Source organism: Mustela erminea, chromosome 12 (genome assembly GCF_009829155.1).
Source record: "Mustela erminea isolate mMusErm1 chromosome 12, mMusErm1.Pri, whole genome shotgun sequence".
NCBI lineage: Eukaryota > Metazoa > Chordata > Mammalia > Carnivora > Mustelidae > Mustela > Mustela erminea.
Genome location: NC_045625.1, coordinates 92601608 through 92881327, shown reverse-complemented (window position 1 = coordinate 92881327; position 279720 = coordinate 92601608). Strand labels below are relative to the sequence as shown.

General features: G+C 57.1%; 3 protein-coding genes and 1 long non-coding RNA gene across 6 annotated transcripts; 3 read left to right on the top strand and 1 right to left on the bottom strand.

Moving 5' to 3' along the window:
* Window positions 1-25654: 25654 nt before the first annotated feature.
* Window positions 25655-71913, top strand: SPTLC1 (serine palmitoyltransferase long chain base subunit 1). The gene is made up of 15 exons (XM_032306332.1): window positions 25655-25770; window positions 28288-28395; window positions 30053-30147; window positions 39971-40064; window positions 40601-40673; window positions 47569-47701; window positions 51126-51255; window positions 52248-52337; window positions 57639-57746; window positions 59432-59527; window positions 59885-59981; window positions 61049-61103; window positions 66175-66292; window positions 69457-69530; window positions 70545-71913. Exons 1-15 carry the CDS (start codon window positions 25714-25716, stop codon window positions 70636-70638), a joined length of 1422 nt encoding a protein of 473 aa, XP_032162223.1. The 5' UTR covers window positions 25655-25713; the 3' UTR covers window positions 70639-71913.
* Window positions 71914-81153: 9240 nt separating this feature from the next.
* On the top strand, window positions 81154-87358 carry LOC116569895. The gene is made up of 3 exons (XR_004277239.1): window positions 81154-81386; window positions 81704-81781; window positions 84139-87358. It is a non-coding gene; the product is annotated as an uncharacterized LOC116569895 (long non-coding RNA).
* Window positions 87359-91967: 4609 nt separating this feature from the next.
* On the bottom strand, window positions 91968-98201 carry LOC116569894. Its single transcript, XM_032306333.1, has 3 exons — window positions 98077-98201; window positions 96624-96883; window positions 91968-96480 (listed from the first exon to the last, which is right to left on the bottom strand). The coding sequence occupies exon 3, from the start codon at window positions 93766-93768 to the stop codon at window positions 92785-92787; it is 984 nt and encodes a 327-aa protein (XP_032162224.1). The 5' UTR covers window positions 93769-96480; window positions 96624-96883; window positions 98077-98201; the 3' UTR covers window positions 91968-92784.
* A 1905-nt stretch (window positions 98202-100106) lies between these two features.
* Window positions 100107-256890, top strand: ROR2 (receptor tyrosine kinase like orphan receptor 2). Of its 3 annotated transcripts, none has more exons than XM_032306330.1 (9): window positions 100107-100652; window positions 222316-222393; window positions 234456-234743; window positions 235531-235561; window positions 246240-246367; window positions 249520-249834; window positions 250802-251047; window positions 253678-253880; window positions 255199-256890. In XM_032306330.1, the coding sequence occupies exons 1-9, from the start codon at window positions 100574-100576 to the stop codon at window positions 256684-256686; spliced, it is 2856 nt and encodes a 951-aa protein (XP_032162221.1). In that variant the 5' UTR covers window positions 100107-100573; the 3' UTR covers window positions 256687-256890. The 3 variants fall into 3 exon arrangements, 2 of the variants coding, with proteins under 2 accessions (XP_032162221.1, XP_032162220.1); XR_004277238.1 differs by lacking the exon at window positions 100107-100652 and adding an exon at window positions 113717-114236 and having other exon boundaries at window positions 250802-251013; window positions 255199-255284; XM_032306329.1 differs by lacking the exon at window positions 100107-100652 and adding an exon at window positions 113717-114236.
* The last annotated feature ends 22830 nt before the right edge of the window (window positions 256891-279720 follow it).

The window sequence follows — 279720 nt, the reverse complement described above, 5'->3', positions numbered from 1 at the left end:
GCGATTCGGAGAACCCCAGGAACTTCTAGAAGGCCACGGAGCCGGCTCCGGGGGCTTCGTGCTTACCCGGCGCCGAGCCGCAGCGTCGGTGAGCGAGGCACCGAGGGCCACGGAGGGGGCCCCGCTTCCTCTCACAGACTCCCTGGAGGACAGCGGCAGACGTGCTTTACGCAGCAAACTAAAACTAACCTTCATGCTTTTTTTGGTCTTAACCTATTTAAAATTCTTCTCAGCCTATATTTTTCAGAGATGGTCTGATTTCTCATGTATTCGTATTTAAGTCAGAATGTTTCTATTTATTCATCTGAATTGAACACATTTACTATATCTTAGAGTTCTGCATCGCAAATGAAACTATTTTTAGCAAATTATGAGGAAAGTACAGAAATAAATTATATGTTTTCATGAACTTAATTCTCGTGTGTCATACCTTTGCTTTCTTTTTCCTGAAAGTATTACATTTAAATAAAACGTAATACATTTTTGAAAGACCCAAAGGGATTTCAAAAACACGGTCATGCAAATGATGGCTGCTTTTCCTGTGTCAGCCTGTCCCCTCTCCGGGAACCAGTGCCACACCGCACCCCACCCACTAGTGTGCGCTTCTTACCTGCGTTAGCTGTCCATCGTGAGAGCATACGCAGGTGCAGGACAATTAGTTATACTTAAAACTTCTATCATGGTATCCAGATATTATTTCTGTAGACAGAATACAGTATCCAACAATGAGGTTTTTTCCTCAAAGTTTTTTTTTTTGTTTTGTTTTTGTTTAAAGCAGGTTCTACACCCAGTGCGGGGCTTGAACTCACAGCCCTGAGATCAAGAGTCATGTGGTCTACCAACTGAGCCGGCCAGGCGCCCCTCTGAAAAGGAATTTTAAAGAAATTCCATACTTTATCATCTACCAATGGTACCAATTTGAAATATACTGTCTTCAAAATGAAGTCTTGAAGTATGATTGTAATTCCACTTAAACATCAGGATGGAAAAGCACAGACTGAGACTAACAGGCGTGCGTTCAGCAAGGGACAGAGCGAGCAGTGGGTTTTTCTGCTCTAAGCCCTTGACATGGTCGCTTAATAGTCAGATAAGGAAGTGTGTTCAGGAATGTCACAGGACACTGAACAAGGACTTTATTGCTCTGCAGCATTCAGAGACGAAGTAGTGGTAAAATAAAACTCGAAGTTAAAATGTTAACTTCATAAAGCATGGTGATAAGACACGGCCTTTCTTTTTTTAGGTTCCTTCTTCACAGTGTCAAGCCCATCAGGACTCCCACCAATCAGTGTTTTGGCACCGACGTACCGGTCCAGCGGTGTTCTGCAGCCGGCAGGACCGCGGCCTTGACTTCGGAGCAGCCGCGCCGGGCCAGCCCCCACCCGAAGGCGCTGCGTCTCTTCTCCCACATTCAGTGCCTCCCCACGTCTCTTGAATTAGAACCCCTCCTGGTCGTCACCTTCACAAGGGCTCTCGCGTTCTCTTTAACTGTTTCATCTACTGTCCACAAAAAACTCAGTCCACACGTATTTCTTCAACAGCCACACTCCTTTGCAGAGTTTGCCTGTCTCGAGTTCCTTAAGAGCCTGCTCCCTGCCCTCCAGAATGTTTGTCCGCTGGAGCAAGCCCCGCCATGACCCAGTCCCGTGTGAGCCACAGAACCGTGCAGTGAACGGAAAGGAGCGCTCAGACACAGAGGGTCCTCTAAGTGACTTGTACGAGAGATGGCCAAGGTTAGCAACGCTCGGACAGAGAGGGTCCTCTAACTGACTTGTACAAGAGATGGCCTCGGTTAGCAACACTCGGACACAGAGGGTCCTCTAACTGACTTGTACGAGAGATGGCCTCGGTTAGCAACACTCGGACACAGAGGGTCCTCTAACTGACTTGCACGAGAGATGGCCAAGGTTAGCAACGCTCGGGCAGAGAGGGTCCTCTAACTGACTTGTACAAGAGATGGCCAAGGTTAGCAACGCTCGGACACAGAGGGTCCTCTAACTGACTTGTACGAGAGATGGCCTCGGTTAGCAACGCTCGGACACAGAGGGTCCTCTAACTGACTTGCACGAGAGATGGCCTCGGTTAGCAACGCTCGGACAGAGAGGGTCCTCTAACTGACTTGTACAAGAGATGGCCAAGGTTAGCAACGCTCGGACACAGAGGGTCCTCTAACTGACTTGTACGAGAGATGGCCAAGGTTAGCAACGCTCGGACACAGAGGGTCCTCTAACTGACTTGTACGAGAGATGGCCTCGGTTAGCAACGCTCGGACACAGAGGGTCCTCTAACTGACTTGTACGAGAGATGGCCAAGGTTAGCAACGCTCGGACACAGAGGGTCCTCTAACTGACTTGTACGAGAGATGGCCAAGGTTAGCAATGCTCGGACACAGAGGGTCCTCTAACTGACTTGCACGAGAGATGGCCTCGGTTAGCAACGCTCGGACACAGAGGGTCCTCTAACTGACTTGTACGAGAGATGGCCAAGGTTAGCAACGCTCGGACAGAGAGGGTCCTCTAACTGACTTGTACGAGAGATGGCCTCGGTTAGCAACACTCGGACACAGAGGGTCCTCTAACTGACTTGTACGAGAGATGGCCAAGGTTAGCAATGCTCGGACACAGAGGGTCCTCTAACTGACTTGTACGAGAGATGGCCAAGGTTAGCAACGCTCGGACAGAGAGGGTCCTCTAACTGACTTGTACGAGAGATGGCCTCGGTTAGCAACACTCGGACACAGAGGGTCCTCTAACTGACTTGTACGAGAGATGGCCTCGGTTAGCAACGCTCGGACACAGAGGGTCCTCTAACTGACTTGTACGAGAGATGGCCAAGGTTAGCAACGCTCGGACACAGAGGGTCCTCTAACTGACTTGCACGAGAGATGGCCTCGGTTAGCAACACTCGGACACAGAGGGTCCTCTAACTGACTTGTACGAGAGATGGCCTCGGTTAGCAACACTCGGACACAGAGGGTCCTCTAACTGACTTGCACGAGAGATGGCCAAGGTTAGCAACGCTCGGGCAGAGAGGGTCCTCTAACTGACTTGTACAAGAGATGGCCAAGGTTAGCAACGCTCGGACACAGAGGGTCCTCTAACTGACTTGTACGAGAGATGGCCTCGGTTAGCAACGCTCGGACACAGAGGGTCCTCTAACTGACTTGCACGAGAGATGGCCTCGGTTAGCAACGCTCGGACAGAGAGGGTCCTCTAACTGACTTGTACAAGAGATGGCCAAGGTTAGCAACGCTCGGACACAGAGGGTCCTCTAACTGACTTGTACGAGAGATGGCCAAGGTTAGCAACGCTCGGACACAGAGGGTCCTCTAACTGACTTGTACGAGAGATGGCCTCGGTTAGCAACGCTCGGACACAGAGGGTCCTCTAACTGACTTGTACGAGAGATGGCCAAGGTTAGCAACGCTCGGACACAGAGGGTCCTCTAACTGACTTGTACGAGAGATGGCCAAGGTTAGCAATGCTCGGACACAGAGGGTCCTCTAACTGACTTGCACGAGAGATGGCCTCGGTTAGCAACGCTCGGACACAGAGGGTCCTCTAACTGACTTGTACGAGAGATGGCCAAGGTTAGCAACGCTCGGACAGAGAGGGTCCTCTAACTGACTTGTACGAGAGATGGCCTCGGTTAGCAACACTCGGACACAGAGGGTCCTCTAACTGACTTGTACGAGAGATGGCCAAGGTTAGCAACGCTCGGACAGAGAGGGTCCTCTAACTGACTTGTACGAGAGATGGCCTCGGTTAGCAACACTCGGACACAGAGGGTCCTCTAACTGACTTGTACGAGAGATGGCCTCGGTTAGCAACGCTCGGACACAGAGGGTCCTCTAACTGACTTGTACGAGAGATGGCCAAGGTTAGCAACGCTCGGACACAGAGGGTCCTCTAACTGACTTGCACGAGAGATGGCCAAGGTTAGCAACGCTCGGGCAGAGAGGGTCCTCTAACTGACTTGTACGAGAGATGGCCAAGGTTAGCAACGCTCGGACACAGAGGGTCCTCTAACTGACTTGTACGAGAGATGGCCTCGGTTAGCAACGCTCGGACACAGAGGGTCCTCTAACTGACTTGCACGAGAGATGGCCTCGGTTAGCAACGCTCGGACAGAGAGGGTCCTCTAACTGACTTGTACGAGAGATGGCCAAGGTTAGCAACGCTCGGACACAGAGGGTCCTCTGACTGACTTGTACGAGAGATGGCCAAGGTTAGCAACGCTCGGACACAGAGGGTCCTCTGACTGACTTGCACGAGAGATGGCCTCGGTTAGCAACGCTCGGACACAGAGGGTCCTCTGACTGACTTGCACGAGAGATGGCCTCGGTTAGCAACGCTCGGACACAGAGGGTCCTCTGACTGACTTGCACGAGAGATGGCCTCGGTTAGCAACGCTCGGACACAGAGGGTCCTCTGACTGACTTGCACGAGAGATGGCCAAGGTTAGCAACGCTCGGACACAGAGGGTCCTCTGACTGACTTGTACGAGAGATGGCCAAGGTTAGCAACGCTCGGACACAGAGGGTCCTCTGACTGACTTGTACGAGAGATGGCCAAGGTTAGCAACGCTCGGACACAGAGGGTCCTCTGACTGACTTGCACGAGAGATGGCCAAGGTTAGCAACGCTCGGACACAGAGGGTCCTCTGACTGACTTGCACGAGAGATGGCCAAGGTTAGCAACGCTCGGACACAGAGGGTCCTCTGACTGACTTGCACGAGAGATGGCCAAGGTTAGCAACGCTCGGACACAGAGGGTCCTCTGACTGACTTGCACGAGAGATGGCCAAGGTTAGCAACGCTCGGACACAGAGGGTCCTCTGACTGACTTGCACGAGAGATGGCCAAGGTTAGCAACGCTCGGACACAGAGGGTCCTCTGACTGACTTGTACGAGAGATGGCCAAGGTTAGCAACGCTCGGACACAGAGGGTCCTCTGACTGACTTGTACGAGAGATGGCCAAGGTTAGCAACGCTCGGACACAGAGGGTCCTCTGACTGACTTGCACGAGAGATGGCCAAGGTTAGCAACGCTCGGACACAGAGGGTCCTCTGACTGACTTGCACGAGAGATGGCCAAGGTTAGCAACGCTCGGACACAGAGGGTCCTCTGACTGACTTGCACGAGAGATGGCCAAGGTTAGCAACGCTCGGACACAGAGGGTCCTCTGACTGACTTGCACGAGAGATGGCCAAGGTTAGCAACGCTCGGACACAGAGGGTCCTCTGACTGACTTGCACGAGAGATGGCCAAGGTTAGCAACGCTCGGACACAGAGGGTCCTCTGACTGACTTGCACGAGAGATGGCCAAGGTTAGCAACGCTCGGACACAGAGGGTCCTCTGACTGACTTGCACGAGAGATGGCCAAGGTTAGCAACGCTCGGACACAGAGGGTCCTCTGACTGACTTGCACGAGAGATGGCCAAGGTTAGCAACGCTCGGACACAGAGGGTCCTCTGACTGACTTGCACGAGAGATGGCCAAGGTTAGCAACGCTCGGACACAGAGGGTCCTCTGACTGACTTGCAAGAGAGATGGCCAAGGTTAGCAACGCTCGGACACAGAGGGTCCTCTGACTGACTTGCACGAGAGATGGCCAAGGTTAGCAACGCTCGGACACAGAGGGTCCTCTGACTGACTTGCACGAGAGATGGCCAAGGTTAGCAACGCTCGGACAGAGAGGGTCCTCTAACTGACTTGCACGAGAGATGGCCTCGGTTAGCAACACTCGGACACAGAGGGTCCTCTAACTGACTTGTACGAGAGATGGCCAAGGTTAGCAACGCTCGGACAGAGAGGGTCCTCTAACTGACTTGTACGAGAGATGGCCTCGGTTAGCAACACTCGGACACAGAGGGTCCTCTAACTGACTTGTACGAGAGATGGCCTCGGTTAGCAACGCTCGGACACAGAGGGTCCTCTAACTGACTTGTACGAGAGATGGCCAAGGTTAGCAACGCTCGGACACAGAGGGTCCTCTAACTGACTTGCACGAGAGATGGCCAAGGTTAGCAACGCTCGGACACAGAGGGTCCTCTAACTGACTTGCACGAGAGATGGCCTCGGTTAGCAACGCTCGGACACAGAGGGTCCTCTAACTGACTTGTACGAGAGATGGCCTCGGTTAGCAACACTCGGACACAGAGGGTCCTCTAACTGACTTGTACGAGAGATGGCCAAGGTTAGCAACACAGCCTGTCCCCTCCTTTAAAGGTAACATTCACTGCTTATTTTTATTAAATTCTCGTATCGCTAATATTGTCATAGTAGAAGAATATTTAAGGAATTCATATATTAAAGAGTGTCACGATTCTTAGCTTCCTGATTCATGGGAAATTGTCCAGGAAATCTTAATGAGAGGCACGGGAAAGGAGCTAATAAGTTGTTGGAAATGGCTGAAAGCAGGTGCTCCAAAAACCAGAAGTGGAGGACAGTCACTAGCATCCCAGGGCGAGTCTGGGTGTCTCCCTGGTGTCCCCCCAGCTGTGCACTGTCTCCCCACACCCTCTCAGACCGCTCGGAGCACGCAGACCTGTGATGCCCCAGCCCTACCCCGCCTGACCCGCAGCCGACGCAAGACGGCCAGAGCGCCCGAGCCTCTCGCCTCAGCCTGCGACAGACGGCAGCATTCCAGAATCAGGCAGTGGCTGGAGCAGCATAAGAAAGTTGTACTGATGACAGAAACATCCCTCTGAACTATTTCACTGGAAAAAGGTCGTTCCACTTAAAGCTTCTACAGTGATAGAAAAATCTCCAAATTGTATTAAATTAGACCAAAGAAAATGGCTCTTTCAACATTTTATCAAGAGTACACACACACACACACTGACCTGGGATTTCAGGCTGCTCCCACCTGAGCAGGAAGCTGGCTCTCACGTGGCCACACGGACCCACGGGCGTGGGGCCAGCAGGTCCTGACCTAGGCGACACCTAGCCCTGTCCCTTTGAGATCTGAGCTCCTCACCCTTAGTCAGGTGTTCAGTTTCTAAACACACATCGGATCAGTACTGCTCTTTGGCTTTCATTTTACTAAAAGAGGCAGAAAGAAAGAAAGAGGTTAAGCGCTGAGTGCTGGAGACGACTTACAATTGGATCCTATGGAACTGGGGGCAGGGGTGGGGCTCATTCAGTTAGGGTCCACAGTCAAGCCCGATTTTGTGCTTGAAACATTTCAGATAAAAGAGATTTGACAATTGCATCAGGGTTGTTTAATAGGAAACCAAAATAATGGAGCAAATACTGAGTAATGAACACACACATATCCACGTATATGTATGTATATCTGTCTACACTACTTTATATACTGTACACACTGCTTTCCATCACACACATACACGTGTATGTACATGTATCTGTACACACTTTCCGTCACACATACACATGCATGTACATGTATCTGTCTACACCACTTCCCATCTGACTCCCATGCCTGCTTTTGAGCAGAGGTATGAATTGAGACACCCTGGGCATGAGTTGAAATACCGCGTTTATTCTGAAACAAATAAATAGCAGTAACAGATGGTATTGAGAGTTCTGAGCCGTCTCCTTCTCAGACTGAGGCCTGCCTTCTCCCTTTCACCTTTACGTAAAGGATACTGTCTTATAACCGAATCGTCTGTAGCGTGTGAAGCTTTTAGCTCTCCGTACCTCTCCTCCTCGCCCTGAACCTGACCAGACGGGATGTGCACAGTCACGCACAGAAGGCTTTAGGCCCAGGGCAGCCCTCGGAGGCGTGTCTCTCCTTCCCCTCCCCCAGTGACTCTGTCAGAGCACGTTTATGTAGGAAACAGGGTCATATGTGTATTTTTACACTGGCTTGAATTTGGGTGTTTTCCCCTCTTACGCTGCACAGTTCCACCATCTCACCTACGCTGATGTATCGTGAGCTACGACTCTTGTCTGTTTGTATGATTGTTACGACTGCCATTCACCTTGTTGGGGGTTAATTCACTCTATGTTTGTGTTAAGAAGGGACCTGGGGCACCTGGGTGGCTCAGTAGGTTAAGCCGCTGCCTTCGGCTCAGGTCATGATCTCAGAGTCCTGGGATCGAGTCCCGCATCGGACTCTCTGCTCAGCAGGGAACCTGCTTCTTCCTCTCTCTCTCTGCCTGCCTCTCTGCCTACCTGTGATCTGTCTGTCAAATAAATAAATAAAATCTTTAAAAAAAAAAAAAAGCGGGGGGGGCCTATGTTTGTGTTAAGAAGGGAACAGAATTCTCCACTAGCTGGAATGGGAGAGGCACCTTTTAAAACATATGCATATTGGAGGACACAAGCCAAATTATACGCTACAGTTAAAAATAGGTGGAAACCAGCACCAGTGGACCCTTCAGAAGTTAAGGACCTGTGGGAAATGGGCAAGAATTTTTAGCTTCCCTCATTCTATCCTCATTAACGGGTGTTTTTCTGCATAGACAGGGTGTTGCGTACAAGATAATCTCGGTGCTTGTGAATCAGGAACTTGTACAAATAAGAAGGAAAAAACAGCAGAAACCTTCATCACAGATGTATGAGTTTCCGGAAGCATTGACAGCATTCCGTGGAGATGCCCCAGTCAACGAGAGCCTGTCGAAAGTACCTAACTGCTGTCAACTTTTTCTTAACTTTCTGTTTCATAGAAGAAACCTCTTCTCTTTTTCTTTTTTTTTTAACTGAACTCTAGGTCACAGGAGGAGACTGAACGTGGCAGCGCGCGGCGAGGACTTTGCGACCAGACTTCACGTCATTCTGAGAGTGGCACGGTGGGGCTCACCCGTCTGCAGGGCAGGGAGCAGCCTCGGGGGGCACCTGTCGGGAAGCTCGCTCTCCGTGCAGAGCCGACCCGGCTGGAGTGGGGTCGACTCGCCCGCGTCTCAAACCGCTCCGTCGCCCCAGCGTCTTCTACAAAATCAGTTAAGTGCGCTTTCCTCTGTCTTCTCTTTAGGATGTTTCAGTCCCACCCAGAACAACTTAGGAGGTGCTCAGGACTGTTACTTGTCTTGAATAGTAAATAGGAAAGTTACTCTTTGCTACGTTGGGCACAGTATTAAAGATTCCTAAGAACAGCCTCACTTGCATACGTACCGACATGATAGCTGTCCCCCGCCCCCCACCTCTGCCGCCACTGGCAAAGCACAGGGCCGACTTCTTAGGAAGAGGCTCTTTGTGGGTTGAGACCCGTGTATAATGACATCGTTCAGCGACTTCATCATCGTGGTCTCCAGCGTCTGTCTTTTCTGCCCTGTGCGCCTTGCCGGACTGTGAGTGACGCCCACCCTTGGTCCTGGAGCGGCGCGGGAGCTTCTGGAAGACTCCACTCCTTTGGTTATTTCTAAGGTCAAGCCCTGAGTATCCCTTTCGCCCCGATGCTAGAATGTAGGAAGTAAAAGATATGAAAGGCTAACATGGAAAAAGTAAATCCACGTAAATAAGGGCAGAAGCCCAGATACGTGGCCGTATCACGTGACAGGTCACAACATGAGACCACCGAAGGAGGCCGAAGAACTCTTTTTACTACCAGCAAAGAAGAGTAAAGACCTCGAGACGCTGCCGGTGCACACACGGGAGTAAAGACCTCGAGACGCTGCCGGTGCACACACGGGAGTAAAGACCTCGAGACGCTGCCGGTGCACACACAGAGCCTAGATCCTGACAAAGCTCCTAGGAAGTGTGGCCGCCGTCTCAACTTAACACACACTGGGCGGGAGCAGCCCACTTCCCGGACTCAGAGTGCGTGTCTGGTTGGAGAAACCATTCCTTCTCCCAAGGGAGAAGGACCTGATTGAGAAAGGGCACTTTCCGAACATTTTACTCTTAGAGATTAACTTAGATACTGGCACAGGCTCTGAAATTCTAGTGGGCCCATCCATGGAGCAGCCGCCCGCCCAGCGGTGTGTACAGTGCACACTGCTCAGTGTTGCCACGGCATTAGGCCTCTGTTCCAGAAGGATCGCCCGTCGCTGGACAGGCCCGTCCCACGGCAGCTGAGGCTAGCACAGGCCAGTCCGGGTGTGAAAGAACCGAGAGGCGTTTGTACACACAGGGATTTACCACGCACAGACTGTTCTGAAATTCCCCCAGGCCGCTCTCTGGTGCAAAGCAAACTCTGACTCCAGGGAAGTAGGAAACAAAGGACCCAAGAAGAGTGGCCCAGACAGTCACTTCCTGTTAAGTCTACAGGACTGTCCGTGAGGAATTATCTGCCTCCGACACCCCAGCAGTTCAGCGCTGGGACTGGAGCGGACGTGCCAGCGCTCTTGAGCCGACACAGGCGGAGCGCAGCCCTCTCAGCCTCTGCACGGCCCCGTGGTTTCCGGACGCCGCAGTCCCCACGCATCCCTGCTGCTGCTGGACCCCAGCCGGCGCCCACGGGAACAGAGGCGCCTTCTCTCGCGGCCCTGGAAGAAGATGTGCCCTACAGAAACCAGCCAAACAACAGAGAATATATTTCTTGCTAATGAGAGCAGGAGCATCTCGTATCCTTACCAGAGAGGAACTGTCACAGCTGCTCCTGTCACTGAGCTTGATGTGCCTGGAGAGTTTGTTTCTTCAGATCTCATCTGTAGAGACTTAGCTGGGCTCAGCTACGAAGCCCTTATATGACGTGTAACCGTACTGGGACGTGTGGGAACCGGCTGCATCTCAAGTATTCTCACATAGAACACGTGATATGAAAACCATTGAGGAGAAAAAACATTTCTCTCCTGTGTGTTAATAATCAGAGAAGCAAACTGGGCACAACATGTGACCAAATTCTTTTTTTTTTAATATTTCATTTATTTATTTGTCAGAGAGAGGGAGAGAGAGAGAGCACACAAGCAGGCAGAGAGGCAGGCAGAGGCAGAGAGAGAAGCAGGCTCCCTGCCGAGTAAAGAGCCCATGTGGGACTCCATCTCAGGACTCTGGGATCATGACCCGAGCCGAAGGCAGTGGCTTAACCCACTGAGCCACCCAGGCGTCCCTGTGACCAAATTCTTATGGGAAGAAAAAGGAAATAAGTGCCCTTGTACAAATCACAACTGAAAGAGGAGAGACGATACAGACACAGAATAGGATCTGTGCAGGGAAGAAATATAGCAGCAAAATCGTAAGGCCTTAGGCGGCATGGCCCTGGGCACCCGCTGGGTCTTGCTCTAAGGACTTAGAGCCTAGACGTGGTACAAAACATCTCCGAACCGAAAGCATGAAATGAGATATTAATGTGCATATGATGGGTGTTGTTATTAGAAACATCCGAAATGTAGACGTTTCTGTATGTCTTCTGAGCATCTGATGCCAGAACATGGAGGGCACAGCTTTTACTGCATTTTATTAAATACAGTCCAAAAAAGAGTTGGCAAGGACAGGGAGAAATTGGGACACTCGTACACTGCTGGTGGGAACGCACTAGACTAGGACATTCCACAAGAAATGCACATGCAGGGGAAAGTAGAACACGACTGTGTCTGCTGAGGAAAGGCTCAGAGAAGACCCAAGAAGACGTTATGTTTATGCTGTAAGCCGATCCTTGGCACAGAGAGGCTACAATTTAAAAAAAATTTTTTTAATTAAAAATAGCAAAGGCTGGGGAAGAGGAAATTCTAATTTCCAGACTTACCACATTGTTGAATTCAAATGTCTGGCGCTCAACAACAATAAAACATAGTAGACGTACAAAACCCAGGAAAGTATACTCCATTCCAAGGGAAAAAGTAAGTCAACAGAGTCTGCTCCTGAAAAGTAGTACCTATTAGACAAGGACTTCAGAATCATGCTCTCACGGCTCTTAGGGTTGCTCAAGAAGCTAAAGGAAGACTTGCATGAAGTCAAGGAAGCTACCTGTGGATGAAATGGAAGCATCGAGGCAGAGACAGAAAATGCACAGAGAAACCAAAAAGAAACAAAGTACAGTAACTGAGATGGAAAACGCAGGAGAAGCATTGGGAGACAGTGTCAGACCGGCAGGAAGAGTCTGAACTTGAAGATGACACTCGACATTAGGAAGGCTGAGAGAGGAGAACAGATCGAAGACAAGCAAGCAGAACCCAGAATGAATTTGGCACCTTCAGAAGGACTGACACACGTGTCTTGGAAATCTCAGAAACAGGAGAGCAAAGAGAAAAGGGCAGAGAAAACACTTGAAGAAATCATGGCTGAATTTGAAGAATTTGAAGAGAGACATGCACACAAACATCAAAGAATCTCAGTGAACTTCCTAGTAAGATGAACTGAGAGAGACCCCAGATGAGACACATTATAATCAAACTTTCAAGAGCTGCCAACAAAAAGTCAACACAGGGCAAGGGGCCCCCGGTAAAGCTGCAAGCAGATTTCTCATCAGAAACCCGGAAGAAGGCCGGAAGACCGCGGGCTGATACTCAACGTGAGAACAGGAAAACCGTCATCAAGAAATCCCGTATCTGGTTCAAGTGTTCTTTGTAAGTCAGGGAGAGATCAAGACATTCTGAAAGAGAGGGCACCTGGTGGCTCAGTGGGTTAAAGCTTCTGCCTTTGGCTCAGGTCATGATCCCCGGGTCCTGAAATCGAGCCCCAACATTGGGCTCTCTGCTCAACGGGGAGCCTGCTTCCTCCTCTCTCTCTCTCTCTCTCTCTCTCTCTCTCTCTGCCTCTCTGCCTACTTGTGATCTCTGTCTGTCAAATAAATAAATAAAATCTTTAGAAAAAAAATTCTGAAAGAAACAGCAGCAGGGGGGCTGCGACTAGACCTTCCCCACAAAAAAAAAAAAAAAAAGTCAGCAGAGTCCTGCAAGGTGCCGTGAAGGGTCAACCAGTAACTCAAAGCCGCATAGAGAAATAAAAATTTCTGTAAAGGCTATGTATGGGCAATTATAAAAGCTGGTGAAGTTCATTGTCCCGGGACACAGGCTCACCGAAAGCCTGGGACCTAATCACGGGGCTAGAGAACACCTCCCTTCCCCCCTCACCTCACGAGCACATGCTAAAGCCTGTTTCTGGGAGTTGCTCCTGTCCAGCACATCACGCCTGGGTATCTAGAAAAAATCACAAGCCTTACGAAAAGGCAGAACACACAGTTTGAAGAGACAGGGAGGCCTCAGAACCGGACTCGCGTATGGCAGGGCTGTTGGAATGATCCGACGGGGGAATTTAAAACAACTCTGGTAATATACTAAGGACTTTAATAGAAAAAGTGGACAGCATGCAAGGACATATATGGGCAGTGTCAGCAGAGAGGTGGAAATTCTAAGAAAGGTTAAAAAGAAAAGCCAGAGATCAAAAACATTTTGACAGAACTGGGGCTCGCTTTTGATGGGCTCGTTGGACGTGGCCAAGGAGAGAATCTGTCTCTGAGTTGGGAATGTGACCGTAGAGACTCCCAAACTGAAAATCAAAGGTAGAAAAGACCGGGAAAAAATACAGAAGAACATGCAAGGACCGTGGGACAGCCACAGGGCTGTGACACACGCGTCATGGGGACATCAGGAGGAGGAAGAGACAAGGGGACAGCAGCAAAATCTGAGGCCGTCGTGATGGAAACACCCCCCAGATTGGCACCAGGCTCCGAAGCGCAGATCAGGAAGCTGGGAAACAAGCAGACAAATGTCCAGAGCCACGACACTTACACGTGTGAGAACGGGGACGAGAGAGACTTTCTCAAACAAACGGGAACTGAGGGAGCGTGCTGCACGCCGCCCTGCGTCATGGGAGACGTTAAGGAAGTGTTTCGGGGAGCAGGAAAACGAAATAGGTCAGAACCTCAGATCTGCATGAAGAAAGGAACCGCATCAAAGAAGGAATAAGTGAAGGTAAAAGAAAACTATTATTTTTCTTACTCTTTTTTTAAGGATTTTATTTATTTGGCAGAGAGGGAGAGAGAGCACAAGCAGGGGAAGCAGTGGGCAGAGGGAGAAGCAGACTCCACCCCCAGCAGAGAGCCAGGCACGGGTCTCCATCCCAGGGCCCCGGATCAGGACCGGAGCCGAAGGCAGACGCTTAACAACGGAGCCACCAGGCGCCCCTGCTCTTCTGATTCTTAATCGATGTAACAGCGAGCATTTTGTTCAAAATCCTAACAGCCACTCTGTATTTGACTCTGTATTTATGGATGTTCATGGAGGGGCATGGAGTAGAGACACTCACCATACAACCCAAGAATCATGCTCATTGGTGTTTACTCAAATTATTTAAAAATTTGTGACCCCCAAAACCTACATATGGATGTTCATAGCAGCTTTATTCATAATTACCAAACCTCGGAATGGACCGGGTAGGTGAGCGGACAGATAAGCTCCGTTGCATCCGGACAGTGCCGTGTTACTCGGCGCAGGAAGAAACGCAACGTCAAGCTGCAAAAGGACCAACAGGAAACTTACACGTGTATCAGCACGGGACGGAAGCCAGTCTGAAAGGGGACGTAGTGTATGACTCCTACCCTACGGCATTCTGGAGCAGGGAGACAGTAGACAGAGCAGTGGCTGCCGGGAGGGGTCGGGGGCACGATAGGCGGAGCCCAGAGTTTCTAGGGCAGTGAAACTGTTCTGCACGGCACTGCTACTGCAGGGGAAGAACCTGTCACCGAACATTGGTCTGAAGCCGTAGGAGGACTGTGGACGTGGGGTGACTATGACGTGTCACTGTAGGTTCCCCGAATGTGATGACCGTACCACACTGGTGGGGATGTTTGTGGTGGGGGAGCGCGGGGCATCTGGGAAGTACCTGTACGTACTCCTCGGTATTCACCAGAAACCTAAAACAGCCCCCAAAAATAGTTCATTAATTTAAAGAAAACACAGACAAGAGCAATCATCTCTGTGGCGATGTCACCACGGGTTTTCCCTCTCAGGAGTGAGGAGCACGTGTTTCGGGGTTAGGGTTAGTCAGTACATTCCTAACTGCCCTCCAGCTTCCTCGGGGGGTCTAAAAGGTGTCAGAACTTTGTGTCGACAAGCACAGTTTGGGCTGGGAAAACCTCTTACCGCCCCTAGAAATGCAGTTCCAGGATTCAGATCCACATTTAATCAGAGGAGTGACAGGGAACCGAGTGTTCCAACAGGCAGCTGTGCAGGCCTCGTCAGTGCTGTTGTGCAAACCTGCTGTTGAGAAAGCCAGCCCGGAGGCGTCCAGCAGAGGAGGGTGTGAGGCTGTCCAACTTGTCCTGCTCCTTGCAGATCCGGAATGTTTGACTCCAGAAACCCGGCACTTAATTCTCATCGAGATACCCAGGAAGGTGCGGGGCACTCCCACCTCCCCGGCCCCTCGCCCTTTCCCACCCAAACGAGATGCACTCTGGGCTCGCGATGGCGTTGCCACACGCCTGGCACATACGTTTGGAATGAAGAAAGAGTGGTTCTTACCTTCCTTCAGTCTGTGACAGTCTGTTTGACAGCTTGAGGTTGCAGAAAACCCAGCAGAGCTTCGCATTAATGGAACCCAGCTCGGTCCGGATAAGGCCCCGTCTGGGAGGGTCTGGGCCTCGCCTGCATAAGGCAGTTTGTACACGGTGGAGAAGGAGCTTTCCAAGGGGAGAAAATGTGGGCACGGGGAGGGGAACGGATAGGGCTGCGAGGAGCTCGGAGCCCCCCTCGGGCCGTCCGCAGCGTTTCCCTGGTTCCACCGCCACTTCTCGGGGCTCCTCCCCGGCACCGACAGATCGGGCCAGTCCGCATTCCAGCCGGCTAACACAGGTGACACTAGTTTCAGGGGTTCGATCTAGTGACTCAGCACTTCCCCACGGCACCCCGCACGGCTCAGGACAAGCACACGCCGGGCCGCGAGTCGTTTTGGACAGATGGCCGTGCTCCGTTACGGAGCTGCTTCCTGAACGACGCCTGCCGGTCGCCCACCTCGGCCGCCACGTGGGCCTGGCAACCGCGTGGGCACCAGCAACCCCCCGGCAGGATCCGAGCAGCCCCGCCTTCTCCTCTGCCCTGTCACCGGGGACGGTGACTGCGTGTGCCAGGACAGCGCCCATCCCTCGGCCCACGCTCTGTCCTCCCCGAGAGCCCCTCTCCCCACCCCGTGTCGCCTCCCTTGCTTCCGCCGCCGCCTCTGCCCCGCCAGCGGTCCCGCTCACGCCTCCTCCAGGACGGGCTCCCAGCAGCACGAGCTCAGTTCCACGCCCCTCGAAACCCTGCAGACCCCGGCGCAGACCCTCTGCTGTGGCTGCTGAGGCAGCTGAGTGGCTCCGAAAGCCCCCAGTGCCGAGTCGGAAGCATGCTGGGTGCTCAGAAAGGAGGAGCAGTCAGACTGGGTTTTGAAAGTAACAGAGAACATGAAGCCAGATAAAAGGAAAATGTAAGGTTTTGGGTAGAAATTTTTCATCTCAAACACCAGGCTTTTCCAGACACGGTCACACCGGGAGGCGACTGCCCGACGGATGAGGAAAGCAGGCACAGGGCTTTGCAACTACCCCGAGTTCACACAGCAGCACGGGGGCCCTGGGGGTGGACCCCGTCCCCATCAGCCACTGCACGCCCCTGCTGTCCCTGACACGACCCCCACCTCTTGGAGGGCAAGGAGGGTCCCCAGTTAAACATCACTGTCTCTGCTCTAGGCCCAGGGCCAGTGGTGATTTCCAGCTCACCATACCGTCTGTGTCCCCAAAGCGTTCCGGGGGCTCCCGCCAACAGCCCAGCGCAAGGACAGACCCCTGGCCCGCCCCACACGTGTCCTCTCCCGTGTTCCAAATCATTGTTCCGTTTGACTCCTCTGAGCCCAGTGGCTCTCTCCTCATTTTTAACTTTTTAGGAAATCAGATTCCATATTGTTTTTTTCCCGTATTGTTTTGTTTTGGAAATTCTATCTTGATTACGTTTTGTTCCCTTTGGAAGAACAGAGAGGGTCCATCTGGAGAAGCAGGCACAGTTCTCCGGAGGCAGAGGGAGCTCGGGGCGGGTGCCAGGCCCGTGTCTGGTCCGATTCAGGAGCCGCCCCGGGCAGCACTTCACGCGGAGGAGGAAAATCCCAGGACTGCCACCTCAGGAGGCCCCTGTCGGCCCAGCGCTGTGCCCCATGCCCCCACCGACACATTCCTGGGCCACACAGGGTTCCTTGGGAACCTCACGTGGCTCAGTGAACCTTCAGGAGACGTTAGGTCCTCGGAGCATGTTCCACATTCCAGATGCTTCTCAGATGTTCTGGGGTCCTCAGATGTCCGGCCCTGGGGTCCTTTGTAAAGAACTCACCCTAGGCGCACAGTAGCGACATTAAAGGTCACTGATAAAGACTCTCAGCTAAAACGAGTGCAGTCATTTGACCGAGCCTTTACATTCTGCCTGGTGCGGGGAACAGAGCGATTTGTTGAGGATCTAGGACCTCTGGCCCTGGGGCCGCACAGGGCCTCAGAATGGGGTGGCCTCTGCCCCAGGCCCCCAGCGCCAGCCTGTGCATCGCACAGCAGCTCTCCTCCGCAGAGGACCAGAGAAGACTCATCGTCCGTGACCGGCACCCAAAGGCCAGTGATAGGTTAGAGGTCGCCAGTGATAGGTTAGAGGTCGCCAGTGATAGGTTAGGGGTCCTGGCTCATGGGACCCGTTTCTCCCTGCTTCTCCGTGCCTCGCTGGGTCACAGCAGGACCTCGGGAAAAACCGGCTAATAGAAAAGGCTATTGCATCAGAGCACAGGGTAAACACAACAATACAAAGCATGTCCTCCTACAACCCAGCTTCCTCTTTCACAAGCCGGTTATCCTGTTCTCCTAACAGCTGGGAGACGTTCAACAAGGCCCTCTGTCCCTCCTTCTGGTGCTGAGGAGTTTCATCGGAAAAATGACTGAACTTGAACCTAAAGGCCCTTCATGCCCCACCGTCTGGGGTGCGCTGGCCTGCCAGTGGCCCAGGGGCTAGGCGGGGACAGTCCCCTGTACTAAGTGCTTAGAGCCACCCGTGACCTCATTTAACCCCAGTACCCGAGGGAGATACCAATGCCCCCATTACGCAGATGAGAGTACAGAGGTGTAGAGGCGGGGCCTAGAGCCGGGGAAGTGGAGTGTGGCTCCAGCCTTGAACCCCATGCTCCAGGCGACCTGTGCCGAGAGCCGGCGGCTGTGCTAGACGCTGGAGCACCAGCCACAGTGGGACAGCACGTGCCGGGCCCCGGCCGCTCTTGTCAGCACTCTGCAGGTGCCCCCTGCCTGGCCTGATTCTCACGACGGCACAGTCCCCTTTAACCATTGAGGAAACCGGGGCACAGAGATGTTAAGCAACTCACCCAAGGTCACAGAGCCAGTCCGTGTAGGAGGGGGACATCCATAAGGAGTTATCTAAAACTGGAAAGATGGATAGGGTTCTGTCCTGTCCTTACACATTATCTGGGGTATCCCGAACTGAGACAAAGTGCACCAAGCATAAAGTAAACTCCTGTGTGAGCAAAATGGAACTCCCCACGTGGACAGTTTCAGAGTACCCTGTTGAAGTTTTTCAGAATTTAGGATCCAAAATAACTTCTTAAAAACGCCTTCAGTACCGACACAGCAGCAGCGTAAAGGTGTGGGAGAAGCTGAGGAGAAATCCTCATTGTTCAGACATTTACCAGCTACTCAGTGAGTTGTGGTTACTCGTGAGCACGGCGAGAGGAACGGCCACAGCTCACGTCTTTGGAGCCGGGAAGGCAGACATTCATCCGGCCACGCCGCCTCCGTAATCGGTTTTACTACACGAAACCGAGGAATGCAGAGTTCGAAGACAGCATGGAGCCCCGCAGGCAGCTCCCTGAGAAAGTGGTGTCTGAGCCGCCACCTGAAGCGTGCAATTCCCCGACGTCAGCCGGAAGAAGGAGCGTTCCAGGGACAGAGCGTACCTCCCAGGGGCACGAGCCCAGACGCACCGAGAGGAGGAAGGGAACAGCCAGGGGGTGGGGCTCAGAACACAGGCCTGGCTAAGGATTGGGCTCGGTCTAGTGGGGTGTAGACACTGTGGCACAGCCGGTCCCAACCCCCTTTCTGCAGAACAGAACCCCAGCTGATTCAGGCAGTGGGCAGAGCCCCCTTGATCTCAGTGAGGACAGACCATAGACCCAGAAGATGACTCGTGATCGGTTGGCTAGTTCTAACTCCAGTAAAGTGTAAAGGGAAGAATGCTAGAGAACTCCTGGGAAAATCCGGTTTCCAGATGAAACCTCAGCGCTCGGGAGAAGAGGACTTTTGCCCTGCCTCTCTCGTCCTGATTGCTTGTGGCTGCGTGGCACCGAGGCCATCTGGACTTGGCCACCTTGCTGCAGATGGCTCAATGGGAAAGAGTCGGGTCACTGATCAGATCCTGGAACTGCCTCCCCCAGGCTCCCTGTATTGTGAGGTCATCACACGTCTTCGTGGGAGTCATTGACAGCCAGTACCCTCTTCCTCACACCTGAATGCAGCTTAAACCGATTTACGTGGGAGCCATTCATCTCGGGGATGCACGCTTAAGTCACAGCCCACCCTGGAGCTTAATGACGTGAACACCTGCGCGTCGCTCTCTCTCACGGCTCGGTGCGTTGACCGCCCACCTTGCAGGATGTTGCAGTCACAGGACACTGGGGCTGTGACGTCCTGAAGGCTCACCTGGGCTGGATGCCTACAGCGGCTCCCTGGCAGGCTGCTGGCGGGCATCTGAGCCAGCACGGCCTGCTGTCCTGCCCACACGTGGCCTCCTAAGTGTCGTCGGTGTCTCACAGTATGGTGGCCGGTTTCCTGGAGTGAGTACTCCGAAAAAGAGTATTCCTAGAGGCGCAGGCACAAACCGCAAAGTTTTTATGAGGCACTTTCAGAAGTCCCACAGCATCGTTGGTCAAAAGCAAACGACAGAGAAAAGCCAGACTCAAGATGAGACCAGCAGGAGGTGTAATTCCATGCCGTGGCCATCTCTGAAGACGGGCTACTGCACCACCACAGCATTTGAAGTGACGGGTGCCGTGGTCTGATGATGGCTGTGTTGACGGGGTTGGAGGAAAAACCAAATGAAGATAAAATGGAGGGGCGAGCAAGCTGGATTTAGAGAGTCGTGATTAGCTCCCAATGTCCATTCTGTCCTTCTGTGTGTAGCCGTGAGTCTCCCTTCTCTGCTCTACACGGAGTCAGGACTGGGCAGACCTAAGCCGCTGTGGGCCAGGGAGACTTGGGCAGAGCTCTCAGGATCCCGAGAAATCTGGTTCCTTGCTGTTAAGAAAAAATACCAGGAAACCCATTTCTCTTCACCCAGACATGAACATGGGATCATTCAGAATTGATTACATTGACTGAGGTCTTATAGCCAGAGAGGAGTCAAGTAGTGGTCTTCAAATGATCTTGCTGTTGGTCTTAAAAAGAAGGGAATCTGTGGGCCATGGAGCAGAGCTCTCGGAAGAACCCATCTCTGGTGGCTTTGTTGATCCGCAGAATCGGAGCTCTCTGGGGAGAACCTGAACTGCACTTTAAAAATTTTTCACAAATGATTTTAATGGAGAGCGTCACTGCATAAATTCTGCAAGGCGACAAGTCTACTGAGACGCGAGAGCAGGTATCCAGAAGGTCGAGGGATGGGAGTGGAAGTGGGGCCTGGGGCAGGGAGGGAGAGATGAACAGAGGCACGGACTACACGTGTCTGTAACCCAGTGCTCTGGGTGACTCGACTTAGAGCCGCGATACGGCAGTAATGAGCCGAAAGCCCTTGAGAAACTCTCTAAAGGAAGAGTTGCAGGAGTGGACTCCGGAGTGTGTGTGCAGGGGCGTTTGGGGGCTCAGCTGGGCGTCTGCCTTGGGCTCGGGTCATGATCCCAGGGTCCTGGGGTGGAGTCCTGCATCAGGCCCCCTGCCCAGCAGTGTGTCTGTGCCTCCCTCTGCCTCTGATCTCTCTCATTTTGCTCTCTCAAGTAAATAAATAAAAGCTTAAAAAAAAAAACTGTATACAAAACTACACGTCTGACATGCTGTTGGGTTATGGGAGGATTAAGGGATTTTCGTTTAATTTTATTATGCCAACAAATCTTTTTGATTGTAGATCTAAATTGAAATCTCTCCGTGGTACTGCACTGGTTCCTACACATAAATCACTAGTGACAGTGACCGACACACAGCACGAACCAGGCTGGGTGACGAATTATAAAGGACAACAAAAAATACACTCTGGTTTAGTTTTTATTTTCTCCAAGTAGTTACAGACATTATAGCTTAAGAACTCAACTAAGCACAAGTTTTATAACAAAAACCATCAGTCCCGGCCCCCCTTGCCCAGCCCAGATTCCCAGTCCAAAAACCAACCGTTTCTTCCTGTTACTTCTTGCGCAGACCTCAGCGTCTCATCGGCACGCCACCCACCACCCGTGACCCTTTCAGTTCGCTATCGCCTGCCACCCCCCACCGCGGACGGCGAGGGTCCCGGGGTCTCGCCTCACTCCGTGCACAAACTGCACCAGCTCCCAGCTTCTCGGTGTTGTTTGGACCCATTTTCTAAAGGTCATTCTGCATGTTTCCATGACTACACGACTTTAAATGTGGTTCCCTGCTAAACCAGTGATTGATTTCTGTAAATCAATCAAGTGATTGATTTTTCTTCTGGGCAAGCATAATTGCCTTTTCCCCTTCAATCTGCGGGGTGAGGGACCCACCCACGTCCATTCCCCTCCACCCAGCCTGACGTGGTCACGTGGTGGGGAGGCCTGCCCGGCTGCTGTGGGCGATGATCTCCCCTTCTTTTCTGAATGAGCTGTCCCGCACCGACTTCCCGCTTGTCTGCTCTCATTTGGGAGCTGCATCTCACGCAGCAGCGTCTTGAGAAAGCCTGCCTCAGTAGATCAGGGCGGGTTTCCCCTAGGTTGCACTCATTCCCTGGAGCTTCAGAATCTCTTCCAGCCACTAGACCGTCAGCCAGACCGTTCGATTCCCAGCCTCTCCTCCGGCCGCAGACCCAAACACCCACCTGCCCCTGGCATGTATCCACACGGGGGTCCAGTTCCCACGTCCCGAGGCGGCTGTCCTCCCGTCTTCCCCGTCTTAGAAGCAGGGACACCAGTCGCACAGTGTCATTCAGGCGGGAGATCGCAGGGCATCCGGATCCCTTCTCTCCCACCTCACAGCGGTAAATCCTATCGGCTCCACCTCCAAACCGTGTCCGGCACGAGAACCTCCCACGTCACCTACCCTGCTGCCGGGGCCGAGCAGGAGCCATGCTCATCCCACACCAGCCACGCTCTGGGGCTTCGGGAACCTTCTGAGCATCTCCCCATTATTTCTCTCTGCCTGCATCACTCCCTCACCAAACACTCATGGGTCTCCTTCCCTCGCTTTAGCTGTGCAAATGGTATGTCTTCAGAGGGCCTGTCCCGTCCACTCTCTGTAATTCCTTATCTCTGTCCATACTGTCCTTTCCCACGTAGCATTTCATAACCTTGAGCCACATCCTTAGTTGTATATGTTTAGGGTCTGTCTTCCCATGACCCAGGAGGTTGGGACGACACCTGACTGGGGTCCTGTGACTCCAGTGCTGAAGGGAGTGCTCCGGAAGTACCTGTTGATGAATGCGTGACGTGAATCCTACTTAACATTCCTAGAAACGATCACTGAAACTCAAGTTGAAACCACTGATCCGACAGGCTGCATGGATACAAGAGAGAATTAGTGGGCTGGAATGCTGACTATAGAAATTTTACCACAATGAAGCACAAAAGGATGAAAGTTGGAAATTTTGAAAAAATAAAGGTAATTAACATTAAAGATAAATATATAAAAAAATAGTAGGGGTTTTGTTTTTGCTTTTTACTGTGGTAAAACACTTACCTGACAAAATTCACTTCTTTAACCACTTTTAAGTGTACGATTCAGGGATATGAATCACCCTTTGACGTGCTTAGTGACAATTTGCATATTTGCTTTGAAAAATGTTCGAGTCCTTTGCCCATTATTTACTTGGGTTGTTTCGGTTTTTGTTACTGCGTTGCACTTCTTCATGTATTCTGGATATTAAGCTCTCATCAGATACACAGTTTGTAAATTTTAGGGAATTAGGGTGTGGAGAGGGAGAAGCGGGGTCACCCAAGTGGTCAGGTGTCTCCAGCTTTCTGAGAAGCCCTAACCCTAACCCCTGGGAACAGCCTAATTCCTGCTTGTGTGGCTCGTCACTGTGTGATGCAGCTGGAGGTATGATTACTTGGGATGTATGACTTCCACAATCCGAGGCTGCATATTAGGCACTCGTACGGCAGTATGTACATCCTAGATTGTATATATAGGTATATAATGGCAGCTATGTGATATATTATAAAATATTCTATATAGTATTATACAATAACTCTATAATATTATGCAATATTCGTTGAATGGTCGAATCAGGGAGAGAGGGAGGTTGTCGTGTAATTGAGGATCCCAAGATTAGATCATCCCGGACTGACTATTAGGGACTATCTATTAGGGACTGACTATCAGGGACTATTAGGGCCCTAATCTGATGACAAGTGTCCTTATAGGAAGCACGGAGGAAAGACACATAAAAGAAAGAGGAGAAGACCCTGTGAAGGTGGAGGCAGAGACAGGAGCGATGGAGCCACAAGCCAAGGGACCCAGGGAGCCACCAGAACTAGAAGGGGGAGCAGGGGAAGTCTCTCTCCTGGAGTCTTCAGAGGGAAGGCATCCCCGCCGACCTCTGGGTTTTGAACTTCTGACTTGAAGAACTCCGAGAGAATAAATGTCTTGTTTTCAGTCACCCAGAGTACAATAATTTGTTGTGGCCACCCTGGGAAACTTTCGCCCGCAGATTTTGTTTCTGGGAAGCCGAGTGCTGCGGTACCAAGTGCCTCGCACTGTGGAGGTGGCTCTGGGTGATTGGGTGGAAGTTGGGAGAATTCTGAGCTTGGCGGGAGATGAAGCCTGGACCTCCCGAAGAGACTATGGTAAAATATGGGCTTTAAAGGCAGCCTGGCGGGGGCTCAGAGGGAAATGGAGCGGCCGCTGTCCTCTCAGAACGCACGTCCTTCCGTGTGGATGTGACGGTCGCGTGCGGAGGGCTCGGAAGGGCACGAGGGACGCGTCGCGGGGCCAGGCGGGAAGGCGCGGCTCGCGCGGGGCCGGCGGACAGCTCTGCGAACCGCGTCCGGCCGTCCTGGACGTCGGACCTGCCGGAGCCGCACTGCAGGAATGAGCGGAGGCTTCTGAGCAACGCGTCGACGGCGCGGGTGGGGCCCTTCGGGCTGATCCTCGCGAAACGGGAGAGAAAGGCGGACGCCGAAGCGGGCGCGGTGGCGCAGGAACAGCCTCGCGGTCGGGACCGTCGTGGCCGATCCACACGGCAAGGGGCTCGCGCTGCTGGGCCGGGATGCGGCCGGACCAGCATCCGGAAGGGGCCCCTCGGGGACCGCAGCGCGGCGGGACAGGACGTGCACCCGGAGGGGCCCGTGTGCGCGGCCGCGGCGGACCCGGCTGGGAGGACCCCGGGCTGAGTGCAGCGGCGTCGGGGACACGCAGTGCAGAAGGCGCGACAGACCGCGCGTGGACAGCCCGAAAGAAGCTGGGCAGCAGCGTCCCCGGTGAGGCGGGAGCCCCGGAGACCCGCGGCGGCGGAACGCGCCCTGGGCGTCCGCCGGGCCACGACAGCCGCGGGCCAGGGACGAGCCCACGAGGTCAGCGGGCGGTTCCTGGGCGCGCGCCGGGGCCTCGCCGAGCCTCGCGGACAACCGCACGCGTCCTCCGATCGCCGCGGAGAAGCCGGAGAAGGACGGGGCGCAGCGCTCGGGGAGCCGGAGCTCGGGGAGGGCCGCAACCCCGGGGCCGCCACCGCACTGGCCGGGAGCGCGGTCAGAGGGAGGGCCGAGCCCGGCTGGCGGACCGGGGGCCGCGGGGACACACGGTCGCTGCGGGGCGTCCGGGCACCGGCTCGGGACGCGCGTGGGACGCGGCGCTCCCAGGCAGGGCCGGGGTCAGGCTGCGCAGGAAGACCCGCGGGGCGACCGCCGACGCGCCCGCCGCAGCCCCGGAGCCGCAGCCCCGCAGCCGCCGTCGGGGCCCGGAGCCGGGGCCCGGAGCCGCACCCCGGAGCCGCAGACCCGCAGCCGCCGTCGGGCCCGGAGCCGCAGACCCAGAGCCGCAGACCCGGCCGAACCCGGAGCCGCAGCCCCGCAGCCGCCGTCGGGACCCGGAGCCGCATCCCGGAGCCGCAGACCCAGAGCCGCAGACCCGGCCGAACCCGGAGCCGCAGCCCCGCAGCCGCCGTCGGGCCCGGAGCCGCAGACCCGCAGCCGCCGTCGGGGCCCGGAGCCGCAGCCCCGGAGCCGCAGCCCCGCAGCCGCCGTCGGGCCCGGAGCCGCAGACCCGGCCGAACCCGGAGCCGCAGCCCCGCAGCCGCCGTCGGGACCCGGAGCCGCATCCCGGAGCCGCAGACCCAGAGCCGCAGACCCGGCCGAACCCGGAGCCGCAGCCCCGCAGCCGCCGTCGGGCCCGGAGCGCACGTGCCCCCGCGCGGCTCTCGGGCTTCGGGCGTTTCCGGGACTTTCCGGAAGAGCCTTCGCGGGCGGCGCCTGTCCCGGAGAAGGGACGAGCGCAGGGCAGGCATCACGGTCAGCCGCCCTCCCGGGAGCCCCGCCGCGTCCCGCCCCGCACGGCCGCACGACACCTGCCCCCGCCCGTCCCGGCCGCCGGGGAGACCCCAGGCTCGACTCCCACCGCCTCCGCGGCCCAAGCCGCCCGCTTCCTCCAGGGCGCAGGCGCCGGGAGGCGGTTCCCCCCACCAGCCCCACCCCCAGGCCTTACGTCACCCGGCTGCGCCGCGCGCCGCGTGACGTCGCTGCGACCGGCCTTCCGGAAGGAAGCGCCCGTGGCTGACCATGGCGACCGCGGCGGAGCAGTGGGTTCTGGTGGAGATGGTCCAGGCGCTCTACGAGGTGAGCCCGAGCGCCCGAGCGGCTCGCGACCGCGCCGGGCCCGGGGGGGCGACGGGTCCCGGGCGAGGCCCGCTGCGTCGCGCGCCGACCCCGGCGTCTCCGGCTGGACGGGCTCGCGGGGAGACTCGGGCGGGCGCGGGAGCCGAGGGTCGCCCTCGGCGCCGGGAGGGAACCGGGCGGCGGGCGCGGGGCCGAGGCTGCTGTCGGCGCTCCCGAGCGGGGACGGGCGGCGGGTCGGGGCGGCGAAGCTGCGTGGGCGAGCTCGGTCCGGCGGCCGCGGGGAGCAGACGGGGGACGGGGCCGAGTGCGGGAGCGGTTGCTGCGGTGGCGCGAGCGGCCGCGGGACGGGTGCGGGGTCGTCGCCGCGGCCCCGTGAACGCGGCCTCCCCGCGGGCTCCGGAGCGAGCGCTCGCCCCACCGGCGTCCGCCGAGCTCCGCCGCCCGGGCCGGGAGCGCTTCTCGCTGTCCGCGCGGGGTGGGTGCGGCGGCCGCCCGCCAGCCTCGGGGCCGGAGCGGCGGAGGGCCCGGAGCTCGGGGCGGCGTTACCAGCCTCTGCGCCCGGCGGCGGCGCGGGGGAGGCGCCGGGAACGGGCGGCGGGGACTGCCGGGCCGGGGCCGCGCATCCCGGGTCTCCTCGACGCAGCTGCTCCGGGCGGGACCTCTGGGAATCGCGGAAAACCGGCTCACGGAACGGCTGCGAGGCGCGCGGTGGCCGGTGCGGTCCGCGTTCCCGTCACGGAGAGAAAAGCCCCCGACGTGGCGTTTTCAAAAAACTTAAAACAAATGAACAATTTGGTGTTCTGAGCTCTGCCTCCTTCGTGAGCGCCGACCGCGGTCAGGAGCGGGGCGTCCTCTGGGACGGGGCCTTTCCAGGGAAAGGAGCCGCATGTGTGGTTTGGGTCAGTGCACTAGTACTGGTATTTCGGGTTTTCTTACGACGATTTCTTTGCGGAGCGAGATGCCCACTGGAGAACAAGTGTCGAGAAAACCAAAAAAATGACGTTTCCTTAAAGATTTTATTTACGTGTCAGAGAGAGCGAGCCCGAGCGGGGCAGCGTCAGAGGGAGAAGCAGGCTCCCCGCCGAGCAAGGACCCCCCCCCAACACACACAGGTCCAGGCCCCGGGACCCTCGATCATGACCCCGACCCAAAGGAAGACGCCGGAGTGACTGAGCCACCCGGATGTCCCAAGAAAACCAAAAATGTTTAGACTGGAGTCCTTGCTCTTAAGTGAGTGGTTTCAAGGGGAATCGTGTATCTAGAAGTCTTCTCAAAGAGAGATTTCCGTTCCTGCTCCCAGTTTTGTTGCCGTGGTGAGCAGAACTGCAGGAGTCCTACACCCGACAGCAGCACGAGGGTGTGCGTGTAACCTGCGGGTGTCGTTGGAAACACAACTGCGTGTCCACTTCGGAGTTAACCCACCAGCGTGTCTGCAGTTTTCCCATCTCCGCCTTCGGGGTTTTGTTCAACTCGGTGAATCGTCTTCACTTTCTTGTCTGACGGTCGCACAGAACTTGCATTTACTGTTCCAAATTCCTCTTCTAAACGGCTTTCCGGGACAGCTTACTGGGGCGGTCACGCTGCAGCTGCCTGGGGTTTAGTCACTGTCTGGAGTCTTCCGCACTTAGCGTGTCCCGTTGTACAAAACACAGAAGCCCGCCCAGCCTTCATCCTGGAAACGCACAGTGGAAGGAGGGCCTGGCGTGGACCATTTCCATGAGGTGTCGTCGCGCCGGCTGGCGTGGAACACGCTGCGTACTGTGGGGGAAAATCCTGCCATTCCTTCAGGCATTTATAAAGTCTTTTTCTCTCAGTCGTATTCCAAGAAGGAGTTAAAGAGCCTTACCGGGGATACGGAAAGTAGAGTAAGATGTGCGAAACGCGAGAGCTGTGGAAACTGTCGGAGAACTCTCCCGACTCATCCGTGGTTCACGGGGCTGGAAGAAGGCTCGCAGAGCTTGACGGCCAGTTGCTGTCCTTTCCCACCAGTGGAAACGTGCAGTGTCCGACCGATCTGCTTGTTGATACCGTTCCACGCGCTGGGCTCCGACATCCGGCTTTATTTTAAGAATTAGATTTCTTTCCTATGGTGGTTTTAAAGCTGTGCTGTCAGAAATTTTTCGTGTGAAGAAGAAATTGCTATTAGAAATGGGGAGAGGAATGAGTAGAAATGAAAGGAGTCTTGAAAATAAATCTTCCTTTTTTTTAAAGATTTTATTTATTTATTTGACAGTCAGAGATCACAAGCAGGCATAGAGACAGGCAGAGAGAGAGGAGGAAGCAGCCTCCCTGCTGAGCAGAGAGCCCAATGCGGGACTCGATCCCAGGACCCTGAGATCATGACCTGAGCCGAAGGCAGAGGCTTAGCCCACGGAGCCACCCAGGCGCCCTGAAAATAAATGTTAAGAAGCAATAGGTTCAAGGTCATGGGAAGCGATACATGAGTGCATCACAATTTATGTGCAGATTTTGTAAGTGCTTGTTTCATTTCTTTTTTGGTTTTTGGCTTATTCTTAGGCTCCTGCTTACCACCTTATTTTGGAAGGCATTCTGATTCTCTGGATAATCAGACTTCTGTTCTCTAAAACATACAAATTACAAGAACGATCTGATCTTACAGTCAAGGTAAGAAATTAAATGTTTCATTATTCACTGTGTGATTACAATTGGTACATCTTTCCAAAAAGTACGGGTGGTGGCTCACCTATATATGTTAAAATATTTTCTATCGTGCAAACCATCAAGGGAAAGACATATATCAGGGAAGCAGAACGTGGAGAAGCCAGGGGTAAAGTAGCCACCCAGAGGGGCACCCCGTCCCAGAGCGCTGCACTGCGTTAGGGAAGCAGCAGCGTTAGGACAGACCATAGGAGGGAAGCCTGGGCAGCGACAGGATTTCGATGATCTACGCCCAGGGTGACGTGAGCTGCTCAGGAGAACACCACTGGTTCTGAAACCCAGACCGTTTTCCCTGGGTTCTTCAAGAAGGAAGTTCGGAGTAGGAAATAATCCGCCCACCTCCCCACCTCAAACTGAATTTCTCTGTGGTAAGGGACCCAGCCCAAGCCCAAGCCAGGCAACCTTAGGAAGCAGAAGTGTCTAGGGGACTGCGGCACTGCCCATGCGGCGTCCCGTTCACCGGAAGGATGAGGGGCTTGTGGAAAAGAAGCTCGTCCCCTCTTCAGTGGGAGCACCTAGGAAAGTCACCCCAGTGCAGGAGGGAAGAGCAGCTCTGACCCCACCACAGTTTCCGTCCCTCGGGCCTTTTCCTTGTCCAGCCCTTGTAGCGTTGGGCCAGGATGCTCAGAGAGACCCGCGACTGTGAGAACGATTTTTCCATGAAAATCTCTGCAACTTTGGTTCACAAGATGGCAGTGGGTGCAGCATGGAGACGGGGCGGAATTAAGGCAGCGGTGCGGTGGTCGCTCCCCACGCTGCGCTGACTGGCTGCTGCCGCCCTGCTCGTTCATGTTCGTTGTGGGACGGTCAGGCAGTGTCCCCCAAAGGACGTGAAGCCTACGGTTCTTAGGGCAAGTATATTTGGGAGACCTGGCTGAAGCAGAGTAGGGCATGTCTTATCACATGATTTCACATAGCCCTCAGGCTAGAGGATAGTTGAACGTGTCTGGAGAGATGCCCTCACCTTGACCACAGATCCGTCCCTCCCCCACCGTTCTGTTCCGACTGCCTTGTGGGATTAGCGTGCCGTGGAGCACTCTGGATAGCGTTGCCGTAGGACTGGGCCATCGGGGCAGAGGTCCTGTCTCCGCTTTTTCCCTCGGCATTTCTGAACTTGTAAAGGATCAGGTGGCTGGTTTCTAGCTCAGCTTTGTAAGCGGTTGGTCACTCCTGGTATTTTGAGTTTTTGTAGATAAAGCTGGCAGTCCACACATACCTGCGTTTCTTAGAGAATGACTAGACGTGACTTTAGAGTCGTCCTCTGAAAGCTGAACTTAGCAAGATTTAGTAATCACGGACATCTTACCCTAAAAGCTGTGGAAGGAAAAAAAACTGTTTTTAAAGCTTGACTTCTGGCAACATAGATGCAGTGTCCTTTGGTTTTACGGATCTGCGGTCTCTTGAATACGGGGTGTGGGGGGTCCTGAGAGGCTTCTGACATCTGGCCCCGGGTCACAGGTGGACGGTGTGCGTGACGTGGCCTCGCGGGCTGCTGTTCAGGAACAGATAAGGAACTTACTGGTTGCTTTTAACGGAAGTGTGGGAACAAAACAGTCACTGTCCGGTGACCGGCGCCTACTGTCTTCTGTTCCTTCTCCCGCAGGAAAAGGAAGAATTGATTGAAGAGTGGCAGCCGGAACCTCTCGTTCCTCCCGTCTCGAAAGACCATCCTGCTCTCAACTACAACGTCGTTTCAGGGTAAAGTGCTTTGCTTCTTGAAGGAGGTGGACCTGCTCTCCTGTGGGTTTACTCGCCAAAGCATACAGAGGTTTATATAGTGTTTCTAGCAGAAATAGAACAGAGCAATCTCGGAAGCTCAGAAACTGTTTTCGTGCCCGCCGTAGGACTCTGCCAGGGACATACGGACAGTTTTACAGTCTCTAGGTGGAGCATTGCAGTTTGTCCCTTTCTTCCATTAAAAAAACAAAAACCTTGTTTTGCGAAATTATATGTGCTCCTGGTACTACTTCAAATAGTGAGACAGACTCGAAATGAAAAGCAGTGCTCCTGCTTTTTCTCAGCTTCATTGTTTCTGATTTTAGATGGGTTGTGGGTTACCCTCGTAGCCAGATGTGAGTCGTGCGCTCACGCTCTGCTTAGCGAGGCGGCACGGACAGCAGCACTTGACTCTGACGTTCGAGTTCTGAAACGGACCTTCCTTGGGCTGCCTCTCTCCCCACTTGCTCCAAGGTCTGATCTGTCTTTGTGTTCAGTTCTTCTGTTGCTTGTCTTTGCTTTACCACGTCTGCTTTCTTAAATTAAGAAGTATTTTAAGTTTATAGGAAATACCCGACCCATGTATACCCACCATCCAGGATAAATAGGCATTCACGTTTTGCTATCTTTATTTCAAATCCACCTTAAGAAAGAAAGAAAACGTTCCAGTTGTAGCTAAGAAACGCCTTCCCGTCTACCACTTACTCTTACCACCCACAAAGGACGACCATTTTCATGAAGTTGGCAGATGTCTTTCACTTACATGTAAACCTTTTACAAAAAAGATTCATTTCTTTATTTTAGAGAGGGAGAGAGAGAGAATGTGCCCAAGAACAGAGAGGGACAGAGGGAGACAGAGAACCCCCAACAGGTTCCACGCTGAGCACACAGCCTGGTGCGGGACTTGAATTCAAGACCCGGTGATCAGGAGCCAAAATCAAGAGTCGGACACCTGACCAACTGAGCCACCCAGATGTCCCTCTGTTTATACTTTTAACACGTATCCTTGACACCATGAAATTACTGAGTATTTTGTCTAAAAATGTGATGCAGCGTGTTTCTCTGAGTGTGTCCTTCCGCTCCTGCGCTGATGGAAAGGGGGTTTGCATTCTTCCCTCCGCGCATTGCTGTGGTCACGCGGAATCTGTAGGCGTTCCGCACTCGGACTTACTCATCAGCCGTGCCGTGGTTAAGAAGGCCTTCCCTGCCCCCTGAGGTCAAGTGTGCCCGTGTCGGTACGGTGGTCAGCTGTCCCGGCATGCATTGACGTGTCCATCGTCTACCTACTGAGTAGAGATTTCCCGTCCTCTGGATAGTGCGTGCCCTTCTAACAGGTCTGTTTCTGGCTTTGTTTGTCCTCTGCCGGCGTGTCTGTCTCTCCCCGGTGCCAGAACTTCACCTAAACACCCCGGCTTCAGAACAGGCCTTGACTAGAGCGGGCCCTTCACCTCCTTGTCCTTCCGAAGTGCGTGGCTCTCCGCAGTTCTGTGCCTCGGCGTGAGCTTGTTTAACTGATCACGTCTGACCGACAGGGCGCTGATGTGGCTTCGTGGGAACACCACCGTGTGCCTGGTGTGTCACTCTGGTCTTTCATGTCCTACAGTAAAGCCGTGTAATTTTCTTCATAAAGACTGCTTGTCTTGGGGCGCCTGAGTGGCTCCGTGGGTTAAAGCCTCTGCCTTCTGCTCAGGTCATGATCTCCGGGTCCTGGGATCGAGCCCCACATCGGGCTCTCTGCTCAGTGGGGAGCCTGCTTCTTCCTCTCTCTCTGCCTGCCTCTCTGCCTACTTGTGATCTCTGTCAAATAAATAAATAGAAAAAAATGTAGCTACTTTTCAGTGAATGCACTAGTGTTGTTCATTCAGTATTGGGTTAACACAGGAGTAAGTGAATTTACTTAACTTGGAGAGGTTTTTCCTTTCAGTAATAGCCGTATTGACCTAATCCACAGATCATGAAATTCAGTCTTTTAATTCAGCACAATTGAGTGGGTTTTAGTATGTTCACAGAGTTGTGCAACCATTGCCACCGTCTCATTTCAGAGTATATTTTTTTAAGATTTTATTTATTTATTTGACAGACAGAGATCACAATTAGGCAGAGAGGCAGGCAGAGAGAGAGGAGGAAGCAGGCTCCCCACTGAGCAGAGAGCCCGATGCGGGACTCGATCCCAGGACCCGGAGATCATGACCTGAGCCGAAGGCAGCGGCTTTAACCCACGGAGCCACCCAGGCGCCCCCAGAAGATTTTTATCAGCCCAGAAAGAAATTACACACCCATGCTCACTCACCCCCATGCCCCCTTTCCCCATCTACTTGACCCCGACACCTACTAATCTACTTTCTCCGTGTGTTTGCCTGGTTTGGACTTTAAAGGAATCGTGCAGTATGTGGCCCTTTGTATCTGATTTCTTTCATTTACATCACATTTCCAAGGTTTGTCCATGTCGTAGTAGCTTGTGTCAGTTTTGTGTCTGAATGATACAGTATTTCACTCTGAGTATGCCCTGCTGCCCACTCATCAGGTGGTCACTAGGGTCGTTTCCCCGTCGGATACGGAAGGAGAAAGATTACACGAGTGCATGAACTCCCGTGAATATCTGTGTCCCTTTTTATTTAATCTCCCCTTTTTTTAAGATTTTATTAGAGAGAGCACGCATGAGTAGTGGAGGGGCAGAGGGAGGCAGAGAAGCGACTCCACACTGAGCAGGAAACCCGACTCCACGGGTTTAGTCCCAGGACTGCGGGGTCAAGACCTGAGCCAAAGGCAGACACTTAACCGCCCTGGTGGCTCCGTGTACACATTTGTTCTGCGGACACGCGACCTTGTTTCTCCTGGACACACACCTGAGAATGAAATTGTTGAGGTTTGTGGGAACCTACTTTGAGGAACCAGCAGTCTGTCTTCCAGTGGCTGAGCCCCTTCCCACTCCCAGCAGCAGCACATGGGAGTTGTGATTTCTCCCTGTCTTGGCCAACACTGTCTTTCTTGTGACCATCCTGCTGGGTGGGGGGTGGCACCCTCCGTGGCAGGGGTTTGCATTTCCCGATGACCAGGGACGCTGAGCACCTTTTCATGCACTGATTGGCCGTTTTCATGTCTGTTCTGGAGAATGACCTACTGACGTCATTTGCCCATTTTCTAATCGGGTTATTTGTCTTTTATCATTGAGTTACAAGAGCACTTTGTATATTTTGGATACCAGTCCCTTATCAAAAATACGACATGCGGATGTTTCCCCGTTCTGTGGGTTTGTCACTTCTCTGCAGTGTGCTTGGAAGCACAGATGTTCCTAATTGTGATGAAGTCCAGTGTCTGTTTTGTTCTTCTGTTGCTTGTGCTTCCGTGTTGGTTTTGCAATCCTTCCCTGATCCGAGATTTTGCAGGTTTCCTCCTTGTTTCCAGGAGGAGGGCTCGGCGTCCCGTTTTTCATCATGTGGATTTGTACTCGATTCCTGTGCCGCAGCTGTCCGTGGGACTCAGTTACACTTGGGCTTTTCCAGGGAGGAAGTCTGTCTTTCTGCAGAGTGGTGGGGAGATCTGAGCCAGTGGCCGCTGCTCCCAGATTTCCAGCTGCCCTCGTGCACACTGCGAACTGTTCCGGGGGGGGTGGATCTGAGCGAGTGGCCGCTGCTTCCCAGATTTCCAGCTGCCCTCGTGCTCACTGCGAACTGTCCCGGGGGGGGGGGGGGCGGGGATCTGAGCCAGTGGCCGCTGCTCCCAGATTTCCAGCTGCCCTCGTGCTCACTGCGAACTGTCCCGGGGGGGGCGGGGATCTGAGCAAGTGGCCGCTGCTTCCCAGATTTCCAGCTGCCCTCGTGCACACTGCGAACTGTTCCGGGGGCGGGGATCTGAGCCAGTGGCCGCTGCTCCCAGATTTCCAGCTGCCCTCATGCGCACTGCGAACTGTTCGGGGTGGGGGTCGTTTTCCAGGAGCAGCGGCTGAGCCGCTCACCGCCGGCTCACGTGCAGCTTGCTCTCTGGTCAGTGACGTCTCACGGACAACCTGTCCGTTTGCCAGGAGTCATCCCTCCCTTTGTCCTGGGCTCGGTAGCGTCAGATTGTTAGACCTTGGAGGCGTCTTCTGTCCCATTAGAAGGAACCGCAGGCTGACGGGTTTTGTTCATTCTGTTCTGTTTACCAGAGGCCACTGGTAGGTCTTCCTATTCATAAATAATTCTAAAGTTCCTGGAATAAGGCTGTTTGATAGGTTCTTAAACTTTGCTGGCTTGTTTTGCTCATGCTTGGGATTCTTGACCTGCTTGTTGAAGTGTGAGTTTTGTTTCTTTTCCCTTCCTGCTGCTGGTCCGGTTCAGGTATCAGATACCACCGGCCTTGCCCTCCTCTTCGTCATCGTGTGGCAGGCGCGCCGACAACCCTGACTCCGTCTCTGGCCCTCCACTTTCGTGCCCGTGCAGTGGCCTCACCAAGGCTCCGTGGTCTGGGCCCCGTGGAGGTTAATGTATGCCCTGACCAGAAGGAGGGAGGCTCGTTCCGGTCTTCCCTGAAGAAGACACCGTAGCTAACGGGTCAGGATCACTGGCCCGCAGAAGGCACCAGTTTAGATGACCGCCCCGTGACCGTGTCCCCATGCCCTGTGCTCCCGAAGAGCCCCGCTGCGCCCTGCCCGGCCCGCCCCGGCTCCCCGTCCGTAAGTCACCCCGCAGCCCTGTCGCACGAAGGGGGCCACCTTCAGCTTTCAGTCGTGCAGGGACTGAGCAGCCCGGAGGACGTGTGACTGACCCTCCGCTGCCCGCGAACGGGTCTGCGCGAGTCGCGCCGTTAGTTGTCTTGAGCCTGGATTTTTAGTCCCAAACTCCCTGTCTTCAGTGAGTTCTTCAGACTGAGTGAGTGGTGGTCATCGTCCGTCCAGAGTCGTCGTCCTCAGTGGTCCCGGGGGCCTGGCCTGAGCAGCCTCTCGGGTCGCGCTGACCACACGCCTTTAGGGACAGACGTGTGTGACGCGCACGTGTGGGCTCGTGTTTCCCCGCAGGCGGTGCTGCTCGGTCCCGCTTCTCACTCAGCTCTGCCCGAGGCTCGTCTTCTGACGCGGCGGAGGCTCCGTCTTAGTTTCTCCACGTGGGGCCTTGCGGACGCAGGTGCTGACCCTGTCCTCCGTCCCACTGTGGTCGGTGTTTTACGCCTGGTGCCCTTTCGTCCTCCTGCGAACCCCCCACTCGGCCGCCTGCTGAGACACTTCCACGGGACTTCCGGCCGTCGCTTGATGTCCTGTAGGTCTGGGTTACTGAGGTGATACTTTCTATTTTTATTATGCATGTATTGTTGACCTTAAAAGTAGTTACTTTTACCAACAAAAATGGGTTGATTTGGGAATAAAAATGACAATTTGGGACCAGCAAGTTAGGGCTAAACGTAGGCAAGTCCAACAAGGGAGCGGAATGCCATTTTCTGGGGGAGGAGGCTGTTGGCAGGGGCTGTTTAATGAAGGTTTGTTGGGGGCAAGCCAGAGTCCAGGGCGGTGACGGCTTCTCCGTGGCCGAGCCGCAGGGCCGGTGGGCCTCTTGTAGGAGACGCTGTGCCCCTCGCTCCCGGTTAGGGGCTGCCGTTGAAGACGGCTTCCTCTGGGAGGGGCCTGGAATCCCCAGCTCTTCCTGTGACCGGCATAGAGCCGTGCTGCTCCCTCTCCAACCTCCCCTCCAGCCCCCCCTCCAGCCCCCCCTCCAGCCCCGAGTCAGCTTCGGTGCAGTTTCCCAGTGTTCACTGTCACACTGCCTTTGGAAATGCATCTTAACGTTTTGTGAATGTATGTTCTTAATTTTGTGCTCCAGACTTCTTTCTGATTCTTACTTATTCACACTCACTGTTTTGAACATCCCTTTGGGTGCCCGTCGTGTCCCAGGAGTGTGCTGAGCACACGCAGTGGATCAGAGTCGCAGCTCCTCTGGGCAGACGAACCAGCAGTGAGACAGACGTTAGCTGGCAGTTAGGGGTAACAGACCTCGCACGGCGCAGGCGGCATGGGGAGGGCGGGACGTGCTGCTCGCTCCCTCCTCCCGCCTGCTGGGTCGGCCTCCGTTGTGTCCTCAGCTGCTTTGCTCATGTTGGGTCCCTCAGCTGCACCCACCCCGCCGCCACACAAGCTCTGGCGATGACCAGCCCCTTGTGCAGCTGCGTGAGTCCCTGGGGCCCGCAGTAGGTCCGGACGCACGCCTGCCTCATTCCGTGGGGCTTCCCTACCTGGTGGTGCACCCGAATCCGCTCCCCTGGGTAGGGATATGGGGACCCAGCTCCCCACAGCCCTGCTGGGCAACATTGTTTTATTTTATATTTTTCTGAGTATTTGAGCCTTTGAGTATCATGTCATCTGCTTCGGAGCTGCCGGGGTTTTCCCGTCCTGTGAATGCCTCTGCCTGTCGTCACCTGCTCTTGCTGCACTCCGGCGCGTCTTAATTTTATTTATTCATTTGACAGACAGAGATCACAAGTAGACAGAGCGAGCAGGAAGGAGGCTCCCAGCTGAGCAGAGAGCCCGAAGCGGGGCTCGATCCCAGGACCCTGAGATCATGACCTGAGCCGAAGGCAGAGGCCTTAACCCACTGAGCCCCCTAGGTGCCCCACTCCGGCGTGTCTTGATGAGCCCGAATCCCCTGTGCCTCGCAGACTTCCCTCCGCGGCCCGCTCTCCGCGCGCTGCTCTGTGGGTCCGCGTCCTTCCCGTCGTCAGATCTCTGAGCTGGGGTGAACCTCAGGGCCCCCGAGAGCTGTTGTCGGCGGGGCCTCCTTGCCTCTGTCCCTGCGCACCGGTCCTGGCCGCGCTTACCGCGGCTCCTCTACCTCACGGTAGAGCTGTGAGGGCCGCTGGCAGGGAGACCGGCGGCCGGCGGGGAGGGGCCCGGACAACCCCCCCCCCCCCCCCACCCCCCCACCCCCCCCCGCAGTGAGCAGAGGCTGCGGTGACGGAGGCTTGAGCCTCCCTCCGCCAGATTCCGGCCTGTGGGTGGTCGCGGCTGGCGTTTAGAAATGCGGCTCCATGGGGGAAGGAGGAGTTCAGTCCAGGGAGAGAGTCGGCATCGGAGTTTGAAGTGTGGAGACACTAAGCTGTCGGGCGAGCTCGGCCGTGACGCGGGAGCGCCCTGCACGACACGGGGCTCGTGGCCGCAGAGACGAGTCCTGTGGGCGCGCCCGTGGGTCCGTGATGCATGGCGCGGAGCGAACAGCGGGGCTCGGGCGGAGAGATTAGGGATGTGTTGACGGATTTCTGTTACGTCTCCCGCTTCGTCGCGCAGATGCAGTGCGACAGGTGTGTGTGTGATGCCTAATAGAACCGCTCGTTCCATGTGAGCCCAGAAACTGTGAGTCACGAGAACGTCCCCCGTTTTCATCAGCACAGCTCTCCGTCCTTTAAAAACGGCGATGGCACCTTCGGTTCGGTGACGTGCGGTAGGTGTTGCCCATCTGTGAGCTTTGTCTGCGGTGTCGTCACCGAACCCGGGTCTCCCTCGCTGTCTTTTTAAGTAGGCTCCACACACGGCGCAGAGCCCAGCACCGGGCCGGAGCTCGCGACTCTGAGACCACAGGTCGGACGCGTGACTGACTGAGCCCCCCCGGCTCCCCAGCTAAATTCTTAATTTTGACTCCGATTCATCCATTTTGGTCTCGCTCTGTGTGTGCGGGGGGACTTGTCCATACTCCACGGCGCCGCAGGGACATTCTTCCACATTTTCTTTTGTTACCGGAGTATCTTCTAGGTTTATAATGTGCTAGAATTCACCTTTGTGTGTGTGTATACAACTCTGTTTTGCTCCACAGAAAATGACGTGTGTGTGATCGGGCAGTTTGCGGGGCATCTGCCGTCATTCGCCGGGTGCTCGCGCACACGCGGCTCTCTTGGGCTCTGCGTCTCGCGTTGCTCTCGGGAGCCGCGCCACGCCGCCAGCAGCCCACCGTCCATGCGGTCCTGTGATCCCGGTCCCCTTCTGTTGAAACACTGTCCTCCGTGTCTCTGCGTTCACTTTCTAATCACTGACTCCCGCGAATATGAGGCTACGGCTTTTGGGTGGGAAGGGCTGTATTTCCCCACCTTCTGTCCTCTGATGCCTTCCTTCACCGTGGAGCTGTCTTTCTAGCTTGGCTGTGTTTGCACCGGCGAGAGGTCCTCAAGGGTCCCGGCCTCTGCTGTTCCGTGGTGAGGGCCGGGGGTGACATCCCTGCAAGGCTGCGCGGAGCACGGTGGGAACCCGCCGCTTGGGCGCAGCTGCTCCTGCCCTGCTCCAGGTGCCGACAGGAACGCGGTCCGGGGCCCCTGTGTCATGCCGCCCCCCGACAGCTTCTCAGCTGTGCTCAGCGGTTGGGGTGCGCTTTTTCTGGATGGTTTGACTTCTCTGTTAGTGTTTTTGTTTCATTTTGTTTTGTTTTTGTTTATTAGTTTTCGTAGAACGGCCTTGACTTTCCCAGCATCAGCCTTGACTAGGGACTCGTCCCCACAGGGGCTCCGTCTTTTGTCTTTCTGAGCGTCAGCGCCCCCCGTGCTGGCAGGAGCGGGAACCCTGAGAACCCTGAGACGGCCACTGAATGACGCGGCGGGTTCAGAGTCAGGGCAGGTGGTTGGAGGGAGCAGCCCTGGAGGCCGTAGGGAAGAAGGAAGGAATATTCAGAGAGCACCCCTTACGGACCAGGCCCTTTTCGAGCCGTTCTCCGGAGAGGCGGGTTCTCTCCCGACTTTATGGATGGAGGAGCAGAGACTCACGGCTCTAGGGAGCTTCCCCGAGCTCCAGAAGCCAGGAGGAGCCAGAATGCAGGCGCGCCCCAGGCTCTCTTCCCGGGGGCCTCCCGCCTGCTGTACGGGGCCGCCTGCTCCCGGCGGTCATTCTCTTTGTTCCCAGGTTGCCCGGCTCGTGTGTTTCTCTCCTCGAAAACCAGTGCTTGGAACCTGGCCCGAGAGCAGGGTTTCCCGGTCTTCCTGTGGATGTGGCGTTAGCAGAGCACTGGTGGTCGTCTCAAGAGCCCGTCTCCGGTCCCAGCCTAGCTGAGACCTGGGCTCCTGGGCCAGTGGCCACCCTGTTGCTTTATTCCTCCCCGGGGCTGGGGCGGCATCCTTCTGACGCAGCATTCCAGCGCTGACGGTGTCACTGGGAAACCTAGCCCGCTGACGGCCCCCTGACTGCTGTCGGGTCTTCTGTAGTGAGCGTGTGTTTTCAAGCTATTTAACTGTGAAGCCGGACCTTTTCTGTCCGTTCTTGCTTGGCTTTTGATGTTTTTATATTTCCTTCATCTTTGTCTTAGTCCACATTTTTTCCCAAGGTCCTTCATTTCATTTAGCTACTTCTTTCTTAATGAGTTTTAAAATCAACGATTTGCCATTTATCTGTGTTGGACTTACAGCTCACTTGTTTGTTGCTGTTCTTTTCGAAGTCCTACAGTTACCCGATAAGAAAACGAGTGGCTGATTCATCAATACCACTTCCTAATCTTACACTTCAAAAGTAATGAGAAGACGGCGCCTGGGGGCTCCGTCGGCCAAGTGGCTGCCTCGATTAAGGCTCGGGTCATGGTTTTAGGGTCGTGAGGTCAAGCTCTGCGTGAGGCTCCGCGCTCAGCTCCGAGTCGGCTGGGGATTCTCTCTCTCCCTCTGCCTCTCCCCCGTTCCCGCGTGTGTACTCACACTGTCTCTGGAAAGAAAGAAATCTCAAATGGTTCCCGGTTAGGTTGAGCGGAGAGCCAGGAGACCGGTGTGTGGCCGGGGAGAGTGACATCAGTTCTGTGTCGTGTGGCCCCAGGGGGCTGGGACAGCACGGGCCCCGGAATGTGAGTATCTGCTCAAATCTACCTCTGTCCTCTCTCCCCAGCCCCCCCAGCCACAACATTGTGGTGAATGGAAAGAAATGTGTCAACTTTGCCTCCTTTAATTTCCTGGGATTGTTGGATAACGCTCGGGTCAAGGTGAGTAGGTCCGTGCGGACCCGTCGGGTACCGGCAGCGCTGGGCAGGAGAGAAGGGACCAAGTAGCCGTGGGCAGGGGCTCCCGCTGCTGGCCACTGGCCGTCGCTCTTTCTTGCCAGAGCTGTGACGGGGGTTGACGGGGGGACAGTCAGGGTGTGTGCTGTGGCTTGGCGGCCGCGACATCCGGGGAGCCCTGTGAGCCAGCCCCCAGGTCACAGTCGGGTGTGCCTCGGGAACGGCTCTGTGTCCCGGAGGATGGTGAGCCGTCCGGAGGAAAGAGTTCTGCCCAGGAACGCCAAAAGTCATAACGGCCTTGAGACCGCCGTGTTTGGGCCATGAGACTAACGCCGCTTTTCCACGTTTTAAGGTCTGTTCCTCCATCTTCGCACGTATCTGCCCTTCGTGTCCCGTCAGACTCGCCGCGCTTCTAAGAGAGCACGGAGCATAGTTGGCGGCGGGAGGGGGCTAAGGAGGAGGGAGCATCAGTTGTGAGCCCTGGAGATAAAGCATTAAGACCAGATTTTTCTCCCACAAAGGCGGCAGCTTTGGCGTCTCTGAAGAAGTACGGCGTGGGGACTTGCGGACCTAGAGGATTCTATGGCACCTTTGGTACGTACCGCTGTCTCCTTCACACCACGCACGCGCGTCTAACGACGGACTCAGCTTAGTTTCAGAACTTGGGAAAGAGATCCGTGATGAACTGGCGTTGAGTGGGTGAGTCTGTGCGTGGCAGGGGCCCTGGTCCTCATGGAGGAAAGGACCTGCTGCCCGGGGTCAGCTCATCAGCCCAGCAGAGCCCGAGCTGCTCTTGTAGGCGCCCCGAGGACCGTGGCATGAGGAGACCCGGTTTGTTTCCGTCGCGCTTGCCTGTTGAAGGGGACGGGTCCTGCCGCAGATGGCCCTTCTCTTCACAGTCGTGCAGGAACCGACTTCTTCCCCGTGCCCTTCCTCCGAGCCCACCGTCCTTGTGCTTGTCCGCGAGGGTGCAGCCGGGGGCCGGCGTGGAGGAGCGGGCCGCGTGGCTGCAGTAGCCCTCGAGGCAGGCACGGGGTGTTGCACATGGCTCTGCCCACCTTCCGCTGGGAGCCCAGACCCTGGCTCGAGCCTTGCTGTGAGGGGGCCGGGGGATGGCTCCAGCTGGACAGCCGCCTCCTGCGGGAAGGGAGACAGGACAGGTGGGGTGGGAGGTGGCGAAGGATCGGTGATGGGGCTCTTTCTGGAAGGAAGAGGGTCACTGGCGACCAGCTGGGTCTGAGGATGAGTGTGATTCCAAACACGACGAGGTCCGCAACTCCGAGTTCTCAGGGAAAGCGTTGTGTGAGTGTAGTACTGGACGTAACGTTCTGGCTTCCACACGGCAGCTTGTGGGGAAACTAGAGCCTGGGAGATGGCTTCCGTCTTCTGTCTGAGTTCCCACGTCTAAGCCTGTGCGTGTGTGTGTCTGTCTGAAATGGTGAAGGTGTTTTTACTGAAGGTAGAACCTTTCTGTACTCTGTAGCTTAGTGTTAGATCCTTGGTATCAGAAACAGACAGCAGGGAAGGTGTTCCAGTGTTTTAAGCTGGAACGGGTCTGACATATCTTGTGTTCCCGCATCCCAGTCCTTCAGAGCGGCGTGGAAGGTTCAGAGAGGTTACGTGACTTCCTCACAGTCACACAGCTCATGAGTTTCAGCCGAATAACGAGGAGCCAAGTACTCTGATGCCAGCCCTGACGGCAGGACCAAAGACTTGCAGAGCGCCGGTCAGTTGCCCCTTTAGTCTAGTGCAGCCGCGGGTGTCTGCGTGCTTGTTACTGGTAAGGAATTATTTCCTAGATGAGTGATGTTGGAGAGCTGGGTGCTTTGTTGTAATCTCACCAACAAGAATTTCTATGATCTGCTTGCTGGGGCTAGAAAATTACTTTCATAAAAGCATTTCTTTCGAGGGAATTTTATTTGCATGTGTGGCATTGGCTTCTGCTTGGGAGTTAATTTGAGAAAATAGCAGATTTATTGCTGAATCAAGTCACGAAAAAGAAAGGTTTCAACTCTTCGAAACCAGTTTTCCCAGAGCCGGTAAAATAGCCCAGTGAGCTCGGTGTGTGGCTCCCCCGGACTGGAGTGTGCAGTAGCGGCTGGTCGTGGGCTTCCACACGCGGGTTCTTTGGTTCACGGTTTCTTTCTCTTTTTTTAATATTTTTATTTATTCCTTTGACAGTGAGAGACAGTGAGAGAGGGAGCACAAGCAGGGGGAGTGGGAGAGGGAGAAGCAGGCTCCCCGCCGAGCAGAGAGCCCGAAGCGGGGCTTGATCCCGGGACCCTGAGATCATGACCTGAGCCGAAGGCAGAGGCTTTAACCACGGAGCCCCCCAGGCGCCCGCTTAGTTAGTATTTTTGATGGAATAATTCAGCCCGTGATATAAGCTTGGGAAGGTTCACAGAGTGGAAGTTGACTCCTCCCCCACCCCGCGGCCCCCGCAAGAGGCAGCTACTAAGGAGCCACGACTGTGAGTCGTTCCTTACTGATTCCTCCGGGGACGTTTTTCAGCGAATGCAAACGACTTCCGTACATACGTTTTCCTGCTATTTTTACAAAAGTGGCAGCATAGCCTGCATGTGTGCTCTACCTTGCTGTTGGAGTGAGTCTGAAACTTAAATTGGTTTGGGTTTTTAGGGGTCCTGAGCAGACTCCTTGCTGAGCGCAGAGCCTGACACTCAGCCGAGCCGAAATGAGAAGTCGGGCGCTCAACCGACTGAGCACCAGGGCCCCCACGAAAGGTGATTTTTTACTGTCCTCTTGTTTTCCCCAGGAGTAATACACTCAGGCGTCTACTTTCGAAAATGAAGAGACTTCCTTGTTTAGCTCTTTTCTCAGCTTTTCAAAAATGAATGTGAATCACTAGTAAAAATAAATTTCTTGGGACGCCTGGGTGGCTCAGTTGGTTAAGCAGCTGCCTTCGGCTCAGGTCATGATCCCAGCGTCCTGGGATCGAGTCCCACATCAGGATCCTTGCTCCGCAGGGAGCCTGCTTCACCCTCTGACTCTGCCTGCCTCTCTGTCTGCCTGTGCTCGCTTTCGCTCGCTCTCTCTCCGACAAATAAATAAATAAAATCTTAAAAAAAAAAAAAATAAATTTCTTGAGTAAAATGTTCTCCTTTTTATTATTTCATAGTGACGTATTAGATGACATTCGATGATTAACAGAAAAGTCAAATGACGGTTGAGTTAAAATTCATCTTGTTTCTTAGGCTGAATGTTCTGCCTTTGGCAAGTAGCACTCCTCAAGGTGTCTGGTCATCTCGTCAGGACCATGTGATTAGGACTTTTCCAGCTTCTTATTTTATTGTCAGAGCGTGTGTTTGGGAACGGCACCAGGATTTCTCAGGTCGCAGAGAGGACTTTCCTCTAGGGCTCAGGCTGCGCGCTTGAACACTTTGTCTTGTCCAGCTTCCCGGTTTTCCTTGAATGCATTCAGATCTCTTTTGCTGGAGCTTATCACCGGTTTCCCAGTATCTGCTTTGCATACACGGGGCCTGCTTGACTCTTTGTTCTTAAACTAAGTCACAATACAGTTAGTGGCAGGATTTCGTGGTGTAGGATGGTGGCATTTAATTGCGTTCAGGAGCTGTTAGTGAACAAGTAAATCGTTCAGTTTACTTTTCAGAATATATTCTTTCTTTAATTCAGAGCAGTCAACTGAGTCATGCCTGCGTGTTTTATTAGGAGGAGCATTTGGTCATAACATTCCCAGACCTGCCACTTCCTCCTGCTAACCGTCACGGGATTGCTTCGGCAGGGTGGGAGGGCACACTCCTTGTTTGCACAGCTTAGAACGTTTTGGCAAGAATCACGTAAGATGCTGCACGTAAAAACGTTTTGGAAAACACTCAGCCCTATGTTTATGTCCTAATGAGTGCTTAAGTGTATTATTTGTACTTTTAAGAAAAGTTGTCCTTGTCTCCAGGGATTAAAAAGAAAACAGTATGTATGTAACACAAAGTACAGACGTCTTAAGAAAAAATGTAGTTGGTGGTTTCTAAACCGTTCCGAAATTTGACTGTTTTGTAGACTTTCCTTTGGAGGACAACCAAGAAAGCCAAAATACCTCTCAGCAGAATAAAAGAGGGGATACATAAAAGGGAAGGCGAATGGAAAAATTACTGTAATGTGCGGTTCTTAAATACGTGGGGTTTGGACAACTTAATTAGAAAATGGTGTAACTGCTTTCTTCCTTTTAAAAGAAAGCCTTTTATCCTACAAGTATTGATTTACCTGTACAAACACTTAAACGGTGTATTGGTTTTTCTGTGCCGGGTGTTACTGTGAGTGTTTCGCGGGCATTGACTCGTGGTTCTGGTAACAGTCCTTTGAGGCGGGTCTGACTGTTCCCTCTTTGACAGAGGAAGGACCTGAGTGAGAGGCACGCAGCAGTGTCAGGCCTGCCCTGGTCCACACCTGGCGAGGCGGGGGGCCGGATCTGGAGCCCCCTGTGATGACTGCTGTGGCCAGGCCCTGCCGTGGGTGCCTGGCCTCGAATCCCTTCTGTTAGGTTCTGGTTAGGGAGCAGGTGCAAGAAAGGGCCGCAGTGCTGGGAGGGACACAGCTTTCTGGGCACCTCCGTCCATGGCCTCTGCCCTGCAGCCTGCGTTCCTGGCGGTGACTCCGAGGGTGCGGTGCTCTGCCTGCACTCGGTGCAGGTCCGTGGAGCAGCCGGCGGAACGATCCGTCTGCACGGAAGACCGACATGAGGAGCGGAGAGCGCGGCCTGGCGCTTTCCCTGCTGGATGCCTCCCCCTCCCTTGGCTGAGAGTTTAGTCATTGCTCAGAGTAGCTGTCACACGTCAGAAGTCAGGCAGCGCTGTGCACCCGCCTGTCCCAAAACCTGCTCTGCGAGGCTGCTGTCGGCTAAAGCCTGGTGTCTCCCAGTACGAGGAGGAAGAGGCCCGTCTTTGTTAGACTTTTGGGAAAGGCAAGGATTGGTAAGTCATTGACTACTGTAGAGGCTCCTAAACCACTTTTTGGCAGTGATGTAAGAGCAGTTACGAGTAGGTGCGTCGGTGGGAACGTTTCCGACATGCAGTTTTCACCCACCGCGTAGCTAATGCTGAAGCCCTGAAATGAAGCCAAGATTGTTTGACTTTCCCATCGCTCGTCAGTGAAAAAAGGAGTCGTGTAAAGCAGAGTCTACAGAATGATTTAAAGTCTTCTTTGCATTTAGCAAAAATAGTTCTTGTCCATAGCAGGTGTTTTGTTTTTGAAATGGAGATACTGGATGAGAGCAGTTCTGGGGCTCGTCTGCTAACTGAATCATGGAGATTTGGGGTAGATAGCCCTGATTTAGAGGCCCCATTGTCACATGCAAAGGGGGACTTGCCTCATTCTGATCAGAAGGGGGGGTGCCGGGGGCTGGCCTGCGGGCACGCTGCAGAGAGCGCGCTGAGGAGGAGGAGCAGCTCCTCGCTCGGTGCGGGAGGCCCCGTTCTCTAGCGTGTGGCCGCTTCCCTCCTTCTCGTCCGATTTTCCCCGAAACCTTTCACTGGCAGCACGTGGCAGAGGGCCGGCTGTCAGGGTCACGGTCATGTCCTCTGTGTTGGTGATGTCACAGGTCTGATGCTCAGGACCTAAGCACACGTGTGATGCCCTGTGGATCACACGGGACACAGTCATCAGCTTCGTTACCGTAAAGTGCCACACTTAGCTGATGTCGATGTCGTCTGTGCAGTGACCGTGACCTCTCAGGAATGGACGTCAAACGGCACTTCATGTGCTTTTCGTAATAGGCGGTGTTGGTGTCCATGTTAACGGCGGACAGGAAGAGGCACGTTTGGTCTTTCATGTGCATGCGTCTTGGAGGAATTGTGAAAATGAACTGCTTATCCCATTCCAATCAGGTCGTGATAAAAGAATGGACTTTTAAAATGTGTTTTAAGAAGCATTTAGATGAGGGAGTCCAGTAATGTTCTCCGTTCGTTTGTTAATCAGACGTGCAGGGGCTGTCCAGAGAAGCCGGGTAGTCTGGCGAGCGCAGGGTCAGGGAGGGGACTGGGTTCCTGCCCCTGATGGGACATGGCTGAGAGGCAGGGAGCAGCTGGCGCAGGAAAACTCCAGGACTCCAAGTCCCTAGGAAGAGACAAGGGGCCGGCCCACCTGCGGCCTGCCCGCCGGAAGCAGCGCGGTCCCTCCACTCTCCGACAGGCGCCCGCGGTTCCTGACCGGAGGGGAGCGCGCTTGCTCGCCAGCGGAGGGCGCAGGTGGGGACTGGCCGCCGGGCGGCGACGGCAGCAGGCAGGCGCCCTGAGCTGAACCCAGCTCCGTGGCAAGAGACCTGCAGCGCGGAGCGTGGAAGCTGAGCCGCCGTACCCAGCAAGGACGCTAGAGCTCGCCTTGGGCGTCCGCTTCCTGACCCTAGACGGGGAGTGCGGCAGGGCTCTGCCTGTTGTCCAGTGTGGGTCCTGCTGTGCTGAAAAGAGCTAGAGGAAGTTGTGAAAGTCCTCTTCTCTCTGGGGAACGCCTCGTTTAGGACCGCTTCGAAGTTTTCAGGTTCAGAGCCGGTCCGTGCACCGTTTATTCTAGCCACTGCCGGGGCGTGTGGCCCGCCTGCCGGGGCGTGTGGCCCGGCGCCGGGGCCAGGGAAGGTGAGCGCGGTGAGCCACCGCGATGGGCGGTCCCCGGTTCGCGGGCGCAGTCCGTTCGCCGTTGCGTTCTTCTCAAGCAGCTCTTGTAAACGACGGGCGTTTCCCTTTGTGCCGCATCTCAAGTCCCGGCACACTCAGCGCAGAGTCGCAGGGAGAGCGAGTGCCATGGAGCCAGAGCAGGTGCGCGCCGCGCCACTCTCCAAGGAGGGAGCACCGTCGTCTGCAGGGCGCGCGGGGTCTTCCGCTCCTCTTGTCTTTTCTTTTAAAAGTGGGGATTGGGAGGGAGACAAACCATAAGTGACTCAATCTCACAAAACAAACTGAGGGTTGCTGGGGGGAGGGGGGTTGGGAGAAGGGGGTGGGATTATGGACATTGGGGAGGGTGTGTGCTTTGGTGAGTGCTGTGAAGTGTGTAAACCTGGTGATTCACAGACCTGTACCCCTGGGGATAAAAATATATGTTTATTAAAAATTTAAAAAAAAATGGGTTTCCAGTTGTCTCAGTGTCTGCTGTGGTACGTTCTGCTAAATGGGCAAAGGCTTTAATACTGCGTCACACGTTAGTAAAGCCTCCATGTGGTTGGTTGAGGGAGTTAAAGCAGGCGAAGTGGCTGGGCCTTGTGTGGCCGAGCTGGCGTGGCCGAGAAGCGAGAGCCAGGGTCGGCGCCGCCCCCCTCAGGGGCGGAGGAGTAGCCGATGCCCTTCACAGGCTTGGGGAATCGTTTGGCCGAGAGTCATCTCAGCAGATCCCATATAATTTGCAACTCAGAGATGGTTTCATTTGGCTGTAAAGCGACAGTATTACCGACTAAACTACTTACGTCATTTCCTTTATTCTGTACTTAAAGAAAAAGAATGAGATGTTTGAACCCCTGAACATCTTATTGTAGATGTGCACTTGGACTTGGAGGACCGCCTGGCAAAGTTCATGAAGACGGAAGAAGCCATCATCTACTCCTACGGGTTTGCCACCATAGCCAGTGCGATCCCCGCTTACTCCAAGAGAGGCGACATCGTGTTTGTGTGAGTAGCTTGACCTGTGTTGCCCCTCAGAGGTCCTCTGGTCACAGGTCCTCTGGAGGGGACGGTGATCTTCCTGGGGAATGCCTTTGTTAGAGGCTCTCTGCCTTAGGTAACACTGACTTTCTGTTTAAAGAGGAATTTCCGCGAAGTAACTGTGCGGCACTGATGACACCATCACTAGAAGGATGCCGAAAGCATTTTTTTTTAATTGATTGGTTTTATTTGTTGGTATTTATTGATATCGGGAAAGCCAAGCCTCCGCTGTCCTTTGAGTGGATCATTAAGGGCTTTGAATTTTAGGTCTCAGATTTACTTTTGTTTCCTCTTTTCCTTTTTAACAGCATGGCCAGAATAATCTGTTAAAGTGCTCATCTGACGCTGCCATGCTTACGCGCTCCCTCGTTCCTGAAACAGAGATCCAGGTCCTTACTGCAGTCGTCTGCGTTCGAGACTCATTCTGTCCTTTTCCTTCAGGTGCTCGTGCTGTAGCCTCATTGGCCCTATACGCTAGTTTCCTCTCGCTTTGGGGCCTTTGAGCACACCAGTCCCCGTGCCTAGAGTCGTCTCCCCCTCCTCCTCAATGCTGGCTCGTGCCACTCACCCCGCACGGTGGTGCCTCTGCAGGGCCCTCCCTCAGCTCGAGGGCCAAGCCGAGACCCTGCCACATGCGGGGAGAGTGTCACAGCCGGAGGGCTTTCGTGTCCTTGGGAACCGCGGATCACACAGGTGCGCACGCTGCCTGTCGTGGTGCGGCTGAGCCATTTTGCATCCCCGTAAATAGTTTTACGTGATCCAGTTTGTTGACATACTCAGAAGCGTTTGATATTCTTTTTTTTTTTTTTTTAATTTTAGCCATTCTGATAAGTGTATAGAGAGATTTTATTGTGATTTTAATTTATATTTCCCTGATGGCTCATGATGTTTGCATTTTTTGGACTTTGGTCTTGTCATTTGGAGACCAGTCCATAAAATCCCCTGGGATTCCTCCTTGTGTTTTCTGGAGAAATAGTATAAAATTAATGTCAACTCCTTAAATGCTTGGTAGGTTTCTCCAGTAAAGCCAACCAGGCCTGGAAATTTATTTTTTGGAAGAATTTTAATTCTGAATTCAATTTTCTTAGTACTGAAAAGGCTGGTCAGACGGTCAGCACCATCTTGATGAGTTAAGATGGCAGGATATTGTTGGGACACGTTTGATCCATTCTGCCAGTCTTTGCTTTTAAATTGTGTATTTTGGCCATTTACATTTACAGTAATTACTGGACATGTGAGGGCACTTTATTTCTTGTTTCATATTTGTTATCTCCTTTTTGTTTTTCTGTTTTCTATTTCCTGCCTGTCTGGGAGTTAAGTGAACATGCTTTGGGATTCTCTTTTAACTTCTCCATGGTGTATCTGAGTGTTTTTTAGTCTTTGCTTTCAGTATGACATTATGTGTGCACGTAGGTGATGGCCTTCTGCTGCTCTCGCCATTTCACCATTTCAGGTAGAGAAATCTTCACCTGCCGTCCACTTCTCTGCTCCCCTTGTTTGTAATTGTTTTCAGTACTTCCTGCACATACAGTGAAACCACATCAGACAATGTTGTAACTTTTACTTAAATCATCCAAAATAATTTAGAAAACTTGGGAAGGTAAGAAGAGCCTAGTGTGTTTGTTCATAATTTTACTTACTGTGTTCTTTCTTCCTCTCTGATAATCTAAGATTTTTTTTTTTTTTTTACTTATTTTTTTCTATGTGGAGAGCTTCCTTTAGCCATTCCTTTTCCCCTGGTCTGCTGGGGTCATCTTCTCTTGGTTTTCCTTCATTTGCCTTCGTTGCCTCTGTTCCCTAAAGGATCTTTCTGCTCGTTCCAGAATTCTTGTTTGCAAGTTGTCTTCTCCCAAACTTCTTCCTGACCTCCCTGGTTTCTCTCAAATTATTTTTCTCTTCTATGTAAGGTGTCATTTTAGGGCTGCTTTCAGGATTTCTTCATCATCATTAGTTTTCAGAAGTTTTACTATAATTTTGGGGTTTATTTGTTTGGGTTTACCTGTATGAATTTCGCTCAGCTTCTTCCCAAATCGGAGGCACCTTCCGTCCTTATTTCGCTGAGTACTTTTCGGCCCCGCTCCCGCTCCGTCCTCCAGCCGTCCGCTGCGGCCAGCGTGGCAGCTGCCGTGGTAGTTCCGCAGGTCGCTGACACTCTGGCTTCGTTGTCGTGTGTTTTTCTCTGGTTTCCGTTGCCTGACCTCTGTTCTCCCGCTCTCGCCCCGCCTGGCCCGCCGCCGGGCCCGAGCACTGCGCGGCTCCTTTTTCTTCTGGCGGTGGCGGTTTTCAGCTGTCGCTTCGCCCTGGGATTCTTGCTCCTGTTTCTTTCCCGGGGCTGTCCCCGCGGCCGCGTGTCCGCCGGCGCCCCCGCAGAGTTTTACGCTCAGTGCTGTACGGCGGCTCTCAGGGCATCCCGACGTCCGTGGACTCGGCAGAGCTCTCCGATTCCGGGGCCGGCGCGCGGGATCACGACGCTTTCCTCCTCTGCGCTCAGGCTTTTCCTCGGCTGGCGGTCACTCTTCCGGCCGGGGGCCGCCCGGCGCAGGTCCCGGCCACGGTCCCCCTTCCGCCGGCGCGGACTCCCGGGCCGGCGGGCTTAGCCAGGGTCCCGCTGTCCGCTGAGCCGCCTCTGGCGCGGCCCAAGCCGGGGAGCGGGGAGCGGCGGCGGCCTCCACGCGCTCTCCGCGGACGCCGCCGCGGGCCCTTGCTCCGGGCTGGCGGGGTCCAGTCCCGGCCCCTCTCGAGGCCACCGCGGCGGCTGGCGGCCTCCGGGCCCTGCCGCGCTCCGAGTCTGGGCCGCGGCCGTCGCTGCTGTGGGCAGGCGCCCAGGTCTTCCGAGCCGCGGCCGCGCACCGGCCCTTTCCGCCCGCCGGGCCGCCCGCCCTGTCCCGGGGCCGCCGAGCCCGGGTTCTGTGCGCTTCTGTGGCCGCGGCCCCGGGCGCCGGGGCGGGTCGGCGTCGGCAGCTGCGAGGCCCGGGACCCGGCGGGCCGTAGGTCGGCAGCCGGCCCGTCGCTGCCCGAGTCCCGCTGTCCGTTCTGGGCGGCGTCCGGGGCTTGGGCTCGTTGGCAGACGAGCGGGGAGTCGGACCGTCCCCGGGTGCGCCCCGGTCCGTCCGCCCCGGTCCGTCCGCCCCGGTCCGTCCGCCCCGACGCGCTCCCGGCGCTTCCGGGGGTTTGAGCCGCCGCAGCCGAGTCCGGGCGGAGCAGGGCCCGGAGCAGGGCCGGGTCTGCGCCGGTGCGGGCCGCAGCTGGCGTGCGTGTCCGGAAGAAGCCGGGGCCGTGGGACGCACGCGCTCTGAGGGCGGGGGGCGGGGCGGGGCGGGGCGGGGCGGGGGGCGCGGGCGCTGCTCTCGCGAGAACTCGGCCGAGCCGGCGCGCGCGCTCTCTCCCGCAGGGACAGGGCGGCCTGCTTCGCCATCCAGAAGGGCCTGCAGGCCTCGCGCAGCGACATCAAGTGGTTCCGGCACAACGACGTGGCCGACCTGGAGCGCCTGCTGCGGGAGCAGGAGGCCGAAGACCTCAAGGTACGACGCTTCCGGCCGACGCGGGGCGGCTGCGGGGGTCGGGGGTCGGGGGTCCGGGGGCTCCTGCTCCGCTCGGCCGCACGCGCGCCGGGACCACGTCCCGCTGGACTTTAGCGCACGGGACGCTGAGGGAGGACGGGATGGGCTCGGGGTCGGGGCGGGACAGCGGCCGCTTCTTCGCACGGAGCGTCTGGGCGTCTGCGGCAGGACGGGAGCGTCGGGCCGTCCTGGTGCCCGCACAGCGTCTGTCGCGGCCCCTCTGGTGACGGCCGCCTCACTGTCGCTGTCTCCGCAAACGCGGGGGGTGCCGGAGGGCCGTCCCGGCCGGACATGGTGACCAGTGCCCGGTGCCGCTGTCCCGGCCCCGCGGGGACTCCCCGCAAGCGTCCCTGCGGCCGCCCCCGTCATTCTGGGTGTGGGCGTGTGTTCCTGCCTGGTGCGCGCGTGTGTGCGCGAGTGTGAGTGTGTGCGTGTGTGTCTGTGTGTGCGTGCGTGTGTGTGCGTGCGTGTGTGTCTGTGCGTGTGTGTGCGTGTGTGTCTGTGCGTGTGTGTGCGTGTGTCTGTCTGTGTGTATCTGTGTGTGTGCGCGTGTGTACGCATGAGCGTGTGTCTGTGTGTGCGTGTGTGTGTGTGTGCGTGTGTCTGTGTGCGCGTGTGCACGTGTGTGTCTGTGTGCGTCTGTGCGTCTGCGTGCGTGTGTCTGTGTGTGTGTGCGTGTCTGTGCGTGTGTGCGCACGTGTGTGTCTGTACGTGTGTCTGTGCGTCTGTGTGCGTGCGCGTGTGTCTGTGTGCGCGGGGACCGCACGCACGGCCGAGCCGGGACACCTGAGAAAAGACGCGCTGTTGTCCCCAAGTCACACGGTCTGAACCCGGGAACTGGAAACCCAGCAGGTGCTGCTGCTCCGCTGACTCCGGCGAGTGGATCCGTCCGGCCGGAGCATGGAACATTCACTGAGATTTAAGACGTTTTGTTTTGTTTTTTCCTTTTGAAGAATCCTCGCAAGGCTCGGGTCACCCGGCGTTTCATCGTCGCGGAGGGGCTGTACATGAACACCGGCACTGTCTGTCCCCTCCCGGAGCTGGTAAGGCGCTCGGCGGGCGGCGCGGCCCTCGGCCGGGGCGGTGTGTGCGCGCTTCTGCCGGACGCCGGCACAGCGGGCGCTCACGGACCCGGGGAGCACATGGGCGCTTCGTGCCCTCCCCGGTCTTCAGGCAGCGCTCAGGACTCCGCTTTTCACAACCTCCTGTGTTGGGGTGTAACTGACTTACAAGGGTACAGTTTTCCTGTTTAAAGGCCTTTATTTACTTTATTGGAGAACAAAAGAAAGCGCAGGCCCTGGGAGGGGCAGAGGAGGAGGGAGAAGCGGGGAGCCCAGTGTGGGGCTCAGTCCAGGACCCTGAGATCGTGACCGAGCCGAAGGCAGAGGCTTAGCCCACCGAGCCCCCTGGGCGCCCCAGAACAGCTCCTGGAACAGGGAAAGCGACCTACTGGGTTTAGAAAGCACGACTGCGAGATTTCTCGCGCACTGAGGTGAAGCTCACGCGACACAAAATGAGCCGTTTTATAGAGTTCCGTGGGTGGCACAGGCTCCGTGTTTCGCGGCCGTCAGCCGTCTGGTTTCCTCCCAGGAGCCCTGCCGCTCAGCAGCCCTCCCCATTTCCCCTGCCCATCGCCCCCAGAACCACCAGTCCGCTTTCTGTCTCTGGATTCACCCATTCCGGAGATTTCTGATAAACGGGATCATCCCCTCTGTGACCTTTTGTGTCTGGCTTCCTCCACTTCCCGTGTTCTCGCCGTTCCTCCGGTGTGCAGCGCGCACCAGTCCTGCGTCCCTCGCACTGCGAGTCCGCTGTGGGGACGCGCCGCGGGGCTCCTGTGCTGAGGGGCTGGATGGCCGCCGCGCTCTGGCTGCCGGAGGGCTGCTGTGAGCTCGCGCACCAGCACTTGTTTGAATCCGTGTTTTCGGTCTCTCGTGGGTGTTCTTGGCCGCACAGTCGCTGGATCAAATGGTGAGTCTGTGCTTCGCCTACTGAGCACCTGCCGCACGGTTTTCGCAGCGGCTGCGCCGTTTTACAGCCCCTGCCCCGCCCGCAGCGCGGGAGGGCGCCGGTTTCCCCACAGCCTCACGGGCACTCGGTGGTTGTTTCCGATTTTTGCCGCGCGGTAGGTGTGAAGCACGCGGTTGTGCCGGCCCTTCCCGGAAGGCCGACGGCGTCGAGCCTCTTTTCTTGTTCTGCGGCTCTTAGTGTGTCCCTGGGGAAGAGACTTCGGAAGTCTTTCGCCCGTTCTCAAACTGGGCTGTTTGTCTGTTTATCGTGACGTCACAGGAGTCTTCCCACGCCCTGGACACGAGCCCCTTACCGGATACGCGACTTGCAAGTGTTTCCCCACAGTTCTGGAGGTCGTCTTGTCATTTCTTGGGTTCGTATCCTTTGATGCGCTGAAGCCTGTGATTTGATGAAGGCCAGTTTGTCGAGTCTTCGTAGCTGCTGCTTCTGGTGTCCTGCCTGAGAAATCTGTTGTCAAATCCAGCCGGGAAGATACACCGCTGTGTTCTCTTCGGAGCGTTTCGTAGCTCTAGCTTTGTTGTAGGGTCCTGATCCGTCTTGGTGTTTGTTTGTTTTTGTTTTTATAGATTTTATTTATTGAGAGAAAGAGAAAGAGAGCCCAGAGGGAGAGGGAGAGGCAGAAGCGGACCTTCCCACAAGAGGGAGCCCAGTGCGGGGCTTGATCCCGGGACCCTGGGATCATGACCTGAGCCGAAGGCAGGCGTGGAACCGACTGAGCCCCGCAGGCGCCCCGTCTGGTCGCTTTGGACTTAATTTTTGTGTGTGTCCAGTTTCGTTCTTCTGCAGATGGTTTCCAGTCGTCCCTGGACGGTCGGCTGAAGGCACTGTTGTCTTGCACTGGGTGGTCCTGGTCTATTGGCCGTAGCGAGTCGGACTCTCTGGCTTTCAGGACTCTGCTGTCTGCTCCGTCGTCTGTATGTCTGGAGTCTCATGCCAGTATCACCCTGTCTCAATTCCTTTGCTTTATAGTAAATTTTGAAATCAAGGCATGTGAGTTCTCCAGCTTTGAGGTTGTTTTGGTTATTTGCAGTCCCTGGAGATTCCTTTTGAAGTTTAGGATCAGCTTTTCCATTTCTGTAAAAAAAAAAATGCCATTGAAATTTGGATAGGGATCATACTGAATCAGGATTGTATTGAATCTGTACATTGCTTTAGGAAGTATTTCCATCTTAATACTAAGTCCTTGAGTCCATGAACACAGAAATATTTCCATTTACTCAGATCTCCTTTAGTTTCTTTCAGCAGTGTTTTGTTTTTTTCACTATCAGGTCAGACATCTCTTTGGTTAAATTTATTCGTAAGTATTTTTTTTTTTTTGATGCCGTTATAAATGGACTTGTTTTAGGGATTAACTGCCAGTTTATAGAAATACAACTGATTTTACAGGGTTTTTTATTTTTTGTTTCATTGTTACTATTTCTTTAGGACTTCATTTTCACTGTATTCTCCATGCCCAGCACGGGGCTCAAACTCCCAGCATTTGGGTCCTGCCAGCTGAGCCAGCCAGGCACCCCTGATTTTGTGTTTTGACCTTGTATCATGGAATGTTCTGTAGGTGAGCTCCTGTAATCTGTGCGTACAGATAGTGTTACCTCTTCTTTCCATTTCGCATGTCTTTGACTTTAGTTTCTTGCCTCGCTGTTCTGGCTAGCACCTCCCACACGGTGTTGACTAGGAGTGGCGAGGGGGGAAGCTTTTCAGGCTGCGGCCACTGACTATGATATTAGCGGCGTGTTTTCCATAAATGCCCGTTACCGGGTTGAGGAAGTTGCCCCTCTTCCTGGTGTGTTGTGTGTTTCTACCACAACGGGTGTGGATTCTGTCTGGTGCTTTTTCTGCGTCCGTTGGTGCGTCGGTCGTGTGGTTTCCTTCATCCTGTTAACAGAGTCGAGGTTTCCTGCGGCGGACCGCCTTGGCACGCAGCCTGTGAGCTGGAACCTGAGTCCGTCAGTTGAGTGGGGATTCAGAATAAGGGTTTCATGTCTTGTTTTTAAAGTTTTTCACTGTTTCTTGAGGAAATCTAAATACATTTTTAAGTACCATGGAAGAGATGTGTCCATTTTCCTCTTATTTTCACGCCAGAGGCTGATAGAAGCATATCGGGGTGATGGTGGCCAAAAGATAGCAGCATCGCGTGGTTAGCACGGCAGCAGTGGAGGGCCTTAGCGACGGACAGAGGCCCCCAAGCCATGAAAGGAAATACACAGTGGAAGGGACAGGTCGGATACACATTAGCATTGAGTATGTAGGGATGACAGGACACAGATTCGGGTTGGACTTTGGGGTTTCTGTTTTGTTTCACTGGTCTGTGTGTTTGTGCACCAGTATTGTCATGATACTATTAGAAATATTCTAAAACATGATTCTTAGAAAATTTCTCACTCATAAAACTATTAATGAATGGAAACGGTATTGAAAACATAGAATTCTTCCCAGATTAGCTTACCATTGTTAATAAAAATCCACTGAAATTTTAGTGGTTGATAATTACTAGACTTTAATTCACTCGTGAAACCGATCACTTCGTAGTGTACGGGGTAAATCAGGTGAACCCTGGAGGGGGAGAAAGCTGGATGCGGGCGTGTGTGTGTCCGCGTCCCGCTGTGCTGACAAAAAAGTCACAGAAGAACCTACAGATAAATAGACATCTAAGCCTCTGCTGGGAAAAGACTTTCTTATAAGACCAAAAGCAAAGAGGAAGAGAGCTGGAAAGGCATATTAATGAAAGCTTTTTCTGAATTTAAAAAAGTGCCATGAATTCAAATTAAAACACAGTGCCACTGAGGGAAGAATGATACACGTTTCCTCAGGAGTGATTAACAGGTAGAGTACATGTCTTCATTCATAATATCTTAATGTCTCCGTCTTCAAAAACGGGCATTGTGCTGTCTGCATTCTTGAGTTAAATTTAGAGCATCTGAAGTTCAGCCTGTTTTGGTCATCGTGGTACCGTTGACCCTTGAACAATACAGGGGCTGGAACTCGTGATGCCTAAAAACTTTACTACTCATAGTCTCCTGTTGACTGGAAGCCCTACCTATGACATCAACAGCTGATCAACACGTATTTTGTAGGTCATTTGATTAGACACTCTGTCCTTAAAATAAGCTAGTGAAAAGAAGATGTTAAGAAAATCATATGGTGGGGCCCCTGGGTGGCTCCTGCCTTCGGGTCAGGTCATGATCCCAGGGTCTTGGGATCGAGCCCCGCATCGGGCTCTCTGCTCCGCCGGGAGCCTGCTTCCTCCTCTCTCTCTGCCTGCTTCTCTGCCTCCTTGTGATCTTTTAAAAGATTTCTTTTAAAATCTTAAAAGAAAAAATCTAAAAACAAAAAAGAAAGTCATACGGAAGAGAAAATACATTTACAGTGCTCGACTGTATTTATTGAAGAACATCCACATCTCAGCAGCCCTGTGCAGTTCAAGCCTGTATTGTTCAAGGGCCACTGGTAGTTGGGTTCTAGAAAGCGCACGTGTGTGGTTATGTCATGCACATGGGCTGCAGATGCTGAACTGCGGCTCCTGGGCCTAATGCTGTTCATTCTATGCCTTTGGTCACAGCATTTCCGTCAGTCGCTCAGTATTTAACCTCGTTTTATGTCTTTTTTCTTCAAAGACACTTTATTTAACACGTATGAGAGGGTCTTTTGTTTTTTCATTATTTTTCTTTTTAAGATTTTATTTAGCGGGGGGAAGGGCAAGGGGAGAGGGAGAGACAGGTTCTCTGCCGAGCAGGAAGCCAGAGGCGGGGCTCCATCCCAGGACCCTGGGATCCTGACCTGAGCTGAGCAGACACTGAACCGACTGAGCCCCCCAGGCGCCCCAGTTTTATATGTATTGTTGGTTCCTTCACACGGAGCTCAGGGCCATCGGCACTACGACTCGTGCCTGACCTGCAGCTGGTCTAACAAACTGTCCTCTCCTGAGACGCGAGACGGCGCTTCAGCGCTGTGCTCTGTGCTCTGTGCTCGGGCCGTCCGAAACAGAATCCCCAGCCAGAGCACAAAATGCGAACCGTGGCAATGAAGAAGCCCCTGACGAAGGGTTTGTTTACAGCGTGGGCCAAAGCGAGGGGCAGACTCAGCTGGGCGTGTGCAGGGGTCTTGCCGCTCTGCCCTAGACCTTGGGTGTTGACTACGAAGATACTTCAGCAAGTGGCTGATGCACAGGTACAGACCTGTGAGGTCTGTGAGGAACACCTGTCGTGCTCTTATTTCCTCTCTACTTTGGCTTTAGGGTTAGGTCTGTCTTCCCAGGATATTGTCTAGTGCGCAGATCGTCAGTAGTTTAAAGCTGTGCTCTGTTTACCACTTAGGTTAAACTAAAATACAAATACAAAGCAAGAATCTTTCTGGAGGAAAGCCTTTCGTTCGGAGTCCTGGGGGAGCACGGCCGAGGCGTCACCGAGCATTTCGGGATCAATGTAAGTTCCCGTCTGGGGCGGGACCCGTGAGCTCACGGTGGCTGCTCACAGCTTTGTGGTCTGTTGACTCGGCAGCATTTGAACATGTTTTCCTTAAAATCTGTGAGAATTCCCTAAAGTCGTCCTTTCGAAAATACCATGATGGCAGTGGCATGATATACTTTCTGGTAGTTCTAATTCTGAATCCTGTTATTTCCCTTTATGGGTGTTAGATAGTCATGCCTTCTTTAGAGAGTCGGAAGCAGTGCCGGCACGGACGACGCACAGGCTCGAGGTTCCAGCCGGCTGGAGTGAGTTGGGCACGTGTTCTCTTGCTGGTGGGAAAGGAGCCCCAACTGCCCCACCTTAATGGTTGGTGCCCCTGGAACCCCGGGGAAGCAACGTCAGCCTGTCCGCAGGACCTGTCTTCACCCACCACTGTGTGACCGGTGAGGATGAAGGGAACTCTCCCGCAGATCCTGTGCGTAAAAGTTTCGCAACCTGTGTTAAGAAGTTGAGCTGAAGAACATGAAAAATCATCGGAGATTACCTGTATCCCACCAGCAGTACGGTCCAGAGAAAAATGGAGAGCCGGACGAATATCACACAGAATGAGATGGACACATTCTCCTCAAAGACAGACTGACATTTGGTGATAAATGCAGTGAGGAAAAGTGCGTAATATGGACCTTATTTGGGTCCTGATTCCAGCAAATCCTGCAGAAAGCAAGCTTCGTGAGACAGGTGTTTGAACACAGTATGTGACGATATTAAGAAATTTTTCACTTTTTAGGTGTGAGAGTAGTTTTGTGACTATGGTTTTGGAAGGGTCCATGTCCTTTAGAAGTGCACACTGAGACGTTTACGGCTGGAACTGTGTGAAGTCTGGGGTTTGCTGCAGAGGGACGATGAGGGCGGCAAGGAGCTAGCAGTGCAAGGTGCACGGTGGCTCACGAGCCGGTAATTACTGAACCTGGCGGTGAGAGTTGTTTCTCTGTCCTCTGTGCTTACTGTGTGACTGAAATGTCATAACAAGAGGTTTTTTAGAAAGAATGCACAGATTTCCTTGCTGGGTGTGTGGACCATTCAGGAACCCCCAGATGCACTCAGACCACCCGTCATCGCGGCCATCGGTGAGTGACTCTGAATGGCTGCCATGTGTCCGGGTGGTCCTTGACGCTGCCGCAGAACGTGAGAGTCAGCGGGGCACGGACCTGGGAAGACGCTGTGGACTCAGGAGCCCACAGGGCACAGAGTAATGGGTTTCATTTTTGAAAAGTTGAAAGTAAATTGAATGTAGGGATAAAATGCTCAAACTCTGATCGATTAGTTTGTGTTACCTCAGGCACCTTCCGAGGGAAGGCCAGCTGGGCCACTTTATTTTATTCCTCTGAATATGTTTTGTATGAAGCAGTTTGGGATTTCATCTTCTTTTAATTTCTCTCTCCTGCCACTGTGAATGAATCGTGCGTGCGTGATGAAATGGCCAAAAAGAGTAAAGTTGGGCCCTTTCCAGAGGTGCACTTCGAAACATCTCTCCTTGTAACGATGAATTTTGTGGGGTTTATCCTTTGTTTGCAGGTGGGTGCTTTGTTTCACCGAGATGTCGACCTGATCAATGCGAACCTTTGTCTGCAGGCTGGATGTCCGTCTTTAACTTTTTTTTAAATTGAGGAATGACTACTGCGGTTCCACTTTCTTGGCAGATCGATGATATCGACCTCATCAGCGCCAACATGGAGAATTCCCTCGCGTCCGTCGGAGGTTTCTGCTGCGGCAGGTCGTTCGTGATTGACCACCAGGTGGGTTCATTTTGGAAAACGTGCGAAGACTGAAACTAGTGGTCACACTGGTCGTGGTGAGAAGTTGTCAGCATGTGATTTCCAGTCACAGAATTTCATTCTGACTTACTTCCCCACAGTTTTTCTTTAAAAGTTGATTTGTTAGTAGAGTCGCTCAGTATTTACTTTTGAAATTACCTCCCTTTTTAAGAAAGTCTTATTTGTGTCACAAGTATAACTTGTGTGCGTGTGTGGGTCCTAGCACTTTACTCTTTGTACACACCCGTCGGAGATGGTGCAGATCTGGGGCCGTTAAGGTTTTTAGCCAAAAAAAAAGAGCAGCATATCTGTGTCTCTAACTTGTGCGTTTCTTCTCAGCGCCTTTCTGGCCAGGGGTACTGCTTTTCAGCCTCACTCCCTCCGCTGTTGGCTGCCGCTGCGATCGAGGCGCTCAATATCATGGAGGAGAATCCAGGTATGGTCGTCCGAACCCAGGACACCAGGCACCGCAGTGACGTCAGCCAGGCTGCTGGCGTGCTCTCAGAGGAATTCGCTAGAGGGAAAGTGTTTCCCTCCCAGAGCTGTGCCTCCGCGTGGCGCTGCCCGGCATTCCCAGGGAGAGTGGCGGTGCAGACCTCATGCAGCCTCAGGAATCCGTGTAGAGCTGCTCCCCGCCCAGGAGGCGAGCCAGAGCCGGAGCAGGGCTGGCTCCCAGGATGGGCAGCAGTGCCAGGAGGAGGGGCGGCTCTGGGCTAGTCGTCACTGGAGAAGTTAGCTGAAGTGCGCTGCTGGATCTCAGGAGTATGATTTCTGGCTTGCCTGGTTTCTTCCCTTCAGCGTTTGACTCACGAGTTGGTACCACGGCCAAACCTGGTTACCAACCGGTAAAGGTTCCTTACTGGGCCAGTTTGACTAAATGTCAGATGTGCCTTTAGGCTCCGGCAGCACTCCTCACAAAGCCTAAAACAGAAATGAAGAGCCTGACCTGGTGTTTCTAAATTTAGAATTTTTAAAGTTCCTAAGTTCTTAACAGTTTTAGTTCAGAGAATCAGGAACTACGAATGTTTCTGGGTGCACATTCATAAGCTTGCTTCTCAGAAGGCCTGGCGCTCCTGCCTCTTGCTAGATATTTTAGGTTTTTTTTTATTTTCCATGGATAAAATATGTAGATATCAAGGAAAAGATAGAAAACATTACTACAGTGTTTATCTTTTACCAAATTGTTAAGGGTCCAGAAAGTTACATATTTGTACCCTTTTATTAGCCAGATTCTTTGTAGCATCTGATGAGAACAAGAGCCACTGTTTTGTTGTGAAAAACCTCCTCCCATATTCTGCTGATACTGGGTAAGGAGCTGCCAGGACACGTGTGCCGGTGACCAGGGCTCGGGCCCCAGCAGTGTTCCTGTCTGTGTGCTAGTGGTCTGCAGGAGGGTTGGCAGCATTTCTTTTGATGAACTTTAAAAATCTTGAAAAATATTTTTACATTAGTAATATCAGATCTTCTAGATACACTATCAAGAGCATTTTTTTTTTCATGCAGGTATTTTTTTAGTTTTGAAGGAAAAGTGCGAACGAATTCATAAAGCTTTACAAGGGTAAGTTTTCTATATTTTCAACCAACTTAAAGTCTGTCTGTACCATATTTAAACAACTAGTGAAAATTTTTGAATGTCACCTTCTTGGTTTTGAGTATATTTAATAGGCTTAGATCAGTTCAACTGAATTACAACTGAAAAAGGAGAAACTGCATTCAGTCAGATTTGTCTTTGGGCTTGAAGCCAGAACATCCATTTCTGGTTGAAGAACCATGACTTTGTTTTTCTAAAAAGGGGACAAGCTCACTGGCAGTATAGTGATACATACAGTACAAAGGCAAAAATAACCACCAAACATGCTACCACACTTGTGGGAGAATCGCTACACATCTGTACAGATAAAATGAGGTCATTATGTCACATCTGCATGGATAAAATGATATCATTATGTCACATCTGCACAGATAAAATGATACCATTATGTCACATCTGCACAGATAAAATGATAACATTATGTCACATCTGCACGGATAAAATGATATCATTATGTCACATCTGCACAGATAAAATGGTACCATTATGTCACATCTGCACGGATAAAATGATACTATATCACATCTGCACAGATAAAATGGTACCATTATATCACATCTGTACAGATAAAATATCATTGTCACATCTGCACAGATAAAATGGTCATGCCACATCTGCACAGATAAAATGATACCATTATGTCACATCTGCACAGATAAAATGGTCATGTCACATCTGTACAGGTAAAATGATATGTCACATCTGCACAGATGAAATGATATTATATCACATCTGCACAGATAAAATGGTACCATTGGGTCACATCTGTACAGATAAAATGATACCATTATGTCACATCTGCACAGATAAAATGATACCATTATGTCACATCTGCACAGATAAAATGATACCATTATGTCACATCTGCACAGATAAAATGATACCATTATGTCACATCTGCACGGATAAAATGATATGTCACATCTGCACAGATAAAATGGTACCATTATGTCACATCTGCACGGATAAAATGATACTATATCACATCTGCACAGATAAAATGGTACCATTAGGTCACATCTGTACAGATAAAATATCATTGTCACATCTGCACAGATAAAATGGTCATGTCACATCTGCACAGATAAAATGATACCATTATGTCACATCTGCACAGATAAAATGGTGCCATTATGTCACATCTGCACAGATAAAATGGTACCATTATATCACATCTGTACAGATAGAGAATATCATGTCACATCTGCACAGATAAAATGATATTATATCACATCTGCACAGATAAAATGGTACCATTATGTCACATCTGTACAGATAAAATGATACCATTATGTCACATCTGCACAGATAAAATGATACCATTATGTCACATCTGCACAGATAAAATGATACCATTATGTCACATCTGCACAGATAAAATGATACCATTATGTCACATCTGCACAGATAAAATGATACCATTATGTCACATCTGCACAGATAAAATGGTACCATTATATCACATCTGTACAGATAGAGAATATCATGTCACATCTGCACAGATAAAATGATATTATATCACATCTGCACAGATAAAATGGTACCATTATGTCACATCTGCACAGATAAAATGATACCATTATGTCACATCTGCACAGATAAAATGATACCATTATGTCACATCTGTACAGATAAAATGATAACATTATGTCACATCTGCACGGATAAAATGATACTATTATGTCACATCTGCACAGATAAAATGGTACCATTATATCACATCTGTACAGATAGAGAATATCATGTCACATCTGCACAGATAAAATGATATTATATCACATCTGCACAGATAAAATGGTACCATTATGTCACATCTGCACAGATAAAATGATACCATTATGTCACATCTGCACAGATAAAATGATACCATTATGTCACATCTGCACAGATAAAATGATACCATTATGTCACATCTGTACAGATAAAATGATAACATTATGTCACATCTGCACGGATAAAATGATAACATTATGTCACATCTGCACAGATAAAATGATACCATTATGTCACATCTGCACAGATAAAATGATATTACATCACATCTGCACAGATAAAATGGTACCATTATGTCACATCTGCACAGATAAAATGATACCATTATGTCACATCTGTACAGATAAAATGATAACATTATGTCACATCTGCACGGATAAAATGATAACATTATGTCACATCTGCACAGATAAAATGATACCATTATGTCACATCTGCACAGATAAAATGATATTACATCACATCTGCACAGATAAAATGATATTACATCACATCTGCACAGATAAAATGGTACCATTATGTCACATCTGCACAGGTAAAATGGTACCATTGTATCACATCTGTACAGATAAAATGATATCATGTCACATCTGCACAGATAAAATGATACTATTATATCACATCTGCACAGATAAAATGATACCATTATACGCTATAGAATTAGTTGACAGTGGGTTCGTACTGGCCATAGTTCTTGGAAAATAGTTACTAAGTTTTATTTTAAATTAAAACAAGAAAAACAGGTGAAATTGAAATGAACCTTAGGAATTTTAACTTGTGTTTGTCTTAACTACACAAGAGAAACTCTTTAAGATTTCTCTGGAATGGAGAAAAAATTCAGGTGGGTCACACCTTCATGCAGATTCCTGGTCTTACAGAAGATGATCTCACGTTGCCCGAGGTATTTCCTTTGCCTTTCCTACGGTGCAAACATGTCTTTTCAATCATGAAAGTCGTACCTGTTGACAGATGTGGAAGCTGGAAGCTTTTCTAAAGGGCAAGGACAGTGAGTAAATGAGCAGATCACAGCTGTTCCAGATAAAGTAAGGGCAGAAATAATTAAAGTTCTGGGTGTGTGTACACGGTAGTAACAGAAGCTCTTCTTGCATGATTTATGGTTGGGAGGTATTACTCGTGTTGGTTGCAGTTACTCGGCTTATAAAATATTAATATGCCAGCACAGTACGGCACGTTCAAGTCACTGTAAATTCGGGAGCACTTGGGGCCCTTCCTTCTGCTAGTGGTGTCAGTGTGTGCACCCTGTAAGGCCGGCGCCGCCCCTTCCCTGCTCTTCCTGCCTTTGCCTCCCCCAGGTCTTCAGGCCCCGCCCGCATCCACGCACCGCGCCGTCCGCGCACAGCCTGGCTCCACTGCTTTCCCTTGGACTCCCTCCTCTTCTCTCACAAGTGCGTACACGCACGGGCTTCCGAACCAGTCTTCCGTCGAGTTACAACTGGAGAAGCGGTCTCCTGCCATCATAGCGCTTCCGCATGAAGGGCCGGCACCTTTGGCTGTCCCCTCTTTTTGGTCACCCTTCCCGGAGTCATTTGATTAGCACTGGGTACACTCCACCGTCTTGTCTCCTAACTGCCTCTTTCCCTGGAAGACCCCACCTTCTCCTCGAGCTGCCCGTTGTCGCTTCTCCTTGTAGCCAGTCTTCTCTGGAGTTTGCACTTTGTCCTCACGATCTGCTGTCCAGCAGTCTGTCCAGACTCCTGGTGGTCTGTTTCATTCTGTTCGTGATGATGTATATGAGTCCTGTGGTTCTGTCTTCCTGCCAGCTTCTCAGACATCTTAGTTCTTTTTCTTCTCTTACTGCGTTGGTGTAGGTTGCTAACACACTATTGACATCTTCTGTCACAGGGGTGATGTCCCCATCATTCCCAGTACAAAAGCATTTCCTCAGTAAGTATGAAATGTCATACTGAAAGTTTTCTGTACATGGTACATATCAAATTATTCCTAGATTTCAAGGCTTTTTTAAAAATCATAGATTTTTGCTGAATTACGTTGTTAGGATTTTTCTGGTGTTAAACCATGCTTGCTTCTGGAGTGAATCCCTATTTGATTACGGTGTATTTTGGGGCACTGTTCTGCAGCCTGGTTTATTGAAAGGTCCTAGTAGGATTGATTACATTTAAGGAAAGGAGACACAAATTGCAGTGCTCATTGGTGGTTTTAAAGGCAGTTGAAGTTGCTTCTGGCATCTCACATGATGCTTGACGCACAGTAGTCATTCAGTAAAGCCTGGTGAGTCCTAAATGTGCTACGAAGTACCTTCTGTGCTATTCTCATTCTGAGAGAGAAGCAGAGCTTTCTAAGTGAAGCTGGCTACTCAGAGGCAATCGAAAATGTTAGCTTGGGGCCCCCGGGTGGCTCAGTCAGTTAAGCGTCTGCGGGCAGTTCAGATCGTGATCCCAGGGTCCTGAGATCGAGTCCCACATCGGGCTCCTTGCTCAGCGGGGAGTCTGCTTCTCCTTCTGCCTCTGCTCTCCCTGCTCGTGCAGGTGTGCTTTCTCAAATAAGCAAATAAAAGTGCCTTTTTTTAAAGAAATTTTAAAAATGTTTAGCTCAATTTCAAATAGTCGTATGTCACCATTTGTAGCCTAGGAGATGAGTCAAAAATCAAACTATTACTAGTATCAGATACAAATGAACTTTGAATGAACCTGTGCTGCGGTTCTCTTGCCATCTATAGTAAACATTTGAAAATGCAGGATTTCACTCCTAAGGAGAGCTCTCTCCCCACCTGAGAAGCTGCAGATGTCTGTGCTGTTAAGTCCTAAGAAAGATGAAAATAGTCACTGAGGCACATTATCAATCCTAGGGAGTCCTGAAGGAAACCGTGATAGGAGACAAGCGTGTAGACGCTTCCCTAGAGGAGGGGTTTGGGAGGGAGGCCCCAGGAGCGTCCTCAGGCTGGGACCTGGCTTCCTGACCGGCTGCAGAGCATAGGGAGAGGGCAGAGGAGGAGGGGTTTGCAGGCCAGGGTGCAGGGAGCCGCCTGCGGGAGTGAGCCAGAGGCGTCTGCGGGGCAGCGATCGCCTTCCCAGCCACACTCCCAGAGCGCCCTGCAGGAGGGTCTAGGCCGGCGGCCCCGGGCAGGAACGTGGATTTCAGCTGTCCCTCTCGGGGCTGGAGCCGCCGCGTGAGGCTTCCTGGAAAAGCCACCAGCTGCCATGAACGCAGGTGTCGGTCGGTTACTTAGGTGTGGGACATGCTTGTGCCCAGAAGGGACTTAATGCTTGTGTGTGTTTCCTTTCAGCATTTCTGGGTTGAAAGTGGTGGGGGAGCCCCTTTCTCCGGCGTTTCACCTGCAGCTAACAGACAGCACCGGGTCTCGAGAAGAAGACGTTAAACTGCTTCAGGAGATTGTAAATCACGTAAGTATGTAGTTCTACCCGGAACCCACGCCGTGTCTCACGTCGAACCGGGAGCCTTCCCCGCGCTTAGCATGTCCAGAGCCAGGCTTGCACAGGCGCGGGGTACGTCAGGAGTCACGACGCTCCCGCAGAGCGGGGCCAGCTGTCTGGGCTGAACCCCAGCGTGGCCCGGAGACAGGACAGAGTAGTCTTGTAACCAGAAAGGAGGACAGGCCACTCGCTCCCTTACCAGGCCTAATTGGGAGGTCGATTTAAATATCTTCTGAAGGTGATTTTACTACTAATTGTAACTTCGTCGTTAACTGAGAAGTGCCTCTCTGGGGAAGACCACTGCCCGTCCGTGCTCAGCAGAGCCGCGTCTCCGGAGCCGGCCCCGCTCACTTGCTCCGCGCGGCTGCCCGCTGCCCTCCCTCACGGAGGGTCAGAAGTGGCCAGGCAGCACCGCGGGCGAGCGGAGGGTGCTGGGGGCCCTGCCTGTACCTGATTCTTCGGTCCGGCTGGCATGCATGTGAGAATGAAAGCAGCCGCATTCTGCCTCCTGTCCTGCTCGTCCTGACGGCTGTCCTTTGTGGTGTCCCTTTGCCTGGCTGTAGCCACGTGGTCACGGCTTTGTCCCTGGTCGCGTGGCTGCTCAGTATGGAGACGCAGGTGACGTCAGCCTCTGCTACCCAGCTTGCGTCAGCTGTCGTCCTGCGTCCCACGGTGTGAACTATGTCACTTAAAAAGATGCACCATGGAGGGCTCCACGCAGGCCCTCTGGAGTCAGTCGTCTGTAAAAGCAAAGAACACGCAGAATCTGAGATTCGCGCTGAGGAGGTGTGGGAGATGGTGAGCTGTCAGGCTGCGGCGACTCTCCCCTTCCGAGTGCAGAGATGCCACAGGAGTTCCCTTGGGCTCAGCTCTGCAAGCGTGAGGAAAGACAGACGCCCTCGCACGGGATGAAACATCCCAGAGACACCTTCTACCACCTCGGCACTTGGACCGCGATGTCACTCGAGTACATACAGACCTGAGAGAAAGTGCAGCCTCCCTGTGTTTATGTGCGGCACCAGAATTGTGTATAAATTAAGTGCAAGCTTAATGGACACGGCGTACAAGGCAGAGCCGTCACGGTGGCTTCTGTGACAGGCGAGCGTGTGCGCTGAGACTGTCCAGTGTGGGGCCGGATGCGGACTTCTGCAGAGCACCCTCTGGGAGCCACAAGCCCCGTCACTCCAGGCTCCTTCACCCGGCCCCCTCCGCACGGCTGTCGGCCCTGGTTCCACGCTGCGGGACCTGGGCCGTCCCTGCTGCCGGGGCGCTCGTTCCCATGAGAGACCCGGCAGTGGGGTTCCTTCCACTGGTGCCAGAGACGCTGCAGAGGGTGAGCGAGAAGAGCATCGGATACGCAGGCCGTGCTTGCATTGCTCGTCCTGAGAACGGAAGAGAGAGCTAGAGTCTGCACAGCTCACGGAGACCGGACTCCGTCGTAGGCCCCAGCCCGAGACCGGCTGTCTCCAGGAAATCCTCATGAGAGCTGAATCCGGGAGCAGGGCGTCTGGGGAGGGACAAAACAGTCTGGAAACTGCATTTGCTCAGAAAAGAGCGCTCTGTCCTTGCGTCCGCGCCCCAGGCTCTGCCTCCCTGCTGGTCGGTACGGGTGAGCGGAGACTCTCGCGTGAGCTCTGCAGAACACAGAGCTCTCGCCAAGGGCTTGTTGAGTGGCTGGACAAGATCCTGTTTTGTAAACTGAGCGATGGTTTGTGTTTCTTAGGGCCAGGGCTAGGAGCAGAGCCAGTCCAGATGTTTTCAGGAGTTAGCTCCCCCAGCACACTCCAGCTGTTGCGTCAGTAAGCGTCGGCTGTGTGGCCGCTGGGGGTTTCTGGTGGGGGGTGTGGCCTCGGGAGGGCAGCCTGGCCGCGGACGGCGTGGCCCCTCTTCGGGCCGACACCCTCACTGCCCAGCCCTGGGAATGCCTGTTCCTTCCTTCATCAGTCCGCTGGCTCTGACTGAGGCTTTTTCATAATTCACAGACCAAGAAATGCGAGTGTTTGTGAGCACGCTCGCAAGGTTGTACACCCCCTCCCTCCAGAACATTTTCTTTTTTTTTTTTAAAGATTTTATTTATTTATTTGAAAGACAGATCACAAGTAGGCAGAGAGGCAGGCAGAGGTGGGGGGGGGGGGACGACGCAGGCTCCCCGCTGAGCAGAGAGTCCGTTGTGGGGCTCGATCCCAGGACCCTGAGACCATGACCTGAGCCGAAGGCAGCGGAGCCACCCAGACGCCCCCTTCCAGAACATTCCCAGGACCCTGAGACCATGACCTGAGCCGAAGGCAGCGGAGCCACCCAGACGCCCCCTTCCAGAACATTCCCAGGACCCTGAGACCATGACCTGAGCCGAAGGCAGCGGAGCCACCCAGACGCCCCCTTCCAGAACATTCCCAGGACCCTGAGACCATGACCCGAGCCGAAGGCAGCGGATTAACCCTCTGAGCCCCCCAGACGCCCCCTTCCAGAACATTCTCATCTCCCGAAAAGAAACCCTGATAAACCGTGACTTCGGTGTGTTTTTATACTTTCTTTATTTTGAGAGAGAATGTTTAAATTTAAAAAAAAAATGTTGACAGATGGTTATGGTATGGGAAAGCGACGCAGACAGTGGGGGACTCCAGACTCTTGTAGCCTGGTAGGACCTGCTTGAAGGTAGGTGCAGAATGTGAGGAACTGCTGGTGTTTGGGGTGGGAGTGGTCTGTCCCTGCGACCGTCCCGGTGTCACTGTGCAGTCCGACTTCGGGGTGGTGTCCAGGACTTTGCTGGCACTGTTTCCCCGTGTCCTACTTCTGCTTTGCTTAAAATGGAAAGCCCTGGCCACCTGTGGCTACTTGACTGGAGTAAGATTAAAAGTGGGGTCTCGGTGGCACTGGCCCTGTCTCACGGTGCCAGGCAGCCACACGGCTGGCCCGGTGCCCTGGGCGGCATGGAGCGGAGGCTGCCGTAGGACGGTCATGCCGCTTGGGGCTGCTCGGGTTGGGGTCCTGGTGTCGCCGTTTTGCCTTCTCACAGTTGAAACTGGAGAAGGGAATGAGCGCTGCGGTGGCGGATCGCATCCCAGAGTCCGCTCCTGTTGCAGTGAACCCGTGTCCGCAGCCCGGGTGCCAACCTGTCCCTCCTCTTCCCGCAGTGCATGAACAGAGGCATCGCACTAACCCAGGCGCGCTACCTGGAGAAGGAAGAGAAGTGCCTCCCCCCGCCAAGGTTGGTGGACGTTACAGGGTGACTGGACCTGGGTTTCCTCCTCTCGGGACTCGGGATAAGACGTGTTCTGTTCCGGAGATGTTGGGGAGACTGTGACAGGACACGGAAGAGTGTGCTGTACTACACAGTACACCGTCGGGTTTCTGTTCCTAAACCAGCCATTTAGAAACTTTTCATGGTGAAGCCCCCCCGGACGCGCTGTCCTCCCTCAGTTAACCCAGACGTGTGAGACCCCAGGACTGGGCTCCGGTCCGCAGAGGTCTGCCACGCCCCTAAGCTGCACACGCTGTGCCGACCCTGTCCGCCACGAGGGCCGTCCTGGAAGGGGCGTGTCCGGACAGTGGTCTCGACCCCACAGCTGGCCGGAGCCCTGTGTGGCACTTGAGCTGGCAAATACGTATAAAACATCCAAGGGAAACCAGGCAGCAGTGGGGAAGATCTGGAGAGGTCCGAGAAGCCGTCCGCGGGAGGGGAGCGCTTGGACTCCTGATGTAGGATCGGTGCTCGTTCCTCAGCACTTCCGGGAGCTGAAGATGGAGACACGGGAGTGCTCAGGGCCGCAGCGCGGGGTCGGCGAGGCCGGAGGTGGAGGGCGCGGGCCGTTCCCGCTTGGAAGGGACTCAGGCTGCCAAGAGCAGGCGGTGCTCAGGCCTCACGTGTGGTCAAGTGTGTCAGACTCGTGGGTGCCCCTTCTAGCAGGGCGGGCAGTGGTGTCCAGACCCTCGGGTGCTTGAGAGGGATGAGCCAGAGGGCCCTGGAGAAGGGGGGTCCGGGGCGACACAAGTCCCGAGCACGTGCAGACATGCAGGTCCAGGCTGGGCTTGTGGAAGACCGCTGGCGGCAGCTCAGGTGCCCCGAAGGCCCTGCCCTCTCCCTGCTGCACGCGCCGCGCGGTGAGGAGGAGGCTGTAGGCGGCAGGCCCGCTGCTGGCCGCGCCGCCTCCCAGTAGGACGTGACGGGCCGAAGCAGGTGCGGGAGACGACTCTGACCATGTCCTGTGTCGTCATTTCTCAGCATTAGGGTTGTGGTCACGGTGGAGCAGACGGACGAGGAGCTGGAGAGAGCCGCGCACACCATCAAGGAGGCGGCCCAGGCCGTGCTGCTCTAGGCCAGGGCCTCGTGGCCGCCTCACGGCACACGCACGGGCCTCCGCGTCAGTGATCTGGGCGGGGCCTGCGGGGGCCTGCGGGGACCTGCGGGGGTGGCCGCCGGCTGCGTGGGTGCGGACTTGCCACCAACCGCGAGAGGATCCTGGCTGGCTTTAGAAAGGAAACACATTCAAAGCCCAGGAGCTGGTTTGTTTTCAAGAAGTGAACTGATAACTGGTATTTAAATTGTGCTATTCAGGTGTTCTACTGTACTAGCATTTTATATTCTTTTTTGTTGCTCAAGAGTGGAGCCTCAGTTCATCTCCTCCAGTAGCAGAGCGCGCAGCACTCCTTAGTGTTTCCTAGAATTACGTCTCTGCCGCACTCGTGCCTGGAGGGACGTCCGTCCGGCTGGGGCACAGCCCCCTTCTCGAGGGTCTGACTCAGCCCTCGTCCTGCACAGCTCAGCGGCGGCTGATGTATGAGGAAACACTTCTGTGTGACTATGACAAACTTCCTGTTGTGATATATTTGAATCCCAGAATTTTTACATACACTAAATTTTGATGTTACAGCATTTCTGATAGCTAATCTTAACATCCCTAACCAGGGAGGGTGTAGTCGCTGTATTTCTTAAGTGATCACTAATTTAAGTCGAGGACGGCTTTATTTTAATAGAATGGACCTTCACATTTATTGTGTGTTGATTTCTAATCTGTTCTAGGAAGAGGGTCACTGTGATGTTCCCAGAATAGAAATCGTGTCCTTGATGTTTTAGGATATCCTGAATGTAGTCCTTTTTTGTGGAGTGGGTTTGCCTGAGGACATGTAAACTACAGCCTTTCTCGAAGTGAAGGAAATTTACTTTTCCTGTGAGCTTACGGATTTCAGATATCTGAAAATGTGAACGCACTAAACATAACGTTTTTAAGTTGTTCTTTAACGATCTGTTTCTTCCTTAGCAAACCAGGTTTGGTCAACGTTTGTGCCTGGTGCCACGGGGTAGTGCGTAAATACTACACCATTGTTTCTTGTCTTAGTAAAGGTAAAGGAATAAAATTGTTTAAAAAAATGTATAAGAATGCCATTTTTATAGTGTGTGTTCATATTAACAAATGGTCTTCAACGTCTGTTTGAATAACCTATTTTTTAATGTTTAGTTTCTATTTTGCTGGAGGTATTTCGTACATACGTGCCTTGTGATTGCTGCCGCTTTAAAGGATACGGGACTCTCTTTGGGGGATGAATCTTTTGCTTTATTTTTTAATGAAATAAACCTACATTCCTAATAACTAGTCTATTTGCACGTGTAATATATTCAACAGAATAGTCTCTTGACTTTTTTGCGTACATTGGGTGGTAGTCTTGGTGTCTGTTTAGAAATTATTAATCAGATGTCGTGGTGCCTTTCTTCAGTGGCTAGTATCTGTGCTCCTGCCCGCTCCTGCTGGTCGCGCCTGGGCCGCCCTAAGCTGTGCCTGGCGTGGGCAGGTGGTGATGGCAACTTTTTTGAGTCACCATTTCACCCTCTAGATACTCACTGCTATGTTTTAAAAATGACAGAAGCTCCTGGAAAGAAGGTGGAAACAACACACAGTGGTTAACTTCAGCCGTTGGGAAAGTCAGCATTTTGAAGAAAAAAGCAAAACTAAAGTCTTTCTTTTAAAACTACACAGTGACCAACATCCAGTTACGGACGCCACAGAACATACCTGCTAGGAACAACAAAGCTGTATAGAAGTGAGGCAGGATGCTGAGAGAAAACTCTCGAATCTGAAGCAGGGCACACGTTTCTCGGAGACTCGGGGTTCTGGAGGGCTCTGTCTGTGACCGGGCTGGGGCAAGCAGCACGGAAGCCACTGGGGGACTGTTTTCACTTGGCGCAGGTGCCCGCGGGGTGGGAAGAGCCAGGTGACTGCTCCCCGGCCGTTGGCTACAGCCAGGCTCCAACTCGGGAAACGGGCCCCGGACAAGCGGGGACAGAGAAGAGCCGTGTTCCAAAGCTGGAACTCCGGCACGGGGCCACACGCATTTGTCTGTGCACCACAGAAATGCGCTGCCCCGTTGTAGGCTGTATTTCAATAACAGAAATAGTATAATGTGCATTTTTACATCCATGAAAGAAGACAAGAATCAGATGTGCAGGCCTGACGCCATCTTTCCTTGTGGACGCAAAACCGTAGTATCCCAGACGACAGAACGTGTGAGGACGATTATGGCCAAGTCCATCTCCGTTATCTCTGTCTTCCCAAAACACGGTCCTTACGAGGACAGCAAATAAAATCACTCCTAACACATCTACAGTATGGGTTTTGTCGTAGAGAAGACCTAGCCTTCGTGATCTTACCCAGTGTCTCGTGAAGAGGAGGGGCCGGAAGGCTTAATGATGGCGGAGCACGCGTGCAGTAAAGCGTCGTCTCTGCAGAGCAACGTAGAAAGCAACACTGTCCAGAGATTTGAGGGAAAAGAAATGTGAAGTCTCCAGACTCTCTTTCAGGTAGGGGGTTGGTAGAAAACAAAGTTAGGTTGGAGCTGAGTACTGTTCACCAGCCCTTCCTGAAGAGTCTGCTGGGGTCCGCTCCATTGGATCAGGAAATAACTGGGGAAACCGGAATTAAAAGAGTCAGTTGAAAAGTAACAGAAAAGAAAGCAATACAAGGAAGAACAGGTACAAATCAGCATGGAACGGGGAGCAGAAGCCCAACCAACCACAGAGATGATCGCGTTAGAACGTGAATGGACGGAACTTTCATCCAAAGGCTGAGGTTGGTCAGCTACCCAACAGCAGACCGTGCCGGGACACAGCACGTTCAGAGACACGAAGAAGTGGAAAGTCAGGAGATGAGCGATGTGCCACGCGATCGAGAACCATAAGCTCGAGTGACCCGTATCCGTGTCAGAAAGCCTCTTCAGACAAGAAATACTAGTACAAATAGCGATGTTTTGGAATGATAAAAAGTGTCTGTGTAGTGAAAGTACAACAGTTAGAGGTGTATGTGCCCCTAAAAGCAGCGACCTGACATCCTGAAGCAGAACTAGCGTAGTTGGAGGAACAGATCACGTAACAGTAGTAGTTGGAGACTTGAGCAAACCCGTCGTCCACAACTGACGGGACAGCCGGCCAGGAAAGGACTCGGAAGGCCTGGGCGGCGCGTGATCCAGCTCGCGGACACCGGCCTGCGTCCGTGCAGTCGTCCGCCAGGAGCCTGCGGGACACGGTCTCCTGCTGCACACGGCGCCTCTGGGGTAAGCCGCGTGCTGGGCTGTGACCAAGTCTCAATAAATTTAAAGATTGAAACCATAGAAAAATATATGTTCTCTGCCTGCAACACAATTCAATCGGAGATTCTCAAAAGAAAACCGGAAAGGCTGCGGCAGCGCAAGTCCGCGATCAAAGAGAAGCCGCAAAGGAAGCTTCTAAAACCTGCTGATCCGACACGTGGAAGAGTTCGTGTGACGCGGCGAGAGCAGGGGCCAGAAGGCTCCGGAGCTCTAAATGCCGTGTCGGGAAAGAGGGGAAGGTCTCAGTCACCTAAGCTGCTCCCCGAAGACACTGGAAAAAGAAGAGCAAATGAGGCCTGAAGGGAGAAAATAAAGAATAGAGGAAATAAAACGGAAAAATAGAGGAAATCAGCGGAACTGGACAAAGCCTGCAGGACTGGCCGCGAAGACACAAGTTAGCAAGTGAGGGCCTGGAGGGACGACAGAGCCGAGAAACTGAAGATTGCAGAAGGAGACTACACGTTTGTGCCGGCCGATTAGACACCGTGAATGAGGAAGACACAGACTAACAGATTCGATAAACGTCTGAGTGAAAGGGTAACCAATACGTTGAATTAGTAATTCACATCTTCTCCCAAAGTTGTCCGAATCCAAATGGCTTTACTAGTCAATTCTATCTAACGTTTAAAACACAAGCAATACCAGTCATTCACAGGTTTATTTCAGGGAAAATGGAGGAGATGGGACCGTCTCTGTTCATCCTATTTGATACCCGTGATACCAAAGCCAGACCAACTACAAGAAAAGAAAACGAATGTCTTTCCCTCCTGAACATGGGTACGGAAGTCCTAAGCGCCGGTCACAGTTTGTCTGGAGAATCTGGAGCGGGGAAGGAACTGGGCCGGAAAAGGGTAAATTCATCTGCAGCGACTCTATATGCAGAGACTCTTAAGGCACCGATTGAAGAGCTGTGGTGATAAGTGTGTTTAACGAGACCGGGCGATGCCGGACCCGTACATGAGGAGGGATCGTGTTTCTGTGCATCAGCAGCAATGTGAAATGACATTGAGGAAACAGTTCCATAAATAATAGCATTAAAATAAGTCGGTAAATTTACCAATAGCTGTAAGACCTGTACACTGAAAAGTATACAAAGTAGAGAATATTGCTACGAGACATTAAAGATTTAAATAAATGGAGAGACATTCCGTGTTCCTGGACTGGAAGATTTCCCACATCGATGTACAGATTCAGTGCCGTCCTTACCAAAATTCCTGCAGATTTCATGCAGAAATCAACAAGCTGATCCTAAAATTTATATGAAAATAGAGACCTATAGTAGCCAAAACAGTATTTAAAAAGAAGAGAAAAGAGGCGCCTGGGTGGCTCAGTGGGTTAAGCCGCTGCCTTCGGCTCAGGTCATGATCTCAGGGTCCTGGGATCGAGTCCCGCATCGGGCTCTCTGCTCAGCAGGGAGCCTGCTTCCTCCTCTCTCTCTGCCTGCCTCTCTGCCTACTTGTGATCTCTGTCAAATAAATAAATAAAATCTTAAAAAAAAAAAAAAAAGTAAAGTTGAAGGGTTTACACTACCTAATTTAAAGAGTTGCCATGGTACCTCCTGCGTCAGCGAGACGTTATGGTACTGGTTCGAGGGGCTTCCTGTGGAGCAGAGCTGAGCGTTCAGGAATCGGCCCTTTACGCTTCTGGTCAGTTGGCTTCAGCGGTGCGCAATCCCGATTCACGAGGAGAAGGGCAGTCTTCTCCACGAATGTTGCTGAGAGAACTGTGTCTTGTAGGAGATCAGACGATGGCCACCCAGAGAATCAAGTCCTGATCCCTGGAACTTGTAGATTTACCTTCTCTGGAAAAGGGGGTTTGTGTATCTGTGATGCCGTTAAGGATTTTGAGATGAGATGGCCATGGATTACAACGGCGCGCCCTCGACGCCCCCACACGTGTCCTTCTAAAATAGAAGCAAAAGGAGGTGCCCCTCAGGCACGCAAGGTTACCCCGGGGCAGGGGGGGAGGTTGTATGAAGACAGGCAGAGGGACACCAGCAACCCCAGAAGCTGCAAGCGGCAAGGAACGGGTTCCCCCAGAGATCAGGTGGGTTTTTGCCTTTATGACCCTTGATGTAAAGTAGACCCTTGCGGGGTCCCTGAGTGGCTCAGTGAGCTGAGCGTCTGGCGCCTGATTTTGCTCGGGTGGTGATCTCAGGGTCCTGGAGATCGAACCCCATGCTGCGCATGCAGCCGACTTAGCCTTCTCTCGCTCTTCCTCTCCCTCTTGCTTGGCCCTCCCTGCGCTGGAGTGCGCTCGCGTGCTCTCTCTTGCTCGCTCGCTCTCTCAAAACAAAATTGAATTTTAAAATGTCAGCAAAGTAAAACAAGCACAGGGTTAAAAAATCAAATCGTATTGAAGGATTTCCACCCCAACAGCGCGCACGCTCAGCCGCACTCTCAGGAGGAACCCCTTCAAGCATTTCCCCTTTGTTCCTTCTGGAGAATAAAACACGGCCCCGAGTAAGCTGATGCCCGCGTTTCCTCGTCCATCAGCCTGAAGTCATAGTTAGGACCTCCCGGTTGGAAAATGCTTTGTACGTATCCTTTCCCTTTCTCCTGTTTGAATCACCCCTTCCTGGTTTATTTTCCTCGGAGCTCCCAGAGGCCGCCCGGCCGTGACCCGGTAGGTTCCGCGCAGCTGTGACGCTCGCAGACCTGCCCTCAGTGTCTCCGTCTCACTGGGCAGAAACGGGCCTTTTGAGGTAATGAGAGCCGCTGGCCTCTTCCGTGCAGTCGGTGCTTCTGTTTGAGGACTTCCTCGCGCTGCTTGCTGTCCGCTGACTTCTGGGCTCTGTCTTTCACGTTCAGGGCTTTATCTGGAGTCTGCTCCTGGGCCCGGGATTCGGAAGGGGCCCGATTTTATTTTTCTTCTGTATTCCATAATCCCAAGTCGTGCTCTAAACAGTCTGTTGTTTCCCCATTAATTTATTTCTGTAGTCCATCTTACACCGCGGCTCGTACAGACGTGTGATCATCTTCAAACGGTCATTTTCTCTCAGCCTGTTCCTCTGTTCCTGCGTCAGCCTCGATAGGTCTTTATTAAAATGTGGCCCGTGGGCCCCTGGGTGGCTCAGTCAGCTAAGAGTCTGACTTCAGCGCGGGTCGTGATCTCGGGGTCTTGGGATCGAGCCCAGCATTGGGCTCCCTGCTCAGCGGGGGTCTGCTTGTCCCTCTGGTCTCCCTGCCTCTCTCTCATTCTCTTTCTCAAGTAAATAAAGAAAATCTTTAAAAAATAAAAAATTAAAATAAAATACGGTCCTTTAACATCCGGCAGGACACACCCACCCTTTGTTTTCTCTAAAATTTAATTTAATATTCATAGATTTTTATGTCTTTATATGTATTTTTAAATCATCTTGTTGAGTTCCTTTGAAAAAACCCAGCTGGAATTCCGGCTGACCCTGCGTTTCATTCACAGCGACATGAGGAGGCGTCCCGTCTTACAGCGTTAGACATGAACACGCCTTAAGCGCGGTGTCTCGTGCTCATTCGGATCTGCAGTCTCCTGTGTCGGAGTTTTGTTTCCCACAGACGGATTTTGGATTCTTTTATAATTTCTAGAGATTGAATATTTTTAGCCATCGTAATTTGTATTTTATTATAGGTAGTAGAGTTATTGCTGGCATAGAGAAAGACTATCCGTCTGTTGTTTGTTATTTTCCTTTTTCTCGCCCACGTTTTGTTTAAATTCCTGTTAGTTAACATACAGTGTGGTGCTGGCTTCAGAGGTAACACTTAACGGAGAACACACGGTGCTGGCCACAAGCGCCCTCCCTAACAGAGACTTGCAACAGTCCACCAGCCGGAGGGTCACCCTTGCGTGGGGGCCATGCTTACCTCTGTATTGTTCCGATGTTAACGTATGTGCTGCCCCAGGGGGCACAAGACCATTAATTTTGAAAACTGATCTGGAAAAGTTGCCGAACTCCTGCACATTTTCTAATACAGTTGACATTTAAACAGCATGGGTTTGAGTTGCGTGGGTCCTCTTATATGTAGCTTTTTCCAGTAAATACAACCCAGTAAGAATTTTTTTATGATCTTTCAATATCATTTTCTTTCCTCTGGCCTACATTATTGTCGAAGTTCAGTACCTAACACACAAAATATGTGTTAATCGGCTGTGTTCTTGGTAAGGCTTCTGGTCAAGAGTGGGCTATTAATGGTTGAGTTTGGCGAGGGGGACGGGGTCCAGCGTTTCATGGGGATTTTCTACTGCGTACGTGTCAGTGCCCCTAACCCTCATGCTGTCTAAGGCCCAACTGTGGTTTGGTGGCTCTTCTGTTTTCTTTCTCTAGGTAGATGTTCATTATTTTTCTTATTTCCTTTTCTTTAGTCACAGCACTGCCCAGATCTCCAGAGCAATGTTAAATGGTGGCACCGGCCCTGGGCACCCTCACCTTGTAATGAATCACAGAGAACGTCCATCTAAAATCTCTTGTGACGTTTCTCCACTTAAGTTAATGCTGTGGGATTGTTGGTACGTAACCTTAGCAAGGGAAGGAAGCTTGGATTCTCTGAGAAGCAGACAGCAGGGTGGAAACAGGCGCGCAGGTGATTTGGCCCGTCTGGCCTGCCGGTCTGAAGGGTGACGTTGGTTGGATTTGAATGTCGAACCAGCCTCACAGCCCCAGGACAGCCCCCCGCCCCGTCCCCGCCGTGGTCATGATGTACAGTTGTTTTAATACATCACTGGTTCATTTTGCTACTGTTTTGTTGAGAACGTATATATCTAAATTCATGAGACATGTTGACGTCTGGCTTCATTCGCACGTCCTCTTTGTTGTACCTTGGTACAGGTAACCGTGACCTCATGAAACGTGTGGGGGGTTCCTCCTCCCCTTCTCGGCACGGGCAGACGTCGTGTGAAATGGGTGTTCGTTCTTTAAATGCTGGAGAAATTCTCTAGGTGAAAACATCTGGACCCTGGAAGTTTCTTTTTCCGGGAACTTTTAAATTACAGATCCTATTTTTTAAAGCTTCTAGGAAGATTCATGTACTGTTTTATCTTGCTGGGGTTTAGCAGTTTGTGGTTTTCCAGGAATTAGCCCATTTCTTCTAAGTTGTCAGGTTTCTGACACCCGTGACAACCTTTGTCCAGCCCCTTTCATTTTGTCGGTGGCGATGTGTCCCCTCTCCTTTTATCCTGTCCGCTGAGCGAAGGGCTTGTCAGTTTTATGGATTTTCTTGACAAATACGGTTTTTGTTTCACTAATTCTCTCGTTTCTATGTTTTTATTTTCAGTGATTTCTGCCTTTTTAAAATTTCATCCTTTCTGCTGTTTCGTTGCTGTCGTGTTCCTCCCTTTGTCTTTTTCCAGCCTCACGAGCTGGAGGTTAGGTCACTGATTGATGCGTTTTCACTTTTCTAATGTGAACATTTATTGTCTAACGGAAACGCCGTATTGGCTGAACCCCACAAACTTTGCTATGTTGTATTTTCAGTTTCATTTCAGTTTTCATTCAACCCTCATTTATTTTTATTTTTAAGTTTCCTTTGGGCCTTCAGCTCTGCCCACGGATTATCTAGAAGTGTGTTGTTGAATTTCCAGGACCTGGGAGATTGCTGGGTTGTCTTTCACTTACTGATGTCCAGTTTGATCCTGTTGTGGTTAGAGTTCACACTCCGAATGCGTGGATCTCTTTCAGGTTGGTTAAGGTTTGCTGTATGACCACGGATGTGGCCTCTCCTCACGGTCAGCGTCCTGCTCTTGTTGGGGCGTCCTCGGGAATGTCAGGCAAATCCCAGGACCGTGCTGGAGCTCCGTCCTCCGCAGCCGGGCGGGCTTTGTTTCCAACAGTAAACGTGAGCGCAGGGCGTTGAAGTCCCCGGCTACGACTGTGAACTAACCCGTTTCTCTGTTCTTCTCCTCCGGTATTTTGCTTCACATAGTTTGAAACCTTGCTGTGTGCTACACACAAGCGGGGATTCCCAGGTCTGGGTGGGTTGATGGAGCCTTCACCATTCTGTGAGGCGCTTTTTGTTATTATCGTCACTGTTGGTTTTCTTGCGACTCATCCTTGCGCGACGCAGCTTCCCCATCTTCTTTCCCACGTGTCTACGGCACTGTTCTGCAGTCATTTTTCTCGTAGACTGCATGTTGAGTCGCGTGTCGCCCGCTCTATCTCTTCTTTTTCCGTTCTTAAGTTTTTCTCTTTCCTGAAGAATAATAGATCTCTGTCTTTTAACTGGCACATTTATACCGTAGCATGTAACGTAGTCATTCGTATGCTAGAGCTCAGGTCCGCCGCTCCGGTGTTTTGTTCTCTCTGTCCGCATTCTTTATTCCTCTGGCTTTTGTTTTGTTTGTTTTGGTTTTGTTTGGGGGGTTGCTTGCTTTCTTGAGAGTTACGTGAACATTACTTAGCGTCAGATTCTTCCTTATGTATATTTTGTACAAGCCACTTGGCATACCCTCCTGCCGGTTGCCCTGGCTGTGCCGCGTGCCTCGTGATGCCTCGAGACGCGCCGCCACCCGCGGGGTGAAGCCTCACCTCCGATTACATCTTCGACCCTCCCCACTGATTCTTTCTTTTTTTTTAAGATTTGATTTGTTTGTTTGACAGAGAAATAGAGAGTGAGAGCACGCGCTCGCACAAGCTGGGGGAGGGGCAGGCAGAGGGAGAAGGAGAAGCGGCTTCCCGCTGAGCAGCGAGCCCAGCGTGGGGCTCGATCCCAGGACGCCCAGACCGTGACCTGAGCCGGAGGCCGACGCTTCGCCCACTGAGCCACCCAGGCGCCCCGAGCCTCCCCACTTCTTAAATTTAATTGTCCGAAGTGTTTCCCCTGCAAGCATTGAGCACCACATCAAATGGTGCTATAATTCTGACCTCAAATGTAAGGTATCGTTAAGCTCAAGAGAAGAAGAACGGTCTGTTGGGTTTGCCTCTGTGTCTTCTTCCACTGTCCTTGTCTTTCTCTCTGAAGGTCCCTGTTGACAACCATCTGCCTGTTGTCATTTTCTGCGTCAGTCGGCTCGGGCTGCCAGGACACACCCTTCTGTCGGGGACTGCCTCGGGCCGGGAACGTCCCCGCCATTACAAGAAAGCGCTTGGCTCACTGCTAGCAAAATACGCTGCAAGTATACAACGAACTTTCTGGTGAAGCCCGCCTAAAGGAGGACATAGTCATTGGCTGTTTCAAATTTAATCAGCATAGTAACAGGACTCTCACTGGCTCTCCCCATTGCTTGGCCCCTTATTGGTCACCCTGCTGCATATAAGCTAAGGAAGTTGACGAAATAAACGGAAATGAAGCATTAACACCTAACCAGGCTCATTGCGGGCCCAGGGCGACACCCTTCAGCCCTGGGGCTCAAACAGCCCAAGGGCAGCCCTCACTGTTCTGGAGGCTGCAAGTCCAAGGTGATGTGTGGGCTGGCGTTGTTTCTCCCGAGGCCTCTCTCCTTGGCTTGTAGGCTGCCTCCTCCTGTGTCCTCCCAGGGCCTCTATGTGCCCATGGCCCTGGGGTCTCTTCCTCTTCTTGTAAAGACCACTGATCCTATCAGATTGGGACCCCCACCCTTAAAACCCTGCTTAACCTTAGTTACCTCCTTAAAGGTCTTCAAATACGGTCACACTGAGGGTTGGGTTCCAACATACGCATGGTGGAGCAGGGGGCACAGTTCAATCCATAGTATTTTTTTTAACGTTTGGGGGTTTCCTTTACCGATCTTTAAGGTAGATCTGCCACCAAATTCTTTTAATTTTCCTTCATCTGAGAAGTCTACTTCTTCATTTTTGAAAGACAGTTTTGCCAGATACAGGATTCATGGCTGACAGGTCTTTTCTTTTATTTCTAGAAAAATGTATCACTGACTTCTGGCCTTCATGGTTTCAGAAGAGAAATCTGGTGTTACTAATTTGGTCTTCCGGTACAGGTAAGCATTATCTCTCCCTGGCTCTTGAGGGGTTTTTTGTTTTGGTTTGGTTTTTTTGTCTTTACTTTTTCAGAAATTTAATAATGACGTGTCTTGGGGCGCCTGGGTGGCTCAGTGGGTTAAAGCCTCTGCCTTCGGCTCAGGTCATGATCTCAGGGTCCTGGGATCGAGTCCCGCATCGGGCTCTCTGCTCAGCAGGGAGCCTGCTTCCTCCTCTCTCTCTGCCTGCCTCTCTGCCTACTTGTGATCTCTCTCTGTCAAATAAATAAATAAAATCTTTAAAAAAAAATAATAATAATAATGACGCGTCTTTGTTTGGATTTCTTTGGGTTTATCCTACTTAGATTTCCCGCAGGTTCTTGAATGTGTAGTTTTATGTCTCTTGCCAAATTTGGGAAGTGGTCAACTATTGTTTCTTTGACTTGTTTTTTCAGCCACACCCTCTTTCTCTTTTTCTGGGACTGGAATGATAAATGTTGCGTATTTTGGATACTAGTTAGACATCTGTTTCACAGGTCCCTGAGATACATTCATTTCCGTCTAGTCTGCTTTCTCTGCTTTGTTCAGACTGAAGAAATTCCATTGATCTGTCTTCAGGTTCATGGATTCTATCCAGAGTTGTCTCCATTCTACTATTGAGTTCATCAGTGAGTTTTTATAACTTCTATTTCTTTGCAGAGATTTTTTAATTTTTTCATTTTTCTCAAGAGAATTTGTAGTTGATTATTGAAACATTCTTTAAAAAAGAAAAAACTTATTTACTTGACAGAGAGAGAGAGGGAGCATAAGCAAGGGAATACCACACAGGGGGAGGGGAGAAGCAGGCTCCCCAAGGAGCAGGGAGTCCCACGTGGAGCTGATCCCAGGACCCTGGGATTATGACGTGAGCCAAAGGCAGAGGCTTAACCCACTGAGCCACCCGGTGTCCTTATTGAGACATTCTTAATTACAGTTTTAAAATCCTTGTCAAATAATTTCAACATCTTTTCACTTCAGTATTGGCATCTGGTGATTCTTCTTTCTCAAAGTGTAGTTTTCCTGATTGTTAGTATCATGAGTGAATTTTTGTTGTATCCCGCACAAAATTTTCGTTCTCATTTTGGGGACCCTTGAAGCCACTTAAGTCTTCGATTTTAGCAGGCAGGTCTCCCCTTTTGCATTCATTTACTGTCTAGGTTCTGACCTACTTTTGTGGAGAGGGTGGTTTTTAGAGTCCTTAAGGTGCTGCTGGCTGGGCTCATTCTTTGGCGCTTCTGGGCCCTCGCCCGGCCCTCCCTCTTGCTGCCTGGAGGGCGGGAGTTGCCTCCCGGGGCCACTTGTGTTGCGAGGCCTTGTTCTGTGTGGGAAGTGGGAGGGGCTTATGCCACTGAGCCTGGGTTTTCTCCTGCCACTGGGTGCAGAGCACAGAGCTGCTGGGCTGTACTAAGCCTGCCCCCTTGGAGGGTCAGCCCACTAGGTGGAGTGGGGGTTGGGTCAGCCCTGGGGGCTTTGAAGGCAAATTGGGCTCCCTGCTGAGTGGTTGGTTAGCAGCCCCCATTTGGGCTCTGTTGGGCCCCGTCTTTCCTGGCCTTTCTCGTTTTGTTTGTCTCAGCCCGTGGGCAGATGTAGGCTTCAGGCCTCTTCGGCACCGATGTGGGGCACATGGGAGATCACAGGCCTCAGCACATCACCACACCTGTCCCCCTCTTCTTTCCTGCTCTCAGGGTCCCTTTGCCATTTTCTGTCAGATTATTTCCAGGCTCTTCAGTTATATTTAAGAGAGAGGAGGTGGACAGGTGCATTTTTGCTTTCTTGGTCTGGAGCTGGAAGTCCCATTGGAGAACTGACGAATGGGAGATGGAATCTAAGAGCCACTGTGGGGCAGGCGCGGAGCGGGCAGCCCGGCCACCGCTGGAGGGCTAAAGGAGCGAGTGGAGTTTTCATGGTCTAACTTCAGTATCCTGAAGGCTTTTGTAAGACAGAGCCCCGTTTCCCTGAGTTCTTGGACAAGAACACTCAAGAATGCTTCTTGGGGTTTGTAGCTGCCCCTTACCCAGCAAAAGCACGTTGAGGCGCTAGTCTGGAGGGAGAGGGGTGCTCGTCTGCAAAGGCCCGGGACACTGCTCCGTGCCCCCATCTGTATTCGTCTGCCCTTCTGTCCTTCCGTCTGTCTGTGGGTAAGTGTTTCTCTAACCACCTTGAGTATCACACCTCTTTTCTCTTTTCAAAAAGAAAAAACTTGCTTTATTCAGTATCCGGAATTACTTACCATAGTAAGTCAGGACTCAAAGACAGCCCCTTGCCAGAATCTTTCTTCAAGACAGAGGCCAACATTTAACACAGCAATGACAAAATTTTTTAGATTTTGCCCTTAACAGCCCTGAATGAATACAACAGAACATCAGCATTTTTTAAAGCCTCTCCACGTTGAGATTTCAGTAATCTTTCCTTCCACGCATGCTCCGTCGTCTCTGTAAATATGACGACGCCTCTCAGATGTGGCTTTTTACATGAAAGCATCTTAACGAAGCAGTACATAGTTCCACGGTGAGAAGGCCACCGCACAGGCGTGTACCACGAAGCGTCACACCCGCGGGTTCGGTTGTTGTAGACCTTTTCCTCCCCAGTGGATACCCCACTCTCTGTATTCACGAGATGAACACAGAAGGAACTCGTTAAGCAATCCGGCTTTTGTGGGACAGCTGTGATCTGACACTTTTGAAATACGATCCAGGTCACGGTGGCGAAGGGTGCAGACCTCCTTTTTGGCACCAGCGTCTGGAGTGGATTATTTTAAATGAGGTTGTGGGGCACTGGCGTCCCCCGACGGAGCTGCTACTGCAGCCAGAGCTGGTTCCCGAGATGATGCGGGAATCCGCACGCATCCCAGGAACCCGGAGGCGCACCTGTCCTGCGGTTCTCGGCTCTGTCCTTCCAGTGCCACGTTTGCCAACTGCGTCGAGGGCACCGCCCTTTATGCTTCAACCGCGATGACGACTTTCATGCCGAGGGGACATTTTATTTGCATGGAATGTCTTCCTCAGAAGTGTAAGTGACATTACCTGGATTCTTCGATGCATGTTTATTAAGTGGATAAAAAAAGGTAAGTCCAAAATAACCCGCTGCTAGCGATGTGACCGCGTGCTGCGGGCCGCCGTGTGGGCAGCCGCGTGGCTCCCAGCCCTCTTCGCCTCACGGGCTCTGCTGCCGTGGAGCCCCCGGTGGCCAGGGGTTCGAAACCAGACGGCCCCCGGCCCTCCACCCACCTCCGATCACACGAGTGGGTAGAATTGGGCTTTCACCCACTTTTCAGCAGCTAACAAGTCCAGTTTGCTGATATGGGGAATGTTTGTATCTGAACGTTTATTTTTCCGGATCAGAGTCTGGCTAAAAGACAAAGAAAACAGTCCGCTTCGTGGGTGACGCGCTCGCCAGCCATCTGCCTTCTCTCTTCCGTGTTGACTCAGAACCCGCCGCGTCGCCTCTTCCCGGGGAATTTCACCAAAAGCACATTCCTTGCCTCCAGTATGAATGGCTCGTTTGGATATTTGGAAAGAGCTTTGTAACAGATATTTTGGGAAGAGATTCTGCACCAGGCCGGCCCGAAGGCAGACGCTCGTTTGCGCACAGGCACACCCCGGTGACCTGATTGGGTCGCCTGCGTTCCTCTCCCCAGGCTTAGCGGAAAGTCGCCCCGGGGAGGAGAGTCTTAGCAGCTGCAGTGTCGGGTCTCAAGGCCATGTCTCCTGTCAGCCCCCGAGATCTCCTCACAGAGAAGTCGGAGACGGAGACACCGCCAGGGTGTCATCCAGACTCACTCGTGACACCCGGGACCGGCCTCACTGCCCCTTCTCTGTCACAGCACTTGTCCAGGATGGGCCGAACCTTGCCCTGAGAGATAACATCCCAGGAAACCGGTGATTTCCCAAAGGGCCCTCGAATCTGCCTTGACTCCTCACCCGAGGCGACCTCCCTTTGTTCCACTCAGCAGCACGCTTTGTGTCCCACGCACAGATTCTGCTTCTAAGTTTGGGACCCTTTCCCCCTTCGAATCATGGCGTTGGTGTTTCCCTCCTGTGTATCAAACCTGGCTCCTGTAGACCACCATGTGAGGAAAACTAATTTTTTACAGAATAGGTATTTATAGTCTGGGGAACATCACTGAGACTCCTGGGGCCTTGTTGCTGAATGACTTTTCTTCTGGTTTCTCTGCAGGCCAAGCAGACTCTCCCATGTTGAGGACACAGGACCTTGGCATCAGGAAGAGGGAACCCCAATAACAGCTCCTCGGTTTCTTAGCCTTGTGGCCTGCGGCAGTATTGTGAGCCTCAGTTTCCCCCCTGTGAAGCGAGGGGGAAGCACCTGCTTCTCGGTGCTGGGTGGGGCCCCCACGGGGCAGAGGTGATAGGGCGCCGATCCCACTGAAGGACGGCCAGGCGGAGGGACGCCCGCAGCTAGCCCTCACGCTCCGCTCTGATCGAGAGCTCGCATGTCGCTGTCTCGCTTGGTGCTGGCCGGCCGTGTCTGCGTCGGGGCTCCCGCTAATGCAGGCCCTAAAATGAAGACCGCAGGGACAGGAGCTTCTCTGGGAGGCCATCCCAGGAGGCCCCCGCAGCGGAGGCCAAGGCGCTGACAGAGCTCCAGGGGCCACACCCATAAGAGCGTCCCGGTGCAGGCAGTGGGGGCTCGGCCCCTCTGGGGTCCTCCCCTCGGACCGCTTAGCCGGTCGGGGGCGGTTGGCTGCCACTCTGGGCCCGGGGCTGCTCCAGCACATCCTCGTCCACCCAACATAAGCTCTCGCGGCCACGGCGCTTGCCATAGAGGTCGTGGGTCTGCGAACGTGAGCTCCCAGGAAATGTGGCATCCGCAGCGTCTGCTACGCCGACCCTTACGTTTTGCAGAAGACTCCTCGGCATTTACCGTGTAGTTCCGGTGACGCAGTGAGCAGACCGGGCTGTGCTGGGGTCACCAGAAGGTGCTCACCTCCCTCGGGCGCTGGACGGGGCTGCCGGGAAGGGGCTCCCTGCCCCCGACGCAGACCCTGCAGGAGCCGACAGCTGGGGCGGCTCTTCCAGGAAGGAGTGACTGGATGACGTGTCTGTCCGGCACATGCGCCCTATCTCGCTTCTAGAATCCCGGCAGGCAGGCTCTCCCGGCCCGGGGCCACCCCTCCCCGGACCCTTCTGTGCAGGAGAGGCTCCAGGGGCTGACATGTGGAGTGAAAGGCCAGGCTCCCTGCCCAGCACACTGCAGCGGGCCAGTGGCCTGGGCTCCCCTCACACTGCCGGCTCGCTGCTTAGCATCTACACTCCTCAAAAATTAATACACAGAAATTTCCCCAAACCAGAGACACGAGCTTCCGTATCGAAGAAGCCCATTGAACGCCCCAGAGGATGAGTGTCAAGACCAGTGGCGAAGCACGTCATTATGAAGCTTCACAGATTGCAACGAGCCAAGTTTCTGAATTGTGTTTCAAAGTTAAGCTGTTCAATTTATAAATAAGGATTCATAAAAGTGTATTCTAACTTTGTGAGGCAGAGTTAATTGGACTGAATCACTGCAGTTGTGAGTAAAATCAGCCTCCAGTAAGAAATGTCGTTTTGAACTTGAAGGGAACAAACACAGTTGTCTGTACCAAGTAGCCTGAAAACTTTGACTGTCTTGTGGCAGACATACTCTGGTCCCAAGGTTACGAGAAAACTGCATGGAGCTATTAACACTATCGGTATTCCAAGAAAGCCGCTTCGAGTTCCTACCACAAAGACTTCGCCAGAGTCAACTTTATGCTGACGAGAGCTACAGGATGTGTAGATTTCGCGGGCTTGTCTGGTGGAAAAGCACCTACTGTCCAGCTCAGGGTTCTTTTCAAAAAGCGCCTGTTTCAGCAGATTCCCATTTTCTTGGAGTTTCTCATTAAATACTTCCGCTCCCGCTGAATGTTCTAGCCAAGGCTGGATTAAAGATTGTGGGACTCAGAGTTCTGTACTTCCACCCCAGACGTCGGAGAGAACCGATAATCCGGAGTCTCGCGGAGGAGAATAACGCGGCTCCCCTGTTGTGGCAGACACGGTACATGTCTGCCCAGTAGCCCTTCCCCTTTTCTGGGGAAACAGTAGAACCCAGATCAGAGGCCTGCGCTACGGCCCATCCTGTGGAAGGAGTCACCACGGGGCCCGCATGGTCATCTAGGACCCCGTGGCCAGGTGCTGGAAGGGGTGTGGTGTGGCCGGGCCCCTAGCAAGGGAATTCAGGGTCACCTCTGCTGAGGATGGCTTCATCTTACTGCCCCTCTCCCTGTGACTCAGGACGTGAGGTCCGGAGCTCATGCAGCCATCTCATCCCCGCAGAGAGTGCCGTGGCTGACACACTGGAGGTGAAGGAGCCGATTGCCGGAAGGGGCCTGGGCCCTTGATGAGCGTGGAGACGTGCCAGACCCACCTCAGGATCACTTCCTTCCAGACCGCCCGCTGAGGGGACAGTCAAGGTACTCGTGTCATTTTTGGACAGATGTTTCGTTGTGAGGATGGGAACAGGACACCCCAAATGCGCCACCTCGGCACAAGGATTCTTTTTGAGCTGAAGGCAATTGAGAAGCCGCAGATGTCGGAAAACCTCTCTGTCCTCCGCTACCATCCTAAAAATAGGGCATGATTTTCTCTTTGTGAAGGTGTGTCCCCTCTACCAGATCAGCAAGGGAGGAGCAATGTTTATGGCCAGAGGTGGGGTGGCCCCACCCTGAGTCTGCGTGAGCAGAGCTTACTAAATGACCCTTGTCTTCCAGCGCGTTCCCCATATGGGCAACGTTCTCGTCATTTACCGCCCCTGGAAGCCCAACCCTGTGTCCTCTGTCCGGCTGCGTCCGTACAGTTTATCACATAGAAATCGCACATATAATCACCATCTGCAAGCCTCCCGCTCTGTCCACCCCCTTGGGTGTTTACTTCTTCTCTATGAAGACCTTCACGTACATGTAAAAATTAAGATTAACATCAGATAAAGCTTATGTGCCTTTTGTCCTGTGAGTCTCTTCGCTGATCGAATTGTAAACCAGAGTCCAAGAACATAAGAGGGTGGATGGAAAGTTGTTTCTCCCCCACAGCCCCTTGCTACCCAAAGCATCGTCAAGCACACAGGAAAAGAATCAGAAACAGTAGTAGCATAGGACTTCTCAGTGGCGGTCTGGGAGGTCAGGAGGGAGTAAGAGGGTAGCTTTGGAGCTCAGAAAGCCCATCCGTCGCCTGTAGCAGAGGGACTCTCCGCTTCCCACGTCACCAGCACTCCTGGGGTTAGTCCCTGGTGGCTCACTGTGGTCTTAGTCTGCCCTCGTTGGTACCCACTGAGCTGAGCACTCCTCCCCGCGTACTGGCCATGTGCGTTTCTTGCAGGAACTGTTCGTTTGTGTTAAATACTTGTTGCCTCTTCCCTTTCTGCTGTGCAGCTTTGCTTTGTGTCCTGATACTATTCCCTTGTTCTCTGTGTTGCAAGTAACTTCTCCCACTGCCTCTCTGAATCGGGGAGGAGAGGGTCTGGCTGTGGGGTCAAGACTGAACCCACTGCTGTGCGGTCTGAGGCCAGCTGCCGAGTCTGGCCTCCCCTCTGTCTAATGGGGTGACTTAGCCTGAGTCACAGGATTGTTCAGGGCATTAAGTAACATAAAAACGTGTCAGCAGGGCGGCCGATGGATATATGGAGATCACGCTCAAGTCATCATGACTCACGGATCCTCGGAGCCAGGGAAGGGAAGCTTAGAGATCCTGCGTCCGCTGATCCCTGAATCCATGATCTATCGCTCCCGGCCCGGGACAGTTTCCGATTTGATACTTTTTAGCTCATCGACTCTTCACAACAGCTGTATGCGGAAGCTACTGTGGTTGCCCCAGTATTACATATGAGGAAACCGAGAAACAAAGAACCTAGGACACTCGCCCAAGACATCTTGGAACAGATAAACAAGGCAAAGCTGCTGCTTCCGCTCCCGCCTCTGCCGGGAGGAGCGCTCCCAGCTCCTCTGTTGTTTTTTATTTATTTTTTTTTTAAAAAGAGGAATGTTGTTTAGAGGAGGATTAGCCGGCTCTTGGGAGACCGTGATAAGGGCTCCCCCGCCACTGCAAGGACATCTGAGCTTCTGAAGAACGACTGGTTGGGCCCCTCACCGAGGGGAGAGGAGCCACAGACCCAGACGTGGGGTGTTGGCCACGGTCGTGCCAAGCGCGCAGCGCCCCGGGCCACGCTCCCCGACGCTCTCCCCCAGGGTAGCAGGGACAGCTCTGGAGGCTCTCGGGAGGGACCGCCCACCCCTCTCACACAGCTGGCCGCCTGCTGCTTTCTGCCGCGGCTTCCACCACATTCTCGGAGGGGCTCGTCCTCTCAGAGAAGGTTCGTTTACCGCACGCACCGCCGGTCCGGATCGTAAGCTCCCCCACAAAAACAGACAGGCGTAACTTTTTTTTTCCTTTTAACTTCCACACTAAGGAGGGTCCCTCCCTAGTTTCTGGGACTCCTTGAGGGAGTTTTACTTGTGTGAATAAAAGAGAGTCGGGGGACGGGGTTCTGTACCCTCTCAGGTTCAGTGTTGGGGGCTCTGCATTTCGAACTGCCCACAAGTACCCCTCAAACAAAACAAAACAAAAATTCATGGGAGAAAAAGTTTACTTCATATGAGGGGCCTTAACAGAGATGAAATGAAAACTCCAAAGGAAAGGTTAGGTCTGAGAACCTTATATACCATTTCCAACAAAGAGCGACCAATCATGGGGTCAAGACAAAGGGAAAGGGGCTTTAAAAAGGGAGGGGAAGGGGCTTATGCTTCCAGGAACGTGGCCGACCACGAGAGATCAACACGTGGGGAGACAGGGCTGTCTCAGTAAGGGCCTGCTGCCGCGGATCCGCGTCTGTGTTGCCTCAGTCTTAGCCGATGGCCGTGTTCTCTGCCGGGTACAAGCCGGGCACTTCGTCACAGACGTGGTATGACCTGCTTCTAGGTGGAAAGGAGATCAGAGAGCCCTTTCTGCGTCTGCGGCTTCGCAAGTTCCCTTAGCTCGGGATGATCAGTATGCCGCTGTGGCGTGATTTAGGGGGCACGCCCCGATCCCAGTGGGGAGGGGCCCATGCTCCCTCCGTCACCCGGTCCTTCTCCCCAGGCAGGGCCATTACCTTCCATCCGGCCAGTAACGAGCTGGAGACTTCTGCACTGGAGTGCTCTGGGGACTTTGATGAGCTTTGCTGCAGGACCTGAACATGTGAGGCCCCTGGAGGAGACCACCGCAGTGTCATCCCCACCGGTGGGCTTTACCTGGCCCACCAGGGACGACTGCTCACAGCCACCAGGCTCCTTCCTTCTTGGAATTCGGGCTGCGCAGCCTATTCTGAATGTTTTCCTGGATAGCAGAGCTTTCGAAGTTTACCTCTGTAGAAAGAGTTTTCTGAATTAAACCCACTTGGGTTAAAAATCCATTCAAGGTTCTAACAGAGCATGGTGAACAAATGCTGTTTTAACGCAGCGCTCATACCCCTACACAGTGACACGTAGGTGGGGAAACTGAACTCGTTTAATTTAGTCCAGGGCCTAGCCCATAGCGCACCGAGGTCCGGAGGGAGTTTGCTTTAGCCACCCTGCTCTCCCAAAGCCAAAGCATAAGCAATTAAAATTCTTCACTGATGTGGGGAAATTTTAACAGATCACGTTTTCCTGGTGCTACTATTTTCAAAAGGAGAACGATGAATAAAAATGTGTGTATTTTACAAGCTAACAAAATAACGTTCCCGACGCCACTCTCACGTGTAAGCAAACGTGTGTGCCCGCGGGGCCCCAGCCGCGCAGGAAGAAGCGGCTGTCTGTGCAGCCAAGTAAGATTTTCGCTCCCTTTGGACCAGGGTCTAAGGGTAACATTCTAAGGTGTTTTAAGTAACATTTTATTATAATAGAAGAAAGACACTGTTCATTGTCCAAAAGCTTTAAAGTACAGGAAAGTATCAGGTACAAAAATCATCCCTGACCCAGTTGCATGGAAATAACAGACCAGTTATTATTAAGATTTGAAAGTAGGAACCGTTCAGGGAGTAGAGGAGCAGTCTGTTTTTATTATTCATTTATTTTTTATTTTATTTATTTATTTTTAAGCTCTGTGCCTGCTGTGGGGCTTAAACTCATGACCCTGAGATCAAGAGTCACCTGCTCACCCTCCTGAGCCAGCCAGCCGGGTGCCCAAAGGAACAGTCTTTAAAGAAGAAATATTTGGAGATGGTGCAGTTCACACTTAAAAACAAGATATTAGTAATAATAATTTTATATAGTTAGTGATTTTCTTAATTTCTGCATCTTTATAAATCGTCCTATTTCTAACCGTACGGCACTCAAGTGACGTGAACAGCCGTAGCGCAGTGGCTGGTGCTCCGTGAGCCTCACACTCTGCCGGGCACGAGTTCGAGTCCTCAAAGACCAGCAAAGCCTCCCATGCACATAGACCGCATTTACCTGCTGAATAAATGTAATTGTTAAATCAAGACAAATGAGTCGGTTACTCTGTTGAGATGCCGGAAAACGTCCAGTGACTTCTGCCGGGGATGCCCATCGGAGTCAAACAAAGGCTGTCTCTGGCTGCAGAGCCGTTCTGACCCCGCGAGGCGCAGGGCACCGCTGCAGGCAGGCCAGGCTCACAGTGTCCTGCGGCCAATGTGCCGCCTCGGTGTGACGGTGACGAGCGAGACAAGCCGGCTCAGGAGACCCACGCGGGAGACCAAGGGCCCGCGCTAAGGCCTCGGAGGAGGGGGAAGCCCGATGAGCTCACCGGGAGCCGTGCAGAAGGAGCAGGTTGTGGGAAAACCAGCAAGATCGCGGCGGCCGCCTCCCCGGGGTGGTGGGAGCAGGCCCAGGGGGATTGTGGGTGCGGGGCTGGTCTGGCGCCCGGCCAAGGGGCCGGCTCAGGCTCCCAGGACAGGCAGGAGCCGCGGGCCAAGTGGCCAGTGGGGGACTCCGCAGAGACGCGCGGGCAAGGGCTCCAAGACGAGCAGTGTGCACCGTGGTCTCAGGCCCCTGTTGGGTTTGGGGCGGGGGCCCCACAAGGAGCACCGCGTCTCTTCCGGAGCTCTGAGCCGGTTGTCGAACAAGCCCGTCGGAGATCAAAATGCCAGTCCCAATGGCCCACAGCTCTTTCCCACGGCTCTCTCTTCGTACCCTTGGTCCAGGCCCACTCGCGGGCAGACGGGCGCTGCCACAGCCTCAGAGACGGCTGGGGGGCCCGGTGACCCGATGGAAACCTCCAGAAGCTACTAGCAGCCCTCTCTGCTTGCCCTCCACCTGCCGGAGGAGGCCCGACCCCGGCACCGGCTGCCCCCATGGGACACGGTTCTTGCTGGTGCACCGGCTCGGGAGGCGGCGGGGAGGGGTACCCATGGGACCAGCCAGAGTCCAGGAGCAAAGGCTGCCAAGGGCTGGGGGCAGAGGGCGTGGGGACGAGTTTGGGTTTTGCAGGACGACGGCTGCCTCGGCCGGATGCTGTGCCCGCAGCGAGAACGCGCCTCGGACCAGGATGGCACTCCCAGTGCTGCGGGGCTCTTCCCGAACTGCAGAATGCTGGTTTAAACTGGAAGTCAGGCAGTGAACTGTAACTACGTGCCCACCGGTCCCTTAGGACTTTCCGGTTCAAGAGAAACAAAGGCCTTGATGACGTCTGATTTATGTCCGCTCTGCGGAGAAGCGCAGTGGTCCCTGAAACTTCTAGTCCCTGCCTCTGCAAGGACTGCAGCCCTGGTGACCAGAAAGCGCCCTGGGAGCCGCCCCCTTGCTCCAGGAACAGGCGAGAGGGTGCCCTGAGGTCCCCCGCTGAGGGGGCGCAGGCTTCCGCAACAGGCACGCGTCCAGAGCGAGGCCGCTGACCCGGACTGACGGAGGCCCGGTGCCAAGGTGGACAAGGCACCGGGTCCCGGCCCGGGATCCACGCTGACCCCCTGAGATCCAGAGCGGCTCTGGGGCGGCTCCAGATGGAGACTGAACCCCTGACCTCTCCCATAAAGACATCCGTGACACCCACTGCGCCATCTGGGGCTCATAAAACCACATTCTCTATCTGTTCTTGGCTCACAGGCTACTCCAAAGCTGAAGGGCAATATTTAGGCCTCTCTGGTTTATTCGTGGGCTTTAATTCAGAACACATTTCCAAGAGAGCAGAGAACAAAGCACAATAGCACTGGAGTTCAATTTACATTCTCAGTCAGTGAAACAAAATGGAAATAAAAAACAGTTGTGCAGGACTCGTTTATAACTAAACTATGGCTCCAAAAGCGCTTTTCCTATAATGTCATGGAATAAAGGACATTTTAAAACCACCAGCAAGAGAGCTTAAGTGACCAAAAAAGGAGAGGTGAAGACTTTCTGTGAGGAAAAGAATGCTCACGTCAGAGCGGCGATGACAGCCTGTAGTCTCTCTCTCAGTCTGGCAGATGCAAAGTTACTCGACTCCTTCCTGACTTCAAGTGCGTCCCACGGGAAGCCGCCTGCTTGGGGGCCACTTGTCCCTGCGAGGCTCCGGGAAATGCCGGCCTGGGGAGGCAGGTTTGCTCCGTGGCCCGGGCCGTCCTGCTGCAAGGCCACAGAGCGCTCAGCCCTCGCTCCCCGGGACCTCCAGGCACAGATTTGCCCTCGTGAGTCACGTCCGGTTCATTCTGCAAAACGACATACCGGGCGCCAGCCGACCGTCGCTCCCCCAAGCCCCACGTCGGCGATGCCGCAGGACCCCAGCGCTGGAAACGCGTGTCCCCACGGGGCGGGACGTGTTCCGAGATGCTAGTGGTTCGTGCGGGGCTCCCCGAGCTCAGCGTCAGACTAGATCCCACGCAGCTCATGAGCAGCAGAGCCAGAACAGACTCCGACTCCACGTCACGCACATCTTCCCTGCGGCTGAGTGCGGAGACTCTTTGAAGAACGTGCGTGAACCATCAGGAGAGGAGTCCCGCCAGCCGCGGGCAGCCAGCTGGCCTCGTCACCAGGCCGTCATGTGGGCCAAGTTTTCTCCACTGGGTCCCCCCGGCTGGTTTATCTGTGCCTCCTTGTGTTTCTTTGATAGGTTCCTCCCTACTCGTTTCCACTTTCCGCTGGTCCCTGCTGTGGTACTCCCTCTCTGGGGCTGGGAAGCATCCCTCCTTCATCCTGGGCTCTCGGGTTTTCAGCCCAAGGCTTGCTGTGTAGCTGGCGGCTTGTTAAATGCTAGTGGGAGGAGGGAATGGTCCGTCCGCCCCAAATTCAATCCTTTTTCAAATCAAATTTTAAAAAATGTTTTGTTTCCCTTTCATTGTCTGTGAATACCCGCTAAAGGAGTCCACTTGGCTGATGCACTTAGAGGTAGTAGGAGATGCCGGGACGTAAAGCCTGGACGCTACGACTCCCGGCCCCAAGTCGAAACACCCGCTCTCTCGCTTGCCCCTAGGGGACGTCCCATCCGGCTCAGTGGTCCACGGGCCAGTTATGGCCAAAGTGGAAATGGTCGACAAAGACCCGTGGGAGGGACGGTGACCAATGCCAGCCTGTCCCCTCCTTCTCCCACTGACGGCTCCTGAGCCAGGTGCAGACGGGACGCAGGTGTGAATCTGACACCCACTGCCCCAGTGCGGGGGAGCAGGGACACAGAAAGATCTCGGCTCCCGCAGGGCGTCGTGGGCCCGCTGAGCCCATGCTGACCGCTGCTGCCCCCAGACTTCTTGTTCTGCAAGAAAATTAAGCCCTTGGTTATTGAAGTCATTTTTAGCCCAAAGGTGCCCCAGTGTCTTCTGAGTGATGTCCCTGAAGCGAGAGGTCACGGAGCCGAGTGCCGTGGACGTCTGAGGGCCGTGCGCAGCGTGGCCGAGACGGACGAGGAAGGGGCTGTCGGAATCTATCGGAGACGCTGTCGCAGCGCACAGTCCCATTCCCGGGTCTGAGCACATTTTGTTTTTCTGCTATGACCTTCCAGGTTTTTCTGACCCATTATCAAATAGGTTACAGTTCTCATGCGGTTTGCTGTGGGCTACACCGTCCCACACTTCCAGGAAATAAGGATTTTCTCCTCTGTGACCATTGCAGCGTGGTCATGTTTAATAATTCCCAAATACAATCTGATGCCGGTCCGTACCCAGAGTCCCCATCGTGCACCCCAGTGGCTCCCATACTTGCTCTTTTAGAACCACGGTCCAAGCGTTGCGTTGTGTTTTTATGCCTGTCCCTTATTTCTGTGTGATATTGTCCTGTTGGAGAAGCCAGGCCAGTTGTCATGGAAAGGGTCTCACTTTGCAGATTTTCTCAGAGTGTTTCCTACTGGTGGCATTCCGTGGCTCCGGGTCCCCGTATTTCCTGTCACTGGAGTCGTGTCCGAAGGTCTGATGGGATTTGAGTTAATATATTTGGGGCGAGGACACAGTAGACCCCCACGGCTATTTCTCCCGACTTCTCACCGCACGAAGCCCTGGGCCGCCTCCCACACTGAGGCGAGCTTCCCGGCCTTTGGTCTTGGGTCTCCTCTCCCCGTCCAGAGCTGCGGGCTGTCCCTGGCCTGGTCTACCATGTCTCCTCATAGTCCCACGCCTCCGCTGGTACGGTGCTCTGTCCAGAGGTCATCTCTCTCCTGCAGGCAGAGTCTCCAGTAGCAGGGACAGTAGATGTGGCCCTTGTGTGTGTGGGACCGGGGACTCGCTTCTGACCAGCAGAACGCAGCACAGGTGAAGCGAGTCCTGCTCCGCTCCCAAGGACCAACCTAAGAACCGCAGCACCTTCAGTACCTAAGTCAGGCTCTGAGTCCCCGCCGATGCCTTAGTGTCACCACCACAGGCTTCGTTACCTCAGACTACAGCAGGACCATCAATATCATCGCCACCGGCAGAACCAGGGCTTGATTACCTCAGACGACAGCAGGACCGCCACTGTCATCGCCACTGGCAGAACCAGGGCTTCATTACCTCCTGAGGCACCATGTTGCGCACCCCGCGTGCTCGCCCAACACTTGCCACCGATGGAGGCTGTGATCGTCGTGTTCCGCAGCTCCCAGGGGTGACCTGCTACCGTCCTGGCTTCCCGGACGCTGGGAGCTGCATCCGTACCCGGCTGTACACAGAGCCAAGACGTCTGTAGTCAGGAGAGACGTATGATAGTATTTGGCTCTGCAAAAGAAACACTTATTTGGAATTTCCCTTTATTTTTTTCCTGCTTGGAAAAACAGTACAAATGGAGTGAGTTAGTGACAATGTTTTCCAGATGTTCTCTAGATAAGACAAAAAAAAAACAAATATAAACAAGAATCTTTTCTTATTTTTCCTGAGAAGATTAAAATGAAAGTACGGTCGTTTACCAAGTGACCTTTGCCCAAACTCATGTTTCCCTCTCAAGCTCTGGCTGCCGAGCACGGGGAGGACTTGGAAGTGCCTCGAGCTGGCCGGGATGTCCCCCCGTCGAAGACTGAGCCCTGAGCCCGGTATTTCTCCCTTTACAAAACCCCCTGTCATGGGAGGGGGCTTACTCTCCAATAACAGATCATGGACTTGATCCAAAACAGCAAAAGGCTTATTGAAGAATTGAAATATTGTCCCTAATCACAAACAAAAAAGTGGCAGCTGACACAGGCCGGTGTGATTGGAGTCACCATTGGAGTAAGAGGTGCCTGGGGGCTCGGCCGGCTGAGGTCTGGCTTTGTCTCAGGTCATGATCCCAGGGTCCTGGAATCTGGTCCGCATCGGGACGGCGCCCTCCTCCCCTCCCCGCGCTGGTGCACTCTCTCTCTCTGCCCCTCGAAGAAATAAATCTTTAAAAAGAAAGGAGCGACCATCCTTAGATCCCAGGGCATACCACATCGGTAAGACCAGAACGGGCAGCTGTGGAAAAGGAAGATTCAAAGAAACACTTGATTTTCAAAACTTTTGTGTATCTAAAGTTATGTCTATGAGTGCTTAGTATAACTGGAAATTGCATGTGAAGTTTCAAATTGTTGATTTAACATAGGCAAAGGGAATTATTTATGGTCTCTAAGGTAAAACCTAGGATTTCACAAATTAGAGAAAACTATCTAAAAATACACACAGAAGACAAATGTCTATTGGATTCTCCGAAAAATAAAATAAAGTCAATATACGAGTTGGAAACAATGAAAAAAAGTCAGACTATTCCCTAGAAATGATGTAAACGCAAGTTTTGAGATCTAAAGAACCCACCCAGCGCCGAGCAGAACGTTTCAGAGAAACTCATGTGGGTCACGTGGAGAAGCTGCTAAGACCCAGCGCCGAGCAGAACGTTTCAGAGATACTCATGTGGGTCACGTGGAGAAGCTGCTAAGGTCAAGGATTAAGAAGAAGCCCCAGACCTTCAAGCGGGAGAAGCTTGTTCCGTTAACGGTAAGAATCAGACCGTGGGCGCTATCTGATGCTACCGCTGACACTCAGGAAGAGGAAAAGTCCTTTCCTTCTCAGGGGAACTTATTTTGGACTCCTGTGCCCACCCAAAATATCAACCAAGGATGAGGGAAAATAAAGACAAAGTTGGGTTTTTGACTGCAAGTAACAGGAGCCCCAGAGAGAGGGTCCGTGTCACATGGGCCAGTGACGCATCGAGAGCCCCGGCCCTGTCTGTCCATCTGTCCACCCCGCCGTCGTCAGCACCGGCGTCCTTCTTAGACTCGCCCCCAGGAGGGTGTCAGGTTTCCTCACTTACAGAAGAGAAAGGGGGCAGCAGGGTGCCCGTCCGTCCCTTCAGTGTCGCCGGACCGACGCCGTCCGTGTGAGCCCTGCGCAGCGCGACAGGTGCTGGCTGTCTTGGAGTGCTCCACCGGTGGGGGACGGGGCTGCTTACCCCGAGTCGTGCGCTCTAAGCGGAAGCGGGGAAACACCCCGACAACACAGGTTTCCTTGGGGAGAAGGAAGGGAGTGCGGAGACCGGATGCCAAAGGACACCGTCCCGCACGCGCTCCCTCACGGCCCTCTGGAGAACTGCTGGAGGACCTACTCCGAAACAGGGGGAAGCAGTCGGGAAGAGGAAGACACACACATCGGGGAGCGCTGAGCCGAGACACAGGATGGCGTCAGAGGCCCGTCTGCGGTACTACGGCTATCACGGCGACGCAGCTGTGACTGAGGACTCCCAAAAAGTGGAAGCATGCACGTTTGGTTTTTTAAGTCAAAGCAAACCTGGAACTGCAAGTACGAATTATTTCGGTGAAATATAGGAGCAAGAGGTAAAAAGAGGAGTGAAGGTAGTTCCAAGGCGAAGGCGACAGAAACGCGGTAAGTTTGTCTGGAAAGGTAAGAGTCAACATACGTGTGTTTACTCCCACATAATGAGGCGTCGGACTTTGCCAAAGCCATTGTGGTGAAGTTACGCATGTGGAAAAGTCACGGGTTCCTCCCCATTAGCGATCAGGGAGAAGCAGAGCGAAACCACAGCGAACCATTCCTGCCCCCAGCGTTTCGGCCAGCGATGGTTTGACAACCCAGTGTTGGTAAAGGCAAAGCGAAATGGGCTCTCGTGGAAGCAGACGCACGGACTGTTTGGGAGACGGTATGAGATCCCTCAAACATTCCAGCACGCGGACACGTTTAACTAGCAGTTCCCTTCTGCAGAAATAGTTGCCGTTCACACGGATAAATATGGACAATGAGCCGTGCGGTACGACCTAAAATAGCAACCAGTGGAAGGGACCTGCCTGCCCGCAGAGGAACAACCCAGTGCGACGCTGAGCTTCCGAACCACGGATTCTTCTGTAACCCTCTGAGGCAGAGTTGTGTGAGTTCCTTTTTTGGATTTGGGGAGTTTTTTTGTAAAGGGCCAAACAGTAAATATTGTAGATTTAGGGTACCATGCTTACAAAATCTCTTGTGCGACGTCTCAACTCTGACATTTGACTGCGGAAGTAGTCGTAGGCAGTACTGAAATTAAAGAGCATGCCCGTGTTTCAGTAAAACTTTATTAAAAAAAAAAAACAAAACAGCAGTCCAGGAGCGCCTGGCTCGAGGTCACGAGCTCCAGCCCCACGTTGGGTGTAGAGGTTACTAAGAAAAGAAAAGCAGAAAGGCAGCAACAGCAGACTAGAGTTTACCACGTGTTAAGGGTTTCATTTGATCTTCATGTAGTGATCTGAAAATTTCTCCGTGCTGCATTAGTTTACAAAAATAAAGCTGGAGGGGCGCCTGGGTGGCTCAGCGGGTTAAAGCCTCTGCCTTCGGCTCAGGTCATGATCCCAGGGTCCTGGGATCGAGCCCCGAATTGGGCTCTCTGCTCAGCGGGGAGCCTGCTTCCTCCTCTCTCTGCTTGCTGCTCTGCCTACTTGTGATCTCTGCCTGTCAAATAAATAAATAAAATCTTTTAAAAAATAAAGCTGGAAAGCAATGTATTATACAATGCAATCTTGAAACATTATATGCGCAATCACATGCCCATGAAGTCAACTCTCATGACTCACGATTGTCCCGTTCTACGAAGTCACCGTGAAGGATGGATTATGAAATACGGGACCAGCGCTCCTCAGAGAAATAGCTTTAGGTTCCTGCGAGCGTCTGGCCGCAGCTACTCAATATAGAATCTTGTATGTGTGTTTCCGTTTAGAGGCCCCGTATTTAACATACATCGTTGACTCATGAGGGTTGCACGCACAGCCAGCAGGACCGCCCCTCACAGCCGCAGGAAGCTTGTCCAACACACGTGTTTTCTCCACGGGACCCGTCATAGCCTTCCCGGGCTTAGGAGCTCAAGACAACACGTCAGCACCGTGTCTGGGGGGACTTTCAGCAGAGAAATCACCAGCAAATGCCTGAGAATGAGAAAAACATGGCAGGAAGCTGACCACGTAGAGGACATTTGCGTCCCGTATGAGCCAGGACAAGAAGGCAGAGTGCCACCTGTTTGACCGCAGCTGTACCGACGTCCAGAGTGCTGTAAGGGTCACAGGTATGGATGTCGGGGTCACAGGTAAACTGTCGCTCCTAGAAAGCTCTGCACACACGGACCGCAGAACCGAGGACGCTGGGTACGTGTGTGTTTGCACATGCAGAGGGAAAAGCTTGAGACAAGGACACTACACATGGGCGGGGGGGACACGCGGACAAGGGCCCGCGTTCAGTGTCTTCCCGCTGCGCTCCGCAGTGACTCCGTTTCTCCCGGGCCGTGTACTTCTGTGGAACTCAGAGCTTCTTAAAGATTTTTAAAAAATCATTGAGAACATAGAGAGCTTGCTGGTCAATATATTTAAAAATGAGTTTAGAATTCATTTCAACACTTCAGGGAGTACCAGGCCCGTCGGCTGGGGGTGGAGGGATAGAATGCGGTCTGTCCGCCGGAGGGAAAGGAGACAGGAACTCAGCAACGCGCGTCCCGTGCACACGTCCTGCTGAGTGAAGGCACCGGTTGTAGGTGACCATGTGCTGTAGGATCTCAGGCCAGTCCCCACAGGCAGAATGGAGATTAGCAGTTGCTTGGGCTGGGGGTTTTGGGGGGAAACCGGCCTGGGAGAGTTTCTTTTAGGGGAGACCAGTGTTTCACAATTCCATTGCGAGGGTGATACAGCCCAAATTCTGTGACTAAATACTAAAACACACTGAGTCGTATACTTTATTTTTTAGTTTGTTTTATTCTTTTTAAAGATTTTATGTAGGGGCGCCTGGGTGGCTCCGTGGGTTAAGCCTCTGCCTTGGCCTCAGGTCATGATCTCAGGGTCCTGGGATCAAGCCTCGCATCGGGCTCTCTGCTCAGCGGGGAGCCTGCTTCCTCCTCTCTCTGCCCATCTCTCTGCCTACTTGTGATCCCTCTCTCTCTGTCAAATGAATAAATAAAATCTTTAAAAAAATTAAAAAAAACATATTTATTTAAGAGAGAGCGAGTGCATGAGCTGGGGGTAGGCAGGAGGGAGAGGGGGAAAGGGAAGCCCCAGCTCCACGGGGAGCCCAGCGCGGGGCTCCATCCCTGGACGCCAAGGTCATGACCCGAGCCCGAGGCAGACGCTTCACCGGCGGAGCCCGCAGGCGTCTCTGAGGCGGACACTTCACGTGGGCGACTGGGTGGCGTGTGGATTGTAGTCTAACAAACCATCTAACAGGTTTTCTGCAGGGAGTTATTCCCTCCAACTCAAATTCAGCTTCTTGCTTACCCTCCTCAGAGGCCTCTGTGTTCTTCTCTCCGACTTTATTTTCCTTTTTATTGACACGGTGAAGATGCTGGAAAGACCCCGGTGATGCTTTTGCGTGACGGCGGCGTTGGGGGGGTCCTTACTTTTCGCTTCGTGCCCTTTCTCTTGACTACACGGGTTTCCCGAAATGAGCACTTAGGAAACACGCCGATATTTCACTGTCAGGGTCGGTGGCTTCTTCGCTGTCCGTTCACATGCGAAGATCACTCAGGAGGTCGATCTGACTTGCCCGGGGCCCTCGTTTTGGATCGACCTCCAGTCTCCAAATAAAGGCCCTCGTGCTTTTCTTGAAATGTGCTTCTTTTCTGATTTGTCAGTCTGGAATTAAAGCAGAAAGCCTCTGTGTGCTTCCCACGGTAAGACCCCCGAGGTCCCGGAGCGAGTCAGCACGTTGCGGAAGGGAGCAGACGGACGGCGAGCGCTCGGAGGACGCGCCCTGACACGGTGAGCTGGTGGGTCGGGGAAGTCTCAGCTCCGTCCAGGCAATGAAGCTCCATCATTTACTCGAGACGGTGGGATCCCCTCTTGGTATTTGTGGGAACTGAAGGCGACGGCCCCGTGAGTCCCACGTCCCTGTGTCCGGCGCAGCCTGTGCCTCGTTCCCTCTCCTCTGGATGTGAGGTCTGTCTCTCCACCCCAGGAATCTCGGCTGGCCGCACGGTCTGCTCTGACCCGCCGCCCGCCCCTTCCTCAGCAGCACCCGAACGCCCAATCCAGAGCCGAGACAACGTGCAGCTCTTGCTGTCTCCGATGGGACGAGGACACCGCGCTGTCTAACCCGAGGTGCCCCCGGCCGTAGTTGGGATGTGACCGTGAGGACGTTTGGGACCGGCCTGCCCATGTGCCCTGGGAAAAGCCAGGAGGCGACCCACCCACCCCGCCACGGAAATATGAATGAGCCGTTGCCGCTAGAAGCCATCAAACCAGTTTTGGAGGCTTGTTTTACCGTAGATGGTGGGTCAGTACCTGAGGACCCGCAGGAGTGAATGTCGGCCCCGGAGTGCGGAAGGAAGCGCCAGCCCGGCACTGCGGGTTTGAGAGCGAGTGCAGGGACCCTTCCACACGACCTTCTGTTTGCTTAAGGAGCCTGAGTTGGTTTCCGCTCTTTCCACAGAACAAGCCCTAAGCAACACACAGATGGGTACCAGGAGCGGAGTACGTGGAGACAGTGGGTTCAGCACGGCCACGCGTTCCTTGTCCAGAGCCGTGCTCTCTGACGGTCCGTCACCACGCGTGCGGCGGGCGTGAAGCGGCGCCAGCGCAGGCCGAGCCTTCAGGCCGGCGGACACGACCTTCGTCTCCCGCAGCCTGCGCGGCCGTGTGGGTCAGACTCCCCCGAGGCCCTCGAGCCGTGAAAAACCCGACCTGTGTGAAGACGTCCCAGAGAGCAAGACACCGCGTGAACAGGAAGGGGAGAAAGACGCAAGCACGGAGCCGCGCCGGGCAGGGGAGGCGTCTGGAAGGGAAGGCCAGGCCTGAGGCGACCTCGTCCACAGACCGACGAAGCCGTTGAGGTCTTCCAAAATTCCTGACCCACAACCATAAAATCAGACGGTTCAAAAACCAGTAGCTGTTGTTTAGTATCGAACGGTGGAGGCCCGTGGCTGGCTCAGCCTCTAGAGGGTGCGGCTCCTGATCTCTGGGTCATGAGCCCGAGCCCCACTTCAAAAATAAACGGAATTTTTTAAAAAGTCAAATGGTTGCTTTAAGCCTCTCAGTTTTGGGGTGGTTTGTTTCGTAGCAATAAGTAAGCGGAGAAAGTAACCGACGTCAGGGAACAACGGCACTGGGGGGCTGGGATGGTCCACGGGAAGAGTCCGTGGCTCCCGTGGCGAAACCCGCACCCCTGGGGTCAGCTCCATGGGGTCCTGCCGTGTTGGCGTTTTGTATCTACAGGATCTGAGCTGCTGAAATATTACTTAGAGTATTTTCTATCTGCTCCTAAGAGATGTGGGTCTATAGGGTCTTTCTTGTAATGTCTCCATGTGGCTGGAGTGACCTGGTGGTGCCGGCCGCGTGGAGCTGAGACTGTTTCCTCCTTTTCGATTTGTGGAGGACGACGTGTAGAATTTCAGACGTTTTGTGTAATTCACCAACTCTCACCTGGCATGTTCTTTGGGAGGAAGGTTTCGACTACAGTTTCAATTTCTTTAATAAATACAGGATCATTCGGGGCTTATTTCCTCCAGAGCGAGCGTCGGCGGGTTTGTGCGTCACGCGCTCTGCCGGTCTCTGACGCTGGGTCGGGGCGTTGAGCCGCAGGTGCGGTGGCCGCCCCCGTCTTGCTCTTCGGTTTCTCCTGGACCCATAGGCCCTGGACTCCCTTTCTGTCTTTCGGCTTCTTTAGGAGTAGTTGAATGTTCTTTGTGATTCCACGTGATCTCTCTCAGTGGCTAATGTTTACAGCTCTTTGTTTTGTCCTGTTAGTGGTTGCTTTCGGGTCTGGAGTTTCCGACCTTACAATGACAGGGCGCTTGGTGCACAGCAGGAGACGCTGTCACACCACACTTCCGGTTCCCCCGCTTGCTCAGGTGCGGTCGGATGTTTTACTTCTACGTGAGTTTTAACCTCCACAAATTGTTCTGTCACATGGTCTTAGAGCCCAGATTGTCTGACCCGAGGTCCATCCTCTTCATCGACGTGCTCACAAGAAAATAAGGACACGGAGCCTGGGTGGTGCCGTCAGTTGAGTGTCTGACGCGGTTTCGGTCGGGTCGGGATCTCGGGACGGGGAGATGGAGCCGACCGCCGGGCTCTGTGGTCGGGTCGGGATCTCGGGACGGGGAGATGGAGCCGACCGCCGGGCTCTGTGGTCGGGTCGGGATCTCGGGACGGGGAGATGGAGCCGACCGCCGGGCTCTGTGGTCGGGTCGGGATCTCGGGACGGGGAGATGGAGCCGACCGCCGGGCTCTGTGCTCCGCACGGGGTCTCCCGAGACTCTCTCTCGCCCTTTGCCTGTCTGCCTGCGCTTTCTAAATAAAGGCAATCTTTTAAAAAAGCAACAAGAAAACAAAAATTCTCTGCTCAGATTAGCCTTTGACAAGCTTCAGGTAGGAAAGGTTATGCTGGGGCACGTGGGGCTCCGTGGGTTCAGCGTCTGCCTTCGGCTCGGGTCATGGTCCCAGGGTCCTGGATGGACTCCCTGCTCAGCGGCGAGCCTGCTTCCCCCTCTCTCCGCTGCTCCCTGCCTGTGCTCTTGCTCGCTCTATCAAGTAAGTAAATAAATCTTTTTTTTTTTTTTTTAAAGGGAAGTAAAATTTAAGCTGGGTAAGTGTGAAACGTCCGCCTAAAATGCAGCCCAGTCAGGAAAGTCAACCTTATGCAAGTACAGCTTCTTCATGGTTTCAGCAACGGAAGTTCATTTAAGCCTCAGAAAGTTCTCAAAGAGCTGCTGGGACAAAATTGACAGATCTTCAGGGTAATGTTACTATAAGCTGTTTTTTTCATGGAGACAGTAAAAATGCCTAACGTAGCCCACGGCCTGGTGGTCTGCAGAGAACCACACGCGGCGCTGCCGGGGCCCGGGCAGCCTTCTGAGTGCGGCTCGCGTGTTGCTGTATTTACGCTCCCCGCGCGGTCCGGCGATCCTTCTGTGGCAGGGCCGCGCGGACGGCTATATATGGCCATTCAGAAGGCGCCAGCGCGAGCCGCAATCCATCTTGAGGACGACACGTGTCCTGCTGCATTACGTCGCTCCGTGAGTCAGATCAGGATTTACCAAAAAAGGTTCAGTTTCCATCCTGAGTGAATACTAAATTCCTTCCCTCCTTGCAAAGAAAAACGCTTTGTGTTTTATTATTTCAACAAGTTCTCGATCTTACTGTTTCAATGAGTCCCGATGAATTTTAGTTGTCACCGTTCATATCATTTTTACGGTTCAGCCTCAGACTCCCAAACACACACTGACGGGAGCAGGGCCGGACCTCGCGGCCCGCTCCCCTGGCTGTGTCACGTCCACCCCCAGGAGAGGAATAATCACGCCTTCTGGTGCAGCGGGGTGGGAGGAGGCCCCGTGTGCTCCAGCGAAGGGGCTGTGAGCGCATCCGTGGACTGCCAGGGCCCCGGCTCCGGAGCTGAAGACCCGTGGGGGTGTAAGTCCCACCGCTGGGGGCACCGGGTCTCAGGGGAGGCAGGGACAAAGGCCAGGTGAGACCAGGGCGTGGGGCAATCCGCCGCCCCACCCGCGGGCCGCGTGGACCCGAGGACGACCGCCCTCCCCTCACAGGCAGGATGCAGGAAGCTACAGCCCTGCCCCAGCGTCTCAGGAAGGGAAGAGATCACGTCTGCACGCGATGGCAAGACCAGGAACGTTCGGGCCAGCTCCGGTGGGGTGTCGAATACTGAGCGAACACTTACTAAAAATAAGTAAAACGTGTAAGTAGCAATGCATGCTAAGGAGAAAAGTCAGAGCAGCGCGGCAGTGGTCAGCTCTGAGGACAGGATTTCGGGGAAGGCGCTGCAGAAAGGGCCACGTTTGAGGAGAACCTGGAGGAGGTGGAGAAGCCGGCCGTGCGCCCTCTCGGTCAGCGCTCCAGAAGGCAGGGACGCGGGCCCGGGCTGCTGCGGACTAAGGAGGCCAGTGGGGAGGTTTAGAGCAGAGGGTGCCTGGAGAGCAGCTCCCGCGGAGTCGGTGGAGCCCTGAGAGATGTCTGCTCTCTCTGCAGAGGAGGGCAGCTGCGGAGGAGGCGGTGCGAGAGGAAGGGACGCAGGCGGGATCGTGAGCGGGATCCTAAGTGCGTCGTCCTGGCTCCCGGCTCCCAACGCGGCGCGCTAACTCAGCTTGGAGTTGACGGGGCCTGGACCGTGGTAGAGGTCATAAAAATGGACGTGTTGGTGGCTGTAGCCTGAAGGCAGAGCCATCATGTCTTCTGATGGGTTCCACGTGGGAGAAAATGAGGAGTCAACAATGACCTCGAAGTCTGTGGCCCGAGTGATGCTTCCAGAGCCGGCAAACACGGGAAGGAGTAGGCCGGGGCGGGGGAGGCGGCGGGGAAGGTCAGCGGCTGCGTTTGGGGCAGCCCCTCACAAACTCACGTGGGGACGCGGAGCGCGTCGTCGGGCCTGTGACAGCGGCGTTTGGGGGAGGCCCAGCTGCGATGCTCCGTCCGCCACGGCATGTGCCGACCCGAGACCGGCCGCCACCCCCAGGGAATGAGGCGCCCGGACATGTGGAAGTGGGGGGGGCTGAAAAGGTGGAAACAGAGTGGCCAGCAGGGTCAGAAGGAAACCAGGTCCGCTAGGGAAGCCAACTGAGAAAGTTTCCTGAAATGTGCAGCTTAAAGGCTGTCCATAAAGATGATGAGCACTTAGACTGACCCTTGAAGTCAGGACCATGGAAACCATGGACGACCCTTCACCGGGGGCGCTTGCGGAGAGGTCGCAGTGAAATCCTGCTACAAGTGGCTTCCGGGCCGCAGGAAACAGTAGAACGAGGACATCCGAAAATTCTCTGCCTGTTAAGGCAGTGAGAAAAGTGGCAGAACCTCCGTCGGCTTTCTAAGAGCACGGGACCCCCCCGAAGGCAGGCGGCGGTCCTAACTGTAGGAGGCCCTGCTGCGAGACAGGCGGCCGGTCTCCGTCAGAGCAGAGACACCGCAGCAGAACTGGGGGTCGAGGGACCCTCGTCGGTGCCTATTCTCTGCTCCTGCCCCCATTGCCAAATCTCAACCCCCCGGTGACAGCCCCCAGGGAGGGCCCGTGGAGGTGGAAATTCTCCGGACTCCCCCTGCCCAGAGAGGCGTCACTCTCTGATGAGTGTGGGTCCCCTGGGAGACCCGCGTGCGAGGCCGTCTTTGCGTGGCCCGACCCGGGGCCGCTCCGGCAAGAAGACAGGTGGGTTGAGCACGCGTCACGGTCACTGTCCCTCCTCATGAGTGCACAGAGCTGTGGCAAAGGACAGGGCAGCCGACGAGAGAGCTTGGAAGGGAAGGCAGGAGAAGGGGCTGGCCCAGGGCGTGGGGAAGCCCCGAGCTCGCCTTCACTGCTCTCCGACGTCCTCTCCCAGCTGCCCACGTCTTCCAGGCCCGCCCGCGAGAGCGCAGGACCCCCCTCACCGGCCCACCCCGCCTGGCAGTGTCTTGAGCCGCGCACGTGGGCCGCGCACACGTTCTCCCGAGTTCATGCGCACGTGCTTTCCCGTAGTACATCCACGTGCCCCACAGCTGTATGTCCACTTGGACGTGTCGCTCTCGAGGACACCGGGGTGATTTCTGATTTTGTGCCGTGGACACTAACGGCAAGCGTGGCAGGGCCACTCTCCCAGCGTGGCTCCCCTGGAGCTCGGCTCCGTTCCCGCGTCCTCACCGTCCCGCCCACTCTGGGTCTGGGCTCACAGTCTGGAACCTACAGTACCCCGGGGTGGGGACGCCGGTGCTGGCAGCCGTGCCAGGACTCGGCTGGTGGGGGCCGCCTCCGCCTCTGGGCCTTCAGAGCTGACCGCCGGGTTTCCCACGTGGGGGCAGAGGCCGCGGCCGAGGCCCAGGAGGAGCCCCGGCCCCGGACACGGAGGCCGCGGGGAGGAGCCCGACGGGCCGGCCGTCCGGCTGAAGAGGCACGTTGGGCGTTTACACCAAGTCCGGCCTCCGGTCGCGAAGCCCGGGGAGAAACCCCCAGCTGAGCGCGGTCAACCTGGGAGCCCGAGGGGTTAGTGGCGTCGCTGCTGGACGGGCCGGCGGGCGGCAGCAGGGAGCGCGGCCCCGCGGTCAGCCGGGCGACCCGACCCGTCTCTTGCGCAGACCACGGGAGGCCGCGTCAAGGGCGCACAGCTCGCATCCTGGCCAGCCCCGCCGAGTCCCTCTGCGGACGCCCCGACGCCGCTCCAAGGACCAGGGTCCCCTCCCCCTTCAGAGCCCGGCTCGATGCGCCCTCCTCGCGTGGACGTGCCGAGATGATGACCTCGTCTTCCTGTACGTTATCTGCGAAGACCCCGTTTCCGACCACGTCAGTTCACTGTGCGGCGGCTTAGAGCTCCCAGGTCATCTGGGGACACAGGGCAGACCGTGGCGACCCTCCGTGCTGTGTCGCTGTGGCTCTTGTCTCCCAGACGCCGGCGACCGGGGGACCAAGCCCTCCACCTCTGGGAGAGACGGCGAAGCCGGCAGGAGCCGGTCTGCGACTCCAGCCAGGCGGGCCTGGCTCGTGACCTGCAGGACAGAGTCCACATTTGCTTTCAAGACTCAGAAATAAGTTGTTTTTAAAGAGGGTTTTGAAAGGTATTCTAGACGTGAAACCCTATAATATTAGTACTTTCGCCCCATCATCCCATGGTCGTGACCGTGGTGTTAGAAGTACCTGCGGGTTTTACGGACCGTCCTGTCCGGAAGAGCAGGGACCGTTAGTTCTCTGCCCTGTCAGGGAGAGAGTTCTGACCGTCCGTGTGTCTAATGGGACATTTCCATTTGCTCTTTGTCCCAGGTTCCTGGTGCAGAGCTCCTAGTCCCCTTGGAATCTCCCGAGTAGGGTCTCTTGTTTTTCCGAAGGAGTTTCCTCCCAACCACACCTGAGTTCATGCTAATGAGGTGACCGCGCGAGGCACCCTGACCAGCTTCCGAAGGGGCTGGTGCCCAGAAAGACCACGCCATGGGTAAAGGGGACGGGAGAGGGGCCAGACGTGGGCTTCCAGTGGCCGAAGAGTCAGTCACCTGGTCCTGCGTAATGAAGACTCCATGGAGACCCGCCAGTGAAGGGCTCCAGAGAGCGTCCAAGTTGGGCAGCACATGGAGGACCAGGGGACGCTGCCCCCCATGGTGCCCTGCGCCTCTCCTGGGGCTGTCCCCTGTCGCATCCTTTATAGCGGACCAGAAGTCGTCAGTGAAGCAGTTTCCGAGTGCTGAGAGCCGCGAAGCGAGTTATCAGCCCCGAGGAGCCAAGTGGGACCCGGCTGGGGTACGCGGGGCACCAGGCCCTGGGGCAGGTGTCTGACGTGAGGCCGTGTGGCGGAACTGAGCCGTGACCCGTCAGGGCTGGGGTGCCAAAGGGTGCCGCTCAGGGTCGGAATCCAGCGGTGTGGAGGGACCCGCGGTCGCTCCTTGGACATCTTCGAGACGGAAAAGACACCGTGGACTTGCTGTCAGGAGAGGACAACAGAAACCTCCAGGCGGACGAGAACCTCCGCCCTGGAGGACCCCTCGGGGTGCCCACGCCAGCTGGGGGGCGTCTTCGTGCGAGACGCTGACCCACGGAGAGGGGTTTTTCCCGTCAGGGTCGTCCTGCCGCCCCCACTTGCTGACGCGGGACTGGAACGCAGGGTAAGATCGCGCGGTCGCCGCGGTCGGCCGCCGCTGCGCGGGCTCTGGAAGCGCGCGGTTCTCGGTGAAGACGGGCGTCGGGCTTCTCAGCTCCGACATCGGACCCGGGGGAACAAGGAAGCGGGTTTACGCTGTACATAGACCTGTGCGGGAGAGATACAATACGTTTCACAAAAGCGCTGTATTTTGGGCGGATGTGTAGTTTTAGGACAAGCCTATAAAGAATTCCCTCAGTCGTGTGCGTGAGACGGAGGACCTGCCGGCATCACTGCGGAGACGGCTCCACGCCAGGGAAGCAGGGCAGCGGCTGGGAGTGGGGGAGCCCTGGTTTGTCCTGGACCAGACTGGAGCACGCCGCGGTCTGCTCCCCCCGGCCCTTCCACATGCGCCACGACCGCGTCTCGGGGGCCGGTGGGCTCCCACCAGCTCTCACGGCAGGAGAACGGACCTAATCCAGTACGGCCGCGACACGCGGCACCATGATCCCCGTGACGTGTGCCTCCAGGCGGGGTCCAGGCCGCTGTCTACACACAGCCTTGACCCGTCATAGGTGACGGGGATCAAGGAGGTGTCCCTGAGGGGTCAGTGAGAGCCACCTGGGCGAAGGAAGACCGGCGACAGCACGCTCTGGGCAGGGGGAGCAGCCCGGGACAGGCCCACGCGGGAGGGCGTTCGGTGCTCTCTGGGGTTTTGAGGACATGAAAGACCTCAAGGGCTGGGCTGTCAGCGCAGGGCTGCAGGGAGCCGAATGAGGCCGCGCATGGGCCGTCTTGTTCGTGCGTGGGCTTCCGCAGCGCTTGTGCGTGAGCGGCGGCCGCCCAGCTGTCCCGGCGGCGCGGCGTTTGCTGCGCTGATACCCCGGACCCCTCCTCATGTTTCTGGCCTGACCCGGCATTACTGATGCTCAAAAAGCTTTACTCGCAAAAGAAAAAAGTTCATTAAAATGAGAACCTGCTTCTTAGGAAAACACTGTTAAAAAAAAAAACCCGAAAGACAGCCTGTCTGCTAGGAGAACACGTTCTTTATCTGCCTGAAATGGGTCGCTGCTGAGAACATACAAAGAACTCGTGAAACTCAAAAGTAAGAAGATACACAACGCAGTTAGCAGAGGAGCAGATGATGTAAACAGACGTTCCACACAAGAGGGTGCACAGGTGGCCGATGGGCTGTGCTCAGACCCCCTCCACCTTCACACCCGCCCGTCACGACACCTGAATGGTTTCCTCCGGACACCGCCATGGCTCCCCTCACCATCTCCCCGGAGGCCCACCACGCTGGGCTCCTTTCCGTCATGCCTGCTGCCAGTCGTGGACAGTGTGGCTGTGGTCCCTCCAGGTGCGGCGGCCACCGGCCTCCTGGGGTACACACCGCACGCAGCCCCTCCTGCCACCCAGAGGCCCATGAAAGCAGCAGCTGCTGTGGAAATCTCCCTGTTTGACCGCCACACTCAGTTATAAGACGCTGAAGCTGCCCCCGGCTCTCACGGTGGGGTCGGTCCGTGGCCATGTAGGGAGGGCACTCAGGGAGCCCTAGGAGAGACCCGTGTGGTGCGGGAGGAAGGGAGGCCTCCGCCCCCCAGCACTCCCTTGCGGGGCAGGAGCGCCGGCTCCCTTGTGAAGACCCCTCTGGCCTCCGTCAGCCCGGGGGTGAAACAGCACTGGCTGACTCTGACCCAGACCGAGCTGAGCCTCTCCTGAATTCTTGACCCACAGAGAGCAGTGGAATACTAAATGTTTAATAAATACTACATGGAATACTAAATGTTTACTGGCTTACGCGGTTAGGTTTGGGGGGTGAGGCGTCCTGCAACAGTCGTTACGTGCGGTTCAAGCTGGAGGGAACAAGCTGCCTTCGTCTGACTCGGGATCAAAGCCACATTCTGCCACTTAGAAAGCACATTGTTTAGACTGTCCCCATCTATGAGGGGATGTACTGCACTTGTTCCCGTAGGTTCTGAACCTGAGAGAGGAAGAGAAGTCGGGGGGAGAGTTGGGAGCGGCCAGAGTTCGAGGTAGGGGAACTGTGGAGAAAGAAATGCTGAAAAGATGATGTTTATAAACCGTTAAGGAATCACATGTGATATAATCCACATTTCTGACCGCACCCAGGGAACTGCTGGCAAAATATACAGGTTGCTGTTTAAACTCTCAGGTCAGGCTCGCGAGGAACCCAGTCGTGTGAAAATTGCACACAGGTGAGGGCTGAAGCACGGTTAGGTCATTCCCCAAAGTTCCCACCACACGGAAGTATCGGCGCCCTGACCCAAGTTCTAGAACAGCAGGGTCAAGCCTCTGGAGCAGAAAGCGAAAGGGAGCTCGGATCCAGCCGCGGGACCCTCCTCTGCCTGCCCTCTCTGCTCTCCACCGGTCACCATCCGGAACCACAGGCCTCAGACCAACTCTCGAAAAGCCTTCTTTCCTCTTCAAGCACCCTGGAGGGCCCCCAGGGGAAGAAGAGTCAGGAAAACCCCAAGGATAAAGATGTGGCAGCCTCAAGGGCTGCTGGGTTCCGACGACTGTCTGCTCAGCGACCCTCCCCCCACCCTGTGACTACTTCACCACCTTCTCCCTTTCTCCCTGGATTTCCGGAGGCCCCTTGGCCAGTCACTGGCTCGGCGCTTGCAGTGCGCCTTAGGAAAGAGAACTGTGTGGGATGCTGCTCCCCACAGGCTCGCAGAGACGGGGCCTGAATCGTTTTAACAGGGTAATGCGCCGGGGCTGGCTCGGCCATGTTGGCAGCAGACCGCAGCTAGAGAACTTTTATTTCCTGCCATGTGTGCGGCAGCGGCGGGCCATCCGGGGGTGGGGTGGCGGAGGGGGGCCGCCCGCCGCCTCCGGGTCTGGCACCCAAGACCAGGGCTCTCCCTAATTCACCCCAACTAGCAGGAAATGGGGCTTGAGCAAAAAACGCCAAACAAAGTGCTTGATAATCAGTTAAAAGATAAATCTCCCCAAACAGCGGAGACCTGATGGTTCCAGATCCTTTCTCCAAGAGCAAAAACAAAGAGAATTCCTACGTTACCAACAGGAGGGTCAGGCTTTCCAGTTCCAGACCTTGGCATGTGTTAAGCAAAACCAAGAATAAGCAAGAAAATATGCTATTTGAATTGCATTCAAAACGTCTTTTACAAGTGAAGCAAATTACTTCTGCATGTTCTGGGGCTCTGCAGAGAACAAATACTGTTCTGCCTTAATGGGTAAAATTACACAATTTGCTTTTAACAGTAAACCGAAAGCCACGGTGGCTGCAGATAGCATCGCGCTCCCTCCACGCAGCCCTAGCGCCGGCGGTTTCTGGGCATTTCGGAGGGACGTGGGCGTCCCCACCGCGCAGCGTGGCTAGGAGGGCCCGGGAGGGCGCCGGCGGGGACGCGGCCCGGCCGCTCCCCTGGACGGTCTCGCTCCTGCCCGCCCTCGCTTCCCTTCCTCCGCGCAGCGGGTTCCGGGACGGAGCAGCGTCGGACGGGGCGCGGTGGGCCCGAGTTACCGACCTGTGACCAGGCCCCCGGGCCGACCCCCCGCCCCCAACAACTGGATGCCCACTGCCCCGGGCGCCCCTGCGGCGCGGGCAGCCCCGGCGAGGTCCGGCCCGACGCCCCCCCGCCCCGCGCCAAGGCGCCCCTCGGCGTCCAGGCGTCCGGAGGGCGCGCGCGGGAGGCCCGTCCCGGGGCGCAGCGGCGGCCCCAGGTCCCAGCGCCCGGCTTCCCGCGCGCCCCGCCCGCCGCAGGCGCGTGTGTCCGGCAGGGGGCGCCGGCGCCGGCCTTGCTGTGCCCGCGGGGCGGGCGGGCCCCGGACCCTGCCTCCTGCGCGCCCGCGGTCCGCCCCCCGCGCTCCTCCCGGCGGCCGGCGGGACGCGCAGCCCGCGCCCCGGATCCTCGCAGCAGCGCGCGCCGCCCCCGGGCCGCGACCGGACGAAGAGCAGCGGTTCTCCGAGAGGCGCCCACTCGCGCGGAGCCCGGGAGCAAGGGCAGCGCACAGCGGCCCCCCGCGCCCCGCCGGCCCCCACGGCCCGCGGCATGGCCCCGGGCTCGGCGCTGGCGCCGCTGTGCGCCCCGGCCGTCTGGGTGGCCGCTGCGCTCCTGCTCTGCGCGCCCCGGACCGCAGGTAGGACCCGTCGCCTCGGGGCAGGGGCGGGGACTCGCGCGCTGGGTCTGCGCCCCCGCGGCTGTGCCCCCGGCCTCTCCCCGGATCCGGGCCGCCGCGATCCCGCGCCCGCCGCCCCGCGCCGCTTCCACTGAGGCGCGCTCTGGGGTCGACTCAGCCTTTCCAGAGGCCGCGCGGGCGGCGCCGGGGAAGCCCCGGCCGGGGGTCGGCGAGGGTCGTGGTGTGGAGGCGGCCCCGGCCCGCCGATGGGACTTTACTTCTTAGGACCTCGAGTGGGTCCCTGCCCTCCCAGGATCCCGCAGGGCCCACGGCCCCGCGCCCCGCTCCGAGCCGGAGCCCCCCACCCAGGGCGCGCGGCGCCGCAGTCGGGCGGGGCCCGGGGACGCCCCCCCCACGCCCCCGCCGCCGGATCGAAAGGGACTTTGGCTTCCCTTTTGTTGGCCCGTCCACCCCCTCCTCCACTCCCGGGAGGTGGTCGAGTGGCGTTTCCTGCCTGGGGTCGGAGGGTCGCGGGGCGGCCTTTTGGCGGCTGGGGCGGCCCCCCGGGACCCGGGACGAGTCAGGCGGCCGGAGGGTCGGGCCCGCGTTCCTGGTGGCATTTCCTGGAGGGGCGCACGTCGCCCCCGGGGGCCCCGCGCGGGCTTGTCTGCGTGGGCGCGGGGCTTGCGGGGACCGCCGCGGGGTGCGGAGGGAGCCGGGGGGACCCGCCTGGGGAGCCGAGGGGGCGGCGCGCGCCCACGCCGTCCGGACCCCGAGCACCTCCGGCCGCGCGCGGGGCCGCATTCCGGGCACCCTGCCGGGCTGGGGGCGGCGCTGCCTGCGGGCCGGGGCGCGGGGAGGCTGAGGGGGCTGGTCTCCCGGGCCAGGAATGTTACACTTACGGGGCATTCAGGGACGCCCGCCCCCCGCATCGTGCCGCCCCCCGTCCCCGTGTTCCTGCTGGCAGGTGAGCGTCGGGGGCCGTCGCGGGAGGGGCTCACTCTTCCCGCGTCGGGCTGCCAGCGGCGCGCTCCCGGGACCGTCTACACGGTCGGGAATGCTGCGCAGCCCTTCTGGGGAGTCGTCTGGGTTTGAGCAGATGCCGATTACGTCAGACCGTGCGGGCTACTTGATTTGGGAAGCGGGCGCGCCAGTGTGTCGCTGGCCCTGAAAGCATAAAGCGCCCGGGGTCCTGGGTGCGGTGCCCGCTAGCCTATCCGGAGTCCGCCTGGGGAGTCTCGCCGCATCCCTGCGGGGCTCTGCACCCCCCTCCCCGCGGGAATCCCTCTCCGCTTTAGGGCGGGGGATCTGTTCACTGCGGGAGGGGGCGGCAGGGGCTCAGGTCGGCGCCGGGACGTGGCCGCTTGGGGCTGGGTGGTCTTCGCCCCTGAGCCCGGCGGGTTTGCGGCTGCGGCGGCGCTTTCCGTGGCGCGCGCGCAGGGTGGGAGCTGTGCGGCCCGCAGGGCTGGGGCGGGGGGCGCTGCGACAGAGGCGACCCCCTCCTGCTCAGATCTGGGTTGGCGCAAGCAGGGGATGGTTACCCTCGGGTCGGTAGTTCGCACATTGCCGTCCTTTCCAGTCGAATTTCAGAAATCTCTCAGGGACAAAGCAAGCCTGGGTCCTCCTCCTCAACTCCTGAGCCCCGAGGGGAGGTAACAACGTTTTCCCAGCGAACACTCGTGTCTGAGTGTGGGGAGGGAGTGGGAACCGTGTTCACCGCCTCGTCCTTCTGGAGTGCTGGGTTAGCGGAGAGTCCACATTTGTTCATGTTCAGAATACGGATACAACTCCACGGGGACAGGAGATGTGGGTACTTGGCATCTTCTGTGCTGTGATGAGAAATCCTTGTAACCGAGCCTGTTTTAGACCCGAAAAACGTTACTATGTAAAAATGGGAAAGGTGGTTGTAGAAGGATTTGTAAATCCTTATTCTACACTTTCATAGATGGCTCTTCCCTAAGGAGACAGATTCCTGAGGGCTGTGTGCCTCGCCTGCGTGGGACAGGCTGGGACTGGTGCTTTTGGGGTTCTCCCTTTCCCCATTTGACCGTGCTGCCTTGACTTCTGGCCCAGATCCTTGGACTGACGGTCGTATTAAATAATGCTTGCCGGCCATTTGGAAGCAAGCAAACGAAAACATCTTGAGTAAGAAGACTTTGGAAGAAGACGACTTTTCCTGTATATAGTAAGACAGCATGTTTTTCTTGTTACAGCTGTGTGCGTAGCAGAGCAGCACACGTGGGAAATATTTTCATGTTTAACATCGCGAGCACTGTGGCGTGTGCTCAGTGGGGAAGGCCATCCCGAGACCCGGACACGGCTGCCCCCGTGGACACCCGCAGTGAGTGTCCGCAAAGCCGCATGGTGCCCACGGGGCTCTAGGCAGTGAGGCCGAACTTGGACTTACCAAAGCAAGTCACAGTTGGAAATACGACCAGAATTTTGCATAACGGCTCGTGTGCCAAAAATCAACGTGAGTTTCGGAACACGCTTCCTAGGGTCGTTTTGGGGGCAGGATCTGTGGCTGGACACGAGGCAGAGGGAACGACCTTTCTGTTTTTATTGTGAAACCCGTTTCCTGTTGTTGGGACCAAGTACGGCCTCGTTTGGTGTTCGTGTCCCTCTTTGCGGTGAAGTATTTGTTTGCCGTGAGTAGTCAGTCAGCCTTGGTTTAACCTCTGAGACATTTAAGCCTGGCAAAGCCTGGGTTTAACACGGCTCTTTCCTCTGGAATCTTTCCCCCGGATCCATGGGCTGGAGGCGTCTGGGGCCGCAGCTCCTCTGGCAGAGGGAGGAGCAATCCTTTAAAGGGGGATTTCTGAAGGCGGGTTTCCGCCCAGAAGGGGCTCTCCTTTACAACGGCTTCCCCACCGGGGAGGCCAGGATGTGGCCTCTTATTCCCATTGCAATGCGGCCTGGGTGTGAAGGGTTTGGCCTCCCCGGCCTGCGGAACCCTGGCCAGCCTGGTGAAGCGCGGGGAGTTGGTGTGCTCTGTGACCGCGTTCCCGGGAGAGCTCTAATTATGTAATTCCAAGTTGCAGTCAAGGGAGAGACAGTGGCTCTTAGTGTTATCCCCACCCAAGGTTTATGACCCTCTTCTGAAACGTTCGTTGATACCACAGGCCTTTTGGTGTTTGTTTGTCCATTCCCTGTGGACTGGCCCGTCTGCCTCCCCAGCTGCAGCATCCTGGGGTCACCAAGGAGAGGAGGGCAGGGTGGGGAAGCACTGAGTTTGCTCTGCTGGGCCCGTGGTGGGGGTCGGGGGGGCTCCTGAAGGGCTCTGACCCCATCCTGCTAGAGAAGGTTGTCGCAAAGATCCTTCTTTGGGGACTCTGTGGTGACCTCCAGGAACGCCATGCCGGAACGCTTTCAGAGCAGAGGGGGCTTGGTTTTGCAGAGGAAGCCTTGGGGCGAGGCCTGGGGCTGGCGTGGCCAGCAGCGGCTTCGTGGGAGGACGGGCAGGGTTAAAAGATCAGCGCGGCTCCAGAGCAGAGGTGGCTGGGTCCGGCGAGTACTGAGGGCTTCCTGAGTTGTGGAGCCACAAGAGGAGCTCCAGGCCCGTAACTACGCCGGCAGCCGCAGGGCTCAGTACCCGCCTCTCCCGGTAGGTCCTTCTGTGCTGTTGTCGAGGAGCTGGCCGAGTTGGAAGGAAGGGCAGGACAGCGCGGCTCGCTGGTGCCGTCGCCTGAGAACGGGTCTGCGTGTGTGATCTGGTTGAACTCGTGCTAACAGAGTGGCCAAGGGATGGCCGGACAGTGCTGGAAGTTTGCTGAAAGCTTTTAGAAAATGGGGGACTGTGTTCGTGTGGTTTGCACCATTTGGGGGGGTTTCTGTTCTGGTGTTTTTTTTGTTGTTGTTTGTTGTTGTTTTTAAAGTTCTATCTCAGAAAGAACTCCCCCGCCCCCCAAAAAATCAAAAGCCCAAGGGAAGGAAGTAATTACAGAAAAATTTAGGCTAATTACACTAAGTGGCTTGTCCTCTAGAAAGTCTCCTGTTCCGGGAGAAGTGGTGTGTGTGTGTCTTTAACTGTCGCTGGAAGGAGCTCCAGGAGGCTGTCACTTGGAAGATGTTATCTGGGGGAATGTGGCTGCTTCTTCAGGTCCTCCGCGAGTGGGGGAGGGTTCGCCCATCCCCCACGCTCCCAGCCCCGGGATTTCCCCAGCCCGGTGCCCCCTGCCCTGGGGGGCTGCTAGTTAACCCAGCGTGCACCGAAGTGAAAGAAATCTTTGCAGACCTGAGCCCTGAAGGACAGTCGCCAGCAGCACATGTAGCTCTTCAGGTTAAAATTAATCAAACTCAAACACAGGATTCACTTCCTCGCTGCCCTGGCTGCCTTCCTCAGGTCCAGGCACACAGAGGACATCCCCCTCGCTGCGGGGAGCTCTCTGCCGCACCCCAGCCCCCAGCGCCTGCTCCTCCCCTTCCTCCTGGCCAGAAGGGGCTCTACCTGCTTTGCTAGAGCTTCCTTTGTTGCTCGTGGGAGTTGGGAAGGCAGAACCCAGTTGGATGGACGCTAACCAAGGTGGAGAACCAGAGGGCCCTGCCCCCGGGGCGCGCAGCACGTGTGTGAGGAGGGCTAGGACCAGGACACCTTCCCGCTGACTTCTTGGGCACCTCCTTCCCCAACCCTGGGGGTGCAGAAGCAGCGCCCCCGGGGAAACCCAACCCAGGAGTGCCTTCTGCTTAGTTCTCAAAACACAAATAAGGAAAGGAGAAATCAGAAAATAATGTGGATTATCTCAGATCTTTTATTTATTTTATTTTTATTTTATCTATTATTTTTAAAAGTTTTGTTTATTTGACAGAGAAAGAGATCGCACAAGCAGGGGGAGGGGCAGAGGGAGAAGCAGATTCCCCGCTGAGCAGGGAGCCCAATGTGGGGCTCCATCCCAGGACCATGACCTGAGCTACCTTCTAAAAAAAGACAAAACCTGGGGCCCCTGGGTGGCTCGGTCTGTGGAGTGTCGGACTCTGGGTTTTGGCCTGGGTCCTGATCTCCTGGTGGAGCATCTAGCTCCTTGGCAGGCTCCCCGCTCAGCATGAGGTCTGTTTGGACTCCGGCCTGCTGCCTCTGCCCCTGGCACTCTTGGCGGGGAGGCGGGTGGGGGGGTTGGGACGCGAGGCTCGCTCTCTCTGTCTCATGGATAATTAAATTAAAAAAAAAAAAAGACAAAACGTGAAAACAAATCTTGCATTCCTAGGTTTGTCTTTGGCTGTGAGGAGGCGTAATGCTTCGGATGCTGTTTGGGGTGCCGTGTGGGCGCGCGGCTGGTGTTGCAGGCCGGGGTCCCGCGGCGGGCGGTCGGAGACACGGATCTGGGATGCAGGGACGCAGGGCTCGGGGTGGAGTTGGAGACGTTGGTATAACTCACGATTCCTGCTCTCGCAGACACCCCACGGGCACGCGCACACACGGATGTTCAGATTCGGACGTCGTAAACTGTAAAATACCTGTTTTCCCATAGGTAACGGTCATGTCCTGGCCCTTCACTAGCCGTGAGCACTCTCACTGCCCAGATCTTGGTTGCAGGGTCCTGGGCGCACTCGGGGCGGGGACTGACCGTGGGGACGGCGCGGAGGAGTCCTGGGTGAGCCCAGGGCGTCTTCTCGGGCCAGAAGGGAAGTGATGAGGGGTAGCGGGAACTTCACACGCATGCAGGTCACCCACTTGCCGGAGCTCTGGGGGTCGGATCGGGGGCGCGTTCAGCACCCAGACAAGGGCGGCCCAGGGTCCTGCGTGGGGCACCGGAGCAGCCGCGGCTCACACCGGTCACGGGCCCGCGAGGAACCGGATGCCCTGGTTCGTCTCCCCGGGCTGCAGGCCAGAGCCCCACAGACCCGGTGACTTAAAGCACAGAACGTACAGGGGCCGCGTGCAAAGTCAGGATGTCGGCAGTCAGTACCCCGCCGGGCACCTCCAGAGAAGCCTCTTGTGTCTTCCGGCGTCCCGTGCGGCATCAGCGCGCTGCCTCGTGCGCCTCATGCGGCCGCCTCTCCCCTGTGCCTGGGTGGGTCTCTCTGTCTTGGTGTCAGGACCCCCGCCACGGGGCTTAGGCCCACTCTAAATCCGGGACGATTTCGTTCCGGGGGCCTTCCCTTGTTACGTCTGCAAAGACTGCTTCTGCGTGAGGACACCTTGAAGTTCTAGGTGGATTTGAATTCGGGAGACACTGTTTAACCCACTACGTTCCACAAATGAATGGGTGGGGGGTGAGGCCGCCTCCCTGCAGTGAAACGCCAGCCGGTAAATGTGCAGCCAGTGGGAGGCTCACAGGAGCGGTGGTGATCGTGGACACTGACCCGGGCACGAATGCTCGGTCAAACGGGGTGGAGGGGCATGGGGGTGTCTCCCGTAGAGCCTTCTTGCGCAAGGGGACAGTTAGGGACAAGATAGAGACATAGAACATCACGCTAATGGGCTGATCGGGGCTCATGCCTCCTGGTGGGTGGGTGGACGTCGCTCTCCTGAGAAGGTGTGTGTCCCTTGGGTGCTGTTCCAACGGGACTCGAGCCAGCAAGCCCAGCGTGGGGAGGGGCCCTTGATGACACAGTTGGCTTTTAGTAGAAAACATGCAGGTCATGAAGGGCAGAGTCGGCCAGGGAACGGGTCCAGCCTGAAGGAGACTGCAGGGTCCCACGCAGAGGGTGACGTCACACGGGTCCGGGCTGCCGCGGAAACGCGCCGACGTGGGCGTCGGTGAAATGGTTATGAAACGGGAACGTGGGGGTAAATTCTTCAGAGGTGTGGTCAGGGTTAAGGTTCCCGAGTGCGAGGGTTGTGGGGAGGTCATGGAGGAGCACGTCCCGCTCTGGGGAAGGTCATGCTGTGTGTTCATGGCTCAGGGGCGCAGTGTCCACTCTGCCCCCGCGGCCTCGGAGCGAGAGCGCCGTGTGAGTGTGGAGTTGAAGGACGGACGTATGGGCGGGACGTGAGGAATAAGTGGGTCTGGTCTGGGGGATGGTCCCGCAACAATCCTGCAACCTTTCTGTAAACTGGGAAGGATTTACAAATCGAGGACGGGACGGGGATACACTGGCGCGACCGGGGCAGCATCTCTGAGAAGAAAGACACAAACGTTCGTATTTATCGGAAATGGTGTCAGACCTCACACAGGACTGGGGAGGGGCAGGACTCCCGTGGGTTTGACCAGTTTCTCCGACGAGACTGAAAATGGCCCGGTCGTCCCCCGTTTCTGGACCGCCAGGACGTCGAACATGCTTCCCCTTAGCTTTTTAATTACAGAAAACGTCAGATGTCCACGCAGTGAGACCGGCACGGTGACCCCCGCTGTGCTTTCCCTGCAGCCTCCAAGGTGACAGGTTCTGTTAAAGTGGTCCATTTCCCGGGCCCCGCCCTGTCTTCCGGCTCGGTGCAGACTGGCCTTGGACCCTCCGCTCTGTTGGTGGCAGGATGCAGGTTCCCTTTGCTTCACCATCAGAGCGGCCTCCGGCCAGACCTGGGGGTCCCGCTGGGGCTGGGCCGCTGCGTTCCGGCAGGTGCAGGGGCTGTGGGCATCCTGTGGGGAAGGACCCCAGCACGTCCTGGTGCAGAGGTGTGTGGGGACCCCGGGAAGACCCCACTGATTGGGCTGGTCCTTCATTCGTGGCCCCTGTTGGCGGGTGCCCCTCGGCCCGTCCAGGAGAGGTGCCTTGCGGAGCCCTGCCTGGAGCAGACCGTCCGTCACAGTCCTTGGGGCCCAGCCTCGTCAGCCCGAGGCTGCTAAGGTTGGAAAGCCACGGCAGGAGGAGGTGGGCCCTGGGGCCTTTGGGTCCCAACAGCCCCTCCCGTTTTACCAGCAGCCGCATTTCCGGACACCGTGTTTCCTGCGTCCTGGCGCCGAGGGTCTGACGACCACCCTAAGATCCAGCCCGTGGGTGGCGGGAACCCGTTCACACCCAGTAGGGCAGAGGAGGAGGTTTGTATCCAGATTACGTACCCGCAGGTGGATGGGAAGAGGAGCGTTCCACGGCGTGTACCGCAGGCCGTTCGCACGGCGTGTACCGCAGGCCGTTCGCACGGCGTGTACCGCAGGCCGTTTGCTGAAGGCCGGAACCTCAGGGAGCGTGTTCGGTCCCGCTTGGCCTGAGCACAGCGCAGGCGATGAGACGGCGGCCCCGGGGCCCCTCGGCCTGCTCCAGCGTTTGGCTGGGTCGGAGCAGGCAAGGAGGGCTGTGCAGGGGGTGATGTGGGGGCCCCGGCGCGGGGACTGGGGTGTCCGTGGCCACTTGGAGGGCGATTCGCGGCGACTGTCAACATTCCAAACGCGCAGGTTCTGTGGCTGCTGCAGGACGTACGTGCGCTGGGAGGCGTGCTGTCCCTGCCGCCCCATTTCTAACAGAAACAAGTCGGCGGTAGTGACGTGTCCTTTAACGGGACCCAGGCTGCCAGCAAGGTGTTCCCATAGCGTCGAAACGGAATCAAGGACCCGTGGGTGCCGCAGCGGGTGCTCCACACGCGATCCTGGCTGGGGCGAGTGTCAGGCCGCGGGAGGGTTCGCGTCACGTGGGGCTGGTCTGCACGATCCCACCTCCGTCCCCGGGTGTGTGGAGACGCAGGCCTCGGGGATCGGGGGCCTAGACCGACAGCAGCGGCGCCCCCAGGAGAGGACAGAGGAGTCTCGGGGTCTCTGTGGCCGCTGCGTCTCCCCCACCGGGGACACCTCACTGGGTCCTTTCTTTAAGCCCCCAGGGAAGGAGCCGTGTCCGGCATGAGACAAGGTACCGTGCTCTTCCTTCCTGCTCTGTCCTGCTCTGGCCGCAACAGGGCAGAGGAGGCCCTGGAAGTTCCCAGCCCGTCGGGGTGCGTCTTGACCTGGAGGGCCTCACGGACAGGTAAAGGCCCGGAAGCCTGAGGTGCCCGCGCCCCAGGCCTGCTAGTTCCCTGGGTCTTCACGCTCGCCGCAGAGTGGGGGTGTCTCTTGGTGGCCCCCTTGGTGCTCAATCCACACCCCGTTCTTAACGGCTCGTCATTTGTGAAGCTGTCCCCAGACCCTCCATGTGGGCTTGCCGGCCCTGGGCGGGGGCAGCCGGCCCCGTTACTCCTTGGACCGCCAGGGCCGTGGCCGTATGTAGACCTTGTGTAAATGGCCACAAGAACCAGACTTTTCTGGATCTTTTGAAGCTAAAGCGAAAACCAGGGGAGTCCGAAAGCAGGTTAGGATGGAAATAGAACCGGAGCCGTCCTCCCGGATGAGCCGCCTTCGGTGTTCCTGGCTGTTCGGCTGCGGGGCCGCTGCGGTCACCGAATGGCGTTTCATAAGGAGGAGGCCACGCGGTTCCGGGGGGAGTTACGTCTCCCCACAGCGCGGTCCACGGGAGGCCCCCGACCTCAGGATGTGGTGTGGCTCCGAGGGATCGAGTTCCAAAGGTCGTGATGCCCTGTGACTGGGGTCCTTACAGAAGGGGAAACTTGGGCCAGAGATGGACGCGCAGGCGCATGAAGGGCACGCGGAGCCGCGGGGAGCAGGCGCCGCAGCCGGCCGAGCGCCCACCGCCGAGTCCGTGAGGTGACGGCGTCCCTCCCTCCAGCTGTCCCGCTGCTCCTGCTCGTTAGCGCGGCCTGCGCTGACCCCGACGCTGTCAGGACGCCCCTTCTACCTGGAACCCCGGGAGCCCCGCGGCTGGTCAGCGTCAGGGTCAGGGGTTGGGTCACGGCCACGGAGGGACCGTCATGGCCCAGTGGGGTTGAGTGGCTTGGCACAGAGGGCAAGTGCGTCCTCCCGGGGCGCGTGCTGTCCCCTGCTGCTCCCCTAGACAGCACGGCGGCCAGGCGGCTCTCGGGGGGCTGTGGGGCCCGTCCCTCTGTCCCCGGTCCCTCCCGCGGCTTGCCTGGCTCCCGGGGTCAGAGCAGAGAGGGGTCTGCCCATGGTCCCTCCGGGTCGAGGCCTCGAGGTGCCCATCCCGCTTCCCTCGGCGCGGGAACAGCCACAACAGGAATCTGAGAGCAAACGCCCCGGGCGCTGGGGCTGCCGCCGTCAGACGTGTGATGTATCCGCCGGGAGCCTTTGAAGCAGGAGGCTGGGACTCCTTGAAGTCTGGCCGCTGTGGGGAAGCGAGACCGGCGCCAAATGGAGAGGAAGGGGCAGGTGGCCCCCGGTGGCTTGTGGGGTCCCTGGGCTCGCGGCTCCTGGGAGGGCAGGTGAGGGAAGGAGCTCTCGGAGGGACAGGTCTCCCTCTTCCCTGTGTCCTGTTCCAAAGCGCAGGCTGGCTCTGGCGGCTGCAGGGCGTTCCCGGTGGACGGGGAGAGGCTGTGAGCTGGCTCGCAGTCTGCCTTCGGGGGGCCCCTGGCAGGGCGCAGGGTCACACGGCCGGCAGCTCACCAGTGTGCACGTGGTGTCGGCTCATGGGGCGCCGCAAGGGGAGGCCCAGGGCCACACGGGGAGAAGAGATCCCCGCAGGGGTGTCGACGCGCGCCTCCCCGGACTGCAGGGGGGCGTGGGAGGGAGCGGAGGCCACGTGAGAGGTGGGACCCGCGTACGGCCCGGCTGCGTCAGGCACGAGGTGATGCTTTGCTGGGATTCTGGTGGCCTTTCTTGACCTATCCTGGTTTTCCTTCACTGTTCGCCAAATTCAGCACGTCGCTGCTGGTTCAGTTTTGGAAGACGGAGCCGGAAAGAGTGCGCCGTCCCGGAGGCTGGGCTCCCTTGGTCGGGTAGGAACCCAGGGACACGTTTGGTAAGAAGGAAAAAATGCAACAAGGCCGTTAACACATGAAGTGATCCTCTGAGACTTGGAAAACGTGAGTCGTGGAAGTGAGCCGGAGGCGGAGAAGGAACGTTTGGAAGGTTCTCCCTCGGAGACAGGGAGGCGGCTGAGTTCTCCCATCCGTCACGACCACGAGCCGGACTTCGCTTCAATTCGAATCTATACGGCACGAATTTGGTCTCTAAAGAACAGAGTCAGAACTAAGTAGGCGCGTGTTGGAATCCAAAGCACCTGGTGGGACACACCGGGCCGAGGAGCTCTGGTTGCCCGAGAGGCCGGCTGCGGACGAAGCAGGAGACCTTGTGTCAAACCCTAGTTGATGTCGGCGGGGATCGCGCGCCGTTACCGGAGCCCGTGAGGAGCAGAGACGTTCGAGCACGACACGCGTCGGTCCTTAGACATTTCCAGGCACGCGGGAAGCTGGATTCCGTTTGTTTAAACGCACGTGCGAGCTTGGGCCGTGCGGTTGTGCCCAGAAACGGCCCGGGGGGTAAGGTCAGCAGGGGCGGCCGACACCGTAGAGACATCGTGGTGGGCTGGGCGGCTCAGGGAGCTCCGGGGTCGGCGGCCAGGGTCGGTCACGGGCCTGACCAGGGCCAGAGGGGGCTGAGGGCTGATTCTGCCTCGTTTGTTTTTTCCGTCCGGTCATCTGGAAGGGCGGTTGTGTTTGCTACACAGAAGCAAGCGCTCGGTACCACCAGTGACTGTGGCCCAGGCCATTGACACGTGCTTCCTGCCCTTTTTATTTTAACACCAGAATTACTGCCGTAGAAATACACAAACCATAAAACTCTCCCTAGAACTCACTGGTTTTAGGATGTTCACAGCATCGTGCGGGACACGCCGTCACCAGGGCCTGTTTAGATGAGACACAAGGACCCGCCGGTGGACACTGCCGGCCGCTGGCCATCTTCAGCTTACAGAAGTGGCCCCCCCGTGGGGTCCTGCTTCCACACATTTGCCTTGAAAGACCAGCATGAGCTTTTCCCTCCATCTTACTGTGAACCATCCCCAAAGGGTTCGAAGCCAGGAGCCGCCCGTGTGGACAGAATTAAAGGGGACTTGTAGGCTGTGCTCAGATCCTTGAAGTCTTACGGGAGAGCTCGCCCTGTGGCCCCGCGTGGCGTCTGGGGGCTGCAGTAGTACAGGACGGTAACCTCAGCGGGTGAAGCTGAGCGGGACAGGGTTTGGGTTGATGCGGCCAGAACTTTCTAGGTACAAAGTGGCCTAACCAGTGACCCGGCCATCACCGATCTGGGGTGTCAGCGGGAGCGGCCCCTGCTGGCCTCTGGCTTCCGCTCACCTGCGCAGGGGCTCTGCTGAGCGCCCGCTCTCGCCCGGCTCCGCTCGGCTCTGCATGCCAACCTTTGTCCCTTACCCCGAGGGACCCTCTGTGCACAGAAGCCCGTGCTTCCCTGGCCAGCCCTGTTCTCACAAAACGTGTGTCTGCCCTCACGTGGGGTCCCAGAGGTCGGGGTAGAGCGACCCCAGGCCGTCCAGGGGCCCCAGCTCCCCTGCTGCGGCGGAAGCTTCCCGAAGACAGGACCGCGGCCCCCCTCCCACGGCTGCACCCCCAGCCCGCCGGGCACAGACCCCTGGGCTCAGTGTGTGCTGGGGGGCGCCGTGGGACCCGCTTCATGCGCAGGCGCGTGTGCACAGGCGGAGAATCCCGTCAGGCCGAATGAGTGGACGACGTCGTAGGTAAGAAGTGATGGAACTAAATGGGTTAAAGGAGCCGGTCTGAAAGCGATCCGCGGGACCAGGGCGGGGAGCCGGACGCATGGGGGGCACGGGGCGGAGAAGCCTTTCTGTAAGGACACCGTAATGGCAGGCGCAGGGCGAGCTTTGCTTAAAACCCCCAGGGCTTCACACCGGAGCCAGCCCTGAGGGCCCCTGAGCTTGAGCGAGTAACTCTCCGGGGCTCGGTCACAGAGCCACCGCATCAGGGCAAGACGGTGACACCGGGAGCCCGCGGGGGCCGTGCTGGGCCGGCTGGGGGGCGCCTGGGGGCACACACCTGGGAGCGCTGTGTGCTTCTGGCTCTGTTTCTCTACCCTGAGCTGCTCTGAAACACCCTCTAGCTCCGATGGCGCAGCCCTGCCTCTGCCAGGTGCTTCTGCTCTTCCCGATAGTCACAGCTGGACATGGCCCACGTACCGGGAAGTTGCTGTTTGAAGTTCACAGGTCGCGGGTGTCTGGCATGTTCCCGGAGCTACGCAGCCCCCACAGTCCGTGCTGGGCCATTTGTGTTGCCCCGAAAGCAGGCCTGTCCCTCCGGCTCTGGCCACGAGCCCCGGCTCACTGTCTCCGTGGGTTTACCTGTCCCAGGCCTTCCCTATAAATGGGACCCTCAGGAGGTGGCCTTTCCTGTGACCGTCTTCTTTCATTCGGCACCACGTTCTCAGGGTCCTTCTTGGCTCTGACAGTGTCCCACGGTGTGTGTCGCCGGAGCTGGTTTTGAGGCATCCGGTCAGGTGGTTGTAGAATGTGACCCACGGGGCTCATCTGGATCTTTCTCACGGTTACACTGCGGCTGTGTCTTTCATGGAGGAAGACCCCAGGTCCTTCCTAGGAACCGCGGGGCCCTCTGGCCATTCACGGTCAGCATTTCGAGAACCTCCAGACTTTTCCATGGTGTGTGCTCCATCTTACGCACCCACCAGCCGTGGGTGAAGCCGTCCCCGTGCACGCCGCCCCCCACACTTGCTCCTTGCCTGTCTTTTCAGCAGATTCTCCTCTGAAGACACCCAGGACTGACCTTCTGAAGTGCCCCCCAGGCATTTTCTGGGTGTCACGTACGCTCTCATCTGTCTTGTAGCTGGGAAGCAGCGGAGAGCGGACACTGTGCAGCCTGGGAAGCCGGTGGCCCAGCCATCCTGGGCGGCTTTCTCGGCGTTCTGGCTCTGCTGTCCTTCTCTTGGCACAGAGCACTCCGCAGCGGCAGGAGGGGCGGCCACAGGCGCCGTGGGCAGCGAGGGCTCACGATCGTCTCATCTGGGCGGCTTCCATGCCTTTTTCTGCCGCCGTCAGTAAACCTGGAGTAAACTCCAGGAAGCCTCTCTCCTGGCAGCTTCTCTCCAGATCTCTTGTTCCCCTACCTCCTGGGTTTTAGATTCTTTTCTAAAAATCTGGTTTGATTTTCAGATAGTAGTGGCCACAGTTCAGGCTTGAGAAACCTGGAGACTCGTGTATGTGGGTGGGGGGGCGGGGAAGGGAAGGGCAGCCTGAGAGGCGGCCGGTGGGTTCTACTCCAAGAAGAGTGTGTTCAAGTCCCGAGTCCGGAGTCCCGTGCCAGCCTGGGAACGCTGAGCACACAAGGGGCCCTTGGGCCTGCCGGGGAGCGGGAGGAGATAACCAGCTTAAACGAACACGGGGACTCGCTCTGGAGCCGCGGGGAGAGGGGAGAGCTGAATGACGGAAGGCGCAGTGTCCCGTGGTTTCCTGTGGTCCCGTAGACTCGGAGGCCCCGAATGCTTTCCACCCACAGAGGAAAAGACCTTGGGTGCTGGGGAATCCTGTTCGTGTTAAAAGTCTTTATTTTTAAATATTTATTTGTTTATTTATTTATTCATTAATTATATTTTTCTAGGTAGGTTCCACGCCAGCGTGAGCCCAGTGCCGGGCTTGAACGCGTGACCCTGGGATCCAGGCTTGAGCTGAGGTCAACCGTTGGGCACTTAACCGAGGTGCCTCACGCTCCCACGCTGCCCAGGTGCCCCGTGAGGATCTTTTTTTAAAAAAAAATCAGTTTAATTTTTTAAACGATTTCTGTACCCAACATGGGGCTTGAACTCACGCCCCCGAGATCGAGAGTCGCAGGCTCCACGCACCCAGCCTCTTCGGAGTCTTCCCACACGGTGGCGCCGGCACAGCTTCCTTCCTCCTGGCCTGTGCGTGGACAGGGCGGTCTCGGTGTTGGTGAAGAAGGTCTCACGTTCTGAGACGGCGCCGCTACGGTTCTGTTGCTAATTACACAGATGGACGCGCATGAGGGACCTGGTGCGGGGACCCGGCGGGCCTGGACACGGTCCCTGTCCTCCCTTCGGGCCTTCACGGGAGGTCGGAGTGACCGTCACGGCCGCAGGTGGGGTCGGCCGTCTCTCGGGGACAGTCCTTCCCTTGAGAGTTTTCGGACCGTTTGAAGGAGCAGTTTAGGACTGAAGTCCGGCAGACGTCGGCACGGGGAGCAGAGGGTCGTCAGGACAAAGGTGGAGGAGGGGGCAGGGGGAGGCCAGGGTCCCTCGGGGTTTCTCTGCAGGGGGCGTGCCCAGTGGAGATTTAGGGGGCAGAGGTGGGGTCGGGTGCTGGTGGCCACCCTAGCGTTCGTGGCGAGGGCGCGGCGTGGGAGGTGCTCGGCGCCATGAGGGGCTCACCGGCAGGACGGCCGTGGCCGCTTCTTCCGCACAGGGAAGCCCCGAGGACTTGAAATCTGCAGGAGCTTCTCCGGTACGGCGAGTTTCTAACTTCCGTCCGGAGTCCGTGGCTTCTGGCAAGACCGTGGAAGAATTCCAGGCGCCAGAACGATTAGTGGCCCGGGAAACAAATCCCCATGATTTGATCAAGCGCCGGCTGCTTCCTTCTGGGCTGCTCCTGAGCGGGGCCGTCGGAGCCGAGACGTGAGACACACCTCCCAGGAGCTGCTGGGTGGCCTGGGTCCTCGGAGAGGCCGGGGTCCCTGAGCTCTGCGAACGGACGGGATGCCGCGGCGGACAGGCGTTCAGGACCGGTCGCCCAGCGCCCACTCTAGAGCCCCTGCCAGCCGGCCCTTGGCACCCTCCCCTCTTCCTCCAGCGGGAAATAGTCGTGTACTGACTTTAACCCCGTGGATGCCGGAGCAGGGAGGGATCCCAGGGGCCACTGAGGGCGGGTGCGCGTCATCTGCGGGGCCACGCTCCTCCGTCCCCTCCGTCCCCTGCGGGAGGCCGCCGTGCCTCTGCCCCCATCCCCGCCGCATCGACGCTGGGCTTGGCGTTGAGATTTCAGCTCCCAGAAAGCCTGGGGGTCACCGCCACTGTTCTTAGCATGTGTCCCTTTGTCTGAGTGGCCAGCCCGGGGCTTAGAGGCAGCCCTGGTGTCGGATGGGGGGACGGAGAGTCTGACACGGAGGATGGAACCACCTTGGTTATCCAGGTCACAGAAGATTCAGCCCCCTGTGAGCTCCGCCCACCTTCCCTGAGGCCCGCCCTGTCCGTCTTCTCGCGGGTGGTGGGGAGGGCGGGGGCGACCGTGTCCAGGTGTGTCCGGGTGCCCGTGAGGCTCCGAGCTCCGTCCCCTGAGTGCCCGTCGGGATTGGCTAAGACGTGTGCGGCGGCCGCACTCTCCTGGGGCGTGAGTGGTGGGGCCAGTCCAGGCTTCTGACCCGTGAGCTGCGCGGGAAGGGGGCCGGAGAAGACTCCGGCCACTGCCCCTCCCGCCGTGCGGCTTCTGCTGCAGCTCAGTCTGAGACCGTGAGGTGACCAACGGGCGGTGAAAGGTCGTTGCTAAGATTGATAGGATGGACAGGTGGGTCTTGGGACCCCCCTGCAGACCTCTGCCCAGGTGAGGACCTCGCAGTTCGGATTTCTCTGTCCTCCGTGGAGCCCCAGCAGCCCGGCTCCTGCAGCCAAGGAGAACCGCGTCCCAGGACCGGACCGAAACCTTCGTGCGGCCTCGAACTCTCTGTGGGGACTGTGGGGAGAGAGCGTGGGTCAGGCTGCAGGCTGTTCTGTGAAAGCTTTTTTTTTTAAAAGTACTAAAAAAATTTGTGGTTACATATATGCTAATCCACCATTTTAACCATTTTTTCCTGCGTAGACTCCATGCCCCGCACAGGCTTGAACTCAAGACTCCGAGCCCGGGTCCCACGCGGTACCGACCGAGCCCGCCGGGCGCCCTGGTTTAGCTATTTTTCAGGGCAGTGTTCAGTGGAATTAAGTGCATCCACGCCGTGGGCCGCCTTCACCGTCCTCCTCCGGAACTCTTCACACCCCGCCAGCGGGACACACGCCCCCCCTTCCGCGCCCCGGCCGCCGCCTCTCACTCGCCCACTTTCTTCTGACACTGGGTTCGCGTACGTGAAAGTCGTGCGGACGTCTGATTTCTACGACTTCTCCACTGGCCGCAGCAGAGCTGGTTTGGGCGGATGGCCCGGAAAGGAGCTCTGTCTGGGGTTTTAAGTAGATCATGGGGAGCAGAGCTTCCGGGCCTTTCCACGGAGCAGGAAAAGGGAGTCCCGCCGTTGCCGGAGCTCGTCCTTCCGTGTGGAGCCCCCGCCTCTCTCTGGGACTCAAACCGCTTGTGGCCGGTGCCCGTTGCCGACGAGCATCGGTAGACTAGGCTGGCGTCTTGTTTTTCCTTGGTGCTGGGTCCTGGGCCCTGTTGCTAATTCTGTCTTCTCCTTGGTCCGTCTTGTCTGCTGGGTCTCTGGAAAGTGGCCGGGATGCTCTGAATTCTCCCAGCCGGGGCACCGTCCGGTTCCGGGCTGCCAGAGCCATAGCCTCCCTAGAGAGAAAGGAGACGGTGTCTTTTCAGTGTGACTCGTTCCGAGGAGTAGAAGTCTGCTCAGCAGGCACCGGCCGCGGCCCTTGCTCCCAGTGCCCTTGCTCAGAAATCCCCATAGGCTAGGTTTTGGTCTTCATTTTACATTTTAATAAATATTGTCAGTTTTTTCTTTAAAAGGCTTTGCCACGTGATGCTCTTTGTGGGCCTGTTGGGTGATACGTATTTCTATTTCTCTTTAAAATATCTCAAGATAATGTTAACTAAAGGTCTAATGACTCTATTAACTCTAATACAATGTGGGAAATAGAATATTTTTTTTAAAAATGACATTTAAAAATTTCGTAAAGACTACAGCTATAACTGATAAACCAGGAAGATCCTCAATTTCCCCCTGTTGCCTGTTTGGGGGATTTAATGTTTTTTCCCTGAAATATCTATCCTTTGCATTTTTTCTGATATAGAACCTTGTGCATTGACTTAGAAGAACGGCATCTTATCGGGAGAAAACACACAGACGTATACACATGCTCACACACACCTTTTCTACTTGGAAATTGTTCTAGATGGATAAAAGTGGCAAAAACAGTACCGTTCCCTAAACCCTTCCCCGGCGTTCTCCAGCGTTAACACTGCCCATCAAGACCGCGTTATCAGAACTAGGAAACGGACACTGGTGCCATCCGTGCATTGAATTTGAGGCCATGTTTGAGTCTTGCTGGCTTTTGCACTAATGTCTGTTGTCCGTCTGGGAGCCCATCCAGGACCCCCACCTTCCCCTGAATCCACACATTTCCTCCTTCTTTTCCGATCAGGACCGTGATTCAGGATCGCCTGGTTTTCCTCGACCCGACGCTTGTGAACAGCACTGGTGTGGAACGTTCCCCGTTCGGGCTTGTCTTACGTGTGGATTCAGAGTCCGTTGATGCGCTTTGCTGGTGTCTCCTCAGGAGGCGTGTGATGTCCGCGGGGCCGTGTGCTGCGGCGTTAGCCCGGTCCCTCGGCGAGGGAGGCGTCTGCTGTCTGCTGGCTTTCTCTGCTGTACCGTTTCTGTTGTTTCTTGATCCGTTTATATCTTCTGGGGAGCTACTTCGAGCCTAAGTGAACACCCTGTGTCTCTTCACGTTTTCTTTCTTTGTTGGTTTTCAGCCACTGTAGTAATTACTGGGGCTTTGGATTGTGTTGGCTTTCTGTTCCCTTTCCATGTCCCTCTACCTTCAGCAACTGGAACCCCTACGCTCAAGGAGAGCCTGTGACTAGCGTGCCAAGCTCTGTCTGTTCTTAGAACGAGCAGCGGACGGTGTTGATGGGGCCACAGTGGTGGGACCCTTTGCTTGGTCCCAACTGTCATACAGAAATATTATTTATAGGGAATACAGAATAGTGTTTTTTTAAAGATTTTATTTATTTATTTATTTTAGACAGAAAGCGTGAGAGCAGGGGGAAGAGTTGGAGGGGAAGGAAAGGGGAAGGAACCTCCAGCAGGCGCCCCGCTGAGCGTGGAGCCCCACACGCGACTCGATCCCAGGACCCCGAGATCATGACCTGAGCTGAAGGCAGAGGCTTAACCCACGGAGCCCCCCAGGGACCCCAAAGCCAGATTTTCTATGGATAAGAACATCTCTCCGTGTTTGAAGCTATTTCTTTTTTCTTGTGTTTTCATTTTATTTTATTTGTGTTCAGTTAGTCAGCGTATAGTACGTCGTTGGTTTTTGATGTCGTGTTCAACGGCTCATTGGTGACCTAGAACACCCAGTGCGCGTCACCCGACAAGGAGTGTTTCTTGGGCGTAGATTCGTGTTCCTCGTGTTGGCTGGAGGCCCGCGGCAGCCCCGTCGGCCGTGATTTGCTACTCGGGGCTGGCGGAAGGGGAGCTTTCCCTCCTGGTTAGCAGAGTCCAACTGTCAGGAGGTCCGTGACCTGTCCTCGGGCTGCAGCCAATGGCCGTCGTAGTAACGTGCACGGGGACGGGCTGGTGGTTAGACAGAGCCTGCCGCCTTCCCGTCCGCGGCGTCTCCGGTTCCAGCCCCGGGCGCCACTGCTTCGTTTCCGTTTCTGCTGAATCGATGGGTCAGAAATAACGAGAATCATAACACCTAAAAAAACCAACAAAAAAACAAAAACAAAAATAACCAAACAGGTCAGGGAAGTGCCGCTGGATTCCTCGTCCCACCGCGGTGGGAGAAGCGTACCCAGGCCCTCGGATTCCGAGACAGGTCGCCTGGAGAGGAAAAGCAATTAGAAGGCATTTTCGTTTTCTCATCCGAAAGAAATTCTATAGGTTGTTTTTGGCAGAGCGGCGTGTTGCGTTAGGCCCCGTGGACCCCTGTGCTCTGTAAATTAAAGAGGTTTGGGGAGCATTGTGGTTTCTTCTTAAATTCCTCGTGTTGGCTGGAGGCCCGCGGCAGCCCCGTCGGCCGTGATTTGCTACTCGGGGCTGGCGGAAGGGGAGCTTTCCCTCCTGGTTAGCAGAGTCCAACTGTCCAAGGTGTCAGCTTTATAGGATCTCATAATGAAATTATAAGGGTTTGCGTTTCCAAGGATTTGAGTCACTTTCTTAATTGGCACCTTCCACTTGAAATCTTAGAGCTGTTTCTTTTGGCTCCATTGAGTGCTTTAAAAATCTCAGTGGAACTCATTTTGGATAACGTTTTTTGTTTGTCATGCCTGTGAATTAACAATCAGTTCCGAAGGCACCAGGAGCAGAGGTGCCGGTGTCTTTGAAGCTTGCACTCTGGGGCGGGTGTGGTTGTGTCGCCCGTGGTAGCCGTGTGCTCTGGGCTCCCAGGTGAACAGCCTTTCCCGGCACCTGCAGACCTCACGGGCTGCTCGACTTGGGGGTGAAGGGGTTAATAGTCACAAAGCCCTTAGGGCTGCGCTTGGCTTGCAGAAAGGGCTAGATTGGTGTTTGCTGAAATAACTTCTATAAAGTGTGTCGGTGCTCCTTGTGAAAAAGTCACTCAAATTAAAAATAAAAACTTGAATTTTCCCTAGCTAAATATTCTATTTATAAAATGCTCTGTGCTCCCACGGGCGGGAGCTGTTTTGGTAGAAGTTCCCGGGAGAGCAGTGCTGCGTCGGACCTCGGCCTCCTGGGCTGCATCTCTGAAAGGCTTGTCTCCAGCCTGTCCTTCAAGGCACAGCGAGGGTCCCCTCCACTCCTCGGGTGGCCAGGACAAAAGCCAGGGACTGCTCCGGACCGCCCGCCTCACCCCCCAGCCCCACAACTGATAACAGGGCAATGTCTGCTTCAGCCCCAGGCTAATTTTAGACTCGCGGCTATCTTGTCCCTCTTCCCGAACCTGTCCCCTGCCTCACCCGGCTGTGCCGACGTGGACGAGGCCGCTCTTCCACTGGCACTTTGGGGGGTGCCTTTCACGAGGGCCTGGAAGTGGCACCCAGGCTGCTGCAGAAACTCAGAAGTGGCTTCTAGAAGCATCCTCAGGCCCGAGAGTGGCCGCCTCTTTGAAGCACCTTCTCTCCCAGGCGGTTCTGGGAGTCGACCTCGTATGCCTCCCCGCGGGACACCCCAAACTAAGCGCAGTGCACTGGTGCTTTTAGGAGGGTGGCTGGCTTCGGTTCGGGATGGACACTCGTCTGAGCTCGCGTCTGCTTCCTGCAGCCTGGGGACCCTCCTCCTCATCCCGGCGGCCCTCAGTCTCCTCTGTTCATGTGTTGATGGAGGCCCCGAGATTGGCCTTCCTCACAAGAGGCCAAGTTCGGACAAAAAGACAAAGCTTGCGACTGATGCCATCTGGAAGCATCTCTGCAAATCAAGGCTCCACGGTCTTAGGTCCGTAACTCGGCGCACGTCTCTGCTCATGAACCTGCTCTGTTCCTGGTCCAGGAACCCGGAAGGGGGTGCGAGCCCCCTGTTTCCAGAACCTCGTACTCCGTTTCCTGTTGGATCCCACATGCCTGGGCACACAGAAGACCCTTCGTAACTTGTCCTGGTTTAAAAACGAAACAAAACAAACTTGAAAGTTTTTTAATCGTGACAGATGATACACGACAGAAAATCCATCCTTTAAACCATCCGCTTCCAGCCGCTCGGCAGTGGAGGTAAACGGTCGGCGGGTATTGGATCCACTCGTGTGGTTGTGCCCTCCGTCCACGGAGCTCTTCCGTCTTCCCCGGGGAGCCGTTGGGCGCTGACTTCCCTCCCCGTCCCCGGTCCTCGGCAGCCTGTGCCACGTTGTGTGTCTGTGGACTTGCCCGTCCAGCCAGACTTTGCCCTTTCGGGCCGTGCGTACTGCTCTCGGCACAGCGTCCTCAGAGCCCCCCGCGCTGGAGCAGGTCCGGCATGTCCTTCCTTCCTGAGACTGACGGTGCTCCGCGTGTGTAGTGCACACTTTGTTCACTCCTTCCTCTACCCACGCACACCAGGGTCGCCGCCCCCTTCTGTCCGTGGCCATCAGTCTGCTGTGAACGTGGGCGGCGCAGATCCCCAAGCGGAACATCGCGTCGCGGGGCCTTCCTGTTTCTAATTTTTCCTCGTGGAGATTTTGCATGATGGTATGTGCTTTCTCCAGGTGACTCTCCCGTACATGTTCGTTCGATCACCCACTCCCACCTGCTTCCGAGGACCAGACCCCTGCTCCGGGTGGGGGTCCCGAGCATCCCCGAGCGCGGCACGCTGAGCCCGTGGTGCAGCTCGGTGTCCCGGGAGGCTCTGCTCTCATTCCCCTCCGTTTGTGGGTGCATGTACAAGAGAAGAGCTCCCGGGACAGGTGCCGAGAGGGTGCTCGGGTCGAGCTGGGACAAAGCTGGTGCCCTTCAGACACGGAGGTGAGTGCAGGCCCCGGGACAGCCGCTCCGAGGGTGCTCTCCTTGGAAAGTGGCTGGATTCGTTTAGTTCTGATCCTTTCCCCTGGCCATTTTGGGTTTCCATTCTGCCAGATTTCACCTCGTTCCCACCCGGCCGGGAGGAAGGCGTGCTGGCCCCTGGCAGTGTGGGGCACTTGTCCCCCGTCGCTTCCTGGAGAGGGTCTGACGGTGATCCAGCAGGTTCCGCACGGACGGGGGTCGCACTGGTGAGTCGGCCCCTGCTGCTCCGTTCCCTCCACGGTGCCCGTTTCACACGATGAAGACGGCCGTGTGGGGCGGCGTGGGGCTGGCCGCACGGCCGCGGGCATGGACCTCGTCCCACCCGGCGGTGTCCCGGGACGGCCGAAGAAGGCCCATTTTGCTGGACGTGTCTCCACGGTTAAAAAAGCCCAGAGCACCGGAGATGTGGGGCTGGGTGGAGACTTAGTAATTCTGGGGCCTGGATGTTTTTTGTGTGTTTTTTTTTTCTTTTAAGATTTTATTTATTTATTTGTGAGAGAGAGAGAGCTGTGCAGCAGCCAGAGGGAGAAGCAGGCTCCCCACTGAGCAGGGAGCCGGAGGCGGGACCCGATCCCAGGACCCTGGGGTCATGACCCAGCCAAGCAGACGCTTCCCCGACTGAGCTGCCGTCCTGGAGCCTGGATGTTCCGTCAGCGGCGCTGTGTGCTCCCAGACTGTCAGGGAAAGGACGAGTCACTTTGCCCCCAGTCACCGCACACAAGGGCTTTTCTGAGTCCCGGTGAAAGGTATCGTAGATGAATGGGGAGCGACGTGGCGTGTGCACAGGCAGCACCACACGTCTCACAAAGTTGGGACCCGCCGTTCGTGACGACACGGGGAGCCCGACGGGACCATGCGAGGGAAGTGACCAGAGAAAGACAAAGACCGTGTGCTTTCACTTCTTTGTGGAATCCCGAGCACAAAACAGAAACAGACTCCAGTACAGAGAGCCGACCGGGGGTCGCCGGGGGAGCACGGGGGGCTGGGCAAGGGGTTGCGAAGTACAGGCGGACAGGTAGGACATCAGCAAGTCCCAGGGATGGGCAGCCCGAGAAGCGGCCGCGTCGGAATCCAGCAAGCGCGGGTGACGCGTGCGCGCCGGCAGCCGGTCTGACGCTCTGCCTCTGCTGTGACCCAGTAAAACAGGGTCTAGTGGACAAAGTCCGTTTACTAATGCGGAGACCAGGTGACCAGGATTCAACGCTAAAACCCAATAAAATAAACAAAGCCGAAGGGATTTTCACTTAGTGGCGTGTTGGAGGGGCTGGCTGGGAGGGGTCCAGTGGGGTGATTTTCGTGGCCCCAGCCCCGTGGTCGGTCAGGGTTGGGGAGCCGGGCAGACTGCGGGCCGTCTTCCGCGCTTCTCTTCCCCAGACGTGCGGACTTCTCCTCGGAGCGTGCTGGGCGCAGGTCTGGTCCTGTGGGTCAGGGAGGAACCTGCTTCTAACCGGGGAGCTTGTCGTTGTCGACATCCAGGCCGGCACTGGGATGAGCTACTGGAAAGTCATTCTGGCCTCCCTGGGGAGCTCCGCCTACGGCCTGGAGAGCACAGGCCCCGCTGGCCCCAGCCCCACAGGCCACACTGGAGGACTCCCCGGGGGAGGCTGCTCTCCAGTCTGCCAGCACCTCCTGCGGCCAGAGCTGAGGTCACTGCTGGGACAGTGACCAAGGCCGCGCCTCCGGGTTTGGTTTAAAAAGCCTCCGCCTGAGTTTTCTTTTATTACCCCGGCTCAGCAGTTATTACTGGGTTTTTTGGGTTTTTTTTTTGGGCATTCTCTTCAAATGAGCAGCGTTTTTCCCTTTTCATTAATAATTGTTTCTTTGAAAACCAGCAATTCGGAGTAGCCTATAAACGTAGTCTATAATTTTCTGCATTTTCTTTAATATACCATCTTGTGCTGGGATCTGGAATTTTCCAGAAAAGTCTCCACTCTCAGTGCAACAAAATAAAGAAGAAGCAAACCAAAACCCACATGCTGGTGGGCTCCCCTTCTGTTTCGTGTGCGTGCATGTACGCATGTGTACGTGTGTGTGCACAGTGTGACGTGTGATTTGCACACGTGCACTCAAGTGTGCGTGTGCCCTCACATACACGTCTGCACGTCGTGCGGCCACGGGCTAGGTGCAGACCAGGCAGCGGGTGTCCGTAACGTGCAGTTTGATTTTTCCTCTGCAAGACCCACGGGGCCCTGGAGCCATCGGAGGCATTAGAGACGACCGTGGTGCGGGACCCCTGGGGGACGGTGATGGGCCCGAGGGTCTGATTTTGGAGACTGGAGAGTGCGGGCCTGGAAGGGCACTCGAGTGGCTCTGGTCGTTGTCCACCCCTGTGCCTTTCTGCAGGGCTGGTGGCTCCCCGAGAGCACAGGAGGAGGCCCCACCCGCTGTCTTAGGAGTAGCCCCAGGCGGCTGGCGCCGTGCCTGGACTCCTGCAGCCCCTGCCTAGTCCTCCCACTGGGAGGCAGAAGGGCCGAGATTTTTCTCCAGGGTGAGGGCATGTCCGGCTTTGGCCCAGGGCCCGCCACCCACTCCTGCAGGGCAGCCTGGAGGAAGACAGTGCCCTCCCCTCCCCGCTAGCTGAGCCCACCTGAAGGAGGATTCTTGGACCCCGGCTCCTCCTGGGCGGACCTGGGCCCACGGGACGCAGCTGGGGGAGGTTCTCAGGTTCGGATATGCAGCTGTTAGCCTGGGCTCCCTCGGACCCGGGTTTGCACGAACCTCCCACTCTGACCTGGGGGGCAGCGGTGCCCGGCCTGACCATGGTCCCCCTTGATTCTGCTCCTCTGAGTCTGTAATACTCAGATACTCTCCTTCACGAGGATCTCAGCCCTCAACAGATTGTGTTTGTGGAAATCAAATGGGTTTTGTTTTGAGACTGCCGCAGTGTGCTTTCGTACACATAAAACGAGCTTGGGCATTTTACTGCCGTCTACTTTTTAGCAGACCTAAGACTCAAGGGTTTTATGAGCGCCTAGTGAGCCTGCTGCCGAAAGCGCCGGGGTATGCTGTGAGCTCCTCTGTCTGCAGAACCGCCAGCGTTCTCGCCGTGCCCGGGGTGACCGGGCCGCCTGAGGGGTTGGGCAGGGTGCTGCCTTCTTTCTGGAACCTGGGGAATGTGGGGTGTGGGGGGGAACCCATTTCTGGGGAGGGGGCCCAGCTCCCGGGCTTCCCTGGGCTTCCACAGCAAGTGTGCGGGCGAGCGCCCGAGACCTGCCCCCGAACCCAGCAGGGTCCACGCAGCTCTGTCCAGCGGGCTGGAGTCAGGCCTGTCCGCTGCCCTTCCGGAACGGGGCACAGAAAAGCCCCGTCACCATCTTCGGGCGGCTGCTTTGCCTTTCCTTGAGCTCACACTTGAGGGGAGAATTTTTATTTTTCATATTTTGTTATTTTTAAATGGACGGGGTTTTTTTTTCTTTTTTTTTTCTTTTGGTAAAATAGATACACATAAAGCGACCGTGTTAACCATTTAGCCCTGGCCCCGTCACAGGGGAGCCCCCTCCTCCCCTCCCCAGCCCCAGGCAAACACCCCCTACTTTTGGTCTCTGGATTCGGTGACTCTGGGCTCCTCCTGGGAGTGGAACTTCGGCCTGGTCTAGTTCACTTGGTGTTGCCTCTTCAAGGTTCCACCAGGCTGTACCACGTGACAAGCTTTCTTGCTCGATTACCTGGTTTTCACACGGTCCGTGGTCCAGTTGGTGCGGACGAGGTGTTCCTAAGTTGACTCCAGGCTGGTGAACCCTGTTCACGTGAACAGAGGCCCGCGGTGTTTGTGGGGCCCGAGGGCTGGTGCGTCTGCAAGGGCCGGCCCCGCCGTGGGTCTGGAGCTGCCGGGGGGTGCCCCGGACATCCAGCAGCTTGGAGGCCCCGGTGCGTGAATGTCGGCCTCAGCTCCCCATCAGGGACTTGCTGGTGGGGGGATCTGGTTTCCGTAGGAGCAGCCGCAGGCCCACGGGGCTGAGGTTGGAGAAGTGGCGAGGAAGCGGCCAGGACCACCGATGCCGGGGGTCAGAGGGAAGGGCCTGAGAGGGAGGGGCAGGTTTGCTCCATTTTGTGGTAAGTAAGGATAGAAGGTGGAGCCTTCTGCTTTGCCTTAGAAATGAGAGCTTTCTCTCATGCAAGAAAGACTCCGATAAAGAAAACATGAGGAAAACTTTGAAAATGGCTGCTTCTCGCCCCTTCCTCTGTGTTTTTGTAGGAGCCCCAACCTCTTAGTTCTTTGCAGAGCTCGTGAAACACCAGTCAGCCACTTTGAGATGTGGCCCAGGAGGCATATGTTTCTGGAGGGGAGACCCTGGCCTGTTCAGACCACGGGGGAGAAAGCTCCAGCACGTCCCAGAGCTGGGACCTTGAGCCGGCCGGAGCCCTTATGGGCCATTTCGTCTCCATGAGCCTCTGTTTCTCCATCTGCGAAATGGGAGGGACAACCCCATTGTGTCGATGACGGCGCTGTTGGGTCAGTTGAGGGAGAGCTTCTTGGAGAACCTCCTTCAAGGTCCATTGGCCTTGGAGCTCTGGTCCCAGACGCTGGCCAGCACCTGACTCAGGTCCCGATGGTCTCGTGCGCAGCAGCTGTGATGAAGAAATGAAGGTCCTCCTGTGTCTCAGGTTGAGAAATGTCCGAGTGCTTCTCTTTCTCGCCCGGGCCGACGAGTAAGGGTCTCTAAGCCGCCATGTGCAGTTACCCAGAGCTTTCTGTCCTGTGGGGGAATCTTAGAGCTTATTTTTATATGGGTGGGCGTAGATAAGTAGATAAACTGGTGACATTGTTGACTTGGTTACCTCGGAGGCAACTTGTGAACTTTCTGTCTCCTGGCTGCAACGGGTTTAATGACTTCCCGCAGGCGTCTGGAGCTCTTAGCAATTTTGTATTTGCTGCGGAGCTGGATACAGTGTAACTCATTGTGTGTTTACCCGGACTCCATGTGTTCCAGCGCTGGAGCTCACAGATCCCTATTCTTAGAGCCGCCTGCGCGCTCCTGTAGGGCAGCGAGGGTGGAGTCAGCCGCTGGGCCGGACATTCTGGTTCCGTCCGTGCATGACGGAGACGGAGCGGGGAGATGTCGCGTGGCCGTGGAGCGCGCACCGTCCTCGGCCGACCCGGGCCCTTGCTGGGCAGCTTCCTGACCTTCTCACGAAGACCCTCCGGCCTTCTGTTTCAAAGAACCTCCCCGGGAAAGGGATTTAACAGTCTGGTACCTGATTACATGGTGCTAATGCTTAATCCCAGGAGTTCGGCTTCTCGGTTAGGATTCCCTTCTGAGAAGCAGGTGGGTGTTCTTGACTTCCAGCTTTTTGGCCTCTGGGAGGGGCTTTTGTTCCTCCGTCTTGTGGCATCGAGAAGCAAAGTGGTGGAGTTGTAGAGACAATTTGGGGACGTTTGAGGCTGAAGTCTCAGGACGTAGATGAGGGACCATCCCCTGTGCCGCCCTTCCCACTTCCCGGGACGGCCCAGCGGGACCCTAGGATGCCCCCTTCCCTCTCCTGTCGGCCTTCCTCAACCCCCCGCGGCTGCTTTTGAAAGGTTTTCTCTAGCAAGCCCGCCCGTGAGGCCGTGGAAACTTCTCACTGCTTCTCCCCCCGGGGCCGAGGCCTTGTCAAGTGTCCACTGCCAGCTCTCCTACAGGGCTCTTGCACGTTTTGCGTCCTCCTCAGGCCCTGTCCGCATCCCCCGATAAGGGTGTTGGCATCCCTGCCCCCCCTCCACTCCCTGTACCCCGACCTCCACCACCCTCCACTGAGGATTCACCCCTAGGCCCCCCCCCCACCTCAGCCTCAGGGCAAAATGGGCCCTAGATTGCAGACTTTGGGGCCTGCAGAGCCTTCCCTGCCGGGGCCACCCCAACCTGCCCTGAGTGGGGAGACCCCTGGGGCGTGGGTGCAGGGTGTCGTCTCCCAGCTGCATTGCTGGAAACCTGTGGGCTCTGCGACCAGCCCCCCAGCTTACCGTCTTCTAGGGGCCACTGTTGTCCCTGGGAGACCTGCCCGAGTCCACTCGGTTTCGTGTCTTTGTGCAATGCCAGGGCTCCAGGCGCCGGGTCCCAGCTGCGCACCGTGCAGGGTGGGACCCCAGTGCCCTCTCTGCCCGCTGCAAGCTCTGGGTGTCCTCTGTGCCTGCCCTGAGGCCCAGGCCCATGGTGTGTGCTGGGGCCAGTCCCACCCCCCGACTGCCCATGGCCCAGCAGCCACACGTTACAGGCGACGCTGATCTCCACCCGGAGCGGGTCTCTGGGCTCGAGGCTGGGATGCCGTGGGCGCCAGGCACGTGCAGATGAAGGTTTGGCTCCACAGGCCGGGCTGCAGGCAGGGCCATGCAGACCGTCTCCTCTTACTGCCCTTCTCCCTGGTTTCCTGGTGCCTGCGCGTGAGTGTGCACTGCATGTGTGTCGTGTGTGCACACACATGTTTCTGTGTGTGGTTTCCTGGTATACGTGTGGTTTCCCGTTCTTCCCCGTGTGTTTACGTGCCTGTGTGTAGGTTCCCAGTATGTCTGTGTGTGTGGCACACGCGTGTGGCTTGGGTGTATCCGCGTGGTGTGTTTCGTGTGTATTTCCTGGTCTGTGAATGTGCTGGGGGCGAGGTCGGGATGCGGCTGGAGTTCGGGGGACACTGTGGGGGCCTGTTCTCAGGTAGATGCCTGTCCTGGCTCTCCGGGCTTCTCTGCTCCTAAGCACACCTTCGGTCCCGGTGTAAGTCACCCCGTCCACGCCTGCACCGGACCATGGGGCCGGGAGGGCGTTCACTCCCTGCGTGTCGAGAGGCAGAGAGGCTCTGCCTGGAGTCGTCCTTGCAGTGAGGGCCAGGGCCCGCCTCGTCCCGGGGCCCTGTTCTTCTGCTCCGGCCCCCCGGACCCTCCTGCCCCCATCCCCACTTCCCTGCTGTCTTCGTGTCGTCCCCTCGTGGAGGCTTCTCTGCCTCCGGAGTCCGCAGGGAGTCCCCAAGCCGCCCTCCTTCCTACCGTCACCTGCTCCGCCACGACGTCCCGGGGCATTCGTCATCTGCGTTCTCGGACTCGGCCATGGCTCCACCGGCGAGTGGAAGAAGACGGTGACTCAGCGGTCGTTCTCAGCCACGCCCCTGGTCAGGAGAGCTGCCTCTTCCGTTGCTTCTGGAGCAGAACAGGGTGACCCGGGACAAGGCCAGTGGGAGGGACCTTGGGTCACTCGGCGTGCGGGGTCCGTGGCCCCCGGCAGTCTCCTCAGGAGCTCGGGCTGGGAGAGGCGTGGAGGTGGTGGGCGGGGGTCCTCACGGGCTCGAGGGTCTCTCCTCTGCACCAGGCCTTGGCTGGGGCTCTGTGGGAGCAGGGTGCGGAGACCGAAGCCTCACCCCGAGATGGGGGGCGGATTCCGCTTGTAAACAGGACGGGCCTTGGGCATTGCTGCAAGAATCCATGAGTTAAAGGCACCCGGGTTGGGGTCCCCTGTGTGCATAGGGACCTGGAGCGGACCCCCTAGCGGGGGCTCTGTGTGGTGCCGGCTGCGCGGGCGAGCGCGTCTGTCACCCCTGACAGCAGGCGCAAGTTGTCGTCGTGTGACAGCCGGCGTGAACTCACGTATGATCTCGGGGTTCTCTTTCTCCCTCGTCCTGCCTGTTTTGGGGCCAGTCACTTAACGTCACGGGTCTGCAAAAGAGAACACGTCCTTGCCACGCACCAGCAGCGTGCGGCTCGCCCTGCGTCTTCACGTAGGCCACAGGTCACTTCTCCTCCGAGGGAGGTTCTAGTGGCCGTTTGCAGAGATGCAGCTGGACACGGGAGGCCTCACGTACTGTGTGTAGCCTTCCGGGCTCCCTTAACGCCGGCGGTGACCGTCACGGAGCCGTCCCGGGAGTCTGGGGGCCCAGCTGTGGTGAGCTCTGCTCTGAACCTGTGGCGTGTCCATGCGGCCCGTCTCTCTCACTCCCTCCATCCTCGGGCACCCCCACTGTGGCCCCCGGTGGCTCCCAGGCCTGAGGGACGCTCCGTGTGTGACCATGAACACGAGCGTGCACTTGGTGATGGAGCTCAGGACGCTCTGGGGAGGACCATCCCCAGGGAAGGACTGGGTGTCCTGGCCCGGGTCCACCCTCGGGACACCAGCCTGGCCTCCTTCCTGGAGCTTTGGAGTGGATGTCACCAGGCCTCGCGGGCTCTCACGTCGAAGAAGCTTCAGGGTTCAGAGGGAGCTTCCCCAGGCCCCAGGCCCCTCCTTGGGGACCCCAACGACTACTCCGCCCACCTCCGGGAAGACTGTTGTCTACCCTGCGGGCTCCTCAGCCTCACCCCACATCCTAGCCCGGACACCTGGGCCGGCCACTCCCCCCTACTAGATTGCCCGCCTCGTTCTGCCTTCAGAGCCCTGCTCCCTGCTCTGCGCACCACTTGCCGCGCTTGGCTTTTAGCTGATGAAAGCCCCTGAGGGGATGCAAATCTGTGCTCCTCTTCAGTAGCACACGGGGCTTTTGTGCCACTTTCAGCCCCTGACATCTGGCGGCCCTTTGAAGGAGAGGGTGTACCAAGAGAGCTGGTGCAGATGGGTGGGAACACCTGCCGTGAGTTTACGCAATTATTTTGACCTCACATGGGAGACCGTATTTGGATGCACTTTGAAAACTAAGTAGTATCATTTTAATTGCTAACGTTAATAATTGGCTTGATTCTCAAGTTTAATGGGACTTGCAGACTCCCTGTCTCCCACTTAATTCGGGGGCATCGATTCTGATCCCAGCCCCTCTCGGGGCTCGGTGGGGTGTCCCTCCAGCCCCATCCAGAGTGTGCCCGGCTCCTGGGACTGACTTTAACAGACAAGGAAGAGGAGCTTTCTGGGGCAGAAGCGGCCTCCTCTCGCTGCCTGCCTCCCCACTCTCTCCAAGTGAGCCGTTACCCCCAGGAGAGGGTCTGAGGAGAGCCTCGGAGGGCGGCGCAGCCCAGCGGTGTTTGCTGGGGCCTGGCCAAGCGGAAAGCAGGCCTGTCAGGAATGATTAAAGAGCCCAGTGTTGGAAAAGAACAGGCCTTTATGTCGGTGGTAAAATGATTAGGAAGTAATAAGAAAAACGCAGGTTTGGACAGAACATTGTTTTGTTTAATCAGTTCTAAGTCCAAAAGGAAAAAAAGAAGGACCCTTAGAAGTCATTTTAAAATGGATTACAACATACACGTGAACATTTTTCCATCTACTTTCTGGGTTTAAGCTTTCGGGGAAAGGGGCGGGTCAGGTCTCTGTTCCTGGTTCTGGGCTCACGGCTCACGTGGACGAGGCCATTTCTGTAATGAGGTCAGAGGCAGAGGTGAGTGCCAGATGGACGCGTGGGCAGGAAATGTCACCTGGTGACTCACGGTTCCGTGGGCCGCACAAGATCCGATGGGGCCCGACCTTCCCAGTAGCCCAGGAGAGAAGCCTGGGGTGGATCTCCTAGTTAGGAGAGCTGAGGGTCTGAGGGAGAACCAATTGTCCCGGATTTAAAGCGTCGCTCCTCTTACCGCTCTCTGCTTCCTTGTGCCCTGTCGATACGGTGCTTCGTTGTTGTTGTTGTTTTTACCGTCTCAAGGTGTGCAGCAGCCCTGCTTGCACAAGTCTGACCTCACTGTTTTTCCAGCAGCGTTTGTTCACGTCGTGCCCCGTGTCCCGGTTTGTGATTCTTGCAGCATTGCAAGCTTTTTCGTTATTGCATGCGTGATGGTGACCTGTGTGATCCGTGCTTTCAACCCACCAAAAGCTCAGATGAAGTAATAAATTGCGGTGCGTACTTTTTTTTAGTTCATTGTGTTACTACGGCATAGTGTACACATAACTTCTCTGTGCACCGGAAAACCGAAAGCTTCATCTGACTTACTTGAGTGAGGTATTACGTGCTTTATCGCAGGGTCTGGAACCAAACCTGCAACATCTCTGAGGTGTGTCTGTAGTGTTTCTGAAAATACACTTAACAGCGACAGAATTGTGGGGAAGCAGGGGTCTAAGGCCGCATCTAGAAGATTCGGTTGGAGACAAAGTCTGAGGCTATGAATATGCCCATTGGAGCAGCTCTGGCAGGACCCGGCCTGATGGGGCAGCTGCTGCTGCTTTTTCTCATAGACCGCAGGTGCAGATTCTTGAATTTCCCGTTTGGAAGAAGGTAGACAGATCTGGGGAAACTTTTCCAGTCACGGGTCCTGGTTTCTCTTGGACTCTCTGGACGCTATTACTGCTTACAGCACTAACCTTCCAGCATTTGTGGAAACCTTGAATCTCTTAGGGGTTTGACGTGGGTTCATGCCGTACCAGTGGTCTGGCAGCCTCAGGGTTTCTGCAGGAGCCCCTGGCTTCCCTCCATCACCCGATGCTCGAATCATCAAATGAAGGACAAGGTCTTTGTTTTTTAACTGACTATTTTTTAGAGTACTTTTAAGTTCACAGCAAAACTGAGCAGAAGGTACAGAGAATTCCCGTATACTTACTGCCCCTGCATATGCACAGCCTCCCCCATTATCAACACCCCTCTCCAGAGTTACGATCATGAATCCACACTGACACAAAGTCTGTCTTTTATGTTGTCAATATAAAATACACGGTTGTATATTCCATAGTTTGGAACCAACGTACAGTGACACGTGTCCACCCTTAGAGTATCAGAGTAGTTTCGGTACCTAAAAATCCCCTTTCTCTGCCTGCTTACCCCTGCCCCAAACCCACTGGTCTCTTTACTGTCTCCATAGTTTTGCCTTTTCCCAAGTGTCATAGAGTCAGAATCCTACAGAATTAGCCTTTTCAGATTGGCTTTTTTCTTTTTTTTTTTTTTAAACTTAGTAACATGCACTTAGGTTTCTTCCGTGTCTTTTCAAGGTCTCCTAGCTCATTCCGTTTTAGCGCTGAGAAATACTCCATTGTGTGGTTGTCCGACTGTCTGTTTACCCACCCACCCCCTGGAGGACATTCTGGTTGCTTTCAAATTTTGGTAATTACGAATAAAGCTTCTGTAAACATCCACGTGCAAGGTTTTGCGTGAACATAGATTTTCACTTGCTCCGGTCAGATGCCAAGGAGAGCTTGCGGGATTGAGTGGGAAGAGCACGTTTAGTTTCTCGAGAACCTGCCAGGTGTTCTCCAGTATGGCCACCCCAGTGTTGATTCCCACCAGCAATAAAGGAGAGCTCCAGATGCTCCGGGTCCCTGCCAGCATTTGATGTTGTCCGTGTTCTGGAGAGGAGGGTTTTCAGGAAGGAATAATTGAGCATCCTCAAGGCGACCAGACAGGATGGGATTCTCTTACACCCCAGGAGTAACCGTGGAAATGCCAAGGGGCAGTCATGGTTTCCAGGGAGGGTCCTGGGCATCTTCGGGGGCACCTGCGCGTTCTGAGAACTGTCGTGTTTGTGTCTCTCAAGTGGACTCTAACCGGAGATGGAGGCCGCTCTGTTAGCAAGCGCACACCCGGGGTCCCTGCTCTTGCAGCTTGGCCGTACACCACTTTGTTTTTATGCAGGACCCAGAGTAGTACCTGTTTTCACTAGTCAGAAGAAACCCGATGCGGATTCTCACTTTTACGAACAAAGGCGAGAAGTGTGAAGCACGTTTAGGGTTGGTTTTGGAGGAAGGCCTGGGAGAGGCCACACCCGGGCAGCGAGTGGCACTACCCAGCTCCTCCCTGGGAACGACATTCAGAACATCTCCGCATCCCACTGCCAGGGCTTTGAACTGTGTCTTGGAGCATCTGTGCTTTATCTCAATTTATTTTGTGCATCCATTAGCAAGATAAGCTCTTCAGAGACCTTAGGACAAGTGGTTTTTTGGGTCTGAGAACACTCAAAAAATCGCCCATTGGAATGGATAGTAATTCCTTCTTTGCTTTGTGTCGTTTTGGCTTATGAGAGCTTCCATGGGGGCACTCTACTTTCGGGGAGCGGGGGTCCTGTACTATGATGTCAGTGGGGACCAGGGGAGCCTGAAGCGTGTCGAACAAATGCAGGGGGGAGATGCGGGGCAGAAACACAGAAGCTGCAGGAAGAGCTTTCCCTGTAGGCAGACGGGCCAGGTCCGAGGCCGAAACAAGGGCAGAGTGCTCCTGGAACAGCCCCGGGACTGTGCGCCTGGCAGGGTGGTGGGAGCAGGGCCTTGCAAGCCCCAGGAGGGGTGTAGAGTTGTATTCTGCGTGCACTGGGAAGCTTCTGGAAAGCTCTGAGCAGAAGAATGTTGTGATCTGGTTTTACGTTAGAAAAGCACGCTGCCCCGGGCGCCTGGGTGACTCAGTGGGTTGAGCCTCTGCCTTTGGCTCAGGTCATGATCTCAGGGTCCTGGGATTGAGCCCTGCATCGGGCTCTCTGCTCTGTGGGGAGCCTGCTTCCTCCTCTCTCTCTGCCTGCCTCTCTGCCTGCTTGTGATCTCTGCCTGCAAAGAAATAAAATCTTAAAAAAAAATAAAAAACCTCGCTGCCCAAGAGCAGAGCCAGGAGCGGCTGAAGACGGAGCCGGCGGGCTACAGGGCTGCCTCCCGGAGGTGGCGAGCGGAGTTCGCCTGCGATTAGGGTGGGCCTCCACTCCTCATCGGGTTGTGTCAGGAGAGGGAGGTTATGCAGCCCTCCTGGCTCTGTCTCCTGGCCCGCGCCTGGGTCTGGAGGTCCGAGAAGGACGCCGGGCGTTGAACCGTGAGAAGGATTCGATGTATGTTGTCCACGTTGAAGATGGAGGAGACTGTGCGGCCATGGAAGTCGACGGAGCCCTCGAAAACACGGACGCAGAGTTCCCGTGTGGCTCAGACAGGGACGCCGGGCGGCGTGGTAGAAGAGTAGTAAGAAGGTTCACCCCGGAAGTTCTAGCACGATTCCGCCTGAAAACACACACCAACAGGTTAGTGGGAAAAATCTCGGCGGACACTGTGTGCTTGTGCTGTTTCAGAGTTCTTGCCTGGTGAAAAATTTAGCAAAATAGGCTTGGCTATGTCAATGAAAAGAATCTTCTGGAAACCTGCAGGGACCATTACAGTTCAGGCCAAACACAGGGAAGGCAGTGGCCACGGAGGGAGGTCTGCTGTCCATCGCCGTGGCTGTGGGTGCCGTCGTGGAAGTCCTAGCCAGCGGTCAGCGAGTAAGTGTGAGCGAATTCCGTCCTTATCTGTGGGCGATAGAAACGTTAACCAGGAAAATTGAAGAGCATCACCTGACAAGTGTTAAAATGAGAGTGTTTGGCCAAGTGACGGTTTGGAGTTGACACAGCAAACCCCCGTTTCCGGCTGTGTCGGGGGTGACCCTGTTGGAACAAAACCAGGGCCTGTGAGCACTCGACAACTAGTCTGTAAATTCACCGAATCCCTCGGAAAAGTCCTCAACAGCTTCTTCATCAAACTCAGCGAGTGACCCTAAAATTCACGTGGGCATGCACGGCCTCAGCGCGACCGGGCCACTTTGAACATGAGCAAAGTGGGGAGGTGATCTTCCGAGGGAGTCCAGTGTCGTCCCGGCTCCACTGGTTGAGATGGTGCCGTGCTGCCGTGGGAACAGACAGCTGCCCCCCGGACGCGCGGGTTAGCGTCCCGGCCCCCAGTCCTCGGAGTGGGACCGCATGGGGAGACAGGGGCTTCCAAGAAGGAAGTTAACGTGGGCCCTGACGGTGGGTCCTCATCCAGTGACGCCGGGCCGGCTGCAAGGGCGTCAGGACACACACCTCCACGGGGGACGCCCAGGTGAGGCCATGGCGAGGGGAAGGCCAGCCGTGCGCACGCTCAGGAGAGCAGCCCTGCTCACACCTTGACCGTGGGCGTCCAGCCCCCAGGACCCGGAGGAGCAACGCTCCCTGCCCGCCGCCGCCGGGCCGCGTGCTTCGCCGTGGGAGCCGCAGAGCACAGGCAGCACCGGCCGCGCGGGAGGGCCCGAGCTCACGCCGGCGCCGACTCTTCCTGCGGCGAAGGTGCCGGGGCTGTCGCGTGTTCCACTGGGGAAAGGAGGCTCTCCCTTCGCCGTTTACAAAAAGAATTCCAGATGGGATTTTGAGCTAAAGTTTACTTTTCAAAAAATATTTATTTCTGTATTTAGAGGGAGAGCGAACATGAGCAGGGGGAGAGAGAGAGGGAATCCCAAGCAGATTCCCCCGAACACGGAGCCCACTGTGGGGCTCGATCCCCCGACCCTGAGATCATGACCAGAGCTGAAAGCAAGAGTCGGATGCTCCCCGGACCGAGCCACCAGGCGCCCTTTGAGCTAAAGCTTGAAAAGTGCACTTACGAGGTCACGTTGACAATCGAAGTCTGGGAAGATTTCTTAGTGAACGCAAGGAGAAATCTTCGTGGGTGCAGATGCTGGCCTTGGAAGCGTTGCTGCTCCGTGACACCATCCGGAAGGGCCTTTCTCCTCATTTCCCCGAGAAGCCTTCCCCTCTGATACCCGACTCAGGGTTTTCTCGTCCTGGAGGAGGGAGGCCGGGGGCAGAGGGGACAGGAGTGACCCCAGCGCAGACAGGAGGGGGTGCGGGGCTTTGTTGGGGGAACCACTGAAATCCGGGCCCGACCCTGCTCTGTCCCGGGGCAGCCAGTGTCCGCGCTGCCTCGCAAAGCCTCGTCTTAAACGCCGACTCTCGGGGACGGAATCGACATGTGACCCCAAAACGTGCAAGGAGACGGCTCTGTGGATGGAGGGGGTCTTCCTGCGGGACGGGCGGGCATCGCATTCCGGTGGGCTTGGAGTGCGTGAGCCTTGGTCTTTAAACGACATCTCAGCCCTTTGCAGCCCAGCTGTGTTCTGCGAGTTGTACTTCTGAGGCCTGTCCCAGAGATCTGGCATTGGGAGGGGGGCACGGTCTCCGCGTGCACTCACAGGGGCCCTCGCAGACTGCAGACCTCGGGAGGCTGGGGCATCCATGTGGGGGGCCTGGGACGCCGGTGAGGGCGGGAGGTCTGGAAGGCTGTGCACGCACGCTGCCGGAGGAGAGGAAACACCATCGTCCCGCAGGACAGGGTGCCCGGGTCCCCCAGAGGTTTCCAGAAGCTGGGGTTCACATCTCCGTGATGGAAGCTGAGCACGGCTTCCCAGAGAGCAAGTCACTCCTCCCAGGGGGGTCCCTGTCCGGCTGTCCGTGTCCCCAGAGGCGGCCTTTGAACTGCTCTCCAGCCTCTGATGCTTCCTTCAGGCTTTTCTTCCAGGAAACTGAGGACAGGAGGTTGTTTGCATGTTTAAGTAAAGAACAGTCCGGGAGGAGAACACTTCTGGCCCCCACTGGGCTGCAGTCGCGGGGACCTGCCGCGCGTAGGCCACAGAGCTGCGAGCCTCTCTGGCCTGCTTTGCCAGGGTGGCCGGCCTGGAGCCTTGGCCTTAGGGACGGTGACCGCCCAGGCCCAGCTCACATCCCGCGCTCAGGGGCTCACGCCAGAATTACTCTGTCTGCCGGGAGGGAATTTCCTGGGGAAACTGGCCACAGAGCATGCCTCGTTCACTCTGCAGGCGCCTTGGAGGGCCGAGGTGCACACAGGCAGATTCTAAAGTTTTTAGAGCTCGAGGAATTTCCAAGTCGGCGTTTCTGCAGCTGGGTCTCTCTGTGCTCAGTTTTAGGGGGTCGTTGTGTCATGTTGAGAACGTCCATGAGCGATTGCTTTCAGGGAAGAGACAGGGATGCCTTCTGGTCCACTTGCGCTGGTCAGCGTGGGGGTTGGGGGGCGGGAGCCGGGCCCCGGATCCTCAAATGGAGGGACAGCGGGTGCAGGCCCGAGACTCCTGACCTGGGGACCCCCAGCCCTTGGCTACATGTCCACACGTTCACTGTTTCCTGTGGGTGACTTTCGTGACGGGGTCTGACGCTGGGCCTTTGCCGTGTCCACCTCTGGGCCTGACGGGTGCCGCGGCCCAGCCGGTTTCTCTGTATTAACCGAGTCCGGGTATCCCCGTGTCCGGCTCCGAGCGCATACACACGCTTCATCCTGTCCGTCCTGAAGGCGGCCTCGGCCGTGGTCTGTCTCTGAGCATGGAGTGGTCGGGGACGCCTGGGCCCGGCGGGGAGAGGCGTTCTCTTCAGTTTCACCGCGTGCAATCCTGCCACACTCGTGCGTGTGTGCACGGGGTGGGTGAGCCAAGGGGGCCCTTAGCGCGGCCGCCATTAGCTGGGGAGCGAGTGCGAACAAGCCGACCGGCACGGGGGTGTCAGCGCGGGGAGAAGGAGGCGCTGGTTCCCGCCGGGGCTTTTCCTGCCTGTGGCTCCCCGGACGTGGTCCTGCTTCTCCCACAGTCCGCGCGCTTTCTGGTCCATGCGTTGTGCCTTTGCAGCCGTGTGAACACCCGCATTGCCCTCCACTAGATCAGTTGAACCGGGGTCACGGGCCGCTCACCTGGGACCCACAAGTTCCCGTCCCAAGGAGGCCCAGTTTGGCCCCACCAGGCTCACAGCAGTCTGGAAGTCTGACAGTTGCAGGGGTGCACGGAAACAGACTACAGGGAGACGGGGGGGGACAGAGGCTGTGCCGATGGGCAGCTCGGGGCAGGAGAGCCGGGTGTGCCTGACTCCCAGGACCAGTGGCCGGCACCACCGCTGGGGCGGCAGCATCCGGATGGCCCGTCCTGCTTACGGGAAGGTTCCATGTCTGCCAAGGCCTCGTCTGCGTGTTGCTTTGGGATGGAGGCCTACGGGGAAACGTGAAGCTGTGTATGGGCACCCTAAATTAATATATGGCCAGAGTCGAGGGGGAGCTTTGAAGGGGGGACTGGGAAAGGGATAATAGGGCTTTGATGTGGCTCTAGTGTTAGTCACTACTCTGGGGGAGCACATTTGAAATGTGTCACACCAAATGGTTTCGAAACCTGAAAAGCAGATGGACCCTGAAACCTTGGAATAACTGGATGTTAGAAACGGAACTAGCAGACTTTATCCTTCCGCCTCATTGTCGAGGGCCCGGGGTGAGAGCTGGTCTCCTGGAGCAAACCCGCAGGTCTGTCCAGCCTTGCCTCCGTGGGGTCTGCCTGGGAGCCAGAGACGCTAGAAGTTCTCTGGCTGCGGATTCTTGCTTGAAGAGGTTGAATTTCCCTGCGGTTCTGGATAAAAAGAAAGGCAGGCGTCCGCCCCATCTGTCAAGGGAGCCCCTCCTGGGTCTGGATTTGTACATTCATGGGATCCTCTCCTGCGGGGCTTTTAAATGGTAAGTAAGGGCTTCCTGACCCTCGGTGAGAAGAAAGGTGACCCCCAGCAGGTAATAATACTACCTTTGTCTTTCATCTGCTAATCACCCTGCTGCGGGCCAGACCCCCCGGAGCCCTGGGTCTGCTGTTGCCAGAACGCTGCAATTACAGCCTCCCCACCCCAAGCTGGAAAACCTGATTTTCTTAAGGGGAAAAGCAAAGAAACCTCATCCGGGGAACGGAACTCTGTTCGTGTTTCCAGAGAAGCATGGGGTGACCCGGGGTCCCTCCTCCCGTCCCAGGACTGCCCCGGGAGTGGGATCCTGCCCTGGAGGAGGAAGGCCTCTGTCTCAGAGCCGGAAGGCAGCTGCTCCCGGGGGCCCAGACTCCGCGGTGTAGACAGGCTACAGGGTCCACAGAGCCCCTGGGCATGGATGTTGTCCGGCCGGCCTGGGCCAGCCCAGGTTGTGCGAGAAGGGGCTTGAACGAGAAGCGAGAGGGGCTTGAACCCCGTGGCCCCGCTGGCTCCAGCCCCAGACCCATCGCTGCGTTCGTGAAACACTGTTCCGTGTCGCTAAAAGATAAGGGCTCCTTTCCAGAGGAGCCTCACGGCCCTCATGACACCCCAAACAGGGAACAGTACTTTCATAATATAAAATGCCAAGTGTCCACATTTTACTGTTTATTTTACTTTTAACTGTGCTGCCAGGATGGACACAGGCCTGGACACTGCCGCTGGCTGATGGACTCAAGACACGTCAAGTTAGGGTAAATGTCGTCAATCCCGGCCTGAAGAAAACCGCACCCGGGGAGGGGCTCGGGTGGGTCTCCTGCGGGATTCCAGGCCCTGAGTTCCAGATCCTTCTGTGTCCCAGGCACGTGGTCCATTAATGACCCGTGAGCAAACTCCTCCGGGTGCTGTGCACAGGCGGTGCCCCCCCCACATCTGGTTCTGGCCCCCAAGGCCCCTCCCCCTGCCGCCCCTCCCCCATCCCCAAAGGGGAAGGAACCCGGAGGGCGGGAAGACCAGCAGCTGCCTCAGGGGCCTCGCGCTGGGGGTCTAGCTTCAGGAGAGCACCCTTCTTGGAGTTTGGCTCGTCCCCGTTGAGGCCCCGGAGGCTCCGCAAGGCTCCCCACCCCCACCCCCTTCACCTCCATCAGCAAAGCCTTTTTGTTCTTTTTAACTTTCCTGCTGCCCTTGCCCTGTCCCCCTGCCTTTGTTTTCGGCTCAGCTGTGGACCACATGCCCTCGGGAGCCACACCGCTGTCCCCTGGGCCTGGTGCGCTGGGGGGGCAGAGACGGGGTCCAGAGCCTCCCACCGTCCCACGGGCGTGTGGGGGGAGGTGGGGGTGCGGAGAGAGGGCGGCGCTGGCTTTCTGACCTGGGCCCTGGGGCTGCCTGGTCCGCGGGCCCTGAGCTCGGTGGCGCCTTAGCGTTGTAGGGAGACGGCTCAGTGAGCTTTGCCTGGGAACAGAAAACGCTGCGTTAGGCAGTAAAACGTTCCCTCCTTAGGCTCCCCCGCCGGGTAATCACCTCAGAGCAGGAAACCGGTGATTTAATTTAGAAAATATGGTTTAAAAACCTTGGTCCAGAAGCTGCTTGGACGTGATTCAGGACATGTTTAGGCCCCTGCTGGCTACATCCTGACATTCATTAAGGGGAAAAAAAGACTCAGAGGTTTTGTCAAACTGGACACGGAAGCGTGTTCAGTGGGGGGCAGCGTGGGACGCACTTGGCGGCCTGAGGGTAGCTCCGGCCCGTTCAAGCCACACCCCGGAGAGGCAGGAGAGCGTCAGACGCCGTGGGATCAGACGCCCCGGTCGCCCAGGCGGGCCTCCAGCACCAGCACTTACGACTGGAGGCCTGCACGCAGACCGCGGCTCTGAGCTCGAAGGCCTGCCGGAAGAGAGAACACAGTCACGGGTAAGCGAGGACTAGGGAAAGCTCTCTGGAGGTCAGCTCGGCCTCCGTTGCCCGGATGCTAGGCCACGATCACAGGACAGGGTGGCCGTGTCCTGGGGGCTCCCGTGTACAGAGCTGCTTGAGCCCATGAGGCCAGCGCCATGCGCCCCGATCGCTGCGAGTGTCACGGCCCACGATGGAGCCGGACCCATAGCCGGACAGAGGTTGTGGGGAAGCAGGAAGGAAGGGTAGTGGTCAAGTGCCTGGGCTTCCTCCTGGAGATCCCCGGGTGGCTGGTGGTTCTCGCCAACAGGCAGGGCAGTGAGCGTGTTCCCTCGCTGGCTTTCCTTTTGCGGCTTTGGCAGTGACCACAACATGTGCTTCTCAGGACATGCATGTGCCGCGGCAAGACCCAGTGGGTGTGAAGCCCCCGCCCCGGAGACTTTGGTCCCTCCCGGAGCTCCTGCTGGAAGCGGCTGGGACGGGGGACAGGGGCGGTCCCCTTGGAGAGGCTCTCCGCTGCCGTGATGGGCCCTCCAGTGGTGAGGCCACCGCGTGCCGGGGCCTGCGGCTGCCCGAGCACAGAGCAGAGGTGGAGGTTTCCCATCTGTGGAGAGAGCGCTGGTCCTTGGGTGCCGTCCTGGGGCCTCCGTGACGTCACGGGAGCGGCGCCGTCCAGTAGCGATTTTCCGCTGGGATGGAGCGTTCCCCATCTGCGGTGTCCCGATCGGCACCACCAGCCCCGTGTGGCTGTTGGTATGAGCTGGGACTGGATTTCTTACTCTGTTCCTTGGGTGCAAGTGACGGTGACTTGTGCGCTGGGGCTGTCATCTCGGAGGACGCGGTCGGCAGGGGCGGCTCCCGCTCCCCACTGGACACCGTGCGTGGCCCACGTGGAAGCGAGTGCGACATGCGCACGCACAGCGTGAGGGACGAGGAGGTGGGTGGCTGCGCGCCCAGGCCCCGTGCCGGGGAACCGCGCTTCCGTCTCTCCTCCGAAGCCCTCCGCGTCCCCTCGTCGTCCACCGTAGTCGCTGCCGGGTCTCGTGTCAGCGACCCTCCGCTCACCCCGGGGGCCTCACCAGCTGCTCGCGGGCCCGTGTCCCCGCGTACGAAGCCCTGGGCTGGGCGCTGGAGCGAGGGCAGAGCCTTTCCTCACGGCCCACAGGCGGGAAGCGGGTGTCCGCGGGTCTGTACCCCCGAGGTCTGTCTCCCGGCGTGCGGTCCCTGCCTTCGCCTGTGCCTCCCTTGGGCATCCCTCCCCAGCTTTCCGTGTCCTCCTCTAAGGACACAGTCACGTGGGTTACGGCCCACCCTGACGACCATTTCTTGGAAGACCCTGTCTCCGACGGCGGTGCCTTTCTGAGATGCTGGGGGCGAGGGTGTCAGCGCCCACGGAGCCATGACCGTCCCCAGCCAGCGCACGGCTGCGGGTCCCCCGTGTGGGCCTTCGCGTCGCCCGTGGAGACGTGCGGGGCTTGCGCAGCTGCCTCCTCTCCTCGGCGTCGCCTCTGATCTGCACCGTCACCGGGAGACCGTCTGGCGGCTCGGATGGGGTTGCTTGCCTGGGTGGTTCTGTGGGCTGAGGGGTTCGTTCCTTCAGGATTTAAGGGGCTGGAGTCCGACCTGGCTTGCTGCTGGCTTAGTAGGCTTCTGCCCGGGTACGACCTAGACAGCAGCCTCCGCGGGCTCCCTCTGCCCAGTTAGATGTGGACGCACGTGGACGGCATGCGGGTGGCCTCCGGGCCTCTGAGCAGGACGTGCCTCCCAGGCTGCAGGTCGGAATTTTGGCCCGTGACCGCCCTCCCGGCACGTCCCCTGGCACCTCCTCTCCGCGCCTCCGGGACCCTCCCGACAAGCCGTTTCTTTCCACGCTTCCCCGTGGTCCTGCTTGTGCTCTTGGCTCGCGGACTTTCCGGAAGACGCCAACAGCCCCCCCGGCTCAGAGAAGCCCCCCCTCCCCTGAGCGTTTTCACCTGATCATAAAGTGGGTTCATGTGTATCAATATTGGGGAGAAAAACCAGATTAAGGAGAGAAAAAATTCTTTGGAATTTGCTGCTGCAGATGTCCTAACCGTGTATAAAACTAGGTGTTTGCGTCCACGGTCACGTCCTTGAGACCACACCTAACGGGCTGCCTTTCGGTAACCGCTCGCTCCTGTTGTCCCTCTGTAGCGCCAGCGTTTTTCACGGCTGCCCCGGTCCAGTCCAGCGTGGTGGCCCGACACAGACCAAACCCCCGCTGCTTTGAGACCTGTAGCATTTTCCAGTTTTTCCGAATTCTGCTCGTGCAGTCCGGAGCTTAGCGGAGAGCTGCAAGAACAGAACACGGGACTTTCTCCCTCTGGCCCTTTTTAAAGGAAGCCGTTGACGGGCGCCTCAGCACCCCAGAGGCGTCCGTGTGTGCTTTCAACAGACGAGGACATTCTCGTCCGTGATCCCGGTACGTCCCCACCGTCAAAACCAGGAAGCAGGCGTTGACGTGTGACTGCCGTGTGATGCCACCCACGACAGTGTCCTGGGCGGTCCTGGGGAGGTCCGTCTGTCTGTCTGCGCCGGAGGATGCCGTCCAGGGTCGCGGGCTGGCAGGCCCCGGGCCTCTCCGGGCTCCTTCTGTCTGGAACGTGGCTCAGCCTGGTCTTGCTCGGCCTTTTCAGCCTCGGCACTTGGCAGGGAGCCACCGTGTCTGCAGGACGGCCGTGGCGCGGCTGCTCAGTGGGCTGCTGCTCGTTCACCCGGGGACGTGGAGAAGGACCGTGGACCCAGGGAGGGGCTGCCGTCTGCGGAGGTCAGAGCCCCCGCCTCCGCTGCCTCCCGCGTCTGTGGTCTGTGGAGTAAGTGCATTGATGCACAGGCACAAGGCGCTGCTCTTGTATTTTTCTAGCAGGAAAGGGATTTCTCAGGAATTGCAACGATCCCGTCTGGCGGAGGAAGCCGTGGCTGGAGCTGGGGCCTGGGAAGTTCTAAACGCTCTGAAATCTTGTTAATCCCGGCGGCTTAGACAAATGAAAGGGTCCTCATCCTTAAAGTCTTTCTTTTTCAGCCTGCTTTTGATGAGAAAATAATTGATTATCTTTGCGGATAATAATACCCTGAGTTATTTATAGCCCTTCTTCCTGGGGAGCTGCGCTTGTGCACATGCCGGCGGATGGCAGGGCCGACAGCCTCCCACCGAGGGGGAGTCGGGTGTTATCACCTCCGTGGCCCCTTCCCCGAGAGTCGGAGCTTGAAATGTAAATGCGGGAGAAGCAGCGACTTGCCCGAGTTCAGTTGCTCTGTCAGCACACGCAACAGGAGTACGCGCAGAGGGTGAACGCCAGCCGAAAAGCGGTGTCACGGCGTCCTGCACGATGGTTCTCCAGGGTCACTGGAGGCTGCGCGGCCGACTCGTGGGAGGGAACGGCATGATGCCCTCTGGCCACACGGAGTACGTCCCTGGACGTCCCGCTATTCGGATACGTCTGGATGATGATTTTCCCTTTACGGTTTCCCTCTCCCTTCCCTGAATGTCAGTCTTTGTCTGACCCTCTTGATCCTGGTCTGGTCTCAGAACCCCTCCGTCCTCGGGACCCATTCGGGGAGGGGGCGTCTCTCTGCCTCCGGTCAGTCAGGGCTGGGCACACGCCTCCGGGGCCGGCACAAGCCCTGGGACTTCCCGATCTCCTCTAGGGAAGTGTGGCTCCAACTCGAGTGTGTGGTGGTGACCGAGGTCAGAAGGAGAGTGGAGGGGGCCGGGGAAGCAGAATCAGGAGCTTCGTAAGAAATGTGGCACCACGGGGACGTTTGAGTCCTTGTCAGTCCTCCGCACACGCGCACACGCACACGCGTACACACACATACACGCACGCGCACACGCACGCGCACACGCGCACACACACACACACACACACGCGCACACGCACGCGCACTGCTGACAGTTTGGCTGGACACAGTCCCAAGCGCCCTGGAACGTCCCCGGCAGTCGCCTCACACCGTGTGCCGTGTTCTTAGAGGTCCGCTGCCTCGGGAGCTTCCTTTCTCTTACGGTGACTTCTTTCTGCTTAGAGAGATTTGAGGATTTTTCCTTCTCCTTGGCGTTCTGAAATCTCATGATGCTGGGGCAGAGGGGCATGTCTTCGGGTTCGTTCTTCTGAGCAGTAGTTAGCTTTTTCACTCTGGATGCTTGAGTCCTTTGGCTTGAGAATGGGGGTTTTCTGCAATGTCTGGCCATCCTTGGTCGATGCAGAGTAGAAAAGAGAGCCTATAACCACTGAGTTCCAAGGGACTCACTTTGGGTTCAGTGCGGGGGCTGGGCACTGTGCAAGGTGTACGAGTCTCTCTCCGCAGTGGTGCATTTCATTTTCCTCCTGACTAACAGGCACCCTCTTTTTATGCCCCTTACAGCGGTCAGGAGGGCAAGACGTGGAGACTTGAGTGCCTGGCCTGCTCCGAGCTCGGGCTGGGGAGGGTGTCGCCCCGCCGGGATGGAGTTGGTGGTGCGGGTTTCTGTGTTTGCGGTAGGCGGTTGTCGGCCCCACCAGCTCTCTGGGGAACCTGCCGTCTCCGAATTCTGATTCATTCTTCACCTGTGCTGGCCACTTGGCCTCTTCAGGCTGCCTGTCCTTATGGGCGCCGCTGTAGATCCCCAAGGCTGTGGGTTCTCCTGCCTTTTGTACCACACGCCTGACGCTTCTGTAAATTCGTGCACCTTCCCTTCTCCTTTCCCCATTGTCTTGTTCTCTCCATGGCTGGGGGTTCGTACCTTATTTTATTCCATTCCCGTTATTTTGTGACGCATTTAGAGAGGGGAACAGAAAAGCGTGTGGTCGGTCCAGCATTTTTTTCTCTGCTGCGTAGGATAATGTGAGAAGCACCACAACAGGCCTTTCTTACTTTAGGCTGGTTGTTAAAATATGAAAATTAACCGGTTCCTTTCCCAAGGGCACGTGGGAATTCTTCTGAAAGCATTGACATTTCTGCGTCTTTGCCGTGTGGACTAAAAGCCCTGCTGGGATTTCTGCATAAGCTTCTCACTGCTTCTGATAGAGGCAGCTTCTGGTCCGTTTTAAAAAACGGCCGTCAGCGGAAGTATGAGAGCGTGTGGAGCCCATGCTGAGGCACTCCCCGGCAGCCCTGCACGCTGAAGCTGGAGCGTCCGCTCCGCCGCAGGGTCCGTGATCGGTGGGCTAACGAGAACACGACTTCTGACGTTAGCAAAAGGTAGTCAAACCGCACGCCCGGGAGTTAAGCGCTGTGTTCAGCTTACGTCACGTGAGTGACCTTGCATCCGCTGGTCTTTGGGTGTTGGCCAGCGTCTCCCAGGGAGGGGCACCTGATGCGAGTCCCCAGATGCCTTTTTTCGCTGCAACTACGACCAGAGTTTTCTTTAGAAACGAAATGAAAAACGGAAGGAGCTTGCGAGGCGGGTCGAGGTCCACAGGTACAAGGTCTTTTCCTTGATCCTCTGTCTCCCACGCCCTGTTTCAGTCGTTTTCCAAAGCTGACTTAGTTCTCCCGGAAAGAATTCCTTTGGCCCACGTGTTTGTGCGGAACGGTTACAGACTCACAACATTTAATGACGCAGTTTGGGGGTCTGACGGGTGCGACGGGTGTGAACAGGTCTGGGACCGAGGCCGTTGGTCCCTGGTGACTGTGCGTCACTTCACGGAGCACAGCTGGGGAGTGTGGGCCTCTGTGACGGCTCGGTGCGTTTTTCAAGGGCCGCCAGGACCTTCCATAACCAGAACAGTTGCCCGAGTCGAAGTCGTAGAGCGAATCTTGCTGGAACCGTCTTGCTCTCAGCAGATGCACTTTCCCACCGCTGGAAATGAAGGGCGTTCTCTGTTCCCCCCAGGGTGAGGCCAGACTTGGCTCCTGGAGGTCCTTCTCTGGGGGCCCAGCTTTGTCATTCCCTTCCAGGCGGCTGTCCTCATGTCTGCACGTCCTGATTGGACTTTCTGCAGACAGACACTGAATTACTGGTCTAGGTCTTTGTCAAAGCAGAAGCCCAAGTCCCCCAGCCAATTCTTCAGACCACCAGATGTGAAAAGCCTTTAATGGACTCTCAGATGCTCTCCTTTTAGAATTTATCTCCGAGGAGAAGTGAAGCTTCATTCGTCAGAGGTAATTTACAGCCTGAATGTTCAGGGGAAGTAAAGATTCCCGGAGGCATCTCTTTGGGGAAGAATCTGGGTATAGAAGGAGACTCTGGGATTCAGCCGCTTGGCACTAGGTGCATCACGGTACCGTCCATGCGGCCGTATTTGTCCCTGCGGTGGACATACCGTATTACTTGCAGGGGGTCCCGGTGTGTGCCCTGGTTCCAGGGCTCTCAGACAACAGAGGCTCCGTGTTGTGCCCCGCGTTCCCACGGGTGGCGTCTTCGAGCTCTGGCCGGGGGCAGGATAATGGACGAGGGACGTAGGGACGAGGGACTTGCACGCAGTAGGGCGTGAGTCCACGTCAGGTCTCTTGACTGAAAGATGACGGAGTCGGAGGTGGGGGGGTACACACAACCCACAAGTCCAGAAAGCCCTCCCCACGGGGGACAAGCCCAGGTCCTCACTGTCAGAATCAGAAGAAAGTATGATGACGACAGTCATACGAAGGTGTTGAATTTCCATGAACTTGAAGAATCCCAGAGGTTCTCCTTGGGGTCACGACCTTGAGGCACACCACATTGAGGGGACACTAGGCCGGTGCCTCCTGTGGGTCTATTTCTTTAATTTTATGCAAAGCACACCCGGTGCCTTTTGTTCTTCTCAGTGTGAACAGGACCACAGTGTGTAAGGTCCCTCTCTGTCCCCAGCACGTGTTCTCACGTTGGCTGTGAGCCGTGCCCCCCTAATTTATACGGAGGAGCTGCTGAAGGAGCTCTCGTTCTGCATGTCTTTATATCTCCAGCTCAGCCTCCTGGGTTCCTGGTGGAATGTGTGCCCTGTGTGTTGGCAGCAGATGGTGCTGCCCCGTGCGGCGAGCAGCGTGGGGGCCACACTGAATGCGCTGGCTGGGCACGCCAGCCAGAAATAGGGTCTGGGAAATACCGAGGCGGGAGGAGTTGTAACCTAAAAAATCCGTGCAGACACAAACAGAGTTGATTCCGGCCACGTGTGTGTGCTGCCTGCTCCCTCCTCCAGGCCGAGCACGGGCTTGTGGAAGAGTCTGGAAGAGTCGTAGCACATCTGGGAAGCCTTGGGGGTTGCCCACCCCTCGAGAGGAAGAACAGCAGCTTCCCTTGGGTGACGTAGTTATTCCTAATTAACAGGACGAGATGGATCAGGGGGTAAACCGCTCCCTTGCGTCCGTCACCGCAAATGCATTTATAATAAGGGACCTGGGTCAGAGAACTTTCCATGCGCCACGGACTCAGCCTCACCCAGCAAAGATGGGGGGCGGGGGTTCTTTTTTATGTTGGCTTTTTCCCAGAAAGAAAAGAAAAAAAGAAAAAAGCAAGAACTATGAGGTTGGGTAAGTCATGTGACCTTCCATATTTGGGCTTTGCGGAGAGAATGAGACTCTTCTTCAGATCTGTCTGGTTCTCTGTTGCTTTGTAAGAAAACCCGCCGCCACTTCGAGGCTGGAATGATCATCCGTCGTCATTATTGCCGACCTTCTCTGCGTTGGCGTGGTTCCTTCTCGGGCCTCTTGTGAGCTGTCGTAAGATGCTAGCTAGGGCCCTGTTCTCATCTGACGGCTCATCTGGGCTGTTCGCCCAAGACGGTGCAGTGACGCGGCGTGTGCTGATGCTGATCGTTGGCTTGGAACTCGGGGGTTCCTGACTGAGAACTAATCTGTGGCCTTCCTGTGTGGCTCAACCTTCTCAGCGCGGTGGCTGGGCTCCAGAAGGACTCTGGAGAGTAAGTGTCCTAGGGCCAGGAAGTGGAATCTGGCCTGGTACGGGCTTCATTCAGAACGGGGACGGGGTCACGTCCCGTATATTCTGTGGGTCAAAGGCACCCAGGGCCCACCCTGATTCTGAAGGGTGTGAAAATAGACCCCAGCTCTTGGTGGGGAGTGTCAAGGTCACCTTGCAGAAGAACATCTAAAATAGAAGATACTGTTGCAGCCGTCTTTGGAAATTGTGGCTTGTTGAAGATTTGAAATTCTAAACGGGATATAAAATCCCTTTAAACTAGGCACGTACACGTTTGTCTGTTACAGCCCATGAACATGTTCTTTCAGTCTGAGGGTTGTCGTTTGTTCATTCAACAAACATTTCTCTAGTGTTGCTGTTGGACGTATCATGGCCAACAAATGGCCGGATAGAGGAACGAAGGAAAGAGTAAAGGACACAGACAATGTTTCAGACAGAGACAGAGTCCCAGCGGTATGTGTATGGGACAGCCGCTCCGCACAGGGCCGGGGTGGGGGAGCCCAGTGTGCAAGCAGAGCAGGAGAGAGTCGCGGACGGGCGAACGGCATGTGGGCGCTGCTGAGGCAGCACTCCGGCTGTGCCTCCTCGTTTGGAGGACATGCTGCACTGTGAGGCTGTGGGCTGCAAGAAAGACCCGGGGTTGCTCTGGTGGGCAGAGTCCCTAGCCCTGGACTGTGCTCTTTCTGGAAGGTGTACCGGAAAGAGGAAGCTGACTGAGCTGTAGGACTGTACTGTTCCTAATGTTGGCATTGAGAGTTCTCTGCAGTGTTTTTACTGAGTATGAGCTCTGCTGGCGTTCTGGGAACTGGAGGATGCTTGTGTCTAGACTTTCCTTTCTCCTGTGCTTGTCCTTAGAATCATCAGTATTTTCCCCAGGTTTATAAAAATGTTATACACACTTGCTCAGACTCTCCTTAAAATCAGTTCCATATCTGTGGCTTAGGGCCATTTGCAGGCTGCATGAAATAATGCGGTCCAGATTTGTTGAAATATGAAGGCTTTTTTTTTTCTTTTGACATCTGTACTTTGAGCATTCAGTATTTTATTCACCACTAAAAAAAAAAGATCACTTTTGATCTTGAGTTGCTTTCAACATCACAAGTATAGATGCATTTCTCGTCACCCAGAAGTCGTGGCAACCACTGATCTGTTCTCTGTCCTGTATTTTGTTTTCCAAGAACGGCATGTCGTGCAGTCATAAAGGGTTTAACCTTCTGAGTCAGCGTAAACCTTTGTGATTCACGCATGTGGTTCCAGCTGTCAATAGTTTGTCCCATTTTTGTTCCTTTTCCTTCATGCCTGATCTTCCAGGTTCTGGGAAACTAATTTCCTTCTGTATGATGTGCTCCCTTTAGCAGAGCAAGTCTGCGGACAGTGAGTTCTATTAGTTTCCCTTTTTTTGAAAATGAAAATCCTGGGGCGCCGCGGGCGGCTCAGTCGGTGACTCACTGGCCTTCAGTTCAGGTCATGATTCCAGGGTCCTGGGATCGAGTCCCACCTCAGGCTCCCTGCTCCGTGGAGAGTCTGCTTCTCCCTCTCCCCTGGCCCTTCCTCCTTCCGCACTCATGCTCTCGCCGGCTCTCTTGCTTTCTGTCTCAAATAAATACAATCTCAAGAAGAAAAGAAAAGAAAATGAAAATTCTTCATCTGGTGGGATGCTTTCACTGGCTGGGTATAGATTTCTACCTTGATAGTTTGTTTCTTTGAGAACTTAAATATTTTGTTTTTCACCCTTCTGACCTCTGTTATTTTTGATGAGAACTCTGCAGCCATAAAAATAGCTTCATAAATAATTTTTGTCTGACTGCTTTAAAGATCTTTTCACTTTGTCCTGGTCGTTAGTATCTTTAGCAGTTTGATTAGTGTAGTTGGGGAGAGATTTCATTGAATTTATCTCTTTAGGGATTCATTGAGTCTGTATTTTGTGGCTTTATATTTTTTGCCTTATTTAGGAAGGTCTAAGCTATTATTTCTTTTTTCTCTTTCTCTCTGTCTTCCAGCTCTGCCCCGTGTGGGGCTTGAACTCATGAGCCAGCCAGGTGCCCCTTAGGTGCCCCTTAGGTATTATCTCTACCTTTGCTCCCGCTCCTTCTCGGGCTCTGAGGATGCGAGTGTCAGGCTGTGTCGTGTCCTCCCACAGGCCTGTGAGGCTGTCCTCACTTCTTTTTCCCATCTTTTTGTGCAGATTCTTTAATTTTTATTAACATCTGTCATCTCCGTACTAGTTTCAATCCCATGCAATGAGGTTTTGCTTATATTTATTGTGTTTTCATTCTAAGATTTCCAATTTTTTCCTTTTTATATCTTCATTTTCTTTGCCAAGACATTTCCTAGTTCTGTTGCTTTCCAAAGCGCTTATCTTTACTTGTTGGAGTGTTTTGTATTTGTTATATTCAAGTTTTTGTCAGATCACTCCAACGTCTACATCCTCTTGTTCTTAATGTCCGTTGATGGTTTGAGATTTCCCTGGTTTTCTGTACGTTGCACATCCTTGGATGGTATCACGGAGGCGTGAGGTGTTGTATTTGGCTGTGAGAGTCTGTGTGAGGACGGTGCTGGCTGAGCACAGCTGGTCCGTCTGAGTCCAGCTGAGGGTCCCAGCAGCCTCCTGTATTTGTGGCTCCAGTGTCAGTTCTGCTGTCAAAGCCTTTGTCGCGCTGTCCCGGTCTGTCCCCCACACGCATGCACCTTGCTGTGGCCAGTCGGGGACCTGGGGGGTATTCTGTTCCCTAGTTATTCTCTGTATCTGTCTCCACACACCCAGCTCCTGGGTGAGCCGGGGAGTTCATAGACAACCTGAAGAGAACACTTTCCTGAATTTCTTCCTTCCCGTGATCCGTCTCCTCTATACCGTCTGGACCCCAGGGGTTCCCACATCCAGTTTCCTGGTACGAAACCTTGGGCTTCAACTGCCTTTTCTACCCGTGTCTCGGGCCAAGCAGTCGGAGGACAGAAGAAGACAAAGACAACAGGTTTGACTCCTCCCGGGAGGCCAGCCCCTCCGACACAGAGGTGGGTTCTCCTCAGAAGTTCAGGGTCCCGCAGGCCTCTCTGGCCGTCCCAGCGCTGCGGCCACAGCTTCTCATGGAGCTGGTGTGCAAGCGAACCGAGGAAAGGAAGGAAATGAGAACTAACTGGGGGTGCTCCCTACGTTGCTCTGTGCCTGTCCCTCAGCCCTCGAGCGGGGCTAGACGCATTTTTTCCTGGCGCTCGCTCTCCTGTGCCGGAGCCCACGCGCGTGTCGGGCTGTGCTCAGTTCAGGTCTGGGCGCCTGGCTCCGCTCCCTGGGACGCTCCGGCAGACTGTGCTTTTTCCCCATCTTGTCCAGAACCACAGCCCTCGAGGTGTTTTGGTCATTGTACACCATCTGCGAGTCTCATTTTCTATTTTGCCTTAAAAGGCAAGAGCACCAACCCCGTTCTGGGAAGGGCTGGTGGATGTTCGGTTGTATCCAGAGCCCACTCTTTCCCCCCCAAGCAGAAGTGTCTCCATGCCGTGGGTTGCTGGACTCCTTCCTCACGGGGCGCCTGGGTGGCTCAGTCGGCTAAGTATGCAGCTCTCGGGCTCAGCTCAGGTCTGGATCTCAGGTTGTGAGTTCGAGCCCCATGTTAAGCCCAGCGTGGAGCCTACTTAAAGTAAAGGACCGCCTCCTCCCTTCTGACCCATAGACATTCAGGGATGGGTGGCGACATTCCGGGTCGGTGTATGATAGCCAAGAGCCTCACGTGGCTGCTCCGCTGGAAATGCGGCTAGTGGGACCACGTAAGTGGATTTTAAACCAGCAGCCCCATCCGCGTGGGAGAGCCCCGAGCTACAGTGCCGCTCGGAAACGTGCGAGCTTGGATTTGGGTCAAGTGAGAGAACATCTCTGTTTCTTCCTTCGCCAGCTCACATGAAAGCATTTTCTGTGTCTGAAACGGACGCCCCTGTTGTAACACGACACCTAGCTGGCGTGTTTTGATTTAGGTAATTCAGGAAGTGGCTGTTTTTTCAACATGTGTTGCTAAATTTGGAGAGTGGCCCACGTTACAGGGCATAAGCTCTGGAAAAGCTTGAAGGAAACGTCCGTATTTCACTTGGAGGGGGGTTGGCTGTTGAGCGCGTCCGGTCACGCCGAGGAAGCCGCTCCCCTTTTAGGGATCGCCTGGGGCAGGCTGACCCGGCCCCCACGGAAGCCAGTGTCTCTGTCGCCGTGCCCCCCGAGCCAGGTTTCGAGCTGTGCCCCGAAGTGGAACTTACTTAGTCCACGGGCTCATACTTGTGCGTTTGAATCCGACTCGGGTCCTTGGCCCAGATTTGGGAAAGGAGATGTTACCGCGCCCTTGTCTAGCGTTTAAAGGAACGATGAAGGACACCCCTGCAAATGGGTGTTTCCCTCCTGCTTAGAATGAGATGGAGACCCGATCGCTCCGGGAACTCCGTGCGCTTTTGGAAATGAAATGCCTCTTCTGCCGTCCCGGGGAAGCCGACCCTTGTTTGTGAAGAGACGTAAAGGTGATGTGGTTAAAGTCACATCATTTCCAGTTACACTAAAAAAACAAAACAAAACGAAACCTGGCTTCACAGTGGAGTCATTGGATTCTGTGGGTCTGTCGTCTGGTGACTGTCCTAAGCCGAGGTGTCACTTGCACAGAGAGGTGACACGGGAGGAGGCACGCTGGTGGGACACGTGCAGACGGCTCGTTCACACCGAGCGACGGGCTTGAAGGCCGTGAGCCCTTCATGTGGTTTTCCCTTTGTTGTCCCTCGAAGGGCTGGGGAGAGCCTGTAAGCTTTTTATTGCCGTATAGAATGACTGTATTTGAAAACGATACTGAAAACGACTTCAGCCTCCGCGTGTCCCTCGGGGATTTGTCGGTCACAGACAGTGGGGTCGAAGACCTCGCTCGCGGGGTGGGGGGAGTGTTCTGCAAGCACAAAAAATTCCTGGCGCGGGAAATGCTGTGGTCATTTGAATTCCTCGTGTGAGGAAGGCTGTCCGTTGGCCACAAGGACGCAGACAAGATTTCTCGTGAGCCTCGGCCCTCGCCTTCGGAGCAGCAGACCGGAGGAGGGTGCGACGGGTTTGCGGGACCAGCGGAGACAAAACATACAGCGCGTCTGAATTTGCCGAGATCTGATTTATCTGCTACTTCTTCTGTGCTCCGTTAAGGTGAAAATGATCTGTTGCCGAAAGTGAGCTCGTTCTGGAAAAAGTTGTGGCGCCCGCCGCTCCCTTGGCGCCTCATCACCGCCGGATGCCGTGGGTCCTCGGGCTTCTCTTTGGGAGGAGACACTGTGCGAGTGACCGCTCTGCGAAGGGGCCCCCTTGACTCTGCAGCCCAGCCGGGGCCTTCCCCGCGCTTTGCTGGAGGGCGACGTTCTCCTGCAGACCCGGCACCGGCGTCCTCGCCTCTCTGAGCTGTAACCGAGACAGAGCGGCAGCTTCCTCGTTCCCTTGCCGCTTGTCCTCCCGATGCCCGTGGCCTGTGAGCTCGGTCCCAGCGTGGCAGGGGTCCAGGGAGGATCTGGTGACTCAGACGGAGATGTAGGCCTTTCTCCGTTGCAAGAACCAGGTCTTGTCTGGCCCGAGCTGCTGACCGGCGTCCGCAGCAGGAAGCCCGCGTTCCCGGCAAGTGTCTGGTTGTCTCCCGCTCGTGCCGGGGCTTTGTGGGTTGAGTCTAAATCCGGGGCTCCCAGAGCTGTGTGGTGGCAAAGGACACTGGTCTGCACACGAGCATGAAGCTGGCCGCCCTGCAGATGGGAGTGAGCCCGAGCGGAGCCACCGCCACCGCGTCCTGAAACCACCTTCTCTTCTGCTTCCCTGCTTTCGTGCTAGATGTGACGTCACCTCAGCGTGTCCCCGTCTTCTTTCCGGCAGCTCCAAATACGTCATTCTCAGTCACACTTCGCGGAGAGGCAGTTCCCAGACAAACGCAGCTCACCGTGGAAGGTCTAAACTTTGGGGACCCGGAGCGTGTTCACAACTCCATCATCAACGGATGTTCAGGACGTTACCATCACCCCAGAAAGGGCCTGATCCCCTTCAGCCGTCACCCCCGCCTCCCCGGCACCCCCAGCCCCGGCCCTGTCGTCCGCGGATGCACGTCGGTCTCCAGGAATGTGTCTGTCTGGGACATTTAGTACAGACGGAGTCGGGCCGCAGGCGTCTTCTCGAGGGGGTGCCCTCCCCTTCGCGTCCTGTGTCACGGTGCGTGCCCGTTGCGGCGGGCACAGAAGGGGCTTTCTCTTTATTTATCCGTTACCAGCGTGTGGGCACTCCGGCTGCCTTTGCTCTTTGCCCGCTACGCACAAGGCTGTGGTGAACGTTCCTGCGCAGGCTTTTCTGGGGACGTGTTCTAGTTTCTCTTGGGGACCTCGGGATGCACTTGCTGGACCACTGGTGACTGTGTTTAGTACTTTGAGGGACTGCGAGCCGTTCCCCACAGCAGCAGCGCCGTGTTGGGGTCCCGCCAGCACCGTGTGGGGGTTTCCGCTTCTCCGTCCCCTGCCGGAACTTGACACGACGCGTCTTCTTGGCTTGCCCAGTTAGGGGTGACGCGGAACCGTCTGTGATGTGGGTTGGCACGTCCCAGGGGGCGCATGGCGTCGAGCGCCTCTGCCCGTGCTGCTGGGCCGTCCGTGTGTCGTCGCTGGAGCACGGCCCGTTCGGAATCTCGACCATCTCTGGATCACATTTTGACCATGTTAGTCTAAGGGTTATTCAGTTGTGCTCGTATCAGTCCCCTTGAGCTGTCACGATGACTTACCACAGGCCGAGTGGCTGGGACAACGGAACCACTTCTCTTGCTCCGAAGGCTGGGCGGCCCCGGATTAGGTGGCTCCTGGTTGGTTCCTGGCCAGGGCTGCTTTCCTGGCCGCCATCTCGCTGTGTCCTCGTGTGGGGGACAGGCAGCGTGAGCTCTGAGGCCTTCCTCTTCTGATGAGGTCATTATCCCATCACAGGCCCCCCTTCAAGACCCCATTACCTCCCAGAAGACCCATCTTAAATACCCCGGCATTAGGGCTGCAAGAATTAATTTGGGGGGACGTAATCATTTGGTCCATAACAGTGTTCTTTATATGCTCTGGATACAAGCCCGTCATCAAATACACCACGTGCGAATCTCTTCTTCCGTTTCGTGGGCGCCGCTTCCCTTTCTTCATGACGTCTGTTGAAGCGCAGACGTTTTCCGTATGGATGAAACTCAACTCATGCGTCACCTCTGAGAGACCATGGTCTGACGGAATCATGAAGATCTACACCTGTGTTTTCTTCTAAGTGTTTTATAGTTTCAGTTCTTGCATCGAGGTCGATTTTCCGGGGTCGATTTTGAGCTCATTTTTTCTGTATCTGAGGAAGGGCTTCAGCTCCATCATGTGCCCGTGGACGTCTGGTAGTCCCAGCACCGGTGGGCTCTCTTGGCAGCCTCGGCAAAAGCCAGTTGCCCGTAAGAGTGACGGCTCGTGTCTGGACCGGGGACTCTACTGCCCTGACCTGCATGTCCCTCCTGGGCCGTAACTGAGCCGTCTCGTTGCTGGGCAGTGTGAGGCCTCTGGCGTCGTCCTGTTTCAGGATTGTTCTGGCTCTTCTGGGTCGCTCGCGTTCCCATATGAGTTTTAAGGGAAGCTGGTCAATTTCTGCAGAAGGAAGAGTTGGGGTGTCCGTAGGGATTGTGTCCAAAAAGAATTTGGGGGAGTGTCTCCATCCCAACTGAACCGAACCTTCCGGTCTGCCCGAGCATGGGGCGCGTTTCTGTTTACCGAGCTCTTCCTACGTCCGTCAGCCGCATTTCGTAGCTCCCAGACGTGAGGTCTTGCCCTCTTGGGGGACCACCTGTACTCCTGAGGACTTGCTGTCTCTGGGACTCTCGCAAATGGGGAATTTTTATCTTAATGTCACTTTCAGCTTCCTCGCCGCGGTGCCTGGGAGTCCGGTCGGCCTGTGGGTCTCCGTTCCGTGTGTCGAGCATCACGGCGCCCTCTCTCCTTCCCGACTCCCCGTTCCTGATAAGGCCCCTCCGTCCGCCCGGAGAGCAGGGGACCGCCCCGGTGGGCTTCGGCTTGTTTTCACCGTCAGGGAGGGCCCGGAAGTGTCGGGCCCCCGCAGGACCCCACTGCCTCCCTGTCACAGAGAGGAGAGTGGGTTTGGCTCTAGCCTTTCCCTCTGAGGCTGAACGTCTCCGAATACAGGCCGGGGGTTCGCTCTTCCAGAAGTCCCTGCCGGGGGGGCCTGTAGCCAGCCCTTCCCGCGGGTACGTTTTCCCCGCACCCCCCAATCCGTCCCTGTTGGTATCTCCCCAACACCCCGCGCTGCGGGACCACGCTCACCCTCTCTCGGAGGGGGTGGGGCTGGGCTGGCGGGTCCTCTCGGGGCGACCCCTTCACAGTGCTCCCACGGCTGGAGATGCCACATGGGTCGCGTCTGGAGTGTTCGAGCAATGACCCTTGCCTTCAACAGAGATGTTCTCAGGTGTCCAAGAGCAAGACTTTCGAATGCTCTGCCTGGTGAGGGCCTTCACCTGGGGCCAGGCTTGGTGTCTCCTGACGGGTCCCCAGCGTTTTCGTGGACCCACCTGCCAGCGCCGGGCCTCGCGTGTGGCTGGGCTCAGACCTGCAGGCTTCAGAGGCCCCTGTCCTCCAGTCTGTCCATTGTCTGTCCATCTCTCCTCAGGAGCTCTGGAAGGTGGGCTGGTGCCTTGTGTGATGCCCACCATGGCTGTGTGTCTGAGGAGGGACACTGGGACCTGACGTGTCCCTTGCTGTGTGATCTCGGGCCCGTTACTCAACTTTTCTGTGCTCCTGTCCCTCAGCTGTAGGGCAGAGGGGGCAGCACGAGCCTCAAGGGGTCACTCTGAGGTCCGTGGGCGGGTGTGGGGCTTCGGAGCCCTGAGACAATGCTCAAAGCTCTCGTTTTGACCGCCTACGGGCACAGAAAGTGTTAAGTGAAGTCATAAAATCCTTCTCCAAGTTTCTTTTGAAATAGACCTTCTTTTTAGAGCAGCTGTAGATTCACAGATAATTGCGGGGAAAGCGCGGATTTCCCCTGTGCTTCCAGACCCCACAAACGCCTCCCCGCGGTCAACATTCCCGCCACCTGTTGGATTTGTCACAGTCCAGGGCCCTGCATTGACTCGTCGTGATCCCCCGGAGCCCGGCGTTTACCCTGGGGCTCTCGGCGTGCCCTCTGTAGGTCTGGACGCATGTGGGATGCCACGACCCCACCACGGCAGGACTCAGCTTGCTCAGCACGCACGGCTCCCTGGTCCCTTTCCTGTCTCCCTAGTTCTGCATTTTCAGAGCGTCCTAGAGCTGGGATCATAGTGCGTCACCTCTTCCCCGTGGCTTCTGGCACTTTGTGACAGGCGTGGAAGGTTCCTGCGTCTTCCCATGTCTCAAGGGCTTGAGGATTTGTTCCCTTCAGTGCTGCTCCCTCCTCTGGTTCGCCGTCTTGTTTTAGGAGCCAGCACTTTGCCTCTGCGTGAACAAGACCGTGCAAGGTGTCTGGGTTCTCCTCTAGCCCGGAGCGCGGCTGCACACTCTGTGGCCCAGGCCCCAAGGACTGGTTGGGACCCTGCATTTCTGAGGACTCACTGGGCTGCAATTTTGGGAACTACTGCCCTGTGGTGTGTGTGTACATGTGTGCAGCACACACGTTAGCACACGTGTTCATGCACATGTGCATCTGCATATCTGTGCACATTCATGTGCTGGTGTGCACACGTGTGTGTCGTGTGTCAGTGCGTGTTCACCTGTGCACATGTGTGTGTGCACGTGTGCCTGCAAGTGCTGCCGTGTGTTTGCATCAAGTGGACATGTGTACATGTGTGTGTGTGTGCGCGTGAGTGTGTGTCCGCATCTGCCTGTGGGTGTGCGTGCGTGAGCGAGCATGCGAGTGTGTGCATGTGTGTACCTGTGTGTGCGTGCGTGTGTGCATTTTCCATTGCCGAGGTTGGGGGCTGCAGGACAGAGGCTGGCCTCGTGGGGCCGGCCTGGGTGGATGCTGTCCTTGACCCTGTGCTGAAGTCGCATAGTTCCAGGCCGCCTGTTTCCGTCTTCCCGCAGCAGGACGGAAGCCCGATCCTGAGGGGGACGAGGCGGTGTTCTTATTTACTGGGCCTGGGGGCCGCATGCAGGCCTGCTCCTACGTCCGGAGAACCCCTGGGTGTGGTTTCTACCCCTTCTCCACGTTCACCCCTTTATTTCCTCCTGTTCATTTCAACAGGATGTTTGCTTAAGTTACTCTCTTTCATCATAATTAAAGAGAACTGTTTTGGGAGTGCTCCAAGCTGCACGCGATGAGAACCAGATTGTTGACCCCGCAGGGAAGCCAGGGCGTCTGGAGTTCCTGGCCTTTGGGGAGCCCGAGGGCCCGCGGGCAGCCGGAGCACGTGCCTGCCCCGGGGTGCGGGACCCTGTCCCCCACGGCCCGGCCCTGCCCCGTGGCACCTTTGCCCTGATGGGCTGCGGTTGTGCCCTTCCGGCGCTGAGAGCCGTGGACACCCGTCAAAGGTCGGAATGACCGTGGTTGTGGGGTCGTCTGTTTCAGGTGCAGACAGGATGCCGGTTTGTCGAGGGCTCCGCCGACGGTCACTGAGCCCCGCGTGCGTCCGCACCGGGCACACGGCTTGCCATGGGCTTTGCCCTGGGGCCTGGCTGCCCTTTAGACCCTTACCTGCCTCCTGCGAGCGGGCGGCTCAGGGCGTGCTGAGCTCATGGGATCATCGCTGCTGTGGCCATGCGCTCCAGCCAGCAGGTGGGTGTGGAAGCTTCTCCCCTTCCCAGCCCGGGAGCCTGGGCCAGGTGGAGATGTGCGGGTGGGACAGGTGCCCAGCCCCGGGGCCGAGGGCATATCAGGGCCCAGTCCTGTCCAGCCTTGCCATGGCCCGTCCAGGCTCTCAGTGGCAAAAGGGCCTGGAGATTTTTACTGAGGCTTCTGAGAACATGCTGGTCTGCTGCCTCGTCTGGGAGCAGGGCTGACTTGAAGACAGATGTTCGACGACCTGGTAGGTGCTTCCTGGGCCCATGGAACACAGGCCAGGATGGCCAGAACGGAGCTACAGCCCGCCGGCAGGAAGGGCCAGCCGTCCTCTTGGAGATGGGGGTGTGGCTGGGAATTGAGCCCAAGGCCGGGGTGCTTCTGAGAGCAGCTGAGCTAGAGTTTATGTTCCCGTGCGTGGAACAGTAGCTTGACGTGGGGCTAATTCGTTTTCTTGAAAACATTTTAAGCGTTCTAGAACTCTCCGTGGGGGCCATGCCTGGCTGGCTCAGTCGGAGGAGCCTGGACTCTTGATCTTGGGGTTATGAGTTTGAGCCCCACATTGGGGGCAGAGATTACTGAAAAGGTAAACTTTAAAGAAAGAAGACTCGTGTGGTTTTAAGCCTGTGGTAGCTGTTTTCACGTGCCTTCTGCAGAACGACTGAGGCGTCTCTACTAATCACGGTTTTTAAAACAAGGCCTTTGTGTTCTCTGGGGGCTTCTTTAAGCTGAAGTCGGCCTCCGCGATTCTCCGCAGGTCAGACCTCACGTCTGACTAGATCTGGTGCTGGAAGGGCTTCTTCTCACAGTGCTTTTGCCTGATCACATTTCGGATACGACCCTCGGCTCCCCAAGCGTCTGCCACGGAGCCACGCTCTTGGAGGCCTTGGCAGGTCCCGCGCCCCGAAATTAGGAGGGTCGCACGGCTGCCCCTGGCCTCGAGGTCCTTCAGAGAGGATCCGGGATCTGAGTTCCTTGACTTAAGTCATTGGGAGGGGATATGGAAGGCGCGTCACCGTTACTGAGAGGTGATCAGGGCGGAAGCGAGTTCTCGCTCTGCCCCTGTGCCCCGAGGACCCGGCGGGCGGGTAGAGTCTGCCCTGGGCACAGCAGCGGCAGAGCACGTGCGCCAGGGGAGGAGCGCGTCCGGTCGTCACGCGGGGGAGAGCGCGGCCGCCCTCGCGACCCTCCGCGACCCTCTGCTGCTTCCTGCCGCGTCCTGCTGCGTCCTGCAAGCTTCCCGGAGTGCGGGGGTGCGGGGGGCTCCACGGGGAGGGCACCCTGAGGCCTCCGACCCGCGGAGATGAAATCCCCCTGCTGTCCCTTGAGCGGGTGTTCTGCTCGGCGTCCCCGGGGGGCCCAGTGCCGTGGAGCCCCGTGACCTGCTCATGAGGCCGCCTGGCTGGGCTTCTGTCCCGTTGGTCGTCCTTCCGTACCACCAGGCGGGACAACAGAACTCGAGATTTGGTCTCTGCTCCCGTTCTCACCCAGAGCTCCTAAGTCCCTCGATTTCCCGGGCGAGAGAAGCGTCTCTGTCTCCTGTGTTCAGATTGGCTGGTCACCGAAAGGCCACGTCATGGTTAGAGGCTCAGCTTTCGGCCCAGCCTCATCCCCCAGGGAGGGCTATAAATAAATAAATCCGGATCCTTAAGAAAAACGGTTATTTAAAGAAGTCATTTGTACTTTGGTCCACGCACGACGCCCGGTCGTGCTCTTTAGAGGAAGCGTCTGCGGCGAAGGACGGACCGGTGGGAGGTAGAGGTCGGCCCGAGCGAGCTTCCGTTCCGTCTGCCGCAGGGCTCGGGCAGCTGCACAGTACGCCAGGGAGTCTGAAAAGCAGAGTCCGCGAACTTGAGAGAGAAGTCGCGTGCCCCCCAGTGGCCCCGGGAACGTGGGCTCATGGGCCGTGCACTTGGTCCCTGGGCTCCGGGTTCCGCGTGAGCTGACCATGCGGCCAGGCCAGTTCTCGGGCTGGAACCGGGGTTTGTGGCCGGCTTCCTTGCAGGGGTCAGTCCCACCCGAAGAGCCGAAGAGCCTTCCAGAAGCTCACGGTGCTGCTCAGGGTCTGCGTTTTCTCGCCTCCAAGACCATCTGCTCGTCTGTTGAGATGCGTCTCACGTTGCGTTTTATGGCCGCCTCCTGGGTCCTCTGGTCTCTGTGTTGAGATCAAGAGAGGCCCAAGAATGCGTGTGACTGTGGTTGGGGTGTGAGCGGAGTTTGGGTACGTTCCCTGCAGGGCTCCTTAAAAACGCGTGAAGGCACAAGAAGGATTTGGTCCCACGGTCACGTTGGCCAAGGTGACCTTGCACAGTGCACAGCCTGTGGATGCCTCCAGAGCGACCCAGTGTGGAAGTGGACGTGTGGATGGGCTTGTGGACAGCAGTGGCCATAGACTTGACCTCTCAGTTCTCTGGGGTCGAGCGTTAACAGTCCTGAGTTTCTGAAGGTTGTAATTGCTTTGAAAGTCTTTGAACGTGAAGTATCCTGTAACGTAGGGCCTGGAGGTTATTGTAAGAGTGGCCCCAACCGTAGGCCAGCGTGAGGCCAGCGTGATATCGTGGACGAAAGCCTCACGTCCAGCTGTTGTAGAAGTGACAGAGTTTCAGCAGGTGGTGAAGAACGTGGGAGACCCCGCAGGGGCCGCTGCCCCCAAGCCCGCGTCTCATCCCGTCTCTGGACCCCCGATGTCCCCCCTGTCCTGAGAACCCGGCGGAGTTGGGGTACGAGCTCCCTGCCCTGGTCTAAGCGCCTTAAAACCTGCCTCTTCCTCCGGCCTTCAGAGGACTCTCAGGAAAGGATGCTCTCCCCGAAAGGCATTTTCCGCGATTGACGAGACAGCGTGCGTTACTGGAAAGAGAAATCGAGAAAGAGACTCAAGTCAACACATTTCCTCGTCTCGTGTTTCCCTAAAACACCTCCGCCCCTCGGTGCAGGAGGACTCGAGTGTCCTTTGTTCGGTGCCGCAGGTCAGAAGCCTCTTCAAGTTTCTGCTCGCTCCGGAGGAGTCCACAATATAAATAACTTTTTCCTTTACGAGGCTCACCTGTTTTCCATTTCCAGGCGGTTTCGGCCCCGCGTGGCGGGAAATGCTGGGCTGGGAGTTCCGCGGAGGCTGGTGCCCGCGCCCTTCCCGTCCCGCAGCCCCGGAGATCAGACAGACGAGCGTCCAGCCGAGCGGAGCCGGGGCTCTGGGGAGCGCAGCGGCGATGGCAGCCGAGACACGAGGGGGCCTTTCTGCTGGGGGGCGGAAGGCAGGAGCAGGGGCGCGGGGGGCCGGGATCAATCTCACGGATGTCCCCCAATCCCCCAGCCCGGCAACCCCCGCAGGGAGTCGGGGACCGCGGGAGCCTGGGAGGCGGTGATGTTGGGTCAGACTTCTTGTCCGAGGCCGGGGTTGTTTTGTTTGTGGCCTCTCGCCTTGTCTGCTCTGGTGCCCTGGGAGCCTGCCTGTGTGTGTGTGTGTGCGTGTGTGTGTGCGTGCGCCGGGGGTGCTGTGGTCTCTGTGACGGTATTTTCCGTTGGGCCTCCAGGGCAGGGTAGGGCTGGAGGAGAGCACGTGTTGGGTCCTGTGGCAGGTCGTGCCTGGTGAGAAGAGGTGCCGGCGCAGTGCTCTCCGGTTCTGTGAGGCTGGCCAGAAGGCAGCCGCAGGCGGGCCAGGCAGGGAGCCCTCATCGGGCCCGACCCACAGCGTCCGGCCTCGTGCTGTCGGCTGCGGTGTTGTGGCCGCCGAGCTGACCGACACAGGGCGAGGTTCGGTGGCCCGTCCGGGGGTGTGCTTGGGCTTCTGTGTGGTCTGTGAGCATAGCCTTCCAGTTTGGGGCACGGCACAGGTGGACACTCGGCAGCACTGGTGTTCAGGGAACAGTGCGCTGCGTGCTGTCGTTAACGCAGGCCGTGACCGGACGGGGCCCCATGGGGGAGGGCACGTGGCCCTGAGCCCCGGCTCACGGGCTGGTCTGGCTGGGGTGGTGCTCCCTCCAGCTCCTGCCGTGGGCCCCCTTCGGTTCAGGATGCCGGGGCACTTGGAGTCTCCGCTCATTTGTCCGCTGAGGACAGTGTCCTGCCCGGGGCTCCTGTGCGTGGCTGCCCCTCCTGACCACAGCAGCCCCGGTGCCCTCTCGGGAAGGGTGGGGTCACGCCCACTTCCAGCTCCGACTCCCTTGACCGGCTGCTGCCTCTCCCTGGACTCATGCCTGGTCGCCCCACACCCCGCCCCACCCGGAGCCACTCCGTGCCCCAGGGCCTTTGCACGTGCTGTTCCCTCAGCCTGTGTGGTCTTGCTCCTCATTTCCTGGGAAACCCAGTCCCCTGCCGGCTTCCACTCTGTGCCCCGCCCCCCACCCCACGTGTGCTCTGCTTCGCCCCACATCTGATGGGCACTTCTCAAGCATGTCCCTCTGCATTTGGACGCATAGTTTCTGGAGATACGGTGCTCCAGAAGTCATTGCTGTTTGGGGTTTTCCGGGGAAATGCGTCTCGTCTTCCGCAGAAGGCAAAGAATGATCAATAAGACAAAATCTCCAGCCCAACAGCCTTGCAGGGTGATGGGGGCTCCCGAGCTCTGGATGGGGGGGAGTTGGCCCCTGAGGAGACAGCAGGACTGGAAATCGGCGGGGAGCAGAGAGGGGCTGCTGGGGACGGCAGGGTGCGCTCTGTCTCAGCGCCCTAAAGAGCACCAGGGGCCGGCGGCTTACACCGCGGACACCCCTCAGCTTTGGGGCCCCGAGGCCACCGGCAGGGCGCCGGCAGGGTGCTCTGGTGAGGCCTCCCCCTCGCGGGGTCCTCTCTGGACACTTGCCCTTCTGCAGAAGTTTTCTGAGGGAGCCCGGCACGGGATCCTCTGGGATGAACGCTGACTCCCAGCTGCCTAGGCCGGACGGCAGGGTTAGGGATGCTGGGAGGACCTGCTGGGTCCTGCCTCGAACACGTTGGGGTTGGGGGCTGCCACCTGGCCGGCAGAGAGGACGACCAGCGTCACCAGCAGGACACTGTAGCCCCCCACCGGCCCCCGCATTCTTGATCGGATCCGTAATTCTGAACCGTGTCAAGAGTGCATTTTGCTTTGCCTGGAAGTAGTTTGCAAAGCGTGAAATGGTTGCTTTGAATCAGGACGCACGTGTGCAAAATGCAGGGCTCCTTCCTCCCCACATTTCTGTCCGGCCCTGACCCATGGTGACGGCTGGGGCTATGGGCCAGAAGCATGAAATGCAGCCTTTGTTTCTGGCCGCAGTGAGCGCACCCGGGTCTGGTTCTCCCGTCGGCCTTCCCAGCGGTGTAGGTTCTGGTGCCGACCGGCGGGAAGCGGCCGGGTGGCGCATGGCTGGCCGATCGTTCTGCAGCGTGTGGGTGGTGGTGGCGGGCAGAGGGGCCGGTGGTGGCCGCGTCCTCAGGCTGGAACAAGTGCCGGTCTGTGGAAGCAGCCGGGGCGAGCCTGCCGCACCTTCCTGCGGGAGGCCCCAGACCTTGCCAACAGTGTTCCTTTGTGCTCCTGGCTCCTGGGAGCCCGCAAGTCCAGTCACCAGGCAGCGTTTAAATCAAAATAATCACTTGAAGGAACAGTAGGGAGCTTAGCTGGAGAGCCATTTCCTCTGCCCCAAATGCTAAAGCGCCTTCTGATTTATGCTGCTGGCTCAGGCGCTGCTGGGAGTCTCCTCCCCCGCTCCAGGGATGAAAAAACACTTCAGAAGGGGAGCTCCGGGGCCTTGGGTGCAGCGAGTGCCTGTTGAAAGGAAGGGGGCCCTGCTGGCCTGAGCCGGGCCTGCAGACAGGGAAGCACACGCCAAGCCTGTCTGTGCTGAGCTGAGGTTTGCAGAACGGGGCCCTCCACCCCTCACCGAGGAGCCTTCGAAGTTGGGGCTCCTGGAGGCCGTCCCGGGAGGGCGGCATGTTTGTGTCGGGATTGTGCAGCGTCTGCCCGCGAGTGACCGGGCTGTCTGAAAGTCCACCGTTAGGCGGGTGTGGATTTGGGGCCCCGGGCCGAGGTCTTGGTGGTGGGAGGTGTGCACGGCGTGGGCCCGGCAGCCTCCCTGGCCTCCTGCAGCATCCTTGGCCCCGTGGAGGCCCTTCTGCCCCCTCCCCTCCTGCGGTCTGGGCTGTCGGCCTTTGGTTTTGTGTCCTGGTGCCTCTGCACGGGCTGCTCCCTCCGTGTCTGCCACCTTTCCCTTCGTTTCTGGGAACCCGGTCGCACGTCCGCTTTGGCTCTGTCCCGCCCCCTCCAACTGGGGAGTGGGTGCTTGGCCGGGAGCAGGTCTGGCCCTTTCCTCAGACAGCTTAGCCAGGGGGCGGGCTGACCTCCCGGGACAAGCGACCTCTTCCCAGTGCCGGAGGGCTGGGGTTCCCAGGAAGAGGAGCAGGGCTGAGAAGGAGGATTGACAGGCGCTCCCGACTCTGGTTTCTCCCCGGGTTTGCGACGTACAGACGCGGGTGGACGCGTGGACGGACATGGCCACGTGGGGTCTGCGGGCAGCTGGTCATGACGTGGAAGGAAGCTCTTCCGCAGGGAAGCCGCCACCGCGGTCTAGATCCGCGCCTCCTGCGGGGCCCGTGGCCTGTCGGCGCGTCGTGTGGGGCGTGAACCGTGTCTGGAGGAGGCGGTGGGGTCGGGTCAGCGTGGCCTGGGTGGGGTCGTGAGGGCTGCCGGCCGGCTCTGCTCCTGTGGTGTCCCGGGGGCCCCAGAGACCCCCCTGGCAGAAGCCGGCTGCCTCTCTGTGCAGCCGGTCAGGAGCGTGCTGGGGCCCTTCCGTGGCCCCCAGACGCGCTGCTCGTGTGACGCTCCCCGGGGAAGTGTGGGCGCTCCCGTCGGCCCAGCGGGCTCGGGCCACGCAGACGGACTCAGGACGGGCTGCGCGTCTGCTGTCCTTGTCGCCGCGGGCTCTCTCGTGGGTTCCGCGTCCCCCAGCAACGCTCACGATGAAAAGCAAGTCCAGAGGCGTCTTGCGGGCGTGTGTCCTCCACCGGTGGTGGGTGTGGACCCTGGGGCTGAGTGCTGGGAAGGGGCGCACCCTGAGGGCGGGCATCCCCAGGATCCCTGCCTTCCGGGCCCTCGGCGCTGCCCCAGATAGAGGAGCTCAGAGCTCTGCGGACCGGCAGATCCAGGCATCTCCTGGGTGTTCTGCCGAGGCCTGGGCCGCGTCCCCTCCAGCTCTGTCCTCGTGGGCCCAGCACAGGAAACGTTGAACCTCCGGGTCTGACCCTCAGGCGGCTCCTGCTCCCCGTCTGGGACTCAGGGAGGCTGTGGTGACAGGAATGGCGGGCGGCGTGTCCTCACCGTGAAGAGAGAGGTCGAGGCCAGCACTTGCAGGGCCCGCGGGCTCCGCTGCTCAGGAGGACAGTGAGGTCCCCTGGACGCAGCAGGCGGACACGGGCCGGCGGCCGGCCCTCGGGATGTGTCCTCTGGCCAGGAACCTGCACGGGAGCATCCGTTCCCAGGGGGGGCCACGGACGTGTGGGGGGACTCGGGCCGTTCCTGGGGGGTGGGCACAGAGGAGCCCTCCTGGTGCCGGTGAGCGTGGCTCCTGCGTGATCCGCCCTGGCAGCCCCAGAGCCGTGTCGGCGCCCCTGGGAAGGTCACCCAGAACCCGATATCACGCGTCCTCCCTTGCAAGAGATGGGCCGGCAGTCCCTGACGGTGAACTTCCAGAGGCCTTCGGGCCCCCGCGGCCTGGGGAGGAGATGTGGAGAGGCTGTCCTGGGGCTGCCGGGTGCAGCGTTCCTGGGTCTGGCCCACGTTGCATTCTGAGGCCACGGAACACTCAGCGAAGAGCATCTAAAAGTACTGACGGCACAGAAAGCTTGGAGAGAGAACGCATCTGGCATCAGAGCCTGGGGTCGGGGCCCAGGGGACGCCGATGGCCTGTGGACCCAGGACGGACGGGCTGGGGTTATGAGCGAGGACACGAAAACCCACCAGTTTCCAGGCTGTCCGTGTAGACCCTTCCCACCCTGCCCTGAGGATCGAAGATTCAAGGGCTTCCTGGCTCCGCCCTGGCGGGCACGGGGCCCCGGATCCAGTCTGCTGGGTGCTGCCCGGCACCGTCCAGCCTGCGGTCCGCACTCGCCCTGGATTGTGTTCTGTGTACAGATCCCCCGTGCCGGACACTCGGGCTTCTGGGTGCCGTGGACAGCTGCTGCCACATGGCTGAGAAGCCCTCGAACGCGTCCAGCAAACCACAGGCGCACAGGGGATCCGCTCGGGGACGTGGGATCCGCTCAGGGACGTGGGATCCGCTCAGGGACCTGAGCTCTGATGGAGGACGTGGGACTGCACAGCTGCCCGTTTCTGCTCCGATCCGCTCCCTCCCTCTGATTTCCGTCAGCCGCGTGGACGGGGACCTTTGTGTTGCCCTTATCGGCCACTCCCCAAGCCTGCCCCTGCCTCCCGCCCCCACCGGACATCTGGACGTGCGTCGGGCTGCCTGTGGGGCGTGCACACGTCTTGGTGGGGCTCTGGAATATTCCTGGGCCGGCGCAGGTGTGGGGTGCTGGTCCCCCAGGAGGAGCGAGCCCGGTCGTGCGGAGGAGCCGCTGAAGCAGATGCTGGGTACGGACAAGGATGCGGTTCAGGGTCACGGGCTGATGTGTAGACGGGGTTGGGGGTCGGGGACAGGGGTCTTGCCCCAGCATCTGGGCCTCCGGGCAGCACGGTGACGCAGCTGAGATGAGGGGCTGCGGGGTCCTGATGCTGCCCCTGCTGACCCCCGCTCCAGATACCGGCACGCAGAGACACAGACACCCAGTGACACACACGAGCACTTACAAAAAGACACAGAGACACAGAGACACCTGGCAACACACGCAGACACACACACTCACAGACACACACAGACACCCGGTGACACACACATGCACCCTCAGAGACACGCACACACGCACACACACACAAGTCCTCTCGAGGCCGGCCGCACTGGGAGTCAGTCTGGGCTACTGGGCGAGGGGTTTTGCTAAAGACAAATGGGCCCCTGCCCCGCCCTCGGTGAGCCCCTCGGCTGAACGGCGGCTCCTTTCCCGTCGCCCGGCAGGCCCGCCTCGTGGGGACCGAGCTCTAAGTGTCTGTGTTTCCATGTCCTTTTGACGCTTTGCCTGGGGTCGGTTATTAGGGTTTCCTCCACCAGAGGGAAATTCATCCACTTCTGCCTCCCAGTTCACAAAGAAACCTTCTCTGCAGTTTCTGCCCAAGCAGACTTCCACTGTGCGCCAAAAACCGATTTTCTTGTTCTTTGTGCCCGTTTATTCAAACCCCCGCGGCAGAGCGTTTGCTTTTATGAAGGCCGGGTTCCTCGCAGCTTCTAGCCTCTGCAGGGCTTGAGTGCGTGAGCAACGGGGGTCCTGAGAGCGCCCGGTCCGAGGGATCCCATTTTCGGACTGCTCGGGGTTTGTGTCCGCCGGAGCCCAGCCCCCTCCCCTCTGGAGAGGACACGGGCGCCCGGGGTGGGGGGCATCCCCTGCCTGCCCGGTTAGGGGGAACGGAGCCTGGGCAGCCGCAGCCCCACCCAGAAATGGGGCATTTTGAATGTGAGGTCCTCCGTCACGGGGGGTGCGGGGAACCCATCTGAGTGCTTCTGTGTCTTGTTTATAAAAAGGTGATTCATGTTGATGGAGGACAGGTAGGCTTGCTTGGGGACAGAGGTGCCTTTCGAGGAAAGCCGGCAAGGGGGGTCGTTGCAGCCGGGGTCTGGGCCCCCCGCCAGTGGGAGCAGGCCTGGCGTGCAGAGTGGGCGGCGCAGGGCTGTGGGCCGGCTGGGCCCCCGGTGCCTTCCCTCTGGGCCTTCAGGGTGACGCGGTCTCAGACTTGTGGTTCCGCTGGCGTGCTCTGTCCCCAGACGGCTGGCACCGCCTGCCTCCATGGGCCTTTACGAGCCGACCAGCGATGCTCGCCTTCTCAAAGGGACACTGTTTTCCTGGTGTGCGTGGCATCTTTCAGGATCCAAAGGGAACATAACATGCTTCGTGTCAGCTGTGCCTAGTGTAAGGAGTACCGGGAAGATGTTAACTGCCCGGTAAACTGTGAATCCCAAAATGAAACTCCGGACGAGGCAGAAAAGAGGCCCCAGCCAACGGGCAGACACGAAACCGGTCTCGTGAGGGCAACGAGAGTGTGTGGGGTTTCTCTTGTCCTGAAGTCAGTCTTTCCTGTCGCGTCGGACGGTGAGATCGAGCCTCGGAGATTGTTTCTTCTTTCCCGTGTTCCGTTAGCGTGTGCGAGCGACTGGCACGTTCACCCCGTCTCTTACTTTTTCACTTCGGCTGTGTCGCCTCAAATCAAGGTAGGGGAAGCCCTTAAACGGGCTTTTTCCCACTTGCCAAATGTGCACGGATGATCTACGAACCCCGGGCCCTGAGACGTTTTCTGGTGCACACCTGGATGTTTTTTCCCTCTTTTGGAAGCACATTAAGCATCCCGGCAACAAGACGGTCTGGAAATGGAGAACTTGTGAGAAGCATTTGAGAGTGACGGCCGCCCCCTCCCCATGACGGATCCGCCCCCTCCCCAAGCCCCTGAAGATCTCCCATTCTTGGATGGTGCTTGTAAAGGGGTGCCGTGGGGGTTCCCGTAGCCCCGGGTCACCTCTCCCCTCCAACAGCTTGTACTCTTGGTGACTTTGTGTTTAGTGTTACAGTTTCGGGTTTTGCAGCACTAGGTGGGACCTCATTCCATGCTTTTCCTATTTTAAACCTCAGAACAAAAATTCTCTTTTAAAAAGATTTTATTCATTTATTTGACAGAGATCACAAGCAGGCAGAGAGGCAGGCAGAGAGAGAGAGGGGGAAGCAGGCTCCCCGCTGAGCAGAGAGCCCAATACGGGACTCGATCCCAGGACCCTGAGATCATGACCGGAGCTGAAGGCAGAGGCTTAACCCACTGAGCCCCCCAGGCGCCCCAGAACAGAAATTCTCAAGGGAAGATTGAATAACATGTACGTATATATAATTGTTTGAACGTCTGGAATGAACTTTTGAGGTAGTTTCTTTGGATACAGGTTCCTTAGAGAAAACACGTGTTCGTGGATTTTCTCTCCTGGTTCTGATCTGTGATCTGAACTCACTGGAGCTTGTTTTCTCCGGAGTCACAAGCTGTGCCACGGACCGGAGGTGCCAGCGGGTCGGACCCGCGTTACCTGCTGCGGCCGGCCGGGTCCAGGAACGGGTTTGCGTCTCTTCTGCCTTGTCCCTGGGGTCCGGGCGGCCTTGGAGCCTGCTCAGATTCCGGGGCCGGCGGGGACAGAGCGCGGCTGGGCGCTGTCTGCCGCCCGCCCGCGGCCCCACCCGATGCAGCCTTCAACCTTCCGACCGCCGCAGAGGCTGTGACTGCACGGCCCGTGGCCCGGGGATGTGCACGACGAGCCCTCACGTCCGTCCACGGTGCAGCCGGGCTTAGCCGCCGCTCTTACCGTCGAACAGAAGTGGGTGCTTGGCGTGTGAGCTGGCGCACATAGTAGGGCCTCAGTGAATCCTTCGGGGGTGGGTTGCGGGGGCAGAGAGCTGCTGGCGCGGGGCACGAATGCGGGGGAGACGATCTTCGGACCCGGGAAGTCTGTGTGCAGCAGGGGCTGCCGAGGGACATTGGTCTGGGGACCCTCGCAGTCTGGCTTCCGCAGGAGCCCCCGTGGGGCCGCACACAGCGGACTGAGCGCGTCACAGGCCCACGCACATGTGCCTTGGCCCGGGCTGGGACCGTGAGTCGGGGTGGGCGGGCTGGGCGAGTGTGGCCCCGAGAAGTCCCAGCACTCACCCACGCGTGCGTGTCCCACCGACCGGGTGTCCAGCCGGGGAAGAGACCACGGCCGGCCCGGGCGCGGCATCCCAGCACAGGTGCTGCTGGCAACACGCAGCTGCTGCCGGTGGCCCAGGTGTGGGGAGGAGCCGGGAGGTGGTGACCCCGACACGCCGTCCTCACGCCAGGGCTTGGCACAGCTTCAGAGAACAGGACCGTGAGTGGGAAGGAGGCACGGAGATGTCTCTGGAGAGTGTTTGTAGTGTCTCTCCAAGAAAGGTCTCACAAGGTGGCCTTCACAGCCTGGGGGGTGTGGCTTTGCCTCCATGCCCCCCATCTCCGCAGCAGAGCCCTGTCCCCCCGGCCGGCGGGCACAGGCACCCGTGTCTGCACACCTCTCCTGGCCCTCCCGCAGGCACGCCGGCACCATTAGCTCAGGAGTGTCCTGGAAAGGATGCCCACACCTGTGCGACAGGCACCTGGGCCCATGCCCGCGGAGGGCGGAGGGAGCGCTCGTCTTTCCTCGTAGGTGATGAGGCGGCCGGACCCTGCAGAGACCCGTCTCCACGTGCGTTGAACCGAAGCGTGCCGACGCAGCCCAGGTTCCGGGTCTGCCCGTGGTGCTGCTGCTGCTGTTTTGGGACGAGGAATGCATGGGGCAGGGCCGCGGGTGTGGGGAGAGAGACCTCAGACCAACGCCACAATCCCGTGACTTGCAGAAGGCGCACAGGACTGGAACGCTGTCAGAAGGAGAGACAGGCTCTCTTCGGACACAGTCGGTAAATGAAGCACGTCTTTGCTTTCGTTAGCCACGGCTGGATTGGGGAAGAGGGAGGTGGCTCCTGGCCGGCTTCCATTGCTGCTGCTGCTTCCAGACCCCAGACGCATGGGGCCGTGTTCCCGGAGGGTCCTTGTCGGGCGTGCGAGCGTGCATCGCGGTTCTCAGACCCGGGCGGCCTCTGGCCCTCTGTCCCGGCCCACCCGTTCGCATGACGTCTGTGCTCGGAGACATAAGGCAGAGCGCATTCCTGTGCTGGGTTGGAAAAGCAATCGTTCCTGGCAGAGGGCTGGGCCCGGTTGTAAAGCGGCCTCCCTTGAGCGGAGCCTGCGCTCTCGGGTTTCATTAGGGCCCTGTTTGCCTTGAGCCCCTGGGGCACCCTCGCCGTCCTCCAGGGAGCTTTCAGGTAAAGCCCTAACCCTCCTGCGCGTCGGATGGGCCACACCTTCCTTAGGTTGAGGATTTCACTGAAGTTTTTCTCAGCTTAAAAATCCCAAGAGCTTCTACTTGGGGCCCAGACCTCTCGAGAAGGCTTTAAAAATTCGATTCCACTTCAGTTTTTTTCATTTTGGAATTTTAAGTGTTTGGCTAGATGGGCCCGTCACCTGGAGACGCAGGTTTGTTTGGGCTGGAACATCAGCAGTCCGGCTGGCGTCGGCTCTGCGAGGCTCGGAGGGGCCACCGGGCTGACGGTGCAGGGGAGGCCGTCTCTCCTCGTTACCCCGACGGGAGGCTTGGCGGCCAGTCCCCTGCTTCTGCTGGAGTTAGAAGTAACGAAAATTCAGCTAACAGACACCAGGCCGGGTCCAGAATTCGTGTTTGCTCAACGGCTGGATTAAAAACCGAAGCCCCACCGTGCCCTTCAACAGGGCGGGCGGGAAGAGCTGGCCGTCGCGGGAGCCGTAGTTCGGACAGAGGAAGCTGGTCCTGGTGGTTTCTGAGGAGCTGGTCCACTGGGGAGGCCAGACGCCACCCCCAGAGACAACAGGGGGAGGCCAGGGAGACACCCCAGCAGGCCCCCAGGCCCCTGCTCCCAGTCCTGTCTGGAGTCAGGGGTGCCTCTGGGTAACCAGATTTACTGCTCTTTGTCATGGAAATCAATTTGCAACCTGAGCCACATTTGTACTTTACAGCCTCCAGCTGGGGGAACTTGGATGGGCTTTGCAGCCCCCTCTCCTGGCCTCTGGCCCCATCCCTGACCCCAGCCGGCAATGCTGGGGGGTGGGGACGAGACCTTTGAAAGCGATCGTGTTGCTCACAAACGCCTTCGGTTTTCCCAAAAGTTGGTCTGGGAGAAGGTGGTTCTGACCCGCGCATTCAAGCTGATGCTTGCCTCGGGGCCCAAGGGGCTCCCTGATCCGTCTCTGTGGGGAGGAGGAAACGTGGGGTTCAGGAGGTGGGCCAGGAGAAAGCGGGCAGGACCTGAGTCACGAAGGGTATCCGGGTGGTGGCGGGTCACATGAAGTCCACAGCCTGAGGTGGCACGTGGGCTCTTCCAGGGAGGGGAAGGCCCAGGGGAAGCGTGCAGAGCTGGGGTCTGTGTGGGCCGTGGGAGACCAGGGATGCTGGGCACCTGAGGATGTGGCTGCCCTGCCCTGTGGGTGGGGATTGGGGGGCTGGGAGCCTCCGGGCAGTGCCCCCTCCCTTGCCCTTTTGGGCCGTGTTGGCATCTGGGGAGAGCCCTCCTGACCCCGCACACCTGCTTGTGTTCGTGGAGTCCTGAGGTGCTGGGACTGCGGCCCCCCCCGGGGACCTCTCCTTACCTGGCCTCCCGAGCCCGGTCGCTGAGCTTTGGGTCCGCAGGCGGTGGCTCCTGGATTCCTCCGAGATGGGGATTGTGTTTCTGTTTCTCTGTTGTTTTGGGTGATTTGGGGCTTTATCAGTCAGGGTTCAGCAAAAACAGGAGGAGATGTGAGTGCAGAGATCTGCCTGCGGGCTGCGATTGGCTGCCGGCGAGGGGAAGGGCTCCTTCCTTGGAGAAGACTCTGCCTTGCTCGGGGGCAGGTCCGCGGAGCACTCAGGCCCACCCAGGCCTTCAGGATGACCCGTTCGGGAAGACAGTCGGTGAAGCACGTTAGCCGCACACCTTTGTCCTTGACCGAGCGGCCAGACCGAGGCTGGCCACGTGCACCCGGCAATCGTACCTGAAGTGTGTGATTTATAACTGAATTCGTGCTTCGTTTAACTTCTCACGGGTGTTTAAAAAATAGAGTCAGTGCTTTCTTCAGTAGCCAATTCCATGTTCAAGTTTTGAAGTAGAGAAATGCCCCCATCCCAGAATGACGTGGGCCGACCGCCGCCGTGTCCAGGGCTCCGTGAGTGCTCTGTGGGCTGTCCGCGTCCCTCCAACCACTTCTGCAAGGTCGGCTAGCGGGGACCCGGCAGGACCACCATGGGGTCCGCCCGCGAGGCCAACAGGACAGGAGGAGCCCGGGGCCCAGCCCGACGTGCAGCGTGTTTGGGTGAGGAGTCCTGCTCGGGATTGCCTTTCTGGACTCTGGGACATTCTCCGCCAGCCTTGGCCTCACACGGAGCCTCCTCTTACGGAGCTGGGATACGGCCAGCCTCTCGCACTTTGCTTTTCGTAAGGGGAATGAGGTTCTGCATACGGCTGCCTCTGAGAAGCGGCAGAGAAATCCAGACTCTACTGGTCCCTTCCAGAAAGTCACCTGCTTCGTCTGTCCCCAGAGTGTGACTTCCGGGACACGTCCTTTTTCTTGAACGCCACAAACTTGTGTTACAAAAGGAGGAAAGCAGATCTCACGAGTACCTCCGGTCGTGACCTGTGTGTCGTGTCGGTTCCTCTGGTTCCTCAGAGGCCGGCTGTAGTCCTGGTGACCGTCTCCCGCGTCTGTCTTTCCAGCCTTTTTCTCTATCCCTACAAAAGCAGCAATGAAACATGGTTTTTGGTAAAAAGTGTGGCTGTTAACGTCTTTCTGTCCATACTAAAATATATCCTAGAGCTGTAGGCACTAACACGGTACGGTTCTGCCCCAGTGACGGCTGCTGATAGGAGAATAGGCAAACCGCACAGGTCACTTCACGGAAGAGAAGCACTGGCGGGCGTTGCAGGGATCTGAAAGGTCCCCAGAGTCCTTCAGAGCGCGCACGCGGAATTGAAGCTTAATGACGGGCTACGTTTTGCCTACTGAGTTATGAGGTTTTCAATAATTATATTCTTAGGTATAACACAAAGAGTGTGGCCGTGGGAGCCCCGGGTCCACTACTTTCACTTCTAGGAATCCGTCTTGGGCATCTGGGGAGAGAAATAAAGATCCGTCGGCAGGAACGTTGACCCCAGCTTCAGCTGCGGCAGGTCGCGAGTAGAGGCGCCTGCGTGTCCGCCGCAGGAGGAGTTACGGAAGCGTGTCCGCCCCGTAGAGAGGTGTGTCGTCGACATTTAAAAAATTACATTTCGAGGAATAAATGAGTGATGATACGGCATGGCCTTCACAGTCTAAGGGGATGTGCTGTGACTCGGGGAACGTTACCGTGTGACGATCATCGGTTCAGCCAGGACACCTGAAGGCCCGAAGTGCCCCACATGTCAGGCTGCGCTTGAGCAACGGAGGATTCCCTTCATTTTGGGGCGTGGAGGTCGGGGAGGAATTATTACTGGATTGTCAGTGGTAATATAGTGATAAAAACTCAGTGTAGGAAATGATTCTACTCTTGCGACGGAAGCGTGCGTGTCAGCACTGAGGTGTGCAGGCTGGGGGTCAACAGGAAATGCACCGAGTGTTTCACGCTGGTTTTGTTCGGCTCCAAGTCCGACAGGTTTTTTGGTTGTTGTGTCTTCCCTGTGCTTTCCAGTACTTTCCCACTTTTCCATGAAGTCTGACTTACAGTTTGGTCCTCAGAACAGTCCAGACAGAAGCCCTCACCGGAGCTGCTTCTCCGAAGGTCACACAGAGTGACGGAAACGCACGGAAACTTACCCGCTTAGTGCAGTTGGCCAAAGATCGCTCGCCTCACCCACAGGGTGAAATGCTGAACTTCTGGCTGCCTGGTAGGATTGCCGGTCGTGGAACCGAGCCGCGACATCCTGGGGTTTTTAGGAGCATTGTGGCCATAATGGAAAGAAAGATGTAGGTGTGCCGGGGTAAAGGGACCGTGTGAGGCAGGCAGGTTCTGGGGTCGGTGAGAGGACACACACGTGTCTACAAATGCACACCAGCACGGGTGGGGGCTCCGCGCGTCACGCTCCATGCACACTTGTGTGCTTTTCGTCCCGTGAGCCGGGGCAGAATCTTCCTTGGGAGCGTCCTTGGCCTGGCTAGTACTCGGCTGAACTGAGCCTTGAACCCGGGGAGCAAAACCATAGGACGACTCTAGCAGTGCTGTCCGCGTTTCCCCCGGAAAGCCAGCTGCTCCCCGGGGGGCTGCCAGAGCCCCCAGGGCCGCTTTCCCGTTTGCCCAGGCAGTAGATGTTCACAGAAGCCAGTGGCGTGGACCCGGAAGGCCGTGTCCCTCACAGATCACAGCTGACCTGATGAGCCCTGGGCCTTTCGCTGGTGCCTTTGCCAAAGAAAAGACTTTGTCTTCTCCCTGCTGAAAATCAGTGTTTGCCCAAGTCAGCAGTTTGTGGCCGTGGAGAAAATCAGAGGCTTCTCTCTGTGGCTTTGCTCAATTGGTGCTTTTCCTTTCCCGGCCCAAGTCTGAGCTGACTCAGAAGTGCTGTGGTTTATCAAGATGTGACACGTGACCGGCATCTTGTCCCTCGGGGCGCCCCGGTCTCCTTGGGGCATCCTGGAAGCTGGCCGTCGGGATGGATCCAGAAACCCGTCTTCTCCCCTCCGGGTGTCCGGCTGGATCTTGTAGAGATTTTTGTAAGTCATTGGGACCGTGGCAGCTCTCCAGGGCCCCGCAAGGGCAGGATCCCGGACGGGTTCTCAGGTGATGTTTTCACCTCAGCGTGATTAGGGATGAACTTAGCGTGAGCAGGACCTACGGGGTCGCCAGCGAGTTTGGAGAGTACCCGACCGTCCGTGCCGGGTCTGCAGGGTGGGCGTGGGCCCCGGGCCGCTCCCCAGCCTGCCGTCTTGTACCTCCCTGTCCCGGCTCGTGTGGGGCCACGGTCTGCAGCCCACGTTTTATGTCGCTGCAGGCCAGCGCTCTCCGGGATGACGGAAGGCTTGCTTCCACGTCCGGGAGGGGCCTTTGTTCTAGGGACTTCTGTGCATCACAGCCCCGTTCCAGTGGTGGAAACAGATGTGTGTGTTTTCTGATTGTCCCCTAAGTCTGCGAGACACATGGACGACTGCACAGAACTGGGACTTGGCCATGTGGCCCGTCTGACCTGGGCGCATGTCCTAAGCCCAGAGCTCCCTCCCCTTTATTTCCTGGCGGCCAGAGGACGGGGTGCCGCACGGGCGGTGCTGTCGGCTGGACTAAGGGGGCCTTGCTTTGGCAGCCGGCGGCGGGCGAGAGGCCTTGCTGGGCCAGGCTGCCTCCTGACTGCAAACACGTGGGCTGGTTCCCGAGCGTGTCGTGCCCGCTGAGAGCCGTGTGTGTCTCACCCTGTTTCTCCCCAAGGACAGGGGACCATCCCTTGCCAGGGACGGACGGAGGACAGCTGCTTCAGCTCAGCTCCCAAGTGCACGTGCCGTAAGCAGCCTGGGGCACGCTGTGAACCCGGGACCTGGTGGCCTTTTTTCCCGCCTTCTGCGGTTTGGTCGTCGACCGGAAGTCCTCCTGCCTCTCCTCTCTCTTCCTGTGGATGTGTCGCTGTTATAAGCAGATCTCTGGAATGCCTCGTGTGCCCTAGAGGGGACGCCGCTGCTGCCCGAGAGCCTCACCGCGAGTGGGCTGGGCCTGCGTGCACCGCAGGGGGCGGGGGTCACGGGCCGTGACAGCCTGCCCACGTCTCCGTGTCCCTGAGCACCCGCTGACCGTCGTGAAGCCCACTGTTGATGGGGAAGGGGGCCCCAGCCATCTCTGCCCTGCAGGGCGGTCGTGAGGAGCACTGGGGACGCAGGAAGGGGGTCTGGCCGATGTGCCGTCGGCAGCCGAGGGACTGCATGTGTGTCTCTGGGCTCGTGATCCCAAGGATGGCGGGGAAGGGCGTCTACCAGCTCAGCATCGTCGAGGGGCCGCCTCGAATGCAGCAGGACCGTGGACGTCAGAGGCATGTGGGAGATGAGAACCCACGTGCGTTGGGGACTTCGGGGCGTGCAGGCCTAGGGCTCTCCTGGGAGCCGCCCGAACTGAACAAGACCCCGTGAGCCACTGCTCCCCTCCAAGTGGGGCTCCCCGGGCTCCCCCGCCTCCCCGGTGCAGCTTTTCCAGCAGCTGGAAGCGCAGGAGACAGTCCAGCAGACGCGCTTAGCCTGTCGGCCCGGCCCTGCAGCCTGAGGGCTCGGCTGTTCCTGCAGACACGTTTTATAAAAATCGTGTGCTCAACGGTTTGAAAATCAGCAGTTGAATTGTGACATTTCCCCGACCCGGAGCGGGGAGCGCCTACTGACGGCTCTCTGGTGCACTGTAGCAAAGTGGTCGTTACACAGAGGAAGGGGAGCTGGCGCGGGGTCCGCTGTTGGCTGGATACTCTCTCTCTCTCTCTTTTCGGGGGAGAGACAGCGAGCCAGGCACAGGGGGACGGGCAGGGGGAGGGTGAGAGGGAGACTCTCAAGCAGACGCCCCTCTGAGCTCGGAGCCTGACCTGGGGCTTGATCCCACGACCTGAGCCAAAATCAGGGGTCGGATGTGTGACCCACGGAGCCACCCAGGCTCGCCCCGGCGAGTCAGGGTTCCCACGTCAACGGAGTTGTTGTGACCATTTGGTCTCTTTAATCTAGAAAATCACCCCTTTTTTATCTCTGTGATGCTGGCGAAGTGGCCCACGGGCTGGTGAGCTTGCGGATGTCCCACGCCCTGAACCCGACTCCTTCCTCCCGGGGTGGGGACTGGACCAGCGCCCCGTCCGCCACGCGTGCTCCCTGGAGCAGGGCTGAGCGCCTGTGGCCCCACCCTGGGTCGGTGAGCCGGGCACCTGCTGGCCTCCGGAGGTCCCGCCAGCGGGGGTGCACGTGTGAGCACATGTTGGGGACCTGCTCTTCGCTTGGTCGGGGGCCGTCATTGTCCTGTTTCTGTGCCGTAGCCGCACGGCGACCGTTGCCTGGATCCTGTTCCCCAAGCAGCCTTCCGTGCGGTGGTTGCCTCCCGCGACGAGCCTTGTCCGGACTGGTTAGTGCACGGCCAGCGGCAAAACGATGACGGTCTTTCTCCCGGGGTCACTAATACCGACAAGTACCCCCCACCCTGATGTTTGGAATCGTGAGGACCAAGGATTTTTTTTTTTTAAACCTCAGTGTGTTATAAATAACATTGTTTTTAACGCTTCCGATGCTCACACTTTGCCCCTGGATGGCTTTAGGCCAGTGCCTCTGTCCTTCCAACGTGACCCTCTTGGAGTTTGACTCTTGTCCCGTAGCGTCCCTTGTCCCAGTCTGACGAGCAGCCGTTTTCCGAGGGAGCCTGGATCCTCGCTCCTGGTGCGCATCCCCGGGCTGTGGGTGCTGACGTGTTGCTGGATACCGGGCTCTCCTTCCCCCAGACCCTTTCTGCGGCCCGCACCATGGACCAGGACTTTTGTCCAGATTGTTCTAATTCAGTTAGTATTAGAGCGTAAGGTCTTCTGCAGGGGCCGCGAGGGGTGCAGTCGGCGAAGCGTCGGACTCTTGGATTCGGCTCAGGTCATGATCTCAGGGTCATGAGATCGAGCCCCATGTCGGGCTCCGAGCCAAGTGTGGAGCCTGCTTGACATTGTCCCTCCCTCCCTGCCCCCACCCTTGGTGCTCGAGCCCCCCCACCCCGCAACACACCAAAAAAGGAAAGAAAGAAAGAAAGAAAGGAAGGAAGGAAGGAAGGAAGGAAGGAAGGAAGGAAGGAAGGAAGGAAGGAAGGACGGACTCAAAAGGGGCCCCTGGGTGGCTCAGTGGGTTAAAGCCTCTGCCTTCGGCTCAGGTCATGATCTCAGGGTGAGCTGTGCCTGCTGCCTTCGGACGTCACAGGTGCCTCCGGGCCTCGTGCACAGGACCCGGGAACTGAGGGTGTTCTCTCTGCGGTGGCGATTCTGCAGATGTCCAGTGGCTGAAAGAACGAGAGCTTAGAGACAAGAGGAAGCAGACGGGCAGTGGGAACATCCCGAGCTTTATAAATTCTCGCCCCTGGAGCCCCGTAAGCCTCCCCCAGGAACCAGGCTCCCCACGCGGGGCTCCGCTCCTGGCCCCACGCCCGCCCTCCACAGGCCACAGCGGGAGCCGGCTCGGCCGCCAGGCGCGCACCCTGGCCTGGTGACTGCCCAGCGGCGGTCTTTTCACCGAAGCTGGACCACCGGCTCCTCGATGGGGCGGAGGAGGGAAGGTGCCCCCTTCCTGGTCTGCCCGGGAAGAGCCACGGGAGCCGCGGGGCGTCTGTTCTCTTCGTGGAGCAGAAGGAGGGGTGCAGGGGTGAGTGATGTGGACTCGGGTACAGGAGCAGAAAGGAGGGGCAGGGACGGAGCTCTGCAGGCCTGAGCCGCGCGGTCCTGCCTCTGGAAGGACTGACGCTCTGCTGGTCGCGCGTCGGAAGACCCCGGGGCCACCTCTGTCCCTACCCCTGGGCTGCAGGCGCGGCAGCCCCCCAACTCTGGCTGGTGCTCTGTTTCCAGGCCGGCTGAGTCCGTCCAGGCTGCCCCCAGGATCCCCACAGACTCGGCTTATGGAAACAGCTGAGGTTCCTCACAGTTCCGGGGGCTGGAAGTGTGGGAGCGGGGTGCCGGCACGGCTGGGGGCCTCTTCATGGCGGCGGGCGCCGGCTCCTCCCTGTGTCCCCTGTGGAGCAGGGGGGCGGGGGGCTCGGGAGCCTCTCGAAAGGGCACTCATCCCATCGTGAGGGCCCCGTCCCCACGACCTGCTCACCCCCAAAGGCCGCACCAGCGCAGCGTATCGGGTGCAGGTCTCTACCGTGGATGTCAAGGGTCCAGAAGGCCACGTGCTCCTGACCTCAACCTTCTGTTTTCTCCTGCATCAAAAGGGTTAGATTTCCGTCTGGCAGAGAGAGCCGTGGGGGTTCCCTTTGTGACAGATTCACCCTCTCTCTCTCCCCAGAGGCTCCATCAGGGACGGTTCAGGTTTCCAGAGGCCCTGTGTCCACGCCGCAAGGGTGGCTCCGCAGGAGGACCGCCGTGGCCTCGTGGGGGCCCAGACGGGACGCGTGGGGACGTGGGGCCTTGTGTTCCCGTCAGAAGTAGCGCAGGGGCGCCAGTGCCCGCCAGGCGGGTGCTGTGGGGACAGGAGAGCGCTTCTGCAGAACCGAATGAAAGAAAGGTTTAGCCGCGCGTATCAAAGGGTGGAAATCTGTCATCGCAGAAGTCGCTAATGTAGAGTTCCGTGACACAGATTTGAGTAATTAGAGGGTTTGATCACCGGGCATGTGAGGCCTGTTACAGACGTTGGTCGGCGTCCCTGGCAGGGAGTCAAACGTGGAGACGGCGCGAGCGAGTCGTGCCTTTCAAGGTTGCCACCAGCTGGATTGATTTAGTTTGGCAGAAACTACAAAAACAAACACGGCGTTTAGAAAGGAAAGGCTCGTGTGACCCCGCGCCGGCCCCAGAGAAGAGCAAATGCTTCCTGAACTGCCCCGTGCACCCGCGTGCCGAGGCTCGCGCTGCCCGACCTGATCATGTTCCGACCGTCTGGAGGAGCCACAGACGAACTCGGGGAGACACGGCGAGGCCTGCTGGCCCTTCCCCCAGCCCGTCCCCCGCCTGCCTTCTCCCCCTCCCGTTAACAACACGCCGGGCTTGAGTTTCTTTCTGCTCTTACTCCCTCCGTAAATCCCCATCATGGTCGTCGAGCCCAGCCCTGACTTCTGTTCCCAAGGACGCCGGAGGGGGCCTCGGCGCGGTGAGATGGGGGCAGAGGCCTGCCGGGTCCACAGGGGCCACGGAGCTGTGTTCCCGGGCTTCGGCTCCTGGACCGTGGGCACCATGAGAGTCCCCTCTTGGGGCCAGGCTGGGGCCTGCCAGGGGTGGGAAGTCGAGGTGACAGCCTTCAGGACACAGAGCCTCTTCCCTGGCTCCTTGGGGTAGACATTCTGTCCCGGGATGCAAACACGGCTCCAGGCCGCCGCGGCTCCTGTTGTGGCCTCGCTCATTTATGAGGACGTGGGATCCCATCAGGTGGCCTCTGGGTCCGGGTGGCCACTGGGATCTCTGGACGCCTCGGAAGGCCTCTTGCCTGTTGGAGGCGGTTCACTGTCCTGCCGTGAGCTTGGGGAGTGGGGGGACACGGCCACCCGGTCTGTCCCACAGCTGGGTCCAAGCCTTCCGCACGCTCTGCCGCAGATGTGGACGCCAAGACGGCGGCCGGGGCCTCCCCAACCCCGAGCTTCAAGAGCGTGCGGGTCCAAGTGTTCGAAGCAGGGGTAAGGGGTGGCGGGTAGTCGGTGCCACACACTGGGTCACGTTTTGAGGACAGTTAAGATGACGCACAACCTCTCAGTGCCTGGTTGTGCACTCAGATCACGCTGGTAGTGTCCTTTCTCTTTGAAGTTGCGCTAAAACCAGAAAGAAGTGGTGCAGGAAGGTTTCCCCTGCGGGCCTGAGCCCTGGATTCTTTACCTCATGCTTGCGTCCTCTGGGTATCGTACCTTCCCGTGGAGCGCACCCAACCCCAGGTCTGGAGAGAGCAGACACGGAAGCGAGGAGGCGGTCAGCGAAGGGCTTGCGGCTCGAGTAACGGCAGCGCGACCGTGAGAGGGGTTGGGGCACACGGCGCGGTGACAGGCCGTGGGCGGCCGTCCAGGAGGGGGTGGGGGGCCTGGGAAGCAGCTGTGCATGGCAGCCGGGCCCGTGAAACCCAAGGTCCAGGTCCGGCCGCAGGGGAGAGCTGGGTTGGACGGAGACTGGTGGGGAGGCGGTTGCTACTGTGGAAGGACCGCAGCCTGCCCAGGGAGGAGTTGGGGCTCTCGTGGAAGCAGGACGGGCTGGACGCCAGGACGGGGGCTCGCGATGGGCCTGTGCAGACGCGTGGGTCATGAGGCTCGTGTGTGGAAGGAGGGAGCCGGGGGAAGGGCACGGGTGGACCAGGACAAGGACGCCTGTGCCTGGTGTTTGGGTGGGGGCAGGGGGCGACCGAGAGAAGGCTCTTGCTCCGGGAGCCGTCCTGGGGAGCTGCCGAGAGCTGGGGAGGCCGGAGAAAGACGGCGTCTGCCTTGAGCACCCGGGCCGTAGGCAGGGCTATTAGCGGTTTATTGTTTACTTTCTATTTTTTAAAAAGATTTTATTTATTTATTTATTTGACAGACAGAGATCACAAGTAGGCAGAGACGCAGGCAGAGAGAGAGGGGGAAGCAGGCTCCCTGCTGAGCAGAGAGCCTGATGTGGGGCTCGATCCCAGGACCCTGGGATCATGACCCGAGCCGAAGGCAAAGGCTTAACCCACGGAGCCACCCAGGTGCCCCATGTTAACCACTGGGAAGAGGGTTCTGAGAGGGGAAGCCACGGGCTCTGGGAGTTCTGCAGGGCTGTTCCCGGTTGCCCGTGACCCCGAGCGTACCTGGAGGGCAGCCCTGGAAAGCAGACTCAAGGGCCGTCAGGGGTCGTTGGTTTGTGTTCCTCCTCACTGGGTGTTGGAGGCACCGCGTCCTCCACACATTTGGGTGTGGCCCAGGGAGGTGCTGATTTTCTCCTCGTGGGTTTAAAGGGTCCCGCAGAGCTACCGGGCACTGCGAAGCGGTCCTCTTTGCTTTCTCGGGCACCCCATCAACTAGTTGTGGGGCGCAGGGAGTTCACAGGACGCCCGTCCGTTTCTCGAAGGCTGACAGTCACGATGCCGTCACATTTTCTGTCAAGAACCCCCCTCGATAGCCAGCGGGCGACTTCCGAGCTAGGAGCCGTGTTTACACGGTTGATCTGAGGATTAGTGACAATCCTGTAATCCTCCGGGAGCCTGTCGGAAGCGCGAGGAGCCTGACTGAATGCCGCGGTCCCGCAGCGCGCCGTCCGTTACCTCCAAATCCGTCACGTTCTCCGTGAAGCGCCGTTTCCGACCCGCGAACTCTAACTGCCCTAAGTGTTCTTGTTCAAGCCGTGGGATGACTTTTGTTACGTATGAAAATGCCAGTGGCTTCCTGGCTCCTGAGCGGAGCGGTTCTGGTCTGTCCGAGTCCACGTCGGAGCAGAGTCACCGCGGACGAGCCACGCCCCTGTAGGCGCGCGCTGGGACCCGGAGCGCTGGGACCCGGAGCACTGGGACCCGGAGCACTGGGACCCGGAAACGTAACGCACATGGTTTGTTACGGGAGGGGGAGCTTCACGCGACTGGATTTCCTTCTCGAAACATAATCTGTGTGACCACGAACTTTGTCTCCTTACGCTCCCTGTTCAGCAGAAGACTTAAGCTGCTTGCGTTCCGGGGTCCTGGCGTCGAACCGTTCACCATGTTCCGAGCCCCGGCTGGGAGCAGGTGCGGGGGTGAGCTTTGCGGGACGGCAGACGCTTGACCAGGCTCTTGGTGGGAACAGGTCACTTCCCACCTTTGCCCCGTGACCGAGGCAAGTGGAGGATTGGCACAGGCCGTGTCGCCGGCCGGGCATGGTCTTCTGTGCCCGGGGTCGCTGACGAAGCCGGGCCCTTGCCCTCCGGAGATGGCGATGCCTTCCGAGGCTCTCTCCTCCTTCTGTTCCTGCCCCCTTCTTGAGAGAAGACCTTCCTTTGCCATTTCTTCTTCTCTGAGAGAGAAAATGTGGTACGATTCGGACTCTCGTGAGCGGCCGTGGTGCCCCGCGGGCCCTCAGCTCTCTTGTGCCGCCATCTTTACGTTTTCCCCGTGGACTGGGCTCATTTCCAGTGCCCAGGGGCCGTCCGTGGACGTGCATGAACTTCTATGACGGGACGTCTGCAAGGGGAGAGTCGGAAAGGCCTATTCAGGGAACCCCCTAGAGCAGGTCCTGACTTCACGCGGAGTCACACGTGCGGCCAAGGGCACAGGGCACGAGGGAATGTTCTAGAAGGCTGTGCTGGGCTCCGGGACAGGCACCGCAGCCGGCTTTCTACGCTTGTGTGTTTTTCGCTCTGTGGTTCATTGAGGGTCCAGAGAGCCGGCCTGGGAGCGCGTGTCCGTCTCCACCAGACAGGCCCGGGTCCTCATGTCCGCGCCGCCCGCTTCCTTGGCTCCTTTCGGCCTGTGGGCTCCGGGGGCGGTCCCCAGACGGCAGACCCGCCCGGCCCCGGACGCCTCCGCCCCCGTCTGGTCACGAGCCCCCCCGTTACCCAGCGCACAAACACACTTGCGGGCTGGGTGATGCGAGCGGCCCCGCAGCGGTGGTTCGTGCGCCGCGCGGCTGAGCGGTGCGTGTGACGGAATCCGGGAAAGCCCGCCGTGGGCCTCCGCACGCCCGGCGCGGTTCTGATTCCTCGTGGGGAGTTCATCACGAGGGGCAGCACCTGCCAGAATTATTTATTTATTTACTTTGGGGGCCAAAAATCACAGCAGTCGAGGCGGCCGTGTTCACCAGGGCTCGGCGAGGCTGGCTCGGCCATGACGGTGAGCTCGGGGCCGCAGGGCCGCTACTCACCAGCTCTTGTCCTGGTCCTGGCAGCCAAGGGCCGGCAGCCCACAAAGCCCGTGATGACGGTGAATTCAGCACTGAGCAGACGGAATGGCCTAGCCTCGGGCCCCGGGCGCCTCCCTGCCTTCCCAGCCCGGGGCGTGGGGGGCTCCCTCGCTCGGCGGTCTTGGCGGGTCGCTCTCCGCGAGAGGGGAGAGGGAAGGCTGCCTCTTTTATTCTTTGGCCAAGGTGGCAGCTACTTGAAGTCCTATAAAGTTAAGTAGTTTTCTTTACAAGGAGACACGGGGAGGCAGGGAGTCCCCGGGGCGGAGGCGGAGCAGGGGATGGACGGCTGGTCTCCCCCAACGACGGCGGAGTTCGTGGTACCCGGCTGCGGTCCAAGGCCTGCTGCGAGGCCCCCCGGGGGCCGGCGGCCACACCGAGGCCGTGCCTGACCCTCGAGCCGCGGATCCTGCCTTACGTGTGCGTAACGTGTGGGTCGATTTTCAGTCCCTCCAGGCTCGTGGCTCGGCCTCTGCGGCTTCCCTGACGTCTCCCGTCCCCAGATGCCCAGCCCAGGGCGGGGGTTTGAGGACGTATTTACTGTAAAGTCACTTACTCGGAAAAGTGTATGGATTTCTGCTTGTTTTCTTCCGTGTGTCTGCGTCCGGGAGACGCGAATCCTGGTGTCACACGTACACACACGCGCGCTCACGCACACGGAGCTGAAGGGAGCGGCTGCCGTCTAGCGCGGAGGAAGCGTCAGGTGATCCGAGCCCCAGGGCGGGCGAGCCGGGCCCGGAGTGAGGGAGACGGGTGCGTGAGGCGTGTGGGGAGCTGCTGGATGTGAGTGTGTGGTCCAGGGGCAAAGCTGAACGGCACCCGGAGCGTCTGCGCACTGTCCCGCGGCCTGTAGGACAGGGCTGGGGGCACAGGCCCAGCGGCATTGGCACGTCCTTCGGGGACAGGTGTGGAATGACGCTTACCGGGTTCTTCGGGACGGAAATGTGGGGCAGGGACCAGGCAAGGGGATGTGTGCAGAGGGACGTAGTCTCAGACTCCCCTGGGATTTCCCTTAGACGGTAAAATGCACACACGGCGTATGTGTGTTGTGGGGATTCAGCGTATTTGGATTTTGTGTTCCTGCACTGGATCTCGGCTTACTGTGACGGCTCACAGGATGCATCGCCTCCGATCGCTTTCTTTACAAGCGTGTGGTTCCGCGTGAAGAAGCAGCAGCTGCACGCCCGGGGGCTCGTCGGTTTGGGCGTCTGCCTTCGCCTCAGGTCGTGATCTCAGGGTCCTGGATCGCGTCCCGCATCGGGCGCCCTGCTCGGCGGGGAGCCTGCGTCTCCCGCTCCCTCTCTCTGCTGCTGTCCTGCTTGTGATCTCTGTCAAATAAGTAAAATCTTTACAAATAGAGAGAGAGAGAGAGGGAGAAAGCTCAATCCTTCTGAGGAAAGGCCCGGGGGAGAGTCTCAGGCCACAGGATGCCGGCGTCACCCTTGACTCGGGGCGCGTGGCTCGACCTGAGCTGCAGAGAGACGGTCCAGCCCATCGCGGGATCGCGGCGGCTCCTTCCTGCGTATTTCCCGTGGCGCTCGCAGCACGTGACCTTCGACACCCACACAGTTCTAGAAAAACACATTCCCCGCGCTGGTTCTTTTCTCTCGACCTCGAGGTGCGACAGCCCCACGTTTCCGAGCACTACCACCAGTACGGTTCGCAGATGGGCCCAGGGCACACCCCCGGGGGCCTGCTCCTGCCGCGGGCTCCGAGGGCTCGTGCCGCTGCGTCTCCCGGGCCACTCAGACCCGAGGGTGAGGTCCCGCGTGGAGAGGCGCTTCGGGATTCGTGTCCCGCTGCACACACACACTTTGGAATCCATTGTTGTTAAAGACCCTTGATTTCCGCTCTTACCTGTTCTTCCAAGGTTATGCTCGGATTCTAAGGACCTCAGAAATGTCCCCCCCGGTGGGCCTCGCGGTTCGCTCACCGGCTCCCCCCTCGTGCCGTGGAGGAGCGGCGCTAGAAGCTGGGCTTGTTGACTCTGCGTGCGTCCCTCGGGGTCGCTGCTGGGGCCGGGCGCCGGCACCCACTCAGTCCGCCCTCCGTCTCCACTGTGCAGTCTTGCCCCGTCCATGAGGGGTGACCGCGGCCTCCTGCCCACCCACAGCCGGCCACCTCGCCGTCCCGCTCCCGCCTCGTCTTGCTGCTCCTGCGGTCCTGGTGGGCGTCCTCGGGCCCCATGAACCTCAGCCCTGGCCCCCTGCAGGGGGGGCTTGGGTGACCGCTTGCCGCCTGTCCTGGGAGGCGTGTGGGAGCTTCCCTCCCACGCGTGGGGGCCGCTGCGTCTGCGCAGGTGACCACAGCCCGCCAGCAGGTGTGTGGAGGTCCAGCTCCGATGTCCTGCGGCTGGTGGATGGGGACCGCACTGGCGATCTGCCTCTGCTGGAAGTCCCCCTCTGTATCTGGAGGGATGACCAGAAGCCGAGGACGCGTGGTCGCAGGTGCGAGAGCCCTCGGGAGGAGGAGGCCGGCTGCTCTTGGCTCCCTGGAGGGACACGCGCACCCCTCCTGCCCCCCGCAGAGTCGGTGGCCTCTGTCCGCACCTCTACCCTCTTACCACCGAGCGGCCACTCCCGACGCTGTCTGTGCTCGTTGGTGGCCAGCCGGCAGTCACGACGAGACACAGCCCGGGCGGCTCGCACAGCCCACCTGTCGGGCCTGGGGCCGGTGGTCCGAGGTCCGGGGGGCACCCGGTGTCCTCACGGCCCCTCCCTCGGGCCTGTGTGTGGCCGCGTCTCCTCTTCTCCCAAGGCTCCAGCAGGATCAGGACCCGCCCCGGCAACCTCCTGTTACTTCGATCGCTGCCTTAAATGTTTCGCCTCTGAAGACGGGCCGTGCGGAGGTGCTGGGTGGGGACCCCACACGGACTGCGGGCGCATCTCCAGCCCCTCGCAGGGGCCGGCCTGAGGAAGCGGGCGGGGGAAGCTCGTTATAAACCCACATCGGGCTTGGCCGGCCTCCCCTCCCGTTGCTCCCTGGGGAGGGCTCCGGGCCGCGTGGGGGGCCCCTCCTCCCCGTGCGACGTGGCCGGGCCCTGTGGGCCGGAGTCGCTCTGCCTGGTCCCAGTGCACCTTGGACACCACGTTCTCCCCCGTGGCAGGCCTGGTCCTTGGAGGAGCCCAGGGTCCCCACCAGGGCCCGTCCCCCAGGGGCCGCATTCTGTCTGGGACTCGAATGGCCAGCCATGCCCGGTCAGCTGTCTCCCAGCCATTTGGGACATCCCCTGTCCTGCTGTGCCCCGTGTCACGTCCCACGCCAGCGTGGAGAGCAGACAGTCCGCCATCAGCTGGCCTTTCTTTTCCAGCACTGGGCTCCTGCCCACGCGGTACCCAGAGGAGGCTTGTGGACCCCGGGGTCAGATGCACCAGCGCTGCTGGTGACAGGTCAGGAGTTCTGATCCTGGCACGCCGCACACGCCCCCCCCCCCTCCGCCCCCAGTCCGCAGGTGAGCCTTCCACAGCTAACAACGCAGAACCAGCTGTGGGGACGGGACCTGCCCCGGCTCGCAAGCAGCCAGCGGCCCGGAGGCAGGGAGGAGGTCCCTGTGGGGCTGCCACCTTCTGTCTCCTCCTGTGACCCCTGGGAGCTCGAATAGCAGGTCGGTAATTCCTGTGAAAACATTTGCTAACACTTCCCGCAAAACCACACCTGTCATTCCAGGTCGGGAAAGCACTCGCCTGCTGCCTGTCTGGGGTCTCATCCTGGTCCAGGGCGAGCTCTGTGTTGCCTGTGATCTAGGATGGCCGTCAGGGCTCCCCCAGAGAGCAGGGACAGCTGCCCAGATGCCCCTGAACGTGGGGAAATCATGGTGCCTGCTCCAGACTTCGGGCTGTGGCAGCCTCAGGCACGGTGGGACGGGTCCCAGCCTGGTGTGTGGGTGCCGGCGCCCTCGGGGCCGTGTGGGGAGGTCGCTCCGAGCCACTGTCTCCTGTGCAATCCTTTCGGAGGGTGGAACCCGCCGCCCTTGTGGCTGGCTGTCGCCGGGGCTGAGCAGCACAGCACGCCCCACGGTTTTCCTCCGCGTGCCTGTTGTCAGGGTGCTGGGGCTCACAAACCCTGTGTCCGGAGGGGCGCCCGACCACCGCGGATGTCCTTGGGGACGGCTCCTGGTTCAGAACGGTTAAAGCCGTCCCCCGAGGGTCACGCTCGTCTCTTCAAGGCCAACACGGGTCTTTCCGACTCCCTCGGGGTTCGCGGAAGCTCGCACAAGCCCCTGGGCCTGGTCTGGGCGCACGTGTGCTTCGGGACACCTGCAGCGTGGGGGCGTCCGCGGCCTCTGCCCTCCCTTGCCGCCACCCGTCCCTGGAAACCCGCAGCGTTGCCACAGGTCGGGGCGTCGCGCGGCGCGAACCGACCGGCCTGGTTCTGGCCCGGACCTTCCCTGTTAGCGGGAGCTGGGGCGGCCGCGGGGGCAGCTGTGGGGGACAGCTGCTGCAGGGGGGCGGCCGCGGGGGCAGCTGTAGGGGACAGCTGCTGCAGGGGGGCGGCCGCGGGGGCAGCTGTAGGGGACAGCTGCTGCAGGGGGGCGGCCGCGGGGGCAGCTGTGGGGGACACCTGCTGCAGGGGGGCGGCCGCGGGGGCAGCTGTGGGGGACAGCTGCTGCAGGGGGGCGGCCGCGGGGCCGGCGAGGTCTGCGCCTCCTCCCGGGCTCCCCTCCCCCTCTCTCCTGCCCTTCCTTTACCCCCCACCCCCCCACCCCGCCCCGTCCTCCCCCTCTTTCTCCCTCCTCTGTCCTGCTCCTCCCCTGCTCCCCCTGCTCCCTGCTGCCCGCCCCCTCCGGCCCCTGGCTCCCCCTCCCGCCCTTCTTCTGCTTTCCCTCCCCAGCCCCTCCCCTCCCCCCTCCCCCTCCTCCCCTCCCCTCCCCCCTCCCCCTCCTCCCCTCCCCTCCCCTCCCCCCTCCCCCTCCTCCCCTCCCCCTCCCCCTCTCCCCCCCCCCACTGTCTCCCTCTCCCTGTCTCTCAGGGATGTGTGGGGGCAGGAGTCGGCAGGCGCAGAGAGCGGCGAAGCTTCTGCCAGACGAGTGACTGAAGAGGCTTGTGGTTATTTGCAGAGAAGCCGAAACCCGGGAAGCGGAGGAACGCTGGCCTCTGTGGCTGGCCGGTCAGCGTCCGGCTCCCGTCCCGTCTGGGGACGCTCCAATGACTCGGCATGTGGCCCGACCGTCCAGACCAGCCACCGTCGCGATGCAGCTCCGGGCCGGCGGCATCAGCACCGCCGCCCGCTGGAAATGCGGGTTCCCGGGCCGCACCCCAGACCTGCTGGGCGGCCCACGTGTGCCGACCCCAGCGCTTTCCCGCACCCCCCCAGAGGCTTCCCAGGCCGGCTTGGGGTTATGACCCACTGGGCGGAGAAGGTGCCTCCCTGTCCGGGGACAGCCTGCAGGGCCGAGTGGGGATGGACCGCTGCGTCCCTGCGTGCCCCGGGCATCATCTGGGGAGTCGGCAGGTTTGGGGTGCAGCCCGGGCATGGGGTTGACACGTCCCCCGTGGTTCTGCCGGGTGCCCGGGCCAAAAGCCACTTCTTCCAGTCACGGGGCCTTGAACTGCTGCCAGGAAAGATGCTTACGACAAAATGTGAAGCCGCCCTGGGGGTGGTCTTGCCGCCCCTCCCTGAGCTCGGCCTTCTCCCTGGCAGGTGGGGAAGGGGACACCGACGCCTCCTCGGCTGGGCCGCGGGGCCGTGAGAAGCTGTTCACAACCACCAACGTGTCTCTGCGGGGAGGAAGCGTGAGCCGTCTCATGGCGGACCGTGTCTTCCAGCCCCGTGGAGAGCGTCCCCCCCGTGCCCCCCGGGGCCGCAGCCGTGACCTGAGCGCTGCTCCGAGGCTAGGCCCGCCCTGTCCATGTGTCCCCTCTCCTTTAGGGAGAGGTGTGCATGCTTGGGGTGCGCCTGGCCGCGAGCCCATTGCGCGGGCGGAGGACCCCTCCAGCGAGGACTCCCGTGGCCCAGGTTCACGGGTGTGGAAGAGAGCGGCGTGGGACCCTCACTGTGCTCAGTGTGTCCTCGGGCGCCCTCCGCGCTGGCAGTTCTGTTTCCACGGAAGCTTCCGTAATCGTGACGGCCTGATGCAGACGCACCGCTTGGCAGGGCCGCGGGGCAGGACGAGCCGGCTGCACCACTGGCCCTGCAAGCGCCGGCTTCCTGGCCCCTTGGCTCCTCCCCTGCAGGATGGGGGTGACACGGACCATCCCTGGGGCACGGGAAGCGGTGAAGGTCTCGGCGCTCTCCCTGCGCACCTTCGGGCATCTCCAGGTCGCACGTCCTTAAAGTGCACAGAATGGGGCGCCTGGGGGGCTCCCTCGGTGCCGCGTCTGCCTGCGGCTCAGGTCGTGATCCGTGATCCCATGATGCCGGGGTCGAGGCAGGCCTGCATCTGTCCCAGGGGAGCAGCAGGCTGGCCTGGCGATGGTCCGTCGTGTTCCCGGAAAGTCTGCAGTTCACTCATCGGCCTCCCCGGACGGGCCCCACGTGGCTGTCTCTTCTCCGCCCCAAACCACCGTGTACACGTTCCCCGCAGTGACTCAGCCAGCAGCCCCAGACGGCCGGTCTCACGGCAGAAATGCACCTGGGATGCCGTCGGACTTTTCCCACACCCGGTTACAGCCGCGCTTCCCACTGAATTCAGTCCACGGTTGTGGGGTGACGCGCGCCGCCTTCATGCTCACGGGCCCTGCCTCTCCCCGGGGATGCGAGCTGAGAGTGCTCTGGCCTTTGTCCTTTTGGGAGCAGTGACGATGAGGAACTGTGATGCAGTGGAAACTTAGAATGGGCTCCCGCCATGCCACCCCGGGTCTGTCTTCATTCAGCCCCCGGGGGTCTCACGGGTGCTTCCTGACGAGGTGCTGTGAAATGGGTGGTCCTGCGTGCGTCTGTGCGTGGCAGCTGGTGTGTGTGTGCGTGTGAGTGTGCGCGCGTGTGCCCATGTGCGACCACCTGTGCCTGTGTGCGCAGGTGAGTGTGTGAGCGTCTGCGTGTGCGCGGGTGCACACATGCATCTGTAAGTGCTGCTTCCCCAGCACACACACCCATTACACACTGGCGTTTCTCCCTCTGCTGCTCCCCGTGCTCGCAAGGGTCTGCATTTTGGCTTCCCGGTTCTCAGGCAGGAGCGTGGGACGGGTAAGCCGGTGGGTGCAGCGTCTCTGGGCGTCTTCCTGAGGCAGGAGTGCGGCGTCCGTCGGGACAGAGGGAGAGGGAGGGGAGCCGTACTTGACGCAGGGGAGGGGCGGGGAGGAGAGGGCAGGACGCTGGGGCGGCTCTGGTTCTGCCGCTGGCCACTCCGGGCCGGCTTGGGGTCCGTGCTATGTGACTGGGCCCCAGGAGGCTCTCGGGTTTGCAGTCAGTCCCTGAATTCAGTGCCCGGGAAGTGATCCCGTGACCGTTGTTGGCCAAGCGCAGGTGTCCAGGGGCCCTCTTTGTGCTCCGTGTGTCTGTGTGCAAAGGATACTGAGGCGCACAGAGGGGATGCCCAGGGGATTGGAGCCCTGAGGACGGTCGTGTGGCCCCTGAAGGCCAGGAGCGAATACTGCTGTCGTCATGGACCACTTCCACTGTGAGGTGCGTTAGGGACGTTGGGGGTTAAAGGCACGTACCTTATTCCTGCACAGCATCTTGCTGTAAGCCTTTAAACCGCACACACAGAAAGGGAAAAGGAATTATCCTGGGGGGACGATACGACTGGAGACGGCTGGTGACAACACGGCGGTTTCGGATGATCCGGTTAATGAATAGAGGAAGACGACCCGGCAGTCGCGTGCGGAAGGAATGTCACAGCGATCTTCATCCATACTTCCAGTCTGTGGAGCTCAGGACCCCGCTCTAGTTCCATCCCTAAGGATCGGCTCCTGGTGGCTTCCTGGGAACGTCGCCGGCATCTCCAGGAATCCGCGCCGGGCAGGACCCGGCCACGGTGCCGAGCGGCCACGCGCAGAAGGACGCCGGGATTGTGTGTGCCGGGGAGTCGGCTCTTACCAACCGGCGAATCCTGCCCCCGAGGCGTGGGCGCTAAGTTTCCTCCTCCTCCAGGCCCAGGCTGGGAGGAGCCTCCGCCGGCCGGGGCTGCCGGGAGTGAGCTTCCCGCCCTGGCGAGCCCCCAGCTGGGCAGGGCTTCAGGGTAAGAGGCTGCCAAGGCGAGGCTCCTCCAGGGGCAGGCAGGTGACTTTGCGGCCGTGGGGACAGGCATGGCCTCTGGTGATGTGTACGTTGGCTCAGGGGTTGGGGTCGGGGCTACTGGAGAGAGCGGGCGGAGACGAGACGGTGCCGAACGCACCACCGTGAGCTCTGCGTTTGCGGACACTCGCCGCGGCTGGCTCTCGCCGGTGGGCACGGCTGTGTTGTGTCCATGTCCAGGTGGGGACACAGAGCTGCGAGGTGATGTCAGACGTTTGGAAGTGAGTGTGTTTCCGGTGGTGATGGCCTCCTTGGGGTCAGAGTACTTTAAAATAAAAGGTAAAATGTTTTAGCCAAAGAGGAGAAGTCAGGATCCAACGTGCTGGGGGTCTTGACGCCCACACCCTGACTCGGTGAGCTCCTGCGGCTCTGGTCCCCCGGGGCGTGACTGTAGCTCCGCGTGACTGTAGCTTCTCTGCCTGGAGCGCCCTCCACGGGTGTCCCGACTGCAGCCGTGTCTCCAGCCGGCACACATGGGTTTGTTTTCCAGTCGTGGTGACACTCACACTCACACACACACACACACACACACACACACACGCAATTTAGCATCTTCACCATTTCTGAGTGTGCAGTTCAACACCATTAAGTCCGCTCGCGATGGTTTACAATTGCCAGAACTTTTTTCATTTTGCAGACCTGAAAACGTATCCCCATTAAGCAGCTCCTGTTCGGGGCCGCCCTGCCCTGCCCCTGGCGACTCCCCGTCTTCCTTCTACTTCTGGGAGTCGACTCGAGATCCTTCACAGGAATCGCAGAATTCTTGTCTTTTGTGACTGGCTTATTTCACTTGCATCATGTCCCCGGCCTCATCCATGTCATGGCACGTGTTAGAATTACTTTTTTTTCTTTTTAAAGATGTATTTATTTGAGAGGGAGAGCGTGTGCGCAGCGGGGAAGAGGCAGGAGGAGAGGGAGAGAGAGAACCGCACGCACACTCGATCCCGAGACCCTGAGACCATGACCCGAACCCAGACCAAGAGTCAGATCCCCAGCTGACCGAGCCAGCCAGGTGGCCCAGAGTTTCCTTGGTAAGGCCGAGCGCGGTTTCCTGGTGTGCCGCACCGCACTGGGTCTCTCCATCCGTCCGTCGGCGGGCGCTTGGGACGCTTCCGTGTTTGAGCTGCCGTGAGTGTGGGTGTGTGGATGGCTCGCCAGGGCCCTGCTTTCAGTCCTTCTGGGTGTGCGCTCGGAAGCGGAATTGCTGGGTCATGTGGTGACCCCATTCTTAGCTTTGGGGGGAGCTGCCGTCCGGTTTTCCCACCAGCGGCGCCGAAGGGCTCCAGTCCCGCCGCGCCCTCCCCAACACCTGCTCCTCCGTGAATGGACGTAAGGTGGCGTCTCGTTCGTTCCGCAGATGATGGGTGACGTTCTCATAATCTCCGCAGTGATCCGTGATCTTCCCACAAGCTTGCTGGGTATTTGTGGGTCCTTTTCAGAGGAATGTCTGCATTGGTCCTTTGCCCATTTTGGGGGCTTCACAAGGCCTGCTCCCCGCATGGCCCTCCGAGGCACTGCACCGTCTCCCGGGAGTAATGGTGTGGTGGGTTCTGTACCTCCCCAGTGGTCGGGGAACCAGGAGAACCTCACATTCTTCCTACCTTGGCTCTCCTGGCACACGTGGCTGTTTGGGCTAGATTCGGTCCATTTCCCGTGAGCGAAAGGGGACGTGTTCCAGAGATCTTTAATGGGTGTTCTGAGAGGATTCCCTCAGGGCCACCATGGCTCCTTCTCTTTCTGTCTTTGCTGAGCCCCGCAGGTGGACTCGCCCCTGTTCAGGGGGCTTCAGACACACTGCACTGTGCGGAGGACGCGCGGCCCTTATTCCCGGGTCTGGAACAGCAGTGCTCTTGGAAGGAGACTCTGCAGGGTCTCAGACCCAAACGCCTGCAGGGCTCCGGTGGGTGAATACAGACGCCAAGCAGGCTTCACATAAAACCTCCGATTTAGGGAAAGCTCTGTTTGTGGGGAGCTGCACTGACCAAAGGACCCGGTGGCTGCTGGTCTTAACCCCATTCCCCCAAACTTGAAAGGGTGCATGAGGGCATGGCCTGTCTGCTGGAAGCCAAGATCTCCCCGTTCACAGTGACCCAGAGAGCAGCAGCAGGGCACGGCTCGGGAGCTGTCGGGAATGCAGGATCCCAGGCGCCACCCCGCAGAGTCAGAATCCACGCGTAACGAGCTCTTGGGCGGCTTGTGTGCCTGTTGAAGTCTAAGGCTTGTCCAGAGGGATCAGCCCAGCGTGCGGAGACTCAGCATTCCTGGGCCGTCCACACCGGGCAATACTCTTGCAGAAAAGAGGAGTGAGTTATTTCTACAGACACCAAATTAGATGACCCCGTACAGGCACTGTGGTTCGAAGTTTATGTGGGGGAGAAGGAAAACTTCCTCTGCTCTCCTCGGTTCTGTGACTGCGGCGTGGGAAGTGAACGGGCAAGGACAGCTTCACGGTAGCAAAGGCAGATTTCACTGTGTTACGTTAAGTGCATGCAGACTTCACAGAAGAAATGTGAAAACCCGAAGAACTGGGTAGGTTGGGATGGTTAGCGCCCTGTAAACAAAGGGCAATAAATTGTGGAGACTAAGCACAGGGCAAGCGTTTGGGCTTCCAGGGGTGGTAGGTCACGACAGAGCGACTGGAAGTGTGTGTGGGAGGCTAATGGTCGGTGAGGATTATTCTTTGGGATTTACGTCCTCAGACTCCTCCTGGCGCTGCCTCCACCCACGGCAAAATCCTTCTTCTCCCTCGTGCTATGGAAGAGGGACGCCCTCCCAAGGGGACGTTTCTGTCCCGCTTTTAGACACGTGGAGGCACAGGGCTCCTCCTGCCTCTGCCCTCTCCCTTGTCTTCAGCTCGAGGTAATCCTCAGGCCAAAGCGGGCTGTTTTGGGGCGTCGCGGTCGGATCCCTACCACCGCATCCTGTGTGGTTCCGCTTTTCTCAAGGAAGTCGAGACGACAGTGATGCAGAAAAAACGTGTGCATGTGCGTGTGTGTGTGTGTGTGAGGGAGAGGACGGGTAGGGTGTTTCGGCTCTTACACTGTTCTCTCTGTCGGCTGAGGCTGTGGACACGTGGATTTATTCCTGTGTTCAAATTCGTAAGCCTGTACCCCGAGAGAGAAAATGCCAACGGAAACAGAAGCCCAGTGCGTCGGTGACGGGTTGTGTGTGTTCCGTTTCACACACGTGAGTTTATTTTGCCGGATGCGTTTCCTGGTGGCGGAACAGTTGGGGGACGGGCGTGGGGCGTGGATGTCGGTGGCTGCCGCGCGGATTTTGCCGCACCTACACACCCACTGCTGTGTCTGCACTGTCCCCGGCCTGGCCTGGGACCTTTGCCAGCCGATGTGAGGAAACGCATCACAGTTTTGAAATGTCAGGTGAATTTTGGTCCGTGGTGGCTCATGGGCCAGAGCCCCGTCACTGGAGCCTCCTGCATGGGATGGTTTTCCATGGAGAGATTCACCTGCTTCCCCCGTTAAACGGAAAGAGCCTCTGGCAGCCTGCCAGAGGCGGTTTTGTTCCGTGTGTGTGTGTGTGTGTGTGTGCCTGTCGTTCAGGGCTGGGTGGCAGAGGCAGGTAAGATGGCCCCAGGGATGCCGGACAGACGGCAGCGGCCCTCGCGCCCACTTACCATGCACGGCTGCTGCCAAGGGCCCTCAGGGACCGTCACTGCTGACAGGCTGCTCAGGTGCGGGCTCTTTGCCCCTCCGGGGGACTTTCTTGAGTGGGCGCTGCCTCTTCTCGCCGCGCTGGGCAGCACTCCTGCTTCTGTTCCCGCTGAGAACTCATGCACCGCGAGTCCTCACGGCAGGTCCCCCTGAGAACTACCTTCCAGGGGGTGTTGGGTTCTTCCCTTTTTACTCTCTGTTTTTAGCACAAGGCCTGGGGTGAGTTGGGTCCAAACAGAACTCCGGAGGAGAATCGTCACGCCCTGTGCCCTGCAAATCGTAGGTCTTGGCCAGTTCTTGTGCAGAAAGGACGGCTCAGCTCCCGTCACGGGCTCGTCGGCGTCTGTGCTTGTAAAGTCCATGCTGTAAGGATAAGGGTGCGGAGGGAAGCCAGGTGGTGTGGGGCCAGTCCCGCTGCCTTCATAGGCGCTCCCCACTGCCGGAGTAAGTCGGTCTGACATCCCTGTTGATACAAAACTCTACCCTCCAGGGTCAGGGTTCTCCAGGCCTTCCGTCCCTCAACTTTCCTGTGGTGTGAGACTCGGCATCTGTTTTGGTAAATCCTGAAAGCAGGGCCGGGGCCCACTGTGAGCTCCTTGCTGTCTGGAAGCGGCACACGTGCAACACCGCTTGTTTGCATAAATAGCGGGTCTCTTTGGAAACACGGCTGTGAACTTTACTGTGGCTTAGTGGACTAGACGTGGGAGCGAGTGGGGAAGGGCGTGCAGGTCTGGAGCTGTGTGTCCACCTGGCCGCGCGGGCGCCGGGAGCCCCAACCCCGTCCCCGTCCCCGTCCCCGCCCCCCCCAGCCCTGGTACTGTCTTCCCTCCCTTTCCTGGTCACACTCGCATTAGGACGAGAACCACCGGCCGACGAGAGCACGAGTCCTTCTCGCCGTCACGTAGGGTGCGTGTTTCTTCAAACGGTTCAGCCGTTGGGGCGACTGGAGTCCGTCCGTGGCCAGCGACGGTGGCCCCACCACCTCCGTGGCCCCGCTGGGCGGTGTCCCAAAGGCGTCCAGCCACAAGCCTAGGACGTTCGCAGCGATGCCGCCGTTGGAGCAGCCGGGACGCCACAGAAACACGCACATACGTGGCCGTGGTACCGTGGCGGGGGTTGAGGGGAGCAAGGCCCAGGCGTGAGTCTTCCCGACCCCCCATCTCTCAGCGGCAGCCGCTGTCCCCAGCAGGTGCCTGGCCGGGAGGGCGGTGACTGTGGCCGCGGCCTCGTAGGCGTCGCGGTGGAAGGGAGGGACACGTAGAGAAACGGGCAGATGGAGAAAAGGAAGACGCGCTTGTCCGCTTCCGTGGAGAGAGTGTGAAGCAAAGCACAGGAGGTTCAAGAGTCGAGGAGACCCGGGGAGGAAGGGCCCCTCGCTCCCATTGGGCATTTAAGGAGTCGGAGAGGCGGAGACGGCACTTCTGCGGTTGGAGAAGGGGAGGCAGGAGCGCAGATGACGCGCGAGGTTGTGTCTAAGCTCTGTTCAGTGCTCAGACTTGCTGACCGGGACTAAGAGCACGCAGGGAAACACGGTGGACTGGAGCCGTTTCTCGGCCTCACGGTGTTGACTTATGGGGCCCAGTAATTCCCCTTGATGGGGGTTTTCCTGCATATTGAACGTGTGTGACGGGTCCCACCGTGCCCCACCTGGTCTCACTGTCACAGATGTCTCCGGCACTGCTGGACGTCGGGGTGGGGTGCAGAATCCCCCTGCCCATTGAGACAGTGGGGCAAGGAAGGGTCCCCCTGGGATGCCGGAAGGGGAATGGGCCCGGGGACAGAGACAGCACCCCTTGTGTCCCGAGATGCTGGCCCCCGTGTCTCCAGGGATGTCAGCCCCGTGTGTCCGGAGATGCCAACTCTCGTGTGTCCAGGGACGCTAGCCCTTTTGTTCTTTTCATCTGGTTCCATTTTATTCCAAATCTAACTGTTTGCGATTGCCAAAAGCCTCAAATCCTGAGGACGAAGCCTCAGGGACCATCTGAGTCCCAGGCGCACACACGCATGCACGCTGGCTGTGTCCTGCATCGCACGGTGGCGCGTGTTTCCGTGGTAATGACGGGGAGGGGTTCCCGGAGCCGCGGGGCTGCTGCAGCAGAGGTGCTTTCGGACACGAGGCGGAGAGTCAGCCCCGCGGTAATTACCCATGACGTCGCTCCGTGATGGGCTCGTTTAGGGCTTCTGGCTGCGAAAATAAAAAAGCCTCAAAGAAAACTTTGAAACAACCATGATTTATGAGTTTAAGAGTCCCACTTAGGTAAAAACAATGAACTGAAAAATGTCCTTTTTTACTGCAGCGTGGAGAAGGAGGCAGTGTGTGGTGATAGGATTGCCAGCTTAATTCCTTCAGCAAATTATTTAAAAGGAGAAGCGCAGACAAGACAGAGACATGAACTTACAGAAAGCAAGATAACTGGCAACTCCGTGCATGTTTATGGTCGGCACCACATCGGGCGTACCGTGACTTAGGGACGGTACGAACCGTCCAGGGTCGTGCCTGTGAAATGCACACGCTCGCGTCGCTGTCGCCAGTCCTTGCCCTTTTTATGGAACGAAGGAGACCCTCTGCCGCGGCACTCACTGTGGGAAGACGGTGGTGCGAGATGTTTGCGAAGTAGATGTGGAGACTGTTCCGGGTTGTTTAAAATGCAGGAGGCGGAGCAGCAGGGAGCTCTGACCGCGGCTACATGTTGCTGCGCAGCAGGCACTTTGAGTTACATAGTTTCATTAAGTTGCTCGGCTTTTTTTTTTTTTTTTTTTTTAAGAGTTTATGTATCTATTTGACAGAGAGAGAGAGAGAGAGAGAGAGAGCGCACAAGCAGGGGGAGAGGGAGAAGCAGGCTCCCCGCTGAGCAGAGAGCCCGACGCGGGGCTGGATCCCAGGACCCTGAGATCATGACCTGAGCCGAAGGTGGACACTTAACTGCCTGAGCCCTCCAGGAGCCCCGAAATGTTAACATTCTTAAAAAACTAGAGAATTTCAGTAATTATAGATTGCCGAGGTGAATTATTTTGTTCTGCTTAAAAAACTTGGCTAGTTTTTATGTTTTTTGTTTTTGGTTTTTTAATTTAAAAGAACGTGTCTGAGTCCGCTACATGATTCAAACACGCTGTTTCCTCCCGAGTCTGCACGCGGGTGCGTTTCCCGCCGAGCTCCCCGCATTCTAGGTCGCCGCGCCTCTGCGTGCCCGGCCGTGGCCTGGGAGGCCACGGGGCGCCGTGGGCTCTGCCCGTGCGCTGCTCGCTCCGGGGTCTGTCTGTGTGCCCGTCTGCCTCGTGGGCTCCTTTGCTCCGTGCCCCAAGCCCCGGGGAGTGTGTTGGTGTCCGGGTAGTACTGGCCTCCTACAACGTGTTGGAACGTGTCGTCTCTCTTATTTATATATTTTTGAAGGGTCTGTGAAGTTATTGGTGTTAATTCTTGTCCAAACATTTGGTAGAATTCACCAGAGAGGTCATCGGGTGCTGGGCTTTGCTTCCTGGGAAGTCTTCTGGCCACTGGCTCCGTGCCTCCCCGTGCTGCAAACCCGTTCAGGACCGTCCCGTTTCTTGGGAAGTCGGCCTCGGTAGCTGTGTTCCTGTAGGACTGTGTCCATCTCGTCTGGGTTACTAACGCGTTGGCCCACGATTATTCACACTGTTACAGTCCTGTCCGTTTCTTTTCATTCAGTGGTCACGGCCCCTCTTCCATTTCTGACCCCAGTGATTCGAGTCTCCTCTCCTTTTCTCTTGGTCACCCGAGCCGCAGCTTTCTCAGTTTGGGGGATCTTTTCAAAGAACCAGCTTTTTGTTGCATTGATTTTCTCTGCCATTTCTTTGTTTTATTTGTCTCTGCCCTATCTTTATTCTTTCTTCTCCTTTGCTAGCTTTGGTTTGCTCTTCTTTTTATAAGTTTGCTCTTTTTTTAAGTTTATAAAAGTTTGCCTTTCTTTTTATAAGTCCTTAAGGTGTAAGGTTATGTTGTAGATTTGAGATTTTTTTAAAAAAGATTTTATTTATTCATTTGAGGGAGAGCGAACATAAGCAGGGGTTCGGGGAGAGGGACAAGTAGACGCCTGCTGAGCAGGGAGCCCGGCACGGGGTTCGATTCCAGGACCTGGAGATCATGACCTGACCTGACCAATCGAGCTGTCTAGGCGCCCGAGATCTTTTTAAATACAATACTAGAACTTTCCCTCTAAGCACTACCTTAATTGTACAACTTAAGTTTTGTTAAATGTGTCCCTTCCTGCCTGTCCAAGTATTTTATAACCTCCCTGTGGTATTTTCTGGGACTCATTGGTTATTTAGAAATGTTTTGTTTAATTTCTGCATATTTGTGAATTCTCAAATTTCCTTCTGTTACTGATTTCTAATTATATTCTGTTGTTAGAGAACATAGTTTGCATGGCTTGATTCCCTTCAGGTTTGTTAAATCTTATTTTACTACCTAGAACACAGTCTGTCTGGGAACACATTGTCTGTAAGCCCGAGAAGAATGTGTCTCTTGCTGGAGGGGTGGAATGTTCTAATGTGCTAGTTACGGTCGGTGGACGGCGCCATTTAAGTTTTCTGTTCCCTTCCTGGCCTGCCCAGTTCTTACATCCATTACCGAAAGTGGGTTATTGAAATCTCCAGTTAGTATTACTGACTTAGCTACTTTTTTTTTTTCCCCCATTTCTGTAAGTTTCTGCTTTGTGTTTTTGGGGCTGTGTTTTTAGGTGCATATACATTTAAAATAGATCGGCATTCCTTCTAAGGCAGCCCTGCTGACAAACAACACCCCTGCTGCGGGCTGAACCGGCTCCCCAGAAACAGGCCTGAACCGGCTCCCCAGAAACAGGCCCGCTGGAGTCCTAGCCCGAAGCATCTCCGAGTGTGACCTTGTTTGGACGGAGTCTCTACGGGAGTCATCAAGTGTAGACGAGGTCCTTATGCTGGGCCCTGATCCAGTGCGCCTGGGTCCTTATACGAAGAGATCAGGACACCGATGTGCACAGTGAGGGCAGCGGCAGGGAGGACGCCTGAGGGAGGATGGCTGGCTGCACCGGGGCCGGGGGGGGGGGGGCCCGCCGGAGACACCAGCCCTGCTCACACCGGCGTCCCCGGCCTTAAGCCACCAGGCTGCGGCGCGTCCCCACTGGCAAACTCATCCAGAAGCGACTTAAAAAAAAAAAGTCCATGTCACCACCTTGATTAGAGCAAACATCCACCCCCGTTTGCTGTTTGTTTCCACGAGCTTGAGGCCATCCCTGCTGACGAATGACCTACTTGCAAAAGGGCAGCAGGATGAGGCCACGGGGACACAGAGACACTGGACGGAGCCTGCTGACGGCCACCTGTGCCCGTTGTCCTTGGACGCCTTCCCGTCAGCTCCAGGGGTCTCGTAGCCCTGGGTCCCGGCTGCAGCGTGGGGAGGGCCGGGCCTGTCAACCCCATGTGATCCGTAGTCGGATCATGCCCGACTCCGTTCTCTTCCCGATAAGGGTCATTCTTTAAAAAAAAAAAAAAAAAAAGTATCTTTTTCTCCTTTACCTTTAAATAAATCTAGGGATTTGAGCCAAAAACCTTGGTGTAGGAACAGTAGTAATTCAAGAGTTTCCACGATATGAAGTGGAGACCGAGAACGCACGAGCAGTGCACACCCCGTGTTTCTCTTTGCCCTTTCTCGGCCGTGTTGGGCCAGTGTCGGGCGGCCCCGCGGGGAAGCGGGGCCCGGGCGTGGCCTCACAGTGGCCGGGTGGGGGGGGCTGGTCTCACCTTCCCTGCCGCGGCCGGAGGCTCTAGGTGTCGGGAGGAGAGAAGGTGGATGGATGACCCAGTTCAGCCACAGGCTCACCAGGCCTGACAGTGCGGCCTTTGTTGGCGGCCCTGGGGGCCATCCGAGACCCCGAGGGGAGAACGCTCTTGCTTCAGGTGGTGCCCGGGAAGGGGGAGCCGCGTCTACACTTGGCTCACTGGGGGCTTTGACATGTTTGCTGTCCAAGCGGAATCAAAGCGAGTTAAGTTGGGGACGGTCTGTGCTGACTCTGTGTCAGGTGGCTGGAGTTCACTTCGAGTCCACACAGCAGGGCTGGGCCGGCCCTTGAGGGAGGCACGGGCCGGCACCTACTCCACCCGGCGTTAGCCTGGGTGAAAGTCAGACAGTAGAGACCGTTAGGACTCCCAGCGCCGAGGCCCTGGCTCGCCTCACTGCCCGGTGGTGTTCTAGCTCTGTGAAGACGCACGGCGCGACGTTTTAACCGCGGTCCTCCCCGACGCCGACATTGCGGGGTCTCTTTCCTAGTGACTTGCCTTGTCTGGCCGGGTGCGCAGACGGATGGACGCCCCTCTGGGGGCTTCCTCCCCTCGGCTCCTTCCCAGTAATTAGTTTCTTTCCTGTGGCCCCCGCATCTCCGGCATCACGCTGCTTCTCACTGCATGTGTCGGCTGAGCCGAGGGATGGTTCTGGAACGCGTGGTCGGTGTTTCCCGTTGCGAGCGGACGGGCCGTCTGAGTTGTCCCAGGGAGATGTGTCTGCCCTTGCGGAAGCCCCTGGCCTGCTACACAGTCAGCCCTCCAGGCTGGGGGTTTTCTGGGCCCCGACTGCGGTTTTTCTCAGATCCTGGAAATTACACCTTTTCACGAGGATGCCACATCCAAGAGCGCCAGGCTTTGGTGAATAAAGTGCCCCCGCTAATTAAACAGCAGCCCTGCTTTGAAGTTGTCTAGATATGCCGGGAGTACATCAATTAAATCACAGCAAGCGTCCCTGATTCTGATCACAGGTAGAGATGAGTGGGTGGGGAGTGTGAGTAACAGAACATTCTGAGCGACACGGACCCAAACAGGAAGGCAGCCTGGACCCCAGTCCCAGAGCGTGGGTCGAGCTTCATTAGTAAATTTTGCCTAATGGTGTCTCTGCCGCTAATGAGCGCGCCCGCGTCTCTGTGGAGAGGAGCCTGCGAACGGAACACGCCGCGTCCCAGCTCTGCGGAGACAGATTCCTCCTCCGACAGCGCGAGTCCCGGCGCCCCATCCGAGGCCCATGCTGCGAGCCGGCCCAGGGGTATTCCGTGGGACCAGGGCCTGGTTTGTGGTTTCCACGCATTTCCCCGCCTCGGGGCAAGTTGGGCTCCGCTCTCCGCCTCAAAACCCCGACGACTTACCAAGCGTCACCAGACACCATTGGTGAATCTCGGTGTCGGGTCACCCTGCAGATGGCGGCCGCTTCAGCCCGGCCAAGGGGACGCCCCGAGTTCCCGGGTCAGAGCCAGTATCCCCATGCCTGGCGATTAAGGCCGGATCCAGCTCAAAACCCAGCTTCTCCCAAGTGACTTCAGTCCGAGCTGTCTGGCTGCCGCTGCGTCTTTGCGTGGCTTAGATGCGACCCAGCGGGTCTCTGGCCCCGCGGTCCTGAGCCTCCCGCACTCCTGCCCAGCTTCGGGCCGAGTCAGGCGTCAGGAATGTGAGGGCGCTGGAGGTCGGCTCTCCCCGCCCTTCTTCACCGGCGAGCCTGGGTGGCGGGCTGGGACCGAGGGACGGACGCGGACTCATTCTCCCCTGAGCTCTCCACGGAGGGTCGTAGGGAGCCGTGGGGCGTCACGAGGTCCCGTGTTGTGCATCTGCGTCTCCCCTCGTGTTAAGCCTTCCGTCACGGGTGCAGTCCGTCCATCACAGGCCTGGGCCAGGTCATTGTTCTCACCCCGATCCGTGCAGTGCCTGTGTCCTTGGCCTCTGCATCGGGTCTCTGCTTCCAGGCATTAAAGGGTAATTTTGACAGGAACCAAACTATGCATGTCACGTATCGTCGTATTAAACCAGCCTCGTTGGAATTTGACTCATATTAGGTGTTCTCCTCTGTCTAAACGTTAACACATAGTAGTAATAATAAGGGGCTAATAATCTCGCCGACCTGACACCAGCAATGGTTTCCGTGCTCCTGTGGCTTTGCCAGATACATAATAGTGACATTTTGATGGGTTTGGGGGAGAGTTTTTGTGGCCATTTAGTTGGTTTTGGCTTGTGTTTATTTTTTGGGGTGTTTGCAAGCCTTCTGGGGGGCAGGAGAGACCCTTTGGAATCTGGAAATGCGGGCCCGTGCTGCCACCTGTCACCTGTCCCCAAGCTCGTATTTGGCCCAGTACCTCTGGCTTACACGTTTTGGGAGGTGCGGCGTCCGACTTACTGCTGTGCAGGAGAACGGCGGTTTCTAACGTCAGACTCTCAATGGGCTCCTTATTTCTCGGTGGGAAGCAGCAACAGGGCCCGGTTGTGTTCAAACTACAGGCGTCCGCACGAAGGAACGTGGCCGTGGGCCGTTCCGCATTTATTCACGTAGGTGACTTGTCTCGGGGCCTCTGGGGTCCGCCTGGTGGGCGCCTTGAAACTTCATCCGTGTCTCCAACACGCACCTGGCGCTCTGCCGCCGCAGTGCCTGCGCTGAATTTTACTGAATCTTATTGGAAACATTTATGGCAAAGCTGGAGGCTGGAAGAAACAAGAGATTAAACCCCATTTCCGTGCTGACCAGCATGACCTTTTCCGACAGAACCTTCCCGTTTCTCCGGGGCCAGCAGAGCTCGGCGATCGTCTCGGGCACCTCCCTGCAGGCAGCGCGCTGGTCTGGGCGGCGCCTCGGGTGCGGGGGAGGTACATGATTGGGGCCTGGGAGTCCGGAGTCCTCCACAGTGCGGCCTGGCGAGTCGTGCTCGCCTCTCCTTGGGCTGCGTTTACTTCACGGCTTCGCACACTGGCCCTTTTCTCGGCAGTGACTAGCGCTCACGCCTCTCCCAGGGTGTGTACACAGTGCAAGTGTGTGTGATTTCCTGCGGCCTCTCTGCCCTTACACGGTGCTGACGGACGGTACGTGTAAGGTGCCGACTTGCCTTTGCGGAACCAACTGGAGTGTGATTCTTGAGCATGGACGCGTCGACTGCCTCGTAGAGCTGCTGCCCGTCCCCGGGACGCAGCCCCCGATGTCTGACTGCTGTTTATGGTCCCCTGGGCAGGGTCATGAGTCAGGGGAGAACGCTAGGTCTGCTCCGGGAGGGATATGCCCGTTTGGGGGTCGTCTCAGAGAATCGGGTGGTACTTCCGAGGGGTTGGTCAGGGACATGTGACGAGAGCTGGCTTCGGACGGCCGGAGGAGTTTGGACAGGAAGTGATAGGAAGAGGGAACCGTCCTTCGGTGGCTGCAGGAAGCCCGGGCCGGGGCAGAAACAGCCTCTTGCCGGCTGTCGGGGAGCCGGGGTGGTACCCAAGGGCGCAGGCCCATGGTCACCGGCGCGTCCTGGGATGCCGTTGCTGGTGGGAGGGACAGATCGGCAGAGGGACACCGGTGCCTCAAGGATCCGCCGGCCGCGCTCGTTCGGCTCCGCGGTTAGAGGGACCCCGTGCGCCTGGTTCTCTGCGGACTGCTCGAACCCGCTTTCAGAGCTCAGCGGCCGGAGCAAGGTTCACCCTGAGAGCGGCCTGGAGGGTCTGCTGCTTTGTCCCCTCTTGGTTCTCATTTGAGAGACACAGTAGGGCGGCCCCATCAGTATCGAATCATAAACCGTCTCCTGTGGACGTTTTTAAACCCACGGTGGTAGACGCACACGACCCATGGGTTCCTATCCGAGCCACGTCTGTGACCGCCGCTGTCCACTCCGAGAGCTGCTCCGTCGGTCTCCCCCGGATGAGCCCGCCCCCACTGAACGCTAGCTCCCGCCCACCCCTGCCCTGGGGCGCACCATCTGCCTGTGAGCTTGCCGACGCTGGGGACCTTGTCAGCCACGGGTCGGTCCTTCCGCGTCCTGCTGTTTCCGTCAGCTTCGTCCGTGTGTCCGCGGGCAGGATCTCCTGCTTTCTAAACCAGGCGATGCTCGGCGTGGACGTTCCCTCACTGGTCGGCTTTGACGCCACCACCCCGGGTCCGTCGGGCTGTGTTGTCGCAGCCACCCTGGCGTCACCGGCTCTCCCCCACCCTCCCCCGCCCCCCACTGGAGGGAGCGGGTCGAGGCCCGGCTGCCAGGTGACAGTCGGAAAGCGAAGGGACAGGAGCCACACGGGGACATGGGGCCGGCGTGCGTCGTGCCCCCCATGCTTTCCCCCAGGACCCGGGGATGGGCGCCCACCTCCTTGTGCGGTGCTGCCAGTTCAGCAGACCAGACCCACACTTGCACGGGGTGTGGGTGAGTTTGGGGCGTCGCTCCTGGGACCCCGTCTCTACGGGGTGGGCTGCTGGTGCTGCGGGATGAGACACTTCAGTCCTCACAGCCGCGGCTCCCTCCGTCCGTGGCTGCCGGCCGCGAGCAGACCCGGGAGCCGGGAGCAGAAGGAGCAGCCTGGGAGGCTCCGCGGTTCGGGGTGGATTCGGAGCTGCGGGGCCGGTGTCCGGGGGGCGGCCTGCAGACGGGCTGCAGCGGGGCTTGTCTCGTCCACCGGTGCTCGAACCTCTCCCCGCCCTGCATGGGGCTCGGTGTCGGCTCCCACACTCCATCGGCGCGGGCTGCCAAGTGTCCGCGCTCTGCCGCCCTGGGGGTCCCTGGTGCTTCCGTCCCACACCCCACGCTGCAGGAGCTCTGGAAACCGTGGGCAGCTGGGCTGGAACATGGTTGTGTCTGCTCGGGAAGCTGAGGAAAGGCCTTGCCCTGAGCTCTCACTGACGTTGTGCTGTGCTCTTCTGCCCAGGGGACCCGGAGGCTCCTGACCCGAGCGACGCTTTGGGACAACTGGACGGACCGGACGCCCCCCTCCCAACTCTGAAAGGTAAAGTGTGAGGAGCTCTGGGGGCAGGTGTTTGAGAGCGTCCTCGGGGTCCCACGAGAAAGGCCCCCCGCGGCGGGCACCTGTCCCGGAGGGGCGGCTGCGGACCCGGGGCGGGCACCCAGGAGCCAGTGCTGGCCTGTCGGCAGGGGTGGTGGCCTGCCTGCCGCTGCACTGCCGTTAGAGCCAGCTGGAAGGTGACGGTGGCCGGGGACAGGGCATAGAGGGGGCAGGTGGCCGCTGGAGGGAGGCAGGGGCCTTGAGGGGAGCTCCGTGGGCCCGAGCAGAGCCTGAGGGGCTGGACGCGTGGCCTGGCCGCTGTCACCTGCTGACAGGTGTTCTTCCTGGGGTCACTCGTCACCCAGACGGGGCGGGTGGCCGGTGGGCGGCGGCGCAATCGTGGCAAGTTCTCTGTCTCGTGCTGCGCCTTTCCCGTGGGCCGCAGTCCGGGTCACCGTGGGCACAGGCACGCCGTGTCAGCCTCTCCGGGCGGCAGAGTCGACACAGCCCGCTTCCTCGGGGAGCTGGCTCTCCTCCTGCTGCACCCTCCGTCCCCGAGTCGTCTGAGATCACCGTCTCAGCCCAGCTGCGTGACGAGACCCCGCACCTGGGCCGACGCCTCAACGGGAACTCACTCCCCAGAGTCCTGGCAGCGGGTCCAGCAGGGTCGGGTCTGGGGAGGCCTCTCTGCCGGGCGTGTGATGGGCGCTCTCCCGCTGTCCACGCGGCGGACAGAGGGCTGCTCTCCCTGTCGGGGCGCTGACCCCCTTGTGGGGGCTCCTGGTGACCTAACGCCCCCAAACGTCCACCGTCAAAGGCCATCCTCCAGGGGGCTCTAGGCTCTGAGATACGCAGTTTGGGGAGACTCGGTACAAAGCCTGACGCCTGTCTATTGAAACACTCGGTTTAGTTCCGCTAACCCTCCAATTATTCGAAGACCAGAAAGCCATCGTAATTTCTTAGGGCCTGCACATTCGAGGCTCCCATGACCCTGTAGGAAGGTGTTTTCCTCCACGTGTCCACGGTGGGGTCTTCTGAGCATCGAGCAGCTGGGACTCATGTCTGCTGGCCTCAGTCTAGGGGCTGAGGCATCCCTGCAAGTCCCGAGGGGCTTCCGGGGTCACAGGGGCGCTCATCTCCCTCCTGGCTCTGGAACGCTCACCAGCGCGTGCGGTGAGCTGAGGGGTCACTTGGCTGAACCGAGGGCACCGGGCTCCCTGCTCCGTTGATGGCGACGATGCGTAGACCTCGCTGTGACCTCACAGGGACTCAGAGTCCTCGTAGGGGCAGGCCTCCATCAGGACAGGGACGCGTCCCTGGGGAGCAGGGCCTGTGCTCTGGATGCTGGGTCTTGGGCAACATTTCTTAAGAAGGAAGATCGTTTTGGTGGTTTCGATTCTGAAATCATTTCTCAAAAGGCTGACTTAGCCCACAGTCCGGATGGCCCACACATATCCAGCTGCTGTGTGAGGCCCAGGCACATGCCGGGGACCCCAGAAGTCCAGCAGCATTGTGTGTGGTCTCTGCCTCCTGAGGTTTCCATGCTGGGGAGTCAGCATCCTGAGTCCTTGACGGAGCGGCTCGGAGGAAGAGACAGGGATACGGTCCTCTGGAAGGAAGGGGTGGGCGTCCCGGCAAAGGACAGGATGTTACTCTGAGAGCTGAAGACCTGACGGGCAAGGAGCGGGGTGTCCTGGGCCTTGGCAGCGCCCGTGCAAAGGCCCTGAGGTCAAGACAACTCATTGTCTTGGGGCAGCTGAGAGGAAGGGCTGGGGTAGCTGAGGTCAGCAGGGTCAGCAGGGGCTAAACCTACACGGCCCAGTACCAAGGCCATCAGGCATGTGCGGGTCTTTAAATTTAAATCAATTAAAATAGAATTAAGATTCCAGCTCCTCAGTCCTCTGAGCTGCGTTTCAAGTGGTCAGTGGCCACATGTGGCTCACACAGTCATGGCCCAGATCTAGAACATTCCCTCACCACAGAAAGTTGTGTTGGGCCGCCCAGGGGAGGACACACAGCTCTCCAGGTGGCAGAAAAAGGTTCTGTTTTATTCTGGGGCGCACCGTTCTCCACCGTGCAAGATTCTGGCCTGGGGCACGGTGTCGCCAGATCCCGCTGTGAGACGATCGCCCTGGTGGCCTGGAGAGTGATGGCGGGACCGTGGAAGGGGCAGCAGGAGAGAGTGAAAGGGAAGACAGGCGGGAGGTGGCACCGGCTGAGGAGGCTGGACACACCCCTGCGAGCCCATCCCGCGTGAGCTCAGCTGCAGACAGCAGTGCTCCTCGGGGAGCCGCGTTTGCAGCGGCCCCAGCCCCCCGCCCAGGTGCGGAGCGCAGGCCTCCAGGGCCTGGGTCTGTGGGGACAGAGGGACTGGGGTGGGGAGGGCACCGCCCAGACCCAGCTGTGCTGCCAGCAGCGTGGGGGGCAGAGCGGCTGTGCGGTGGGAGGTCCCGCAGTTCCCCGGAGGGACAGCGCCCTCCCTGCCTCGCTGGCCGAGGCGCGGAAGTGCCCGTGGGGGGCGCTCACAGGACTTACCCCCACCCAGCCACTGGCTCCAAACACGGAGGAGTCGGGTCTGTGCCTTGAGTGGTTTTCTTGGTCCTCCTTTTTGGTATTGGAGCAATTTCTCAAGCCCACAGCTGCATACTTTGTCACGCCGTCTGCTGAGTTGGGATTCGATGGCCTCCGGTCTGTTTTGTTAACCTCATGGGATTGTGGGAAAACCAGGCTGCTTCCCGTCTACGGCTCGGAGGCATTTGGAAGCTTGCGTTCCCTTCTCCAGAGCACAGGAGCACCGTCTGCGCGGGCTCCCTCGTGAAGCAGGTGTATGTGGAGGTGTGTGCGCGTGCGTGTGTGTATGCGTGTGTCTCGGCAGGTATTCTTGCACACGTGTGCGTGAGTGCGCGTATGTGTCTCTGTGTGTCTGTGCCTGCGCGTGTGCCCGCGTGTGTGTGCGTGTGTCCCAGTATGTATTCTTGCACATGTGTGTGCGTGCGTGTGTCTGTGCTTAGATGTTTGCGTGCGTCTGTGTGTACACGTGTGTGTCTGTGTGTGTGTGTGTGTGTGTGTGTGTGCGCGCGCACTGTGACGGGACAGCATGCCCAGTGCCCCCAGTCGTCGGAGGGACGGGGTCTCAGTGTGCGGTGCCCACCAGGCACCAGTGGCAGGACGCGTGTGCTGTGTGGCAGGTGTGACCATCAGCATCAACCCCTGTTCCAGGTGACGGGACCTCAGCCACCCCTTGGGGACAGGATCCCCAAGAACGGCCATGGGGAGCCTCAGGGACCCCCGTCGTTCCCTTATGGCCCTGTTCTCTGGCTCCTTCCTGTGACGTTATTCTTCTCGGGTTGTGGCTGCTGCACGGAGAGACACTCGCTGCTCCCCGGCCTCCTGCTACGCTCAGTGACAGGAGTTGGCCTGGCCGTGCCGGGCTCACTAATCCCCGTGCTTTTCTGTGCCACTCCGGGGAGCGTCCTTGCTTGGCCCTTTTGGCTGAAATCGTACAGAAAGTTCAGAACAGCCGGACGGCCCGTAGGAGCCACTTGCTTACCCCGGACGGCGTTTGTGCGGGCCCCGCCCCTGCCCCCATCTCTCTAGAACCTCGGGCGGAGAAAGACGGCCGCTGGGCCGGGTCCTCGGAGGGAGAACCACGGTGCGTCCTCCGAGCAGACTCGGATCTGGGCACGAGGTCCGAGTGTAGACGGCGTCTGTGCTCGGGTCCCCTGCACCACAGACAGCGCGTCACGTTTGTAGGGTCGGCGGCCGGTCCTGAGACAGATCCCAGAGCAAAAAGCCTGCGTAGGGAATAAACACGACAGACACGGTGACTTACAGCTGAAAAGTTTGCCTGAAATTCCCGCGTGCCAGGGCCCGTCCCCACAGGCCTGCAGCCGGCCCGCAGGCTCCAGGAAAAGTGCTGCCTCAGTGCCGGGTGGGTGTTCGCCAGGAGCCCGTCTTCCGGGCTGCGTAGACACGCGGGTGAGTCGGTGGGCGGCGTTCTGTCACTCGCTGGTGCTGGCGTGACGCTTGCCGAAGGTACCTCCGGCCCGGCGGCCGTTTGCTCTTGTGTTCCAAGGCTGTATTTTAAGCGCATCTGTGACACGTCTCGGGTTTTGTAAAATCAGTGCTTTGGAATGTTTGTGGGAAGTGGATCGCTTCTGAGAGCCTGGGGGCGGTGCTGCTGGGCGGCTGCGGCCGGGCCTCTCCCAGCACAGCCCGTGGGCTCCTGTCCCCAGGGGCTCCTAAATCACGGGGCAGACGTCCACCCTTACCCACCGGGCCGCCCCTGCCATGTGCAGCGTGCGGCGCCGTGTGCTGACCTCAGGTCCCCGGGGCAGAGGGAACAGAAAAATCAGCAGAGCTCTGCGTTGGCGTGGATGAGGCCCCTTGCTCTGCTGCCCGAGCCTTGGGTTCCCGACTCCTGTAGGACACAAGGATTGATGAGCGTGTGTGCTGGGGGCGTTTCCGGAGCTGCCGATGTGAGCGTGTGACGGTCTCCTGGAGTTTGCCGCAGGCGTGAGGGCGCCAGGCTGACGGGTGACGTTGAGAGCTCAACCCCTGTTGCAGACACAGGGTCAAGGGCTCTGAGTCCTGTGCCGCTCCCCGGGGTGGTGGGGGGCACTTACGGATCTGCCTCGCTCCTTCCCGTCACCAGGAGTCCACAGAGCCGGGTGGGCCGTCCAGGACGAGGCCAGACTGCAGTGCTGGGAGAGAACCGCGGGGAGGTGTTGGCCTGTCACACCGGCCCCTTCATTCCTCCATCCCTACCCCTGCTGCAGCTCCCCAGGGCTCTCGTACCCAGCGACCACAGACGGGGTGTTTCGAGCCACAGAAATCTGTCTCCCCGTTCTGGAGGCCAGATGTCCCCAGGCGTGGACTTCCTGGGCTCGTGGCTGCATCTCTCACATCTCTGCCCCTGTTGTCACACGGTCTTCTCTGTGTGTCTCTGCCCAGATGTCCCTCTTCTGAGAGGGACGTGAGCCCTTGGACGAGGACCCACCCACATGACCTCATCTTAATGTGATTACATCTGCCGCGACTCTGCTTCCAAACAAGGGCACATTCTCAGGTTCCGGGGATGAGGCGCCAACACGTCACTGGAGCCACTGTTGACCGCATGACAGGACGGACCCCTGCCCCGCACTTTTCTCGGGACCGCACGTGTCCTTTGCTCCTGTTTGCCCGCGTTCTCTCGTGCGTCGTTCCTGCTCTCGCTCCTGCCCGTGGCTCCTCCGCGCGTCTGCCCCACGCTGCTGCCCCCATCTGCCGCCGGCTCTGCGCAGACCACTGGACAGCTCAGCGGGACGTCTGAGCCGGAGTGACCCACTGCCCTGGCCCCCGGCTGATTTATTGGCCCATAAATGCTTTCCCTAGGAAAGAGCCCTTATGTGCTCTGGCGGGGGCTCTCTGGGTCTCCTCCTCACCTGCCTGGCCAGGCGGGTTGTCTGTTTTATCTTCCCGCAGTCAAAGCCCTGCGGCCTGTGACCCCTCGAGCGCACAGCTTTCCTTGTCTCCTTCCCAGACCAGTCAGCGTGGCCTGGGGAACAAGGGACTCCTCAGACACCTAGATAGTCTGACCAAGTCCGCGGACATGTGGGCGGTCAGCAGGGACTTTAAGAAAACAAACCCACACGGTAATCACTGATCTGTCTGCGAGGCAGGCGCGGCGTCCCACGGTGACGGCTTCTCCCATTGCCTCTGCCTTCGGTGTGTTTTCACGCTTGGACTCGGCGCTGCTGTCCGGAGTTAGGGGTGAGCAGAGAGCTGGCCATGGAGTCCATTAGCATGGTTGTTAGAAGTCACCGTGCTGTGCAGCAGGAGACACGCTCTTGGCGATGACACGGGAAGACTTCTGCCCTCCCTCTCCCGCTGTGGCACCGGCTGACCTGTCCGCCAGGTCCTCGGTTGTCTGGGTTTGCCCACTTGGGCTGTTCAGTTGTGTCTGGAGAAGTTTGGGGGCGCACCCAGAGGGAGCCTTGTGAGCTAGAAGAGAGGTTAGCAAAAGTTAGTACAAACCCCATATTTTGCACAAATGAGAAATGAAGCTGGGAGTTTAAATGGGTGCCTGTGAAGAAAGCCGAGGGCCGAGGCAGCACTGTACTTCACCCTGAAAGAACTTTCTTTCTGGCTTTCATTATGGCCCCCGAGAATTAACGGTGGCTACAGCGGTGGACCAAACTAACGTGGCCGCCGTCCCACCTAAATTACATACAAATGTTCCATAAGAATGAGTAAAAGAGGTCACTGCTTAGATGAGCTTGCAGAGAGAGAGTGAGAAGGAGGAATGCCCAGGGGCCAGGAAGAGACAGGAGGCAGAGTTGTGACGGCCTTGGGCAGGATCAGCTGGAGGTGGTTCCGCTCTGTCTGCAGCCTGGGAAAATGTCCCGTGGTTTCAGTCATCCGAGACAAAGAATTGTCTCCTGCAGGTGTCACTGCTCACGGCATGGGCTCCCCGGCCACAAAAGACGGCGTCCCCATGGGGCTCTGGGTGGATCCACGGATTCCAGAGGAGGAGGAGCACCAGGAAGTCTGGGCACCTTGACAAAAGTGGGGGTGGGCAATGGGGTTCTGCGGGTGCATCAGATTCTCCAGATGCTGGAAGACCCCCCACCCGTTCCCCCGGCCCTGAGCATAAATGCTCGTTAGAGAGAATACCAGGAGGGGGAAAATGCTAGCTGAGATCACATGAATAAACAAATCCCTGCATGTTACGATTTCACTTGGAATCGGAGGTATTACATTTCCTTCAATCAGAAGAAATAGGAATCGCAACAAAAATCAAATTTGCCTTTAGGAAAATGAAAGAATTTACTCTTCATACTCCCTCAATAAGGCCTCTGAATGATCATTCTGCTACAGAGGCTGTTCTGGAAGGCTCAGCTGCAGCAGGAGTCTTGGGTTTCAGGGTCAAACTGGAGGGAACCCGGGAGGTGCAGAGAGCTGAGTGTGGTAGGTGAGCCTATGGCAACAAGCTAGGAGACCCAGGACTACAGCCCTCGCCTGAACCTTGGCTCAAAGGGGCAAGCACAGAAGCCACTACCATGAGGAATCACACTCAGACCCACACCTCAGGAAACCCAGGTTATGTGATAGTAAAGTTCTCGGGGAATCCCAGGCCCTAGAAAACATGAAACATGAAAATTTGGCACTGCCTGTTGCAGGAACCCAGTCCTGAAAGGGTTCCCGCGGGAAAACCAGCCCTACAGTGGAAAATTACAAAGCACAGTTGGAGAGGCTTGGGATGAGTGGTGAGCTCGTAAACAAGGAAGCCAGAAGGATTAAAGATAAAGGAAGTAAAAGCCGTGGTGGGTTTGAAAACCAAACAGACCTTCTAGAAATAAAAAATTGTAGTCAGAGAACTGAGAAAATTGATGGGCAGGTCAAGGAGCGGAGGGTGCACAGCTGGAGATTAAAAGAGGGAATTAAAAGCAGTGAAGTGCACCGAGGAACCACAGACAGGAGGACGTTCGGCATCTGACTGGAAGATTTCCGAGGAGAGATAAAGGGCTGTAGAAACAATGAGGGACTGATGGGGAATTTTACAGAATTGATGGAATTGGGAATGGTACTAAGACCCATTAATGCTACATGCAAATAAATCCACAGCTAGGGATACAAGGGAATGGCAAAGACAGAGGGGAACTATGGAAAAGTAGCCTATGAGGGGAAAGGTCAGATAACCCACAAAGGAATAAGAACTAGCCTGACTTGCGGCCGTCAACACAGAAGCCCGGAGACGCCAGTGTAACCTCCAGTCTAGAATTCCATACCCAGCTAAACTGTCACGCAAGTCGGGAAGTCGGGGGTCACCCTCGGACCAGGACTGAGGGTGTTTGCATCCTCAGTCTTTTACCTAAAGAGCAAATATGAATCAGGATGAGAAAACACCTAAGTAACCTGCTCTTCCCTAAGAGAAACGTTTACAGGCCGATAAATCAGTAAGGGAAAAGTGGAGAATAAGGAAATCCAGTAGAAAACGGGAAAGGAGGATTAAAATGAAATGAAATAAAATGCATAATGAAAACATTAAAAATAAAAGTTGCCAGTTAAAAAACCCATAGTTCACACATACAGACACATCAAATAACATGTTAAATTATTATATGTTGTTTAGAAGATTCATCTCTAAAATTTAATCATGAAAATGATTGTAAAAATTAAAAATAGTGTAAGATCAAAGTACCCTGAGGTAGCTACCTTAATGTCAGACAAGTTCTCTCTTAGACGGAAGCCTTGCACAGTGGTCTAAAGAGGGAAGTTTAGACACCCCGCAGCATAGTTTCCAATATATAGACACAACTTGACAAAATTACTAATAGTCATCTGACCAACACACCATCAGTGAACACAGGTGCCGTTGAGAGTAAGAGATAAACTTGAAAAATTTGACAAGCTTAATCTAATGGGCATATGTAAATCCCTGTCCTGAGCAGTTAGAGAAATACATTTTTTTAAGATTTATATTTATTTAGTCATCAGAGAGAGTGAGAGAGCACTAGTTCTGAGAGGCAGAGAGAGAGGGAGAAGCAGACTCCCCCCCCGAGCAGGGAGCCCTAAGTGGGGCTCGATCCCATGACCCGGAGATCATGACCAGTGCCAAAGGCAGATGCTTAACCGACTGAGCCACCCAGGCAGCCCAAGAAAACACATTCTTACCAACAAAATGTCACTGGCCCCGTGACATCACTTCTGCATGCGGGTGGATCCTTTCCAGATATTTTTGTATGTGTGCGAGATGACACGTGTATACAGGGGGTCATGGAACACAGCTGACTGCCCCTCACTTGGGGAAAAGGTAAAGAAATCATGGTTGGTTTGTACTGTGAAACATGCAGTCTTTAAGATAAATGAACATCAACAAAGATAAATCCCAAGCTGACTTTGAGTGAAAAAAAGAAAAAAACTAGCAAAGAAGATCTTCCAGGAAAATTTCTAAAAATATAGAACAATAAAACTGTGCATCAGAATGGTGCATACCTGTTCTCAGGAGAGGGAGGAAGAGATAGGTAAGTGTGGATTTTCGTTGAATCCTAGAATGTTTAATTTTTTAAAGAAGTGTTCTAAGTCAATCATGGTAAATGTTAGCATAAGATACCGGTGTTGTGTGCGCTGGTATCTATTATATTTCTATTCGCATTTTTTGAGTGTTTGTACCACTTCAGTATTGAAAATTAAGTTGGGAGGAACTAACACTGAGCAAAATAATTAGGTAAAAGGGTATTCGAGCAGTATGAACTTTTAAAGCAAATAGCCAACGGTCACACTGTTGGCTATTTGAAGAAGATACCTGCATAGAAAATCCAAGACAGTCAGCTTAGAAGCTATTATAACTAATGAGATAGTTCAGTAAAGTGCCAGGATAAAAGGATATTACACGTGGCGGACAGAATATTGCCATTCCAAAGATGTCACAGGATCCTGGGAACATGTCCCCTTGGTGGTGCAGGGACTTTGCAGATGGGAGTAAGTTAACGATTTTGAGAGGGGAAATGATCTTGGATGATCCAAGTGGGCCCAGTGTCACCACAGAGGTCCTACAAGAGGGAGGCAGAAGAGTCAGAGTCACTAGCTGGAGACCTGGTGATGGGGACGGAGGTGAGTCTTGTCACCGGGCTTTGGAGGAACTGTCATCAGTGTGGACAGGAGAATTGTAATTCCTCTTAGGCCAGGAAGAGATCATTGTTATTTTAATGTGTCGTTTGCTATTTTACGTTACAATGTGATGAGTATTTTATAAGCCCTACTCTGCAAACCTAGATGAAGCATTTGAATATTCAAGAACTTGAAAGTGCTTCCTGTGAAACCCTCTGATTCAGTTGGGCTCTGGCCAGAACACAGTGAGGGGGTGAGTGTCCCCTCACCTGTGACGGGGATTATATCAGAGGAACCCCTTCACACGGTCACATCGGACTGGGTGTGTGTCCAGGGTCTCGGGGTCTAGGTTGGGAGCTGCAGGAACCAGGTCTCCCCCAGTCCAGTGAGCAGTTGAGTTCATGAAGAGTGTACAGGCAGCACGTCCCCTGCTTGCTTCCAGGGGGATGTCATCGTGTCCCTCACATGACAGCTTTGTGTCCTCCACGAGAGTTCTGGTCCGCAAGTGAATCCAGTGCACTGAGAGAAGGTTGGCCAGGAGAGAATCAGGGTCGATCTAGTGGTGTGGGTAGTAAAGATTAGTGCTAGTTAGGGAACCTTCTCAGGCAGCTGTCTGCCCACTCTCCCTTGTCAAGAAGAACCGTCCTTGCCTCATAAAACCCCCAGCTTCCCATCCCCTCCGCCACTTCCCGTCACCCAGCATCAGGGCCCATCCCCCAGCCTGTGAAACGTACCTCGAGGGTCCCCTGGAAACGCTGTGTTTCCCACGCAGTGAAGGCTGACGGATTCCTAACAGATACGGGCCATCTTTCCACTTCGTTTCTTTCTTTTTTTTTTTTAAGATTTTATTTATTTATTTGACAGACAGAGATCACAAGCAGGCAGAGAGGCAGGCAGAGAGAGAGGAGGAAGCAGGCTCCCTGCTGAGCAAAGAGCCCGATGTGGGGCTCAATCCCAGGACCCTGAGACCATGACCTGAGCCGAAGGCAGAGGCTTTGACCCACTGAGCCACCCAGGCACCCGTCCACTTCATTTCTTTAAAAAAGGATAGGAACCTACCAGAAATCAAGCCAGAAGACTCAGAGTGTGGCTATATTTGATGGCCATTTCCAGACTGCTCTGGTGTCTTAGGTTTGTCTGCGGTGAGTTCATTTCCTCGTGGCTGATCGTCTTCTCTAACCGCAGGGTGTGCTGTGGAGGGTTAGCGTGCGTGCTCACCTTGACAGCATAACCTCCCTGTCCCGACACACATGTGCGCACACTTACACGGCATCACACACACGACAGAGGCACACACACATGCACACACCCCACCACAAATACACATGCCACGTCACACCCACGTCACACCACACGCACGCCTACACACTCCTGTACCACACACACACATACACTCAATACACCACCACATCACACCCGCACACCACATACCACATACGTACCTGCACACAAACACACACACAAACACACCCCTCTCCTCCGCCATCGGTTTCACTTCCTCTTGTCCTCTGTGGCCTGTGTCACTGGTGGAGAGTCCCCAGCCCTGGTCGGGTTGAGCCACATTCCAGCCCCGCGGGGAGCCCCGTACCGCTTCTTCCGGCTCCTGCCCCACGTGCAGCCTTCAGCAGCGCTCAGCCTTGACGTCCTTGTTCTGTGCGGGCCAAGGATGAGCTCATTTTTGAGGAGGTGTCCGGTGACAAATTGTTCTTCCTGAGGCTTGACTTGGTGGTGCGGCTGGACGGGGGACGGCTCTTCTGAGCGTGAGCTGCATCGTGGGTCCGTGAGACCCGGTGAGGCCGGAGCTGGCACAGAGCAGTCCAGCTGATCCTGTCTCCGGGGCTCCAAGTTCCTGCCGTCCAGGGTGTTCCCGTAACCCCCAAGTCAGGCCTCCTGCTGCCCTCGCGTGGTCACTCGTGGACCTGCCCGGAGCCGTGAGTGCACCTGATGCGCACATCGCTCACGGAGGCCCAACCAGGCGACTCCCGCCGGTGCCTCCCGCTCGGACTGGAAACAGGTGCCCTTTCTGTGGTCTCCATGTGGTCTCAGGCTTTTGGCATTTTTTGGCTTTTTGTTGGTGATTTCGCTGTTTTAAACTCCCTGCAGTAATGGTGCCGAAGTGTTGTCTCGCGCTCTAAGCGCCAGAACGCTGTGACGTGTCTTACGGAGAAGACGCGTCAGATAAGCGTCCTTCAGGCCGCAGTGTTGGCGGTGACCTCGCGTCAGAGTCAGCAATACTTGTTAACGAGGCGTCTTCAGACAGAAACACGGGCACAATGAGGTTGTGCCATGACTGACGAAAACCCTGTCCGCATTTCCCCGGGAGCAGCGGTTGGCTCATTCAGTGTTCTTAGAACCTTCTAGAACATGAGTGCCGCCGGGGACGGGGATGGCGTGCGTCTAGGTGAGAGGTCACAGGGGCGGCGCCGTCCTCCGGCCCTGACCCAGCCTTGCCCTGTGACTGCTGTCCTCCGCAGGCTACTTTCTGAACTTCCTGGAGCCGGTGAACAACATCACCATAGTCCAAGGCCAGACGGCCATTCTGCACTGCAAGGTCGCCGGGAACCCCACCCCCACGGTGCGGTGGCTGAAGAATGACGCGCCCGTGGTGCAGGAGCCCCGGCGGGTCATCGTCCGCAAGACGGAGTATGGTTCCCGGCTGCGGATCCAAGACCTGGACACGACGGACACGGGCTACTACCAGTGCGTGGCCACCAACGGCGTGAAGACCATCACGGCCACAGGCGTGCTGTTCGTGCGGCTCGGTGAGTCAGGGCCGCGGGCCGGCGGCTTGCAGGGAGCCCCGCTCCCAGCCCCGCCCCAGGACGCGAACCTGCCGTTGGACACTGACCACGCGCAGGACGGCAGAAAGGAAATCAGACCGTTCCCCGAGGCCCCTCGCTGTGCACGAGGTCCGGCTTGACCTGGTCCCCATTTACTAGCGTAACAGAAAGTAGGCACCGACGCAGGGTCCGGAAACCCGGCGAGCAGAAACTCACCCCCGATGCAAATGGGAGCTTCGAGGTGGGGGGGACCCACGGCCAGGCTGGTCACGCTGAGGGGAACAGGCGGCTGCTGTCTGCAGAAGACGGGCCCGGCCGGGAGGAAGGGCCAGCAGCAGAGCGCGGTGACGGTCCCCCACTTGCGCGCTCCTCACAGGGGGCGAAGGGGCAGGATGTGTCCACTCTGACCCCCGTGGGGGGGGTGGTCCCCGCACTGCCCCAGCCCCGGCCCACGGGCTCCAGACAGCGCGGGCCCCGGCTGGGAGTCAGACCTGGTGAGTGAAGGTTAGATGAGCAGAGAGTGAGAAAAGAGAGCAAAAGCTCCCAAATCTCTCCAAACGTTTCTGCATGAACAGAGAGCGGCCCCGTCCAGTGTCCTGCCTGCCGGGCCTGTGGTCTCGGGCCGCAGCGGAGTCCGGGCCCGGGGTCGGCTCACCGCAGACGGGCCCACTGGGCTGTGGCTGCTTCCCCGTTGGCGGGGCTGGACGAAGGTCTGATTCCACATCGTGAAGGATTAATAACCTGCCTTTTTTGTTTTTTCCCTTTTCAGGTCCAACACACAGCCCAAATCACCACTTTCAGTAAGTATCCATTTCCCTCAAACCATTTTCTCATTCCCCGAGGGCTTCCGTTATGTCAGGATCCGGGGTGGAAATGTGGCAACGGCCTGTGTTGGCTGAGTTGGCGGGACGTCGGCTGGACTTCACACAAGGCTGTGGCTCGGGGCCGGGACCCCGTTGGAGTTTCCACGGCCTCGCATCAGGGAGAAACGTCGTGAGGCCCGGGGCTGCGGGATCGGGACCTCGTGAGGAAGCTGGAAGGGGTGTGGGCCTACGGGCCAGACGGCTGGGGTCACCCGGGTCCTGGAGATGGGGGGCGCTTCTCGCAGAAATCCCGGCCCCGCTCACGACCGCACCGCCAGCTCCTGGGCTCCCCCTTTCTTGTCCCGACAGATCAGAGGCCGTTGCTTCACCCCCAAATGTTGCAAACAGTGACACGGATGCTACATGTGGGTTAACGTGGCTCCTCCGTGGTCCCCCGGCTTCTCGGCAACACTGGCGCCTGGGGTGGGTGCGGGGCCCCTGGTAGCGTACGCCGGGCACCACCCGCAGAAGGTAGATGTTGGAGGCCATCCTGTGCTGAGCGGTGGCGTCAAGCGTCTGTTGTGCGGAGAGTGAGGCAGTCAGAGCCGCGGCGGCTTCCGAGAGGGCGTCCGTGACTTCAGAAGTGGCCCTGCCTTACTTTTCCATACTTGGTCGTCCTGTGTATATAAATATTACATAGCGTAGATGTACGAGGACAGTGTAGTTTATTAGATAGGCAAGAATCAATTCTATTTGCATATTTGAATTTCATATAAAAACCCAGCAATATTTTTGCATTTATTTTCTTCTGGTTTTTAATGAAGGATTAAAGCAGCACGTTGCCATCCATTCTTCGGGCCGTTCCGGTCACGTGAACGTCTCCCCATCCGGTCCCCCCAGCCTGGGCCGCAGGTTCGCCTCCACGGTCTCCTGGAGGTGCTGGGGGGCCTCGCTCGGGATTTCCCTCTACCTGCAGGATACCCCATCCCCCTGCTGCTGACTTTCTTACCTACAAGCCATACTGAACCGATGAGCGGGCTGTCAGCCTATTTTAAGGTTCCCTGACTTTCTCCCCATCTCTGTCCCTGGCAGAGCGCGCGATGTTCCCACGGTGACGAGAACCTTCCATCCTACGTCCGTTGTGGTCGCTGTGTGTGTCCCGAGACGGGTGTTCGTTTCTCTAGGGCATGTTCTGAACACGCTCCTTTTTTTTTTTTTTTTAATTATTTGAGAGACAGACGTCACAAGTAGACAGAGAGGCAGGCAGAGAGAGAGGAGGAAGCAGGCTCCCCGCTGAGCAGAGAGCTCGATGCGGGGCTCGATCCCAGGACCCTGGGATCATGACCCGAGCCGAAGGCAGAGGCTTTAACCCACGGAGCCACCCAGGCGCCCAAAGATGCTCCTTGTTACTAGCGATCCCGCCCCGGAGGGGTGCACGGGTTGCTTCTGTGCCATACGAGGACCCAGTTGTCCTAAACTTGCAAGCTGACCACCGAGGCTGTTCGTGTTTGCTGCTCTGAAGGAGGAAAACTGGTAGCGGCCACGTCGGCTGGTTTGCTCGACCGCGACAGACGTTCCTTGGCACTCGTGGTTCCTCTTGGTCAACCGTGTCTTCGCAGTCTCTGCCCACCGCCCTAACACTGTGCCCTCCTGAGTTTTAGTGAGTATTTATCTCTGTCCTGATTATACGGAAGTTAAAATTTTTTGGTCGCTTATCACCGATAATTTTATGGTGTTCGTGCTGTGTCTTGTTAAAGAACACCCTCATTTCCTTGAGGAATTCTGGTGGTATTTCGATCGGAATGATAATGAATTTTAAGGTAAAGTTGGTGAAAATTAACATCTAAATTGAATTGTCCTTTTCTTCAAACTTTAAGGTACTCCTTTTTCCTCCAAAATATATATCGGATATAGATATATAAAAATATTTATATTTTTCAATTTATTTATTTGAGAGAGAGACAACATACCTGTGAGCAAGAGAGAGCGGAGAGGGAGAAGCAGGATCCCTCTGAGCAGGGAGCCCGATGCGGGGCTCGATCCCAGGACCCTGAGATCATGACCTGAGCCGAAGGCAGACGCTTCACCTACTGAGCCACCCAGGTGCCCCTCATAACATTGTATTATGAACAATTACAAGCATATGGAAAAGTAGAAAGAATGACAGTGATTATCCAATCCGGATGCCCCCTGCCACTCCTGGTTCTGCTGGCCTTACGGCCTCTCTCTCCAACCATCAGTCCGTCGGTGTTATGTTTTCCACAGCTAGTTACAAGTATTTGTGCCCTTGAACTTAAATGCTGCGGCGTGGACAAGAGTTCGGTATCTGTGTTCTAGCCTTGCTGCTTCTTTGGAGTTAAAACACCGCACAGCGAAGTGCACGGATCTGCCGTATCACCTTAATAAGGTCCAGCAAGTGCAACAACCTCTGCCGTGCAAACCCCTGCCCAGGCACAGAACATTCCTGTCCTTCTAGAATGTTCCATCGTGCAGCTTCTCAGGCAACTCCCTCCTCCTCGGGCAGCCACGGTTCTCATTTCTTTTCTGCCATGGACTCATTTTATGTATTTTAGAACTTTCTGGAAATGAAATTCTACAGCATGTAGCCACGCAAGACTGGCTTCTCTCACTTCATGTGAAGTGTCTGAGGTGCACATGTGTTGCGCCTGTGTTAGCAGGTCACTGCCTTGTCGCTGGAGGTTGTCCCACTGTATGTCTACACCCGTTGTCCATCCACTCTCCTGTTGACGATGGATGCCCAGGTGATTCGCCCCTTTGGCTCTTAGGAACAAGGTGCTGTGGATATTCTCAAACACGTTTTGGCGGGCTATATTTTCATTTCTGTTCAGCAAATACTAGGAGTGGTATCGTTGGCTCACAGGGTGTGTGTCGAGTTTTGTCAAAAACGCCAGCAAATACCAGACTTCCCTAAGGTGGTTGCGCCACCGGCGGCGAGCAGAGTTCCAGCCACTGCGTGAGTTCACTAGCGTTTGGTCTGGCTGATGTTTTTAATTAAGTTGAGCCATTGTGGTGTGTGTGTAGTAGTTCCACCGATCTTTATGTCCATTTAATTTCTTGAAAAAGTAATTTTTGTTAAGCACTTTAACTTTCAAACAAATGCATTTAAGACTATGACATGTCCTCTGAATAATGCTTTGGCTGCATTTCTCCCCTTCCTGCCGGGCACACAGGCTTTTCTTGTGATTTTCTGATTCTTGTTGTGTTGTCATCAGTGGATTGGGGACGTATTTTACTTTGGTGATTTGCTGCGATCTTTTTGGGGGCCAGTTAGATGCGGTCGGTTCTTGTGAGTCTTTCCTGCTGCATGTTCCGGCGGTGGTCACATGTAGGTTGCTTCATATACTCGATCACACGCGTTGAGTGTGTAATTGAAGGTGTCTTTGTGTTTTCGTCTGCATAGGTTATAGATCTCGGAAAATAGGTGAAAGTCTTCGGTACCTATTCTGGGTTGGTCAGTTTCTGTCAATTTCCTTCCTTCCTTCCTTTTCCTAAATGCCTATAGGTTTGGGGCTGTGCAGCTTTTATTTTGTTTTTAGTCCCTTTTAGTGCTTTTTGCTTTGAATTCAGTGCTGCCCGACAATAATATGGCCGCTCCTACCTCCTTTTTATTTATTTATTTATTCATTCATTCATTCATTTAGTTAAAGATTTTACTTACTATTTATTGGTAGAGAGAGAAGCCACGAGAAGGGGACGGCGGAGACAGAGTGAGTCGAACATACTGTGTTTGTTTAGTGACCGCTGAATTGCCCCTCAGTGCAGTCTGTCCTCTTTATTTGCAGACTCCCTGGCTGCACATTTTCTTACTCGAAATCCCGCCGTAACTCTGAAGCCAGTGCTCAGGCGGTTTCGTTGTCAGTCACGGACGTGGGCAGGGCAGGGAAACATGTGTTGTCTGGGCGCACGTCCCACCCGAGGTCTGCAGTCTTACTTCAGCCGCCCCTCGGTAAACACGGTGTTCTCAGTCTGTTCTCATCTGGGGCTGCTTGTGGGTGATTCGCTGTGCAGGGCAGCCCTGAGCTCCGCTCTGAGGTGCTCCCGAGAGTTCCCGAGCACCGGAAGGCTGACGGGCCCCACGGAGAAAACACGTGTGCTAGATAAGCTTCCTTCAGGCGGGAGTTACGGTGCTGTTGGCCCTCCGCTCGACGTTAGTGAATCAGCAACACACATTACAGAAACACACACGGAACGAGGTCACGTATTGACTGGATAATGAAAGGTCATGACCACGGACTCGCAGAAAACCACCTCTGCCTCTCCCCTGGGAGCCGTGGCTCTGTATTTGCTTATTCGGCATTTGCGACACCCTCATAGGAAATAATTACTGCAAATAACCAGAATAGACTGTATTTTACCCATTTTTCATTGGGTGATTTGTCTTTTTCTTACGGGTTTGCGAGAGTTTTAACCTGTATTCTAGACAGAACTTTCCATAGCTCTTTCTCCACCGGGACGGATTCTGCTGGTACAGCTGGGGCTCTCCTGTCGCGTTTCTCTATCGATGGCCTGGTCGTTGGCACCGTCCAGTGAATGGCGCCGTCGGTGATCATGAAGTGTGACGTCACCTCTGTCACGTAGATTCCTGCGCTCGTGCGTCTGCTCTGAGCTTCCAGTGTGCTCCTGCAGCGTCTCTCTGGAATATCATCACAGTGTTCCAACAGCTTCGCAATGCCCTGGTGTCTGTAGAGAGATTTTCTCACTCTGCTGCTATGGACTGAATTATGTCTCCCCCCACCCCCAGCCCCCACTTCACACACTGAAGCCTTAACCCCCAGGGCCATGTGACAGTATTAGAGGTATGGTCTTTCAGGACGAAATTACAGTTAAATGGGGTCTTAAGGGTGGGACCCTGATCCTGTAGGACTCATGTCCTTACAAGAAGAGGAAGACCCACGAGAGCTTTCTGTCCACGGTGTGAGGACACAGCAGGAAGGTGGCCTTCCGTGCGCCGGAGCGGAACAGGCGGCACTTCGATGCTGAGCCTCTCGGCCTCCAGAACTACACAAAGTCAGGTTGCCCCGTCAGGGCTATTTGTTCCCGCAGGCTGGGCTGACGCATACATCCCCCTTATTACTCTACCATTGCTTTCAGATGTCTTGGCCGTCGTGTTCTACTCTCCATCTGGATTTCTGTCGGTTTGTATTTTTCTTGGAACTGTGGAGTAGAAGCCGGTGTTTGCCGTCACTTTTCTCAGATACAACGGTGATTCTGTAGCTTTTCTCCTTGGAGAATATTAATGTCATGTTACGAAGCGGCGCTCCCAGCGTTGTGTGCCTGTGTGGCTCCGGCCTGAAAGGCGCTCGACCAGGGTGAGTTCTGCTCTAGCGAACCCGTCTGCCGCTTCGTGCCGGCGGACGACCTTCCGTACTCGGGTTACCTGGTGGTCTGACGCGCCCGAGCTGGATGCTGATTGTGTCTCCACAGACGACCCTCCCCTCCTGTGGCATCTCTGGAAATGAACCAAAGCCAAGACAGAAAGAGGGGAAATCACTGGGCTAAAAACAGACGCGTCCACACGTTCTCCATTTTTGTCCCTGGAGCGTCCCCAGCTCGTCTCCCCGTGACTCCTCTCTTGGGCCACCTCCTTAGGCTCCTCCTTGTTGGACCAGCCGTGGGCCTGTGCCTGCACGCGGGGAGCCCGCCCGGGAGCACCCGCGGAGCCTCGGCCTACCCCCAGTGCCGCGGGTCCGTGCTGTGAGCGTGAACCGCTGCTGCGGCTGCCCTCCAGGCTCCCCGCCCCGGCGGCTGCCCTCACACGGCCACACCTGCGCCCACGGGCAGAGCGTTGGATGCCAGGACGTGGGCGTCGAGCGAGGTGAAGGGATTTACTGCGTTAAAACACTAAAACACGGCTTTTCCTTTCATGCTCTTGAAGGGAGGGTGAGGAGGGTGTGCACGAGGGAACGGAGGCTTGAAGAGCAGCTGGGCCTCCGCAGACGTGGTTCAAGGACAGCGATACCGCGGCTCACTCGGGCAGCCGCTTGGGTAACGTGAGGGGTTAATAGGAGGCGGCGCGTCCCGTGTTTGGTGTATGGGCTCCATTTTCATCTGCCCTTTAAAACGTGGTTCGACTTCACGGTGACAGACCCGTGCATCCACAGTGGCGTTGCCGGGTGGCTTGGGCATGCGGCGGGGCGGGGCAGGCGGGGTGGCCCCCGGAACCCACCCTGGTTCCTGCACGGCTGTGCTGGGTCAGCGCCGCGGTCCCCCGTGTGAGCACCCCGGTGCTGCCGCAGAGGCTGCTTGCAGGGACGTGCGTGGCTCGTGGGGGCGGTTGTGAATTAGGCTCGTGATGGGCTTCCGGGAAATCGACAAACGGGGCCGCGTCCCCAGCCCTTTTCTTACTTCACACGGTGCGAGTGACTCCAGGGCTCTGGCCGCTCACCGCCCGTGCGCTCCCAGCCCTGGAAGCCCCGTTTCCCGGTCTGACTATCTCCCCGTATCCAGGCCCAGACTCCGCGGCCTCGGGGCACCCCCGGGCGGGTGACTCAGAGGCGCCCCACAGCCGGCGTGTCCAAACAGGGCTCGGCAATCTGCTCCCTCCAGCTCCTCCCACGGCCGTTTTTGGGGGACGGTCATAACCGAGTTCAAGCTTTATCCTAATTACAGGAAAAGAGCACTATTAAAAAAACACACTCAAACTGCCAACAAGCCAGTGATTAAAAATGACTTCAGGAGAAACCGGCTGCCTCGCCGTAGGAGCGGGAACCGTCCCGGGCAGAGGCTGGCACGGAGCATTTGAGGTTTAAGCCACGAACGCCCGCCCTGGTCTCGCTGAGCTGGAGAGAGGGAGGAGCCAGCGGGGGGATCTCCCTCTGTGACTTCTCGCTGTGGTAGGTTCTCTTTCTTGGAAAACGTAACTCCTTAAACCCCGTAGTGCCGAACTGGAATAAGAGAGAGAAACTCCGTTCGTTTTAAGATTACGTGATGCAGGCAGGAGGTGGCAGAGACCCTCTGGGGAGCGCGGGGGACACCCACAGCCTCCCGCTCACCGCACAGCGACAGTGGACGTGTCTGCGCGTTAGCAGGGGTGACGGTGTCCGCGTGGGACATGTGCTGACACATCCGATGCCTCCGCTTGGTCCTTTTGTGTTCGCCTGAGCCCACGCACTAGCCGTCACGCCCTAGTATTTAGGGATGAGAGCTTTCCACACACCGACCGCCAAAGTCACCCAAGGAAATACGCACCTTCCAAGGTTTGCCCGGGAGGGACGAGCCCCCTGCGCCCCAGAGGAGAGCCACGCTTCCCTCCGGTGAACTGTGAACCCGAACCATCCTTTCTCTGCCTCCGGCCGCCGCGTGTGATCCTGGCCTCGGAGACGGTTTCTGAGAGGTTCTGCTGACTTGGGCTTTGGGGTCATGAATGCCGGCATCGGGCGCGCTCCCGCGGACCCTGTCATCACTTTGTGTTGACCTTGTGCTCTCGGTCCGTCCGGGTGGCTCGCTGCCCATTTCTCTATTGTCTTTCTGTTTTGTTGGGGCCAGTCTGTGTGCTTGTGTTTTGTGAAGCGTGGTGCCCGTTCAGTCCGCGGTGCCCTTGGACGTGCTCGTGCGTCACTCGTGTCACCGCGTCCTGTGGACGATCCGGTGGTATATCTCATTCCTTTATATTCTGGAAGAGTTGATGTAAAATTACCGTTTCTTCCTTAAATGCTCGACAGAATTCACCAGTTTCTGTTATCTGGGGCTGGGGTTTTAATCATGGGAAGGTTTTTCATTACAACTTCAAATTTCTTAAGACATTTAAGGCTATTCTGAGTTTTTATTTCTGTTTCCACTAATTTTAGTGTCTTGTGTTTTTCAAGGAATTTACTCTGTTTTTCTAAGTTATTGGATCTGCGTTCAGATATTTGTGCGGAAGGTTTCCTGCTACTTTTGAGCGTCCGTCGAGTTTTTGGCGAGGTCCCCTTCGCACTCGTGATGTTGCGGATGTGTTTGCTTCTTCTCTTCATTTTTTCTTTTCCAGGTTTTCTAGGTAGAAGCGATTTTGTTCTTTTTGTTTTGTTTTTTAGAACTAACTTTTGGCTTTATTGATTTTTCTGTTTCTTTTGTATTGATTTCTGTTCTCATCATTATTATTTTCTAGTTATTTCAGGCTTAATTTGACACTATTTTCCCAACTATCTTCTTCACCCTGAAGGACTGACTGCATCAGAGCTCCTGTCCCGTGCGCAGGGCTCGGTGCACGGAGTGTGGGTGCCTCTGATTTTCCAGGCGCAGTGGGCAAGCGCCCTGAGCCGCCCGCAGACGGTGGCGTGTGGCCCACGCCTGGGGCAGAGCCGACGTGCGCTTTTGGTGGGTTGGTAGGCACTGGTTTTCGTTGACTCAGCAGCTGACTCCAGCTCACAGAGAGTGAGAAGGCAGGGCGTCGGGCTGTATTTTGGCGTGTGCTTGTCTAGTTAAACTACATCGAAGGAATCCTTGACCCAAGGAAATCATGGCGCAGCGAGCTTGCGAGAAAGGGCGTCCAGCTCCTGTCGACGCCGCATCTCTTTGTTTCGGTCACTTGCGGCTCCAGGTTCCTTTCTTTGAGAGAGAGCGAGCTCCTGCAGGGGCCAGGAGGGCTGGAGGGGTGATCGGCCAGATCCTTTGTCTCGGCCGTTACGAGCGTCCGGATCTTACGTTTGTGAGGGAGCTGAAATACGGGTTTTCACGTCCATTTGGTGGAGCTGGACGCGACACAGGTTTTCCTGGGGACCGGTGCCGACCACTGGAGGGCGGGCTGACGGTGCCGTCAGGCTTAGGGGCTGGTTACAGATTTGCTAGAAAACTAGTGACTTAATTACAGTCCTAATGCACTTGTCAGTAACCTGCCTCACGAGCCCCAAGGACCTCTCCTTGCCTCCGGCCCTGCCGGCTGTCATATATCTGCCATGGCCCCGTCCCCTGTCTCCTTGGAGCATCCTGAGGGCTCTGAAAAGCATCTGGTGCTCAACGCCTGACCTCATCAGCTGAAGGCACGACTAACAGGTTCACACAATAGAGTTTGGCACAGACTCCAGCGGGCCCTGTGCGTGCCATGCAAAGGCCCTGGGGAGGGGGTCGAACTGGGGGGCCCGGTGGGAGGGCCTTGCTTTGGTGAGGCTCCCCACGCAGCCCCTGTGTCTTGAAGTGTGGCCCGTGCCATCTACTTCTCTGTTGTGTAATAAGAACATCTCCTTGTACAGCTTATTTGAAGGCCAGACTTTCGGGGATCCCCGTTATTTCCCTCCACGTCAAAGGCTTCTCTCGTGTGACGCAGGAACGCGGTGTCTGGACTGTCATCACCGTCGCGAGTCTGGCTTGCAGACAACCGACACGCGTGGGGTGCGCCGTGGCGCTTCTGTGTGGCTCACAGGTGGATGAGACGTCCATGGCCAGCGTTCTGCATGCTCTTGCTCACAGACGTGGACGTGTGCCCACCGTGCGTACGCTTCACGTGTACGATCGTCTGTCGCGCTCCGTGGCGCCACGCCCCTTCACGATGCTGGATTTTTTTAAGTTAATAGATTTTATATTTTAGAGCCATTTGGGATTTCCAGAAAAATTGAACAGGAAGTCTGGAGAGTCTCCCCGACTACCCCGCAGCATCCACACCTGCGGTTTCCCCGAGTGTGGCGCGTTGGTTAGAACGGACCGGCCAGTGCCAGTACTTAGGATGAGCTGAAGTCTGACCCGCGAGCTTTCACTGGGGCTGCCGTCCCTGCTGGGACTTTGGGCAGCCGACTCTTAGACAACAGGGGGAGTGGGACGCCAACCCCCCGCGTGGCTGGAAATCTGTGTGTAACGTTTGGCTCCCCCAGAACTTAACCCCTAGCACCTTACCGATCACTGAGTCATTTAACGTGTATTTTGTGTGTTGTATGCGTTATGGACTGAATTCTTGCAATAAAGTCAGCTACAGAAAAGAAAATGCTCTTAAGAAAACCACAAGGGACACAAAGTACATGTACCGTGTTCTGTTGTGTTCGCTGAAAACAGAACACAGGCTGACAGTTGCCGGTCAGTGGACTCACGAGGTTCCGCCCTGTGCTGCTCCAGCGTCAGATCTAGGAAGACACGCACCCGCCATCACAGTATCATACACAGTCAGTTCCTGGCCCCGAAGTCCCCGTGCTTTGCCTGGTGGCCCCGTGCACCACCCCCTCCCCCAGCCCCTGGCCACCACTGACCTTCCCCCGTCTCCATAGTTCTGCCTTTCCAGAAGGTCCGGCCGCTGGACTACAGCACACGGCCTCTCCGGATCGGTGTTTCACTTAGTCCCGCGCGTGTGAGCTTCCTCTGTGTCTTTTCATGGCTCCTTTGTGGTTGGTGCTAAAAGCTCTTCCATCCGGACGGGCCACAGTATCTTTACCCCTCACCTGCTGGAGGACAGCTTGGTTGCTTCCAAGTTGGGCAGGTTTTCGGGTGGTTCGAAGTTTCCGGCTCATTTGTGTCCATACTAAGGAGTGAGACCGTGAGACCATAAGGATGTTCCGTATGGTGACTAACGTCGCGTAATGAAAAACAATAATCATTTTTTTAAAAAGATCTAGTTGGATGCATCACTTGATGTGTAACAAAAAATCAACCCAGTGAAATTTAAAGATCTTTAAAAAAATAAAAAATAAAAAAGGAGCTGGATTTGAAGAGAAACCCAAACAAGCCAGTGTGCTCACGGTGGTGTCTTCCCCAGAGACGACTACCACGAGGACGGCTTCTGCCAGCCATACCGGGGGATCGCGTGCGCACGCTTCATCGGGAACCGGACCATCTACGTGGACTCCCTCCAGATGCAGGGGGAGATTGAAAACCGCATCACAGGTAGGAGCCCCGCGCCATTGTTGTCGGACCGTGAGCGCCCGCCGCCCGCCTCCGCTCCCCTCGTGCATTTATTTCCGATCTCGGACACGGAGTCCCTGTTCTGCGTGTTGTGCGACAGGGTCAGACAGCCCTGTTAGAAGTAGCGGGGACTGGCCCCAGGGTCTGCCCTCCAACGTTCCCGTGTGTGCGTTCCCACGAGCAAGCACACTTACTCAGGCCCACCGCGTGGCTCCAGGGTCCTGACACGTCCCGTCTCATCCCGTCGCCAGGGCCTCCTGCCCCCGGGCAGGCCACACCGCGGGGAGGCCGGCGCCCACCACACTTAATCACCGCACTTCTTTGTTCTGCGTTCCCTGAGTCCTGCCCTCCATAGATCTGAGCTCGGTGAAGAGCTTCACGGGTCTGACTTTGGCTTTGGGGAGAAGGGTTTGCAGTCCGTGGCAGCATCCGGGGACGCTGCCGGGCCGCCGGCGGCCAGCATTCGGGTCCCGTGGACAGTCAGTGTTCAGGGACCTGCTTCACAGCGTGGGAAAGGGGGCGGCCCCCTCGGCAGGCAGTGGCCTGCTCTCTGTCTCTGCAGGGTTCCCGTTTCTGGTCGGCCGGTCGTCCTGCACGCCCTGGCTTTTACGTGGTGATGTGAAGGTTATCTTGGGAGAAATGCTTTGAGAAGTAAGAAAATGAATCCAGCCGAAGCCCCTCTCCACTCTCCTCACAAACACACACACGTTTCCTCTGCAGCCTCCAGACGGCATCGACTTGTCCTTCCAAATCAGGGTCACCTCAGCTGGAGGGTCTAGGGCGATGCCTGTGCAAGGGTCCACCTGGCCCGTGGTTCCCGAGCCCCCTGAGGACAGGGCCAGGTGTCCACGGAGAAGTAGGAGGACAGTGGTCGTCCAAGAGGAGCCCGTTTGAGAACGTGGCTATTTTTGGAAAAGCTTTTCATGCTCTCTAGAGCAGAACTGCTCAAACCTTTTGGGCCACGACATTCAGTGGTTTACGTTAGGGTTTTTTGTGGCTGTACCCGTGACCCAGAGACGTGACACAGGTTCTGGGAACAGCAATCACCCTCGACAGAAGCTCTTGGATTTTTCTCGTCACTTCTCTTTCATTAAGGGAAGAGTCCGTCATGGCCTTAGTAGGAGCCACGCACTCAGACATCCTCCGTCCTAACCGACCTGGGAAGCTGCGGACCTCAGACCGGGCATCCCACTCACTGACGACCCCGGCTCCCAGGCATGAGACTGTCCCTGAGTCACGTCTCCGGGACGGCTGGAAACGCTGAGCACGTCTGTTGTCCGAACAGGCGGACCGCAGCGTTTCGACAAAAGTCTAGAACGAGCATCTCTAGGTGTGAGGACGTGAGAGGAGGTCGGAGTTGACCCGGGCTGACCGGCTTGTGGTTCCGAGGCCGTTGGCTCTGCGGTGTCCTGTCTGGGGCAGGCTTGTCAGAACTCGTCCCAGGACTCTGGGAGCTTCCGGGGGAGAGTCCCAAGACACCTTCAAGGTGACGTGGGGAGTGGACGGAGGCGGGGACATGAGCTGCTGGACCTTCTGGGTACCTAGAGCCGGACGTTGAGAAGTGAGCCCTTGCGGGACTCGTCTGAGGGGGCAAGGGCGGAGCAGAGACCCTCACAGGGGCACACTCTGCTGGTGACTGCCCGGAGCGCAGCGCCAGGTCTGTCTGGCTTCGACCGTCCTTCCGTGCCTGGGGTCCCCACCATAGCACGCCCTCCTGATGGCCCCCAGCTCTGTCGTGGGCCTGACCGGGCCTCACCCCGGGCTCCCGAGCCGTCTCGGAGAGACCCTGCCCGGGGACCTCCCGCCGCTCCCTCAGCATCAGTGTTGGCCGGAAGGGACCGGAAGGAGCAGGGACCGCGTGTTCCTCTCCCGAGCTCCCTCAGACGCTCTGTGTGGGCTTCCGTCCCCCAGGGTGTGGCCTCGACAGGTCACCGCACAGGACCAGACGGGACGAGGGACCCGCCGCCCGTGGTGGGTAACAGGCGGTGCCGGAGCTGGGCTCCCTCGGGCTCATCTGCCCTGGGCCTGGCCGGTTGGCGGAGAGAGGCCGCCCGCAGCGCCGCCTGCTGGCCACACAGGGCGCCACAGCATGGGCCAGTGGCCTGTATCCCGGGGCCTGAGCCCGGCTGCCTGTTTTCTCGCCCGCGGCGCAGGGTGTGGGGCAGGGGCCTCTCTCTCCAGCCGCCGGGTCGCGTCTCAGGAGCAGATCCTTCACCGGCCACAGTGGCTGGGCCTCGGGGCAGCAGGGACGCCAGCCGCCGCCTCCCTCTGAGCCCTGACGGGGCTCCTGCCTCCTGCCCTCCTGCCCCCGCACGGGTTCGCGCTCGGCCCACAGCACCACTGCGTGCTCTCTCCGGGTCACACGCCACGTTTGTTCCTCTCCACTCCATCCCGTGTCCTGCCTCGGAGGACAGCCAGGAGGACCGCCAGCCGCGCGGCTCAGACCCTGGCTACACCTGCTTCTCTGCTCCCTTTATCCCAAAGCACCTCCCTCTGCCCCTCCCTCTGCCCCTCCCAACGCCCTCCCGCCGTCTGGCGGCTCCTCTCTCCCCGGCCTCTCTTGCTGCTGCTTGGTCGCAGCTCTGGTCCCCGAGTGTCCGCCCTGCTGCCGTCCTGCTCGGGGGCACCTTCCACCCCTCCCGCCGCAGCCTCCCCAGGCCGCCCGGTCGGCCACAGTCCCGCAGGACGCCGGGCTCTGTCCTGTGCCCTGTCCGGTCTCTGCTTCTAGACGTCACCCAGGCCCGTTGCTCTAGCAGAGCCCAGTTCCTAGCAGGGCCTTGGGACGTGGCTGTGGGTCTGACCCCCGAATCTTCCTGTGCTGGAAGAAGCATCCAGCCGGGTGAGATCCTGGGCCCGGTTTCCCCTTCTCTTGTTCTGCGTTAGTAAGCCAAGTCCTGGGACTGGGACTTTCCAGCACAGCTGGGCGGTTCCTGCTCACAGGGGCTGCTTTGGTGACAGCCTTTCTGGGTGTGCAGAGGACAGGGCAGAGGGTTGGGGGCCCTGCTGCGAGGGGAAGGGGGGTGCGAGTGGGGGGGGGCGGCGCACCTGCGGCGGTGGGGGCGGGGAGGCTCCGGCGGCGTTCGGGGGCCCGGGAGCAGGCGCCCGCCCCGGCTGACGCCCGTCTCACCCCGCAGCGGCCTTCACCATGATCGGCACGTCCACGCAGCTGTCGGACCGGTGCTCGCAGTTCGCCATTCCGTCTTTCTGCCACTTCGTGTTCCCGCTGTGCGACGCGCGCTCCGGGGCGCCCAAGCCGCGCGAGCTGTGCCGGGACGAGTGCGAGGTGCTGGAGAGCGACCTGTGCCGCCAGGAGTACAGCATCGCGCGCTCCAACCCGCTTATCCTCATGCGGCTGCAGCTGCCCAAGTGCGAGGCGCTGCCCCTGCCCGAGAGCCCGGACGCCGAGAACTGCATGCGCATCGGCATCCCCGCGGAGAGGCTGGGCCGCTGTGAGTCCCGCTTGTCCGCCCTGGCCACGGCCGCGGCCGCTCCAGCCCCGGGTGCCCCCAACCCCCCCCCCCGGCGCACCAAGGGGCTTCCCGCGAGGGCTCTGGGGTCCCTGCGGTGGCGCACGGCGGCTGTGCCCCTGCCGTCTCGGCACTGGCGAGAGTCACTAGGTCACTGGGCTTCAGACTCCGCTTCTGGGGGTTGGGGGCGTCATCTCCGCGTCCGTTAGCAGCCTGAGCAGAGGCCCGGCCGGCCTCCAGACCGCCCGGCGACCCCTGAGCGGCCCTCCTCTCCGACTAGGTCAGGGTTGCTGCCCCTTGCAGGGGACAGAGGGGGGACGAGCCCACCCTCGTCCCAGGCCCTGGACTCCGGCCACTTCTTCGGTGAGGCTGGGGGTTCTCAGAGCCCCGCGGAGCTCCTTGCGGGCAGTCAGAGCCCGATCTCTGGACTCCCGGGGGCGTCCGGATCCAGGCGGCAGGGCTCGCTCCTTACTCTGCGCGTGATAGTAGCCGCAGAAGACGGAGCGTAGGTTAGTGCGTCCGTCTTCAGGAGGGGCTGAGAACGGCGACAGAACTGAGGCAGTGGCATGGCTCCTTGAGGGCTCTGGGTCTCCGCCCTGGACACGGGGGTGCCGGGTGTCCTCCCCAGGCGGCAAAGTGAGCGTGAGGCTGGGGTTGACGTCCTCCTGCAGCGGGGGTGCCTGGAGGGCCCCCGGGGGCTTCCACACTCATGGGGTGACTTCGGATGGGCTTCCTTCTCCACTCGTGTCCCCGGACACCCCCATCCCCCGACTTACCTGGTGGGCCTGCGGCTTTAATGCTGCTGTTTTTGGAAGTCGGATCGTTTGGTCTTCTGGAAGTTCCAGTTCGGGTACGTGCAGGCAAACTGGGGGTGGTGGGCCTTTCTGGAAGGGCTGGGGAGGCAGCTGCCGCTCGCCAGCCGGTGTCCTCACGCGTCTCTCTCCCGCAGACCATCAGTGCTACAACGGCTCGGGCACGGATTACAGAGGCACGGCCAGCACCACCAAGTCGGGCCACCAGTGCCAGCCCTGGGCCCTGCAGCTCCCCCACAGCCACCAGCTGAGCAGCGCAGACTTCCCCGAGCTCGGAGGGGGGCACGCCTACTGCCGCAACCCCGGAGGGCAGATGGAGGGCCCCTGGTGCTTCACGCAGAATAAAAACGTACGCATGGAACTGTGTGACGTTCCCTCTTGTAGTATGTATTCTCTCTCTCTCTTTTTTTTTAAAGCGTTAACTGTTGAGGGCACCTGGGAATGGCTTGGGGTCCCAGGGCGCCTCCCCCACGCGCCGCCCTGATGACCGGCTTTAAATAAAGCCGTTGCCGGTTCTGGACGTAGTACCTGGTCGTTATGGGACATTTTAAATTAGAGAAAGTTCTGGAGCTGTGTGCCCCTCAGCCCAGATTCCACCACGCTGGGGAGACGGCCGATTAGGTCTGGGGGCCCCTCGCCAGGCTTCTCCTAGCGGGTAGCCCTGGGACGGTCAGTTTGGTGCCGGGTTTCTCCACTGATGTCGTCACGTGCTGTGTCCCAGTGTTGGTGGACGGGCGTCCTGCTGCGGCCACAGCCCTCGGCCTGGCACCTGGCCCTGGGGACACGGCACCTCCCGCTGCCCCGGCTCCCACAGGCGGAGCGAGGAACAGCAGAACTTCGGTCTCGTGACCGGTCTCCCTGCCACGTCCTCGTTAAAGTACGGACGGGACAAGAGAGCCGTGGAGGGTCGCACACGTCACGGGCCTCCCTATTTCGGTCTCGAGGCCATGTACGTGTCGCCGGCTCCCACCGGCCTGGGTCCCCGGGAGAAGGTTGGCCGCCTTCTGAGTCGTACGTTCTGGTTCCGGGAGGCAGTGAGTGGCTGCGACATGACCGAGAAGTGACGGATGAGGACAGAGGAAGGGTGAGGCGCGCCGGGCCGCCGTCCGCTCGCCAGCCTCCTCCCGGCGCCCCGGGCCCGGCGCGCCTCCCCCTACAGATGCCGGGCGTGGAAACTGGCATTGCTTCCCTCCTGGGCGTAGAATGGGCAGCTCCAAATCTGCCACTGCTCTGAACGCAGCACAGATCCTGCCACGGGTCTTCGAGAACCTGCGTCCGCTGCAGGACTAACTTTTAAGAATGAGAATGTTGACGGTATCATAAAGCTCTTTTGTGCATTGCTACGGTTCCTAAAAAAAATTTCCTGCAAGGAAGGATGTCCACGATGACCTCCTGGGAAAGAAAGGAAGAAGCTGTAGGACGAGAGCTGGCTTCTCCTGCTTGCTTTTCCTCCCCCGACCCCCTTCTCTCTCTCTGTGAAGGAACGGGCGCGTGTGCACGCGTGTCCGTGTGTGTCAGCACACACGGGCACCTCCTTGTGACGCGTGAAGTTCCAGAGCGAGACACGCCAAACTTTTCGCAGAGATCTCCCATGGTCTGACGAAATGTTAGAACAGAATACGTTTTCACAATGAGCCGGTATTACCTTTGTAATTAAAATTAATCAGAACATTAAAGATACGTATGTTGTTCGATCTGGCCGATCTAGGTACATTGGATATTGCAAAAAACTTTGCATTCCAAGGGCAGAAATGTGAAGCATAGGTACTGTAGGATGGCTTTTAGCAGCTAAGTGAGAAGCTAATTGCCTCCCAGCGGGGTTCGGGTGATGCCCGAGGAACCCCGGTACGGGGAATGGTGTGCAGCCCTCGGCCGATGCCTGGAGCCGTCTGGTCCTCGTGGAACCGAGTCTCAGATGCAGTTTCTGCCACAAAACCAGCGGCCGGCGAGTAGGGAGGATACGACAGCCTTTAAAAAGAACTCGATTTAAAATTCTATCTTAAAGAACTCTGCGACGGAGCTGCTTCTGTGTGTCGGAACAGCCGAACGCCATGTGCTCCTGCTCACCTTAAACGGGACGCAGGAAATCGGGCAAACTCCCCCGTTAACGTGGGCACAGTCTTCGGCCGGTGGGCTGTGAGGACGCAGCCTGTCCTGTGGTACCGTGGTTAACGAGCGTGGTGCCTGTTGGTGATTTCGAAAAGATAACGATCAAGGAAGTGGTCGCACGGATGCTGGACGGTGTTCCCGTCTCTGACCTGGGCCGGGGGTGGCGGGTCATGGAATCTCCCCAGACAGACCGGGGGCTTCTGGAACATCTGCCCCGAGGGTGGGGTCGGGGGAGTTCTTGGGTTTCATTTGGTTCTCGCTGTAGCGGGGTGCGGGGTGGGGAGTGGCGTGGGGCTCATGGGACGGACAGACAGACTCAGGGTTGGGGACGGTGCTGCAGCCCAGCGTGCCCCCTGGGCCTGTCTGGAATCCCGTAGAGGGAGGCAGAGCGTCGCGTCTCGCTCTGAAAACCATGGAGGTAACCGGAAGCCTCGCTGGACCTTTGACCTCCGAGTTTCCCAGCACGCTTGGGGCCCCGCGGCGTCCTGCCTTGGGTCAGGCCCACTGGCCAGCGGTGCTCTTTCAGATCAGATGCACTTTACTTAGTATCTTCAACGATATGTGTTCATTAGACACAAAATGTGGAAAATCCTAAAGTGCTGCAGGCGGGCTCATTTCTCATCCCAGGACCTTGCTTGTTACTACTACAAGAGCCCTAGCATTCACGGCTCTTCTGAGCCGCGTACTCCCGCTTGAGTCCTTGGGGCAGCTTTGGATAGCGTCGCCCGAGCGAGCAGGGGTGCGTGACCCATTCCAGGGCTCGGCACGTCCCTTCCCTTCGTGCAGCTCATGGCACCGCCCCCTTGTGCTTGCGTCTTGCAGCTGGGGGCGGGAGTGGGCTGGCGGGAACTCGGAGCTGGGCGGGGGATGGTTTCTAAGAACCCGTGGCCCCGGCTGTCCGCAGGTCCCCAGGACGGCAGCAGGATGGGGCTTCTGTACATCCTGGTCCCGAGCATCGCCGTTCCCTTGGCCATCGCCTGCCTCTTCTTCCTGGTCTGCGCGTGCCGGAATAAGCAGAAGGCTTCTGCGTCTACACCGCAGCGGCGGCAGCTGATGGCCTCGCCCAGCCAGGACGTGGAGATGCCTCTCATCACCCAGCACAAGCAGGTCTCCTCCGCCTCCTGGCCCAGCCTTGGCCTGGAGATGGCTTGCCCCCGACGTTCGGGTTTTTGGCTTACTCCATACACGACCCACCACCATCCTGAATTGCCCTGTATTTCCCCGCATGTCCTCTAAGACGTGTCAGGACATTTGTGTCCTTAGGAAGGAAGTGGTAGGCGTGTTGGAATCCTGCCACCCTGGAGTCTAGGCTTCTCCCTCCGCTCAGACGGGTGCAGTAGCCAGAAGGCGCCGTCCTGCACCTGTCTGCAGGGCTGCCACTCTCCCCACTGGAGAACCAAGGGGAAAGGGCTCTGACCGGTCCACCGCATGGGGGTCCGGCTGGCTCTGACAAGGGACGGGGGCCTGTTTTCTGGTCCGTTTGGAGTTGGGTTGGTTTTGTTTCGCTTTGATTTCCGGGGAAGGGTTGAAGTGCACCTTTGGCGTGGAGGTAGGACACCCCCGTTCCCCCGCCCTGAGAGCTCTTCGGACTGCGAGACCCCCCCGAGATACAGCTCAGGGGAGTCTGACCCGGCCTGCCTGGGCCTCCACGTTACTTGTACGCTCTGGGGGGACGTCACTCCCGTCCGGGCTCTGAAGGGGGTCATCAAGGCAGTTGGAGGAGCGTGCACTCGGCTCAGAAGCCAGCAGTCGCTGTGTGTTTGCTGGAGCCCGGGGGCGGGGGAGGAGCAGGTCAGCACCCCCCACCCCGCCCGTGGGGTGTCTGTCATATGAATCTAACCAAGAAGAAGCAGGGAGGGGCCCACGGAGGGACGGCGGGAAGCAGCCTGGGCTCCAAGAGTGATAGAAATCGTGGGACGTGCACGGCAGGGTTCCGGGGAGACAGGCCGGGGGTCGCGTGACGAGCAGTGGGCCTGGGCCCTGGCGGCCACAGATCAGGGAGCCTGGGGGGTTCTGGGGGGCGACGCAGCTGGGAGAGTCCCTTGGTGCCTCTGGGACGGTGGCGCCCACTTGGCTGTGCGTGTGCATGTGTGTGCATGCGTGTGGTGTGAGTGCGAGTGCACGTGCGAGTGTGCGTGTGAGTGTGCGTGTGCGCGTGTGCTGTGACAGGCGTGACAGGTGTGCACACGCCCTGCACTGGCGTCCCTGGACGTTGGGGGAGGGCCGACTTTGCGTCCTGGCTGGGGCCGGTTGACGTGTTTCCTCCCGGAGCCGCGCGCTGAAGAGCAGAGAGTGGGTGTGGTCAGGCGGGGCCTGGGGCGGGCGGGACTGGGGTCCTCTGCGGGGCTCCCCTGCCCCAGCTGCCCGGCTTGTCCTTCCTGTTGTGGGAACAGAAGTGGTTCACGGGGGCTTTTCTCATTGGCAGGCCAAGCTCAAGGAGATCAGCTTGTCGTCGGTGAGGTTCATGGAGGAGCTCGGGGAGGACCGGTTCGGGAAGGTCTACAAGGGCCACCTGTTTGGCCCGGCCCCGGGGGAGCAGAGCCAGGCCGTGGCCATCAAGACGCTGAAGGACAAGGCGGACGGCCCGCTGCGGGAGGAGTTCCGGCACGAGGCCCTGCTGCGGGCGCGGCTCCAGCACGCCAACATCGTCTGCCTGCTGGGGGTGGTGACCAAGGACCAGCCCCTCAGCATGGTGTTCAGCTACTGCCCGCACGGGGACCTGCACGAGTTCCTGGTCATGCGCTCGCCGCACTCGGACCTGGGCAGCACGGACGACGACCGCACGGTGAGGTCCGCCCTGGAGCCCCCCGACTTCGTGCACGTTGTGGCGCAGGTGGCCTCGGGCATGGAGTACTTGTCCAGCCACCACGTGGTGCACAAGGACCTGGCCACCCGCAACGTCCTCGTGTACGACAAGCTGAGCGTGAAGGTCTCGGACCTGGGGCTGTTCCGCGAGGTGTACTCGGCCGACTACTGCCGGCTGACGGGCGGCGCGCTGCTGCCCGTGCGCTGGATGTCCCCCGAGGCCCTCGCGCACGGCAAGTTCTCCGTGGACTCGGACATCTGGTCCTACGGCGTGCTGCTGTGGGAGGTCTTCAGCTACGGCCTGCAGCCCTACTGCGGCCACTCCAACCAGGACGTGGTGGACATGGTGCGCGGCCGGCAGGTGCTGCCTTGCCCCGACGACTGCCCGGCCTGGGTGTACGCCCTGATGGTCGAGTGCTGGCACGAGGTCCCCAGCCGGCGGCCCCGCTTCAAGGACATCCACAGCAGGCTTCGCGCCTGGGGCAGCCTGTCCGCGTACAACAGCTCGGCACAGACCTCGGGGGCCAGCAACGCCACGCAGACCAGCTCCCTGAGCACCAGCCCCGTCAGCAACGTCAGCAACACACGCTACGGGGGCCCCAAGCAGAAGGCCCAGGCCTTCCCGCAGCCGCCCTTCCTGCCCATGAAAGGCCAGATCAGGCCCATGGTGCCCCCTCCCCAGCTCTACATCCCCGTCAACGGGTACCAGCCGGTGCCAGCCTACGGGGCCTACCTGCCCAACTTCTACCCCGTCCAGATCCCCGTGCCCATGGCGCCGCCGCATGTGCCCGCCCCGGTGGCCCCAAAGCCCGGCTCCCACCACAGCGGCAGCGGCTCCACCAGCACGGGCTACGTGACCACGGCGCCCTCCAACACGTCCATGGCAGACAGGGCGGCCCTGCTCGCGGAGGCCACGGAGGACACGCCGAACGCCCCCGGAGATGCGGCCCAGACCCCCGGGCAGGAAGCGGAGGAGGAGGAGGAGGACCGCTCCGTCCCCGAGACCGAGCTGCTGGGGGACAATGACACTCTGCAGGTGGACGAGGCCGAGGTCCCCCCGGGCAGCCTGAGGGGCACGGGGCCACCGGGCACCCCGGGGGAGGCTTGAGGCCCAGGCACGGGGTCGGGAGCGCCGGTTTGCCATCTCCCGGCGCGACCTCTGCTCCCCACCCGCCGTGTCCTCCTGTGTGCAGAGCAGCTGCTCCCGCCCCCGGCGGCCAGAAGGTCTTTGAGCTGGGCACGTCTGACGGAGCGGGGGTGGTGGCCCGGCAGGACACACAGTGACACGTACGCGGCCGGCTGTCCCTGAGGGAGGTGGTGCCCCTCTGGGCTTCCGGGCGGCTGGCCTGTTCCTCCCGCCGCCCCCGCCGGTGACTGTCTCCCACCACCGTCGCCGCCCAGGACTGGTGGGAACGGGCAGCTGCCGCCCGCCAGGGTCCCAAGAGTACGGGGCTTCCGGGGCGGGGGCTCTCTGTGCCTCTATGAAAATGTGCCTTAAAAGAAAAGAGCCAGTGCGGTTTTGTATTTTGGGGAAATGATTGTGATTATCCTGCATGTGTATCTGGCCCCTTCTCTGGAGTCGGGGGGAGGCGTGCTTGGGTTTGGAGTGTTAGGGGCACCGTTGTACACGGGGATTCCGTTCCGCAGACTCGCGTACAGACCTGAAGTGTAATTTATATGGCTGCGTCCGCCGTTTTCGCTGAAGTACTGTGAGCTCAGTGATTTACGTGCCGACGTGCCGCACTCTGGGACGCCTCCCGACTGCATTTTGTCTGCCTGTGTTCGCCCCGATGCAGGCGAGGTCCGTTCGTTCAGGCGGGAGAGAAGGCTCACAGGCCGCACACCGTACACCCCACTTGTAACCCCCACACCTGGTGTATCCAATAAAGTGAAGCACGACTTCCAGCCAGCTCTGCGGGGGTGAGGGCGTCCGGCAGCCGGAGTTCCTCAAGAGGCCGGGGGACGGCGAGGGCTGAGGGCTGGCCCTGGGGTGAGCTCGCTGGGAATTGGTATCGGGTGCGCGGGCCGCGGGACCCCCTTCCGCTCTGCTCCCGGGCAGGTGGGGGGTGCAGGGTGCCAGTGTCCACAGCCCTGGGCAAGCCACCCGAGCCCAGAACAGACGATCCTCACCTTGGAGGACCTCAGGTCGTGCAGAACCTCAGGCTCAGGGCTGCCCCATGTCTGGTCTTTACTCCCCAGATGTGCTTCTCCAAAATAACCGCAAAAGGTTTGTCTTCAACGTTCCTTTCCCTGTGGGCAGTGACGGTTTTCCCCTCACGTTCGCTGGAAACGGCCAGGCAGGCGTGGGGCCAGCTCACCTGCTCGTGCAGGACGCAGTAACTGGGGACACAGAGAACTGAGGCATTTGCTGGACTGACCACGTGCCTCCCTCCCTGCAAACCGTGCATTTCCCCTCACGTTTGGGGTCTCAGCCTCACGGGGGCAGCAGGAAGACATGTGCGCAGCTTTGATTCTGATGGGGGCAAGAAGGCAGTCTCACCCAGGGTTAGCTGTGCAGGGCCGCGGGGTCCTTCGGGGGAGGGCAGCGGAGCTGGGCGTGCGTCCGGCCTCTCTCCAGGGTCCTGGGGTCTACAGGCCGCGGACCAGGCTGCAATTCTGACGAAGGCCACTAGAGGCCACTAGAAAACAAGGTAATTAGTCCACGGAGCTCGGCTCTTCCTCTGCCTGCAAGTAATTGCAGTTTGCCCCAGGGTCAAAGGGCAGGGCACCCTGCACCCATTTAGGTGTGGGGGCCATACGCGGAAATACCAGTCAGTGGAGGCGCTTCTCCAGGCCTGGGCCGGCTCCCTCCTGCAGGGGTGGGTTACGAGAGGTGGGGTCCCCGGGGCGGGGGTTTTCTCCCTCTCCCGGCGGCCACCCCCGGGTCGTGGCGACTTCCTGGGCTCTGCTGGGCAGCTTCTTCCTTCGGGAGCCACCGGGGCGCGCCGCAGACAGCAGAGCGGAGGGGGGGCCGTTTCCCCTGAGACGCCCACCGTGACCCTCCCGAACGGATTTGACGACCTCTATTGAATCGTGCGTCAGGACAGACGGCGGCGAGGACCCCGGAATGGACGTCACACGGCCCTTTGCTCAGGTCACGTAAGGCGCTGTTCCAGCAAACAGCGAGCAAGTCGGCAGAAAGGACCGCGCGGGTTCAGGAAAATACCAAGCATCTTCCTAGAACCCCTCTCCCCGGTTCTCGAATCAAAGTAGCTGCTGCTCCCCCCACACCCCCCACCCCAAAACAGAGCTCGCTGGCGCACCCTCTGTCTCTCTCACACACACTCTAAGGAGTTTTTTGCTCATTGTCTGCTTCGCTTCCTAACAACCCTCACGGCGAATTTCTGATACGTGAAGTTCCCTGCTTCTGGGCTTTTTCTCTTCTTTCGGTGCTAAGTTATTGCGAGTGCGACTGTAGCGTCACCGTGAACATCGCTGTGCCCGAAACCGTGACCTGCGCCATGGCTGGCGCAGAGAACACCAGAGGCGGGGCTGCCCGTGCCCCCCCACGCCCCTCCCCCGTGCCCCCCCACGCCCCTCCCCCCGTGCCCCCACGCCCCTCCCCCCACACCCCTCCCCCTTCCCCGTGTTCTTTTTTTGACGCTCCAGACCTGTCTGTCCTGATGCCCTCGTGCTTCCTTCTAACCCACCAGTCGTCTCCTCCAAGTATCCGTGCCTCACGCGGACGCGGGGGAGCAGAGCTGCACTTGTCACCGGGAACTCCTCGCTCTGTCCTTGACCCGGGCCGGAAGCCGCCATCACACGAGGCTCCGTGGCCACACATCTTGGTGAGGTCTGTCTGAATTCCGGTGCACGAGCGTGTTGGAAAACCAGCCCAGGATAAACGCCATGAAATGGAAGGATGGAGATTTTCCCGACGACCTCTCCGGGCCAAAGAGGAGTGTCCGTGCGAGCCCCGTCCGGATGCAGAAGTAGACGCCGGTGTCGTGCGGGATGAAGGCTCACGGCGCGTGCCGGTTCCTTCAGACGCTGACCGGCAGAGACTCGTGTCGCCGAAGGACGGGTCCCCCTGCCCGGACACGGCCAGAAGGGTCCGCCCTCGGCACACCCAGCCCTCCCCCGAGGAAGGTGAAGCGAGTTGCCTCTGGTCAAAAAGATGGTTAAAAACACAGAGAAACGGAAGAGGTCGCTGTGGGTGTTAAACGTGGCGGGACCTAAAGTCCGAAGTACTCGGAGATGATGCGGGGCTCCCTGAGAAGCCAAGGAGGCCACCGCTGTTCACACACCAGCAGGGCAGGTAAAACACCAGCAACCGCTCCCGTAGCGGGGTGTCCCGGCATCTTCTAGAATCCGAGAGAGCGAGTCGGAAACACGTGAGCAACGCGGGAGCGTTCGCGGAGCGCGATCCCCGGGCTGAACCAGGGCACGAGAATTCGGCTCCCTGTGGGCACGTTTCTCGGGGACATTTCCGGATCATCGATCACGTCCTTGACAACAAAGTCAACCGGAATAAAAGCCGGGAGGTAGAGACGTCACCGGCCCTCGCCGCTGACCGTAATCCGGGGGACAGACGGCCCTCGTCCTGTGGGTAGGGATGATGGAGAGGGGACTGCTCCTCGCCCCCGGGGGGATCCGACCCACCGCACACGGAGAGCCACGTGCCCTGCGTGCGAGCTGCCGGCAGCGGGTGGCCTCCCCCACCGGTTTCACTGTGTCGCCAGGGAAGAAGGAATGAGGTTTCGAAACACCCATATGCCCAGGGAGCTCGGGGGGTTTCTTTCTCCCTCACGTCCAAGTGTAACTGTGGGTCCCAGTGAACTTTTTTTTTTTTCTTAAGATTTTATTTATTTATTTGACAGAGAGACATCACAAGTAGGCAGAGAGGCAGGCAGAGAGAGAGAGGGAGAAGCAGGCTCCCCTCTGAGCAGAGAGCCCGATGTGGGGCTCGATCCCAGGACCCTGAGATCATGACCGGAGCTGAAGGCAGAGGCTTAACGACGGAGCCACCCAGGCGCCCCGAGACCCTGTCACTGGACACAGCAGTGGTGGCACTGCTGTCCTCTTGCTTCCCTTTTGACGCAGCCCATGTCCCGGGGACGCTTGAGAGGAAGGGCAGCTCCTCCCCACCTCTCCCGCGGGAAAGACCCGGGAATCGGTGGAAAGGTGACCCACCTGACGACGGGTCCGAGGCCAAGGAGATGGGGGGCCCGGGAGCTGCCCGCTCCTTGCACAAACACCGAGATCCCAGGGAGGGAGCAGGAGCAGGTTCCGCTGACCCCGCAGTCAAGAAGTGGCCTCACCCTCCCTCTCTCTCTCTCGGTAACAAATTTCCTGGCATCGTTTTCGTGTTGGACATTTTATGAGGCGCCCGGTGCAGAGCCACTTGGACGAAACTGCGCAGGAGCACCGTGTCCTGCACTGCACTGTCCTGGAGGAGCTCCGTCCCGGCTGGGTGAAGTCAGACCTTCCTTTCTGACGATCCGTGGTTTCTTCTCTTTCCTTTCCCCGCTCGGCTCAAATCGGCCCAAAGGTTCCGTTCCTCGCCGTGTTTACTAGGAGGCCAGCGGCACGGGGTGGGACGCGGACAGACGGCAACACGGCTGGAGCCCCGCAGAGAAGCTGCCCCCGCCACCTTCTCTAACTGCATTCTCAGCCGGTCCCCAGCTCGCAGCAGGGGATACGGAGGCCCAGGGGATGGCCCGTGCGTGGCGACGGGAGCAGGAGGGCTCCGCGGCCAGGCCAGGGTTCCCACCTGGGGACACTCCAGTGCCTGCACCTGCCATGGGCCCTTCCCACCAGGAGGTGCAGCCGTGGCCCGGGATGGTGGCCGTGGGAAGGCCAGGACAGGGCCTCAAAGTCCCGTGCGTGGTGTGTGCGGCTGGGGAACTCCTCCTGGGGTAGAACCTGAAGACTTGGGGGGTTACTCCTTCTGGGAGCGGGGCGTGGAGACGGGTGTGGGCTGTCCTCCTGGGGAGGTCCCTCGTGGGTCCCTGGGGATGACTGGCCCCAATCCGATCTGCCCCAGGGCCACTGTACACGGTGCGGGACGGTGCCTCCCACAGGACGGGTCCACGCACGGGTTGGAGGGGGCCCAGGGCTGAAGGGAGATGTGCCCGAGAGATGAGCCAGGATCGCTCCGCCACAGCTGTGCAGGCCTGTGCGAAGCGGTTTTCGTCCTTGCGTCCCGACAGGGGACCTCCCAGTGCCGCCAGCAGGATGGTGAACCAGCGGCAGCCCCCACACAGGGAGTTGTGCTTGCACTGAAAATCTCACACACACACCCGCGCACGCGGGTCTCCAGAACACACAGAGCAGAGGAGACCACACGGAAACGGTGCATACGGTTGGGCTCTGTGTGATGTCCCGGGACAGGAAATCGCCGTCTGTCGGGACCGGCAGCCTCCCTGGGCTTGTCTGGAACCGGGGGGCGGGGTCGGAGGGGCCGGGGGCGGTGCAGGCGGAGCCTTCCGCGAGGGACGGCCACGGTCTGGATGTGGGGGTGGTGGTTGCACGAGCGTCCACGTTCAAGTCACCGAATGACAGGCTTGCAATGGACACCAGCCACGCTCTTTAAGTCACCCCCGGACAAAGGAGTGCTTATTTCTGAAGACCAGAGCGCCTCCAGTGCTCTCCGACACAGATGCCAACACTTGGAAATCACACGAGCTCAGGCCAGTCCGTGACGTTAAAATGTCATTTACAAAAGTCTCTGCAGGTCGCGGAGACGGAGAGACGGTTTCTTCGTCAGGCTTGCGGAGGGGGTGAGGGGTCAGGTCGTGAGGGACAGGGCAGGTGACCCCAGCCTCAACCACCCGCACAACGCTGGCAAGTGTGTGAGTGTCTCAAGCCCCGTCCACCCCCGAGTCACGGGCCACACGGGCGAGGATGGCGGCCACAGCCACTGTCCGGCTGGGCCATGGGACGGCAGAGAAGGCCAGGCTGGACCTGCCCATGACGGGGTGGGAGGGGCAGCAAGGGGCCCCGTCCTGCCTCTGAGGCTCCCCCACCCTGACCCTCCGTGTGGGTCTGCGCAGCCGCAGGACCACACCAGGCCTTGTGGGGACCTGCACCGGACGCCCCTGTCTCTGCTGAGGTGAGCACACCCGTGTCCCCCACATGGGGGGAAGCGTCTGGATGGGACGGCGAGTGGCGAGGTTGGAGCTGTGGGGTCGGCCCCTGCGGCCGGGCTCTCCCGAGGGCTGTCCCTCCCGCGGCTCTGACGACCGTCCCCGGCTTCCTGTGGAGCCCGCCGGGCCGACTCGGTCTCTCATGGTCACATGTGCCCTCGCTCGGCCCCGGGCTCCCTGGCCGCTCCCTCCCAGGGCGGAAGGATGCCGGTTGGATGTTCAGCCGGAGACGCTGAGCAGGGCCGGGGCAGGAGTGGCCGGAGCAGAGACGCCGGGAGCCTCCAGCACGTTCCAAGCCCGGCCAGACAGCATGTGAGTGCGGCTTAGAAGCAGAAGCGGCCGGAGACGAAGCCCACGAGCCGTCCGCGGATGGGCCCTGCAGGTGCGGGGTGTCCAGGGCGGCCGGCGGAGGCCACGGGGCAACGGTGCTGATCGCTTGCGGCCGAGGTCACCGGCCGTCCCGCAGCGTCTGCACAGGACACTCGAGCCGGGAGGCGAGAGCAGACGGGAGCAGAGGAAGCAGTGGCCCTGCGAGGGCGACCCCGGGGACGTGCCCTGACCTGGCTCGCCGGGTCCATGCCGCGCGGACTCTCGTGTGGAATTACAACCCTCCGTGTCTCCTCCGGGTTCTGCGATGGCCTCGTCTTCTCTTACCTTCCGCCCAGCCCCGTTTCCGAGCATCCTGGGGCTGTGGGAGCTGAGTCTTTAACCTGTGAAGCCGGGCAGGACACACGATCGATCCCACCAAGCGTGTGTCTCTCAAGAGACTGGATCGGCCGGTTTGCCGGTCCCTTACTTAGACCCGCGAGTTCTCCGTTGGCTGAGCGGCCTCTTCTCCGCGCTTCTCTCTCGCCGTAGCGTCCGTCCGCTCGGGCCTGTCCTCCAGGCTCCTGCTCTTCTCCTTGCCCCTCGTGAGGCTCAGCCCCGCAGCCCCGGCCCCCAGCCCCACCCCGGCAGGGTTTTCTCACCCGTTCTGGGGGCCGGACCCCACTTCCCAGAGTGTGCAGTGGATCGGGTCCCTTTCCTGCTCAAGGCTCCTCGTGACCCCCCATCGCCCCGGGACGAGGGCAAACAGCCCAGCCGGGTTCACACCAAAACCCCACCTAAGCTGGTCTGGTTTCCTGCTCCGCGTGCCCGAGGGTGGTCCCCAGATGCCCCCCACGTGCCCCTCTGGTGAGCTGGGGGGGCCAAGGCCTCCCTCTCTCGCGGCAGGAGGAGCCAAGCCCTCCCCGGACCCAAGAGTCCCATAATTCCTTCCAAAGCTTTCCGTTTGCTTTTCACGTTTAGGTCTCCCCTCCATAGTGTGCGTGTGGTGTGAGGTAGGGCGAGAACGGTGCCCCTGGTCTGCGGGACAGCCCGTTACGGAGCTGACCGTCCTCTGCTCGTGCAACGCCACTTCAGACGACCCATGGAGTCTGATTCCGGACGGTGTCGTCCCCCGCGGATTGGTGAGGTCGCGTTTTCAGAACAAATGCTTCTTGGAAGCCCGCCACACTCTGTTCTTAAGCTTCCGTTTTGCATGTTCTGTGGAGCCCGTGTGCGAACACACGGCAGGTGCAGTCAGCCCTTGTGCGAGGGGGTAGCCTCGTGAGCGGTAGAGGGGCCTGTGGACCCCACAACCCCGCTATTTGCCCTCGGCTGACAGTGATCTCAGAAGGCGTTCCGACTCCTGGGGCCGCCCTCCTAGGGAACCCATCAGCAAATACCTGATTGATAAGCAGTTAACTTTTATCTGCAAAAATGAGATTTTTTTCCTCAAAACGTAAGGCACGGCGATGCAGGTGTTTTGGAGTTCTGTCCTCTGTCCTGCCGCTTATCCATTTACTTTCCTTTCCGGACTCCCTAGCGGTTCCTGAGTCCTGAAAAGGAAGCCTGTGAGGTTCTGGACGGTCGAGCCGTGGTCCCTCTTCAGAACGCACGTGGGACTCACTGCGGTGAGGTGGACGACGCATCTCGGGTCCGTTTTATTTCCCGAGATAAGGTGTCCTTGAGGAAAACGGCTGTTTCTCCTTTTCTTATTTTGTACTTTTTGAGAATGAGATGTGGACAGACCCTTGGGGCGCCCGCCGCACTCACACCTTCCCCTCTTTCTGGGCGTGGACAGGACCTGCCGCTTCCTTAAACCCATGCGGGCGGCCAAGGCAGCGGCATGTTGTTCTGGGACCGGGGGCACGGCTGAGTGGGATCCTGTCGCGGTGGCCTTGCCCTCTCTCTCCACTGCCGGCTTTGAAGAAGCAAGCTGCCGTGACTCTTCCGGCCGCCAGCAAGCTAACAGCCACCCGAGGCACCCTCCCGCCACGCCTCCGACAGGGACCCAAGCAGGGTCAGCGTCCTCGCCAGAGCCCATGTGACCCCGGACGATGACCCGGCTCAGAGCGCCTGCAGTCCGGGCCGGAGGAAGTGCGAGATGATAGCCCGTGTTCTGTACGCCCCGTGGTGTGTGCGGGCTGGTGTGTAGCCCTAGGAGGCTACAGTAACGCACGCAGTAACACACACAGTAACGCACAGAGTAACACACGGATAACGTGGAAGTCGCTCTCCGGCCAGCGCGCACGTGTGGGAGGATGGCCAGCGGTGGCCAGCGGGTCCACGGGGCCGGACGTATGCAGACGAGCGACGGGAGAATGTTGATGTTACGTCTCTCCCCGCGCAAACCGGGTTCCAAGTCGCACAGTGGTCCCTCCTTGCCCTGCCTCCGTCCCATGTGCCCCTGAGCTCTGTGAGCTGCGGAGCTGGGGCCACGGCTTGGGGAGGGGCCGGCCGCCAGCTCCCGGAACCCCCATGTAGCGGGGCCTGGCACCCAGCGGGCTCCGTAGGCGGTTGTTGCAGAAAGAGTGGCCGGAAGCCGGCTGTCCCCTCTGTGCTCTGCCTCGGGCTCTGGGGTGAGCGCGCTGCCTGGGCACCTGCGGACCCATCCCGGCGGCCCCTCAGGCACGTGGTGGGCAACCTGCGGTGCCGTCGCCCGGGACCCCAGGGATGGAGGGGCCGAGCTCGGGCCAGGCTTCCTGGACTGAAGACATTTACACGCGCGCGTGCACACACCTGCGCACACACCTGCTCACGTACGGAGTTTTACTGAAAGGACGAGCCTCCTCTCTCGTCTGCGCGATCAGTTCCCTCCCTGCAAAGGGAACCGGGTTGGGGGCCCGACGGCAGCGGAGGTGGTCGGGCCGTGGCTGCAGGTCGGGCCGTGGCTGCAGGTCGGGCCGTGGCTGCAGGTCCGGCCCTGCCGCGGCCGCCTCTGCGGGGCCCCTTGGAACGTCCACAGGGACGCCCGGCGTCCTCGGCCCCGCAGAGCTTATTTTCCCACAACTAACGCAGACGGCGCTCCCGTCACCGCCGATTCTTCGTCTGAGAATCATCTAGTGTGAGGAGAAGCGCCTGCGCAGGCTTGATTTCCGATGGGGATTCCGGCGGGGCGGGGCGGGGCGGGGCGGGGCGGGGCTGCGCGGGGCGGGGAGGGGCGGGGAGGGGCGGGGCGGGGCTGCGCGGGGAGGGAAGGGGCGGGGTGGGGCGGGGCGGGGCGGGGCGGGGCTGCGCGGGGCGGGGAGGGGCGGGGCTGCGCGGGGAGGGAAGGGGCGGGGCTGCGCGGGGCGGGGAGGGGCGGGGCTGCGCGGGGCGGGGAGGGGCGGGGCTGCGCGGGGCGGGAAGGGGCGGGGCGGGGATGGACGGGGCGGGGCGGGGAGGGGCGGGGCTGCGCGGGGCGGGGAGGGGCGGGGCTGCGCGGGGCGGGGAGGGGCGGGGCTACGCGGGGCGGGAAGGGTCGGGGAGGGGCGGGGCGGGGAGGGACGGGGCTGCGCGGGGCGGGGCGGGGCTGAGCGGGGCGGGGCGGGGCGGGACTGCGCGGGGAGGGAAGGGGCGGGGCTGCGCGGGGCGGGGAGGGGCGGGGCTACGCGGGGCGGGAAGGGTCGGGGAGGGGCGGGGCGGGGAGGGACGGGGCGGGGCGGGGAGGGACGGGCCTGCGCGGCTCCCGGCGCATCTTTTCCCTCCGCAGGAACCAGGGAACCCGCCGCGTGAGCTCGATTTGCATTTGCGGAGCGTTGACCTCGGGACGCCACGGGACGTACCTCGCCTCCTTAACCCCATCAGGGCCCGGGGAGGGTCGTGCTATTCTTACTCCGCTCACAAAGCCGCAGATCCAGAGCCGGAAATCACCCGCATGGAAGGGAAGGGCCGGGGTAGCGCTCGGTCCGCGACCCGCGACCCCGCATCCAGCTCTCGAAGGCTAGACGGAGGCAGAGAGCCCCCCGGACAACCCCCCTATTTCTGCAGGTTCCTGCGGATCGTCAACAACCGCGAGCCACGCAGCCACGGAGATGAGCTCGAGCCTCCTTTGGGACAGGGCGATCTCAGCAACGGCGTGACCCGGGGTCCCCATGGCACCGATGTCCACACCCGGGGGCCCCATCTCCCCCTGTTGTGCGAGGAAGGTGGGAGCCATGGGGCAGCCCGGAGGCGGGGGCCGGGGACTCTGGGGGGCCACGAGGTGCATTGGGTGGGCTTGGGGGAAAGAGGGAGGACCGGGGTCACGGGGGTCCCCGCTGTTCAGATGACTTCTGCGCCACTTGGAGAATCAGCCCTCGGGCACCCCAGATGAAGCGGGCCCCAGCCAAACGAGCTAAGCCGGCGGGATGTGAAACGTCAGTTGCTCTGCCTCCCGTCGGGGCTGGCGGACAGAGACCTGAGCTCTGGCTTCCGGAGGGCTCCGGGGAGAAGGGTTGGCTCGTGGGGAGAAAACCGGAGAAAGCCAAAGACAGACCCTCCCGCAAAGCTCCGGGCAGAGAGAGCCTTTCCTAAGTCACCCGCTTCGGGAGGTTGGGGCGGCTGAGAAGGCGACACCAGCCGCTCCCCCTTTGGGCATCCCAGAGCCCCCGACCTCGGGCGCACGCCGACCCGCCTGCGGGGAGATGGAGTCCTGTCCCCGAAGCCCCCGAGCTCGCTGGCACTGCCGCAGGCCGTGCGGTACTGACCAGACGGACGCAGCACGTTGAGTTACACTCAACGTAAAACCACAGGTTGTCGTTTGCACGAAGAAGTACGCGTGGAGGCCGCAGGGACTCGAGAGCCACTCGCCAGGCCTGGGGCCAGAGGCCTGGCCGGGAAGCCTTCACCCGTGTCTCGGGCGGACGAGTGCGGGTCGCAGCCTTCTGTGAGAGCCGGGGTTTTCGTCACTTAGCGACCGAAGGGTCCAAGTGGCCCTGCTGAGTGACCTCAAACCCTGCGCTGGCTTCCCCCGATGGGCGCCCGGCGCTCCCTTCTCACAGAGCCTTTCCAGAAGTCTCCGTGTCAGTGACACACGGCAGGGTCCCCCCCCCCCCCCCCCCCCCGCCTTTATCGGGCCGACGGAAGGGAAGGCCTGTGGCGCCGGCGTCCGGCGGTCCGTATTCGAGAGTCCTCACTGGGGTGGATGCGTTAGAGCTCGGGTGGGTCTGCCGGTGCAGCCCAAGGGCGAACAGACCCGTCTCCTTCCGTGGCTTCCAGGCCTCCTCCTAGACGCTTACTGGGCAGGGGAAGCAAGGGTCCTTGCTTGCTCGTGGGCGGGGACAGTCCGAACACGGTGGAATCCGTGAACCCTTCATCCTGCTGCTTTCTGGGAAGTAGACGGAGACTTACAGAGTTTGTTTTCAGTACTTAGCCAGTGCCCTGTGGGCAAACGTTTAATACCGAGCCGGGCAGCCGTGCGAGGGGCTGAGAACGCAGCCTCCAGACCCAGAGACCGTGTTTTCTAGAAGCTACCGACCCCAGGGCAGGCCGTCCGGCCCAGGAGCACAGACAGGAGGAAAGCCAGTGCGGTGGAGCGCAGGCTGGGGGTCGCGGGACAGCAGGGCTGACACCCGCCGCGGGGGTTGGAACCGGCCTCCCCGGGACGGGGACTTCCCTGGGTGGGCAAGGCCGGCGCGGCGTTGGGGGCCCCGGGGAGGTTCCCAGGCCGGAGGGGGGAAGACAACGGGGGGTCACCTGACAGAAGACAGCCCGGCCGAGAGGGTAGGTCTGGAGGAGGGGCGCGGGGCCTTGGGGGGCCTGCAGGGCCGGGCGGGAGCTGTGCGTCCCTCACAGCCCGGGAGGGTCCCACGTCATCAGCGACGCCGGCGTGGACACCCTCCCACCCGGAGGCGCTGGGACGTTGGCCACGAATCCGTGCTCCAGGAGAGCCCCCGGGAGGGCTCCCCGGTCACCTCCTCCCGGGCTGACAAAGGAGTCGCCTCCCATTTTGCTGCTTGTCTCTGATTTAAATTAATAGAAAAAGGGGTTTGGGCGGCTTCCTTGCCAAGGTGTGTGACACCAGGTGTGAGTCTGCGGGGGCCGCGAGCACTGTGGCTGCGGCTGCCGCCCAGGCCTTTCTATCCCAGCGCGACGGAGCCCGGGGTCTGAGGTCAGTGTAGACCCCGTTCCTCCTCCTGGGCTCGCAGACCGGCGGCCTCTCCCCGTCCCCGCGGGTCCTTCCTTCCAGTCCCTCGTGTACTCATCCCCCCTCGTAAAAGGTCCGCCCACGGGCCTCGCTGTGACGTAACTGCTCTCCGGAAGGATCCGTCTCCAGACAGAGTCCCGATCCACCGCGCTAGGGGTCAGGGCCGCAGCACGGGGATTGGAGAGGCAGGGGCCCTTCAACCCGTAAGACGCCGCTCAAGGAAACGCTTTTTCCGAGATGTTACTGCACGAGGACGGTTGAAGCAAAGGAGCATTTTCTCTTGGGGACGCTGGGAGCTCGACCAGCCAAGTTTAATTAAACTCTCCTGCCCGTAAGTCAGTGTCTCTGCGCAATGTGCTCCTCTAGCGGAAACCCCAGTGTCACCTCGTCTTGGTGATTCAGTCACAAAGGACACCTTCGTCCTCCTCCTCCTCCCCACCCCCACGTCCTTTTGTCCCTTTCCAATGAGCGAGAAAGAAGGGGCTCTTCTGGGCATGCTATCTTCCAACGAAAGGAAACGGAGTCAGGCATGGTCCAGCCAAGGCTTGTTACGCGTCCGTGGGAAATGGAGACCTTCTCCAGGGTGTCCCCACTGTCCCTGACACGGGGCGCGTGTCGAGCCAGGAGAAGGGGCGGCGGCAGAGCCGTTATGCTATCTGGGAAGGATGCTGTTCCTTAAGAAGCCTTTAGTGCTGGTTATTGGACTTTAAAGTCCCACTTTGTCGTAAGTACTTCTCCTGTTTCCAGTTTCACTGTGATTTGCATCATACGCTCTTACATAAAAATTACTCTCCAGACCAGAAATTCTTCATTCCGACATCTGTCCAAAAATGTTCCTTCTGCAACTTGCAGTCATAACTCCTTGTTTTAATACCACCACCCCCTCCTTCCTGCTGTCACATTCTTGCGGAAATGGCAAGTGAACAGAAAACACTCCCTCCTGGGAGCCCAGGAGATGCAAAGTAATTCTCTGTCGAGAGATTTGCTCTATTTATGTAACCAGTAGAAAACAAACACAGACGTGTACTACAATCAGAAACTCCTGTTTGCTCTATTTTAAAGAATCTCGGTCTGCTTTCTCAAGAAGGAGAAGCAGCTAATGCCAGAGTTTACAGATTCTTTACGGTCGGGGACACATCGTGCCGCCGTGCCGCGACCGGCTGAAAGACCTCTCCTTTCAAAGCCGCGAGAGGAGAAAGGCTGGGGAGGGTTAATACCCCGGCTGGAGTGGCACACGCCCTCCGGTGTTCAGAGCCGACTGCTTGGGTGGAAAATCGGGAAAAGCTGAATTTTTATGAAAGAGCAGCCTGGTGTCCCGGGGGAAAGTCAGTGATGAGGAAAGGCCTGTTGAGGCAGAACTTGACAGTCACCCAGGTACGTACAGAGCGGGCGGGCTGTGATCCTGGGGTCTTTGCGGAGTTGACTGAACCCGTGACGTTCAGCTGTTCTGCTCTGAGACCCTGCGTTGTCCGCACCACGTTCCTAAACATTCTGCTGAGCCGGGTCGCGGGACCACGTCACGCTGAATTCAATCCCAGCGGGAACTTTAAGAGAGAACTCAGCAAGTTTATCCCAGATGGTCTCAAAAGAGCAGATCATACTGGCCGGAGCCGTTCTGAAGAGTAAACCCGAGTGGGGGTCGCTACTTTTCACCAGGAACAGAGAATGCTCTAGCGACTTCCACTGCTGGGGAGATGGAGCCGATGGACAGTCCCTGTGCCTTGTAATAAATGCCACTAAAAACCTTAGAACTTATCCACAAAACAAATACAGGTTCTGCCCTGATGGGCAGAGAGGAGCAGCACACTGGCTGGGGACCTTGGAACCCCCGAATGACCGCGCGCCGAGTGCTCTGGGTTCCCTCTCTGGCCTCATGCGCCCCAGACTGGATACCGGGGAAGCTGGCAATGCAGAGACACCCATGTGGGGAGCCTAGACATCCCCTTCTGATGTGCCAACACCTGCTCCAACTCTCCACCGGGATGGTGTTGGAGAAGCAGAGTGAGCAGCTGGGACGTTCCCTCAGGCTGCATGGCCTCTAGCCCTCCCCCTGTACCCTGTGTCATCAGTGCATCAGATGGGGAGTTGGACTTCCACCCCCCTCAAGGGCTGCCTGCCTCTGCCCCTAAGAGTGACATCAGGAGACACCTCCAGGTTAACCAAGCTAGGCAGACCCCAAGCCTGAGAACTCGAAGCAGCCCGCCCAAGAACCCAGTAATGGTTTAATGTCCCCAAATTAAAGACAACCACAGCTCTTGAAGGCAGCCGGGGAGAAACGATGCATCCCTTACTGGGGAGGCACATCTTAACGATGGTGGATTTCTCATCTGAAAACACGGGCCAGAAGGAAATGACATGTTGTTCGATGTGCCGAAAAAAATGTCTAATCCCAAGAAATCTATATCCAGCAAGAATACCCTTCAGTGATCAGATCACAATGAAATAAAGGCAGTCTTACGTGAACACTGAGAGAAATTGATGCCCACATTCCTGCCTGAATATATCAGCTGGAGGAAGTACTCTAAATAGAAAAAATAATAATAAGAGAAAGAATCTCCAAACATAGGAAAGGAAGGGGAAACACAGTAGAGCAAAAATATGGATAAATAGAGTAGACTTTCCTCCTGTTCTTGAGTTTTCTAAATTATGTTTGGTGGCCAGAACAAAATTATATGGTTCCCAGTGTATTAGGGGAAATATTTTGATCAACTATGTTATTAACCATGGAGGGTAAGTGGGAATAAAGGGAGGCAGTTTATCCTAACCTTGTTTGAACGGGTAAAATGTCAACACCAGTAGACTTCACACATTTTGAATATAAGATACCATGTCTAGAGCAATCACTACAAAAGCAACCTAAAGAGATAGAGCCAAAATTCCGGTAACTAGAGATGAATTCTAGGAAAGACGAGGAAACCCAACAAAGGCAGGAAAAAGGAAACAGAAATTCAAAAAGGGAAGACGAACTTGAAAAATAAAATGGCAGGGACGCCTGGGTGGCTCAGTGGGCTAAGCATTTGCCTTCGGTTTGGGTCATGATCTCAAGGTCCCGGGATCGAGCCCCGCATCGGGCTCTCTGCTCAGCTGGGAGCCTGCTTCCCTCTCCCTCTGACTGCTTCTCTGTCTACTTGTGCTCTCTTTCTCTCTCTGACAAATAAAAAAATAAAATCTTTAAAAATAAAAATAAATAAAATGGCAGACAAGCCTTAATGTATCAATGGTTAAATGAAGGTAAATGTTCTAAAAGTACCTAAAAGTACCAATTAAAGACATAGATCGACAGAACAGATTTAAAAAAACATGACTCAACTATGTATTGCCTACAAAAACTCACTCGACTATAATGATACTCATCAGTGGAAAACAAAAAGATGGAAAAGATACACCGTACACATATTGATCAGTAGAGAGCTAGAACTTGGAACATCACGCACAGCCAGGACCTCACCAGCACACAGGGGACAGCCCTGGCCGCGGTGGAGCTGTCTCTTTTCCAGAGCCCACGGAGCAGGCACCAAGGTGGACAGCAGCCTAGACCATGACATAACACCCAACGGATCTAAAAGAACTGGAGTTCTGCAGTGTGTGTCCTCTGAGCACGGTAAGACGAAGGAGCTCACAGAAAGATAAGTGGAAAACAATCCTCTGCAGATCGTTTTCTCCGCGTGTTTAGAGAAACTGCTGGAACCTCAACAACCCTCTTCCGAGTAACCTGAGGGTCAAAGCGGGAGTCTCAGAGGAACAAGAAAAACAAAAACAAAAACACGGAACTAGATGAGAGTGAAAACACATCTTACCGACACGTGGGGGGCGGCAGCAGAGCAGGAGGGAAAAGCACGGCACCAAAAGTCTGCGGCAAGAAAGAATAAATTATCCGATGGGTCACAGAGGCTCCTGTTGTGAGAGACCAGAAAATACAGAGCAGAACAAACCGAACGCCAGAAGAAAGAAGGAAATTATACAGAGAAGAGCAGAAATGGACGAAATTGTGAATGGAACAATACAGAACATCAGAGAAACGGGACACTGGTGCTTTGCAGAGGTCAATGAGATTGACAAGTGTCTGGCCTCACAGACGAAGGAAAAAGGGGTGACACACACTATTGATCTCAGGGATGAAACAGAAGACAACATGGCAGACCCTACAACACCAGATGGAAAAGAAGGGGGCACGTGAATGTTGGCCTACCCACAGATTTGATACTTCACACGAGACGGTTCCTTAGAAGATCAATGACCACAGTTCACCTCACATGAAATAGATCATTTGAAGCCATTTAACAATTAAGACAATTAAATTGTAATTAAAAAGCTCCTGAAAAAGAAATCTCCAGACCCAGATGGTTTCACTGGAGAATTTTACCAAGTATTTAAAGAAGAATTATCACACGTTTTACAGAATACCTTCTAGCAGATAAAAGAGAAGGAAACAGTTTCACCTCATTCTGCAAAGCAAATATTACTGGAGTAGCAAGACAAGACCAAGATAGTACAAAAAAGAAGGGAAACCTAGAGCATTATGTTCACAAAGATAAAAAATTTTTAATATTGGCAAATAGAATTCACCATCATGTAGAAAGGACTAGTGTCCAAAGTACAGTAGAACGCTTGTGTATAAGAACCCATCAAGGTAATCCACTAGAGTCCCATGCTAAAGAAGAAAGGTCTCACGATTATAGCAATTGAAGAAAAAGAGCGTTTGAAAAACTCAGCACTCACTTATGCAGAGAAAGCTCTCAGAAAACTAGGAGCGCAGGGACACTTGCTTACCTTGTAAAGAATACGTGCAAAACCCCACAGCTAAAATCACCCACAACAGAGGACTTTCCCCAGCACGACTGGAAACAAGGCAAGGAGGACCAGGCTCCCCGCGGCTCCTGAGCATCGCACGGGAAATTCTAGGCACTGTTACCGTGCGAGGAGGGAAGCAGCAGTCATCCAGGCCAGAAAGAAAGATCTACAGCTGCTCCTGCGGGCAGATGACATGATGGTCTGTGTAAGAAGTACCAAGGAAAACACAGTAAACAAGAAAAAATCCGAAGTCCCCAAACTCTCAGAACTCAAGGTAGCAGGGTTGAAGGTCAGCGTACAAGTTTCACTTCTGTCTATTGGCAACGGACCTGAGGGAACTGAAGTTTTAAGAACTATGCAATGTGCCATCTCCGTGAATAATAAAACAGGTGGGCGTCGGTCTAAGAAAACAGGTACGGGACTTGAGTGTTGGTGAAGTTCTCCTTGAATACCTCAATAAGCAGAGAGACGGTCTGCATTCAGAGACCGGGAGACACAGCATAGGAAGGGTTTAATTCTCCCCAGACTGATAGACACATTTAACACCGTTCCTGTAAAATCTCTGAAGGGCTTCAGTAGACATAGACAACAAGGTTTTCTAAATCTGTATGGAAAGACAAAGGACATGGAGAGCTCAAGCAACTTGGAAAAAGAAGAACACAGTGGGAGCCACCGTCCTACCCAATTTCAAGACTTACTACGTAGCCTTAGGAAGTTAGGCTGTGCCAGAAGAGGAAGAAGGGTAGCACGGAGATCAGTGGGCAAAACCGTGAGCTCCTGAGTACCTCTGTGACGATGGCCACTAATTTTTGACCAAGTTATGAAAGATCATTTTTTCAACAGAGAGTGTTGAATTGGATAGCCACAGGCAAAAATACCAGAAAGAACGCCCACTCGTATCTCACACATCATGCAAAAACTCATGCAAAATTGAGCACAGATTTAAAAAGAAAACATAATGTTTTTAGAAAAGAAATAGAGGAAAAAATCGGGACCTAAGGCTTGGTGAACAGTGTTTAGTTATGATATCAAAAGCATGTTCTATATTTTAAAAAAATCATGAAGGGGACTTCATCAGCAATTAGAACTTTTGTTCTACAGCATACCCTGCTAAGAACATGGAAAGGAAAGGGGGAAAAATTTTTGTAAACCACATATCTGACAAAAGGCTCGTATCTAAAATAAGTTCTCAGAAATCAAAGTAAAAAAAAATAATCTGATTATAAAATGAGCAAAAAGCATGAAGAGAACATGTGAATGGCCAAAAACCACTTAAAAGATATTCAATATCACAAGCTTAGTTTGCATTAAGGAAATACAAATTAAGACCTCGATTCAGTATCATTGAACATTTTTTAGAAGAAGTAAAATTAAGAAAAGATAGTGAAAATCCCAAAATCGGTGAGGAAGCAGAGAAACTGGCTCTTGCGTACATTGCTGGTGGGGTTATAAAATGGTACAGCTACTCTGGCAAAGAACCGCAGTTTCTTAAAAAGCTAAATCATACACTCGCTACACACCTCAGCAGTGGTACTCTTGAACGTTTATCTCAGATCAATGAAAACTCACATCCACAGAAAAACCTGTAAATAATTGTCCTGGGAGCTCCGTTCGTAATAGCCCCAGAGTGGAACAACCCCAGTGTCCCTGAATGGATGAATGGTCCGGTCGACAGTGACACGCCGCACGTGGAGTGGACTGTGGTGCACACAGCAGCTTGGGTGGGTCTTAAGGCCATGACGTGGAGCAGAAAAGCCAACACCAAAGGCCACAGACTGTATGATCCACTTACACACCGTTCTTGGAAAAACAAAATTACAGAGATGGAAGACAGATTAGCGGTTGCCAGGGGTTAGGGATGCTGGGCGGAGGGGTGGTGGGGTGACTACAAAGGGTCACACAGGCAAGACCTTTCTGATAACGGGATATTGTTGTGTCCTGACTGCGGTCGTCGTGACACAGATTTGTGACCTGTGATACCACGGCTTGGAGGGACACACGCCGTACGATGTGGACCTCTCGTCCCACTCTTGCACCGTAATTATGTACGAGGTCACCCTGGGAGAAATGGGAAGGGTGCACAGTCCCTCCTTTACTACCCTTGATATGGAATTATAGTTTTTAAAGTTCCCCAAATGTCAAAATCCGAAGTTAATACTAATCAGGAGTGGGGTAGAGACCAAAGGATCAATAGAACAGATTCCAGAAATTCAAAAAAAAAGTAATGTAGAAATCTGGTGGATGATAACAGTCGTATTTCAATTGAATGTGGAAAATATGGACATTTGAGAAAACCGGCAGTCCAAACGAAACAAGTTAGATCTCTCTGCCACGTTGTAAATAAATTTCAGGAAGATTCGAGCACTAAAATGTAATGATTAGCAGCAGAATGTGTAGATACTTTTCATAGTACTCCTGGGGAAAGAGTCTTTCTAAGCACGGTGCAGAGTTGTAAGCGTGAGGGCAAGGATCAGGGACTGGATTTTGTGAACGATACACTGTTAATTAGTAAGCGAATTAGTCTGACGAATGCCAGACCTCTGACGAGTTTGGAGAATATATTGGAACAATAAATAAAACACTCCAATGAATGAGACAGGCCGCATGTAGTTCCAAAATAGACCAAGGAAATGAACAGAGAAGAAAACCAAGATGCCGAGCAGTATCGGAAAAGAAGCCCCAGCTTCCCAGTAACTAATTAATGAGATCAAACGGATTGATTGATTGGAGCGAGCGATGGTGTCCTACGTTCGCAGGGTGTGGGGAAGTGGACACTTGCATACACCGATCATGGACTGGCTCACTCTTTGGGTCGAAATGGAAGTATTATGACCACAATGGAAGCTATAGAAATGTACCTCCTGGAATTACTCAGGTGGGAAATGTCAACATACACGAAGGCAGGGACGTGCCGCTGTATGTGGAACTGTCCAAAGTCAGAGCCATGACTTAGGTCAGAGTCATGACTTTAACTCAATTGGTTAAATAAATACATTTCCATACGTTGGACTATCGAGCAGATTAAAAAAATAGGGAAGCAGAACTATATATACTATAAACAGTCAAAACTGCAGAAGGGTAGCGGTTCAAATGAAACTTGAATTTTAGAGGAAAAGGGTGCTTGAAGCTTCTACCACATATATTGGCAAATATTTGTGTTTATCTTCATCCGCGTGTGTGTAAATATATAAAACGTGTTTGTAGACTCTTTGTAAAAGGATGCACGAGAAACTGGTAAAACTTCCCAGAAAAAAACTGTGGGATGCGAAATTGGGGAAAGATTATTCCTCTCTTTAACATGCTTCTCATTTTTACCAAGTGACACAGACGTGTTGCTTAGAGCATCGAACGACGCTGCAGGTTCATGGTGAGAATGAGGCTTTGGTGTGGGTTAGACGTCACCAGTCAGAGATGATTTAAAAAGGAAGAAACACCAGTGAAGAAAGAAAATCAGCGACATTACACGCGAAAGAGAAGGAAACGTGGGTGAGCCACTCTCGGGATCCCACGTAAGCACAGACATGTCCACCTTCCTCCTTCGTGATGCTGTGAGCACGACGCCGGAGAACCTTCGAGATAGTTCCAAAACGACCGACCATCGGTACGGATCGAAGGGACGACAGGCTAGGAAGTGGCCTCGAGCGTTATCATCTCCTCTGTGTCTGAAGGGCGTTCGTGGTCAGACAAACGGTCGGCAGGAGAGCGCGCGTCTCCTCCGCCGTGCCAGTTCACGCACGGAGCCCCTGCCTCATCCTCGGGTGGGACAGAGAAAAGCGGGAGAGCCAGTGCGCGATCATGAGGTCACCCACATTCCCTGAGACACCGGGGGCTGGCAGGACCCTCACCCTGTTCCCTTGGTTTCACCAGTATGTCGTACAAAAGGGTGGCCCTTGGAATTTTGGTCCCGGAACCACACGGTGGACTGACGGAGACCTCCCCCAGGTCTGTGCTGCACCGGCCTCAGACTTTGCACGGTGAACCGTGAAAGGAATCCGAAATACGCTCACCCCAGACAGACCCCATTCCCAGAGTTCCGGGATTCACGGTCAGTTCAAATCATTCATCTTATTTTCTTCTTTTCAGATTTTATTTATTTATTCATGAGAAACAGAGAGAGAGGGAAAGGGAAAGGGAGAAGCAGGCTCCCCACTGAGCAGGGAGCTCGGCCTGGGGCTCCACCCCAGGACCCTGAGCCAAAGGCAGACGCGTAACCCACTGAGCCACCCAGGCGCCCCGTTCATCTTCTTTTCAAGTGGCTCTGGGGGCTGCCCTGCGTGCAACATTCCTGAGTGTTTTAGGTCTCTCCTCCGTGTTAACGAGCAGCAGTGTTTTCTTTGTGGAATTAAATGCCGCAAAAATATCTCTGCAAGCAGATTTGTGTCTTGATAACAATCTGTTGATGAGTTTGGCTCTCCGGGAAGATACCCGGCAGATACACAGCGGCGCGGTGATGCCCTCCAGCCCTGAGAGCGGTCGGGACCGCGCTACGCTCCGACACCCAGCCGGCACGTGCGCTCCGTTCGCCGCAGGCCCGTCGTCCCCGGTTTCTCGGGTGGGTTCCCGAGGATACAGGATTTGCTCCTCTGCGGGATGTGGGGATTCCTCTCTCCACCCCCCTTTCCCCGGAGATCCTTCCCGGCTTTGTCCAAGCGTGGTAGCGGTAGGTGTAAGAGGGGGCAGTGAGGGAGGGGACGGAGGTCGTGGAGCGTGAGTCGCATCTGCGTCCTGGTCCTGCTGTTTCACGTCCTGGGACGGACTCAGTTTCTTTCTGTGTCAATGGAGGAGCAACATCGTTACAGGAGACCGTTTTAGTCCGGCTTCTCCACAACAACGGAAGCAGGAGGGCACGTGTGTGAACACACTCACATGACGGGGTTTGTTAGAAGGAATTGGACCACATAATTATGGAGGCTGATGGGTCCCAAGATCTGCAGGATGAGTTGGTAGCGGGAGACCCAGAAGAGCTGATGGTTTAGTTCTAGTGCAAAGTGTGCCAGCCCAAGACTCGGGAAGAGCTGGTGTTTCCATTCAGATGTGAAAGCAAGAAAGAGCTGATGCTTCAGTTTAAAGGTAGACAGGCGGGAGGCACTCCTTCTTCCTTGGGAGTGGGTCAGCATTTTTGTTTTAGCCATGCCCTCAACTGCTTAGACGAGGCCCACCCACACCAGGGCGGGAGATCTACTTTACTCAGTCTACCGATTTAAAGGCAAACCAGTTCACAATGCTCTCACACGAACACAAACAGCAATGTTTGACCAAATGGCTGGACACCCTGTGTTCCAGTCAAGTTAATACATCCAAGTAAACATAACAGAGGTATTTGAGAATTAGAAGTTGATGTTTAGGAAGTGCTTTAGTACAGGAGCATGGGGGATTTTGGAAGTTCTTCAGTGCTTACTAAATTAAAGGATATTTTTATTATTGAATCACCTGATCCCCCATAACAGCGCAAGGAGGTGGGAAGGCAGAGGTAGTCACCTTCTCTTAGAGAAGAAGAAATCAAGGCATCGGTTGGTTGTGCAACCTCATCAGGGCTTTCCAGAACATACCAATTCTGGTGTCAGAGGCAGGTGGAGCTCTCAAGACTCTGGGACCTCTGGAAACCTTTGAGGAGTGGGGAGTGGAGTAAGTGGGGAGGCCAGCAGACTCCTGAAATCTCCTTACCTATCTTTTTGGGAGTGAGTCTTCGAGGGATGACTGAATGTCCTAAGTCCCTCTTCATGCCAGAGGTGGCCACACTGCTGAGGTTCCGTGTCCGTGCGTGCCTCGCAGATGGGAAGCAGAACACGGGGGCTACTTGGACTCCATGTCCTGGAAGATGTGACCATTCTACCTGTGCGGGATGGCGGCTGAG

Excerpts from the sequence above, each read along its gene's own strand:
- SPTLC1 (XM_032306332.1), top strand. The coding sequence starts at position 25,714 with ATGGCGACCGCGGCGGAGCAGTGGGTTCTGGTGGAGATGGTCCAGGCG. Across the intron at positions 52,338-57,638 it reads TCTGTCCCCTCCCGGAGCTG|GTTAAACTAAAATACAAATA; the intron begins GTAAGGCGCTCG and ends TTTACCACTTAG. Across the intron at positions 69,531-70,544 it reads AAGTGCCTCCCCCCGCCAAG|CATTAGGGTTGTGGTCACGG; the intron begins GTTGGTGGACGT and ends GTCATTTCTCAG.
- ROR2 (XM_032306329.1), top strand. The coding sequence starts at position 114,149 with ATGGCCCCGGGCTCGGCGCTGGCGCCGCTGTGCGCCCCGGCCGTCTGG. Across the intron at positions 234,744-235,530 it reads CGTGCTGTTCGTGCGGCTCG|GTCCAACACACAGCCCAAAT; the intron begins GTGAGTCAGGGC and ends TTCCCTTTTCAG. Across the intron at positions 246,368-249,519 it reads GATTGAAAACCGCATCACAG|CGGCCTTCACCATGATCGGC; the intron begins GTAGGAGCCCCG and ends CTCACCCCGCAG.
- LOC116569894 (XM_032306333.1), bottom strand. The coding sequence starts at position 93,768 with ATGGGAGAGGTCAGGGGTTCAGTCTCCATCTGGAGCCGCCCCAGAGCC.